This window comes from Carcharhinus amblyrhynchos, chromosome 10, assembly GCF_965287045.1.
Source record: "Carcharhinus amblyrhynchos chromosome 10, sCarAmb.v2.hapA, whole genome shotgun sequence".
In the NCBI taxonomy this organism is placed as follows: domain Eukaryota; kingdom Metazoa; phylum Chordata; class Chondrichthyes; order Carcharhiniformes; family Carcharhinidae; genus Carcharhinus; species Carcharhinus amblyrhynchos.
In genome coordinates, this window is record NC_137333.1 from 89881926 (window position 1) to 90160478 (window position 278553).

The following is a 278553-nucleotide window of genomic DNA, read 5'->3' on the forward strand; positions in this document are numbered from 1 at the left end:
GCTGTAAAAGCAGCTGATTTGCAACAAGTCTTCTGTATGACGTCCCAGTGGGAAAGTTGAAGTCCCGTGATGGATTGCATGTTGAATGGGAGTTGTGCTGACTGTACCTCCCAGCTTGGGTCTGTGCTGGGATAACTGGAGACCTTAGAATCATAGAATCACTACAATACAAAACGAGGCCATTCGGCCCATCAAGCCTGTACCAATCACGTTCCTATCCTGGCCCTATTCCCATAACCTCACACATCAGCCCATCGAGTCTGCACTGACCTGCCCAGAATCCAGCCCTGTAACCCCATGCATTTACCCCACCAATTCCCTGAACCTACACATCCTTGGACACTAAGGAGCAATGTAGCATGGCCAATTCACTTAACTCACACATCTTTGGAGTGTGGGAGGAAACCGGAGCACCTGGAGGAAACCCACGCGGACTCGGGGAGAACATGCAAACTCCACACAGACAGTCACCAAGGCCGGAGTTGAACCTGGGTATCTGGTGCTGTGAGGCCGCAGTGCTTGCCACTGTGCCACCCCCAGTGAGCGACCAGTGAGGGAACTGCTGGAGATTCTAGCACATTCCTAATTGCTGTCTGGTGGCTTTTGTCGGGAAATGCACCTTAGTGTCATTGAATCGCACAGCATGTAACCAGGCCCTTTGGCCCATCATGACTATGCTGACCACCAAATGCTAATCTATACTAATCCCATTACTAGCACTTGGTCCATAGTCCATTATACAATGCCAATTTAAGTGCTGGTCCAGATGCTTCTTAAACGTTGCAAGAGTACCTGCCTCCACCACCCTCTCAGGCAGCACATTCTATACTTCCGCCACACTCATTTATCCATTCATGTTACATAGACGTTGCTGGCTGGCCAGCATTTATTACCCATCCCTCTAGCCCAAGGGCAGTTGAGAGTCAACCACATTGCTGTGGTTCTGGAGTCACATGCAGTCCAGACAAGGTAAGGACAGCAGATTTCCTTCCCTAAAAGACATTAGTGAACCAGATGGGTTTTTCCGACAATCCACAATGGTTTCATGATCATCAGCAGATTCTTAATTCCAGATTGTTTTTATTGAATTCGAATTCCACCATTTGCTGTGGCGGGATTCGAACCCGGGTCCCCAGAACATTAGGTGAGTTTTCTGGATTAATACTTTGGCGGTAGTACCACTAGGCCATTGCTCCAGATCACCTCACCTTAGAGCCACACCCTGTGGACTTATGATACCTCTGACTTGGTGAAAAGATTCTTACAATCTACCCTATCTATGCCTTTCATAATTTTGTATGTCTCAGTCAGATCCCCCTCAGCCTTCTCTGCTCCTGGGAAAACAAACCCAGCCTATTCAGTCTCTCCTCTTAGCTGTAACCTTCTATCCCAGGCAACTTATGGGCAGCATGGTGGCACAGTGGTTAGCAGTGCTGCCTCACAGCGCCAGGGACCCAGGTTCAATTCCCGGCTTGGGTCGCTGTCTTTGTGGAGTGTGCACGTTCTCCGAGTTTCCTCCGGGTGTTCTGGTTTCCTCCCACAGTCCAAAAGACGCGCTGGTTAGGTGCATTGGCCGTGCTAAATTGTCCCTCGGGCGTCGGAGTCTGACAACTAGGGAATTTTCACAGTAACTTCATTGCAACTTCTTTGTTAATGTAAACCCACTTGTGTCAATAATAAATAAACTTAAACTTGACTGGGTATTGAGTGAGGAATCCACCTGCAGCCCGACCCTGTAAGGTTCAACACTCGATTGGGAACAAGTGAAGAATAGTTGAGCTGTTTGGGTGGTTGGTAATTCTCATGTCTTTCAACATGAGCCTGATGACAAGCTAAGAAAATGGGAGCAGAAATAAAGCATCGCTGGGAATAGCCTGACTGCTTTGATCCTAAGGTTTACGACTTAATCCACAAACCTTCAAATGTTGAAAGCAAATACTGAGCATGACCATTGTTCAATCTTTAATGAATGTAATCACCTCAGCCTTGTCCTAACCGTGTGAAAAATTGTAACTGCCCTCGTTGAGGCGTATTCTTGTTTATCAGTGTGTGACTCTGATAGCCATCTGTAGGTACAAACAAATTCAGAACTCCATCAAAACCAAATGTAACTCATCCTGAGAATGAATTGATGACGGCTCCAAAGCAAAACTTCAAATGGTTCAACATCTGAGCCGTCATCAATTCAATTTTAGGATAAGTTACATTTGTTTTTAATGATGTTCTGAATTTGTATCCATCGATGGCTGCCAGAATCAGCATTAATAAAAAAATCATTTTAAGCTTTGCTTTCAGTCTTTGCTGTTTTTCAGAAGTTATTTGGTAACCACCTTGCAATTTTTCTGACAGCTCCACTGTTCTCTAATTGTAGAAGTCTTCCAATAACACACAAGATTTTTTTTTGGAAAATGTTGACTTTTGGTGAAATAGTATTAATTTATAGCAGTTATGAAATGTCACATTCTACCGTTGTTGCATTTTTTTTGCATTAAATAATGTTCCCAGCTTTTCTTTATATAATGCAAAACTGCTAACTTTTTTTACCTCCCCACCTCTTCCAAGGATAAAGATTTTATGAAGCCTTTACTTCACAAGATGCACGTCAACCCGCCTGCAGAGATTTCAACCTCACTAAAGGTTTACCAAGGCCATTCGTTGGATAAAGTGTACCTGGGAGAAGACTTCTTCTGGGGCGTTACTCCTCTTGCCGGTGACTACATACTTGTCAAATTTGACAAACCATTGAATATAAATAGGTAAGGACACCAATTTAGAACTGCAAAGCCTTCTAATAACAAGTCAGCCATTGTGATTTTCAAATCGAGTGATGGGGTGCAGAAAGATTGAGTACGTCACATCTTCAAGATTAGCATAGCTTATTCTGTATATTAAAATGTGTTCAATATTTAAAAATAATCTTACGTGACACCAAGCGCTCACTTTTTTTTTAGGGGAAAAGGACTGAAAAAGAGAAATAACCAAAAACTCATCAAATAAATTACCTTTGTAGAGGCTATAGAATTCCTACAGTGCAGAAGGAAGCCATTCAGCCCATCGAGCCCACACCCAGGCCGATCTCCATAATCCCACATATTTACCCCACCAATCCCCCTGACATTAAGGGTCAACTTAGCGTAGCAACAATCCCATCCAGGCCCTATCCTCATAACCCCACATATTTACCTCACCCATCCCCCTGACACTACGGGTCAATTTAGCATGGCAACAATCCTACCCAGGCCCTATCCCCATGACCCCACATATTTATCCAACTAATCCCCTGACAATAAGGGGCAATTTAGCATGGCCAAGCAACCTAACCCACACATCTTTGGAGTGTGGGAGGAAACAAGAGCACCCGAAGGAAACTCGCCCAAATAATGGGAGAATGTGCAAGCTCCACACAGACAGTGACCCAAGGCCAGATTTGAAACTGGGTCCCTTCTGTTGTGAGGTGGCAGTGCTAACCACTGTGCCACCAATGCCCCCAGGTTTTATTGCAGAGATGAGAAAGGCGTAGACAGAAGAATCAACGGAAAGGGTAAGAAATTACAGAGAGTGGGACCCACGCAGAGGAAGGCCTTATCATCAATAGTGGAACAAAGAAACAGTATGTACAAGAGGCAGGGGCCAGAGGAGCATGATGCTTGAGACAGGGTATAGGATTATTGGTGGTTTTAGGAGTGATGACAGGCCTAAGGGCTGTTGTGGGTAGTTAGCTCAATTTGCATCTTGACAGACACGGTACAGTATTAAAGGAAAATAATAACTGCTGCTGATTAAAACTGGTGTTAATTAACAGACAAAAAATTAACAGAATGTGTAGCCTAATGAGAAATTGAACAAGTTTTAAAGAATAATTTTAAAACCAGAGTTTTTACATTTTTTTTAATGGCATATCAATATCATAGAATACTTCTTCACTTCTCTGGATGTCCCGTCTAATGTCTAAGATTTCAGCTGGGCAGTTTATGCAATTAGACTTTCAATCAAGTCTGCATAGTATAAGATTGCATGTTAAATGAATGTTTGAAACATAACCTGTTATTGTAATCACAGTACTCCATCTTAAAGCTGCCCCACTCTTACATACAGTCCACGACCCCCGAGCAAGAACTGCAATAGATTTTTTTTTCTCTCTCACCTGCTTCTGAGTATTTTGGGATATTTTCACTATTTCAGAGTATCCTGAGTGAAGCACAAATTTTAGATTATTTATTTATATTTAGATTATAGCATCAGGTCTTGTAATGGTTTCGCTAATTTGTACAGCAAGTTGCTTCAATACTAACTTGTAATTGATTTTGTCCAGCCGTATTTCCCTCAAGCCGGTGTTGCAACCAGTGTCTCCACGTTCTCCTTCTGTTCAGTAGTATCTCACTGGGATACCAAGGTCCTCATTAAATTTTTTTTTCCTCAGAGTTTCATGAGGGAGGAGAAAAAATGGTGCACATCGCAGAGACTATAAATGTGTGGAAGGCGATGGCCTAGTAGTATTATCACTGGACTATTAATCCAGAAACTCAGTGAATGTTCTGAGGACCTGGATTCGAATCCCACCACAGCAAATGATGGAATTTGAATTCATTGAAAAAAAAAATCTGGAATTAAAAATCTACTGATGATCGTAAAACCATTGTCCATTATTGGAAAAACCCATCTGGTTCACTAATGTCCTTCAGGGAAGGAAATCTGCCACCTTTACCTGGTCGGGTCCACATGTGACTCCAGAGCTGCAGCAACATGGTTGACTCTCAAGTGCCATTGGGGATGGGTAATAAATGTTGGCCGGCCAGTGACACCCATGTCCCACGAATGAATGAAAAAACCATGTGTCAGTGTGGCAGAGAGCTCGTTCCTTCTGCCTTGCATGTTTTTTTGCACAGTTTTGCACACAAGCTCCTTTGTGAATTACAGCTTGACTTGGGTTGAACGCACGCTGAGGTGAAGTTTACTGATTTGAGTTCATGAAAGGCTAAGATGGACAAAGTGTTATGTATGTTTACGGGATTTTTTTTTAATTTGATGGAAGCAAATTGGTAATTTTAGACTTGCAGCATTTGAGGGCAAAGACAGGAACAGGTCCTTCGGCCAAACTCTGCTCATGTCCAAAGCAAGCCACCTCCCACTTTCAATCTCTTTCGATTCACTTCTTTCTCCCTCTATGATTCTCTAGTTTGCCCTGTAGTCCCTCCAGTTTAAATGTGTAAATCATGGAGAGAGGGTGCCCCTATCTTGAAGTGCCTCTTCCCTCACTTTCAAACGAGAAGGCACCTTGAGCTTCAAGAGCCTGCCTGCTACCCTTATTTGGATCTCTAGCTTGCCCTCTATTTGGAGGGAGCGACACTGTGGGCATCCAACCCATGGTAGAGCCTGAAGGCAGAAGACCACTGCCAAAATCATGCCCCGATGTTGCAAATTTCGAACCAGTTCTTGGGTTATCCTATTATCAACAAACCAGTATTTACTTTATTCTTTCACGGGGAGGCAATGGACTAGAGGTATTATCGCTAGACTATTAACCCAGAAACTCTGATAATGTTCTGGGGACCTGGGTTCGAATCCTATGACAGCAGATGTGGAATTTAAATTCAGTTTAAAAAAAAAATCTGGAATGAGAATCTCCAGATGAAACCATTGCCGATTGTTGGAAAAACCCATTTGGTTCACTAACATCCTTTAGGGAAGGAAATCTGCTGTCCTTACCTAATCTGGCTGACCTGACTACAGAGCCTCAACAAAGTGGTTGACTCTCAACTGCCCTCCAAGGGCAACTAGGGATGGGCAATAAATGCTGGCCAGCCAGCAACACCCGTGTATCATGGATGAATAAAAAAAGGGAGCAAAGCCAGCATTTGTTATCCATCCTGGATTGCCCTTGAACTGAGCAGCTTGTTAGGTATTTCAGGGGGCAGTTAAGAATCAGCCACATTACCGTGTGTCTGAAGTCACATGTAGTAGTCATCTAAATGGGTTTTTACAGCAACTGGTGATAGTTTCATAGTCATTTAAGTACTTTTCAATTCCAGATTTATTAATTGAATCTAAATTCCACCAGCTGCCATGGTTGTGATTTGAACCCATGTACCCAAAGCATTGGCCAAGGCATCTGGGTTACTAATCCAGTGACATTATCACTGTGCCACTGCATTTGAGGGTAATGATTACTGTTTAATCTTGCACTTGAATATTGTGGTGTGTGTGTGTGTCACTGTGGTTAGCACTGCTGCCTCACAGCACCAGGGCCAGCTTCAGTTCTTGGCTTGGGTCACTGTGTGGAGTGTGCACAATCTCCCCGTGTCTGTGTGGGTTTCCTCCGTATACTCCGCTTTCTTCCCGCAGTCCGAAAAACATGCTGGTTAGATGCATTGACCCGAATAGGCGCCGTAGTGTGGCGACTAAGGGAATCTCAGTAACTTCGTTGCAGTGTTGATGTAAGCCTTACTTGTGACTAATAAATAAACTTTACTTTTGCTTTACTTTAATACGCTAAAGATAAAAATTGTAATATTTTGGATTTCTTCAAAGCTGACTGGCGTTTGGCAGTCTTGAATCATGGAAGGATTTTGCAAGATTGATTTACGGAATGTATTTATCTTGGTCAATTCTAGAATTACTTTTCTGTCATATCAGAAAATAGATTTTCAAATTTTCACTCTGAAATGAAAATCTTTTGTCACAGGCCAACAGCCCACTGATATCATGCCTGCTTAAGCTGTAAACACAGTGTGGCTGTCTGTGGGTGCATCACAGCTCCAGCTACACAGCCATTTTAACACAAGAGCCAGAACATTCTACCAGTGCATTCACAATGGGCCAAATGGCCTCCTGCACTGTCACTGTGATTCTGTGATTTTACTGACTGGAGCGGAACCCTTTCCCTGGGACCTCTCGTCACTCACAGAAAGCAATCCTTAATACTCTGCATGCAAATTACACAGTTGAGAAGCACCAAGTACAAATTCTGTGTTAGCGAAGTCAAGTTTCATTCTTACCAAATGAGTGCTTTCATGACAGTGTGAGGTGTTTTGGAGAACAGACTGTTTTCTGCACCTCTGTGTCATCTCTCGTGTTAATAGAATGTCTTTTTTTTCAATTCTGTTCAATTACCTCCTCTGTTTAGAGAGCTTTGAATGCAGAGCAGGCATCAGATTTAAAGGTTATGAAAACATTGTAAGTGGTGACCTAGTTTCTGCTCCATGTTTAATGAGATTTCTTTTGGGCATCTGTGCCTCACAATCACAAATGAAATGGAATTCTGCTTCAAGTCGAGTGATGAAGATGTACTTAAAACAGCGTTATATGTGCTGTGAATTCAGCCTATCCAAATCGCTCGATGGAAGTTGCCACATGAATCAGACATTGAAGTATCTCTATTTATTCTAGCCTTTGGTATTTGTGACCTTGGTCAATGCAGTATGGTTTTCCCGTGATTGTAATTAGTTACACACTTTAATATTCGATGTTTTATGTCAGGAGGCATCGTGTTTGTACACAGGTCATGGTTTATCTTTCAAAACAACCTGAGGGAAGACAATTCGGACAACTGTCTCTCCTCAAATTTTGTAAAGCACTGCCATCAAGTGGCAGAATGTAGAAATGCCTGCCGTTTAAAGGAGTGAGTGTGGGTTCTCCACTGTCCTGGATGACTGCGGCTTCAACAACACCCAAGAAACTCGACACCATCCAGGGCAAAGCGGCCCACTTGATTGCTACCCCTTTCACAAATATTCAACCCCCCCACCACTGATGCACAGTGGCAGCCACGCACACCATCTACAAGATGCGCTGCAGGAACTCACCAAGGCTCCTTCGGCAACACCTTCTAAACCCACGCCCACGACCGTCGAGAAGGGCAAGAGTGGCAGATACCCGGGAAATCACCGCTTGGAAATTCCCCTCCAAGTCATTCACCATCCTGACTTGGAAATGTATCGCTGTTCTTTCATTGTCACTGGATCAAAATCCTCAAACTCACTCCCTAACAGCATTATGAATGTACCTACACCTCGGAGTCCAGGGGTTCATGAAGGCAACTCACCACCACCTTCTGAAGGGCAACGAGGAATGGGTAACAAATGCTGGTCTGGCCAGCGATGCCCACATCCCATGAATTAATTTTTAAAATGTCCATTTTCTTTCAACAATCCCACCAGACCCTAGTTCCATAACCCCACATATTTATCCTGCTAATCCCCTGACACTATGGGTCAATTTAGCACAGCCAATCCACCTAACTTGCACATCTTTGGACTGTGGGAGGAAACCAGAGCATTGGAAAGAAACCCACGCAGACACGGGGAGAATGTGCCAACTCCACACAGACAGTCACCCAAGCCAGGAATCAAATCCAGGTCCCTGGCGCTGAGAGGCAGCAGTGCTAACCACTGTGCCACCGTGCCATTCTTCGTCTCACAGGCCCACAACCTATCACAGCGATGGATAACTTGTGGCCTGGGAGATGCATGTGACCCACCGGCGTTCTGAGACATTTTGTTGTCAGTTTCTCATGCGCACGGTTGCCACATTCTGCTAATTTCCAGCTGCGTCCGCTGGAATCCTCCGATTTCACCCGTGGCTGGGATTCTCCAGTCCCGTTGCAGCGAATGGAGTTTTGACTGAGTTTTGCCAATTTCTCCATTCTCGCTGGCAGCATGACCAAGATTGGAGAATCTCGTCTGTAGATTCTTTCCGATCAGTATGACTGAAGTTACACGCTGTCAAGCAAGGGCACGTGAAGAGAGGTGAACGCTGATTGATCGCAACATTGACTGCAAGAGTTGTGGGTTCCATCTGCAACCAAAGTTTAAATATTTCTTTTGTATTTACCATTTGGCGTTGGTAAGTTTTGTTAATATATGAAAGAGTAAGCATTTACTATAACTTGTTATGAAATATTCAGCGCGTATTTAATCTTATTCATGGTAAATGAACAAGTCTGATTTTGACCTTGTAGTCCACTGAGATGAAGGAGGATCACTCATCTAGGGTGTCCATCACTAGTCTATCACATTTGGGAAAGTGTTTCAGATCTACTGTCCACTTCTGTGTCCCTTGGCATTCCAGTGACTGACATTTTGTTATCTGCAATTGCTGTCACAATAAATGTTAAGTGCTGTAGATCTCCTGTTCTGTCTGTCTTAGCAGTCTAATGGCACCTATCTACCTCTATAAACACTGGGTTCACGCCTGCAGTGAACTAGTCTGGCCTTGTTTTCTTTCACTGTGCCCTATGGGTTGGATATGTCAAGTATCCCAGCAGCCTTTGCTTTACAGGCTCCTGCTTTTACGCCTTTACTTGGTTGCTGCTACCATGCTATGTTACCAAACACCTAGATTACCCTTGCTAATGAATGAAAAATATGCTAAGAGTACACTCTGGCACCAACAAGTTTAAGGCTCACTCGAATAATGTTAACCTACCATATCTACTGTCTTGGTTTCAGATACTTGTTTCACACTGGGAACACAGAACATCCTGGGGACTTGCTGTTGAACACAAGTGTTGAGGTTTTGCCTTACAAGGTAGGAATATCTGTTTCCTCATGCATAACTATAATTGGGTTAAGTTTTAAAGTAGCCAGCACTTGTTCTACTGTGAAGAATAAGTGCATCGTTTGTATAACCAGATTTATTGGCTTGTGCCAAAAGAAATGAAGATTGAAGTGCTTAATTCATTTAGTAAGCACAATTTTCACAAACCATTTCCGTATGCCTTCCCACCATCATTTCACTCAAACTGCTGTGGTGGCACAGTGGTTAGCACTGCTGCCTCACAGTGCCAGGAACACGGTTCAATTCCCACCTTGGGTCACTGTCTGTGCAGAGTTTGCACATTCTCCCAGTGTCTGCGTGGGTTTCCTCCAGGTGCTCCAGTTTCCTCCCACAATCCAAAGATGTGCAGGTTAGGCGTATTGGCCATGCTAAATTGCCATCTTTCTCTGGAAAAAAAAATTTTTTCCAAGTCACAAATTCCTCAAATACCTAGACTTTGGATTCCCATTTGCCAGATTGCGTCAGCAGCTGTTAATCTGCTCAACCACGACCAACCCCGACCCTTTTGACTCCACCATGCTGAAGCTAAGCATTTACTTTCTCCCCTCCTGATGGACTCTCCCAAATGGCCCATTCCTCTGCTCCCTCAGATCCAAAGTGCGCAATTGTATAAACACTTATTTGATGTGCAATTAATTTAACAATCAAGTAGCAAATCCAGCCGGATGACACTGAGCATTATTGACCATCATGCTCTTCTGCCAAAACCATTTACTCCAGTCTCAAACAGGAGAACAAAAACAACTCTATAGTTCCTTTACTTCAATACTAACTGTTTCCTTTAAAACCTCCCCCCAACAACTCCCCTGCTGCTCTCCCCCAGGTCTTGCCTCTAACTAGTGCATGGATTTCTTTGTTGCTAAAATTGAGATAACGCGTGCAGCTGCCTCTGTGGCAATCGTGTTTCCCCCAATCACCTTGATCACCAAACTAAACCTCCCCTAGGGCTTTCTTCTGCACTAACTCTATAGCTACATCTTTCCTTGTCTTATCTCTCATCTTCCTAAATGCCCTTTCTGGGCAGCACAGTGGTCAGGGACTCGGGTTCAATTCCCGGCTTAGGTCACTAAGAGACTGCACGGTCTCCCCGTGTCTGCGTGTGTTTCCTCCCACAGTCTGAAAGACATGCTGATCAGGCGCATTGGCCATGCTAAGTTATCCCTCAGTGTACCTGAACAGGCGCCAGAGTGTGGCAACTTGGGGATTTTCACAGTAATTTCATTGCAGTGTGAATGTAAGCCACCTTGTGACATTGATAAATAAACTTTAAACTGAGTTCATCTCATCTTCTTGAGCCACAGTTTCCATTCAATTTGGTTGTAGGAAGATTGAAGCCATTGGCTAAGGCCACATACTCCATACGTTCACTGACAGTTTCATTCCCCTTCTTCTTCACCGTTTATGTTTCACCCCACGCACCTGAAACCCTCATCCTTACCTTTGTTAATCACCAGACTTCATTATTCCAATTGTTTCCTCGTCTCCTGTCTTCCACCCTCTGTAAGCTTCAGCTCATCCAAGTCTTGCTCATGCATTACCCTTGATTGAGTGACATTATTCTCCACTGCCTCCAATTTAAATTTTTCATCCTCTTAATGGCCTCAAACCTCTCTGTCTACAGTGGATAAACTCATTGGAGCTTTACAGTTCCAATGAGCTTATCCACTTTTTATACACGTTCTTCCAGCCCTGTAACCTTTTAAGGCTTCTGGCCTGAGTTTTTCCTCCCAGGTTGGGAGTATAGTGTCAGGATATTTCCCAGCTCTGCAAACCTGACTGGGGAGAAAGTGGCCTGGAAGGTTGGATTTCCGTTCTGGTGTGGTGGGATAAGGGAGTCAGGCAGGGTAATCCTGGGTCAAGGGCAGAAGCGGACATTCTATCGCATGCAGTTTTGATAGAAAAGAGAAAAACATAATATAACCCTCACCCCTCATGCCCCCACCCATGTCGCAAGCATTCCAACCTATGCCCCCACTCACGCCGTGGGCCCCTTATATCTTCTATGCCCACCCACTTGATTGTTTATAGCCCCTATGCCAAGTTAATGGCAACTCATGCTCCCCAGCCTCCATACTTTGTCTTCAAAGCTACCAGAACAATTCACCCAGCGTCCAACCTGGGCTGACCTCAGTAGCCATGATGAGGTTAAGTTAAATTAAGTTCCGAGTGTCTATTGCAGAAAAGTTCTCCAAATCACAAATATCCGTTCATCATATTTACATTCCTTCAACTACTTTGTCCCTTCTAACGACAAACGTGTGATTCAATTGTATAATCCTTTTTAAAAACAAGCATTGGGAATTCATAGTTCCGCTTTAAAGAATCAATTACCCCTTGGAGCTGTCAAACTGTGAAATATCAGCCACTTTACTGTGACAGTGGGAAGTTATGAAATCAGTCTTGCAGCACTGATCCAGTAATAGTAGCAATAATCATGTAATAGCATCCCTGAGGCTTATGTCAATTGACAGAGTAAAATGGTAAGCACTCTTTTTTCTTTTAATATTCCAGACAGTTTTATTTTCACAGAGTTAAAGGGCAGGAGTTTTAAATCCCTTGATGCCTCCTTTGACACCTTCACTTTGACACTGTTGATGGTTGTTTTTAACAGCTGCTCTAGAGATTTGATCTTGAGATTTTTAACAGTTGTTTTGACAGTTGCAATGAGCTTTACAGTTCCAATGAGTTTATCCACTTTTTTTTTACACATTCGTGCTTGCTTTTAGATATCACAAAGGACACCTGACCTCCCCCAAAGTGTCCCGGGACCATAGTTAAAGCAGTACCTTATCTCCCCAATAATCCACAAAGTTCAGACCTGTTCCTATCAGACCTAATCAGCAAACATTGGGTTTCAGACACCTCTCACACAAGAATCACGTGAATGGAGGCAGCTGCTGATTTTTGTGGACAACTATCTCCGCAAAATGCATGTGCGTGAATGCCGACCTGGATTCATTTCACTCCCCAGTGGAAGCGGTCGATGCCAAGTTTGGGGACGGGATTTCAGCTGTTCTGTCATTTTCGTAGCGATGGAGAGAACTCTCCATTCCTCCAGCTGTGGCTCGCAGTGAATTCTCAACTTCCTTTTTCATCGTCACTAGCTGTGTCTTCAGCGGTCTAGGCCCTGTGCTCAGAAGCTCCTTCCTTAAATGGTTAGCACTGATGCCTCACAGCGCCAGGGACCCGGATTCCATTCCAGCCTCCGGTCACTGTCTGTGTGGCAATTGCACGCTCTCCCTGTGTCTGCGTGGTTTTCCTGTGGGTGCTCCGGTTTTCTCCCACAATCCAAAGATATGCGAGTTAGGTGGATTGGCCATGCTAAATTGACCCTAGTGATGGCGGGGATTAGCAGGGTAAATATTTGGGTTTACGGGAATAGGGCATGGGTGGGGTTGTGGTCGGTGCAGGCGTGGTGGGCTGAATGGCCTTCTATTGCAGTTTAGGGACTCTATGATACTATTCTATGATGCTAAATCTTTCCTTCTCCTTTTAAGACCTGACCTCTAACTAAGGTATTAGTCTTAATATCTGCTTTGACTCAAAATCCATTTCATTTTTGGCCTGATTGCAGCTTGAATTGCCTCCTCTTAACAAATGCGCACTTGTGCATGCTGTCTTAAATTTAAGTTCTAACCTTATTGAGGTGATTACCATTTCAGCGACCAGAGGGTCATTTTCCAAATGGAAAATCTCACTGTAAAGCCTAATATTTTTATGCCTTTTAAATGTGAGAAATGTGCGCAGTCAGATCACGCACACAAATGATCTATAGTTCATTGCCTGCTTTGACTAGGAAAGTTGTGTGAATAATTTGTGTTGGCGCTGTGCCAATTTGTAGGTGTATGTTTTGCTGCCACCTTTCCCTGCATTGCCTAGTCGCGTCAGGTACACATCGTTTGTTAGCGTTATATTGAACGCTGCGTTTTGGACAAGAATTTGGACGTACTGATGAGAAAGAGAATCCCGATTCAGAACGTTTAATTAGCATCTATATTGCACTCATTAATTATCGGGGGGCTAATGTCGGGCCATCAACCATAAATCCTCAGCTGTGGTGGAAGTGAGTATGACAGGGCTGGTACAGTAAATTGTCTGCATCAGTTTTTCTTTGCAAATGAAGGCAGCAGCGAAGAATAGAGGTGAACTAGAGGAGAGTAATGAACGAGATGAACGTAGAAAAGGGAATTGGATCTGAAAAATTTAGCAGGATTCACAGTCGATAAATTACCAAGGCCCAGCAAGATTTGTTTTCGACTGCCGAAATAAGTCCGAGAGACTTTGGTCACAATTCTTCAAATAGCAGCCTGCACAATTAGACTGGAGAGTAACCTATATAACAGAAGGAAGGATGAATCTTAGAATCCTACAGTGCAGAAAGAGGCCATTTGGCCCATTGAGTCCGCACCGGCCCCATGTATTTACCCTAGCTAGTCCCCCTGACACTAGGCTCAATTTAGCATGGCCAATCCACCTAACCCGCTCATCGTTGGGATCGTGGGAGGAAACCGGAGCACCCGGAAGAAACACGCAGACATGGGGAGAATGTGCAAACTCCACACAGACAGTGACCCAAGCCGGGAATTGAACTCGGGTCCCTGGCGTTGTGAGGTAGCAGTGCCAACCACTGTGCCACCTGTAAAGAGAGCAGGATGATTATCCACAGTGTTCCAATTACAATTCCCTTCCTGTGCCTAATGGTGCACTAAGGCAGACTGTCATCACCTTCCATAGCTAGTAATTCAGGGAAAGACTGAACGGGGCACGCAGATGAAGAATGAGTCCAAACCAGTTCTAAGCAAATGCTTGGAATATATATTTTTTAAATAAACTTGTTACGTATTTGGAAAAGTATCATGAAATCAAGGACGCCTTGCATGAATTTGTGTTTGCAAATTTAGAAAGTTTTTTGAGAATCATGGATTTGCTCAGCTCCGTTTGGATTTTACAGAGGGTATTTTTAGAAAGAGATTTTACAAGAGTCTTCTTAAAAGAACGAACGCCTTTCAGACTGATCCCATTTGATCAACAGCCTCGACCCGCATTCTGAGATGCAATCTAAATTGGTCAGATTGACAGCCTGGGATGGAGACTGATGAAGCGGCCGAAAAAACAACTGCTATTTGTATCTCATGCCTTCTATGGCCTCGGAACTTCCTAAAGCAAAATAGGGTTGGACAGGGTAGATTCAGAAAGAATGCTCCCGATGGTGGGGGAGTCCAGAACTCAGGGCTATGGTTTGAGGATAAGGGCGTAAAACCTTTAGAACTGAGGCGAGGAGAATATGTGGATTCACTCCCACAGAATGTAGTTGAGGCCAGAACATTGGGTGACTTCAAGAAGAAATTAGATATAGGTCTTGGGATCGAGGGATATGGAGGGAAGACGGGATCAGGATATTAATTTTGATGATCAGCCGTGATCAAAATGAATGGTGGAGCAGACTTCAAGGGCCGAATGGTCTCTTCCTACTACTATGTTTCAGTGTTTTGCAATCATGAAGTACTTTATGAAATGTAGTCCCTGCTGTACAGAAACATGATGTGGAGTTGCCGGTGTTGGACTGGGGTAAACACAGTAAGAAGTCATGATGTGGAGTTGCCGGTTTTTTGCTACCAAATAAACCTGTCGGACTTTAACCTGGCGTTGTGAGACTTCTTACTGTATAGAAACATGGCAGCCAATTTGTGCACACCAAACTCCCACAAACAGCCACGAATTAAATAAGGTTTTTTTAATGTAATTTTTGGTGACATTGGTGAAGGATAAGTGTTTACTGGTGCACCAGGACCAGGATATGCGGCCCCTACTGTCCAGTGTGATCTTATGGTGCCTCCAAAGTAACCAGCAATTTAAATGGCCCCTTGCACTCACCAGAGGGAAGGATAGGTCGTGGCAAGGCACTAAAATCCTAGCCCAGGAGGCTACCTTTGTGTTATTGGTCCAGCTGAGCATGCACATAGGACGTCTTGTTTGATTTATTCTTTGAAGGGATGTAGATGTCGTTGGCTAGCCAGCGTTGTTGCCCGTCTCCAATTGCCCTTAAACTGACTGGCTTGCTCGGCCATTTCGGAGGGCAATTAAGAGTCAACCACATTGCTGTGGATCTGGGGGCACATTAGGCCAGACCAGGTGAAGACAGCAGATTTTGGTTCCTAGAGGACATTAGTGAACCAGATGGGTTTTTACGACAATCAATTATAGTTGTCGTGGAACAAAAACAAACGATGCTGGAAAATCTCAGCAGGTCTGACAGCATCCGTGGGGAGAGAATAGAGCCAACATTCCAAGCTTAGATGACCCTTTGTCAGAGCTGCCCCATGGTCATAGTTGTCATGGACTAGCTTTATATTCCAGATTTATTAATTGAATTTAAATTCCACTAGCTGCCGTGGTGGGATTTGAACCCATGGCCCCTAGAGCATTAGCCTGGGCCTCTGTATTACTAGTTCATTGACATTATCATGACACCACTCTCTTCCCCATTCAGTTTAAGCTTTCATCCAAAAAAGTAGCATCTCTGACAGTGCTGCTCTCTGTCCATGTTGAAGTGCCAGTCTGGAGTGGAGCCCTGACTTCAGGACAAAGAGTTTGTTTTCTTGCGTTTGGTCACATTCTGATTAATTTCCAAAACCGTGTTGCTACAACCACTTTCTAGATGGGGAAGCCTTTTGCCAAGTTGCTGCAGAACCTTTGCACTATTTCCAATATCATCGTGCTCAGAGTGTCAATATTTATCTTGCTCAAAACTGCTGGAGATTGAAGAGGTGGGTACTGGGAGGGGTGACCAAGAGGTTAGTAAGAAAAGTAGACGTTAGGAAGTAGATGGAGAAGCTTGGGTAAGGAATTCCAGAGCAGACCCTGGATGGCTGAAGGCACAGCTACCAATGGAAGTGCACAGGCTGATGCAGTAAGAACCTCTTACCTTCTTTCATGGTTATGCAAGAGGCCGTATTGTATGCAAAACCATTTTCCGTAGCTAAATGAATCTCTCAACTGCCAAAGCTAAACCTCAGTTAGTAATTCAAGCTACTTAAGAAAAATATCAAAGATATTTGCAACCTATGGATTTTGCAAATTTGATGTGGTCTGATTTTTGTGGTTGCAAAAACTGTACAATTTTTCCACAGTTGGCAAATGTTATTGCTAAGTTTATCTGATTAATTTATTTAGGATTCAGGATCTGAATTGCTTCAGGAGACCAAAGAATCAAGATACAAGCGCACTGAAGATGGATTTTTCAGAATAGGTACAGTTTGAAACCTTTTTTCCAGGTGACAGTCACCTTCACCATCCTTTATTTCCATAATGACATGCAAGTTATTTTTGAAACCTAGTTTTCTGCCCATCCTCTATATATGAAATGGGGAGGCAGTGGCCTAATGGTATTATCGCTCGACTACTAATCCAGAAACTCAGCTGATGTTCTGGGGATCTGGGTTCGAATCCCACAACAGGTGGTAGAATTCAAATTCAATAAAAAATATCTGGAATTAAGAGTCTACTGATGAAACCATTATTGGAAACATGCATCTGGTTCACTAATGACCTTTAGGGAAGAAAATTTGCCATCCTTACCTGGTGTGACCTATGTGTGACTCCAGACCCACAGCAATATGGTCGGTTCTCAACTGCCCTCCGAAATGGCCTCGCAAGCCACTCAATTAAAAGTTGACTAGGGGTGGGTAATAAATGCGAGCCAGTCAGTGGTACTGATGCCCCACAAATAAATTTAAAAAGTGCCCTTTTTTTAAAAGGCCTGGGTGGCAGCTGTAATGCACGCTGTCGCTCTGCATCATGATATATAGGAGGGAGGCGCACTGCCACACTACATCACAATCGGTATAGGGGATGGGGACAGGGGGCAGTATTTCCAGGCAGTGTAGGGCTCACAATCACCCATGTGCCCAAATGATAGCTGGTGGGGGGGGGGGAATGCTGAATCATGGCCAGCTGCAGCAGCGGAGGCCTGACAGGTCTCTCTTAGACCTGCCAGCCCTGTGCTTGTTGCAGCCACAGAGGTCTGTCTGCACATGTGCAATAGCTCCCTCTGCTGTTATGGCAGGCTGGCTGGCAACTTAAGCCCCACCCACTCCATCTTTCAACTAGAAACTGTCTAGCCCATTTTTTATTTGTCTAAGATCGAGATTTTGGACAAGCCCAAAAAACGGATCTGAAACTCCCCCATTTTCACGCTCAGTACTTAGAATTTTTCTTGTAAAATTCTACTTAATGTGTCCACTTCGGGTCCATCTTCTTCTGTTCTATGGCCTGGGGGAAATCAGTTTCTTAAATACACAAGAGAGACTGAGTTGGCTCATCACATGATCCTTCTCACTGACTGACCAGTTGCCCAAACATGGTCATAGCAGGTTGATTTGATGTCCATGGTTGAGACATAATTAGATTTTGGCTGGAATTTGTTTCTCAGTCTGGGTCCATGGTCCAAAGTGATCTTATCTAATGGCTTGTTCCCCACCAGTCTAATTCACAGATACTGTCCGGATGTTTTGCGAATGGATTAGGAGATGAGCTTGTTCACATTCCTCTGAGGTGATGGTCTCTGGTGGCTTCTTCTAGACTGACTCCATTTTATTGCTTTGGGGTTTGCAATATAGAGTCATGCAGATTCTCAGCCATCTTTGAGGCAGCTGTTTAAATTCTATTCACTGGCTGCTGTGGTGGGATTTGATCCCATGTTCCCAGATCATTAGCTTGGACCTCTGGATTACAAGTCCAGTGACATTCCCACTGTGCCATCATCTCCTCCTAAAACAGCACTCTTGTAGGAAATACAGCAATTAATGTGCATTCAGTAAACTCCCACAAGCAGCAAACTAATAACGACCAGGTAATTTGCTTTTTGAGGGATTGAAGGATAAATATTGGCCAGGCGTCAGTAAATCCCCTGTTTTTGAAATAGCGTCACAGGATCTTTAACACCCATTCAAGCAGGCAGAAGGGATCTCAGTCTTAGTCCTTCAGTCTTTCAAAACTCAGTCAGTGGCTTCAGGCAAATTAAAATGAAGTTATTTTCAACATGAACCACGGCTTTATAATGATTTTATTAGTATTATTGTAATGCCAGACTGAGGCAACCTCTGAGCTTCTTCCAGGATTCTTCTTTAATCCTTCTTATTAATCCCACAATTAACTGTAACCAATCTTACACTTAGGCCTAAACAAGAAGCGATTCATGTGTAGTTTTCTTCCTCCCAATGTGTATAGGTAAATTTGTGAATGGAGTAGCTGAAGGTGCTATTGACCCGAGACTGAATCCCATCACTGCCATTAGGCTGTCCATTTTACAAGATTCCAATGTGTGGGCTCTTCTTGACGAGGTGAGATGTCACACAACACGTTCCGCGCTGATGTCATGTGATGCTGGTTACAAACTATTTCTTGGGGGGAATCTGGTCATGTGGAGAATCACTTCTTAAAATTGGAAACAAGCCTGCACGCAAACTCACACAGTTACATTGTGCCTTTCATGGCACTGGGATGCCCAAAAGCATTCCACACCAGCGAAACACTCCTTGAAGTGCAGTCATGGTTGTAATATCGAGAAAATGGGAGTCAATTTGTGTTCAGTAAGGTCCCACAAACAGAAAAGAGATGGTGACTGATATTTTTTTTCCCCAGTGAGAGATAAATATTGAGCAGGACATCTGGTTATAGTAGTTAGCACTGCTGCCTCACAACACCAAGTACCTGGGTTCAATTCTGGCCTCGGGTCACTGTGTGGAGTTTACACATTCTCCCCGTGTCCGCGTGGGTTTGCTCCGGGTGCTCCAATTTCTTCCCAGAGTCCCAAGATACGCAGGTTGGGTGCACTGGCCACGCTAAGTTGCCCCTTAGTGTCCAGTTGACCCACCAGAGGCTGGAACCTCATTTAAATGCATGCTAATAAATTTGCATGCTATTAAAGGACCACATGACCCTCCCTTCTTGAATATTCAGAGTGCCGAAACCTTTGAAAGGGGAGTACTTTGGCAGTGACAACGGGAGTGAACACTTCGAGGGGGACCTTGCATTGATGGAGATGAGAGGGGGCATGGGGGATTGGAGCAGTGGGGTGGGCATTGGTGGGAGGGTACCTTGCAATGATGGGGGGATGGGGGTGTGGGTATTCATTTTCCATTCCTAGTTGCCCTTGAGAAGGTGATGGTGAGCTGCCCTTTGAACTGCTGTGGTCCCAGAAGTGTAGATACACCCACAGTGCTGTTAGGGAGGGAATTCCAGGATTTTGATTCAGCGACACTGAAGGGACAGCGATATATTTCCAAATTAGGATGCTGAATGACTTAGAGGGGAACCCCCAGGTGATGGTGTTCCCAGATATCAACTGCTGTTTCCTTCTCGATGCTGGTGGTCATGGGTTTGAAAGGTGCTGCCTAAAGAACCTTGGTGAGTTCCTGCAGTGCATCTTGTAGATAGATTGGCAGCCTGTGTAAACTATGTCAGTGGTGGAGGGATTGTCCTGAATGGTGATGAGTTTCTTGTGTGTTGTTGGAGCTGCGGAAGGCCCAAAAATCTGTGCTGGGGTGGGCTTCTCATGGGACCTTTCCCTGGTGCCCACAATGGCGGACCGGAAAACCCTCAAAAGGCTTGACCAGCCATGCCTGCTTCTCTGCAGAACCGGTGGGAAAACACTTTGATTGAGATATGTCTGGAACAAGACGCATGCAGACCTGCTTGAATGATGCCCAGGGCTGCCTCCAAAGTTCAGGATGGAGACCGCTGGCAACCCTGGACCCCAGAACATTACAACAGTGGTTGGAGAGAGCATCGGGAGCTGGACTTTCCAGATCAGGTTTCCAGGAGGAAGTCGATCATCCAGCCTCGGAATGCCCTGGAGATCCATCTTGTATATCAGGAGATCCACATTCCAACTCAGAGTGGTCCCAGATTTCCACCTTCATTTTCAGGAGATCCACCTTCTTTCCTCAATAGTTCACCAGTGACATTGGGCACCTTTTCAATATGGCATCCAGCTAAGATAGTAGATTGTCAGCAGATGGCCTACCCCACCACGGAAAACGGTGCAAACTACCTACCCCCGCCCGATGCATAATTAATGACGTTGTGGCTGTGAGATTCGGAGTGTTTTCCCACCGGTCTCTGCAGCGGGAAGCTTGGCATGTTCCCAGTCCCACAACAGGACTCAGCCCCAGGATGAGAGAATTCCATGCAGTGTTTCAGACAAAATTTGACACCCAAGATTCTCGGACATTTTAGGACAGGTGACTCAAAGCTTGGTCAGAGAGAGGAGTTTACAGGAGTGGCTTATTGGAGAAGAGGGAGGTAGTGGCTTTGGCGAGGTTTGCTGAAAACATTACTGGGCGCCAAGGCCAAGGCAACTGAAGGCACAGCTGTCAATGGAGGAGTAATGAAAATCAGGGAGTGCAGAGATCTGACTGCTTTCGGGCTAGATGAGGTTACTCTAAGTTTAAGCTGCCACTGTATGCTCTAAATTGTGCTTCAGAACAAAATTGAAAAATTTTATTCAGTAGTCACAGGTAGGCTTACATTAGCACTGCAATGAAGTTCCTGTGAAATTCCCCTAGTCGCCACGGTCCGTCACCTGTTCAGGTACACTGAGGGAGAATTTAGCATGGCCAGTGCACCTAACCAGCATGCCTTTGGACTGTGGAGGAAACCAGAGCAGCCACGGAAACTCACACAGACACGGGGAGAAATGTGCAGGCTCCACATAGGCAGTAGCCCAAGGCTGGGACTGAACCTGGGTCCCTGGCGGCAGTGCTAACCACTGCGCCACAGTGCTGCTCCAATATTGTTGAACCAATATGACACAAAGTTCACTGTTTCTATGACTACTGAGCATTTTTCTCTTTTGCTTCTAACATTGTCTTTTTTCTCTTCCAGATCCAACTTAAAAAAGCTGCCAATTGATCAGTATTTAAAGGAGATTGAGAACGAATTTTGTTTTATATATATATATATATAAAAGAACGTTCCCACTGCAGTTTAATATAAATATAAATACTCTTTAATAAAGAAGTGTTGATACTGAAGCAGAATTCATGGATATATCCATTGCCTCATCGTCTGATCACCGTGGACGCTCATTGTTTCCAAACACTACCTCCTGTGAGATCTACTGTAATTTTTCTATGTAACAATCCTCATTTTGAAGAACTATCAGCTGAATCCTTTTTGGTAATCTGAAGCGAATACACTGTTCTTCTTGACGAGTTTAGATGAGGTGTAAATGTACTTTTTTTTTGTTACCCATTTTACCAGTGAGACTTTACCTAAATGTTGAATAAAAATAAGCAAACAAGTGAGACTACTTCTGTACAAAGAAGTGAAATGTATTGCAGATTTTGAACACAAGTTGTGCATCAGGGACAGATACTATACGGGCTGGCGGGGGAGGGGGGAGGATGGTAACCTTTTAATTTATTGTAAATAAGCACTGCACAAGATGTGTGTCATGTTTTGAGGCATTCCAGGAAGACATAGACTCTGGATCAGAAATATTGTATTTAATTTCTAGACAATTGTGTTAACTTCTGAAGAAGTGCTTCATTTGTATGAAGGAAAGAAATTGCCTTCTCAAAACTTTGACTTGTGAATGTTGAAATTCTGCCAATTTTTCTGAGATGCTGTTACAGCAGGTTGAGTTCCAGCTGCAGTGAGGCGCGTAAGAATTTATGTGCCTTAAGTGTCATGTTACTACAGCTGGTTAGTATTGGTAATATTGAGCTGACAATAGGCAACAATTCTCCTCTAAGCTTTTTAACAAGTTATTAACTAACAAGGAGGTCAAGAAGAAGTGAAAATCTCTCTTGCTAAACTCTTGTTTATTGGTAAATGTTCTTAATAAGCTCTTAAAAGCATTTTTAAGAAGAAGTAATATATCGCTTGTATATTATGCAGCACCCACAAGGCAAAAAAAGTATCAGCTTTGTCTCATCACTATTGAAAAGAAACTTTTCAGAGTCAGCAACATGTTGCAAGTTTTTTCTCATGACATGGATATTTTTTCTTAGCAAACTCACATTGGAAGATTTTTTTGAAATCATGATTTGGATGCAGCATGAACTTGCTGTTTTTCCATGTGTACTGTATTGATTCTGTAAATGCCCATGCTTGAAAACTTTGCCAAATCGTTTGCTTAACTGTAACTGTCATAGGTATATGAGCCGTTCTAATACAACCTCTCGGTTTCCTGGGTGGCTTCTTCAGCTGATACAGGCAGACAGGCAATGTGCATTTATCTCGACAACTATGATCATGTGCAATTAATCATACATTAAATTGGTGGTCTAGTTTTAAGTGTTTGAAAAGTTGTTGTTGGAAGAGGGGTTTCGCTGTTGGAGAAGGGTATTATGGTAACCGTATAGAATAGCCAAAGTTCACCTTAATAAGTGCAATATGAAACACGGGACACAGACTGTAGGTGGGCGACCTCGGTGTTCTCAATGACTCTATTTATTAAATTATACTTAAATTGGACAATCATAGTATTGTGAAGTCTGGGGGGAAAAAACAACCATTGAAAGTTTTATGACAGATTTTAGTGCTGTCTTCCTATCAACAACATCAAAATAATTGGTCATTTGTATATGTTGGAAAGGGGTGGAAACAGAGGGAAAGAACAGATGGGCAGCCAGGAAAAAGATACCTTCACAAAGAGTTATCACAGTTGATGTTGGTCTTTTGTTCCAAAAGGGGCATTTCAGCAGAGCCAATGTCACAATCAGTAACTTTGCACCATTCATAGTCATAAAATAAACTGCCGAAATAGTGAGGGACTCTGAAATGAAAACAGGAAATGCAGGCTAGTCAGCATCTGTAAAATGAAAAGATTGGTTAATATTTTAGGTGGCGATCCCTCATATGGCCCTATTTTGTCAAGCTTCTCTAAGAAGCAGATGTTTTCATTTTATGAAGTAGTCACTGAATAAGTGTAGAATTAAATTGCAATCACTGAAAACAAGTTTTTAAAAAATTATTCATCAAATCAAGCTAATGCAAGAACAAAACAATTTTGCTTTTAAATCTTTTAATAAAGCCATTTTCATCAGCAAAGCATTAACAGCAAAAGTTAGAGCAGATGTCTGCTAACTCAAATTGAGTGATTCCGTTACTCAACTCACTATAGATTGAACCTTTCTGAATCGTAATCAGATTTTTCAAGATATATGTTGCAAATCTATTAATGACACTTCTCCCCCGCCCCCTCATCCTGTGTAAATTGTAAGGTATGATTTCCAAAGTTATTTGCTGTGTGCTGACCATTTGTCCAGGGGCTGGATCATACCTGATGCAAGAGGAGATGTTTTTATAAGCTGGTGTGGTCTTTGCCCCTTATTGCATTTTCTACTTGCAAACTCATTAAAAGTCAGTTGAGGATGGGGGAACAAAAACCTCTGGCGCTTTTCCTTTAAGGTTTAAAGCTGGTCCACAGTTTCTTATCATATTCTTCTTTTATCAGTTTCTTAATCCTCCTTTGCCAAATGCTAAAATGCTTCCTAATCCCTAGGTTTACCACTTGTTTTGGCAAGTCTATAAGCCTCTTCCTTTGATCTAATACCTCTTCGTTAGCCACAGTTTAGTCACTTTCCTGGTTGGATTTTTGAACAACTTACTGGGTGGTATGGAGCATGATTTCAGTCAGGAGGGCATATCAAAATGAATTTATTGTATGTGTAATACCTTGGAATGTTCTCAGGATAGGTAATGCATTACTTATATCCAAGTACATTCTATTTGCACCTTCTGTTACAGCTTGGGGCTCATACCATAGATCATAGAACCCTACAGTACAGAAAGAGGCCCTTCTGCCCATCGAGTCTGCACCAACCACAAACTCATCCAGGCCCTATCCCCATATCCCTACATAGATACCATAGGCGTATATTCATCATTCACTAATGTTGTATCAAATACTCAGCTGTAGGGTGAAATAGGATGCTTTGATTTTAGAAACAATACAATATAGTACCTTTGTTTGAAGGGCTGGGGCCTGATTCTTAATCATTGCATTTAAAATTAGAACAGCAAAAGTTTTGCTGGTTGGGTGGGGGTGATTTACTGCCAAATCCCTATTTGCACAATGATTTGCATTTTTCTAACAAAGTCCTGGTAAACCAGCATGTTGAGATCCACAATTGTCGAGCCATTAGGAACTGACCTAAATCAAAGAGGGCTCATCTGTAACTCTTTCTTAAAATAAAATGAAATATAGATTTATTGTTAATCCAATGTTAACGGATCCCTTTTACATAACGTACCACAGATAAGTCTCTTCTTGAAATGCAATGCTTTTGCTTATTTTTATGGGTATGTTTATGCCTTTGTGGTTGTAACAATGCTACAACGCACCTGCTTCTGTTAATGTCAATGTGCCTTTCATCGATGGTCTACATTATTTTCATAAATGTGCCATAACTTTACAATGAACATAGTTGTAATAAAATTGAACTTGTTATACTTTGAATTGTAATTTTGTGTAGAATGTTCTGTATAATTGGCTTCTTTAAACTTCGGTCTTTTGTGTAATAAATTGCTACATTTTAGATGTCAAGTTTTGACATTGAATTAACCCTTGTACGAAATGTTCTTTGCTGTTTGCTGGTATGGTAGAATGCTGGACTAGTGATCCAGAGGCTTGGGCAAATGAGACAAGAGAAAACAATGACGGTTTTAAATTTAAGTTGTTAATTAAACAAACCTGGATTAAAAAGAAGTAATAGTTAGCATGTAACCACCAGCTTGCTGTAAGAACCCATCTGGTGCACTATGCCACTTAGGGAAGGAAATCTGTCATCTGTACTCAGTCTAGCCAATGTGTGATTCCAAATCTACACTAATGTCTTAACTGCCCACTGAAATAGCCTAGAAAGCATTCAGTTGTACCAAACTGTGCTAAAAACCAGTAAGAGTAAAACCTGATCAACCACCCAGCCCAGTACACTCATCAAAATCCTTCCAATGACATCGAAAGACTTGCTCAAACAGATTGGTCAAGCAACACATTGACATTCATATTCACAGAATTATAATTTTCAGCCTGCTCCCTTTATTGCCATCTGTGGATATGTTCTGGTCCCACTGACCAGGTAGGTCAGCCAAGGGTGGTGGCACAGTGATATAGAATTTGAAGGAGTAGCTGTGTGACATTGCCTCCTTACGCCAGGAAATCTCATGGCATCAGATTAAACTTGGGCAAGGAAGTCTTCTTCTGATCACGACCTGATCTCTTCCGGCGGATGATGAATCAGTAACTCCTCCATGTTGAAAACCACTCGGAAAAGGCACGGGGTAGCAAAGATTGTGGGAGACTTTAATGCCCGTTACCAAGAGTACCTTGGTGATGCAAGTTGGAGCAGGAATGTGAGGGGCCATGGAGGTGGGTAGAGGGTAATTAAGTTGGCATGAGGGCAGGGGGACATAGGTAGGGCATAGAGAGTATGGTTGGGGTTGGAAGAATGTTTTTGTTATTTTTTAACTTCAGCACCATGCTGAGGTGCAGTGGTAGACCTTGTGCCCAGCCCACCTCTGTACCTGGCAGCCTGTGCATTTGCTCTGGGGTCTCCTGCCCCACATCCTGTTTCAGCCTTACCAACTGAAAATCCCACCTGCAAATGGCCATTTTTAAAGATGAGGTTTGTTGAGATGGGAAATTTCCTGGTCTACCTGGATCCACTACTGTTTACCTACTGCCACAACAGGTCCACAGCAGACACCACTTCCCTGGCCCCTGCATTCATCCCTGGAATACCTAGGTAACAAGAACACTTAAGTCAGACTTCTGTTTATTGACTACAGCTCAGCCTTCAACACTATTATTCCCATGAAACTCATCTCCAAACTCCGTGGCCTGGGCCTCGGCACCTCCCTCTGCAACTGGATCCTGAACTTCCTAAATCACAGACCACAATCAATAAGGATAGGCAACAACATCTCCATAATCATCCTCAACATTGGTGCCCCACAAGGCTGTGTTCTCAGCCCCCTACTATACTCCTTGTACATCTATGACTGTGCAGCCAAATTCCCCTCCAATTTGATTTTCAAGTTTGCTGATGACTCCACTGTAAATGGGTTGGACTTCAAACAATGACAAGACAGAGTACAGAAATGAGATAGAGAATCTGGTGAATTGGTGTGGCAACAATAATCTCTCCTTCAAGGTCAACAAAATGAAGGAGATTGTCATCGACTTCAGGCAGCATAAAGAAGAACATGCCCCTGTCTACATCAATGGGAACGAAATAGAAAGGGTCGAGAGCTTCAAGTTTTTAGGTGTCCAAATCATAACAACCTGTCTTGGTTCCCTCCATGCTGGTACTACAGTTAAGAAAGCCCACCAACACTTCTATTTTCTTAGAGGACTAAGGAAATTTGACATGTCAGTTACGACTCTAACTTTTACAAATGCACCATAGCAAGTATTCTTCCTGGTTATTTCACAGCTTGGTATGGCTCCTGCTCTGCCCAAGCCTGCAAGGAACTACAAAAGGTCATGAATATAGCCCAATCCATCACACAATCCAGCCTCTCATCCTTTGACTCTGTTTACACTTTGCACTGCTGTGACAAAGCAGCTAGCGTAAGTAAGGATCCCACGCACCCCAGACATTCGCTCTTCCACCTTCTTCCTTTGGGAAAAAGAGACAAATATCGAAGGTCACATACCAACCAAGAACAGCTTCTTCCCTGCTGCTGTTATTTGTCATTTAAATTAATGATTTGAATGAGAATTTAGGAAGCATGGTTAGTAAGTTTGCAGATGATACCAGGATTGGTGGTATAGTGGACAGTGACGAAGGTTAGCTAGGATTGCAACGTAATCTTGATCAATTGGGTCAGTGGGCTGATGAATAGTAGATGGAATTTAATTTAGATAGATGCATTTTGGTAAATTGAACCAAGGCAGGACTTATTCAGTTAATGGTAGGGCACTGGGGAGAATTATAAAACGAAGAGGTCTAGGAGTACAGGTTCATAGTTCCTTGAAAGTAGAGTCATAGGTGGACAAGGTGGTGGAGAAGGCATGTGCATGCTTGGTTTCAATAGAACATTGAATACAGGAGTTGGGACATCTTGTTGCAATATACAAGCGATTGGAAAGGCCACACTTGGACTACTGTGTACAATGCTGGTCAGCCTATAATAGAAAGGATATTATTAAACTAGAAAAAAAATGCAAAGATTTACTAGCTTGGTACTGGTACTTGATGATTTGAGTTATAAGGAGAGGCTGGATAGACGGACATTTTTCCCTGGCGCATTGGAGGTTTAGGGGTGATCTTATGGAGGTCTATAAAATAATGAGTGGCATAGATGAGGTAGTCAACATCTTTTCCCGAAGGTAGGCGAGTCTAAAACTAGAGGGTCTAGGGAAAGAGGGGTGAAATACAAAAGGGTTCCAAGGGGCAATGCTTTCACACATAAGGTGGTAAATGTCTGGGACAAGCTGCCAGAGGTAGTACTAGAGACAGGTACAATTTTCTTTTAAAAAGCATTTAGACAGTTATACGAGTAAGATTCGGATAGAAGGATATGCCCAAACATGGGCAATTAGTACCATTAAGCTAGTAAAAACTAGGCAGCATGGAGAAATTGGCCTACAGAGCTTGTTTCCATTTTGTAAACCTGACTATAACTCTACAGGCAGAGACAGAAGAATCTATAATGGAGACTAGGGAAATGGCAGAGAAGCTAAATAATTACTCCTTACTGGGACCAGGAACCTGGGCATTGTCCTGGGGTTTTGATGCCAAATAGCATGCCAAAGCTGGCAGGAAATCAGTCATTCATGCTTCGACCCAGGACTGTGTTGCTTCCTGAAGATCATGGTGGTGCTGCAAACACTGACCCCAATGTTCAGCAACGCCTCACCAGAGTCTCTCCTCCAGGCTGTGGAGGACCTCTTTTCCAGGTATGAAGAGGAGGTCCACCCAACTCACCACATCTACTGGCTGGAGGTCACCAAGGTAGTCAATGCCATAGCTGTGCTGAGGAGAACAGTCCTGCAGTACAAGACATAAATGACCTCATCCATACAGCCAGTGAACCCTTTATTTTCAGACCACACCAATCTGTGAATGGCCCATGGGACATAAGAGTCAATAGCAAGGCCAGCAACTGCCCCTGAGCTAGAGACCCAAATGCGGCCATATATATAATTGCTCATGATCAATATGATTTCCTTTGCCACGATAGGTGCATTCTCCTTTGTAATGGCAATCTACTATTCAAGAGGAATGGTTCTCAAGTTGGTCTATCCTCTTAATGCCAGAAACTCTCTCAAACATCAGTAAAACTAACTTGCATTTTTTAAAATAAAGCTGTTTTAAAATAGATGCAGGTAGGAAAAATATTGTCACACAGGAAATTTGATTGAACTGGAAGTGCACGTTTGGAGAGCTGCATAGGCCAAATGGCCTCCTGTGCTGGAATATTTCTCTGATTCTGTGGAAGCACTTGGCTAAAGACTAAATTATTTATCATGGTTCCAGTTGGCAAGTGTGAAAACCTCTTCAAAAATTCAGCCCCCTGCCCTTTTAGGAAGATTACTGGGTCAGTGATCACAAAACTCAATGGGATAGGCAATTGGAATAGTTTATACCCAATGTACAGAAGCAGAATAAGCACACAGAGAGCCCACACTTCAGAGAGCCCACAACTGCCCAATATGCCCTAATGTGGGCAGCAGGTGGAAAAGGGACTGAGAAGTAGTGCACAGATGCACACCAGGCATGGCAAACCCTTGCGCCTGCCTCATACTGTGACTGGAATGACCCTCAGTAACTCAACTACAGAAGCATTTGTTTGAACTGGGTACTACAAAAGATTACTATTAAAAGGGAAATAAACAATCTTCCCTTAAACCAGAAAAGTTTCCTGGACTATTTTCAGCAGATTCCAGCAGCATGAACATTTCTTCCCTGCTCTCCTAGTTCACAGAAAGCCAAAAGATTATGTAAATAAGCTACCCACACCATTACTAACTCCAGACTCAAATATTGCAAAGCAATTCTGGGTAGCACACCTTCCAAACTGGTATTCATCAAAATTCTGCTTGCCATAACCTCATTCACATCAAATCCCATTTTCATTCGCTGGCCTACCTCCTTATCCAGCAACAGCTTAATTTCAAAGTATTACATTTGTTTTTGAACTCCTCCTGGCCCTCACTCTCTCTTTACCTGCTCACATCTCCGTGATCCTCCGATTTTGGTCTCTTCTACATGCTTGATTTTCATTACACCAGTGATGGTTATACCGCCAGACAGCCCTAAACTCCTCTGTCCTTCTCAAAGATGCTCCTTAATATTTACTCATTTCACTAAACTTGCAGTTAACTGTCCAACGTCTTACGTGGCTAAGCACTGAACTTTTGTTTGAGAAGCTTCGCTGAAGGATCTTTGGACATTTTACTAAGTAAAGGCACTACTTAAATACAAGTTGCCATTGTTGTGGTCCCCATGTTACCTGGTGAAGCCAGTCCTATTATGCACTGGCAACTTTTCATCCTTTATAATTCACAAAGTTCACAGAAGAAATTAACATTAGTCTTTGTTCACATCAATGCTTTATTTTTGTTAAAAATGTATAACTTTAGTTAGGTTTTCAAAAGTGTTAACACACAAACTGGTCAGATACTTGAACATTTGTTTCTCATGACCTGCCAAGAAAAATAAATCATTTATAACCAGTTCTACAGCTCACATAGGAGGTGTTTTCAACAGCGAGGGGGCTCACTTTGTGGAGAGATTAGAAACTCACTTGGTTTTTGTGCAGCCTGCCATGAGCACTAAACCAACTGGAAAGGGGAGAAGATCAGTAACCAAACCAAGAAAAATTATTTGAAAATGAAAAGCCAACTTATTTCCCCTTTCCTTTCTCCCCATACACCCCTTCCCTCAGGAACAAATGCCCCCCGTCCCACCCAGATGGACCTTTCAGTCTCCCATTCCCTATAAATAAATTCAATGACCCGATAGCTCAGGTAGAAAAACTGAGAAAGGAAATGTTAATTACAGCTTCCTAATAAAAAGGTATGATTTATTTTTTTAAAAAAACTGTCCAAACTATTATTGTTAAAGGAATGTAATTCATTGAAAGGTTTGATAAATATAAAATATACAATCTGATCTGGTTGTTGGGTTCAATGTTCAACCATTTACGCAATAGAAAAAGTTCTGCCACAATTGAACAAACATTTAAAAACAAAGCAATTCTACTCTTGAACTTCTCTCAAGTGTCTCTGGATATTTTTTATATCAGTCTGTACAGAACTTATTTACAACTTATACAAATGTTAAAGCTGCATTACACATTGTCAACACAGCAAAAGCAAACATAATGTTCAGCAAATGTTTGATTAGATGTTCACATCTTCTACTGCACTCTGTACTTGTAGAATAAGCACAATCCTTTCGTGAAGTTCCAACCCAGCCCCAGTGACAGCAAGAACAAAAGGATGAGGAGACCAAATGGATATAGTAGGGCAACTGTGTTCTTCAGAAATGGCAATGCTGAAGGAAGAAACATGTTAAATCAGCACATGGCTACATAAGAGAGAAAGGAATAAAATAAACCAATGGGGCTAGATAAGTAGGGTAGGGGGAGGTTCGTGTTCAAATCAAACATGAAAGAACAGGTGGATTAAAAAGCTAGTTTTCATGATGTAAAGTAAACTGGTAACAATAGAAATGAAAACTAGACTAAGGAAAATAAACCACATGGGTCATTATACAGGCCATTATGTGTGACCAAGGCGATACAATGGCACAGTAGTTGGCATTGCTATCTCAGTGCCAGGGGCCCAGTTTCCACTTCAGACTTGGGTGACTGTGTGGAGTTTGCACATTCTCCTTGTGTTGGCACAGGTTTCCTCCGGGTACTCCGGTTTCCAACCACAGTCCAAAGATGTGCAGATTAGTGGATTGGCCAAGCTAAAAGATTGCTCCTTAGTGTCCCAAGATGTGCAGGTTGGGGGGGGATTAGCAGAGTAAAAATGTGGGGTTACAGGGATAGGGCCTGGTGGGATACTTTGTTGAAGAGTAGGTGCAGCCTCGATGGAACGAACAGTTTGCTTCTGCACTGTAGGAATTCTGTGACATGTTATCCATTGCATCCCCAGTTTATTTTCTGTAACCCAGAAACCAATTATTGGTTAATACATTCAACTAATACCATGTGTATTTACTCGCGTTGAAGTGCCAAACTCAGTGGAGCACATATTTGTGCTGGGAGAGGGCTGGGGGGGGGGGGGGATGACAATCATCCCCAGGTGCAACTGATTCAAATTGTGGCACCAGCAATATTTTTAAAAATCTTAGTTTCTGAGCCATTCGATCGACACATGCACCACCAGATGCAACAGGGGGCCATAAAGAATAGGAAAGATGCAGGCCTAGACTAAATTAGTTGGGAATACTGGTTATGCTCACACTGTAACAAGACAATCAAGCAGCAATCTACTCCTCATTGCTGCAGTGCGACCTCTGCTGGATGTTAAGCAAATGTACGTTTGCCTAGGCTCACACAAAAATATACATATTTCAGCTAATATTTGTGCCCAAGGAAAGTAAAGTTAAAACAAATGCAAGTGAAGTAATTAGATCTCTACAATTTAGCTCTTTTCATTTTGTGTTCGTAAAACAATGCATTTAAAACTTATATTTACCACTGTATCCAAGAAAAGTAACATAGATGTAATATCCAATGCCAACCAGCCAGAAGATGTTACCAACAAAGTAACCAAGAAACCCATCTCTGATGATAATATCTGCAGGGAAAAATATTAAATGTCAATTAAATAAAATGTTTAAATAGCTAACACAACCTATACAAAAAATTATCTTAACCACATTTGAATTGCAGGTGTTGCACAATTCGAATAGCAACATGGCAGTACGAAACCTGAATACAACTGTAGGCACCTTGGATTATTTTATTAAACTACTAATGCAGCCAAACCAGTTATTTCATCAGTAAATTCAGGCTTAGACTCTTTAACAATACTGAATTTTGTGGTACGAACTTGGGTCACTCGTGCTGAGACTAGTTGATCTAATTTCACTTGGCAACATCGAAATATAAGAACCAATTGTTGTTTGATAGTACAGAACTTGAGTGATGCCAAAGGAAAGAGAAATGGTGCTGAAGTTTTTCATCTTGTACTCATCAGGACAGATTCACAAAAACACCAACTGTAAAGAGAACAATTTATACTGTATGAGAAGAGAATTTTGTTTGGACGGCAAGCAGACTCTGACTGGTGGAGGCACTGCCATGAAGAATGTATCATGGAACAGTTAACTGTCAAAATTTGTTTCAATTCAAACCAGGCAGGTCCACTCCAATTTGTCAAGACATTACCATTGGGAATGAGTTTTGCAAATACAGGCAAATCAGCTACAGTCAGTACCTAGCCTGTTGCAAACTGCCAAAGGGACATGCTGTTTGATACGATCTGCCATTCAGTGGGAAATATGGCCTATATACCTGGTGTTATGATCAGGATGGGAGGAGTGCACGTATCATCTAGCCCCACTACCCTACAGGTTATAACATTAATTTAAACATTTAATTTATTTAGCAAAATAACCAATTGTTTACTGCCACCAAGGGTATCCAGAATAAAGACTTTAATCAGCTCCTTCAACAAACTCAGAATGATTCTCTATTGGAAAACAAAACTCCTTTTTCCCAAGTTGTAGGTGCTAGTTAACAGACAATTGTAATCAAGCATTGTAACTATATCTCTATTCCTAAAATAATTCCCCCAGTAAACACACAAACAGGCAGAGTCTTTCTGCAGAAATGCGTTTTAGAGAACAGGTTTCATAAAACAAAGGATAAAGTTCAAAAGGTCTTGACACCATCGATCTAGCATTTCCCCGGTGTGAAGACGAACTGCAAGCCCTGGTAAGATGTCTGAAAGTTCTCACCAACAGAACTTTTATAGTTGGTATTCTTACAAATCTGGCTTGATGAGTACAAGATGAAAAGCTTTGGCAACATGTCTCTTTTTTCAGCAATAATACAAGAACCCTGTTTGGGGACCCGGTTTGCATTGAAAGGTTTCTAGCAAAACCACATTACACCTATTTAGTATAGATGGTGGATCATTATGTCAGGCAGATGGGGAACAAGCAGATGTTACTGCATTCTGCACTAGTGATTATTATTTGAAAATGTAACATTTGGTAGATTTGGCATTGCAGCTAGTGATGAAAGTGAGCAGTCCCTTTCCTCAGTATGGCATGCACCAGGTATACATTTCATGCTTCATTTTTTTCTCCTGTCATTTTCGTGTTTACTAAAGCAAAACCTATTCACACATTCGAAGAGAACCATATGTTACAGAAGCTTATTTCTTTTTTACATTTGTTCATATTTGGGATGTGAGCAATTATTAAGGCATTTATTATCCAACCTAAGCTGGCCTGGGAAGATTATGTTGGACATCCTCCTCAAATTGTACTATGGAACAATTTGTCAATCAGCATTAGTTAGAATTTAGGTCTTCTTTTGTATGATTGGCCTGGAGATTTAACTGAAGGCTGCAGCATTTCAAATAAAGGCTTAGCTTTGGAAAAGTAGGTTAAGATGCAGCAAGTACAGCAATCAACATTTCAGATGATTCAGTGGAATTTGGAGCTGACTATTATGGAGCTTTCCCTCCCACTGAACATATGGGTCACTACCAATCATGTCAATGCAATGAAGTATATAACATAACATAATATAACATAAGTATATAACATAAGGAAGAATACATTTAGTGACTACATCACAGCTGACATTTAAACAAAGCCAGTATGAATTAATTATTGTCATATTGTAAAAAGGCAAAAGACATTAAGCAAGAAGGAAGTTGAGGGAAGTATCCCTGTTCTAAAAATTTCTGTTTTTTCCCACCATTTGAATCGCAGAAGAGCAGAAGGCACCCGTTTGGCCCATTGAATCTGCACTGGCCACAATCCCACCCGTGTCCTATCTCCGTAACACCACGTACTTACCCTTGCTAGCCCCACTGACACTAAGAGGCAATTTAGCATGTCCAATCCACCTAACCCACACATCTTTGAACTGTGGGAGGAAACCGGAGCACTCGGAGGAAACTCATGCAGACACAGGTAGGATGTGCAAAGTCCACACAGACGTCACCCGAGGCCGGAATTGAATCCAGTCCCTGGCGCTGTGAGGCAGCAGTGCTAAACATTGTGCGTCCCCTTTGGCTCCTTTGTTCGAGACCTTGACTCCTAGATGACAGATATTGATAGGTACTCTAGCATCTTGTCCAAATGACCATTATTCATGTATGAGTCCTGATGGACAGCAATCAGACTAATCAATTTTGTAATCAACACAACTGAGCCCAATTACTGGATAGCAACAAGGTGTGGGACCTCTTCCCAAACAGGATTATTCAGTCTCCCACTGTAGCAGGAAAGATGCTACTGTAGTTGAGATTAAGCCTTGACCCTGTGTAACTCAGCTTCCTGCAAGATACATTTAAACAAGCCATCTGGAGAGACTTGACTGTGCCAGACTAATTTCAAACCTGTAAATTTAAAAAAAAAATTTCACCTCTCCACATTTTCAAGTGATTCTAAGTGCATAATGGCAACGTTTAGTCTGAAAGACTGAAGAATTTCACACTTTAGAAAAATAAAGATGCTCAAACAAGAGGAGACTTACGGTTAATAAAGAACAATTGAATAAAATGTAAGATCACAAGAAGTGGATAGAAAGCATTCAGATGAATGTCAAATGCATATCCCCATTCCACATCATGGCCTTTACTCAGAGGCTTCATCAAATATCTGTTGGTGACAAACCTGGAAACAAAATATTACAGTGTACACATTACAAAACAGCTATTTGGACTTTTAATCTGCATTTTAATGAAGAGATAGTCCCATACTTGAGGGTACGGTGTTATTTGACAGGGATTTTTTAAGATAGAGTATACTGGAATAAAAGAGAAGATATTGGAAGATAATTCCAGAGTTTATGGGCATGACAAAGTAAAGATCTACATCAATAGTGAGCCAGATGAAAAAGTGGAAACATACTGGAATGGAGTTAATGTAAATAACCCAAAGTATGCATGTACAGCTCTATCCCAGCTGACACGAGTGGAAAGCCCAAAGTTCCTTGGGATCTGGTATGCCTTCCGAGTTGAAGGCAAAAGCCATATGTGCCTGCGCAAAAAGCAAAAACACGAAAAGGGTGTGAAAATGCCAGAAGTCAGGGAGACAGAGAGAAGTCGAAAAAGATAGAAGTTAAAAAAAAGTTACCAGTAGGGGAAGAAGATAGAGGTAAGAAAAAGGAACCAATACAGATGAAAAAAGGAGAAAGGCTCTAATTAGAGAAAAGGCTACATGGAACATACGTAAAATGTAGTGGGCTAAGAGAAAAGCTCCAATAGTCAAAGAGGACCCTATGATACTAGAAGGTAACCAAAAATTGAACTTCATGTTGCATGCAGTTGTATTAGGGATACAACTTTGGAGTAGCTTTTGGCTTGGCAGGACCTAATTGCTGAAATTATGCTTGTTAGTGTTCCAAGATGTGTAGGTTAGGGGGATTAGTGAGGTAAATACATGGAAATAGGGCCTGGATGGGATGCTCTGCTGCAGAATCAGTGCAGACTTGATGGGCCAAATGGCCTCTTTCTGCACTTAAGAAATCTATGATTCTAAGTGGATCCTGCAGGGCATTTATTGTGCAGTATGGTGTGCTTGACCACAGTTTGCTGTGGATTAGCTCTTGAGATGTGAGGAATCTCTTTCCGATTCAGATGTGGCTGAAAGAACGGAACCTCAGGAGAAAAAAATGAAGCTCATACACAGAGTTCAGCAACTGCTACTTGGCCTTTTCTGGACAGAGGATGCCTCTTGCCCGATCCCAAATGCCTAATTCATAGGGAGGAACTGTCAAATGCTGCAAAGGTACTAAATAAATTGAAAGGCCATTTCAATACAAAATATCATTCTCTCTCTTGCAAGGATAGTACTTTGATAGTCTGAGAGGACAAAACAAAGCAAAATAAATGTATGATAAGCGTGTGTGTGGGTTTCAGATAATGCACACGAGGCGAGTTACCTGGCAGCTGACCTCATAGCAAAATTGAAGAAGCTGCACGCCAGTGCTGACAGCTTCATTTTGCCAGCATGCAAAAGCATTGAGAGTAATCAACAAAGTTCCTCTTTCTTATAGTACAATTAAACGGCACCCTGGTGAAGTGTCAGTCAGTACTGAACAGGTGCTTAAAGAAATGAGTGGAAAATTTACCCTGCAGATTGATGTGTCCACACACATCAGCAGATATTGCCAGCTCTTAACCAATGTCAGCTATGTTTATTGGTTATTCTATCAAACAGAATTTCTCCTTTTGCAAAGGACTGCCTGGTCACTTGCCAAGCCCTTGTTGGGGTGGCACAGTGGCACTTGGTTAGCACTGCTGCCTCACAGCACCGCAGACCTAGGTTCAAATCCAGCCTCGGGTCAGTGCCTGTGTGGAGTCTGCACTCTCTCCCCACATCTGCGTGGGTTTCCTTCAGATGCTCAGGTTTCCTCCCACAATCTGAAAGACGAGCTGGTTAGGTGCACTGACCCGAACAAGCTCTGGAATGTGGCGAGTAGGGAAATTTCACAGTCACTTCTTTGCAGTGTTAATGTAAGCCTTACTTGTGACTGATAAATAAACTTTAACTTTTCCTCCCACAGTCCAAAGATGTGCGAACTAAGTGGATTGGCCATGCTAAATTGACCCTAGTGTCAGGAGGATTAGCAGAGTAAATGAGAGTTACAGGAATAGGACCTGAGTGGGATTGTAGTCGGTGCAGACTTGGTGAGCCAAATGGCCTACTTCTGTACTGTAGGGAATCTATGATTGTTATCTGAGTTAATTGCGGTGTTAGACCAAACAGTGAAAATTGTGAATTATGTGAAGTCACATCTTTCGAAATTGCACTTGTTTACTATTTTGGATGAAGAGATCATAGCCAAGTACCAAGGTTTACTCGTGCACATAGAAGTGCAAAGGCCGTTTGGGGAGAGGTCTTCTCTCGTGTTACTGGGCTCCATAATGCGCTGAAAGAGCTTTCGGCTCAGCGTGAATTGCCATACAGATTTAATATTCAATGATCCTTGGTGTGCCAAGCTTTCAGACATATTCAGCCATCTGAATGAGCTGAATGTTACAATGCAGGGAAAAAAAAGAACATTCTGACTACTACACATAAATTTCAAGGCTTCAGATCAAAGTGACAAATTGGTCGATTGAGATGTTGAAACTGGTCCAGCAAGTCCTGCCGGCAAAACCATACTCAGTCTCATTTCCATGAATCTTAAAACTCTACAAAGGAAGTTTGAATACTACTACCCCTACGAGTAGGGAAGACTTTGACTGGGTACGTGATTCATTTAAGCTCATTTTCTCTTGAATCAAAGAGAGTGTCATTGAAAGTGTGTTGACATGTGAATTAGCATACCAGTGAGGAAAGCAAGTGTTTACCTATGTGACTAGAGGGGAATAATGGGATATAGAAGAGGTAACTTCAAAGTGGAAAGATAAGGAAAGTGACATTTATGTGCTAAAAGCTGGGTGCACAGGGTGGGTAACATCAAAGGGAAAGAATGATATAGTCATAGCAATATGTAGAAAGGGGCACAACAGCAGTTACTGGCACAGCCACTCCCAACTGCAGAAAACATTTTCTTATGAGCCAAACACAGGCAATTGGGACTAGCCGGGAGTGCACCATGGTCAGCATGGACCAGTTGGGCGAAGGGCCTGTTTCTGTACTGTATTGCTCTATAACTCTATAAAAAGAATAAAAGAAATTCACAGCTCAAGATGGATCAGACACTGAAACCAAAGTTTGCAGAGATGCCTCTGGTATTTTGGTTGCTTATGGGACAAGAATGCCAATCTATTTCAGATCACACTTTAGCAGTACTTTTACCGTTTCCCACAAACTACTTGTGCGAGTTGGCATTCCCAACACTAGCTTATGTAAAAACAGAAGGAGGGAGTGCCCATCAGTGGAGCAGGAACTGTGAGTTACCCTGTCATCAATTCCTCCCCAAATCAAGAGATTCTGCTCACTGAGGCAGGCCCAGGTGTCACATTAGTATTGTTGGCAAGACTAACAATCAAATCATTTAATGGGAAACATTTTTAAATAGTGTACATTTTCAATAAGAAATATATTTGACATACAAATGGTGATAAGGCTTTCATTGTAAACTTAAATTAATGAAAACTGTATTAAATGGTGGCCTGGCGTGCTTTTAGGAGGTTTTAGAGGTAAATAGCTTTTACCCGCGAGCAGCTCAGTTGGAGAAAATAGGCGTGCCTCTATTTTCTTTTGTAATATTAAGGCTGGGAACCACTACATGAAAATGAAGTGTTTTTAAAACTTACCACATTAATGTTGCAATCAATAATCCAACCCCTACACAGTCAATGAAGACCACCCAGAGCAGAAGCTTCACTGTTTCAAAAAATCCCATTTCTAACACAAATCCAAAACCTATGGTAGAGACTACAAAGAACAAAAATTAATTCGCACATTGAATTCTTACAGATTTTCACTACAATGTATCATTTTATATTTGCTTTATAACCCATTTGTAATTAACATCTTGAAAAACTAGCAGGAAGTTTAAACACTGATCCAAAAATTCACTGCACAAACACACAGTGGTCCTATCATAATTTATGATTTGAGTTGTTGAAATAATTATAGTATAGGATGTTTTACTGCAATTGTAAAAGTTGTTGGTGAGGCCACAGCTCGAGTTTGTGTGCAGTTTTTGTGTCCTTATCTGAGGAAGGATGTCCTTGCTTTAGAGGGACTGCAGCAAAGGTTTACCAGGCTGATTCTTGGGATCTGTGAGGAGAGTCTAAGTCGGTTAGGATTATATTCATTGGAGTTTAGAAGAAATAGATCAGAAACTTATGAAATTCTAACAGAATTAGTAGATAGGGTAGATGCAAAAAGAACATTCTCAATGTGGGGGAGTCCAGAACTAAGGGTCATAGCTTGAGGATAATGGGTAAATCTTTTAGAACTGAGATGAGGAGAAATTTCTTACCCAGAATGTGGTGAATCTGTGGAATTTACTGCCACAGAAAGTAATTGAGGTCAAAAAGTGTACTTCCAAGAAGAAATTAGATATAACTCTTGGAACTAAAGGGATCAAGGGATATAGGGGTAAAGGTGTAAAGAGGATATTGAATTTGATGATCAGCCATGATCATAATGAATGATCATTATGCTTCTAGTTTCTATGTATTTTTCACTTTGGCTAAGAACAATTAGTTTAAGCACAGACATTAGTGTGGACCAAATGGTTCTTCTGATCTGTACCACTCACACTGAAGAATCTCAGTACACCAATGCACAATTATTATTGTGATTTAAAAATTGCAATATTCCAGAAGAACAGTTAGCGATGAGGGAAATATTCTATTTGATATCTTTCACCTTAGAAGTGGAATAGTGTTACATTTTCCACTTCTAGACCATACTGGTTGCATTTGATTGAAATAAACAGGTATCTGCAGTGTTTAAAGTAATTATCTAGTCCTGCCCTTTTTAAGTGATGTTAACAGATGATCACAAAGATGGAAAGTTACTTCAAACTGGACCAGGACTGGTCAAAATCTTCCTTCATACTGCATTCAGAAGATAGATGAACATTGAAGTTAACTTCTAAATGGCATTGTGAAGGCAAAAACTTTGGAATAGAAGCATGGGAGGTGGCCATATTGAAATATGTATGATTTTGAAGGAGCTTGGCAGGATAGGTACAGATGTGGTTTCCTCCGACTGGGAAATCTAAAACATGGGGCAGAGTCTCAGGATAAGAGGACAATCGATTAGGGCCGAGATGACAAGAAATTTCCTCACTCAAAGGTTGTAAACCTGTGGAATTCTTGACCACAGAAAGCTGTGGGTGCTCCATCACCAAATATATTAAAGGAATGAATAGATTTCAGATCTCCCAGGAAATTAAGGGATACAGATAATGGGCAGTAAAGTGGAGTTGATGATGAAGATCAGAATGATGGAGTAGGCTCAAGGAGCTAAATTGTCTTCATCTGCTCATATTTCATATTTTTATGCAAAAATAATTGTTTCAGTACGGCAACAGTTAATTCATGATAGTCAATGCATACATGTACACACAATTTGGTAATCAGAATTTTCAAAACATCGCAGCTGAATATTCTCAAATACCTAGATAGGGAATATTCTTATTCAGCATGACTCATTACCCAGAGTCCCAACGTGAGTGTGGTGCAGGTAGGTTCAGTTGAAGCATTCAAAAGGGAACTAGACTGTTATCCCAAAACAAAGAGTGTGCAGGGCTACAGGAAGAAGATGGGAGCATGGCACTAAGTGAACCACTCATTTAGAGAACTAATGTAGGCATAATGAACTAATTGTCCACCTTCTGCACTGTAACAGCTCCGTGGTAACTAATTCATATTCAGTGCTGTTGAATAGTGGTATTTTTGATTGAACAATATATTAAAGAGTTACATGTTTCAGAAGCCACATTAGAACAGCTAATCACATTAGATGATGAGATCAGAGTACAGCCATTATATATACACTGACTAGGTCCCAGTCAGCAACGTCTGCTATGTTCCAGACTTCTTCCATAGTTAAAACACAATACCAGATAGTGGGACCATGGAAAAGGGATAGTGTAGTTTTACTGGAGTAATACCAAGGAGGAATACAGGTTTGAAAAACTAGGGTTAAATTCACTTCAGCAGAGATTAGCAAGGGAGAATCTAATAGAATAAAAGATTTCAAAGCACGAATGAAGGTAAATAATGAAAATTCATTTCTCGACGAATCTGTAGCAAAGTAGCAGAAATTTAGGATTGCTATTAGAAACATGTAGAAGATGATTAGAAGAATGTTCACACAAAGGGCTATTAGACAATTAATGCATTGTTGGAACCGGCCACTGAATTTGAATCACATAGGAATTTAAGATGCATTTGAAAAAATAAGGGGAAAGAATACAGAATAAAAGTAGGGATTGGAATCAGACTGGATAGATATCTATGATTTGCACTGAGGCTTCTCTAATTCCATAATAAGGGCACAGGAACACATTGGTTACATTACTAGACAAGTAATCCACAGGATTGGACTAATGGCCTGTAAAAATCCTAACAAGGCAGCTGGGGAAGTTACACCTAAATTAAATAAATCTGGAATAAAAAAGGTAGTATCATTAATGGTGACATGAAATATATGCATCTGGTACACTAATGCCCTTTAGAGGTCTTATGATTTTATGTCCCTATCTCTGGGCCAGAAGCTCTTCCCACTTCAGGACTTGATGGCCACAGACGTGTGTTCATGATGTAGCCAAATAGGTTGATTATCAGCCTGTAAATCCTTCCAATACCCCTGATGGCAGACAGTAAGAACAGAAGAGTTTCTTGGTCAGCCACACAGACTAAAGCAATGCAAACCATTGCGGTACGTTGCAAGAATAGTCATGAATCAATCCAATGGGGGACCATATTTGCCAATGCTCTCTTAGAGCAGAGCACCTGAAGGAGGAAGAATGTCCTTTAGGGAAGAAAATTTACATCCTTACTTGATTTGGCCTATGGGATTCCAAACCTACAGCAATGTGGTTAACTTTTACCTGCCGTCTAAACTGAAGAAGTAAGACACTCAATTGTACCAAATAAGACGGCTCACTTTCTTGAGAGTAATTAGGAATGGACCTTGCCAGTGATGCCCTCACCCCATTAATGCATAAAGAGTCAGAAATACACAAAAGATGCAATTCACAGAATTCTCTAAGTAAACCTTCTACAAATTGTTTATGTTACCATCAGTCTTAGAAATGACAGCACCCTTGGATAATAATGCAAACAGCATACTCTACTTCACAACACCATTCATGTCCAATAATTGGACTTCACACAGTGGAAATTTTTTCAAAGAACACTCACCACATAACCAGATACTGAGCAAAACTAGGAAGGCAGGGTCATCTCTGGCCCATTGGTCCTTAGTCTGTTTCCTGTAATGAAAATTTCTGTACACCATCTGTGGAGATGTAAATAGGTACAACATCTGCCAAATGGCAAATTCAAAATCCATCTGTTTAAAACGAAAGAGCCGCCTTAGGTACTTATACCGCTTGGCTCCAGCTGTGTGTCGTGCAGCATCCCTGGAACTTAGCGTACCATTCCCCTGATTGGTGGGACTATATGCCGTCGTTGGTAACATGTCTGCTGCCAAAAGTAGAACAATACTTACATCAGGAAAATGTAAAAATTACACTTTCAACCAACACTTCATTGCAATATTCATATTCCCAACAAAAGATCAACTTCCAACCAACCTTGGCAATAGCACACTTGCCTGCATTTTTTTTTCCATAACCAAACTTAACTTACCATTTAGGTTAAAAACATTGCTGAATGGACTGTTATGCCTTTGCTGCATAAGAAGTTAAGATAGCTGAATTTTTCTTTCCTCACTGTTAGATGTTTGGTGAATATCAAAATATAATTAAATTACAAATACAAACATAGAAAACACTAAGTTAGCAATATTTTTGATGTGCAATTTGTTTTTCCATTCCACCTGACAGGACAAAATATCGGTTCAGTGAATACACTGTGCTGTTGGACAGATTATGGTGTGGAGATGCTGGCATTGGACTGGGGTAAGCACAGTAAGAAGTCTCACAATAACAAGTTAAAGTCCAGCAGGTTTATTTGGTGCCACAAGCTTTCGGAGCGCTGCCCCTTCATCAGGTGAGTGAAGAGTTGGGTTCACAAATGGGGCATATATAGACAGATTCAATCACAAGATAATGGTTGGAATGCAACTCTTAACAGGTAAGTGAGTTCTGTTCACAAACAGGACAGATTACAGCCAGTGAAGCCTATTTCCACAAATTTTCAGAAAACAAGCTCAAAATTTTGTTTAGGGAGCTCAATGACATTGGAAAATATCATGATGTGGAGACGTCGGCATTGGACTGGGTGGGGTAGGCAAAGTAAGAAGTCTCACAACACCAAGTTAAAGTCCGGCAGGTTTATTTGGTAGCATGAGCTTTCGGGGCACTGTCCCTTCATCAGGTGAGTGAAGAGTTGGGTTCACAACTAGGGCATATATAGACACAGACTCAATTACAAGATAATGGTTGGAATGTGGCTCTTAACAGGTAACCAAGTTTTTACAAGGGTAGACAATGTGAGTAGAGAGGGGATTAAGCACAGATTAAAGAGGTGCAAATTGTCTCAAACCACGGTAGTTGGTAAGATTTTGCAAGCCCAGGCAAGGATTACAGGTAACGTGACATGAATCCAAGATCCCAGTTCCTCTTCAGTCCAATCCATCTCGGTCTTTCGGGTCGAACCAAGTAAACAAACTTAAATTACATTCGGACAAAGAAAAAGGGGGCAGCTCCCCAAAAGGAGGGGGAACAGCCCAAACAGAAACAAAAAGTACAAAGTAAACTTAAGACACGTCAAATCAAAATGTGATTGTCGGGGTCTATAAGGCACCTCAGCCCCTGCGGTGCTCATCAGGCACAAAAGGCCTCGACTGTGCCCGCGGACACCGCGTGCTCCCTCTCCAGGGACACCCGGCCGCGAACGAGCCCATCTTCACGTACGCAGAACTTGACTATCACTTTCTGCTCGGCGATTCTGCACGGTCCTGTGACTTGAAGGCCACCTGGGAGAATACTTGCCCGAAGATCAGAGGCTGAATGCCCTTGACTGTTGAAGTGTTCCCCAACAGGAAGGGAACATTCCTGCCTGCTGTTAATCGCAATGACGAAGGGTCATCTGGACTTGAAACGTCAGCTCTTTTCTCTCCTTACAGATGCTGCCAGACCTGCTGAGATTTTCCAGCATTTTCTCTTTGGGCTTCTGAAATCACTCTTCTCTTAGTAAATAGAAGGATGCCACCCCCTCCCAACAAAAACTAATCATTATTTTCAAACTACTGAACCAACCTTAAAAATAAACCTCAAGTTTTGGAACAGATAATGAATCTTGTTTTATATTCTCTTGAAGAAGTTAATTTAAGATTGATCCCTCAGTAACCTAACCCAAGCATACAGTAGACAGTTGCAAATGTTGTAAGAGTGAATACAACTGAGTCAAACACATCCTCAGACACATTTCCTAACAGGTACCATTAGTTAACATTATGATGAACATTCTGCCAAATGACTTTGCATCTCATCATAAAAACTGAGGCAAGCTAAATCCAATGTGGACATGCAGGAGGATGTTCCACAAATCCTACACAGACAGAAAGACTGATGGAAAAGTGCTTGCAAACAGCTGCAACAAAAAAGGGTTTGGTGCATAACAAAGAGAAAAATAAGTAGATAAAAGCAAAGTACTACAGATGCTGAAATCCAAAATGCTGGAGAAACTCAGCAGTCTGACAGCATCTGTGGAAAAAGAATACAGCCAATGTTTTGAGTCTGGATGACCCTTCGTCAGAAAAATATAAAATTTTTGGCCATGTTAGTTATTGGAGAAGCTCACTTGAAAACAGAGGACAGGGAAGCTGAGGATAAAATGGATGACGGATATAATGGACTAGACTCATTTGCTTTATATGGAATGCGTATAGACTGACTGGTGGACAACTCAGGCAGTCAACCTGGGAAGAAAATGACGCCAACGACCAAACGAAGCTCAGCAGTTTTTGGATGAGGCCAAGCACCTTCCTTAACTATGTGGCACACTGTGAGACAATAGTCAGGGCCTCACATCTTTACAGCCCATACGGTGCAAGTTTATTTCTGCAGACAGACCCGCAGAAGACTCCTCTGAGCAGCTGGGCAAGGCCCCAATGCCCTCGAGCAAAGGCGGCCCAGTGCCCTCGTCCTGTCTGCCTGCCCGGAGAACCGACTAGGAGGAAGATCTGCGCTACAGCCTCCCCTGTCCGATTTCACTGCCTCGCAATTGCCATCGTTGCTACCTTACCTCAGGGGTGCTACTGAGCCGACGCAATGGAGAAACTTAGGTACAGGGGGAACTGAGTGCAACCTCTGCACTTCCCCCTCTCCTTTCACCCGGATTAGAAACACTGAGCCAACAACGGCGCTGACGTTGGCCAACAGTGGTACGCACATGCGCCACCCTAGAGCCCGGCGTTGTAGTCCTTCACACTACGCATGCCTCCTTGCCTGACCGGCAGCCGCAGCCCTTGACAGTGCGTATGCCTGGAACGGTGTGTTTGTCGGGAGCTGTAGTCCTTCATACTGTGCACGCCTTATTACCTTAGCGGGAGCCGCAGCCCTTGTCACTGCGCATGCCTAGCACGGGTTTGTGGTCGGAGCGCAAATCACGTTTGTGGCCTTCACACTGCGCATGCCCATTGCCTGACCGGGAGCTACAGCCCTTGTCACTGCGCATGCCCAGCACGGGATGTGCTGGGAGCGCAAGGCGGGATTGTGGCCTTCACACTGCGCATGCCCGTTGCCTGGCCGGGAGCGACAGCGTTTGACGCTGTGTGTGCGTGCGTGCATGCGTGCCTGGTACGGTGTATGCCGGGAGCTGTAGTCCTTCACGTCCGCACAATTGACGGGCGCTTCAGGGAGTAAACTACAAATCCCAAGGTGCAGCGCGGAGTCGCCCTGTTGACGGAGAGATTGTCCCAGTATTCAACGGGCGGGACGGTAAATAGTGGTTGCAGCCAGAGAAAAAGAGACATTATGTGTTAATATCCTCAGTGTAATGAATTTTAAAAACGTTTCTGTTGAACCTATTCTAGAATATTCGGAGTGCCAGGCAGACAGTTCTGGAGGTTTTCTGGACGCTGCCCAGACCGCACAGGGATGCCTAAATACTATGAGGAGAAGGAGGAGGATGGCAGAGCCTGTTCTGGGGTGAGAGAGGACCTGAGGGCCTGCTTACTGAATCATGACTGTGTGCTGAAGGTGTGAAGTGGCATTTTTACTTATTTTAATACACTCACTGAGTGCCTTGTTCAAGTCTTTACGTCGCTCGTCGATGGTTTTGACTACCTCTAGTGGAACCACAGTCAAGGGCCCACTGATATTGATTGAGGAACGTGAGCTGTTGTCTAAGGTAGAGATGGTATAACTAGACGTCTAGAGTCATCCCAGATCTAAAAGGTGATTGAGCCAGGTTATAGAACATAACAGCGCAGTACAAGCCCTTCGGCCCTCGATGTTGTGCCGACCAGTGGAACCAATCTAATGACCCTCTAACCTAAACTATTCCAATGTTATCCATATGCCTATCCACTGACCATTTGAATGCCCTTAAAGTTGGCGAGTCCACAACTGCTGCAGGCAGGGCATTCCACGACCTTACTATCCTCTGAGTAAAGAACCTACCTCTGACATCCGTCCTATAATTACCACCCCTTAATTTAAAGCTATGTCCCATTGTGTTAGCTATCACCATCTGAGGTAAAAGGCTCCCACTGTCCACCCTATCCAATCCTTTGATCATCTTGTATGCCTCAATCAGGTCACCTCGTAACCTTCTTCTCTCCAATGAAAAGTCCCTCAGCCTTTCCTCATAAGACCTTCTACCATACCAGGCAACATCCTGGTAAACCTCCTCTGCACCCTTTCCAATGCCTCCACATCTTTCTTATAATGTGGTGACCAGAACTGTACGCAGTACTCCAAGTGCGGCCGCACTAGAGTTTTGTACAGTTGTAACATGACCTCACGGCTCCGAAATTCAATCCATCTACCAATAAAAGCTAACACACCATATGCCTTAACAACCTTATCAACCTGGGTGCCAACTTTCAGGGAGCTATGCACATGTACCCCGAGATCTCTCGGTACCGGTTGCCGGTACTGAGTGCACAAAACCCTTCATAATGACGAGGGTGAAAATTTAGAGAGCTATATTTATGTCAAATTAAGGGAAATCCAATTACAGGACAATTTATTGTCGCCAATCAGCCTAACAAGCACGTTTTTGGGATGTGGGGGGAAACCGCAGTGCCCAGGGAAAACCCACGCAAATACGGGGAGAATGTACAAACTCCTACAGACATTAACCCAAGTCGGAAGTCTAGGCAGAACTAGGCAGTGTTTTAGAAGTAAATGGACGGTTGATAGGTCAACTGTTTGTAATCTGATCAGCACAGTGGTTAGCAATGCTGCCTCACATTGCCAAGGGCCTGGGCTCGATTCCCAACCCGGGTCACTCCCTGTTCAGGGTCCGCACATTCTCCCCGTGTCCGCGTGAGCCTCCTCCAGGCGCTCCAGTTTCCTCCCACATTCTGAACAATATGCTGGTTAGGTGCATTGATCCAAACAGGCCCCAGAGCTCGGAAAACAGGGAAACCCCAAGCAACCTCATCGCAGCGCCAATGCAAACCCCACCTGTGACCAATAAACAAACTTTAACCTTAACTCCATTGTTAGCGGTGCTAACCACTGAGCTGACGTGTTGCCCATTGACCAGTCCAGAGTTAGCATACACTAACGGACGTGACGCACTGGGCACCTCTCGAATCAACACCCAAGAGCCACCCAAGCACGACCCACCGAGTGCACACCCCTTGTTGGTCAACAAGGTGGACCATAGCACCTGCTGATGGAATAGGTGTCATCAATGAATACAAATTGACATACACGGACAGTACAAACAGTTAATTAAGAGTCCACCATATAAGTTCATATGGCCTCCTGGCGGGCTATAAGCCCAATGGTCTGACAAGTGGCCAGCTTGTCTTATGGTCTCAGTCGCCTCTCACCTGTCGTTGAAGATCCCCAGTCGCTCCAACGTAAGCAACAAGGTGAGCCTTGAAATTTGTTGGGTGAATGATTGGAATCTCTTTATTCCCAGGAAGGTCATGAGGCTGTTGTTCTTCTCCAGCCACTTCCCCCAAGCGCGAACAACAAATCCAAAGAAATGGGGATCCAGGCATCCAGTCAACTTTTCAACCTCTGGTCCGAGGTGTTGGTACTTCTGGCACTTTCCCTGCCATGCCTTCTCCAGACTGCCGCAATTGTCTTCGAACCGTACCGTCACATCCACCACTGCAACCTGTTGATCTTTCTCCCTCTTGGCTTCCAGAGGGTACCGCCTTTGGCGATAATTCGTGGTTCAAGGTAGGATGTCCAGCCGTATTTTCCGACATAGTTGCGCAGCTGTTCCAGGATCTTATTATGGCACTTAATCCGGCAGTTCTTAACAAACGGGCAAAAGCCAGAAATGTGACCGAGAGTTTCTAAACCCGTTTCACACCTTCGGCAGGTTTTTGTGGCGAAGGGATTCCCTCTTGACAGGGTTACCCTTGTGGGAGACAGATTGCATCTGAGTAATAAGTTATTGATGCGGCGATGGGATTTCAGCTGATATGCAGCCTTAATCCAACTGTTTGAAATTTTGTCATTATTATAGTAATGCATTCCGACACCTTGAGAGGTTAGCTGCCTCCACTTGCAGAACTCCCATTCCCTCCACCCTGCATACTTGTTCACTGGTTTCTTGGGACCTGCCTCCTCCGCACCAAGCATTGGTAATGCGGCTCTGATCATGTTCAATTACTCCGTTTCATCATTGCTGCTCTCTTCATTCGTTGGCATGAAGTCCTCGATCTCCCTCAACGCCTTGAGAGATCTCAGTTCTTCGATGTTCTCGCCAATGTTCTGCTCGCAGAACTGGAAAGAGGCGCGAATGACTCAGTCATTGGAGGTAGACAGCGACTCCCATTTTCGGATCACCACAGATGGTATCTGGATCTCAAGCTTGGGAATTCCCAGACCTCCGTTCTGAACCCGTGAATAGAGGATGCCATCTGTAGTATGGGGTGGAAGGTGCAGGAACTGCTTGACAGCATTTCGGATAAGTTGGTCCAGTTTAATCAGCGTATTCTGAGACGCTTCTGACAGGATCAAATGAAAATATAGTCTCGGGATGACATGGACTGTAAGCAGCTCTACGCGTTGCCTCAGCCGGAGAGCTGCTGCCTGTAAGCTGGAAATCCAGGTCTTCAGTCTCTCCTCCCATGCACCACCACCTACGCCAGCCCATGTATCTATCCGGGCTCCCAGGTATTTCTCGGTCTCCCCTGGAGGGATGTATGCAATATCTTCCTTCCGAATCTGCCAGTTCTTGCACTGATTGTATATGAAAGTCTTCCTCTTACAGGTAAAGTGGAAGCCTTTGGTCTTGCTGGTGTTGACAGCCAGACCTGTCGAGTCGCAAGAAGACTGGAGAATCTTCAGGTTTCGGGTCATCCCGACGTATGAGTCGCTAAGAAGGGCGATGTCATCTGCAAATGCAAGAGCTGAGCAGTTGACTCTTGCTCCAACTAGCATCATGCTGATACCAGATCTCGCCTCTTCGAGACTACATATCAATGGATCCATTGCAATGTTGAATAATATTGGTGAGAGCGGGTCTCTCTGCTTGACACCCCTCTCGATGTTTATTGGGGCGGTCTTGGACTTATTGCCCTCGACCACCATTGTGTTGCCAGTGTAGAGCTCCTGAATAAGCTCTACAAAGGCCTTGGGCAGCTTGGTTCTCTGTAATGACTTGATGAGCAGTTTGTGACCCACCGAGTCGAACGCTTTCACCAAGTCAACAAAAACAACGGCCAGGTCCTTGTGATTTTTCTTTGCTCCCTTCATGATATTTTGCAACAGTGCGATGTTCTCGTTGCATCCGGGAGTAGCTGCTAAAAATCCTTTCTGCCGTGGGTTTATTTCGACTGTCTCACTCGGTCTCTTCGCCATGATCTTAGAAAAGAGGCACAGCAGCATTGGACCGATTGTAATTGGACGCCAGTTGTCAATGCTCTTCAGGCCTTCCTTATCCTCGCACTTTGGGATAAGGACTGTCCGACTCTGTTTCATACAGTTCGGGATTGTTCTTGAGGCCAACCACAGGGTGAAGAGGCGAGGTATACGGGTCTCATATGCCTCATGGATGTCTCGGATGTCTTCCAACTTTTGACCATCTGGTCCAGGCGCACTAGTCTCCTTAATACCCTTGATCGCTTGGGTAACCTTTTCTGTGGTGATCGGCTTCATCAACTCACCCTTATCCGTTTTCCCGCTGTATGGTGTGAATTTGCTTATGTTTGCTTTATTATTCTGGCTGGAGAGTTTCTCCCGAAAGCTAGCCTCCAGTCCAGTTATGGATAACGGACAAGTGATTTGTGACGGCGCGCCCATGATTTGTCGAGCCAGCTGGTGCCTGTTGTTCTTATAGAGCAGTTGAGTTGCTCTGAAAACGGATTTCTGTTTTGCCCATCTCTTTCTCGCTCTGCTGTTATCCTCGTGCCTTACCTTCCGGCTGTCTTTCTTAGGTACCTTTGCCGTTGGACCGTTCTTTCTTTGCCTGTTTGTCACACCGCCCATCAGAAGGTCAGTGATGCTCTCAACTATACCCACTGCTAAGGCATGTTTGTCGAGAGCATTCCTCGCATTCAGGAGCTCCTCCGCCTGGATCAGGTGTTCATCCACATCCCAATGCTTAGGGACTCGGGCTGGAGGTTTACCAGCGATACTTACATGCGGGGATGGGTTCCCGACATCTGCCTCTTCCAGTTCCTGGTCTTGCTCGGAATCCGGATGTACATCAAAATCTGCCCGTGCTGCAGTGTTTACTGTTTTGCTTGCCGTTGCAAGCAACCTGCGCTTATCTGAGATTTGCTTGGCAGTTTTAGATGTTAAAACACTGCCAATCTCTTTGTTTATAAACCGGGCACTGGCAGATCTCTTTTCAAGCTCTTCAAGGATTGATTCCTCCTCCTCAGACCATGTACTCTTGTTTCTACCCCGTTTGGTTGTGGTCTTGGGCAGTGCTTTCTTCGCGCGTTTCTCGTTGTGAAGAACTGGGATGTCGGTGTCTCTCATGCTAGCTGAGTCCACTCTCTGTTGTGAAGGCCAATTCACAAGCGCCGCACTGATATTGCCCGACTGTCAAGGATCGACCCTCACCCTGACATTTCGGGTAGTGACAGGCAATAGAATGGAACTCCCCAGACTTACCGCATTGAGAACATTTGGTCTTAATGTTCTTGGTCTTATGCACTGTTTTGAGGTGGTCTCTAAACGCACCAACCGTGGGGTGTATGGTATTACAGGGCTTGCAATACAACGCATCAGCGGGATAGTGGATCACCACCTCCTTAACCTCTGAGTGGTCTTGTGATGATTCAATTATTACAGTCTCAATGAAGGTCCCTTCATCCTGGGTACCTCCATTGTTTGCGGTATTGGAGATGTTAGCCATAGTTCCCATTCCCACATTTTAGGCTTGGTAGGCCTTGCTGTAGAAGGTACAAGTAGTTATCTCTACCTCCTCAGCTGGATGGGCCGTCCAAGCCGGCTCATCTACAACGGCCTCTTTGTCTGCACATATTGGGGTGACAAGTTCCTCTGGCCTGGGACCCGAGTCTACCACCCAATAGTGCCCAGTGGTTTGGTTTCGTCTCAAGATCATCCCTTCCGTCTGGGTCGAGACTGATCTTGTTACTGACTCTTTCAAGTTAGTTATTGTGTAACCTAGCTTTTTTGACTTTTCACAGAGAGCAGTTACAGACTCGTCTGCGGGGTTGTTGTTTGTCCGCTTCGCAACCCATCCGGTCACCTGCTTTTCAGGCAGAACACCCATTCCTTTCGCCGATCTCGCCAGATCACCCATTACATGGTTTTCCTGAGTGGTCATTTAGTCCCTCGGTCCTAAAGTACCAAGGTTACCAGCGGGGCCCCGAGGAGGCAGAACCAACGCTCTGATTGCCAAAATCACGCCAAAACGATCACAACGGCAAATATCACCGATCACTCTCCAGTGAGAGATCTCACTGCAAAGCAATTAGTCATAGCTACTCCCGCTTTTATTAAAAGGGGAGATTATATTGTTAAACGCAGTGAGTTGTCAATGGAAACTGGTTCAACAGTAACTTGCAAACAGGAAATCAGGTGGGCACTTTGAAAGTGAAGTATTTGAGGCTCTGGGAAAAGAGCAAGAGTAGTGGAACTAATTAAGTTTAAAGTTGATTTATTGTTGTCACAAGTAGGCTTACATTAATACTGAAACGAAGCTACTGTCCATATCTCCTGGTCGCCTCATTCCGGCGCCTGTTTGGGTACACTAAGGCAGAATTTTGGACACGCCTTTCGGACTGAGGGGGGAAACTGGAGCATCCGGAAGAAACCCATGCAGACACTGGGAGAATGTACGGGCTCCACACACTCAGTGACCCAAGCTGGGAATTGAAGAAGGGTCCCTGGTGCTGTGAGGCAACAGTGCTAACCACTGTGCTGCCCCGTATCATTCCAAAAATAGTAAGGAGTTTCTCTCACAACACCAGATTAAAGTCCAACAGGTTTATTTGGTAGCACAAGCCACTAGCTTTCAGAGTGCTGCCCCTTTATCAGGTAAGTGGGAGTTCTGTTCATGACAGGGCATGTAAAGACACAAACTCAATTTGTAAAATAATTTTGTATATATATGTCTTTATATATGCCGCGTTGGTGAACAGGACTCCTACTTACCTGATGAAGGAGCAGCACTCTGAAAGCATACCAAATAAACCTGTTGGACTTTAACCTGGCGTTGTGAGACTTCTTACTGTGTTTACCCTAGTCCAACGCTGGCATCTCCACATCATTCTAAAAAGGCAGATCTGTTTTGCTGTGGGAGATCCATTAATATGTTTAATCCCATAGAATCCCTACATTGAAGATCGAGGCCGTTCTGCTCATTGAGTTTGCACCAGCTCTCCAACAAGGCATCTTACCCAGGCACACCCCCTGACCTATCCCCATAACCCCTCTAATCCCCCTTATGTATACATCTTGGGACATTAAGGAGCAAGTTACCATGGCAAATCTGCCTAAAATACACATCTTTGGAGTGTAAGAAGAAATCAGAGCACCAGGAGGAAATCACTGCAGACACTAGGAGAATGTGTAAACTCTACACAGTCACCCAAGGCTGGAATTGAACCCTGGTCCCTGGCACTGTGAAGTGGTAGTGCCTGCTGCTAATGTATGGCAAGTACATGTCATTAAGTGTAAGACCACTTTGCTGAAATTTATAATGTGTTAAAGTTTCCCTTTATTGATTGATAACATCATAACCAGTTAATCAGGTTGTTTTGAAAGGGTGTTACAATTGTATTCCTGGCTTTATAAATGGATTCTTAAGTGTACAAAAATAAGGAAGCTGTGCTAAAGCAAAAGCAAAATACTGTGGATGCTGGTGGTCTGAAATTAAAACAAAAAAATGTTAGCGCTGCTCAATAGATAGTAATGCCAAACCTTTTGTAAAATACCAGTTTGGTCTCAGCAGGAGTATTGTGGCCAATTCTGGGCACCTTGATGACTTTGGAAAGGGTATTGAGAAGACTGCATAATGAGAACAAGGATGTGGCACTTGCATTAAATGGAGAATCTTGGACAGCACCCCTTAGAACAAGGGAACAACATATCAATGATAAGGGAAGTAATTAAGGAGAAACCATTTTTTGAAGTGGCAAAGGAATCCATAGCCAATGGACACAAATCTGAGGTAATTGACAAAAGAACTAGAGGCATGAGGGAGGAAAAATCACGAGTCCTTGTGATTTGGAGTGCAATGCCTAAAAGAATGACGGAAGCTGTTCCAATAGTAACTTTCAAAAGGATAATGAAGTACATTACATACGTCAAGGAGAAGAAAGTGCAGGATCATGATTTAGATAGCAGAATGGAATTCATTGAAAAAAAAACTATCCAAAGAGCATAGTGGGCTGAATGATCTCCTAAGCTGCATCCATTGAATGATTCTATGAAAAAAACATGGTCTGCTCTGAACACAGACACTTTAGCAATTATGTTGGCACATCCTTGCAGAGGAATAACATAGAGTCCCGGGAGTGCAGAAAGAGGCCATTCAGCCCAAAAAGCCTGCACCAACAGTAACCCCACATTATTTACCCTGCTAATCCCTTGACACTAAGGGGTAATCTAGTATGATCAATCCACTTAACCTGCACATGTGAGAGGAAACTGGAGCACTCATAGGAAACCCACGCAGAATTTGCAAACTCCACACAGCAGTTACCCAGGTTCCTGGCCCTGTGAGGCAGCAGTGCTAACCACTGTGCCACCATGCCGCCCTCTTGCAAGTTTACTCCAAAATTCCAGCCAAGTTAATTAACTCTATCAATATCAAACCTTATTTGGCAAAAAAAAGTCATGTCTATTCCATTATACCTAAATGTTGATGTATTTGTATTTCAAGTAGGAAGGAAAAACCCCAAAACAATGCGTAAAAGAAGGACATTGCAAGGCATTACAAATTACTTTCTTTGAATGTAAAAGATCAATGGTATGTATCAATTTTAAAATGCCATTTTTTATTACTTGTTTTATAAACACAACATAATATTTGTTCTGTATTGTTGGGTGAAAAGCCCTATTAATAATCTCTGAACCATTTAATTATCACAAAATTCCATAATATTGATTGACTTAGAGCTTTACAAAGATAGCAGATCTCAAACCTGAAACTTGTTAATTTTTCCTCAAAGCAGTTACAAGGTCTGCAATTTGTCTTCTCCATGTAAAATACACTTGAGTGTATTTAAGAGCTTATTCCATAGGTAACTTTTTCCGAAGAATAGTTGGAATCATGGAGGGAAACAATATTTTCTATTGGAGAGTAGAGTTTGTTTATTTAAAATGCCAAATGAGTCTCAACCAAAAGTAGTATTATCACATTGCAATTCATTATAATGCTATGGATTTTGTTTTAAAGCTGGATAACAGAACTCGGTTCCGAGGAAGAAAAGGATATTAGCAGTTCAACTATGATAGAGGAATGCTGCAGAATTGAATTATGTTGATGATTTGGAATGATAAATACTTTGATGTATAAACAATAGTACTCTGAGAAAATCACTTAATGTTTGACTGTTCTCTTTTATATGAGAATAAAGGTACAATTTTTGGAATATATGTTTAATTTATTCATGCGGCTTATCTGTTTGGATCATTTTGTTTTCTGAAGTTATTTTGTTCTATTGTCACAAGTAAGGAAAGAAAATAGTGCAAGTACTAATGCATCTTTGCAAAAATTTCATTAACTGTTCACTTCCTGTACAAGACTTTTGTATCGCACGAGCAATTTAATTACTGAAGAACTTAAAGAAATCAGAATGTGATCATTTGAGGGTGTTTGTTGCATTTTCAAAATTTATTTTACAGGATGTGGGTTTTGCTAGGTAGACCAGCATTTATTTCCCATCTCTAATCCTCCTTGAGAAGCAGGCGGTAAGCTGCCGCCTTGAGTCGCTGCAGTCTCAGATGTAGGTACACCATTATGCTGTTGGGGAGGGAGTTGCAAGATTTTAACCAAACGTCAGTGAAGGAACTGTGATATATTTCCAAGTCAGGATGATGAATGTCTTAGGGAAGTTCCAGGTGGTGGTGGTGTTCCCAGGTATCTGCTGATCTTGTTCTTCTAGATGGTGGTGGTCATGGGTTGGGAAGGTGCTGCCTAAGGAACTTTGGTGAGTTTCTGCAATGCATCTTGCAGATGGTAAACATGGCTGCTACTGTTTAACTGTGGTTGCTTTGTCCTGGAAGCTGCGCTTCTTCAGTGTTCTCAGAGCTGCGCTCATCCAGGCAAGTGGAGAGTATTTCATTACACTGCTGACTTGTGCTGTGTAGATGGTGGACAGGTTTAGGGAGCCAGGAGGTGAGTTACTCACAGCAGGATTTGTAGCTTTGAACCTGCTCCTATATTTGATTTGATTTATTATTGTCGCGTAAATTGGGATTCAGTGAAAAGTATTGTTCATAGAGTAGAAAGGGAAGAAGTTTAGGAGAGGGTGTAGAATATAGTATTGCAGTTGTAATATGGTGTTGAGAAAATATATGGTAGATCCATTCAAAAATCTGATGGCAACAGGGAAGAAGCTGTTCTTGAGGCAGTTAGTACATGATCTCAGACTTTTGTATCTTTTCCCTGACAGAAGAAGGTGGAAGAGAAATGTCTGGAGTGCCTGGGGTCTTTGACTATGCTGGCTGCTTTTCTGAGACAGTGGGAAACGTAGACAAAGTCAGTGGATGGGAGGCTAGTTTGCGTGATGGACTGGACTATGTTCACAACCCTTTGTACATTCTTGAGGTTGAGTCAGAGCAGGCGCCATTATCAAGCTGTGATACATCTGAAAAGGATGTTTTCGATATGCACCTGTAAAAATTGTAGTCACAGTATTTATATTGCTAGTCCATACTCTTAGTTTTCTGTCTGTTAACCAATTCTTAATCAATGCTAGCATATTGTCCCCAATCCATGTACTCTACATTTGCTTATGAACCTCCTGTTCAATGCCATATCAAAAGTCTTCTAAAAATCCAAAAATATCACATCTACTGGTTTCCCCCTTTATCTATTCTGTAACCTACAATAATCCTTAAAAAAAACTCCCAACAGGTTGGTCAAACATTTCCCTTTCATAAAGCCTTGAAGACTCTGCCCAATCTATTATGTTATGATCACTCTTGCCTGTGAGGTTATGAATTAATCCTGTCCCATTACACATTACCAGGTTTTAAATAATCTGTTCCCTTGTTGGTTCCAGAACTTAATGTTCTAGAAAACTGACAAACACACTCTATGATCACATCCTCTAGATTAATTTCAATTAATCTAATCTATAAGATGATTAAAATTTCATCCTCCAGAGGTCCTCAGCATCTCAGATGCCAGTCTTCAGTCAACTCAATTTGCTCCCTGTGATATTAATAAATAACTGAAGGCACTGGATACTGTAAAAGCTATGGGCCCTGACAATACTCTGGCAATAGTACTAAAGACTTGTGCTCCACAACTTATTGCACCTCCCAGCCAAGTTGCTCCAGTATAGCTACTATACTGGCATCAACCCATCAATGTATTGCCCAGATATGGCCTATACACAAAAAGAAGGACAAATCCAAACCAACCAATTGCTGCCCCATCAGTTTACTCCTGATCATCAGTAAGGTGATGGAAGGGGTCATCAGCACTATCAAGTAAGACTTGCTTAGCAGTAACCTACTCCCATGCTGAGTTTGGGTTCTGCCAGGGCCACTTAGCTCCTGACCTCATTACAGCCTTGGTTGAAACATGGACAAAAGAGCTGAACTGCACAAGTGAGATGAGAGTGACTGCCCTTGTTATCAAAGATGCATTTGACCAAGTGTGGCAATAAGGACCCTTAGCAAAACTGGAGTTGATGGGAATTGAGGGGAAAGCTCGCCTTTGGTTGGAACCATAGCTAGCACAAAGAAAGTGGAAGTTGTTGAAGGTCAGTCATCTCAGCAGGAGTTCCTCAGGGTAGTATCCTCAGTCCAACCATCTTCAGCTGTTTCATCAATGATCTTCCTTCCACCATAAAGTCAGAAGTGGGGATTTTTTAAAAATTCATTTGTGAGATGCTGACATCAGTGGCTGGACCAGCATTCATTGCCACCCCTAGTTGCCTTTGTGCAATCATCAGCGAACTTTCTCAATGTCCGACACCAATTGCAAGTCCTCATACTCTGAAGCAATCCATGTTCAAATGCACGAAGAGCTGGATAATATCCATGCAGGCTAGGGCTGATAAGTTCAAGCATCATTTAAGCCACACAAGGACCAAGTGATGACCATCTCCAACAAGACAAACTAACCATGACTCCTTGACATTCAATGGCACAATTTTTTGATTTTTATTTGATTTATTATGGTCACATGTATTAGTATGCAATGAAAAATATTGTTTCTTGTGTGCTATACAGACAAAGCATACCATTCACAGAGAAGGAAAAGAGAGAGTGCAGAATGTAGTGTTACAGTCGTAGGATGTAGAGAATGATCAACTTAATGCAAGGTAGGTCCATTCAAAAGTCTGATGGCAGCAGGGAAGAAACTGTTCTTGAGTCAGTTGGTATGTGTCCTTAGACTTTTGTATCTTTTTCCCCATGGAAGAAGGCGGAAGAGAATATGTCTGGGGTGCTTGGGATCCTTAATTATGTTTGCTGCTTTTCCGAGACAGCAGAAAGTGTAGGCAGTGTCATTGGATGGGAGGCTGGTTTGAGTGATGGACTGGGCTTTGTTCATGACCCTTTGTAGTTTATTGGACAGAGTAGGAGCCATACCAAGCTGTGATAAAACCAGAAAGAATGCTTTCTATGGTGCATCTGTAAAAGTTGATGAGAGTCATAGCGGACGTGCCAAATTTCCTTATTTTTCTGAGAAAGTAGAGGCATTGGTGGGCTTTCTTAACTAGTGTCGGCATGGGGGACTAGAACAAGTTGTTGGTGATCTGGACACCAAGAAACTTGAAGTTCGCAACAATTTCTACTTTGTCCCCTTTGATGTATACAGGGGCATATCCTCCACCACACTTCCTGAAGTTGATGACAATCTCCTTTGTTTTGTTGACATTGAGGGTAAGATTATTGTTGTTGCACCAGTAAACCAGATTCTCTATCTCTTTCCTGTTTCGTCATTGCTTGAGATCTGACCCACTATGTTGGTGTCATCAGCAAACTTGAAAATCGAGTTGAAAGGGAATTTGGCTACACATAAGGAGTATAGAAAGGGGCTGAGAACACAGCCTTGTGGGGCACCAGTGTTGAGGATGATTGTGGAGGAGCCTATCCTTACTGACTACAGTCTACGGGGTAGGAAGTTCAGGATCCAGTTGCAGAGGGAACCCCCAAGCCCCAGGTTATGGAGTTTGGAGATGAGTTTCGTAGAATAATGATGTTGAAGTCTGAGCTGTAGTTGATAAATAGGTGCCTTTGTCATCTAGGTGTTCCAGGGTTGAGCGCAGGGCTAGAGAAATGATGTCTTATCGGTGAACTGTAGTGGATCCAGGCAATCTGGGAGGCTGGAATTGATTTGTGCCATGACTAATCTTTTGAAATACTTCATAATCATAGATGTCAGAGCCACCAGACAATAGTCACGTTGTTTGGCTTTTCTTTGGTACTGACATGATGGTCGTCTTCTTGAAGCAGATAGAGACCTCTGATTGTTGTAAAGAGGTTGAATCTCCCACTATCACTGACCAGAAATTTAACTGGACTCCCCTGTGAATACTGTGGTTGCAAAACAGTTCAGATGCCAGGAATACTGTAGTGAGCGACTCCCCTGACTCCCAAAGCCTGTCCACAATTTACAAGGCACAAATCAGGAGTCTGATAAAATCCTCACCTCTCATCTGGATGAGTGCAGCTCCAAGAACACTCAAGGAGCTTGACACTATCCAGAACAATGCTGCCCAATTGATTAGCACCCCATCCACAAACATCAACTCCCTCGAATACCAATACACAATAGCAGCAGTGTATACCATCTACAAGGTGCCCTTGTAAGAATTCACCAAGGCTCCTTAGACAGCACCTACAAAACCCATGACCATTACCATCTAGTAGGACAAGGGCAGCATATAACACTTGGAAGTTACCCTCCATTTATCATCTGTCTTGGAAATATATTCCCATTCACTCAGTTACTGGGTCTAGATCCTGGAACTCCTTCCCTAACAGCACTCTAGCTGTACTACACCACATGGACTGCAGCAGTTCAAAAACACAGCTCAGTAGCATCTTCTCAAGAGCAATTAGAGGCAGGTAATAAATACTGACCTAGCCAGTGTTGTCCACAACCCTTGAATGAATATAAATAAATATTACAATATCTTTTTTTCTTACCAGCCCTCAGTATTTCCTTATTTATACTGTGTCCTACACTGCAGTTATTGCCAGGGGTCTATAAATCACTCCCACAGTGACTTTCCTTTGCTATTTCTCATCACCACCCCACTGATTCTAAAATTTGATCTTGTGACTATACTGATATTCTTTATTAACACAGCCAGCTCACCTTCATTTTCTTTCCTGTCCATCCAAAATATCAGATACCTTGAATATTCATATCCAAGCCATGGTCACTTTGCAACCACGTCTGTGTAATGGCTATTAGAATCATAGAATCCTACAGTGCAGAAGGAGGCCATTCAGCCCATCAAGTTTGCACTGAAGACAATCCCACCCAGGCCCCATCTCCATAACCCTATACATTTAACCTAGCTAGTCTCCCTGACACTAAGGGGCAATTTAGCATAGCCAATCAACCTGACCTGCACATCTTTGGACTGTGGGAGGAATGATGTGGATATGCCGGCGTTGGACTGGGGTAAACACAGTAAAAGGTCTGACAACACCAGGTTTTAGTCTAACCGATTTATTTGATAGTAAACTCACTAGCTTTTGAGAGGATTCCCTCTTCACCAGAAGAAGAGGGAATCCCCTCGAAAGCTAGTGAGTTTACTATCAAATAAATCGGTTGGACTAAAACCTGGTGTTGTCAGACTTTTTACTGTGGGAGGAAACCAGAGCACCCAGAGGAAACCCATGCAGACATGGGGAGAATGTGCAAACTCCATGCAGAAAGTGACCCAAGCCAAAAATGAAACCCTATGATTATCATACTTATTCATTTTTGTGCCATCAATTGATTCATCTTGTTATGAGAGCTGTGTGCATTCAGATAAAGAGCCCTTAATTCTGTCTTCTTATCATTATTTCTTACCTGAACTTATTTACTGGTACACACTGCCACTGGCCACTATCTTTGCCTGTTACAGTCTGATTATCATTATCTGCATCACCACACTGCACTTTGTCTATTCCTTCCTCTTCTAACTTTCCAAAACATGTAAAACTCCCCCCCCTCCCCCCAGCCCCCACCATACAGTCGAAAGTCTCCTCTGCTGTCCTATTTATTCGATTTGCCAATACCCCATTGGTCCTAGTGTGGTTCAGGTGAAAGCTATCCCAGTAATACAGTGGCTTTTGCCCTTTGCTCAATTAAAACCTATTCCTCCCACACCACGCTTTCATTTCTTTCATCCTACACCAATTTGATTGCGGCTCAGATAGTAATCCAAAGATTTTTACTCTTGCGGCTCTGCTTAATTTCAAAAGGTAGATTTGTTTGGATGTTGGACAGGTCAGAGTATCTGAGGAGGGTTTTTTTGGAGGGGGGCCTGGGGGTGTTATTTGTTTCCTTTTGCCATTACTTACATACGCTGAGAAAGGTGAAATCATTTTGCTTTAGCAGATGCAGTAGAAGCAACCCATCATCATAGGAATCTATGCCAACAGATCCATTATGGCTTCACCATCATCTTGTCATTTTAGAAGCACATCAATCATTTCATGCTTTATGATACTGCATAAAATGAAGCATGATAGGGAGATCACGAGTCAGTGTTGTTTCACTGGCTACATCTGGCAACATTTCAGCAATCATTTATTGAGCATTATGTTCAGTTCTGCTGACAGGGCAACACGGTGGCAAGATGGGTAGCACAGCTGCCTCACAGTGCTAGGGACCCAGGTTTGATTCCTACTTGTGACGCTAATAAAGCAAAAACATGAAGAGGACATTCAAATCTTGAAGCTGGTACAAAGAATCACAAACACGAACTCTAGGGTTGGAGATCTGACATAGGAGAAAAGACTAGAGAAATTTGGGCTTTTCAGTTTTCAGAAGAGGCTGCAGGGAGGATTATCCATCTTAATATTAAAAATCTTAAGTCTGCATACACTACTCTGACCAAGACCACAAGAAATTACAGAAGTTTGTGAATGTAGCCTCGTCCATCACACAAACAAACTCCTATCCATTGACTTTGTCTACACATCCCAATGCTTCAGGAAAGCTTCCAATGTAATCAAGGACCCTATGCCCCCCAAATATATGCTGAAATTCTACTACCTCGCTGCCATGGGAACTGGAGCGGACAACAGAAATGTCTGTTGACCGCGAGCGGGAATTTCCAATCTCGCTCGAGGAAACAGTAAAATCCCACCCATACCTTCTTCCATCGGGAAAAAGACACAGAAGTCTAAAAACACATCGCAACAGACTCAAGAACTGCTTCTTCCCTGCTGTCATCAGACTTTTGAATGGTCCTTACATATATTAAGTTGCTTTTTTTCTTCACCCAACCTAACTGCAACACTATATTCAGCACCCTATCCCTTTCCTTTTCCCCTACGTTCTTTATGAATGGTATGTTTTGCCAATCTAGTGCACAAAAAAACACTTTTCACTGTATACTAATAATTGTGACAATAACAAATCAAATCAAAAAACTTCCTAATGACGTTTTCTATCAAGTTCATACATCCATATTTGTAGAAAACGTATTTACATAAACTTGTCATGTTGTAATTTCATACTTTCCCCAGAGGAGGTGTAATAGCGGGGTAATGAAAATGCGACAAGTTTACAACATAGTTTTATTGAATATAGAAATGATTAGTAAAGATGGACTTAATAAAAGGGTCTGATTACGTCTGTATACCCTGGTCCAATTTTCCATTAACGCTAAACCCTTATTTCACCTGAAAACCATATTTGAGTTTGACTTCTTACATAATCATGGGAAATTGACTAATAAAAATTCTAAACACTGTTTATAATTAAACTAGGAAAGTATGACCAGGATTCATAGATTTAAACAGACAAAGACAAAGATAAGTCAAAATCCTCTTTGAAGATCCATACGTGGATTAGTCTTCCAGGCAGAGTAATATACGCTAAAATCATATTTAAATAACTGTTAAATGTTGTCATAGAGATTCACGAGGTCTTTCTAGATAGGCAAGTTATGATTTGCCGAATGGCTTTTATTCTCTGAAGCAAGGGATGTAATTTTCGCACACCCTTCAGCAATTTCACAACTCCATGCCTTTCCCTCCTTATTGTATGAATGTGTCTGTTCACGTAACTTAAAATCAAAATTGAGGACTGTTTCCATTCACCTGCTCAGTTATTCTGCGGTAACTGGCTTCTTTAACCATGAGAGGGCAGTAAACGTGTAAATTAGAATTCTGTTTACAACATAAAATGGTTTTACCCATCCTCGGCAAATGTGCATGATCCTATCTCCAGTCGAAACTGTTAGCAGTCCAGTTTCCACCGCTCATATCAATGTGGGTAGAGTGACGCAGTAACACAGACGGATCCCTGAAATCAACAACAGATGCCAGTGATGAAATAACACTGCAGAAGGTTTCCGTAAGCGAGCATCAGCATCTCACTGAGCCACATTGCACCTGTATAAGGATACTGAACGCACATCGGCTAAAGAAAGGAAAGTAATGGAAGAATTGCCGCATCAAGCAGAGTACAAAGAACAACAATGCAGTTAGTACAGCAGTGCTATAGGTATGATATATCTGCATCCTTTACACCAGTATGACTGGAGAGGTTATCCTCTAAGGTTGGCGAAAATAAATTATATTGTCTTTGTATCCATCATTTTGGTCAGGAGAAAGGGGGGAACACAAGTTAAGAGGGGAAAACCTTATTTTTTACTTTTATTTATAAAATATCAGGAAGAATATTTCAAAATGGCCATCACACAAACTGCAGTAGGTTCTCTGCATACATAATGTTGCAGGCTTGAAGTTATGGCTTTGATCTGTGCAGTATAGAAAGTTCATCACTGAAACCGCTACTCAAGTTGGTTCTTTTATAATTGGAATAGAAGAGTGATGGAGGGTGTGGTTTTCTTGTTATGAAAAAGGGCAAAATACATGCAATTGTTCTGCAGTGTTTTTGGATGAGAAAATGTAGATTTATGTCTTAATCTAAAGACTGAAATTAACTCTGGCTGGAGCCAAATTTTGCATTTTAAATATATCTTAAACATCAGTGGTTTCATCTAACAAAATGGCACAGCATTCATTCATTTTAAAGTTGCCTAGTTTAAGTGCTTCGTCTGGAAATTTCAACTTTGCTGCGTTCATAGAATCATAGAATTCTTACCGTGCAGAAGGAAGCCATTTGGCCCATTGACTCTGCACTGACAACAATCCCACCCAGGCCCTATCCCCACGTATTTACCTTGTTAATCCCCCTGACACCAAGGGCCAATTCAGCTTGCACAACCAACCTAACCTGCACATCTTTGGAGTATGGGGGAAACTGGAGTACCCAGAGGAAATCATTATTTATATTGTTTTAATTCAAGTCAGTTGTGGAAAAGAAATTTCTGGCACAAAGATAATTAAATTGAATCCAAAGTAATGGGTTTTGCAACACAATGCGCTGGTATTAACAAAAACAATTCTGATTAACTACTGCCTCTAAATCTTGTTTAAGACTCAGCAATGAAAAAATATGTTTGGAAAAAATGACTTAAAGATGATGAGCCTTACTGGTGAATAGTTACATAATACCAAGTACTTTAGAAGAATAACGCCTCCGTATTTTTTGTGCTATATTTCCATGCTTCAGAACACAGTTCAAAGTAACTCTTAATGCCCCCACCCCCAAGGATGTGCCAGCATGAAGTTCCACTGATACTATGGTGGGCTGTATTCATTATATCACCGCAACAAATGTTCACGACAACTAAACTGTTGGTGTTTCAATACTCCACCTTTCATGGAAAAAATCAATTGTGTTCTAAGATTGTAATTTTAAAGTTACTTACATGGGTCAAGATGCTTACTGCTAAAACTTACATGGGGTGGGGAGAGGGGAGTGAGTTTTACAAGAAATGTAGTTTCAACCAGCTTGGAACTAGTTGAACTTTTAGGAAAATTTAATCAAATTCAGTACGAGTAAATTTTGGGATTGTATTGTTGCTTTCAGGTATATATTACCTTGACTATGTGGGCAGATTTATTAAAGGTTGCATAACAGAAACTAAGCATTTACATCTTATTCTCCGCACTGAATATTTGGACAAATATGAGCTGGTTAGAGAGAGCCAGCATGAATTTGTAAAGAGTAAGTCATGTCTAAGGAACCTAGATGAATTGTTTGAGGAGGCATGATGGATGAGCTAGTGTTTATGGATGTTGCTTATGTGGTCTACCAGTAGGCATGCAACAAGTTTTCTATAAGGGACAATTAACAAAAATGTGAGTGCTTCGAATTGGAGGTAACGTATTGGTTTGGATATGGATCATATTAGGATGCTGAAAATGCAATATGGATAATGGGTAGGTACTCAAATTGGCAGGAAATGACCAACGGTGTCCTCTAGGAATTCGTACAAGGGACACAATTTTTCCACAATGTTTATAAATGAGAACTATGTATCTAAATTTGCTGATGAAACTAAGTTAGAAGGCACAGTAAATAGTATAGAAGGGAGCAGAAAGTTGCATAGGGGCATGAATGGATTAAGTGAGTGGGAGAAACTGTAGCATGGAGGTCATCCACTTTGGACCGAAGGAGGAAACACTGGAGTATTTTCTAAATGGCAAGAAGCTAAAAACTATGGAAGTGCAGAGAGTTGGGGTCCAAGTACAAAAATCATTAAAAGCTAGTGGACAGGTTAAAAAAAAACATAAAAAGGATGATTATTTCAAGGGAGCTGAAAAACAAAGAGATGGAAATTAGAGCTGTGCAGAATTCTGATTAGACCTCATCTGGGAATATTGTACTCAGTGCTGGGCACCACACCACAGGAAGGATATATTGGCTTTGAAGGGGTGCAGCACAGAATTATTAGAATAATACTGAGCTGAAAGAGATACTTTAATAGGATAGATGCCTTGACTTAAACATAAAAGATTAAGGGAAGGGGGTTAGTTGACATATTTAAGATGTTTAAAAGATTTGCTAAGCTAGATAGTGATAAATCCAGGGATGGCAGGACTGATGTATGAAGAGAAATGACTAGGTTAGGATTGCTTTTGCTGGAGTTCAGATGAATGAGGGGAGATTACAAATAAAATTCTAACAGGACTAGACAGGGCAGATGCAGGAAGGATGTTCCCGACAGTGGGGGTGTCCAGAACCAGAGGTCACGGTCTGAGGACACAGGGTAGACGATTTAGGCCAGAAATGAGGAGACATTTCTTTACCCAAAAAATGGTGAGCCTGTGGAACTCATCACTACAGGAAGTAGTTGGTACTAAAATATTGAATATATTCAGGAGGCAGCTAGATATAGCACTTGGGGTGAATGGGATCAAAGGTTATGGGGAGAAAGCAGGATTACGTTATTGAGTTGGACAATCAGCCATGATCATGATGAATGACAGAGTAGGCTTGAATGGCCAAATGGCCTCATCCTGCTCCTATCTTCTATGTTTCTATGTAAACTATTTATTTTGGTGAACCAGTCCAGACCAACAGACCATAACTTTAAAATTAGAGCTAGTCTATTCAGGGGTAACATAACTTCTTCATACAAAGGGTAGTGGAAATCTAGAATTCTCTTTCCAAAAGCCTTTTGAGGTTAGATCAATTGAAACATTTTAAAACTAAGACTGATTAGATTTCTATTAGCATGTTAAGAATTATTGAATCAATGCAGGTGCAAGATGTTAAGATCAATATCAGTCATTATCTAATATGTTAGAATAGATTCATGGGGCTGAATGGTCAACTTTTATCTTAAGGTGTTTGTGAGCTATAGACTAGGGCTCTCACCTTTTTGCCTCTGAGGTCCACAAAGGAGAGAAACAGAAAAAACATCAGGGGTGAAATCGACTGAGAGATGTACAAACATGTCGGTTTTGCAACAGGTGGGACCATAAGACCATAAAAAATAGGAACAGGAGTAAGCCCCTTGAACCTGCTCTGCGATTCAATAGGATCGTGTCTGATCCTGCATTCCTCATGTCCACTTTCCTGCCCTTTCCCCAAAACCCTTGATCCTTTTACTGATCAAAAGTCTAGTTATCTCAGACTTAAATATACACAGTGACAGTTCTCTGTGGCAAGGAGCCCCAGACTCAAAACTGAGAGAAGAAATTCCTCTTAATTTCAGTCTTAAATTGGAGTCCCTTTATTCTGAGACTGTGCCCTCTGGTCCTAGACTCTCCCATAAGGGGAAACATCCTCTTGGCATTTACCCTGACAAGCTCCTTAAGAATTCTATGTTTTAATGACATAATTTCTTATTCTTCTAAATTTGATGGAGCGGAGTCCCAATCTGTTTAACCTTTCCTAATAAGACAGTCCCTCCATATCAGGATCATCCTAGAGAACCTTCTCTGAACTGCCTCCAATGAAATATTTATCAACAGGGGACCAAAACTGCTCACAGTACTCCAGATGTGATCTCACCAGTACCTTGTACAGTTGCAGCAAGACTTCTCTACCCTTATACTCACAGTGGGACAGTGGTTATCACTGTTGCCTCACAGCGCTAGGGACCCATGTTCGATTCCTGGCTTGGGTCGCTGTCTGTATGGAGTCTGCACATTCTCCCCGTGTCTGCGTGAGTTTCCTCCAGGTGCTCCTGTTTCCTCCAAAAGTCTGAAAGACATGCTGGTTAGGTGCATTGGCTGTTCTAAATTCTCCCTCAGTGTATCCAAACAGGTGTCGGTGTGTGGTGACTAGAGGATTTTCACAGTAACTTCACTGCAGTGGTACTGTAAGCCTAATTGTGACACTAAAAAGTAAACTTTAAATGTAAACTCCAGCCTCCTTAAAATAAGGGTCAATATTCCATTAGCCATTGAAAGTTGACAACACAGTCAGATTGTGTCAGCGGTGAACAGACAGAAGTTGAAATACTTTGGGCATGTGGCTCAAACAGTGGAATAGACAAGATGATAGTGGAAGGAATGGTAGAGGGAAAAACGTAGTGTAGTAAGCGGAAGACCAGATGGAGTGATAACATCATGGAGCTTGAGTTTCACAAGGGCACCGAGAGTGACATAGGGTCGATGCAGCTGGAGGAGGAGAGCGCATTTTTCCACAGCAACTCAGCCTCCCTGAGTTATCAACACCACTGCTATCACATTTTTGCTGACCCTGCTCATACAATTTGTTTTTTAGAAAGATTTTATAATTGAGATACTTTTGGCAGGGCCCTGGAAAACTTCAGGACACCTAGAGGGTTTTGGCTCCCCATTTGAGAATCCCTGATATAGGCAACACTATATTATTATCAATTTCCTGAGCTAAGCAGCTGTTCGCAATACAAAATACAGGCTGAAATGAATTATTTTTTAATGGACATATATGGGAAACAATTTTGATTTGATTTCAGTCTTTAATACTGAAATGTCAGTCAACTTAAAGATTATTATCCTGTCATCTTTTCAAATTTTGGTATGACTTAACAGTTACAAGTCAGGTAAATTGTGTGAATCACTAACTAGATGACTAGTCATCATTCTGCTTGTCATTCAAAAACCACCTACAAATGTAGAAATCTGAAACAAAATCATTGTGAAATGACATAGCATTTCACTATAAGTGCATTTTCTTATAAAACCTACTGAAGAGGCACTGGGATGCCTCACTGTCATCAAAAGTGCCCCTTTTTAATAAAAAAAGAAATTAATATTGCCACCAGTGTTGACTATGCCATCCAGTCCCTTGAAAATCGACTGGACCTGGAAAGTCTTAAGCGTACCAGTAGCACTCTTCTGCAGCCATAGATGCTGACTCCCCTGTTGTACGTAGATAGAATTTTCGGTTCTTGTTGGTGATGTATACTTTCTGGTTTTAGTTAGGTCAGTGTCATTGGTAGCTGGGTCACGAGTAAGGACTACCACTTTGTTATACAGCACTTATAGAGAGAAGTGCAAAAAATCTCTTGTCACCTAACTCCTTGGCTGAGTTTTTCAGGCCATTTGCACTGATGGGATCTTTTGGTCCTGCCAAAGGCAACCTCTGTGGTGGGTTCCCATGTGGCATGAGTGGCACCTTGGCACTGCCCATCAACGATTGACTGAGGTGACAATCCAAGATTTCCAAGAATGATTCCAGAAATGAGGGAGTCCAGTTGTGAGGATAGATTGGAGATGTTGAGGTAGTTTCCCTTTAGTATACAGAAGGTCAAGAGGATTTTGATATAATTGCTGAAAATCATGAGTGGATAGAGAGAAATAATTTCAATTTGTGGAAGGGTTTAGAACCAGAGGACATAATTTTAGAGTGATTGGCAGAAGAACATGAGGAAAACATTTTTTACACAGTGAGTAGTTGGAATCTGGAATGCACTGCTTTCAAAAGGTACTTGAAGGGATAAGTACTTGAAGGAAAAAGATTGCAGGGCTACAGGGAAAGGCTGGAATACTGTCAATGAGGTAAATGACCTTATGTGCTGTAACTGTTCTGTCATTCTAATCTGAGATATCAGCATACTTAAGATTCTGATTTCTTGTGTATCTCCAAATTTAATTGTTCCACAAATGGCAACTGTGCCTTCAACTATTGAGGGCCTAGACTCTAGAATTGCTCTTCCTAAACCTCTCTACACCTCTTCTTGTCTTTCTTGCTTAAAGCCTATCTCTTTGAACCAGACTTTTGGTCATCTGCCCGAATATATATTTTATGTGGTTCTTAATTGTGCATTATAGCAAACTTGTGAAGCATTTTGGGGCATTTTATTATGTTGAAATTGTTGTTGTGTTCTGACTGAGTACAAGTTCAATTTTAGTTCCCTGCTTTTCAGTTATCTGTAAAAATGAACCCAATGTGTGATTTGCTTTTTTTTTTACTGGCCTTCTAAATCAGCATCACTACTTTTAGTGATTTGTATCTCTGTACCTCTAGATCCCTTTGCTCCCTTACTCTATTTAGACTGATTGTCCAAATAGTATTAAGCTTTCTTGTTCTTCCTGCCAAAATGCATCAGCTCACATTTGATTATTGAAATAAATTGGCCAATTAAACACCCATTCTGCAAGTTTCTCAGCATCTGTTTGTATTTTGAAGCATTCTTCTTCTGTAATCATTATATCTGCCAATTGGGTGTTATCCTCAAATTTTGCACTTGTACTTCTGATTCCTAAATCCAATTGTCAATGTATATTGTGAACAACATGATGCCAGCATTGAGCGTAGATCGAAGCCAATTAGATATTCTCTGGAACGTAGTTTACTTTTTGCCAAAACTATTGAAATATCATAATTCATTGGGATTTGTTAACTTCAGGATAAATTTGCTAATGGAAGATTGAAAAAGAATTACTGTTCAGTGGCAGCACTTTATAGCACCGTTGACTGATCAGCCAGCTTGACTCGTTAATAGTAACTAAGAATTGTTATGAAGCCTTGGATTGACTAGGCATTAACTTGTTGCCCCTAATCAATCCCTGCTGTCAATCACAGTCAGCGAGAATCACTGGTTCTCGCCATGTTCTAGCTAACATGACAAAGCTTAATAGATGATTCTAGGTGGAGGTGCAGTTCGAAACTTAGCGGATTTCTTAGTTGATTAAATTTAAACAATGTTCTAGCACATACATGGGGATCACTCCATTTTGGTTGCTCCCTGTACTTGGGTGATATGTGCTCAGTAGTTTAGTAGGGGGGGAACACTTTGTGCAAAGTGAGTCGGATACTTAACTGACCAAATATAAGGGTTATGCCGATTTCTGGAAACTGTTAATTTGCTACCTTCAAATGTCCAGCAGAAATTTCACTGAGGTTGACCTCTGATGTTTGTCCAATGGTATTCATCTCCTTCAGCACATTAAAGGTTGTTTCCTATAGTGAATAGAAGGAGCAGACTTATCTGATCAAATTTCATCCATATGTCGTTTAATTCACACTTTATAAGTATCATATCAAGTATGGCAATTAAAAAATACATATTTTTTACATTTTGTCCTTCATCCTTTGACTGTTCCCTGCTTCCCACCCACCTCAAAGATCAGCATCTTGCCCTCCATACATCCAGTGCCAAAAGGGGCCAGTCGGCCCATTGAGCCTGGACCAGCAACAAGCCCACCAAGGCCCTATTTCCGTATTTACCCTGCAAATCCTCCTGACATTAAGGGACAATTTAGCATGGCCAATCAACCTAACCCGCACATCTTTGGAGTGTGGGAGGAAACTGAAGCACCTGGAAGAAACCCACTCAGATGCAGGGAGAACGTGCAAACTCCACACATACAGTGACCTGAGACTGGAATTGAATCCAAATCCCTGGCGCTGTGAGGCAGCAGTGCTAATCACAGGGCCACCATGCCGTTATTTTGCTGTATGCCAGAGATTTTATTCACCTATGTCCTAGCTTGTTGAAATTTAAAGGGGATTGAAATTAGCTTTACTTTAAAGGAATACATTTCTAAAATGACTATCTTGCATCATCAGCAGGGTCCAATTTGCCATGCTGTACCTAAGGCAATGAAGCATCCCTCTTCAGCTGTGCATGCTTGAGTTTTTTTTGAGTCACAGTCACTGAGAAGCATCCTGATATAAATTGAATGATGCTTGGTGGAGAAGCTGGCAGATGATATTGATTACCCAGTACTGCAGCAAAAGGATTTTCCAATTGCTTTAATTTCCTTATATAGTAGCTTGAACAAAGACATCTGTTTTCCACCTGTGAGACCTTCCTATTTTTGGGCAAAGAGACAGGGCAACAATTTCTGGCCCTTCGAAAAAAATGTGAAAATGAAATAGGGATTTAAAATTTATTTAATTGACTTCAAAGTTGTCAATAAAGGGGGAGGGGTCAGAAAAATGATATTTGCAGCCTTGACAGATCATTTAATTATTAAATTGTGTGATTAATAATGCATCTGTAATCCTCATTATCCAGAAAGATGAAAAGCACAATGCTCATTTTCTGGTTTAATGAATAGTATCTTTGTCATTTTAGTGAGTGGTTTTGAATGACAGGTTATTGTTGTCAAAAAGAGTGTCATTCTTGTTAAAAATTCTTCCTTTTAAGGAAGAAACTGGAAGGTGCAAGTCCAGTCCAAAATCTGGTGCAGCAAAATCAAGTGTTGGCTAAGATCAACTGTAGTATCGACATGCTGTGCTTGGTTGAAGTCATTGGGCTACATTTCAGCTTCATTTGAAGCAATTTTTTAAAGTGGCATCTTGTTCTTTTGGCTAAGATGCAAATGAGATCAAGCCTTGGAGGAGGAGCTATGCCTACTCCGATCAGCTTGGATCATGTAGATCAAGCCTAAGACAGGAGGTGAGAGCCCTGTCTTGTCAGCTTGGATCGGGAATGTCTCAACTTGTTGAGGCTCTGAATTAGACTTGATTTGATTGAATTGGAATAAAAACAAAAAAAAAGGGCACTTATCATTTGACAAAACAGTGACACAGTGGTTAGCACTGCTGCCTCCTGGCTCCAGGGACCTGGGTTCTATTCCTGGCTTGTCTGTATGGAGTTTGCACATTCTCCTTATGTCTGCTTGGATTTTCTCTGGGTGCTACGGTTTCCTCCCACAGTCCAAAGATGTGCGAGTTAGGTTGATTGGCCATTTTAAATTGCCCATAATGTCCCAGGATTTGTAGGTTAGAGGGATTAGTGGGGTAAATGTTTGGGATTGTGAGGATTGGGCTTGGGATTGGATTGTTGTTGGTGCAGACTCAATGGACCAAATGGCTTCCTTCTGCACTGTTGGGTTTCCATGGTTTCTGAAAGTCTACAACTTGTCTGAAAATACCACACAGTGGCCTGATAGATGATGAAATATCAGCCCGAGTGAATGCAGTTACTAAGGGGAAAAAGTAGAGATTGTCTTATGACACTTAGCTTTATCCATGTTTAATTATATCTCTGATATTTAGCCAGTTTTATAGATTCTTACTTACGTCATGTTACAAAAATGGAAATTGCAGCTGTATTATATTTCTCTGTATGTGAAAACGTTTTGTTTCGACAAGATCACAAGATGAGAAAGGCCTTTTATCTCATCTTGATTCACCACCCAGGACAGCCATGCATGCTTCCTCTCCCCCTAGTCATTGCCTCACCAGATTGTTTCTTAAATTATTCTAGCGTGTTCTTTGCTCAGAGATCAGTTTTAAGTCTCTGGATGAAGCAGTTCCAAAGTTACCTTGTATTGGTTTAAATGTGTGCATGTTGTCCAATCCCATAGCTGAATTGGGTACAGTAATCAAGTTGTCATTATATTTGAGCCTCTGCCATATGTTGTGTTTTGGCAACTTTGGTCATTCATATTACTGACATTATTGATTGCTGCCCTGCACTAGCTGGACATATTGGGCTTTGTGTCCACGTAAAATCATAGGTTTCTTTCAAGTTCATTTTTAGCTATTTTAACATGACCCATACAGATATTGCCTGTTGCTCTTCCCTATTAATTTGCATGCATTAAATTTTATCAAAAGAAATTGGTGGAAGAAACATAGGGGTACATTTAAAATTTTCCCATCTGCTATACAGCTGGCATTACATATTATACAGAAACCACCTGGTTTTCTCAAACCCCATTTAGATAAACTCAAATATCATGACATCTAGTTAGACACACAAGTGCTTAAACTTATTTATATGTGTTTACAACTGGTTTCACTCTTAATCTTTAGGCAATTTTGATGACCCAGAAATATAGAATTTTCAGTGATGAAAATCTTAATAAAACTGAAACCATAAAAAAAATTGGTTTATAATTGTCACATGTATTAGCAAACAGTGAAAAGTATTGTTTCTTGTGTGCTATACAGACAGGCATACTGTTCACAGAGAAGGAAATGAGAGTGTGCAGAATGCAGTGTTACAGTAGTAGCTAAGGTAAAGAGAAAGATCAACTTAATGCAAGGTAGGTCCATTCAAAAGTCTGACGGCAGCAGGGAAGAAGCTGTTCTTGAGGAAATACTGGAAACTCTAGGTGATGGATCATCGTGGAGACTGAAATGGAGCTAACATTTCAGGCCAATAACTTTTAAGCCAGAACTGTTTCTAATTTAGCTCATTAATAATATTTATGGTGCAGTTGATGCCAAGCCTGCAGCTTCTATTTACAAGAGCATTAGCCTACCTGAAAAGTTTAAAGTTTGTTTATTAGTGTCACTGCAATGAAGTTACTGTGAAAATCCCCTGGTTGTCACACTCCGGTGTCTGTTTGGGTACATTGAGGGAGAATTTAGCACGGCCTATGCAACTAACCAGCATGTCTTTTGGACTGTGGAAGGAAACCAGAGCAAACTCACGCAGACACAGGGAGAACGTGCAGACTCTGTACAGACAGTGACTCAAGCTGGGAATCGAACCTGGGTCCCTGGCACTGTGAGGCAGCAATGCTAATAACCACAGTGCCACCTGCCAAGCCTGGAGCTACTATTTACAAGAGCATTAGCCCAACTGAAGAACAGTCTCACTGGCATGATGTTCACCTTTTGTTTGATGGTTATAATTACTGACTGAAATTGATCTGATGGGACTGCAAACTCCCTTTGAAGGGTGGGGCCAGTATCTGCTGGGGCACTGACCAGACGCTGTGAGACTCCTTACTGCACTGTCAAACCTGCCAGGGGCAAGGCGGCTGAGGATGGGGAGCGCAGCGAATGCTGGGAGTTGTAGTTCGGGCGTTTCGCAGTGCCAAGCGAACGAGGGAGGGGAAGAACTACAGCCCCCGGGATGCTCCGCGGCTTGGGGTGCGGCGCACGCGTAGTGGTTGAAGGAGGAGGTCGTCGAGCGGGACGGTTGGTGCATCCGCCGACGTTAGCGGTTTGTTTTCGCAGCTTGTGTGGAGAGAGGAGCGGGGTGCGGACTCTGTGTGTGTGTGAGAGGAAGAAGGAGGTAATTATGAAATCACTGAAGATTATTATGAGCGCCGCATCAGAAGGAGAGGGAGACATTAAGGCCGGGCCCGGTAGAAGGAGGTTTTTTTATATTTTGGCTGACCTGTTTGCTGAGGGTATGAGCGCCTTCACCCTTAGCTTCCAGCCGCAGGGAGATGGCATTGAGGCCTCTGCTGATGGCGGGGGCGGGGGGTGGTGGGGAGAGGAGCTGTCAGCTCAGACGGCAGGACCATTTGTGGCAGGAGTGGTGCAATCATGAGCTGCAGCTCATGACCAGCGCAGGAGTGGCTCCTCGACTGTGTTTGTTTAATGGTGGGGTAAGGGGAGGGAAACCATTCGCTCTTGCCCCTCATTTTGTAGGGAGATCAGATCACCCCCTTCAGCAAACACACACATTTCGTATCGCCTCGTGAACGATTCCGTTGTATCTGCCATAATTAGTGAGTATCCTGGTAGCACAGTGGTCAGTAATGTTGCCTTACAGTGTCAGGAACCCGCGTTCAGTTCCCAGCTTGGGTCACTTTCTAAGCATGTTCCCCCCCTCCCCGCGTTTACGTGGGTTTCTGCTGCATACTCTGGTTTCCTCCTACAGCCCGAAAGATGTGCTGGTTAGATGCGTTGGCCATGCTAAATTCTTCCTCGGTGTACCTGAGCAGGTGCCAGTGTGTGACGACTAGGGGATTTTCACAGTAACTTCATTGCAGTATTACATAATGTAAGCCTACTTGTGACACAAATAAATTAACTTCAAAGCTCTCTGTGCCACAATTAAAGCTGTTACAAGAACATAAGAAGTAGGAGTAGGCCATGTAGCCCTTCAAGCCTGGCCCACCATTCAATAAGATCATGGCTGATCTGAAGTGGATCAGTTCCACTTTCCCGCTTTCTCCCCATAACCCTTAATTCCCTTGTATATCAGAAACCTATCTACCCGTGACTTAAATATATTCAGCGAGGTAGCCTCCACCACTTCAACGGGCAGAGAATTCCAGAGATTCACCACCCTTTGAGTGAAGAAGTTCCTCCTCAACTCCGATCTAAACTGCCCGTCCCCTTATTTTGAGGCTGTGCCCTCTAGTCCTGCTATCCTTTCTAAGTGGGGAGAATCTCTCTACCTCTACCCTATCTATCTCCTTCATTATCTTATATGGCTCTAAAAGATCCTCCCTCAGCCTTCTAAACTCCAACGAGTACAGACCCAGTCTATTCAGTCTCTCTTCATAGGCTAACCTCCTCATCTCTGGTATCAGCCTAGTGAATCTTCTCTGCACTCCCTCCAAGGCCAATATAGCCTTCCGCAAGTGCGGCGACCAAAACTGCACACAGTACTCCAGCTGCGGCCTCACCAGTACCCTGTACAGTTGCAGCAAGACCTCCCTGCTTTTATATTCTATCCCCCTCGCTATAAAGGCCAACATTCCATTCGCCTTTTTGATCACTTGTTGACGTAATCTGGTTCAGCAGACCTCCCTTTCTACTGACTTTCATTTATATAATGCCCCTCTCAACTTCGGATGTCGCAAAGTACCTTATGCAGCTAGTGCAGCACTTTTGAAATGTAGTCACAGTTGTAAAGCAGGAAGTGAGGCAGTGAATGAGTGCACTGCCATCTCCCATAAATTTGATGGTGACCAGATAATCTGCTTTAGTGATGTTGATTGAGGGATATGAATTGACCTGGATACCACTGGTGGAATATTTAAGGCTTTGAGCTGTCTAGGCTGTAATCTTTAGAATTCTCTTCTTACATCTGCCTCTCTACCTTGCTTTCCCCCTTTAAGATATTTCTAAAAATTCCACTTTGAACATTTAGTAATTTGATCTAATGTCCCCTTACGTGGCTGAATGTCATTTTGGTTTATAATGCTCCTGTGTAGTGTTTTGGAATGTTTTATTACATTAAAAGCTCTAACTATATATCGCTGTCATACTAATGTGTATTCATTCAAGCAATTAAATTGACAGGAAAATCAAAACAACATTGAAAAAAAAGTGTTACTACAGTTAGCAATTAACCAGGTGTTTAGTTTCTTTTTTGTGAACAGTGCTGTTGCAGGAATTGACTCAAACAAAAGTTCTGATTTTTCCCTTTCCTGCAACATTGCATTTACTGTTTCATCTGCTTATTGGTGGTTGTTGTTTGGTGTCCAAGGTAAAAATGCTGTCTGGAACTCACCATTTGTTATCCTAAAACAAATTTGATCAGTGATTATTAAGTACACCTGTCAGAATCTCAGTTAAGGTCACTAGGGGTCAACTGCAGATACTGTTGAGGGGTGAACAGTTTGTCATATTGAATAGTGGGAATGGAAAGCTCTTACCTGATGTTTGAGCATGATAGCTTCTTCCAGTTGCACTGAATCCAACTAATAGGTGACAGTAGAAAATGGTAAAATCAGTAATAGTTTGTACACTGAAGGATAAGAGATTAATTTTAAATTCAAAGCTGCATTTGTCCTTTTTTTTTACCTCTTTGGTAAGCTATCATGTCTATTAAATCATCCACAAAGAAGAATTATACTATCTTGTTTAATTATCTAATTCATTTTATTTCATTGTGCATCAAGTTTCTTATTTTGCTGTACTGAATATGGCCATCTTGGATGTAGTTAATCCTTTTGTGAATGTTGCCAGTTGTCAAAAATGTCATGCTGGATGCTGAGCATTCTGATAGTGAGTCACTGTATGCATAAGAAATATTGGTAGTTTATGTCTGTAATGCAACCAGTACAGTTACAAATTCTGAAGCTTCATGTGCAGTTTGTGCAACGCAAACCTTTCCATTAGCCTGCACCTATTTTTGATTCATGGAGCTCAGGCACCAGTACTGGGGCAAAGTGGGTGCTGAAACGTTGGGATGATCTTCACCTGAACTAGGTTGGGACCAGTGTTCTGGTGGGTTGTATAACTCGGGTACTGAGGGCTTTAAACTAAATGGGTGAGGGATCGGGTGAAGGAAGCTGTGATAAATTACAGTATAGAATTGATAATCTGAGTGTGGTAGGGTAGGACAGAGCATACAAACTGGAGTGCCCCAGTCTAGAGATTGTGAAAATAATAAAATGACAGAATTAAAGGCACTCTTTCTCAATGTACACAGCAGTAGATGAAATGACTAATCAAATGGTTGTTAACTGGAATGATCTAATTGCAATTTCAGAGATGTCTGCAGGGTAACCAAAGCTGGGAATTGAATGTTCAAGGGTATTTGATCGACATTCAGGAAGCATAGATGAAAAGGAGAGTTGTGGTAACATTTAACGTGGGATGAGATCAGTTCATTAGTGGGAAAGGATCTTGGATCCGAAGATCAAGATGTAGAATCAGTTTAGGTGGAGCTCAGAAACAGCAAGGGCAGGAAACGTTGGTGGGCATTATTTATAGACCACCAAACAGTAGTGATATTGTAGAGTACAGTATAAATTAGGAAATTAGAGCTGCATGTAACAAGAGTAATGCAACAATAATGGGGGACTTCAATCAACATATAGACTTGGTAAACTTAATTAGCATTAAATCTGGAGGAAGACTCTCTGGAATGTATGTGAGATGGTTTTCTGGAACAGTATGTTGAGGAACAATTTAAATAATGGGCTATTTTAAATCCAGTTTTGTACGATGAGAAGGGTCTAATTAATCTTGCTATAAAGACGTCTTTAGTGAAAACTGATCATAATGTGCTAGAATTTTACATTAGGTTTGAAAATTACGTTGGGAAATAGACAGTTTTAAGCTTTATTTGAGAGTTTTAGGAATAATATTTGGCTTTAAGTTTAGATTATATTTCTGCAGTTGAGTGTTAAGAAAATTGGAGTGTTAATTTTATTTTAAAAGATGTCAGCATTTTGAGGTTTTATGACTTGAAGTGGTGAGGGAAATTAATGTAGCAAAAAATCTATATTGTTGCCTGGCAACAGGAGGCCCCCAGGCACTGGCAGAAACAGAGCAACAGTTTTAGTTTGATTAGAAACCAGGAGCCAGGGCGAACTAGATGGGAGGGAACTGCAGAATGCAAATTACCCAAAAAGGGTCTTAGGAACCAGGGAGTGGGACATAGAATGGTCCCAAGAAGACCTTTCAGGCAAAGAAGAAGAATCTGGAAAAGGTCCTGTTCAGTGAAGTTGAGTGAGAAGCAGAGGAAGACTCCAAATTAAAAGACAAATCTGCAGGAAGCAGATGTAAAGCAGTATAGGTTTGCAAGAAGCCCAAGATCCAAGGAGACCCAAAGGTTCATGGCCCCTTACTATAGGTCTATGCAGCAGTGGTGTACTGTTGGCATGGCTGGGTATCTGACAGCTTACATGGAGGTGAACATTGAATGCATATGGCGCTCTAGGACAGAGGAACATCGGAAGGAGAGGTTGAAACCCTGGCGATGGATACTTGGTGAAGACATCCGAGCAAATGTGTCACTTGGGAGAAGATAACAAGACGTACTCTTGAGAGTGGAGATTGGAAGCCCGTTGAGACCAATTGGCTTTGTTTGACAAGCATCTGAGGAGGAAATTAATGAAAAATCCATGGAAGTGGTTTTGGGTGGCATCTGCCACTTGGTTTGAATGTGGGATGTTTGACCATGGGTCCCCTATTGGTTTACATGGCTGTGCACTTACTGTGAATGTTCATGTACAAAATAGATTTTGTAACTTATTATTAATCTCTGCATATCTGTAAAGGTACAATTGGAGTGAAATAGTTCACTTTTTCTTGTTTAATAAACTTTTTATTCATTTGTTGAAAGTTCATCAGCATTCTCTGTGACTGTTCAGTAATTGCCCCAAGCTGGTTCTAACCTGGGACCTCACTTGTCCAATATTAACATCAGCTGGGATCATAACAAAAGAGTTAAATCTTAAAAATAAACTCTACAAAGGTATGAAGAGAAAATTAACTGTAGTTGATTGGGAAACTACATTAAAAGGTATAGTGTTAGACAGGTGAAAGCTAATATTTAAATAATTAATGCATGGTTTACAACACTTTGGAGAAAAGTACAACAGGAACGGCTTTCCAAGCGTAATGAATAACAAAACTGAAGATTCTGTTAGATCGAAGGCAGAGGCTTATGAAGTTGTCAAAAAAATAGTAAACCTAGGAATTGAGAAGTTTTTTACAATTTGGCAAAGAAGGACTGAAACTAAGATAGAAAGAGAAAGCGGAATATTGAAGTAAACCAGCAAGAAACATGAAAGTGGGCTGTAAAGCCTTCTATAGTGAAGAAAAGAGTAGTAAAGACAAATGTGGGCCCACTATAGCCAGAGACGAGAGTTTATATTGACGGATAAGAAAACGACAGAGAAACTAAAATACTATTTGTATCTTCACCATGAAGTGTGGCATAGTGGTTAGCATTGCCAAGGATGTGAATTTGATTCTGGCCTTGTGTGAACTCCACACATGTAGTCACCTATTCTCCCCACGTCTGAATGGGCTTCCTCTGGGTGTTCCGGTTTTCTCCCACATCCAAAGATGTGCAAGTTAGGTGGATTGGCCATGCTAAATTGCCCCTTAGTGTCCAGGCATGTGTAAGTTGGGTGGACTAACCATGGTGAATGAGGGTGTGGGGATAGATGCTCTTTCAGAGAGTTGGTGCAGACTTGATGGCTGCCTTCTGTGCTGTAAAGATTCTGCAAAGCCAGACATAACTCCCAGATATACTAGAGAGTCAAGGATTAGTGTGAATGAGGAACTGAAAGAAATAAATATTAATAAAAAATAACAGGAAATTAATGGGACTGAAATTCCCTGAACCTGATGATCTACACTGCACATTGTTGGTTTAGGTGGCTGTAAAAATAGTGATGCATTGATGGTCATTTTACAAAATTCTGTAGATTCTGGGAAGATGCCTGCAGATTGGAAGGTAGAAAATGTAATCCCACTGTTTAAGAAAGGAGGGGGAGAGAAATCGGGAAACTACGCATGTGACATTAGTGGGGAAAGTGCAAGAATCCACTGTAACTGGGCACTTTGAAAATAATAGCAGGATTGGGCACAGTCTTCAATGCTTTATGAAAGAGAAATGTTCGACAACTTGGAGTTTTTTGAGGATTACTGCATCTAGCAGAATAGATAAAGGGGAAACCAATGATGTGGCGTTTTTTGGATTTTTTTTACAAGGCTTTTGATATGGCACCAAACAGAAAGTTCGTAAGCAAATTTAGAATATATGGATTGGGGATAATGTTGCTAGCATTGATTGAGAATTGGTTAACAGACAGAAAACCAAGAGCCTGGACTAGCCATAAAAATACTGTAGCTTCAGGAGCAGGTCAGAGGCTTCGAATCTGGTGATAAATAATTCACCTGCTGACACCCCAAAACCTGTACACCATCTACAAGGCACAAATCAGCAGTGTGATGGAATACTCTCCAATTGCCTGGATGAGTGCCGCTCTACAACTCTCAAGAAGCATGATACCATTCAGGACAAAGCAGCCCATTTGATTGGTACCTCTTCTACAAGCATTCATTCCCTCCACCACCAACAAACAGCGGCAGCAGTGTGGCCTTAGGCAGCACCTTCCAAACCCATATCTGGGATTACCACCATCTTGAAATTCTCCTCCAAGTCACTCACCATCCTGACTTGGAAATATCGCTGCTCCATCATGTCACTGGGTCAGAATCCTGGAACTTCCTGCCTAACAACATGTGGGTGTACCAAAACCTCAGGGACTTGTGGTTCAAGAAGGCAGCTCACAACCAATGTCTCAAGGGCAGCTAGGGATGGGCAATAAATGCTGGTATATCTAGCGGCACCCATATTCCATAAACGAATTAGAATGAAGGAGTCATTCTCAAATTGGCAGACAGGGACTAGTGGTACTGCAAAGATCAGTGATTGTGGCCCAGATATTCATAATCCATATCAAATGTTTGGACATAGGGACGAAATATAAAATTTCCAAGTTTGCTGATGCAAAACTAAGGAATGTGAGTTGTGAAGAAGATACAACATGATTTAGACAAAATGATCAGGCAAGATGGAATATAATGTGGAAAAATGTGAAGTTATCCAATTTGGTAAGAAAAACAGAAATGCAGAGTATTTCTTAAATAGTAAGAAATTGGGAAGCATTGATGGCCAAGGGACCTGGATATCCTTCCTTGTTCATGAGTCTCTTTAAAAACTACCATATAGCTGCAGCAAGCAATTGGGAAGGCAAATGGTATGTTGGCCTTTATAGCAAGAAGGATTGAATGCAGGAGTACAACTGTCTCTTGCTGCAATTGTATCGATCTTTGGTAGTACCATGCCTGGAGTATTTGTACTGTTGTGATCTCCTTATCTATGGAAGGATATACACTCCAGAGGGGGTGTAGCAAAGATTCATCACTGACCCCAAACTGGTGGGATTGTCCTTTGAGGAGGGATTGAGGAAATAAGGCCGGTATTCTTCAGAGTTTAGAATAATGAGTGGTGATCTCATCAAAGCATACAAAATGTTTACAGAGCTTTACAGGGTAGATGCAGAAAGAGTGTTTTCCCCTGGCTGGAGTTGGGGTTCTAGAACCGTAGGATGCAGTCTCAGAATAAGAAGGGCATAAAGGACTGAGTTTAAGAGAAATTTTTTCAATTGGAGGGAGATGAATCTTTGGAATTCTCTATCCCAAAGGGATGTAGAGGCTCGGTCATTAAGTATTTTTCAAATAGAGATTGATAAATTTCTAGGCGTAAAAGATATGAAGGGACAGTAGGGATAGTGTGAGAAAATGGCATTGTGTAGAAGATCAGCCATTATCTAATTGAATGGCAGAGCAGGCTTGGGCTGATTAGTCTACTGCTCCTATTTCATATGTTTCTATGTTCCTTGTATCTGTCAGGTTTGCAATCTAAATTTTTGTATTTCTCTCTAGATATAATAACTATCGAAACAAATTCTTAATGTGCAGGATTCTCATTGGGGAAACAAGATAAAATAGATTTTTAAAGTGTAACTATGAGCTTTTAAAAATTATTTTAACTTTGCAGCTTGTACTTCCTCTTTTGGATGAAGAATTTATTTATTTGTGAGGATCTACGCTGAATATTTCCCCACAGCCTGGAAAGCAACCATTACCACGTTCTCTTAACCAGCTTTGTAACTGTGCTGTCACTGATCTTTAAAATCATCTTGCAAACATCTGTTATAAGATGCTTTATCAAATGCCTTTTGAAAGTCCTTGCATGCAACATCAACTGCCCTATCTATCTTCAGTCCTTTCCACTATTTCGTGGATAGTTCAATCACGTTTGTTAAACGTGGCTTGCTTTTAAGAAATCAGTGGTTGTCATTAATCAACCCATGACGCCAAGTGACAATTAGACCCTGATTTATAGTTTCAGAGATATTAAAAATTTGCTTAAAAATTTGAAGGCAGAATCACTCAAGTTGTTCTGGGAGAATTGGATGTACAGATGTGTTAAACTTTTTAAAGCTCACCAGACATCCACATTGTCATCTGGGCGAGTCCGTTGTATCTAGTAGCAGTGGGCATAGCCTCAGGATAAGGCTCGATTATTTAGAACTGAGCTGCAGAGAGGTTTCTCACTGAGGTTGTGAATCTTTGTGGAATTATCTATCGCAGAGGTTGCAGTTACTTCATTGTGGAACCATCGGGGCTCTGGTTTATTTTTGATATTTCAAGGCATTGGGGGTTGTGGAGAATAGGCATTGAAGTACAACCATAATTGTATTGGATTGGTTGAGTAAAGTGATCCATTTCTGTTCTTATACACTTCCATGCAATTTTTGTTTGAGGCTTCAGAAAGCACGTCTGAGCAGTATGTAAAGTACTTTGCTTTACTTTGGGCTGAATGCAGTTGTACAACAATGTATGTTTCATAATGAGACTTTTAATAATACTTGTTTTAATATATGTATATACATATATGTATATATTTGCAGATAGCCTCAAGTATAAGTGGAATTTTTCATAATTTATCACAAAAGTATCCAATTGTATTGAAAGAAGCTTACAAAAGGTTTTTGATAAACTTAAAATTTAAATAACCTCCTGTCCCCCTTTAAAGAAGTTTTTGCTGACAAATGGAATGATATAATATAGAAGCATTAATTTACAAGTAACTTGGTGTCACAAATGTACAGTAACTCAGAGGATAAAACTATTGGAAACCCTTCAGGTTGCATTAGTAAGCCAGGCTGGTGCACTACAACAGTGACTGCCCTTAAAAGTAGTTAATTTGCTGTAAAACACTATAGGACATCAGTGGTGAAGGGCACTGTAAATACAAGACTTTTTATTTATCCTTCCTTTATCTAACTGCCTTCCCTCCTTCCTCACATGCTTATTTAGATTCCACTTAAATTAATCTGTACTTTCCACCTCACATCCCCTGTGGTAGTGCACTCCATATTTTTACCACTCTAAGTATGTTTCTTTTCTCACTTTATTTGTATCATCACAGTGATGGTAACCACCCTTCCCCATTTCCTCCTGTCAGTCACCATTCTGTTTCCATTTCTGTTGTATTTGTACCTCTTACCATTGCATCTTTCTATCTGGACTAAGGCATTACTCTTTTCCTTCTCCCTGGCATTTCTCCCATAATGTGGAGATGCCGGCGTTGGACTAGGGTAAACACAGAAGTCTCACAACACCAGATTAAAGTCACCTTTGTCTGCACCTTTAAGATTTGAATAGCAGGTTAGCTGTAAAGACTCACATTCTAATCAGTATTCTGCAAACTGTGTGTGCCTTTTTATATGCCCTTCTCTGATCAGAATTTTCCACACACCTGATGAAGGAACAGCGTTTCTGAAAGCTTGTGGGGTTTACTATCAAATAAACTGGTTGGACTTTAACCTGGTGTTGTGAGACTTCTTACTGTATTTCTCCCATATGCAGCTCACTTCATTTCTCCTCTGCAGCAGTTGACCATACCATTTCATTCTCTTAATGGCTTCTTCCTTTGCTTCTACAATCTTTACTGACCTCTTAGTGAACTGGTTGTGATCTTGACCTTTCTCATCTCAGCACCTGAGTCTCATTAGTGTCTAATCATTGTACCCCTCTTCTTGATGTTGCCCAAATCTTGCAAGATAAAAGAAGACCATCCTAATAACTGTTTTTTAGATTTTTCCTTTTAGCTTCAGTGGTACCTTTCTATCAGATAACATTTCACTGCACTTCTTCTGATTACTCCAGCCAGAGCTTATCTTCTTCCATCTTCTGTCACCATTGACCTTGAGATATTTGAAACTACTAAATTTTCTCCAATCTTCACAAGAACACAAATAGGAGAGTAAACCATATGGTTCATCAAGCTTGCTCCACCCTTCAATATGATCTTGCTGACCTTGGGCTTCAAGCCTGCTCCCCTTACTCCTTCCCTGGGGGTCAAAAAATCTGTCTGTCTCAGCCTTAAATGTATTTACTGATGAAGCATCCACAATTCTCTGGGATAGAGAATCTCAAAGATTCACAACCCTTTCAGTGAAGTAATTCCTCCTCAGTCCTAACTGGTTGGCTCCTTACTCTGAGAATGTGCCCAAGTTTTAGACTCCCCAACTAGCAGAATCTCTGTTTCTATACTATCAAGTGCCCTCAAAAACTCAGTCTCCTTTCAGGTCTTCTGTCCACAAAACTTCTGCTTTTTTTCTCTCCTCTCATACAATAAGGATTTATAGAACCTTGAGATTGCAGATTTTTGAGGTATAACATAGCCGTTCCTTATTCCTCAAGTTCCTAAGATTCCTTCAGCATTGCCAGCACAGGCAATGTCTTTAAAATGATGTTGAACTGTGTTCAGAAGCTTGATACCCAAGAAATCATGGTAACACCGTCAACAATTTTCCAACTTTTATCTCCATTTCTCATTATTCCGGCATTCCTTATTTGGAAATAGTCCAAATTCACCTCTTCCATTGGCTTAGATTGTGAGTAATCTCGTGTCACCCCACCTCTGTAACTAGAGTCATATAGACTAAAGACAAATGTCCATCACTTATTTCCCTGGTCCTCCAGATTTTATGTTTCATAGTGAATAAATAACACTTCATTTAGATGCAGAGCTTTCGCAAACAGTGTCATATCCTCTTATCAATAATAGACCTTTCGTAAACTTTTTGAGACTTTTTCCCTAAATCAAAAATCTGAATCCATATTTCAGTTATTAAATGTCTCTGCAGAACCTTTTCCCCTAAATCAAAACGTTGAATCCATTCTCTTAATTTTTTTAAGGTCACAAGCTTTTTTAAATCTGATAATTAGGAAACCTCCAGTGTCAAAGCTTGGAATAGTTGTGTGTTATATAGGGTAATTATGTCTTGAAGCTTCATATGTTCCCCAGGGGTTCAGTGGTTGAACTTTACACCTGGGTCCTGAAAATTTTAGTTGAGTTCTGTTCAGCCTATTTTGAATCTTCAAATATTAAAGATGTGGGAATTCTCAAGTTTTCAACAACGCCAAATTGGCTGTGTTCTGCTTAAAGAAGAAATGATGCAAATCCCCTTGAGCTGGTGCAGCTGAATTATTGGGTTCAAATTGGAATAGGATATGTAAGTAGATCAGCCAAGCAGCATTAGGTGGAGAAACTGCAGCAAGATATAGATCTCCTAAACCACAGCAAAAGTATTTTTGTTCATTTTTAGGTTCCAAACAGCATCTTGATCTTCCTCTATGCAAAATGTGTCACAACAATGATAGATTTACTGCAAACAACCTTAATGTCATGCTAAAAGCAAGGTAAGAATTTTGAATTCCATTTTTATCAAATAACCTAAACAGTAAAAGAGAGGGTGAGTACTGTATAGAACCTAACAAGACAGTGTGGCGGCTTTAAAGGATATTAAAGGACAGCTTATTGGCTCTCCCTCCACAGATATTAACCACAAACAGAGTGAATGGAACTTTTGATCTTAAGTTATAGTTTAGTTTCAGAAACTTGGTAATTTCAATGAAGTAAGCTTGGATAGCAATTTTGATACTGTACTGCCATTGGTTAGAGGTTGAGATCTTTCATCTGTCTTTTTAGCCAGAGCAATAGAAGGATATTTATCCTTGGCAGAATACACAGCTTGTTCATTAAGAATTACTGCAGTATAAAAATGACTTGGTGATGTATCAAGAAATGAAATGTGTGAATGCATTTGCCACAGAGAAGGAACAGGTTTTACTCACCAGCATTATCCAAAGTGCACCTACCTGATGCTTACTCATTTTTATAATTTGATATTTGCAGGTATAGAGTTATTGCGTGTACAGAAATTGTAAATGCCTTTTTATTTCCATTTCAAAATGATAACTTAATGTTTATAAAAATAATCAAGGCCCCCCCCCCTGCCGCGTGCGCGCACCTCAAACATTAAACTTCTTGTTGATTCTGTGGGCACTGGTCTTCCACTAACTTGCCCAACTGATCATGATTTGCATGTTCAGTAGGGTAATTGTTATCATACTGGACAAGTAATTAAAGAAGTCATAAGTTCACATTGAAGTTGGATTTAATAACCCTGCCTCCTTATCCAGAAGGTGGAGCTGACATGCTATTCATAGAACACTACAGCACAAACAGGCCCTTCGGCCCACAAGTTGCACCAATCACGTCCATACCTACCAAGCCATAGAGCTATCTGTAACTCCCAATCCCATATACTCACCCAGAAGTGTCTCAAAAGACCCCAGCGAGTTTGCCTCTACCACCACCAACAGCAGCCGATTCCACTCACTCACCACCCTCTGAGTGAAAAACTTACCCCTAACGTCTCCTCTGTACCTACTTCCCAGCACCTTAAACCTGCGTCCTCTCATAGCAACCATTTCAGCCCTGGGAAATAGCCTCCGAGAATCCACCCTATCTATTCCTCTCAACATTTTATAAACCTCTATCAGGCCGCCTCTCAACCTTTGTCTCTCCAGGGAGAAGAGACTTAGCTCCCTTAACTTATCTTCATAAGGCAAGCCTCCCAATCCAGGCAACATCCTTGTAAATCTCCTCTGCATCCCCTCAATATCCTCCACATCCTTCCTGTAGTGAGGTGACCAGAACTGCGCACAGTACTCCAAGTGGGGTCTGACAAGGGTCTTATAGAGTTGCAGCATTACCTTCCAACTCCTAAACTCAGTCCCTCGATTAATGAAGGCCAGTACACCATACACCTTCTTGACCACGTCCTCCACCTGCGAGGCTGATTTTAAGAGTCCTATGGATCCGGACCCCAAGATTCTTCTGCTCTTCAACACTGCTAAGACTCCTACCCTTGATATTGTACTCCTTCATCCCATTGGTCCTGCCAAAATGGACCACTACACGTTTGTCCGCGTTGAAGTCCTTCTGCCACTTCTCCGCCCAGTCATGCATCCTATCTATGTCACGCTGCAACTTCTGACATCCCTCCAGACTATCCACAACACCACCAACATTCGTATCGTCGGCGAACTTACTAACCCATCCCACCACTTCCTCATCCAGGTCATTTATGAAAATGACAAACAGCAAGGGTCCTAGAACAGATCCCTGGGGCACTCCACTGGTGACCGACCTCCATGCAGAAAAAGACCCATCCACAACCACTCTGTGCCTTCTGCAGGCAAGCCAGTTCTGGATCCACAAGGCCAAAGCCCCTTGGATCCTGTGCCCTCTCACCATCTCGAGAAGTCTTGCATGGGGGACCTCATCAAATGCCTTGCTGAAGTCCATGTAAACCACATCCACCGCTCTTCCTTCGTCAATGTGTTCAGTCACATTTTCAAAGAACTCAACTAGGCTCATAAGGCACGACCTGCCCTTGACGAAGCTGTGCTGACTATTTCTGATCGTTCTAAACTTCTCCAAATGCTCATAAATCTTGTCCCTTAGACTCCTCTCTATCAACTTACCAACCACTGAGGTCAGACTCACCGGTGGTAAATTCATCCATATATGGCTATTAAAGCCTTAGTCCTTTCTTCTGCGCCTTTCCCCTGCTATGCCCAGACACACTGGTCAGTGGTTATCAGTAAGCCTAACTCTTGATTCTTTTGATTTCTTCTTTCTAATAAAAGGTACTCAAGCCATTTCTGAAGCCTTGCCTGTGTGTAGCTATACCCATTCTAATCTAGTGTTAATATTGACTCCTTCTTGGAAAATGTATTGATTTTTTTTCCCTCCTCTAATTACTTCCAAAGAAATGGGGTGTAGGATGAGGTTTCCAAAAGCAAGATGTGGACTTGATAATTTTTAATGTTACCTTTAATCTGCAATTATGTGAAGAAACACAGGCAATTTTGGATTTTATTATATACTTTTGGCAATATTGGTGCAATAGTAAGGTGGAAAGTCAGGAACAGGAATAGGCCATTTGGCCTCTTGGTCAAGATTTCTCAAATCTCATGTTTCAGTAAAATCACCCAAATTCCAGTGGGCATAGGCCCAACCTGCTCAACCTTTCCTCATAAGACAACACCTTCATCCCAGGAAACCAGCTTGATGAATCTTCTGTGAACTGCTTCCAATGCAAGTGCGTCCCTGCTTGAGGAAGGAGACCAAAACTGTACATAGTACTCTAGGTGCAGTCTCACCAGTGCCCTCCACAATTGTAGCAAGACCTCTCTGTTTTTGTACTACAATCCCCTTGCAATAAAAGGCCATTTACCTCTCTGCTTGCTATACCACCTGCTGCCCTTTTGTGCTAATAATAGGCACTACTTTGTTGTGATTTCCTTCAAATTATTCTTTCCTGAGACAGTGAGCAACATACAAATCACTCTCCTCCAGGTGAAAATTTGTAAATTTGGCTGTGCACCCTTTTGATTGGGAGTGACGTTGGTGCCATTATGATGCTGACTAAGATTGCAAATTTCTATTATCGTTTGTTTTTGCTATTCAGAGTCATGGCTGCAGCTTTTTGACTAGGAGAGCTCTCTGCCCTAGAGGCACAGAGATGTGCAGGTTAGGTTGATTGGTCAAGGTAAATTGCCTCTTATTGACAGGGAGATTAGCAGAGTAAATACTGGTGTTTCGAGGATAGGGTCTGAGTGGGAGTGTGGTTGGTGCAAACTTGATGGGCCAAGTGGCTGCCCTCTGCACTGTAGGGATTGTATGTATGATCTTCTAGTTATTTTGAATAAATTAATCTCTGATGTACCTTTGCTAAAATACAGTTTTCCCAAAATAAATTGGTTTGTCATTAAGCTCAGCCATTCTGAATTTTCTCAAATGTCTGAAGTGGGAAAATGAACAATCTAGTATCTTACTGAGAATTGAAAAGTTAGAGCAGCTGACTGGGGCCGAAGTATATTGTATGATAAAGTTGTAGAATAAAAGCTTTAATTTCACTGATCAGGTTCCTAATCTTTACTACAGAATGTTATCACAGGAGGTGAAGACCTTATTTTTATTTTTGTCTTTTGGATCCCACTGCTGTTTTTGAAAATGGGAATATAGTTCTTTGGTAAAAAAACTAACTACATGGAAAATGCTTCAACTAGCCAGTACCCAGATATCTAAAGCTTGCACCAGTGCTTAAGAGATTCCACTGCAACTTCTGGTTTATATTAAAACTTCAGATCACTGAGCTTCACAACTGAATATTATCCCATTGGGAAATACCAGCAGCCCCATACATGATAGCTTAATCATTTGCATTCTGAGAATTGAAATATTGTTTACAGTTTTGTATAGATTACTTCCAAGGGGATAATGTGTACTGAGTTCTAAAGCAAACGAGAGACCAAGAACGATATTGGCTCACAACTTGCTGGTTCCCAGGCATTGTATTTTTTGGGGCGGGGGTGGAGGGGGGCTACCTCAGTAATATACTAGGAATCCCCCTCGGAAGTTCTCATGTAAAGCTTTATCCAGCAATTGCCCAGAAGTCCTCTGGGCAGTTGTACTGCGCTGCCATGAAATCCTTGCCTTTTTGTACCGCACTGGTGTCTCACCCAACTTGAGTAAGGAAGGTTGGGTGAGACAGGGCTTCGGAATGCCACCAAGAGTAAGTGTTGAGTCTCTGAGGAAGTTATGGGCCATTGTAATGAAGCAAGTTGCAGTATTCTGTTCTGTGAATCCACATGAATATCCTTCCAAAGGATTATTCCAAATGTAGTTTCAACATTGATATGTACTAGGTTCATGTCCTTGATAAGTACCACAGTATATGATTACTTATTTATGCATGTATTCATTTTCAATTCCTATAGGACTTGAATTGCTTTAATTTCATGTCTGTAACTTTTAAATTGGTGGATTAGTTTACCAGTTAGAAAACAGTGTCTGTTGTTGATTTAGACTTGGTTAGTGATGGTGTAAAGATCCAAATGATATGTTAAGATCATGGGCAACTGTTTAAAAGAGGCAGTTGTGCAAGTGTTTTAGATGAAAGAGTAACGATGAAGGAAGCTGGTAAAACAAGACAGAAGGAAGAGTAGAGTTGGGGCTTATGACTTGAATTTTGATGTTTGCTTTTCTGCTGGTGAAAAATTCAAAGTGAGCTTTAATAGATAATAGTTCAACATCTTCAGATGTAACTAGAGAAATGAATACTTTATTATACATATTTTTGGTATCCAGTATAAACTGCAAAGACCTTTAGCCTCCACAGTTTTGAAATCTAAATGATTACCCTAGGAGTAATCATGCTGGGTTGTAATTCCGATGGTGTTACCTGCTAGTCTGTACTTTGCCAAAATTTGAGCCCAGATTATGTTCATAATTCAGGCACTGCAGCTGCATTGGTTTGGTTGGTGAGGAGGATAGGCAAGTGCCTGAGACTGAACCTATTTGCACCTGACATTTTATTTTCAGCAGAGATTGTTGGTTAACAGTCAGCTGTGGAAACTACACCCTCATTGAGAACAACTTGCTCAATGCAAATCTAACCTGAGACTTTGATTATTACCATTCTGTGCACCGTATTTACCAAGATGGCCTGAAATGTGTAATTGACATATGGAATAGAAAAGATCAAACAATGATATACAATGATTATTACATGGATTGTTTCTTTCACCAGAAAATGAATTGATAGTAAAGCACTTGCAAAGCTTTTACTCTTAATTTCGTGCTTTGAATGAAGTGTGAATTTGAGCTTTGAGCAAACGCCAAAACATTACTTTGGTGAATAATCTGGAGGAAAATAAAACCTGGATGAAAGTCAAACGAGAGGAGGCTTGTGTAATTGAAAACATAAAATTAAAAGGGACTGATAACTGACTAAGCAACGTACTCTACTTCAATTTTACAGCAAGTGGAATGGTTTCCCCACCATTTAGTGAAAATGGATGTCCTGGTAATGTGTTAAAGTACAATGACTTAAGTGGGAGGAAAAGTGTTATTTTCTGGATTAAAATAACTGAACATTTTTGTTCAGCAACATGCACGTGCATGCTCGCTCACTCTGTGCAGTCTCCTTAGATGCTATCAGGCCAAGAGAAATGTGTTACTTGGCTCTCCCCTACTCTTTGCAGTTGCTAACGTTTTCATAAATTTGGGGAAGGAATTCCATAACTGAAGGCATAGCAGCACAAAAATAGTCGTAATAGGAATGCTCAAGAGGCCACAATTGCAGGAGTACAAATATCTGAGGGTTGGCAATATGGAGAAAATTAGAGAGAGGGTTGGGGGGACCATGAAGGAATTTTAAAAACAAGAAACCTTAAAAATTGAGGCATTGCTACGCTATAGAATTCAAGACAATGGACATATTTCTCTTGTCTTAAGTAATTGTGCAAGATTTATAAAATCTAAAATGTCTCAGCAGCATGAGTGTATTGTTTAATGGTCTCCTATTGCAGTTTAAGTTTCAGAAGTGTTTCATGTGATGGTCTGCAGCACATGGCCGTTCAGTACATGATCTAGGACAGAATGCTTTTTATAGCTGAATTATCATAAGTCTTGCAGTAATCGAAGAGCAGACTTGCTATTTTGCTATCTTGAGTTTTTTTAAAGAACCAGATTAAATGCGGTTTTATGTATGGGCAGAATGAAGAATAGCAACTTGCCACATCACTGGTTTGAAGCTTGTCATGTCCACACATATTTGCTTTTGTAAAGTTGAGGAACCCTGTTAGAGGCTCCAGTTTACTCTGCAGAACATTATTTAATATGAAGAGGAGGCTAAAGCAAGTAATGAGTTTGATACAATATTCTTCAATGTATAGTCAAAATGTACCATTGAAACTTCTTATTTCTTCAGGAAAGCATTCAAAATGTCTTGTGTTTGGTTATAGATACTTTTTTTGGTGTTTATATATGACTGATTTTGTTTCAATAAATTTCAGCCAAGATTGTGTTTCAATTCATGGTGGGGTTTGAAGTCACCATCTTCTGACTCTGACAATGGTGTGAACCGAACATGGTTGAGATTTAAAGATAAGACCAGCTAAGAACAGTCAAATACTCTTTGACATAGATTCTACTGGGATTAAAGGGGCTTTATTTATGTAAACTAATCTATGACAACTCAACTAAAGTAGCTTGTAATATTCTTGACATTCTGGAGTTTTCATTTTATTAGCGTTTTTTGAGTCAGGGAGAAATGTTAGGGAGTTTACTGAGAACATTGCTTTCTCACCAACATTCATGTTCATTATTTTAAGCTTTCTCTGACAACGATTGAAATGGCCTATGAGTTGGTTACAGAGTAGCAGAGTCATAAAAGCAAATCACATGTCTGCTGGGGGATAATTCGTGATGCATGAAGGCTCCTTGTAGTTATTGAGATACTAGGGTGCAGAAGCTCAATCTGAGGTTGAAAAGATTAGAACTGCTGGAATGGTGATTGGGTGAGACCAAACTTGGGTTTTCAAAACCTTGTAAAGAACGTAAAAGGCTGAAATAGGTCTGCAGTTTCATTGTTTTGAGTTCATGCGGAGAAAAGTGAGTTGGAGTAGGATATTCTTGATTTCCTCACCTTGGAAATGTAGAAAGGAAGGACGTGTGTGGAACAGTATATTTGGAGCCCAGAGTAATAGATTTGGAGAAGTATTGAACATAGATTCAGTAAAATGGAAACTGGTAAGTTTGTGAAAGAGGTGAATTTGTGCTTGTTATGAGAAATTAATTCTAGCATGGCATACCCAGTTACGAGAATTGTATTCATACACTAGGTAGTTAAGAGGAGAAGCAATATTTGTGCCAACAAAGAAAACCAAGCTTTTTGGAAGCAGCCTTGGATGTTTGAGTTATAGGAGTTTCACCTGAGGCCAGAGGAGGTGAATGGTGCTAAGAATTTTGATAAAAGAGCAGGGATTAAACCATCAAAATTAAATGGATATAGCTGTTTTTGTCTTGGGGGAGTCCAGATGAAATCATATATTTTAAAGAATTGATTACTGCAAGTTTTTAATTGCATAAATGAGGGTAATGCAGGAAACCATGATGCAGTTATTCGGACATTACTAAAGGTATGATTTTCTTTAGATTTAAAGCACACAAAGTTGTTAAATGTGGAGTGCACGCATTAGTAAAAGTAATGGACAAAAATTGTTGGAAAAGCTTAGCAGGCCAGTTAGTATCTGTGGAGGGAACTTAATGTGTCAGACCCATCAGAATTGGAAGAAATTAGCGATGAACAACATTTGGAAAGGAAGATCATGACACAGGCATGGCTGAACATCAATGCACAGAAGTGAAGAAAGTGGTACAAAAAGGTTGCTGGATAAGAAGACAGAGCTCTGGATAACTTCCAAGTTAATGGGAAGTCAAAGGATGAGCCTTCAACTATAGCATAGATGAAGCAACGACAATAATTTCTCCCTCTGTCAGTAAGACAAAGGAGATAGTCATGACATCAGGAAGTGTAGTGGAGTCATGCTCCTGTCTACATCAACAGGAATGAAGTGGAAATGGTTGAGAATTTCAGGTTTCTAGGTGTCCAGATCAGCAACAACCTGTCCTGGTCCCTTCACGCCAATGCTGTAGTTAAAAAAAAACCCACCAATGTCTCTACTTTCTCAGGAGGCTAAGGAAATCCAGCACGTCTGCTATAACTCTCTCAAACCTTTACAGATGCACTATAGAAAGCATCCTTTCTGGTTGTATCACAGCTTGGTATGGTTCCTGCTCTAACCGAAACCGTAAGAAATTATAAAAGCTCATGAACGAAATCCAGCCTCCCATCCATTGGCTCTGTCTGTACTTCTCGCTGCCTCGGAAAACAGCCAGCAAGGACCTCATGTACCCAGGACATACTGTCTTCCACCTTTTTCTTTCGGGAAATAGATACAAAAGTCTGAGGTCACGTATCGACCAACTCCAGAACAGCTTCTTCCCTGCTGCCATCAGACTTTCGAATGGGCCTACTTCGTATTATGCTGATCTTTCTCTACACCTTAGCTATGACAGTAACACTACCCTCTGCACCTTCTTTCCTTTTCTATGAATGGTATGCTTTGTATAGTGCGCAATTAACAATACTTTTCACTATATACTAATGATGTGATAATAAATCAAATCAATTGGAGAAGAAATTAGTCATGAAAGACAGAGCAGAAAATAAATTAAAAAACTGCATGTTGGTGCCTAGCATTAGCACACTAGGAAGATTAATTAACCCACTTATCTTGTTCTAGTGCTACAAAACAACGTATGTTTATTTTATGCCTTTATTTATTTAGTGTCTTTAGCATTGTAAAATGTCCTAGGGAATGTCACAGGACCATTAGCAAACGAAATTTAACATCAAACCGCATGAGAAGATACTAACAAATGACAAAAGCTTGGTCAGACAGGTTTTAAGGGGTGTCTTGAAAGAGATGGAGAGGTTTAGGAATGTAATTCAAAAGTGTGAGGCATGACCACCAGCGGTGATACGATTAAAATTGGGGATGCTCAAGAGACTGGAATTGTTGGTGTGTGGAACTCTCTGAGGATTGTAGGGCTGGAGGTGGTTAGAGGTAGGCATGGCATGAAACTGTGTAACTGTAGATAGGGAGCCAGAGATAGCTCTTTGCAGAACATCAGAGTGGGAAGAGAAACCTTGCAAGTAACACACTACAAAGTGCCATGTTGCCTACTTTCTGACTCTGTACTTCTTGCTGTACAGCAACTCATTGATTAAAAAGAATGGTAAAGATAGTAGAAGAGAATACATGAGAAGAAATGGGAGTGAAGAGGTTAAAAAAAAAACTTCCCTTAGTTTTATTGACCCTGCGATGTTAAAATTGGGGCTGAACAACTTAAAGCAAATGCTATTTACTCAGAAAACAAAGTATTTAAAAAGTCTACACGTGCCAGAAAACAGTTGTGCCTGAATTTACAGCAGCATCTTAGTAAAAGTGAATTCTCCAACATAATGCAGTGCATATAAATTTAATGTGTAAAATCAATCCCAATCACCATTTGGGTGCAAAATCTTTGGACCCATATCTTCCCTTCTCCATAACCCCTAATTAGTTCATTCCTCCTTCCTTCACACCTCCCCTCCTTCAGATTCCTTTCCTGCTCCCTCCATTTGTCTCCTTCAACCCTGACTTTAAACATGTCCACATGAATGCTACAGGAGGAATTTAATAAAGCAATATGAGTAGAGATGGATACAATCCTTATATGCAAATGAAATATTACCTCAGCAGACTGATTAATAATACACAGCTGGGGAATAAAACTGAAATTTCTGAAGTGCACCAGGTCAGTCTTTAAAAATGCAAACGGTCAACTTTTGGGGTGAACTGTTCATCAGAAAATATCCAGACTGATGAACGGCTAAACCCAAACTAACTTTGTTTCTGAAGAAGAGTCACATGGACTCAATGTTAGCTCTGTTTTTCCACAGATGCTGACAGACTTGATGAGTTTTTCCAGCAGTTTCTGTTTTTATTTAATATTTCTGATATCTGCAGTATTTTGCTTTTTATGTAACTACCTTTCCATTGCTGGTCAATTAATTTCTGGTCACTTCTATTTTCATAGAATCCCTCCAATGTAGAAAGGGCCTTCTGGCCCATCGAGCCTGCACTGACGACAATCCCACCCTATCTGCGTAATATACGTATTTGCCCTGCTAAATAATCCTTGACCTTAGGGGCAATTTAGCATGGCCACTGCACCTAACCTGCACGTTTTTGGACTGTGGAAGGAAACTGGAGCACCCAGAGGAAACCCAGTAGACACGGGGAGAACATGCAGATTTCACACACAGTCACCCAAGGCTGGAATTGAACCCGGGCCCCTGGTGCTGTGAGGCAGCAGTGCTAACCACTGTGCCACCATGCTGCCTTGCGCTTTTCCATACACAGGTAGACTGTTTTCTTTCCTATTGGGACCAGCTATACAAAAGTACTACACACTCGCAAGCTTCTTTATTCACTAATCTTGATGGTGTCAATTAAATTTTCAATTCCACTTCAAAGGTTGGAGATTGGTTTTGGGTGCACTTGTAAGAACATCCCAATCATTAGAGGTTACAGTCACATTACAATATAAATCAATGCTGATTCTTACCCTCGTTTTAACTTGAGCAGTTCTGTAAGATGCTGATGAAATCTGCCTGTGTTTAGATTACTGTATGGTTTAATGCATTAATTTTGATTTGGTTGTTTTGTGCTTCCTGGGGTATTATTTAAATTAATAATTAATTCACTGCTTTACATGCTACAAAAGCAGTTCAGGTTGCCATAACGAGTAAGTCCATCTTGAGCTATTATTGTTTGCTGAGAGAACATAACAAACTATATTCAGAGCTTTATTATACTCTTAGGTAATGCAGTGTTGGGTGCAATTTATGTTTGCATTAATTAAATGGCAGTATTCTACATTGCCTGCAGTAAAAGAAGGGCTCAACCTGAAAACCTGAACTCTGTACGGGCTTATTAGAATTTAGCAGAGAAGTGAGGTCATTGTACTTGCACTTACATCACCGAACTTGGCTATAAGCAGCACAGTTCAGAAAGTCAATGTTGACTGATTCCCTTCCAGCATTTCTAACTTTGGTTCTGATCAGAAAGGTAGTTTTTCAGTGAATTGAAGCTTGTACCCTTATGTGTGGTATGTGGATTTGTTCTTGTAACACATTCAGCATTTTTCATGTGCACGATGAAACTGGTAGAGATCTACAAATCTTAACTATATACTTTTAAACAACAAAACACATCGAACCAGTGTCAGCTATGGTATCTGTTAGAATGCTGGACTAATGACACAGAAATTCAGCAAAAGTCCCATGATAAGTGTGGAACTAAATTTCTGGTCTGGCACAGGAAAATGTCCTGATGTTAAGGACACGGTAATGTTCTACATTAACTTTTTTCTTTAAACTGTAGGAATGCAGCTGAGGTGAGGGTCCAGATTAGTAATTGGAATATTGGGATAGGAAATTATATTTCAGAAAGAACTCTGAGATGAACTTCCTGTTGGTGCTCACTATCGCAGATGTCAGATCAGCCTTCTCAAAAGCCAACCTATGGAAAGCGACTGTCCCATATGGGGATACCCGGACAAGCACTCAAACCCTGTGCAGATCAGCTGGCAGGGGTATTTGCAGACATCTTTAATTTCTTCATATACCTGTCTGAGGTCCCTACCTGCTTCAAGAAGACGACCATCATCCCTGTACCAATGAAAAGCCACGCAGTGTGCCTTAATGATTATCATCCAGTGCCTCTGACATCATCATCATGAAATGCTACGAAAGGTTAGTCGTGGCACGGATCAATTCCAGCCTCTCTGTTTGGATCCACTAAAGTTTGTTTATAGCTGTAAGAGGTCCTCAGCAGTTGCCATCTCCCTGGCCCTACACTCAACCCTGGAACACCTGGATAACAAAGACACCTAACTATGGCTCCTATTTATTGACCACAGATCAATTTTCAACACCATTATTCCTACAAAACTCATCTCCAAACTTTGTGGCTTAGGACTTGGCTCCCCCCTCTGCAATTGGATCATTCATAACCCACAGACCGCAATCAGTAAGGATTGGCAACAACACCACCTCCATGATTATCCTCAACACCGGTGCCCCAGAAGGCTATATTCTCAGCCCCGTATTATACTCCTTATACACCTAAAACTGTGTGGTCAAATTCCCCTTCAACTCGATTTTCAAGTTTGCGGATGACACCACCGTAGTGTGTCGGATCTCAAACGGTGAGATGGAGTACAGGAAAGAGAGAATCTAGTGAATGGGTGTGATAACAATCTCTCCCTCAATGTCAGTAAAATGAAGATAGTCATCGACTTCAGGAAGCATAGTGGAGGACTTTATCAGGGACGTGATAGGCCTGGTGGTATTATTATTCAACAATTAATCCAGAAACCCAGATAATGCTCTGGGGACCTGGGTTTGAATTCCAACACAGCAGTTGGTGGAATTTGAATTCAATAGAAAAATATCTGCAATTAAGAGTCCATTGATGACCATGAAACCATTGTTGATTGTTGAAAAAACCCATCTGGTTCACTAATGTCCTTTAGGGAAGGATTAAGGAAAATCCCAAGACTTTTTATACATAAAGAACAAGAGGGTAGCCAGGGAGAGGATTGGCCATCTCAAGGACAAAGGAGGGACCCTATGCATGGAGCCAGAAGAAAGGGGTGAGGTATTAAATGAATACTTTGCATCAGTATTCACCAAAGAGAAGGACCTGGTGGGTGATGAGTCTGGGAAAGGATGTGTAAATAGTTTGAGTCATATTGAGATCAAAAAAGAAGAGGTATTGGGGTTCTTGAGAAACATTAAGGTAGATAAGTCCCCAGGGCCTGATGGGATGTACCCCAGAATACTGAGACGGGCAAAGGAGGAAATTGTTAGGGCCTTGAGAGAAATCTTTGTATCCTCACTGGCTGCAGGGGAGGTGCCAGAGGATTGGAGAATGTTGAGTGGATTGGATTGGAGAGTGTTGTTCCTTTAAGAAGGGGAGCAAGAATAATCTAGATGATTACATAAGAACATAAGAAATAGAAGCAGGAGTAGGCCATCCAGCCCTTCGAGCCTGCCCCGCCATTCAATAAGATCATGGCTGATCTGTCGTGTCTCAGTTCCACATTCCCGCCCTCTCCCCATAACCCTTAATCCCCTCGCTTATCAAAAACCCATCAACCCGCGTCTTAAAAATATTTAGCGAGGCAGCCTCCACCACCTCAACGGGCAGAGAATTCCAGAGATTCACCACCCTTTGATTGAAGAAGTTCCTCCTCAACTCCGTTCTAAACCACCCCCCCCCCCCCATCTTGAGGCTGTGCCCCCTAGTCCTACTGTCCTTTGAGTGGGTAGAGTCTCTCCACCTCTATCCTATCCACCCCACTCATCATCTTATACGTCTCAATGAGATCTCCCCTCATTCTTCTAAACCCTAACGAGTACAAGCCTAGTTTATTCAGCCTCTCCTCATAGCTCAACCCCCTCAACTCCGGTATCATCCTAGTAAACCTCCTCTGCACTTCCTCCAAGGTCAAAATATCCTCGCGTAAGTGCAGCGACCAAAACTGCACACAGTACTCCAGCTGCGGCCTCACCAATGCCCTATACAGCCTCAGCAAGACCTCCCTACTTTTATATTCCATCCCCCTTGCTATGAAGGCCAGCATCCCACTCGCCTTCCTGACCACCTGCTGCACCTGCAAGCTGGGTTTTTGCGACTCATGCACAAGGACAGGCCGGTGAGCCTTTTATCAGTGGTAGGGAAATTGTTGGAGAGGATTCTTCAAGTCAGAATTTATCCCCAGTTGGAAATAAGTGGACATATTAGTGAGAGGCAACGTGGTTTTATGAATGGGAGGTCGTGTCTCATGAACTTGATCAAGTTTTTTGAGGAAGTGATGAAAATGATTGAGGGTAGGGCAGTGGATGTTGTCTATGTGGACTTCAGTAAGGCTTTTGACAAGGTCCCTCATGGCAGACTGGTGCAGAAGGTGAAGTCGCATGGGGTCAGAGGTGAGCTGGCAAGGTGGATACAAAACTGGCTTGGCAAATAAGACAGAGGGCAGCAGTGGAAGAGTGCGTTTCTGAATGGAGGGCTGTGACAAGTGTTCCTCAGGGATCAGTGCTGGGGCGTTTGCTGTTTGTAATATATATAAATGATTTGGAGGAAAATGTAACTGGATTGATTAGTAAGTTTGCGGATGACACAAAAGTTGGTGGATTTGCGGATAGTGATGAGGACCATCAGAGGATACAACAGGACGTAGATCCGTTGGAGACTTGGGTGGAGAGATGGCAGATGGAGTTTAATTTGGACAAATGTGAAATAATGCATCTTGGAAGATCTAATACAGATAGGAAATATACAGTAAATGGCAGAACTCTTAGGCAAAGGGATCTGGGTGTACAGGTACATGGGTCACTGAAAGTGGCAATGCACGTGGAGGAGGTAGTCATGCTTGCTTTCACCGGCTAGGATATTGAGTTTAAAAATTGGCAAGTCATGTTGCAGCTTTATAGAACCTTATTTAGGCAGCATTTGGAATATAGTGTTCAATTCTGGGCGCCACACTACCAGAAGGATGTGGAGGCTTTGGAGAGGGTACAGAAAAGATTTATAAGGATGTTGCCTGGTATGGAATGTATTAGCAATGAGGAGAGGTTGGAGAAACTTGGTTTGTTCTCACTGGAGCAACGGAAGTTGAGGGGCGACCGGATAGAAGTCTACAAGATTCTAGAGGCATGGACAGAGTGGATAGCCAGAAGCTTTTGGAAGAGTCAATTACCAGCGCACGTAGGTTTAACTTGCGAGGCGCAAGGTTTAAAGGAGATATACGAGGCAGATTTTTTAGAGTAATGGGTGCCTGGAACTCGTTGCCAGGGGAAGCGGATATGGTGGTGACTTTTAAGGGACATCTTGACAAGCACATGAATAGGATGGGAATAGAGGGATATGATCCCCAGAAAGGTAGGGGGGTTTTAGTTAAGCCAGGCAGCATGGTTGGTACAGGCTTGGAGGGCTGAAGGGCCTGTTCCTGTGCTGTAATTTTCTTTGTTCTTTGGTAAAGTTGAGATCAAGGATGTTATTTCAATCTGCTGGCTGCAGATGCATCTGTCCATGATAGTATCGGTAAGAGTGACCACCGCACAGTCCTTGGGGAGACAAAGTCCTGCCTTCATGTTGAGAATAACCTCCATCGTGTTGTGTGGCACTATCACTGTGCTAAAGGGGACAGACTTCAAACAAATCTAGCAACTCAAGACTGGGCATCCATGAGTCACTGTGGGCCATCAACAGCAATGGAATTGTGCTCCAGCACAAGCTGCAACCTCTTGGCCCAGCTTATCCCCCACTCAACCACTACCATCAAGCCAGGGGATCAACCCTGATTCAATGGAGAGTGCAGGAAGGCATGCCAGGAGCAGCAGCAGGCATATCTAAAAATGAGGTTTCAACCTGGTGAAGCCACAAAACAGGACTACTTGCATTCCAAATGATTAAAAAAAAGTGGCAAGTGATAGACAGAACTAAGCAATCCCACATCCACTGGATCAGATCTAAGCTCTGCAGACCTTCCACATCCATTCATGGATAATGATGAACAATTAGACAACTCACTGGAGGAGGAGGCTCCACAAATATCCCCATCCTAAATGATGGAGGAGCCCAGCACATCAGCAAATGATAAGGCTGAAATATTTGCAACAATCTTCAGCCAGAAGTGCCGAGTGGATGATCCGTTTCGGCTTCCTCCAGTGGTCGCCAGCATCTCCGATGCCAATCTCCAGCCAGTTTGATTCACTCCACATGATATTAAGAAACGGTTGGACGCACTGGATACTGCAAAGACAGTGGGCCTAGATAACATTCCGGTAATAATACTGAAGGCTTGTGCTGCAGAACTTGCTGCTCCTTTCGCCAAGCTGTTTTAGTACAGTTACACGCTGGCATCTACCAACAATGTGGAAAATTGCCCAGGTACGTCCTGTACACAAAAAGCAGGACAAATCCAACCTGGCCAATTCCTGTCCCGTTACACTCAATATCAGTAACTGATGGAAGGGGTCATCATCAGTGCTATCAAACAGCATCTACTCAGCAATAATCTGCTCAGTGATGCCCAGTTTGGGTTTCGCTAGGGTCAATCAGCTCCTGACCTCATTACAGCCTTGGTCAAACGTGGACAAAGAACTGAACTCCAGAGGTGAGGTGAGAGTGACAGCCGTTGACATCAAAGCCGCATTCAACTGAGTGTGGCATCAAGGAGCCCTAGCGAAATTGAAATCAATGGGTATCAGGGGCAAACTCTCCACTGGTTGGTGTCCTATTTAGTACATGGTAAGATGGTTGTGGAGGGTCAGTCGTCTTGGCTTCAGGACATCACTGCAGGAGTCGGTCATGTCCTAGGCCCAGCGATCTTCAGCTGCTCCATCATAAGGTCAGAAGTGGGGATGATCACCAATGACTGCACAAAGTTCAGCAGCATTCGTGGCGACTCATGCTGAAGCAGTCCATGTTCAAATGCAACAAGTTCTGGAGAATGTACAGACTTGGCCTGATGAGTGGCAGGTAACATTCATGCCACACAAATGCCAGGCAATGACCATCACCATTAAGAGACACTCTAACCATCGCCCCTTGACAGTCAGTGGTGTTACTATCACTGAATACCCCCCACTGTCAACATCCTTGGAGTTACCATTGACCAGAAACTCAACTGGACTCACGGCACAAACACAGTGGCTACAAGAGCAGGTCAGAGGCTAGGAATACTGCGGTGAGTAACTCGCCACCTGACTCCCCAAAGCTTATCCATCATCTACAAGGCACAAGTCAGGAGTGTGATGGAATACTCCTTACTTGGGTGGCTGCAGCTCCAGTAACACTCAAGAAGCTTGACACCATCCAGGACAAAGCAGTCTGACACTACATCTACAAACATTCAATCCCTCTACCACCGATGCTCACTAGCAGCAGTGTGTACTATCCACAAATGCACTGCAGCAATTCACCAAAAATCCTTAGCATCTTCAAAGTCCATGACCATTTCCGTCCAGAAGGACAAGGGCAGCAGATAAATGGGAACACCACCTGCAAGTTCCCCTCCAAGCCACTCATCATCCTGACTTGGAAATATATCACTGTTCATTCACATTGCTGGGTCAAAATCCTGGAATTCCCTCCCTAACAGCATTATGGGTCAACCCACAGAACATGAACTGCAGTGATCCAAGAAAGTGGCTCAACAGCACCTTCTCAAGGACAACTGGGGATGGGCAATAAATGTTGGCCAGCCAGCGATGCCCATGTCCCACAAATGAATAAAAAAAAGGACACGCCCCTGTCTACATCAGTAGGGACAAAGTGGATGTGGTTGGGAACTTCAAGTTCCTAGGTGTCCAGATCACCAACAACCTGTCCTGGTCTGTCTACACCAACATTATAGCTAAGAAAGCATACTAAAGCCTCCACTTTCTTAGGAGGCTAAAGAAACTTGGTATGTCCACTACAACTCTCTCCGACTTTTACAGATGCATGATGGAAAACATCCTTTCTAGTTGTATGACAGCTTGGTATTGCTGCTGCTCTGACCAAGACTGCAAGCAACAACAAAGGGCCGTGAATGAAGCCCAGTCCATCATGCAAATTATCTGTTGACTCTCTATACTTCCTGCTGCCTCCGGAAAAGTCGCCAGCATAATCAGGGACCCCACACTCCCCAGACATACTTTCTTCCCCCTCCTTCCATTGGGAAAAGCGATACAAAAGTCTGGGATCACTTACCAACTGACTCGAGCAGCTTCTTCCCTGCTGCTATCAGTCTTTTGAATGGATCTACCCCACACTTAACTTGACCTTTCCCTACACCATAACTATGACTGTAACACTACATTCTGCACCTTCTTTCCTTCTGTATTAACAGTGTGCTTTGTATAGCACACAAGAAACAATCCTTTTCACTATATCAGTGAATGTGACGAGAATAAATCAAATCAAAACAGAAGCCTTGGAATCATTTTTGCAAACAATTGTAATCCACAGTGGTAGGATATTAGGCTCAACTTTGGTGAATTATAATAGGCTGGATGGCTTTCTCATTCTAACCACATGAAATCCCTGCAGACATTTAATGCATTGCCACATAATGCAAATTGCTGTCAGATGAAAGGATGTGAGTGATGATCGATCACTTACTACACCCCCCTTTCTCCCGCCCACCCCTCCTCTCTCGCCCATATTCCTCCCTCGTCTGTATGTGTCCTCTCCTTCCCCTACCCCCTCTTTTTCTCGCTCCTTTGTTTTTCCCCCCCCCCTTCTCTCTTGCCCCTGTCCCTTTCCCTATCTGCCATTTTAATTTACTTCCACTAATGTTCCTTCCAAGACATTAGCTGCTTTCTTGGTAAATGGTTTCCTTCATGCATAATTCCTAAACTGATCTATTATGCTTCCTGATTCTTGAGCGTCTGCAATTTATAGTCTAAACTGCCTAATTCTTTTGGGTTTTTTTTCTACAATAATGTTCATGCAGCAGGTTGCGGTTTCACAGCAGTTTTGCACCAGTCATGATTGTTGCTGTAGCATTGCTAACTTTTTTTATAAAATCCATTTGAGCAAGTGTCATGAGCTGATGTGTTAAGCACCAGCATTGACAGGAATGAATAGTGTGAATTATAGCACAAGATATAAACAGTGCTGAACTTTGAAAAGTTATGGCAGCAAGAATGAAGTGGAAAATGTTAAGAGATTCCATTTGTAAAAACAGAGGAACACGTTAAAAACTCTGAAGTGAAGATTAAAAGAAAAAAAAAACTGCTGTCTGTCCTCCATGTGAGATGAAGAATTATTTGTATTTTTTCTTAAATATATCATACAATGTATTTTATTCTATCACCAGTTGTGATGTTGCTTTAGTTAACTGTATAGGTGAGCTTTTGTGGACAAATGCTGTATGAGGATTCTAAATTAGTTTCAGAACTTGTTTTGCTCTTTAACTTGGAGAAATACCTGGTTCATAGTAATAGGTTAGAATTTTTAGTATTGGAAATAATAAAGTGTAATTGTAGAAAATGGGATGAATGCAACTAAAACAGCTGAAAGGGTATTACACTTAAAAGGTTGGGGCCATGTTGACATTTGCTGTTTATAACAAGGTAAGATCCTAAAGCAGGTAGGCTTACTTGGCTAGAGAATTGATGATGCGGTGTCTACATGGTTTGCAAAGAAATGAGCTGAGAGAGTTTTTTGTTTTCAGTGAGCCCGAGAAGATTGTTATCGTGGAGTGTTGCTGTTAGCTGAGCCTGTGTAGTTGGGGTTCAGAAGAAGTCCCACAAGCTGTTTAATAGTTCTGTGTAGTTAGGGCTGGAGAGCTGAGAAGCTCACAGAAGGTCACTTGCTCCATGTTATGGCACAGAAGTTGTCCTGGAAACCATTTATAGCCTGGTGTAGCTGGGGTGGTTGAAGCTTGATGAAATCCAGGGTCTGTGCCAGCCCAGAGAAGCAAGCCTTTTAAAGAGATGAAATTGCATCAGTAAGTAAAAGCTGGAGCACAGGCTCTGAAATCCAGGGGAACATTGTCTTGGGAGACTAAATTAAAACATCATGAGATAGACAGTCAGAACGGAAGCAGCTTTGAGGGGATTCAATGAAATTGATTGACTCTTAAATGTTAAATGATATCTGGGTATGTTGCTGAGAAATCTGTGGGATCTGCCTTGGCCGCATTTGCTATTTATTGTACACGGTTATCTGCTAGACTACGGTTTGCCTGTTATTTCACACATATCTCTCGTCCTGAGTACAAGATATGTATTGTAAGTTGTGTTATCTTTTTGACCTTATATAGTAATTTTTTTGTTCAATATCTGAGGAATCTTGTGGCATTATTTGCTTAGTAAATGTCTTGAATTTCAAACTTTGTCTACGAAATATGAAACGTTATTGGTCCTGAATCAGATCTTACCAAAACCTAGGGGTCTGGTCTAGGATCATAACATTTTACAAACCATGAAAATGCTGCTGGCCAATCCTTCGATGCTATAAACATCCTTCTTAAACCCAACCTTTGCTCAGAAACTCTGGGACTCCTGTCCTAGTGCACTCATACTAGGATCGCCAACTGTTGATGCAAGTGTGCATCACAGATAGTGATTTGTTAGTTGGCCATCTTTCCCTAGCATCATTTTAGCCCATTTCTCTTCCACATCTAGGTACTGCACCTTTTTATGTCAGTGCTCAGGTGTGTATTGTAGACAGCTAGCTGTTTTCAATCACACTTGACTCATGCACTGCAGCGATGCTATCAGACAGTTTTGTCCAACTTCTGGGCAGACATCCATAATTTTCTCCAGCTAAACATTTGAAAGATCAAAGTCATCCTTTTCAGCCCCAGCACAAATCCATATCCTTTCTACCCTTCTTCCTTGTCCCTAACCACTGCTTCCAGTTGAACCAGATTGTTTGCAGTCTTGCCTTGTGTTCTACTTTTGAGTTGAATTTTCCATTTCTTTGTTCAACATCACAATGACTGTCCATTCCATCTTTGTAATATTGGCCCCTTCAATGCTTTACAGTGTAAAATGCTTGTCATTTTACCCAGTCATGCTGGTTAATTATAACACCATTCCATATCATAGGCACAGCTGAAGCTAGTTAATTGATCAATGATGAAATTTGGGGTCTTATAAGTTTAGTATCATTATCACACTATTTTCCATGAATTGAACTAATGGTGCAGTTTCTCTTTTTGGCTAAAAATATCTCCAATTTTCATGCAGTAGTCTGATTTCACCTTTCATTTGCTGATGAATAGTGAAATGGTGAAAAAAAGTCACGAGTTTGGAAGTTATCCTTGATTAATGAAAAACACATTTACTAACTGGACATGTGGTTTGTCCAAACCTGGACAAGGTTTGTCTCCTTGGCGTCATGCGATTTCTTAAGGTATTTTCTTTACTTAATTGCAATACTTGGAAAGATGTTTCGGACATTGTATTTTTGCACAAGACTGGCTGTGCCTCTGGACACCACTTCAATTAATTTCAAGACCTACAAATAGAGAAATGGGTATTTCATTATCTTTGTAATAAAAGCAATTGCATTATCTTAGAATCTCTGAACGATCAGAGGTGGCACACTTCGGGGTGTGGGGGTGGGAGGGGATAGCGCACAGTGGTTAGCACTGCTGCTTTACAGTGTCAGGGATCCGTTTTCATTTCCAGCCTTGGGTGACTGCAATGCAAGAGGTCATGTGTAGTTCCAGGGAGATGTTTTTTCAATATTTCGGCACCCATACTTCGTACCAGGAGCTGACTCTTGCAGATTTCCTCATGTCTATCCTACTGTTGCACTTTATCGTGTAGCAGCAATGATGTCATCAGCCTAGCTGCTGCTGCTGCTGCTGCCCCCCCCCCCCCCCCGCCCCTGCCCCCGGTCACATGTTTAGATTGGGTATTACATTAATTTCACTTAAATCCTTGGATTTAATAGTCTTAGAGTGCTGTATGATCCCTGGATTAACTTTTGTTTATTTTGCACTCATTGGCAGAATCTCACAAAGTGAGAATGGTGAGCTATAAATTGGGAGTTAATCTTGGAAAATGATGAGCTCTGTGTAAAAGCAAAAGTAGAAATGAGTCAATATAAATTCAATTGAGAAGCAGAATACTGCAGATGCTGGAAATTTGAAATAAAAACAAAATGCTGGAAAAAAGCTCAACAGTTAGATAGCATCTGTAGTGAGGGCAACAGTTAATGTTTCAGATTGGTTTAATCAAGTTGGAAAAGTTGGACATGTAATGGGTTTTGAGCAAGGGATAAGGACAAAGGAAGGACTGACTTTGTAAGCAAATATCAACGATAACCCACTACCTTCGGACTGGAGGATGGGAGACAGGAGAAATTGACAGAAACATCAGTCTTCGAAGGCCATTGGGAATGGAGATGGAAAAAGAAAGGAAACAAACCAAGGATTTGCCTTGTGCTTGCCGCTAACGGGGGGAAAATGTGACAACCGAAGCAAAACGGGGAGCAATTTTACAATCTCAAATTGTTCCGTGTTAAGTCCAGAAGTGCTTAATCGAAAGGTGCTGTTCCTATTTGTCACATCAGCTAACAGTCAAAGTAATCAATCAGACTGCAAGAACATCATCCAAGTGATTAGTCATGCTGGATCACTCCCTGGTGTGCCATATAACCTTCAACCTCTTCATATCACATGACCCCATATGTAATACAGAGTTCACCTTACAGCTTTTTAGAGTACTATGTGGCATCTAATACTCAAATCCACATATACAATCTGATATCATTATGACATCCCTCCCTTATTAGACCAAAATCTTCTCTATGATTTTACTACTTGGAGTACAGAGCTTACCGTCCTTATGAACACTTGTATGTACTTTGATGTTCTTCAATTATCCACTCCAATTGTTTTCTTGTGTACTTACAAACCTCACAAATAGGGACTTCAAAATCGCAAGAACACATTTTTGGTTTAAACAATCAAAATACTTCACATCTAGGCATTGTGCCAAGATTTGTTTTTTTTTAACTGAAAATTACGTTGTTTTAAATAACAAATAGTTGCTCCAAACTGATGAACACTAAAATCGCACAGAACCTTCATATTGTTTTGGTGGCCTTCTCTCATGCATGGTCTGTCTGCTCTGTCAGGAACCATGGTCATCATATTAAATTCGGGAAGTGTCGTCCCCTCTGGAACCAATGCTATTTTTCTTCTGGGTAGCAAATTCTCAGCCTGCCATCAGCATTGCTGGCTTGAGCTTCTGGATTGCTGAATGTCAGTATTGCCAATACCTGGTTTATCTGCTGCTACTGTCGTCTTCGTGATGGCACCTTTTGGTTCCACTAGGCTTGTACTTTGCTGCCTGAGCAGTACTACTTCAGCTGCATTGCAGCAGACTGTTCTGCCCCCCTTCTGATCTGTGTAAAATGTTGCAGCACCCTTTTACTCTGCATTGCATCATAATCTTGAACCTCCTGATCAACACTGATGTCCCTCAGCTCTAACTGTGGCACCTTACTTAGAAACAGGTGGAGAAGGTAGTCAAGAAGACATATGGCATGCTTGCCTTCATCGGCCGGTGCATCGGGTTTTAAAATTGGCAAGTCATGTTGTGGCTTTATAGAATCTTAGTTAGGCTGCACTTGGAATATAGTGTTCAATTCTGGTCAAACTACCAGAAGGATGTGGAAGCTGTGGAGAAGGTACAGAAAAGATTTACCAGGATGTTGCCTGGTATGGAGGGCATTCGCTATGAAGAGAGGTTGGAGAAACATGGTTTTTTCTCACTGGAATGATGGAGGTTTAGGGGGCAACCTGATAGAAGTCTACAAGATTATCAGAGGCATGGACAGAGTGGATAGTCAGAAGCTCTTTCTTGGGGTGGAAGAGTCGATTACTGGGGGGCATAGGTTTAAGGTGTGAGAGGCAAGGTTTAAAGGAGAGGTACAAGCCACATTTTTTTAGAGAGAGGGTGGTGAGTGCCTGGAACACGTTGCCAGGGAGGTAGTGGAAGTAGATATGATAGTGACTTTTAAAGAGCATCTTGACAAATACATGAATAGGACGGAATATAAGGATATGGTACCTGGAAGGGTAGGGGGCTTTAATTAAGTCAGGCAGCATGGTTGGTGTAGTCATCATGAGGGATTTTAATCTGCATATCAATTGGTCAAACCAGGTCAGTCAAGGCAGCCTTGAGGAGGAGCTGGCAGAATGGATCTGTGATAGCTTCCTTGAACAGTATATAATGGAACCGACAATGGAGCAGTCTGTCCTAGATCAGGAATAATTAATGATCTTGCAGTTAGGGATCCTGTTGGAAGAAGTGATCACAGTATGGTTGAATTTAAAATACAGAAGATAAAGTCCAATACCAGTGTCTTGTGCTTAAACAAAGGAGAAAGTAAAGGGATGAAGGAGGAGTTGGCTCAGATTGACTAGGAGCAAAATCTTTCTGGTGGGATAATTGAGGAACAGTGGAGGACTTTCAAAGCGACCTTTCACAGTGCTGTGCAAATGTATATACTAGTGATAAGAAAGGACTATAGAAAAAGAGATAATTAGCCATGGATATCTATGGAAATAAAGAACGTATCGCACTGAAAGAAAATGCATACAAAGTGGCAAAGATTAGTGGGAATCTAGAGGATTTAGGAAATCTTTAAAGGTCAGCAGAAAGCCACGAAAAAAGCTACAAAGAAAAGTAAGATGGATTATAACTAGCTCGAGTATTGAAACAGCAAAAGTTTCTACAAATAAAGAACGAAAAAGTGGCAAAAGTAAACATTGGTCCTTTAGAGGACGAGAAGGGGGATATAACTGAAAATGAGAAAATGGCTGAGGCATTGAACAGATATTTTGTGTCGGTCTTCACAGTGGAAGACACATGTAACATGTCAAAAATTGATGACAGGAAGGCTATGGCAAGTGAAAACCTAGAACCTATCACTATCACGAAAGGGGTAGTGTTGGGCAAGTTAATGGGGCTGAAGGTAGACAAGTCTCCTGGTCCTGATGGAATGCATCCAGCCTATTAAAAGAGATGGCAGGAGAAATAGCAAATACACTAGTGGTAATTTACCAAAATTCGCTGGATTCTGGGGTGATTCCTGCAGATTGGAAAATGGCAAATGTGACTCCACTGTTTAAAAAAGGAGGTAGACAAAAGGCAGGTAACTATAAGCTGCTTAACTTCTGTAGTTGGGAAAATGCTTGAATCTATTATCAAGGAAGAAATAGTGAGACGTCTGGATATAAATTGCCCCATTGGTAAGACATGGGTTCACGAAGGGCAGGTCATGTTTGACTAATTTGGTGGAATTCTTTGAGAACATTACATGTGCAGTGGACAATGGGGAACCTGTGGATGTGGTGTATCTGGATTTCCAGAAGGCATTTGACAAGGTGCCGCACAAAAGACTACTACATAAGATAAAGGTGCAGCGTTACGGGTAATATATTAGCATAGATAGAGGATTGGTTAAACTAACAGAGCAACGAGTGGGGGTGTTTTTCTGGTAGGCGATCAGTGACTAGTGGTATGCCTCAGGAATCAGTGTTGGGACCGTGATTGTTTACAATTTACATTGATAATTTGAAGTTGGGGAACAAGTGTAGTATGTCAAAATTCACAGATGACGCTAAGATGGGTGGAAGGGCAGAGGATGCTGAAAGTCTGCCAAGGGATATAGATAATCTAAGTGAGTGGGCGAGGGTTTGGCAGATGGAGTACAATATTGGTAAATGTGAGGTCATCCATGTTGGTAGGAATAACAACAAAAGGGACTATTATTTATTGTCTGCAATTGAAGAGCTCCTTCCAAGGAAACACACCATACAATATGTTTATGGTTGATCATACACCTTCAGTATTCCATTCCTGCTTTCTTTCCATATCCCTTGATCCTTTTAGGTCACATCCAGCTTCCTCTTGAACGTATCTAACGAACTGGCCCCCACAATTTTCTGTGGTAGAGAATTCCAGAGATTCAAAGCTCTGAGTGAAGAAGTTCTTCCTCATCTCAGTCTTGAATGGCTTACCCTTTATTCTTATACTCTGACCCCTAGTTCTGGACTTCCCTAATGTCGGGAACATTCTTCCTACATCTAGCCTGTCCAGTCCCATCAGGATTTTAATGGATATTGGATGCTAACATTAAGCAAAAATGTGGTAAAGCATTATATTTCTCAGTATTATCAACCTTGAAATTCAACAAAATTTAAGACCCAGGGAAAAATAACTTTTAAATCTTTGTCTTTACTGTGGCCCCAGGAATTCTGTAGCTATAATCTGAGGGAGTTTAATAAACTGGTAAAATTGTCATTTGGTAGTACAGAATTTAGTACTTTTGAAAAAAGAAATATGCAGTCAAAATGTTTTCATCTTGCACACACAGGTGAAAAACAGAATACCAAACTTGAAGGGAGCAAAAAATTGTACTGCATGAGAAAATGTTGCTGATTGGTTGAGGCACTGTGTGGCAAAGGCAATAGGGAACTATTATCCCCAGTATTTTTGTTTACTATTATGAAATCAGTGTATATTTTGAGTTTCACAATAATTTTGTCTGTCGTTTCAAGCCATTGGTCTTAAATCAGGCTGAGAATGAATTGTTTTTGTTTATCAAACAAATGATTGCACTTGAGTAAAGAGGACTGTAGACAGGGCTTTAAACTAATTAGGGGGGGGAGGGTGCGAGGGTAGGTGACGCTACGAGGTCTAAAGTTAAGGATAGGGTACAGGTAAGGGAAGAGGCCGAGGATGTCCCAATTGGTGGCGTTACGGCAAATAGGGTCCAGGTGAAGGCTGGGATGAAAGCGCTTTATCTGAATGCACGAAGCATTCGGAATAAAGTGGATGAGCTGGTGGCGCAGATCGACACAAATGGATACGATCTGGTGGCCATTACAGAGACGTGGCTGCAAGGTGACAGGGACTGGGAGATGAACGTACAGGGCTATCAAGTGTTTAGGAAGGATAGGCAGGAGGAAAGAGGGGGTGGCGTAGCTCTGCTGATTAAGGATAGTATCAAGGTGGTAGCAAGGGATGATATCGGAGCCAAAGAGCAGAAAGTGGAATCGTTGTGGGTGGAGATTAGGAACAGCAAAGGGAGGAAGACGCTGGTGGGTGTCGTCTATAGGCCACCAAATAATGATCTGGAGGTGGGGCGGGCTGTTAACGCGCAAATAAGTGCGGCGTGCAGGAATGGGACGGCAGTAGTTATGGGAGATTTCAATCTGCATATTGATAGGTCGACCCATGTTGGACGAGGTGGGCTCGAGGAGGAGTTCTTGGAATGCTGCCGGGATAATTTCCTCGAACAGTGTGTGTTGGAGCCGACGAGGGAGCGAGCTATCTTGGATCTGGTGCTATGTAATGAGGCGGGTAGAATTAGGGACCTTGCGGTGAAAGATCCTCTTGGAGAGAGTGATCATTGCATGGTGGAGTTTCTGTTGCAGATGGAGGAGGAGAAAGTGGGTTCCCGGACACGCGTCCTTTGTTTGAATAGAGGGGAGTATGGTAGGATGAGAGAAGAATTGGCGAATGTGGACTGGGGGAGCGCGTTGGAAGGTAGGTCTGCTGAGGAGCAGTGGAGAATCTTTAAGGAGATCTTTCTTGGTGCTCAGCAGAAATTTATTCCGATGGTCAAAAAGGACAGTAGGAGGAGAGGTAATAAGCCGTGGATAACGAAGGAGGTGAAGGAAAGTGTTAAATTAAAAGCGGAGGAATTTAGAGTAGCTAAGAGCAGTGGGCGAGAAGAGGATTGGGAAAGGTTTAAATGTCAACAAAGATTGACAAAGAAGTTGATAAAGGAGGGTAGGAGAAGCTATGAAGCTGGGCTAGCACTTAATATAAAAAAGGATAGCAAGAGTTTTTATAAATATATAAAAAGGAAGAGGCTGGCTAGGGTGAACGTTGGTCCTTTAGAGGATGAGAAAGGGGACCTAGTGGTAGGGGATGGGGAAATGGCTAAGGTCTTGAATAACTTTTTTGTTTCTGTCTTCACGGAGGAGGACGTGAATAATTTGCCGGGTGTTAGCGATGGAAAGGTGGTAGGACTGGAGGGTCTTAATGACATTACTGTTACTAGAGAGGTGGTGCTCGACAGACTGGAGGGGCTGATTGTGGACAAGTCCCCAGGACCGGATGGAATGCATCCGAGGGTTCTGAAAGAAATGGCGGAGGTTATAGTGGATGCCTTGGTGGTTATTTTCCAGACGTCGCTGGATTCCGGGGAAGTGCTGGAAGATTGGAAAGTGGCTAATGTTACGCCGTTGTTTAAGAAGGGTGCCAGGCAAAAGGCAGGGAATTATAGGCCGGTTAGTTTAACGTCTGTGGTAGGTAAAATGTTAGAATCCGTCATTAAGGAGGAAATTGCGAGGCATCTTGAAGGGAATTGCTTGATAGGGCAGACGCAACACGGTTTCATTAAAGGGAAGTCGTGTCTGACAAATTTACTGGAGTTCTATGAGGATGTGTCTAGGGCAGTGGATAGAGGAGAGCCGGTGGATGTGGTCTTTCTGGATTTTCAGAAGGCATTTGACAAGGTACCTCACAAGAGGTTATTGCAGAAGGTCAGGGGACATGGAGTTGGGGGTAGGGTGTTAGCGTGGATAGAGGATTGGTTGTCAAATAGGAGGCAGAGAGTGGGGGTCAATGGGTGCTATTCGGATTGGCGGTTGGTGACTAGTGGGGTGCCCCAGGGGTCGGTGCTGGGGCCTCAGCTATTTACCATTTATATAGATGATCTGGAGGAGGGAACCGAGTGCAGGGTGTCGAAATTTGCTGATGACACCAAGATTGGGGGAAAGGCAAATTGTGCGGAGGGTGTGGAGAGTCTGCAGAAGGATCTAGATAGGCTGGGCGAATGGGCCAGGAAATGGCAAATGGAATTTAATGTTGGCAAGTGTGAGGTGGTCCACTTTGGTAGGAAGAATGGTAGGAAGGACTATTACTTACGTGGCGAAAAACTGCAGCAGGCGACGGTGCAGAGGGACCTCGGGGTCCTTGTGCATGAGTCGCAAAAACCCAGCTTGCAGGTGCAGCAGGTGGTCAGGAAGGCGAATGGGATGCTGGCCTTCATAGCGAGGGGGATTGAATATAAAAGTAGGGAGGTCTTGCTGCAGCTGTATAGGGCATTGGTGAGGCCGCAGCTGGAGTACTGTGTGCAGTTTTGGGCGCCGCACCTGCGCAAGGATATTTTGGCCCTGGAGGGAGTGCAGAGGAGGTTTACTAGGCTGATACCGGAGTTGAGGGGATTGAGCTATGAGGAGAGGCTGAATAAACTAGGCTTGTACTCGTTAGAGTTTAGAAGAATGAGGGGAGATCTCATTGAGACGTATAAGATGATGAATGGGATGGATAGGATAGAGGTGGAGAGACTCTTCCCGCTCAAAAAAGACAGTAGGACTAGGGGGCACAGCCTCAAGATAAGGGGGAGGCGGTTTAGAACGGAGTTGAGGAGGGACTTCTTCACTCAAAGGGTGGTGAATCTCTGGAATTCTCTGCCCGTTGAAGTGGTGGAGGCTGCCTCGCTAAATATTTTTAAGAAGCGGGTTGATGGGTTCTTGATAAGAGAGGGGATTAAGGGTTATGGGGAGAGGGCGGGAAAGTGGAACTGAGCCACTACAGATCAGCCATGATCTTATTGAATGGCGGGGCAGGCTCGAAGGGCCAGATGGCCTACTCCTGCTCCTATTTCTTATGTTCTTATTTACATTGCCTTTTTTGGACTATGCTGTATAGTCTGTAACCTGGACTCCTGAGTGTTTTTGTTTAATTGGACTTGAATATTAACAGAAAGCAAACAAATTGTGTAAATCAGAATTAAGTTTAATGCTGAAGTATTTACTTTTATTAAAATGCATTATCAATCTTCAAATGTTTGTATGCACCAGTGTTGTATTGGAGCTTCAACTTCACTGTCATGATAGAACACCAGTTTATGCATAGGATTTTCTGACTCGTAACTTATCACTCTGAGTACAACTTGACATCCACACAATATCGTTGAACTGAGGAGGAATGTTAAGAGACTCTCGTTCCTTTCTTGTGCATTTCCCTTTGAACTAGCAGTCAAATGAAGTTGACAGGAAATTTGCATATTTCTTTGCCCTTCAGAATTGAACATGCATGGGAGTAAATAATCACAGTACCACTTATAAAAGCCTACAGTTTCATGGTGTGATAGATTTTCTTCGTATTGATAGAACCACAATTCACACTTGACCTGTGCTTGCTTCCTTTTGAAAGTATTTACTCTAATCCTATTTCCCTGCTATCACAGAGTTATAATGCAGAAGGAGGCTGTTTGGCCCATTGCATCCGCATCTACACTTTCAATTTTTCCCCCAAATGTTCTTCAAATTTCTTCTTAAATTACTGAAAGAAACACATGGGCCTAGAGCATGAATATTTAGGGCTTTTGTATTTATGCAGTCTTCCCACACTGCATTTGCAAGCGCGTGCACCATCTTTTGCCTGGGCATTTAACTGCCTCTGACTCAACATTGACTTTAACAATTTTAGATAGAAACCTCTATGCCCATTTTGCTTCACGTTTCTTGGTTTGTTTTTTTTTCTCCCTCTCTTGTTTCTCTCTCTTCCTTTTGGATTGGAACTGTTCACAGTCCTACATTCATGTTTGCAGACATTTTTGTTTCTTTACTTGCTCCATTTCAACTCTTTGGCCTTGCACCATGAAACCTCTTGCCATTTAATTTCTCTTGCCACTTAATTTCTCCTGCCTTCAACACTGGACCATCCTTTATTCTCTGTATCCTACTCTTTCTCCTCCTCCACTACTTGTTTTAAACTTGTTACGTTTCTTATTATTCCCAGTTCTGCAAAAAGTCTTTGACTTGAAGCATAAAACTGTTTTTCGCTCCACAGCTGCTGCTAGACCTGCTATGTATTTCCAACATTTTCTGTTTCTATTTGTTAACATAGTTGGGCTTTTACAAGTGAAGCAATCAGCGTAAGTTACTGTTTCTTCTGTCTGTCTTGTATATCTCTGTAGAACTTTGTTTATTCCTGTTCCAGACTTAAGTTACTCTGAAACACTTTTTACTATGCAAAAATGTGACTCATGGTGATACACTGTTACCATGGATTTTTGTGACTTATCCAATTACAGTTTTGGAAATTAAGGTTTTGTTTTTGTCTTAATTTTGTAAATATGCGCTGCAAACTGAATTCCAGTGTGTAAATAAATTTCATCTCTCTATACAGTAGAGCTTGTTGATTAAATTTATTTTCTTTCCTTGGCAAATTCACTAACCATATCTTGTATGTCAGTTTGTTAATTTTGTTGGGAACTTTGATAATGGAATCAGTAGCATTGTAATAATTGCAAAGAATGATTAAGTCTCTTGGACAGTGCTAATAAATTACTACATTTGACAAGTCTTTTTTCAAGTACTATAAGAGTTTCAAGATTTTTTGACTACCAATATTTAGAACAGGGTAGATTTAGTTGTAATATATTCAGTCACTCTTAAACAAAGACTCATTGGAGTTATGACGAGCTAGCTTTGCATTTACTGTAATAGTGGAGTACTGTTGCTGTAAAAGACAGATTTTAAAAGGTTGCTTATGTTAGTCATTTTAACCTGTGAGATGACTCAATGTAGGAAAGGCTGCTCTGTTTATTTCACATTTAATGCAAGTTATACTGATAAGTTACATTTGGACTTAGTGCAGTGTTTCATAGGTTTTTCCTTTGTTAAATGAGGAAGCTTATCAATTTATATTGGGCTTTGCTTCACTAAATGTTTGTTCAGTGTGCCTTTGGTGATATCTAAGCAAATACCAGAAAGTTATGTCTGTAATTCTGGTTGAAACGGGCACTATCACAACACTTGCCACATAGATGTTACGTGTCCGCACTCATAAAGGTAATGAACTGATTATTGCCACTGAACTTGAAAAGATAGCTTGAGGCAAAAGGTTAACCTTGCAAGATGGATGAGAGGGAGGGGAAGGGGATAGTTGCCAAATTAGCAATTCGAGTGATCTTTAAGTTTTAAGTTTGAGTTTATTTATTATTGTCACAAGTAGGCTTACATTAACACTGCAGTGAAGTTACTGTGAAAATCCCCTAGTCGCCACTCTCCGGCACTTGTTTGGGTACACTGAGGGAGGATGCACCTAACTGTTATGTATTTCGGACTGTAGGAGAAAACACGCAGACATGGGGAGAACGTGTAGACTCCACACAGACAGTGACCCAAGCCAGGATTTGAACCCGGGTCCCTGGCACTGTGAGGCAGCAGTGCTAATCACTGTGCCACCATGCCACCCCATGCTCATAATTTCCATTCCCAGTTTTGAAGACGGGAGTGGGAATTAGAAGACTGTGATCCTTGGTGAAAGTGAGGGTGGCAAGATTCTGTGCAACAAGGGGATTGACTGCTCAAGTAGTTGTTAATTGTCGGATTTGTTCAGTATAAAGAAATGATGTACTAGTTCAGAATGCTGCATGGAATTGTCATGCAAATTTATCATGATAGCTTGCCTAGCAATTTTCGAACAGTGTTACTTTTAGCTCTTGTTTTGTCTCTTTAAATGACAAAATAAGTCAATTCCAGCTGATTTATTTGCTTCAGTTTCCTTAGCCCATTTCAAGTTAACAATTGGTTAACAATTGACCAGTTTCTAAGTTAAATTAGAATGACGAGATGTGTCTGGAAACATTCCTCCTCCTCTTCCACCACCACTGCCCCCCCACCCCAAGTTCCCAAGTAAGGATTGCATGACAATTGCCCTGCAAAATTGCAAACTTCAGATGGTTCTGATGGTCTTACAACAATAGCTAACTGGAAAAAGTTAGAAAAATAAAACACTATTTTTAGCTTCTGGGTAACTATTATAGGGACCCACAATGCTTCCCCCTTCTATGAGTTTCCTGCTACCCCCTCCCTCTGAACCATCAGAGGATTTCCCCCCATTCCTGTCTTTTTTGGTCTTGAACCACTTCAGATTAATGTTCAGTGATTTAACTACTGTCATAATGACTTAAAGTGGATCGTGTGTGCTGGATAGGGTCAAGTTATTCATTTCTTGTTCTGACAGGTCAATGTGGTTAAATCTTTTCTTGTAGAATTGAAATATGAAGTACTTCATCTTTTTAAAGAGTGTTTTCTACACCATGGTTTCTTGTAGCATACTGCTCACCCTAAGCTAATTTCCAGTTATTTCAGTGTTGCTTTAAGTTAATATATTTGGCAAGATGATTTCTGCTGTTCATGTACTGAAAACATTTGGAAATGAGAACAGCTCTGACTTAATAACTTACAGTGGGAACTGATGGCTATTTACAAAACTGTTTGCTTTGTTGACAGCATATGGATAATATGCAAACAAGAAAGTGCACGTTACAGGGTATGGCCTGTGCATTGAACTCCCAAAGAACCAATGAGCATAATCCTTCCGTTGTATCTAACCCTGTGATGTCTTGACATTTGATTTATGCAAACCTTGCCATATGTTTTGGTGGTTTAGATTTGGGGAAAAGGACAAGCTGCAAGATTACTTCTATCTGATACAAGCCATCATTCATCCAAGTCAACCAAATATGTCATATGGTGTAATATCTCGATCTACATTACTGAGGGTCTGATTGAATTCTCACAAATGCAATGGGCCAGTAAACTGTAACTTTTCAATCTGTTAACACTGTTTTTGAAGAATCTTTATACTAAACCTGATATAACAGATGTTTGATGGCTATGTTCGTTATCCTTCGAGTTGGAAGATGATGATGATATGCAGACTCACCAACGATGGACACCAGAGATGATTATGTAGTCCCAATCTAGATGCACTGAGTTGAAAACAGTTGGAGTATTGGAACTTGTACATTGTGACATAGGCAGCTGCTGCTCGATGTTGTTCATGAGCAGCAATCAGATGTTAATGTCGATCCTTTTCAAAGATTACAGAAGCTCTGCAGATCAGGGCTCTCCAGCGAGTTCCTTCATGTGTTGATTCTTCCAGGCTTGATATTGCACTGTTTCAGATTTCCGTTGAGCGCTTGTGGTGGCTAACCTTGGTTTCTTTTGCTAGACGCTAATGTGTGATGGTCCTCCATTCTAGTTGTGTGTCCTACCCAATGCACTTGGGCTGTCAGGAGAATTGCCTCAAAATTATTATCTAAGATTTTGAGGATTGTGATCCAGTCTTGCTAGCGGATGGCAAGGATAGAGCAAAGAGGATGCATGTGAAATTGTTCCAACTGCCTTGTGTTTGTGATTCAAGTGTAGAATTCTCAGCCATAAAGGAGGGATGTAATGACAGGAGCATTGTACATCCTGATCCTTGTGGACAGTCTAATACTGTGGTAGTTTACTACTCCAGTACGAAGTCTTGGAGTATGATAGGGAGTGGGATAGCTTGATCTTGGGATTGGACATAGCTCGGCACAACATTGAGGGCCAAAGAGCCTGTACTGTGCTGTTATGTTCTGTGTTCTTCTGACTGCCTGTCTCAGGGTCTTTCTAGACCCTGTCTCATTGTCGAACAATGCTGGGTATTGACAAGGGCTGGCGTAGAACCTCAATCTTTCAAGATCTCAAAGGGAGCTAATGATTCATTATTTAAAAGGACATGGCCCAGCATTCCATTGTGGAACAACAGTATGATCCTGAAAATTCTTTTGGGCAAATGCATCATTCCAAGATTTCCAAAGGGCAACATAGGTTGACTATACATACATGGAACCCTACAGTGTAGAAACAGGCCCTTCGGCCCATCGAGTCTGCGCCAACCACAATCCCACCCAGGCCCTATCCCCATACCCCTATACGTTTACCCACTGATCCCAGGACACTAAGGGGCAATTTTAGCATGGCCGGCAACCTAACCCGCACATCTTTGGGAGGAAACCGGAGCACCCGGAGGAAACCCACGCAGACACAAGGAGAGCGTGCAAACTCCACACAGATGGTGACCCGAGCTGGGAGTCGAACCCAGGTCCCTGGAGCTGTGAAGCAGCGGTGCTAACCACTGTGCTACCATGCTGCCCATATACTATGCCAAAGACTCATTGAGTTCAATGACAGTGAAGTAAAGGGTCATGTTCTGCTTGAGGCAATTTTCTTGGATTTCTGTCTGTGAGCATCATATCACTGAGCTGTGACCTGGTCAGAAGCCACACTGAGCCTCGGGTAGATTTGTTTCTGCCACAGTATTAAGTTTGAGAAGATGACGCGTGCAAAGATCTTTCCTTCTATGGATGGAAGTGAGATCCTCTATAGTTGCCGCATTTTGCTTTGCTGCCTCTATTTTTTTGTAGAGAGCAACACACAAAATAACAAAAGTTATTTGGTGACTTCTTCTTTCCAAATGTGCAAGAGGATATGGACCTCTGTCATGCCAGGGCCTGTTGCTTCAAATATCTGCACTGGGATTCCATCTTTTCCTATAGGTTTGTCTGCTTAATGGCTTTCTTGATCTCACTGCATAAGGAGGCAAGTCACACTTGTCAAGGATTGTTGCTGAAGAATCTAGTTCAGGACTGTGGAGTTGCACATATGTCTTTTATTTCTGCCTGAAATTTGATCCAGGATGAACCATCAGCCAAGAGCAATGGTGTGGAGCCTGAAATAGAAGATTAACATACAGATTGGATAGAACTGAAGAACTTTCTTTGAGATGCGGAAATCTGCATATTGTTACAATTTTTCAGTTTTCCTTTCCCACCATCCATCTTGCATTACACGCTGCTCTTTCTAGACGCTGCTCTTTCTAGACGCTGCTCTTTCTAGACGCTGCTCTTTCTTTCTAGACGCTGCTCTTTCTTTCTAGACGCTGCTCTTTCTTTCTAGACGCTGCTCTTTCTTTCTAGACGCTGCTCTTTCTTTCTAGACGCTGCTCTTTCTTTCTAGACGCTGCTCTTTCTTTCTAGACGCTGCTCTTTCTTTCTAGACCCTGCTCTTTCTTTCTAGACCCTGCTCTTTCTGTGTCAAATTTTGCCTTTTTGTGAGCTCGAAGTTGTACCAATCTTCCATTCCATATATGATCTCTTTTGGCCTGTAGGATTTGAGAGATATTTTTGTCATTTTCATCAAACCAGCCCTGACGTAGTTGCTTCTTTGGTTCAGTGTCCAACTAGAGGTATGATAGCTTTTTAAGTTTTTAATCATGTGTTCTGAAACTGGTCGTAGCAAGCTATGATACTCAGTTTAGCCGTATTGAAAATAGCTCTAACAAAAAGTCATCCAGACTTGAAACATCAGCTCTGTTCTCTCTCCACAGATGCTGTCAGACCTGCTGAGATTTTCCGGCATTTTGTGTTTTTGTTTCGGATTTATTCTGTTTCATTTTCATTGAGTTCAATGAGATAGGGTGGATTCTCGGAGGCTATTTCCCAGGGCTGAAATGGTTGCTACAAGAGGACACGGGTTTAAGGTGCTGGGGAGCAGGTACAGAGGAGATGTTGGGGTAAGTTTTTCACTGAGGGTGGTGAGTGAGTGGAATTGGCTGCTGTCGGTGGTGGTAGAGGCAAACTCGCTGGGGTCTTTTAAGAGACTTCTGGATGAGTACATGGGATTTAATGGGATTGAGAGTTATAGATAGGCCTGATAGGTATGGATATGATCGGCGCAACTTGTGGGCCGAAGGGCCTGTGTGCTGTAGTGTTCTATGTTCTATTCTAACATCGCAGTATTTTGCTCTTAACTGATGACATTTGGTCATTTGTACTGAGCTGGAGCAAATTGGGAATTGCTCCGATCAGTCTGATCTGTCCAATGTTCTTCACCTTGCATTGCATAGGTAATTTGTACATCCTGGAGATCCTCTGATGCATAATGATATTGTCAATCGTGTGCCAATATTTTGACCTGAGATGCATCCAAGCAGTCTTGTACTTATCAGCTTCTCTGAACGTTGTATTGGCCAGTTAAAGATTGTGCACAGCATATTTACTTATGAGTAATGGGCCATTACTGTTAAATTTTCCAAATTCAGAACTCCTTTCCAGTTATTTCTGACTTCCCCGCACAGATGCTGAAGTCGTCCAAGACCATGAGGTTATTATCGACAGATACAAAGTTAATGAATTAATGAATATCTCTAGCCAGTTCATTCAAAATCCTTAGCTGCAGGCCATCAAATCCCAGTAACTTATTAACCTTTTAGTTCAAATAGATTCCCTCGTACTTTTTCTCAAGTGATTGTGATTGTTTTAAGTTCATCCCTGTTTTCTCCTCTTTACTGTGAAGACAAATGTACAATAGTTATTCAAGTTTCTGCCATTTCCTTGTTACTCATTAATTCCCCTTAATGCTCACTTGATCCTTTTCCTTTTTGTAAACTTAGAGAAGCTTTTACTTACTGTTTTTATATTTCTGTGGTGAAGCATCTTCAGTCAGCAAATTTTAACATCTTGTCTAACCACCAATCCACGGCAGTAACAAGGAAGTAGGAGCTTATTTTTTTCCACTGCCACCTAATGCTGAGTGCATCATTCTACTTGTGTAAAAAAAATGAATAATTCTGCTGATGGTCATAAACTTCAAATGCTGACTGGTGCACCACCAAGTCACTTAGCATTACTAGCCTTTGTGACTTTATTTTCTCTTTGGGGTGTCTATCTCAGGAAGCCTACTTGCAAGTTATGTGTGATCCTTCGGTTTGTGCAGCTTCTGGTGGTTTATATGGCTGGTGCTAGGGCAGGGGTCTAAAAGAGTGGAAACTGACAACACAGTATATTGTCTATGTGAGCAAGCAAAGCTGAACCTGCTGTATTTTTCTTGTTTAATTTTTATAGTGCTTGCCAAAGTAGTAATTGAGCAGAAGTGACATTTCCGAGTACTTTCAATCTAAGACCACCTTACCTAAGGACTTCTGCATTGAAGAAATAATCATTCCAAGTGATTTGAAAATGGAAAGCCACGGATTTTGCTTCAAAGTTACTGAAAAGTCCTCTTGTCCTAAACACGACTGTTACACAATTACAATAAGGTTTATCTGTGTCTGATGCATCCCATCCCCTGTCAAGGTAGTTTGGAAAATAAATCTATAAATCTATAAATTTTTCGCTCCTTTTTCTAATTGGACTCAATTTTGGCAGAATGATTGGATAACTTGGTTATCAGTCATCATTGTCAAACATTACACCAAGAATAGATTCTGGAATGAGAAACTAAGCAAATACCAGTTATCTTAACATTAAAACATACTTTACATGTAGCGCTTTCATATTAGTTATTTTAGATGGGGGGAGAGGGAAGTGTGCTGTGATTATGAACCTACTTGAAAAAGGGTTCACGTTTGCAAACCACTGATCAAGTAATCGGTCTACCAACTTATTGTCACATGATACATCATCAGCCCCTTGAGTGAAGGATAATTCTTCCTTAACAGATGGCTGAGTTTAATTGAAATGTTGGCCAGATTCAGAGATGGCTTACAGCCTCTCCCACAATGAGGATATCAGTTGTTGGCTGGTAGAGGTTGTGGCAGATTGTGGTTTGAGCAGCTGCTGTCTCTTGCGATCATTCTTGCTCTTCTCTCTGGCTGCTTTTGCTGATTTGAATGTCCCTCACTTTCCATATCTTGAAAGCTGTCTATCCCAGAAAGTTGCCATTGAAGGTTTACCACCGAATCCAGTGTGCTAGCACAACCTCTGATAAATTGCACACTCAAATTTTGGGAATCATGACTCAACATTAAACTCAAAGTACAGAAGCTGAAGATTGCTGAAAAGAAAGATGTTACCAAAGGTTTTCATCTTATACTCATAAGGGTAAGCACAAGAATGCTAAGTTTCAAATAATCACAATTTATGCTACAGGAGAAAAGGTTAATTGATTGACAAGTTGACTCTGGTTGAAACATTGGCGTGAAGAAATCAAGGAGGAACTATAGGCTCTGCAAGCTCCTAGCAATTCAAAAAAGATGCATGGATTGAACATATCCCTTTTGTTTGAAGAGAATGGGCTCTTGTATGTGACTGTATGCCACTTCTAGCCATATTCAGCTCGACTGACCAGCTTAAATTGGTTGTCAGTATAACTGTGAGTGCGCTCTGGATTGTTCAAGTGCTGTCCAATTCCGGAATTACATCTACATTTTATTTTAGGTGTTGCAGGTGCAAACTGTGTAGTTTGCATTCTGCCTACAATGGACAACCAATAGAACATGCTGTTGCATTCATATAGAATCTCTCTAATGCAAAAGAAAGCCATTCAGCCCGTCAAGTCTGCACTGACTCTCTGACAGAGTATCTTACCCAGGCCTACTGCCCTGCCCTATCTTCATAACCCCACACATTTACCATGGCTAACCAAAACATAGAAAATAGAAGCAGGAGTAGGCCATTCGGCCCTTTGAGCCTGCTCTGCCATTCATTTTGATCATGCCTGATGATAAATTCAGTGTCCTGATCCTTTAGCTTCAAGAACTATATCTAATTTCGTCTTTAAATCACACAATGTTTTGGTCTCATCTATTTTTATTTTATCGTGGGCTTTTTCTGTTCGCGAGTAGTTTTAAATTTAAAGCGGAAGTAAGTTGTGGGGTGAGCTGGGAAGGGCACGCGAAATATAAAAGGCCGTAGTATACAGTGGGCAGTGGAGTGAGAGGGAGCAGAGTGTGAGCTGTAAGGGCTTTGGCTCACCGGGCTTCGGCAAAACCAGGCAGAGGCAAGGTAAATTGTTTTTTTCTCCTTTTTTTGTTTGATCTTCCAAAACTATAAAGGAAATAGCAGGTATAGGTGAGAGGCCAGTTTGCTGCATTTGGTGTAGGATGTGGGAGTTCCTGGAGATGAGTTGCCTCCTGGAAGCCCACATCTGTGTCATGTGCATGGAACTGCAACTCCTGAAGGACCGTGTAAGGGAGCTGGAGCTGCGGCTTGATGACCTCAGTTTAGTCAGGGAAAACAAGAAATTAATAGAAGTTACAGGCAGCTAATCACACCAGGGTCTCAGAAGGAAGACACGTGGGTCACAGTTAGGAAGGGTAAAAGTCAGAAGGGTGGTGTACCAGTGGCAGTCTCCCATAATAGTAGGGGCTAGTAGTGGGAGACGGGAAGGGAGTGAGCAGTCAGTGGAGGGATCCCCTGTGGTTGCCCCCCTCCAAAATTGGTGTATTGTTTTGGATTCTGTGGAGGGAGATGACCTTCCAGGGGCAGGCCATGAGGACCAGATTGCCTGCACAGAGACAGGTTCTGTGGCCCGAAGGGAAAGAAGGGGAATAGGAGAATAGTTGTGGGGGACGCGATGGTTAGAGGCACGGACAGGCAGTTCTGCGGGGGTGAACAAGATCTCGGGTGGTAGTCTGCCTCCCTAGTGCCAGGGTACTGGACGTCTCTGAGAGGGTAGAAAGCATATTAAAAAGGGAAGGTAATCAAACAGATGTAATTGTACGCATTGTGAAAATGACGTAGGTAGAAAGAGCAGGGGGGGGTCATACGAGAGCAGTTCAGGGAGATGGGTGCTAGGCTGAAAAGTAAGGCCTCTAGAGTAGCAATCTCTGGACTGCTCTCGGTGCCTAGAGCTAGTGAGGCTAGGAACAGGGAGATTCTACAGTTGAACGCGTGGCTAAAGGACTGGTGCAAGAGGGAGCGTTTCACATTCATAGATCATTGGGAAGTCTTCAAGAGGATGGCACCTGTACAAAAAGGATGGGTTACACCTTAACTGGAAGGGCACAAATATCCTGGCTGGGAGTTTTGCTAGTGTGTTTTGGCAGGGTTTAAACTAGTGTGGCAGGGTGGTGGGGATCAAAACAGTAGGTCAGTAAGCACTGAGGCTGGGGTCGAGCTGGGGGCCAGGGCAAGGCTAGCTAAGAAGAAGAGCATTCTGGAGGAGGATGACCTGAGTGGGCCTGAAGGTCTGGAGTGCATCTGCTTCAATGTGAGGAGCATAACGGGTAAGACAGACGAACTTAGGGCCTTAATGCTCACGCAGAATTTGGATGTGGTTGCGGTGACAGGGACTTGGTTAAAAGAAGGGCAGGACTGGCAGCTGAATATTCCGGGGTATAAGTGTTTTAGGTGAGACAGAGGAGGGGCTAAAAGAGGTGGGGGAGTAGCGATATTGGGGAGCATATTACAGCAGTGCAGAGGGTGGACAATTTAGAGGGGTCATGTAATGAGTCGCTGGGGGTGGAGCTCAGAAACAGGAAAGGGTGCAATCACTATGCTGGGGGTGTATTACAGGCCACCCAACAGCCCACGGGAAGTGAAGGAATGGATATGTAAGGAGATTCTGGATAGGAGCAGAAAAAATAGAGTTGTAGTGGGAGACTTTAATTTCCCTGGTATAGACTGGAAAGTGCTTAGGGCTGGCGCTCTGGACGGGGAGGAATTTGTAAAATGCGTACTGGAAGATTCTTTGGAACAGTATGTAGACAGCCCAACTAGAGAGGGGGCTATACTGGACCTAGTTCTGGGAAATGAGCCTGGTCAGGCTGTCAAAGTTTCAGTAGGGGAACATGTGGCAAATAGTGACCAATGCTGTTAACTTTAGGATAGTAATGGACGAGGATGAGTGTTGTTCTACGGATAGGGTGCTACATTGGGGGAAGGCTAACTAGAGCCTGATTAGGCAGGAATTGGTGGCCGTTGATTGGGAGACGCTGTTCAAAAATAAGTCCACATCTGGCATGTGGGAGTCTTTTAAGGAACCGTTGATAAGGCTGCAGGACAGGCATGTGCCTGTAAAAAGGAAGGATAGGAAAGGTAGGATTCGAGAGCTGTGGATAACCAGGGAAATTGAGGATCTGATTAAAAAGAAAAGAGAGGCATATGTTAGGACCAGGCAACTGAAAACAGATTGGAGCTCTGGAGGAATACAGGGAGAGTAGGAAAGAATTCAAACGGGGAGTTAGAAGGGCAAAAAGAGGTCACAAAATGTTCTTGGCAGACAGGATTAAGGAGAATCCTAAGGCATTTTATTCATATGTTAGGAACAAAAGAGTTGTCGGGGAAAAAATCGGATCTCTCAGGGACAAAGGAGGGGAATTATGCTTAGAACCCAAAGGAATAGGGGAGGCCCTAGATGAATACTTTGCATCAATATTCACAAAGGAGAGGGACTTGTTGACTGGGAGTGTCTCAGAGGGAGGTGTTGACCAGTTACAGAGAATCTCCACTACAAGGGAGGAAGTGTTAGGTTTTTTAGGGAACATTAAAACTGACAAATCCCCAGGGCCTGATGGCATCTATCCTAGACTGCTCAGGGAGACAAGAGATTAAATTGCTGGGCCTCTGACAGAAATCTTTGTCTCTTCAGTGGACACAGGTGAGGTCCCTGAGGATAGCGAACGTGGTACCGTTATTTAAGAAGGGTAGCAGGGATAACCCGGGTAATTATAGGCCAGTGAGCTTGACATCCGTGGTAGGGAAGTTGTTGGAGAGAATTCTTAAGATGTATGCGCATTTAGAACGGAACAATCTCATTAGTGACAGACAGCATGACTTTGTAAGAGGGAGGTCGTGCCTTACAAATTTGGTAGAGTTTTTTTGAGGAGGTGACAAAAACGGTTGACGAAGGAAGGGCCATGGATGTCGTCTGTATGGATTTCGGTAAGGCGTTTGCCAAAGTCCCTCATGGCAGGTTGGTTAAGAAGGTTAAGGCTCATGGGATACAAGGAGAGATGGCTAGATGGGTAGAGAACTGGCTTGGCCACAGGAGACAGGGTAGCAGTCGAAGGGTCTTTTTCCGGCTGGAGGTCTGTGACCAGTGGTGTTCCACAGGGCTCTGTACTGGGACCTCTGCAATTTGTGATATGTATAAATGATCTGGAAGAAGGTGTAACTGGTGTATTCAGCAAGTTTGCGGATGACACAAAAATGGCTGGACTTGCGAATAGCTATGAACGTTGTCAAACAATACAGCAGGATATAGATAGGCTGGAAAATTGGGCGGAGAAATGGCAGATGGAATTTAATCCAGATAAATGCGAGGTGATGCATTTTGGAAGAACTAATGTAGGGGGGAACTATACAATAAATGGTAGGGCCATCAAGAGTATAGAAACACAGAGGGACCTAGGTGTGCAAGTCCACAAATCCCTGAAGGTGGCAGCACAGGTGGAGAAGGTGGTGAAGAAGGCATATGGTATCCTTGCCTTTATAGGACGGGGTATAGAGTATAAAAGCTGGAGTCTGATGTTGCAGCTGTATAGAACGCTGGTTAGGCCACATTTAGAGTACTGTCTCCAATTCTGGTCACCGCACTACCAGAAGGACGCGAAGGCTTTAGAGAGAGTGCAGAGAAGGTTTACCAGGATGTTGCCTGGTATGGAGGGTCTTAGCTATGAGGAGAGATTGGGTAGACTGGGGTTGTTCTCCCTGGAAAGATGGAGAATGAGAGGAGACCTAATAGAGGTGTACAAATAGGGTACGGATAGGATGAATAATGGGAAACTTTTTCCCAGGCCGGAGGTGACGATCACGAGGAATCACGGGCTCAAGGTGAGAAGGGCAAGGTATAACTCCGATATCAGAGGGACGTTTTTTACGCAGAGAGTGGTGAGGGCCTGGAATGTGCTGCCAAGTAGGGTGGTGGAGGCAGACACGCTGGCATCGTTTAAGAATTACCTGGATAGTCACATGAGCAGCCTGGGAATGGAGGGATACAAATGAATGGTCTAGTCAGACCAATGCATGGCACAGACTTGGAGGGCCGAAGGGCCTGTTTCCTGTGCTGTACTGTTTTTTGTTCTATCTACTCTCTGTGGTCATGAATTCCACAGATTCATCACTCTCTGGGTGAAGAAATTTCTCCTCACCTTAGTCCTAAAAGGTTTATCTCTTATCCTCAAGTTCTGATCCCTAGTTCTGGACTTCCCCACCATCAGGAACATTCTTTCTGAATCTACCCTGTACTTACGTTGAACTTAATTCTCCCTTCCAATCTGTATGTGTATGTTTTACCATTTTTCAACCATTTTATAGGTTTCTATGTGATCCCCTCTCACTCTTCCACACTCCAATGAGTATAATCCTAACCAACTTATTCTGTCCTCGTATGACAGACCTGCCATTCCAGGAATCAGCCTGGCAGCTTTATTGCTGTCCATCTATAGCAAGGACATCCTTCCTCAGATGAGGACACCAAAACTGCACACAGTTTAACCTACACGTCTTGGGAAATTAAAGGGCAATTTAGCATGGCCAATCCACCTAACCCGCACATCTTTGGACTGCGGGAGAAAACTCATGCAGACATGGAGAGAATGTGTAAACTCCACATAGACAGTAACTCAAGGCTGGAATCGAACCTGCGTCCTTATGAGCTGCTCACTGGGTCATACAGCCCCCATAGAGTATGAATTTAAGTGCTAGTGCATTGCCAATTACATAGATACCAAAGCTTAGATTTCAAGAAGACACAGAGAAAAGAGGCATCATGAGCCATCTATGTCACTAAAGTCAGTGGAAAGCTAGAATCATTTAAACTCTAAGATATTGACTGTTTTAAGTATAATTTTTGCTAAATAAATTGTCCTGATGCCTTCACATTGTCTCACTGTCTGAAATTTGTTTGGTTTTGAAATCTTTTACATAACTATGCAAACTAGTGGAAATTAGGCAGGCAAACTAAAAGTCAAATTTTCAGTTGCAATTTGTGCTGAATTGACTGATCTCATTTGGAACAATTGTATGGATGGTTTACTATCATAAGAACATAAGAAGTAGGAGCAGGAGTAGGCCATCTAGCCCTTTGAACCTGCCCCATCTGTCAATAAGATCATGGCTGATCTGAAGTGGCTCAGTTCCACTTTCCCGCTTTCTCCCCATAACCCTTAATTCCCTTGCCTACCAAAAACCTGTCTACCCGTGACTTAAGTATATTTAGCGAGGTAGCCTCCATCACTTCAATGGGCAGAGAATTCCAGAGATTCACCACCCTTTGAGTGAAGATGTTTCCTCCTCAACTCCGTTTTAAACTGCATCCCCCCCCCCCCCCCCCCCCAACCATCTTGAGGCTGTGCCCTCTAGTCCTGCTGTCCTTTCTAAGTGGGAAGAATCTCTATACCTCTACCCTATCCATCCCCTTCATTATCTTATATGTCTCTAAGATCCCCCCCTCATCCTTCTAAACGCCAATGAGTGCAGACCCACTCTATTTAGTCTCTCTTCATAGTCCAACCCCCTCATCTCCAGATGGAACTGATGGAAGCACCATCATTTGAAAGTGAAATTAAAATGCTGTTTCATCGTGTTTATTGCCAGGTAGTTGGGAAACTTGCTTGAATTTTAACCTTTTAAGATGGGAGGATTATAATAATTATAATTATATGCAAGGAAAGATATTTGCACAATAGTGCCTTAAACACCATGGTGCAGTCACAAGGAAAGTAAGAGCCAATTGGGTATTTCAGATTTGGGACAGACATTAAGTTGGTTATTTGTGTTTTATTGTGCCGTGAGTTGTGGGTTCATGTTCCATACCAGAGGTGAGCATATAATTCAGCCCTTCACTTGCTTGCAGTGCTGAGGAGGTCCTGCACTGTGCAGATTCTTTCACATTCTCAGAGCATCCCAAAGCACTTTGCAATCAATGATGCATTTCAAAACATACTTTAATGTTGTAATGTAGAAAATATGGCAGCAATGCACAGCAATGTCTATTCAACAGCAGTGAGATACAGGACTAGGTAATCTGTTTTTCATGACATTGGCTGAGAAATAACATTAATCATGACATGAAGATCTATGACTCGTGCTGACTCGGAAGTATGAATTTTGATGCTTCACCTTTTAGGGTATACTGGTGAGATGGGCAAAACTGCTTCTTGCTTATGTGAAAGCATCAAGAGAGTGGTTTTAATATTTAACTTGTAAACCAGTGTTTATCAATTCATTGCATTTGAAGATTTACGTTGCCAGTATCAGCAAAATAATTACTGTCAAAAGCCACTGGAATTTGTAAAGTGTGTGATATATTTGGTTTGTTACACAGCCAAAGAAAGTTCATGTAATGGCACAGCAACTGGCGAGTATCAGATTCAAAGCAATTTTATCACATTGTTGGATATATAATTGAGTCTTTTTAACATGCCTCTTAACTTTGGACTTCCCTTTAATTTTTAAACAGTGAAGGACAAGCCCTGAGTACGTAAGTAACTATAACGCAACGTATATGGAATAGGCCTTGACTTGAGCAGACAATTGAACTTTGCGAATGTTGCAATTGGAGAATCCAGAAAGGTTGACTTCAAACTAATAGTCAGTTTTGCAGTTCCAGTGGTCTGTAATCTGGTGGCGAAATCACCTGTGATCCTTACTGATATTCAGAGTCAGAGAGAGAGATTTACTTGCAAATGACTACTTGTGGGGGTACTAGTTTGCTTACTGGCTTTTAACTCATTCTTTGCATATTCTAAGTGGGAAGGCAAAAAATTGCCTGGTTATTCCACAGGAATCTCTTGATGAGATGGCCATTATGTCCTGTTGTCTCTATCGGAGATGGCAATTAATTTCGGGACGCTTTCAAAAAGATCCTGTCTGGTAATGAGGTAGGACTCTATTGTCTCTTAGAGAATCACCTGGCAGCAATTCAGTATGTGGTTTGTGTGTCCGTTTTTTAAAAAAAGCCCTCTGATTTTATTTAAAGTCTGGTTTTGTAATTCAGTATTTCATATGACAACTTCAGAGGTGAAATATGAATGCATTGTTTTGAAAAGGCCAATTCAAATGAATACAAAAGCAGAATTAAAATAAATTATTCGCTCCCTTTGTAGGTTTTGTACCAGTTTTAATTGGCCATTCTGATAGGATATGGATCAGAACACCCAAGGTATATTGTGAAATCAGACTGGACCCAAAAAATCTGCTATTTTTGGCATTGTGAAGATATGGTGTTTCCCTCCAGGTGCAGTTCTACTGACACACTAGGGAGCTTTTATCAAATAAATTTTATTTAGCAACGTAGTTGGACACTAACGCCTTTTGGGGAAGGAAATCTGTTGTCCTTACCTGGCCTGGCCTACATGCAACTCCAGAGCCACAGCAATGTGGTTGACTCTCAATTGCCTTCTGAACAAAGGCAACTAGGGATAGGCAATGAATGCTGGCTAGCTAGTGATGCCTATGTCCCATGAATGAATTTAAAAAAAACAGTTTTAAGCATGACAAATGAATTGGGGCACAATAAAGTCCAACTTGATGGCTGACATTTTCATTTTTAAAAATTTATCTTGTGGTGAACTTTTTTATAAGAAAATTTCCCTTTGGTAACATTGATGACTAATATAGACTTGCGAGTAGGTGTCGGGCATTTTTATAGATCAGGGTAACACCTTCTGTCTGCCTAGTTAAATAAATTTGAGTTTGTTATTTCCGGTATTGGTTGCTGCCTGAGTGGGAGCTGGGGTGGTGCAAGAGATGCACTTTCTGCAAAAAATCTTTTAGTGGATTTGCAATCAACAGCAATGGGCTGCAACGCAACTAATTGAAGTCTTTGAGGAAATGTTTATGTGAAATATGATAAATGCTGTGTACAGAGATTTTGAAAGGTACTTGATAATAGCTTTGTTAAAATTGAGGTAATTCGGGCGGCATGGTGGCATAGTAGTTAGCACTGCTGCTTCACAGCTCCAGAGCCTTGGGTTTGATTCCTGACTTAGTTCACTACCTGTGTGGAGTTTGCACATTCTCCTCGTGTCTGTGTGGATTTCCTCTAGGTGTTCTGGTTTCCTCCCACAGTCCAAAGATGCGTGGGTTAGGTTGATTGGCCATGCTAAAAATTGCCCTTAGTGTCCTGACATGCATAGGTTAGAAGGATTAGTGGGTGGATATGGGGGTAGGGCCTGTGTGGGATTGTGTTTGGTGCAGACTAGATGGGCCAAATGGCATCTTTCTGTACTATAGGGTCTATGATTTCTATAATTCTATGCCTAATTGAAGGTTGAAATCAGTAGTTAAAGAAAAGAACCAGCAGTAGATCTTTTTCCCCCAGACCCAGAGAGTAGAAGAAAAAATTTGTGCAATATATTCATTATCAGAACTTGAGCATCAGGACGTAAAATTTAATGGGGAACATAGTTAACAATTAAAACAACAACTTCAGGAAAGAACCTATAGGACAGATGGATTCACTGAAATTTAGTTTGGAAGCATATAAGGAGATAAATTTTGAGAGGAAGGATGAGAAGTGGAAATTCATGCAGAATGGGAAAACTCAATGAGTAGAGGAACAGAGTAGACGACTTCAGATACATAAATCTTAAAAGTGGGAGAACACCTTTATAAAGTAGAAATAAAATGAGATCTTGAGTTCTTCGAATGCAGCATAGATTATAAAAATACAACTAAACTTATGCAAATTGTTGGTTTGCTAAATAATACTTGTGCCCTGCTTTTAAGAAAAGGCCAGAACTGTTGATAGGGTGCAGAAATTACAGTCAATGATAAAGCACATTATCAAGGCTTTAGATGCAAGGGAAAAAGAAACCACTTCAGGAAGGCAGAGAAGTATAAGAGAAGAATTTTTTTTTCAAAACCGAAACCTTTTCTAACAAAGCGGGGAGGGGACACTGCATGCGATTTGGTTTTCCTCATGTATATTGTTCATTGGAGTCTTCAAGTAATGCATTAAATAAAAGTTTCCTCTTTTGTGTGTAGAACTGGTACCAGGATGACAGAAAAGAGGCTGAAATTGATGTACATGAGGTTAAAATTCTGTTGCCGTCGTGATGAGCTCTTTCACATAGTGTCTCGTCTGCAGCGTCACCTTGGTCAGAGCAGTGTGCGCGCGCAGGACATACATCTCATAGTGTTCGACTGTTATGAAATGTAGCTAAGTTGTATGTTTGACATCAGGATGGGCAAAATACAGATTTAAAAGATCAATGTACAGGTGGGAATGGTGTTTTCAGTGCTTCATCCTGAAAATTTGTTTTTACCTGGTGGGCTATTTCAATAAAATAGTGAATGTTAATCTCAAACCGTTATACATGCATGTGATTTCTAAAATATATCTTTAAACTACAAACTCCAAAAGCATCTCAGTTGTGTATAGTTGCCATTAGAAGACTGCTCTTGAAAATGTTGTTTCTAATGTTGATGTTTTGAATTGTTGCACTAAATGAAATTCAGCATGAGTATCAGATTTATGGTGTTAGGTTAAATTATTTATGTAAATTTTGAACAGGTCTATGGGAGCCATTAGATGCCCAAGAAGTCAAGTGTACCATGGTGGAGTATCACTGTGTTCTGGATGATGTGACTGTGCATTGTTTGCTTTTCGTACGTTGTTCCTGATCTAGATTATTCTGACCAAATTTATTTTAATCTGTGACGTTATTTGTATTGCTTAGCTTTATACCTTGACTTTGTAATGCTGTAGCGATGAGGCAAAATAGTTGTTTGTATATCAGTGTAACTTGTACATGAATGCACTTAGTGTGCTCGTGGGAACAATATATTTTGTCTGAATCTGAATAGCTCATTTTGAAAAGGAGAACGCTGCTGTATTTTGTAGCAGATGTCTTGCTGAGTCATATGACAAGGCTTGTAACATAAAGCTTTTATGATGGTCCTTGTGTGTGTCAGTTGAATGTTAACGCTATCATGTATATACAGTGACTTAGCTGACATGGCGAATAGGTGCAGTGCAATTAATAGCCAGTAGGGTTGGCATCCTGTTTGAGGCCCACACTCATTATTTAGTGGCTAATGCTTATACATCTCAAAATATTTAGACTGCTGAAACCATAGCTTTCCCTATACAGTAGCAAAGAAAGCTGAGAAGATTGATGTTTTTATTTCACACTGATGTGCAGAGTCTCTGAATACTCATTAAATAGAATGCTGCTATTCAAGTCAGTTTTGTATGGGACTATTTAAACAAAGCCTGTGTATGCCACACAAAAAAATCAATTTTTGGTCTCTTGTCAAAACATTGATTTTTACGGGCATACTGGAAAATTAATAGGAAACATATTTTTGAGATTATTGAGCATAGATGTATAACGTAAGTATTTGGTGACTTGTATTTTTATATAAGGCTTATTACCACTAGGAAGTATATCGAGTATTAGGTATTTATCAGTATTAGTAAGGTTTATTAATAACAGTAATGTTTATTAGTATTTCTAGGGTTTATTAGCAGTAGCAGGACTATTAGTTAAGAGAATTGGCAAGCTGCTGCAACCTCTAGAGTGCATATTCTGTATGATGTGGGAATTTTAGAATGCTTCCATGTTACAATACTTCAGAGAGAAAGAGATACATACAGCTCTCTGAAACTTCTGATCTCTGCTCTTTGGCTTGGTATGCAGTTCTTAAAAGCAATTACTATGCCCTTCCAAACTGCATTGTGAGCTTACCTATATACACCACATGGACTGCAGCGATTGAAGAATGCAGCTCATTATCATTCTCTCGAGGGTGAAAAGGGATGGGCAATAAAATGTTGGCCTAGCCAGTGACACCTGTATTCTGTGGAAAACAAAATCTGCTGCAATCGTTGTTTTATAGAACTGGTAATTACATTTTGATGTGTTTCATTTTTGAAGAGTAATAGTGTAAAAGCAACCAGGAAAGTAAGGACTTCAGTGCTCCCCAGCGATCTGAGGTTTTGTTCATTTTCATCCTGTATGGGTGGAATGTGAGGTTATACATTGTACTGGCTGTCAATTCCTCCATTGTTTTCATGGGATTGCAGTTTATTAAAATCCAGCCAGAAAAGAAGACATTAGAAATTGTATATTTTTCTTTATAAAAGAAGCACCCTTGTAACACTACTCGTGAAAGGATCAAGAATGAAAGGGCATAGATTGGCAAAAGAAGCAAAGACATCATGCGGCAAAAACCTTTCCACAGTGAGTGATTAAAGTCGGGAATGCATTATCCTTCGTGGAGGCAGGCTCAATTGAGGCATTCAAAAAAGGACGAATGTGCAAGGTTACAGGGAGAAGCTAGGGAGTCATTAATTCAGAGAGGTGTAGATACAGCCTTCTGCACTGTACCAATTCTGAGATTCATCTGCTTTTTTGGCCCACTGAAGCTGTCCAAGTGTTGACGGTTTCAAAAAGAAAAGTGACTTGAAAATGCATATGATATGGATTACAGCTACATAACTGACCTGGATGTGATGGCTTTGTAGTTAAATCGCCTTCCAACATTTGCTGTCTATACCATAGAGGAATCGCCATTTAAATTAGGGGTTTTAGGTATGTATCAAAGCATCACCCATTGAGAGTTGTCCATTCAAGAGAGGCAAAAATAATTTATTGTAACTTTTTTTTGCTGTGAGATAGCTGAACGTTGCATGGTTTTATAAAAAAGGCTGTAGAAAATGCAAAATGTACAGACTAATTCACAGCCAGGTATAGAAAAAAGTTATGCAATGGATTTATGTATGAAGAAATTGCGATGTTTGAAAATTTGAATTATCACGCCTGCTGCTATATTACAGTTTTACCACCTGTTGTGGCTAAATCTTTATGAAGAAACTGCAGATTTTCCAAGTGTTACTGTTGCAGCAGTGGATGATATATAATACTTGGTCAGCCTTTGTCCCCTTATCAGACTAAGAATCTATAAGTGAAATTACTCAATCTCACAAGAATAAACTTGCAAAGTGAAAGTTTGTTTATTAGTCACAAGTAGGCTTACATTGACACTGCAATGAAGTTACTGTTAAAATCCCCTAGTTGCCACACTGCGGCGCCTGTTCAGGTACACTGAGGGAGAATTTATCACGGCCAGTCCACCTAACCTGCACATCTTTGGACTGTGGAAGGAAACTAGAGCACCTGGAAGAAACCCATGCAGACACGGAGAGAATGTGCAAACTCCACACATAGTGACCCAAGTCAGGAATCGAACCGGGGATCCCTGGCGCTGTGAGGCAGCAGTGCTAACCACTGTGCCACCGTGCCACTCCAGTCAGTATTCAGATAAATATTAATGCCCTTGGGCTGAAATACTTTTGGCAACCTGTCTGTATTTGTGTGATGTCTTGGGGTTATTCAGAAGAAAGCAACCATCTGCCCAGGTTATCATCTATCTGTCTCTTGGATCTTTTGCACCCAAGTATCTGGGTATGTAGATGTCTGTTTTATTCAAAAGATTAAGCCATACCATTGCCCAAGGAAAGGCAGAAGCTGAAGAACAAACTGTACTGTGTAAGTGAATGTTGCTTGTTACTTGGAGTGTGTTAAAGTGATTTGTGTGCTGTAGGTAATGCAGTCTGATGTGATGAACCTGAACGGTTTTAAAACTTTGTAATGGATGTAATTGCACAAGTTTGCATTTGATCTAAATCTTAGAATTACCTGGCACTGAGCTCTTAATTTGTTGTGTTTAAAATGTATGTTGTAACAAAATTTAGTGCGCTTCATGCCTAAACTTTGCTGCGTTAAAAGACTCCACCCTGTTTTATGACAGCTTTTATGTGAAGAATTTGAGTGTCCTAAAATTTTTAAACAATTTATTAAGCAATTGTATAATCTAGAGTATGCAGTGATTGGGCGAGGATGTTAGGAGAATATGTTCTTTAAGAATGAAAAACGTTATTTTTCGTGAATATACCTTGCATGATGCTTCAGACTTGGAAGGCATACTAGCAATTTAAGACAATATTGCACATTGTTGTAGTGCTACAAGGTAAGAATAGTGAACTACTACTACTTGGATTGTCCTTTAACAAAGCTAGCACAGGTACGGAGGGCATTATAGTCCTCTGTGCTATTACGATTCTGTGACTGCTGGCTTACATCCACTGTACTTTCAGTCCTGAATTAGGACAGTAGAAACAATAATGCATGACATTTTTAAGCATGTCATTAATAGTGTATGTTGTACATTTCATATTGCCACATTGTTAGTAGTGTTCTCTTTGTGCTCTCTTTGCCTCTAGACGTAACTATTCTAATGCGCACCTAGTTGGTTAAAGGCAAAATACTGCCAATACTGGATGGAATCTGAAAGAAAAACAGAAAATGCTGGAAAAGTTTAACAGGCCTTACAGCATCAGTCAATCTTTCAAGTCTGGGTGACCCGTCATCAGAACAAAGAAAATCAGAACAGATTTATACTATGAGGGGAGTGGGGCAAGGAGGAGAGCAGGAATGGAGAAATGGAAAAATGGAAGTGAGAATGAAGGATGATAAAAACAGATGAATGGAATGAAAGGAAGAAACAGAATGAAATAAAATAAATGGAAATGAGGTGAAAATGGAGGGAAGAGTTCATGCTCTGAAGTTGTTGAACTCAGTGTTCAGTCCAGAAAACTGTAAAGTGCCAATTTGGAAGACGAGATGCTGTTCTTCCAGTTTGTACTGGGATTCATTGGAGCATTGCAAAAGGCCAAGGATGGACATATGGATAGCAGGGCCATTTCTGCCGACTCCAGCTTGATGCCACTACTCAGCACATTTTCCTGTCACTCCCCTGTTAGCATTCGGAAGGGACCATTCTCTCTGGGACACCCTGGTTTGCTTCTCCATCACACCTTGTGCCCATGGCACCTACCCATGAAATCGTCGAAGGTGCAACATCACTCCTTTATCTCCTCTGTGCTCACCATCCCAGATCCTAAATACTCCTTCCAGGTGAAGCAGCGCTTCACGTGCACTTCCTTCAGTCTGGTCCTTTGCATTTGCTGCTCCCAATACAGTCTATTCTACATCAAAGGGACTAAACGCAGACTGCGTGACCGCTGAACACCTTCAGTCTGTCCACGAGCAGGACCCAAATCTCCTTGTCGCTTTCCACTTCAGCACAACCTGCTCTCGTGTCTACACGTCCATCCATAGTCTTTTACAATATTTTAGTGAACCCAAACACAAACTGGAGGAACAGCACTTTGTCTTCTGATTGGGCACTTCACAGCCTTCTGGACTGAACATTGAGCTCAACAACTTAAGAGGATGAATGCTCCACCTTTACCCCATTTCCACTTATTTTATTTCATTCTGTTTCTTCTTTTCATTTCAGTCATCCATTTTTATCATCCTTCCTTCTCACTTCCATTTCTCTGCTTCTCCTATCCCCTCTCCTTGCTATTCCCCCCACCCAATCATAGTATTGATCTTTTCTGATTTTCTTTGCTCTTCCAGATTCAAAAAGTTGGCTCTATTCTCTCTCCACAGATGCTGTCAGCCTGCTGAGATTTTCCATACCTGGTTGGTGCCTCACATACTGCCATCAAGAAGCTTGAGGTCATCCAAAACTCTGTTCCCTGTGTGTTGAACTGCACCAGGTCCCTTCCCCTGCATGCTTGTTAACCTACATTGACTTCAAAACATGCAACATTTTGATTTAAAAATCCTCATCCTTGTCTCAAATCCTTCCTTGGTATTACTCCTCCCTATCACTAATCTCCTACAGCTCATAATCTCTCATATCTGCATTCATCTAATTCTACCTTCCTAAGCATCCCCAGTTTTAATCGCTTCTGCATTGCCAGTCTGTCTTCCAGTTGCCTAGCCCCTGCAATTGGTGTGGGAGTTTTACTGCACGAAAAGAAGCCTTTCGTTCATGTCAGCCATCAAGCATTTATCTATTCTAATCCAATTTTCCAGCATTTGGCCAACAGTCTTGTTTGCAATTGTATTTCAAATGCTCATCTCAATTCTTTTTAAATGTTGTGAGGGTTCCTGCCTCCACCACCTTATCAGGGGTAGTGAGTTCCAGATTCACACCACTCTCTAGGTGAAAAAGCTTTTCTTCACATCTCCTCTAAACTTCCTGCCCTTTAACTTAAAGCTATGCCCCCCCAGTTATTGATCCCTCTGCTGAGGGGTCCTTATCCACCCTATTTATGCCCCTAATAATTTTATACCCCTCAATCAGGTCCCCGCCTCAGCTTTCTTTAATCCAAAGGAAAACAACCCCAGTTACTCCATTCTTTTATGATGGCTGAAATACTCTAGCTCTGGTGAATCCCCTCTGCATCTTCTCTGGTGCAATCACATCCTTTCTATGGTGTGGCGGCCAGAACTGCACACACAACTCCAGTTGTGGCCTAACGAGCATGTTATAGAGCTCCATCATAACCTCCCTGCTTTTATATTCAATGGCTCCAATAAGAAAGACAAGAATCCTATATATCATCGTAACCTTTTTGTTTACTTGTCCTGTTGTCTTCAGAGATCTATGGGCACACACATCAAATTCCCTCTGGCCCTCTGTACTTCCTAGGGTCTGACCATTCATTGTATTTGCCACTGAAAAGTACTTCATTGGCTGTAAAATATTTTGGTTTGTCTAGTGGTTGGGAAAAGGGCCATATAAATATAAAACTTGTTTAAAACTGATCAGAAGTGTATGTCAATAGGGTCTCAAATTGGAAAAAGAATTTGCATTAATAATTTATCAGCAAGATTTTCTAAGGCCTTTCACAAATAACAAATTATTTAGAATTGCAGGGATTGCTGCTATGTAAGAAAATGCAATAGCATTTTTGCATTAAGCAAGATCTCAGTACCCAATAAATGATGACTAATCTATTTTTAAAATCATTATTTGGGAAGAAAGCTGGCCAGGACACCTGAAGATTGCAAAATAGTTTTGGAATGCTTTTTTTTTTCCCCAACAATTCGAACTGTGTTCAAATTCTACAACAGTCCTGAAAACAGGGCATTCAGTCATCCGATAACTCGGCAATGGCTTGTGTTAACGTTACCTTATTTCACAGCAAAATTAGGTTAATTAGAAAATAGATTTCTTCCAGCTCAAACTAAAATACCTAATTATGCTTTATAGGTAATCTATTAATGGATTATGCTAATTTGCATCTGCAAAGTAGGCTAATCTGAAAATGAATTTTCTTCACTTTGCCTGTCTGCTTCAGTAGATATGGAAAACATCTCGAATATTGTATCCAGTTCTAGTAACATAGCCGTAAAGACTTTAAAATACTGAAGGCAGTGTGAGAAGAGCCTGATTGATGTTGGAAGGGTTGGCGTTGGTTCTGATTATGAGAAAGTTGGACTCTTTGAAAGATGTCTGAGGAATGCAATATTATTGAACAGTGTATCAGTAAAAATACTTGTGAGCGTGGCAAAAGGAGCCATCTGAAACTGAATCTTTATATGACTGGGCCAGCATTAGACCTAGGCCTCGTTCATCTGATATAAACATCTGACCATGTGATGTGTACAACTGGACCATGATAACTTGGTATTGAGTTTTTGAACTCCTTCAAGAAACTCAAAAATTACCTGGAAATGTTCTGCCTTCAAGTTGTTGCTCACAATATAAACATGGCCTCAATAACAAATACCCTTGATTTCCTCTGAATAAATTCACAATGTGATTTTTCTTGGAACATAATGTTAGTGGAATTTGTTTGTAGGTGTTAAACTTCTGTACTGTCCAATCAATAATTTCACTAAGATTTTGATAACTGCAGTGGTGCGAGTAAAAGATCTGTAATGCATCCACTTGAACTGTGAAATCTGTCCAACATTAAAAATCATAGGATGCCTCTCTTTTGGTCTGCAGGATTGTGCTATGAAATGCACAGATAGAGTATTGGCTGTTACCACTATTAAAGACTTAATGGAAATGTTAAATTGTGCGAATCACAGTATTTAAACACAGTCACTGAAGTATGATTTTTTTTTTCCCTCTCTTTTGCCGCATTTGTTTTAGCATCTAGAAAGCCCAGAGCTATCATCTAAAGGAGATGTGCTGGCCTACAGTGAGAAATGCTGAATGCCTTTAAAGCAAGACTGACATATCCCTGAAGTGTAAATCATCCTTCATATTAATACTGAAGTAAACATTGTTTCAACAAATTGAAGATTGAGTTACATCTCAAATTTTCATTGTCTTTTCTCCCCTCAGGTGAAAAGTGGAAGTAGTAAAACTATTTTAACATGAAGAAATGCAGAGTTGACAGTTAATAACATCAGCAAACCAACCTTTCTGTACGTAAGTAATGGAAGTGTATTGTAAGAATTTATGCATAATATTTGCAAATTTATTAAAACTTCTGCACTTTTCAAGCCTGATTACAGTGTGTAGTTTTCCCTTTTTTCCATTCCTAAAGGTTTTAGTTTAATATGTTTTAAATACTGTGAATTTAACAGTTCGACCTATGTTGCTGGAAGAAACAAAAGTCCTCTGGATGTTCAAACTTAGCTCCTAGGTACTTGTAGATTCTCCTTCCTTTCTGTACTGTCACTGCTTTTCCCTTGTTCCATCATTGATCACCTGGGCGTTTAGCTTAACTTCATAAATGTTGATGAAATTGTTGCAGGATTAGGTGAGCAAAATTAACTTATATATTTTACTAAAAAGGGTGTTGTCTTATCCCCAAAACATTTGTAGTGAAATTTGTATCTTTATTGCAACAGTACTTCTTTAAATCCCATTCCATCCTTCCCCTGTCATCCTTCATCCATCCCTTCATTCTATACCATCCCCATCACCCATTCCATTTTTCCTATGCCATCCATTCTCTGCTTCCTACATCCCCCTCCAACCAGCAGGGGTAACTTTGTTGCATCCTCCAATTTAACTATCCCATCTAATCCCTCCCCCTAGCACCCTTGTTGCCTTGCAGGCTACAGCACTCCAAGTACTGGAGTACTGTGTGCAGTTTTGGTCTCCGCATTTGTGAAAGGTTATATTGGCCTTGGAGGGAGTACAGAGAAGGTTCACCAGGCTGATACCGGAGATGAGGGGGTTAGCTTATGAAGAGAGATTGAATAGACTGGGTCTGTACTTGTTAGAGTTTAGAAGGCCGAGGGGGGAATCTTATAGAGACTTATAAGATAATAAGGGGCTAGATAGGGTAGAGGTAGAGAGATTCTTCCTGCTTAGGAAGGATAGCAGAACTAGAGGGCACAGCCTCAAAATAAGGGGGGGGCAATTTAGAATGGAGTTGAGGAAGTTCTTCACTCAAAGGGTGGTGAATCTCTGGAATTCTCTGTCCATTGAAGTGATGGAGGCTACCTCACTGAATATATTTAAGTCACGGGGTAGATGGATTTCTGATAGACAAGGGAATTAAGGGTTATGGGGAGAAAGCAGGAAAATGGAACTGATCCACTTCAGATTAGCCATGATCTTATTGAATGGCTGGGCAGGCTCGAAGGGCTAGATGGCCTACTCCTGCACCTATTTCTTATGTCCTTAAGTGCAAATCCAGGTACTTTTTAAATTAGTTGAGGGTTCCTGCAACATTCATCAATCTGGGCAACAAAATTCCGGACACTTGACACCCTCTGGGTAAAAAATTTTCTCTTCATATCCTCTCCGACCCTTAAACTAACCATTTTAAATCTGTACCCCCCTTGGTAATTGGTGTCTCCACGAAGGGAAATAAGTCTTCCCTGACCACTCTGTCTTGGCCTCTCATAATTTTGTATACCTCAATCAAGGCCAAGCGGCCTCCTCCTGAACTGTAGGGGTTCTGTGATTCTAAGTCATTCCTCAGCCTCTTCTGTTTCCAGGCAAACAATCATAGCCTTCCTAATTTTTCCTCTTAGCTGCAACTTTCTAGGTGTGGCAACATTCTTGTAAATTTTTCCAGTACTCCCTCCAAGCCAATTACGTCCTTCCTGTGATGTGTTGGATGGAACTGTAGCACCATTCTAAGAGGAGGATTGGAAGATTGTGACTAGAATTTCTGTTATTTCTATTCTTCTTTTCTGCAGCAACAAAAGAATCCATCCCATCTGGACTGAGTGACTTTGCTGCTCGAGTGCTCCTGGCCTTTATTCAAATGCTTCCTAGCAAATTTCTATACTTTAAATTATTGTCCATGTTCTCTGTGAAAATCGAGACAAAGTACTGATTTATTACCTCGGATGTACCCTTGCTCTCCACCAGAGCATTTCTTCCACAAAGCTAGCACAGGCATGTGGTCCTCATTGTCTCCTTCAGTGTTCTCATGATTCACGTGAGTCCAATCCCTAGTTGTCCCCAGTCTTTAACCCTCCGTCACTACTTCTATGTTTACAAAATACTTTTGGGTTCCCTTTTATGTTGCTTGCTGTCTATTTTCATACTTTATTTCAATGTTCACCTCAATACTTTCCATTTCGTATCTTAATCTTTAGTTACTCATGTAACTTGGATTCCTCATCCATCACCTTACAGGAATAGTCTCACTTGTACCTGAACTGTCTCCCCTCTGAAGGCCTCCAGTGTCATAAGAAAACTGCTGTGGTGCTGTTTTACTACTCGCTGCTGAAGAAGTAATTGTCAGTTTTATCCAGCGTTATACCAACAAGAATTTTTATGATCTCTTCCCTATGTTATCATTTATGGTACAACGTGTTTCTCCATTACTGAAACTAAAGCTGGTGCAAATGTGAATCACTTTCTGCAGTGTTTGTGTGAAGAATTGGTTACTTGATTTCCTTGAGTGTTGATTGGAAAGCAAGTACAAAGTTCCCTGCCACAGTAAAATAATACAGTTCTCCAAGGCGGCCTTCATGACACACGACAGCGCAGAGTCACTGAGCAGAGGCCGATAGCCAAATTCCGCACACATGAGCACAGCCTCAGCCGGGATCTTGGGTTCATGTCGCACTATCTGTAACCCCCATGACTTGCCTGGGCTTGTAAAATCTCACTTACTGTCCTGTCTGGAGACGATACACATATCTTTAACCTATACTCATGCTATCTCCATTCACATTGCATCTTTAAGACTTGAATAGCAGGTTATCTGTAAAGACTTGCATTCTAATCAGTATTCTGTAAACTGTGTGTGACTTTATATGCCCTTCTCTGATCAGAACCTTCCACAAACCTGACAAAGCTTGTGAGATTACTATCAAATAAACTGGTTGGACTCTAACCTAGTGTTGTGAGACTTCTTACAGTAAAATAACCCGGATGTAATTGTGGCTTAAAGTCTTTGTTGGTCGAACTTACTTTTATGAAATACTTGAATACATTGCCCTTGTCTAGCACTGTGTGGTTTAATTATACTAAACAAGGATTTGTTTATCTGCACGTTTTAGAATCTTGAAAACTTCAATAAGGTCATCTGTCAGCTTTTCTTAAAGATAAAAATTCAAAGTTGCCCAAGAGTTTCCTAATATCTCAGGTGTGAAATCCGAGTTTTCACTTTCCTCCATATTTATTACAAAACCAATATGTCCATGAAGATTCTGTGCTGTATTCCGGTACTGCCAAGTAAGCAGTCCGTAAGCACACATATCGTCTTCTCAAACGGTTTTTCGTGACACAACATGGGATTTTGCTTATTGACTATTATTGATTATTATACTGAATATTTCGAAGAGCTGTTTACCATGATGTAGATTCTATTTTTTTTTCCATTTATTCATATAAACTATATTTCAACAATCTTTGGCTTTACTCTTATTATCAACTTACAAGTATACACATTTAAATATTTGACTTGCTAGTGCAACCAGGTTTTCCAGAAGCCTTTTTTAAAAGATTGGGATAATGGACCTTGTATATTTTATAATTTCTGCTCAACTTCATATACAAGTTTCCACCTGTTAAGTAATTTCAGTAGTTTATTTTTAGTAAAGCTTCATCATTGTGGAAGATCACACAAATGTAATAAATTGTTATGCATGAGCAGCATGGGAATAATATGCTCATGGGCTAAAAGTTTGAAATGACAAAGGCATAGATGTTTGACAGGAATAACTGTTTTCTTGGGATAAGTGTATACGTCAAGGTGACCTGATTAAGATTTTTGAGATTAAGAAGGGAATTAACAATGTTGATCCTGACAATTTGTTCACACTGATGGAGTTCAAATACCAAGAGACACCAGTTTTAAAAAAAATTAAAGGCTGAATCTTAACTCGCTAAAGTGGGTGGGTTAGGGTCTGGTCAGATATTAAAATGCACAAAGCCTGGAAGAGGAACCAAACCTGGCTTGAACCATCTACTTTCGGTTTTAACAAAGACAGTGGGAGGAGGGGAAGGCAAGGTGAGTAGCCAATCCATTTAAAGGAAGCAAGTGGACAATTTGGATATCATACTGAGACTGTGCCTTCATTTCAACAGCAGAAGGCCAGGTTTCCTGAGCTTCAGGAAACTGCACTTTGAAGGACGATGCTCTCTAGTGCTGAGTTTGGTTTCTGCCAGGGACACTCAGTTCCTGATTGTAGGAGGGAATAAACGAGAAGTCTTTGAGTCTGTGTCAGGCTTCAGTAAAACAGTCTTATATCCACGTTCATGAGAGAGAATCAGCCCGGACCCAGTGAAGTCCAGTCTGTAAGTAGGCTGATTCTGAAGATACAAAGGCTGTACACATTACTTATATTGTTCTCTGGGATCTGAGTGTTGTAAAAGAGGATATCGAAGAACAAAAACAGCCCGGGAAACAGGCCCTTCGGCCCAACGAGCCCACGCCGCCATCTCAACACCACCAGACCCCTCTCCACCCACAACCCTTGTCTAATGTTTTATGGCCATCCACATTGTGGGAAACTGATTTAGGGACAATTTATTACTGCCAGTCAGCCTAACAGCACATCTTTGGGGTGTGGGAGGAAACTGGAGCACCCGGAGAAAACCCACGCAAGCACAGGGAGAATGCGCAAACTCCCACAGACACCAGCCCAAATCCATGTGTCTGCACAGAAATCAGTGATAGTCACTGAGCTGTCGTCTTGCCCAGTATCTGGTCCAGTTTAGGCACACACTAACGACATGAAGCACTAGGCCCATCTCGAACAACCAAGAGCAGCCCCAGTACGACCCATCGTGTGTATGCCCCTCGTTGGACACAAGGCGGACCGACTTAAAACCTGTGAATGAAAAGGGAAAAAAAAAACATTATTATTGTACCATATCCATTTACCTTACCAGGGACGCCCCAATGCTAATGACCCTTATTTAAAACAATCTCCTATATCCACCCATCTCCAACCCACTCATGTGCCTGTCTCTTAAATTACTCTAGCGTGTTTGCCTCCACCACCTTACTTGGCAGAGCATTCCATACCCCCACTACCCTCTGTGTGAAAAACCTCCCTCTAATATCTGTGTTATACCTCTCCCCCCTCACCTTAAGTCCATGGCCCCTTGTCCTATGTGTCTGTATCATAGAGTAAACAGAGGTAAGCTATTTCCTATCTATACCCTTCGTAATTTTATACACCTCTATTAGATCCCCCCTCAGTCGGCATCTTTCAAGGGAAAAGAGCCCCTATTTCTTCAATCTTTCCTCATACCCGAGTCCTTCCATACCAGGCAACATACCAGGCACCAAGATTGGGGGAACGGCAAATTGTGCGGAGGGTGTGGAGAGTCTGCAGAAGGATCTAGATAGGCTGGGCGAATGGGCCAGGAAATGGCAAATGGAATTTAATGTTGGCAAGTGTGAGGTGGTCCACTTTGGTAGGAAGAATGGTAGGAAGGACTATTACTTACGTGGCGAAAAACTGCAGCAGGCGACGGTGCAGAGGGACCTCGGGGTCCTTGTGCATGAATCGCAAAAACCCAGCTTGCAGGTGCAGCAGGTGGTCAGGAAGGCGAATGGGATGCTGGCCTTCATAGCGAGGGGGATTGAATATAAAAGTAGGGAGGTCTTGCTGCAGCTGTATAGGGCATTGGTGAGGCCGCAGCTGGAGTACTGTGTGCAGTTTTGGGCGCCGCACCTGCGCAAGGATATTTTGGCCCTGGAGGGAGTGCAGAGGAGGTTTACTAGGCTGATACCGGAGTTGAGGGGATTGAGCTATGAGGAGAGGCTGAATAAACTAGGCTTGTACTCGTTAGAGTTTAGAAGAATGAGGGGAGATCTCATTGAGACGTATAAGATGATGAATGGGATGGATAGGATAGAGGTGGAGAGACTCTTCCCGCTCAAAAAAGACAGTAGGACTAGGGGGCACAGCCTCAAGATAAAGGGGAGGCGGTTTAGAACGGAGTTGAGGAGGAACTTCTTCACTCAAAGGGTGGTGAATCTCTGGAATTCTCTGCCCGTTGAAGTGGTGGAGGCTGCCTCGCTAAATATTTTTAAGAAGCGGGTTGATGGGTTTTTGATAAGAGAAGGGATTAAGGGTTATGGGGAGAGGGCGGGAAAGTGGAACTGAGCCACGACAGATCAGCCATGATCTTATTGAATGGCGGGGCAGGCTCGAAGGGCTAGATGGCCTACTCCTGCTCCTATTTCTTATGTTCTTATGTTCTTAACATCCTGGTAAACCTCCTCTGCACTCTCTCCAGAGTCTCCACGTCCTTCCGGTAGTAAGGCGACCAGAACTGGACGCAGTACTCCAAATGCGGCCTCACCAACGTTCTGTACAACTGCATCATTAGACTCCAGCTCTTATATTCTATACCCCTTCCTATAAAGGCTAACATAGCATAGGCTTCCTTCACCACACTCTCCACTTGCACTGCCACCTTCAAAGACTTGTGCACTTGCACCCCCAGATCTCGCTGCAATTCTATACTCCTTACGGGCTTACCTTTTATCATATTACTCCCCCCTACATTATTCTGGCCAAAATGCATCACCTCACATTTATTCGGATTAAACTCCATTTGCCATGTATCTGCCCAATCAACCAGCCTATCAATATCCCTAGTTACCCTTGGAGGGTAGTTGAGTTAACTGCATTGCTGTTGCTCTGGAATCACATGTAGGCCAGACAAGGTAAGGACAGCAGATTTCCTTCCCTAAAGGACATTAGTGAACCAGATAGGTTTTTCTGACAATCGACGATGGTTTCATGGTCATCAGCAGATTCTTAATTCCAGAAGCTTTTTTATTGAATTCAGATTCCACTGTCTGCCGTGCTGGGATTTGAACCCAGATACCCAGAAACATTTCTGCATTAGTAGTCTAGCGATAATACCACTAGGTCATCGCCTCCCTGCTGAGACCCATAGAATACCTATAGTGCAGAAAGAAGACATCCAGCCCATGGAGTCTGCACTGACTATCGGAAAGAGCATCCCACCTATCCCTATAACCATATGCATTTACCTTGGCCAAACCGAGGTAATGTGCACATCTTTGAACTGGGAGGAAACTTGTGTAGACTTGAGAAGAACATGCAAACTCTACATGGTCATCTAAGGCCAGAATCGAACCTGGCACCAAGGCAGAAGTACTAACTACTACGTGCTGGCCATCCAACAGGGTACACAGTTTAAACCATCCCACAAGCTCAGATTGCCATCAGAACCTCAGTCACCATTGCCCCATTCCAGTGAACTCTCTCTCTCTCTCTCTCTCTCTCTCTCTCTCTCTGTTAATGCACTTACTCATATAGGAAACAAGCTTCCTAATCAAAAGACCTTGGGTTCAGTTCCGGCCTGAGGTCAGTGTCTGTGTGGGTTTCCTCTGGGTATTCCGATTTCCTCCCACAGTCTGAAAGACCTGCTGGTTAGGTGCATTGGCCAAGCTAAATTCCCCCTCAGCATACCGGAACAGGCGCCAGAGTGCGGCGACTGAGATTTTCACTGTAACTTTGCAGTGTTAATGTGAGCTTACTTGTGACATTAATAAATAGCTAAACTAAACTGCTACTCCCTTTTATTTTGCTCCATCCAAACTGCTTCTACATCTTGTTTTGAAGATCCCCACTCATCTTTTATTAATAGTGCTACTTACTTCCTTTTCCTTTTTGCTTATGTTTCCTAAATCTTGAATCCCTTTGCATATTCAGTTCCCAGCTTTAGTCATCCTGCAGCAATGAATCCATAATGGCAATTAGATCATACTCATTCATGAGTATTTGTTCCATGAATTAATCTGCTTTATTGCAAATGCTGCATGCATTCAGATAGGCACCTTTTTAATTTTGCCTTTTTAACATTTCTCTTTTTAACATTTCTCTATATTTTGATCCTATTTGATGTTGACTTTTGTTCCTACCTTTTTAACCATTAGCTTGGATAGAGAACTGGCTAACCAGTAGAAAGCAGAGAGTTGGGATAAATGGATCCTTTTCTGATTGGCAAGATGGTTCAGGGTTCAGTCCTCAGGCCTCCAATCTACAATCTACATTAATAACTTGGACAGAGGGATAGAAGTACTGTAGCCATATTTGTAGATGACATCAAAATAGGTGGAATCATAAGTTGCAATAAAGGTATAAGCAATTTACAAATGGATATGGATCAGTTAGATGAGTGGGCAAAAGTTTGTTTAATGTGGATATGTTTAAGTGTGAGGATATTCATTTTGGTTGGAAAAATAGAAAGGTAACTTACCATCTACTGGAGAGAAACTTCAGAGTGCTTTGGTGCAGAGAGATATACGCTGCTCAGCTCTTGCTCCTTCTATCCGCTCTGCTGACCTTTTAGTTAAATAGGAAAATTAACTCAATTATCATTAATAAACCCTGCTGCTCCCAATAAACTTTACCCCTGCTGTAAATAGTAAACCTTACTGCTAATTAAACTTTACAATTACTAATAAATTTCACAGGTTTTGAAAGAAAAGGGCAAAATGCTCAGCAACCTATCACTTGTCTGCTTCTATGTGTTATGATCCAGCAGGTGCCTTGCAAACCAAATTCCAAAAAGGGAAACTTGACAAGCGATCACAATTATTTTCTATTTGTATTTTACCACAAGATAATGTGTACTGAAATCAGAAGTCAAAAATTCCAGTAACGTTTTAAAATTCCAGTAACGTTTTTGGATATTTTGAATATTAAAATATTTATTAACAAACGAAAACTTAAACACGCACGATTACACTCACACAGTTAAAATTAGTCGTTATAGAACTGTTCCCCAAAAGATTTTTAAAACATCCCTTTTAAGCAACAATCCTTATAAATAATTAATCCATAAAAATTTCAGTAATATTACCATAAGGCACACCCCATTGTTGCTGTAGGGAAGGGATATCACTGGACCCCACCCACTTGGCTGAGGAAATTCCAGACTTTAAAATAACACAGCCACTTTTTTGGGTTGCTGGAAACTGCTCATTTTGTTTTTTTTTCACAGCCCTGCCCAGACACAGAACATTACTCCAGGAGGCCTTACAAAGCTAGTCTTAACATAACTCCCAACCCCTCTTTCAATATGTTTTTCCCTCTTTAATCTATTCCCATTGACTTTATCCTTCTTTGGAATTTATCTTTCCCAGGGTATAAACAGTTCTCCTTATGGCTACTACTACCGGTAAAATAAAATTTAATAATTATGCCTTTTCCAAGCTGTAAACTTTTTTACTTCCATTTGAAATTTAACAACTGAACATAAACTTTCTTTATCTACTAATGCAGATTTAAACTTATGTCTTAGTTACTTGTAGAACATCCAACTCAGCCTTGTTCACTTCAAATACCTGCCTTTCACACGTACCCCCCCCCCCCCCTCTCCACACGCACCACACAAACCACAGAATGCCAGAGTAGAACCCAGAAATATTAAAAAATAACTTTTTCTACACACCTGTGATGTCACACTTTTTCTCAACACATTGGTTTGCAAGTTGAGCCCCAGCAGGGTTAGCTCACTCTTGCTCCACCTCGTACTGTCCGACTGGGTCCACATTCTCTTGTTCCTCCTCGTGCTTTTTCATGCCTCACTGAGTCTGAACTCCCCTGCTTCTCAACATGCTATTCTAAGTCTGAGCACTTCCACTCTCGTTTGTGCTCTTTCAAGCCTTACTGGATCTGCTCTGTTCCACTACTTGTGTTCCTTAAGCCACTTTGCAATATTACTAGTAAATTACAATAGGTTCAATTTAAAATTGTTCCTGTTCTTATCTGAGAAATAAAAGATGGACATCTAAAATTGAACCAGTGAAGGTTAGAGGTGCACAACAGCTCCATTCTGACTAATGATCTGCACCAGAAATGCTAACTATTGTTACATCATTCACCCTCGATGATTCACCCTCGATGATGCCCCCTCGACCACCTTACATACCACGAATCTATCTACCTCTACCTTAAAAATATTCAATGACTCTGTGTCCACATCCTTTTGAGGCAGAGTTCCAAAGATGCACAACCCTCTGAGGAAAAAATCATGCCTCATCCCTGTCCTAACTGGGTGACCCCTTATTTTTGAACAGTAGCTCCAGTACTAAATTCGTCCAAAAAAGAAATCATCCTCTCCACATCAATCCTGTCAAGACCTTACAGGATCTTTCTACATATACAAGTGCAGCATGGCAGTTCACAGTCCTGTTAGAATAACATGACATGATTGCATTTATCTCTGCACATCGAAAAAATATTTTAAGTTGAAGATCTGGTAATATATTAGATCCAATATTCTGAACGCAGTTTTGAAAAAGGCCACAATACCCAACATATTGATTTTTCCTTCAACAGATTGTCTTGCGTTGTAGTTCCAACTTTTTTGATACATGTTAAAGCTGATCATAATCACTTCTTGACAACTCAGTCAAGTACTGATTGGGGGGATATCATTCTGAAGCAATATATACTCTGCTGAGATGGTAACTCAAAAAATTATCCACTTTTCGTCACTTGGGTACAGTTGAGACATTCAGCTGCTATCATAGGCCCAACTAATTCCCCTGTCTAGTACTAGTTTAGGTGGCATGATAGCACAGTGGTTAGCACTGCTGCTTCACAGCACCACGGTCCCGGGTTTGAATCCCAGCTTGTGTCATTGTCTGTGTGGAATTTGCATGTTCTCCCCGTGTCTGCATGGATTTCCTCCGGGTGCTCTGGTTTCCTCCCACAGTCTGAAAGCCATGTTGGTTAGGTGTATTGACCCGAACAGGTGCCAGGACTGTGGCGACTAGGGGAATTTCACAGTAACTTCATTGCAGTGTGAATGTAAGCCTTACTTGCCACTAATAAATGTTAAATATCAAATGTCTGACTTTTATCCATCTTGAAGTAATTTTCTATATAAAGGAATGCAAATAAAATGAAGACCACTTATTTTACCGGATGATAGAACAGTGGATTTTAATTTCCAAAACTTCTATTAAGACTTCTATTTTTCCCTGTCTATTGTACCTTGTTTTCTCCTTGTAATTTCTCCAACTTAATTTCATCAAACATCTTTTCTCCTAGATCCTCTTTTGTCAACATACTATTAGCAAGCTACCAGTGCTATGTAATAACAGGACACTAGAAGTGAGGAAGTGGCCTGTGGTGTCTAACTTGACATTTCATTTTTTTGCTTATTGAAGTTAAAAGCTTTACCGTCTGTATGCTTGCTAGCGTGAATCTGCCTCCTGTACTCCAGTGACACCATTCATGGATATGCCATTCAATTTTTAAAATATATATTTTAATAAGGTAGATTTGATTTACACTGCAAAATATTAATGTGCTGTTCTGTCCACCAAAATACATTCTTACTGTTCATAGTCGGGGTGATGGTAACATCTCAATTATCTAAAAAGAATGTACAGCGATGATATGCAAAAACATTGACTGGATTGTTTTGCTGGTTTACCACAAAATGTAATCTAAATCATAGTTACTATAAGCCAATAATAATCTTGCTTTGCATTGAACAGTATTAAAATACTTTCATTATAATGGATTGATGGATTTAATGCTATTTATTTTCAAATGTGACATAAATTATTGCCAGTTTCTGAACCCATTAACCACGTCCCAACAAGAATCCTGAAATATTTCTCAAATTTTCTTCTATTTAGAGCAGCTTGGCTTCTTCTGGGGAAGGATAAAAGAAATGAGATCATGGTTCCTTTTTGTGCTTTTATTTTTCTTCGCTGTTCTCCTCCTGTCCCTACTATTATTGCATTTTTGTTGGGAGGAGAGGTGAACTGTTGAATCAGATACCCTTGCCACTGCCATTTGGCCAATCAGTCAGAGGAGATTTTAACCCATCTAGTTTACTATTTCTCCCTTGGTCTGACAAAAATTTACTCTCTGGCAAACCAGAATTGCTGCTCATTTTGTTCCTCAGAACAGAGTCAACGCACATTCAGTTTTTTGTAGCTGTTGACCCAGCTGAGTAACTTTTTTGGCAAATCACCTGTCAATTTATTGTGCAAAACTGAACTTTAAGAAGAAATAATGAGTAAAAGGCAGAAACTGCAAAGTTTTCCTTTGTCACAAGGATTGGTAACCAAAGAGTGCAGATTTGGAATAGTTGGCAAAAGAACCACTGGAAATCAGCATTTGTTTTCAGCAAATTTATTATCTGGAAAGCGCTGCCTGGGAAGAGTGATATAGTAGGAACTCTCATTTAAGAGAATGGATATATAAAAGTTTGCAAGATTATGGGAAGATCAGAGCAATGGAATTAACTGGATAACTTTCAAAGAGTTAGCTTATTATTGGTACGATAAGCTGAATGATTTTGTAACTTTAAATCTGTGCACTTATTAATTCTTGACTTGCGTTGGAGATTTGCCTTTTTCAAGGATAATTTTACATGGGAAGGTGGCTGTGGTTGTTGGGGATCAATCATAATTCTAGTACATGACTGCAGCTGTTGCTCAGGATAGTGTCCTGCTTCTTCAGTGATCTTCCTTCCACCATAACGTCAGAAGTGGGGATGCTCACTAATGATTGCACAACCCCTGAGATACTAAAGCAGCCCATGGACAATATCCAGACTTGGGCTGATGAGTGGCAGTAACATTTGTGCTGCACAAGTGCCAGGCAATGACCATCACCAACAAGAGAGAATCTGCTCATCATCCCGTGATGCTCAGTGGCATTACCATCGCTGAATCCCCCACTATCAATCTCCTGTGGTTGCCATTGACCAGAAACTGAACTGGACTAGTGATGTTAATACTGAGGCTACAAGAACAGGTCAGAGGTTAGGAATCCAGCATTGAATAATTTGCCTCCTGAAGCCCCAAAACCATCTACAAAGCCCAAGTCAGGAATGGAATTGAATACTCTTCACTTGCCTGGATGAGGGCAATACCAACAACACTAAAGCTTGACATTATCCAAGACAAAGCAGCCCGCTTGATTGGCATCCCTTCCACAAACATTCACTACCTCCACCACTGACACAGTAGCAGCCATTGTACCATCTACAAGATGCACTGCAGGAACTCACCAAGGCTCCTTTGCATCTTTCAAACCCACAACCGCTACCATCCAGCAGCAGATATTTTGGAACACCATCATCTGGCAGTTCCCCTTCAAGCCTCAACATCCTGACTTAGAAATATATTGCCTTCCTTCACTGTCACTGGATCAAAATCCTGGAACTGTCCCCCTAATAGCACTGCTGGTGTACCTACATCACATGGGCTGCAGAGGATCAAGAAGACAGCTCACCATCATCTTCTCAAGGGTAATTGGAGGGCCAAAGGGCCTATTTCCTGTGCTGCTGCTGCTGTAATTAGGGATAGGTAATAAATATTGGCCTAGCCAGCGAAGCCCATATCCCTTAAATAAAATAAAATCAAAAAGAAATGTGCAACTTGTCCTTTCAACAAAGTTCTAAATATAATAGATGTGATCTCCTGAATAATGCGTGGACTTTTGCTGTGCATCAGTCCCTGACTTTTCCACGTTGAACCTTTTCCACGAAGACCTGTGCGGAATGGTACATAGAGATGTTATTTATTGTCATTATTCAGAGATTGATACTTAAAAGATATATACGGTAAATATCCCAGTCATGTAAATCTTCACCCTATACTCTAACTTTGTTTCAGAAATCCAAACTCCTAAAAATACCTTCTGTTTATTCTGTCAAGGAAGGAACGTGCAGCCTGAACTCTGCAATAAGGAAAAAATATATTACTCATGAAAAAATGTCAACAAATGAACAAAGCCCTCGGCGCAATGTTAAAGCCAGATCCATGCAGCGAGCTTCAACATTTGATATGTCTTCAGATATGTTAGGTTTATCTCTGACAGGTGAGGAGTTTTGTGTACATTTCAATTGAAATCTGTCGCCTGGAAATACATTTTTGAGCTTAGTTTTTAAGTCACAAGTGAAATTTTGAGGAAATGGAACCATTCCATTGGAACATCGTTTGTGGTTATCTATAAATTATCACAGACCGTTGACTAGCTGACCAGGTGCCCTCCTTTTGAAAGACATTGTCTTGACTTCAAAGAATCTTTACTGGAACACATTTTTATGATAGCTTTTGAGTTTGAGCTTTTAAAAGCTTGAATGTCTCATCTTTGAAAATTAGTTAGCAGGGCATTTATTCCTAATCCCATATTTTAATTTAATGGAATACTTTTGAGATATTAGTGCTGACAAATCAATTAAACCCAAGTGTGAAAGACTCTTCATTCCTCCAATAAAATCCCAGATTTAATTCAGAATTTCCTCAAATTAGTTATTCCGTCAACATGAATTGATTATAAACTAGGATATTCATTTTATAAGTGTAGTTGAATGCAGTTGGGTTTCTTAACCAGAAACTATAAGAGAGTAGATGAATGTTAAAATATTGAATAAATTATCGTTGGCTGCTGTGATCATGTATTCATCACATCAAAGACAGTATGATTATGTACTATACTCAATAGAAAATGATCTCTTTTGTCCCAAGAGCTTTATCTAACTTCTTCTTGAAAACATACAATGTTGTGACCCACCATATTCTGAGTGAGGAAACCCCTCCTCACCGCAGTCCTAAAACCCTTATCCTTAGACTGTGAACCCTGGTTCTGGACTTGCCAACCATCAGGAACATCATTCCTGCATTTACTCTGTCTAGTTCTATTAGAATTTTATGGTTTCTATGAGATCCCCTCCCATTCTTCTGAACTCCAGCAAATTATAATCCGGAGCAACTTGATCTTTCCTTGTATTTCAGTCCCGCCATTCCAAGAATCAGTAAGGCTTCACTGCACACTCTCTCAGTAGCAATATCACCCTTTCTCAGAATAAGGAGACCAAAACCATATACTCTTCCAATTGTAGTTTCACCAAGGCCTTGTACACGAATCCTCTCACTATGAAATTTGATACACTATTTGCCACCTTTACCGCCTGCTATAGCTGCATGTTTACCTTCAGTGACTGGTGTATAAGGGCACCCAGGTCTTATTGCACATTCCCCTCTCAATTTATTGCCATTCAGATGATAATCTGCCTTCCTGTTTCTGCCACCGAAGTGGGTAATCTCACACTTATCCACATTACATTGCAGCTGCCATGCATTTTCCTGCTCAGTCAACTTATCCAAATCACACTGAAGCATCTCTACATCCTTCTCACAGCTCACCCTCCCACCCAGCTTTGTATCATCTAGGGATATTACATTAAGTTCCCTCACCTAAATCACTAATATCTGGCAATACTGTGCTATTTCAAGGAGGCCAGGATATAAAAAAAAATTACAGCAACTATCCAAGGTACTAGTGAGGTCACATTTAGAATACTATGTATAGTTTTCATCCCCTTATTTAAGGAAAGATATAATTGGAGACAGCACAGAGGAGGTTTACTAGGATGGTCCCTGGTGTGGAGGAACTGCCATAAGAAGAAAGATTAAACAGGTTGGGTATGTATTCCTTGGAGTTCAGAAGAAAGAAGTAATATGATTGAAACATGCAGGTTTTTTAGGGGTTTAAATAGTAAATGTTAGGAGGACCAGAGAGTATAGTCGCAGAATAAGGGGGTGCCCATTTAAGATGTATTTGAGAAAAAATTTCTTCTGAATGATGAATCTTTGGAATTCATTACCCTAGAAAGCTGTGGAGGCTGAGTCCTTGGAACATTTTCAAAGCTGAGACCGATAGGTTTTTAATCAGTAGAAGAATTGAGGGTCGCAGATCAGGCAAAAAAGTGAACATAGTATGTTAGATTAGCCATGATCTTGTTAAATGACAAAGCAGGCTTGAAGGGCTGAATGGCCTACTCCAATTTTTTTTTGTATATAGTCTAATGATCTAAAAGCCTTGCAGCAATTAGAGATTCTGACTATTAGCCATACTTAACAAATGATTCTGAATATAGCCATTAAAAATATTTGATCCTTGTTGAATGTACGCTTTGCAACAAGTGAATTACTTCGCTCTGAAAAGCCAAATGTATAAGATTTGTGGTGTTGGCACAATGAATTTAGTATTTCCATGTGAAAGAGCAAATCTTCCCAAAATTATTATTCAATCTTAGTCTTGACATCCACAAATTTATTTGTGCTCTTTTTGAGTTGATATTAATTTGTATGCCTGTGTTTCTTGCTGTTAAAATCGTTACTTGTGGGCTGAACTTCAGTGAGTTTCAATCTTTTTGGGTTTTGTAGGGCTGATGGTGGGAGGATATTTCACCTGCCTGGGGAGTCTAGAATTAGAGCACTGTCCCAGATTAGGGGATTGGCCATTTAGCAGTGAGATGAGAGATTTCCTTAGCCAAAGGAATGGAGATCATTTGAAATTTCCTGTCCTAGAAGACTGTGGAAACTTAGCCATGGAATTTATTCAAGACTCAAACTGATAAATTTTTGCATTCAAAGGAAATTATTGGATATGGAGAAGGTGCAAGAGGTGGAATTGAGGTTGAAGGTCAGCCTTGATCTTTTTAAATGGCAGAGCAAACTCAAAAGGCCAAATGGGCTATTGCTCTTCCTTGTACTTCAAGCTCTTGCTCTAAGTCCACTATTTAATTTGATATAGGCTTCCTTTAGCGTTTCCTTAAATCAGAAATTTTAACTGCTTTATTCTCCCAAGGAATTATCGTGTCCTTTTTTTTTCCACCCTTCATCTTGCCTGTAAATTCAGAGGTTTTGATTTGGCCTGTTACTTCATCGATATAATAAACTGCAAACTTGAGGATAATAATGAATTCTATTTTCCTGTGAATCCAATTGTAATAACCCTTCCGATATGTATTTCGATCCACTAACTATCACTGATGCCCAATATGCATGGCATTACTCTGCAAGCAAAATAAAACACCATATGTTCGGCTACTAGCTTCAGATTAAGTACTAGGAGAAAGGATTAAGTACTAATAGGTGAAACTGACATACAGGTCTGTCACACAGACCTATATATTAGTTTAAAGAAAATACCACCTGAATGACCTGAGCATTTATTGCCTTTGATCTTGTGCCATTTGTGGGTACCAGTTTCCAGCTAGTGAGAAAAAAATGAACGACTAACAAGATTAATAGCTCATCAATATAGGTATTCGATCCTGGGTTTCCTGGTCCTTGCATTTCTCTATGCTTGTCATAATTTATGCTTAATTATCTTGTTATTATAAGAGATTAAGATGGCAAAAATTGTCTAATTTTATTTGGTGAGCTTGGTCTACCCTAATTGTGTCAGTTAGAGCATGCAAACTAAGAAACTTCTGCTGTATACTTCCAAAGCTGATTGTTATGGTTTGAACTCTGATTTGATTTGTTTTATTCTTTGGTGTTATGTAGTAATATTCTACTGACAAACCTGTGTTCTTTTTTAGCTAACAGCCAGGATCCAGATGAACCCATTTTGGAATTTAGTTTAGGTGGGTAGGAGACATTTCCCTTCATCATTTATTTGCCAACTATATTCGCTGTATTTTTAATTTTCTTTACTTCTCTGTTCTTTCTCCTCACACTTGCTGTGTTCAGGTTTTGTTAGATAAATACCTCCTGTGTACAGGAGAGCAGTTGGATTTGTATGTAAGCTGCTCTTGAACTTTTAAGCAAAGTGATGCAGGTGCTGGAAGTCTGAAATAAAAATGGAACGTACTAGAAACACTCAGTAGGTCTGGCAGCAAACGTAGAGAGAGAAACCAAGTTAATGTTTCAAGTTTATAACCTTTCTTTCGTGCATCAATTCTGATGAAACGTCATTGACCTGAAACATTAACTCTGACCCAGATCTTCTAGTTTCCAGAATGTTAGAGACTGGGTATAAGACCCTAGATGCACTTTGGGATCCCATAGAAATCCCAGCACACTGGCTCCCTGGGAAGAGTCCAGGAAATTTGACTTCTGATGCACAATTTATTCCCCTGCCCCCCAGAACCCTTTGACTTAGTTAGCTGAACAGTTACCCAGGAAATGTTAGACAGAAAAATCCTAATCCAATCCTGGACATCTAATCAACTGACCGGCCTGATTTTTTTTTTCCACTATTCATACACACACATACCCCCCCTCCCCCCCAACCCTCAGCCCAGACTGCTACTCCAATCCTGTTACCCACTTATCACCTGACCTCCCAACCCAATCTGCCACCTTAAACCCCCTCACCAAGCTAACACCCGTCATCGTGCCAACCCCACTTGCCTTGCCCACCACCCTACCCCCTTGTTCCTTCCATGCTATCAAATATGTGGAGGGGGGGGGGGGGGTGGGGGGGGGAGGCATTCTCTCTGCCTGCTGTGCCATTCCAGCAGTGCCACAAACCAGGGGACATTAGCAAGGCTGTTTTTGAAGGCTTCCTGCTGGGCGCCACAGCCTCAATGTGTCTCCCAGTCCAACATTCTAAGAGTAATGTGCTAATATGCGTATGCGGATCTCCATTTCATTCTCTTCACCCCCCCCCCCCCCCCCGGAGGTCATAAGTAAGGGGGAGTGTCCCTTGGGCAGTGCCAGTCTGGCACCTTGGCACTGTCCATCGGACAGTGTCGAGAGATGGGGCCAACTGTTGTAGGACCAGTTGGGGAAATGATTGGAGGAAGTGGGGGTGTCCCACTACCACTCTGCACAAGGATCGCAGGCAGAGGGAGGGAGGACATTGATCGGGGCTGGCCATCCGCAGAGAGGGGGACAGGGTAGTGGGGGAGCAGAGCGGGGCTGTCCGAGTGGATGGTCAGGAAGTATAGGGCTGGCCAGGGAGTAAGGTCGTAGGGGCTAGCCAGTGGTTGGGAGTTGGTGGAGTTCGCAAGGCCAGCGATGGGGAATTGTGGGGCTGGCTGGGTCAGACCACTGCACAAGAGCCAAACTCCGTGCTGACAGATTCGTGCATGTGTAGTGGCCCACTCAGTGCTATGCTGCTGACCTCTCCAGTAGCAATAGGCACCGCCCCCTGATTTTCAGAAGGAATCTCGCCAGGACACTCTGTGATGTAGCATGGGAGATTCAATCTGAAAATCATGCTTAAAAAAAGTTGGTGGGAGTTACTCCTGCTTTCATGTGAATTGGGGACTTGGAATTTTTTGGGGAAGAATCCCGGCCAGGGTTTTTAGACGTCAAAAGATAAAATGTTTTAACAAATACATTCAGGAAAACAGTAATTTAAGGAGAAGGAGACCCCATTGGTGACGCGCACTGGTGGGACTGTAATGGGCAATTAATGAGTATATGTAATAGAGAAAATATTGGTATTTAAGTTAGACAAATCTTGAGGGCCTCATGGTTTCCGCCTTAGTGTATTCAAAGAAATAGGTGAAGAAAACGCTGATCATCTAGTTATTCCAAATTCAAGAATTGTACTTGGATTGAAACTGATAAATGTCAGTCCATTATTTAAGAATAGATGGAAGGAAAAACCAGCTAATTAATGCCCTTCAATTGTGAAGATATTACTGAAATCTAGCTACAACGATGGAGTAACTGAACACTTGGGGAAAATGTGAAATTTTCAGTGCTGAGATTGATAGATTTGTATTAGGTAAGGGGTTTGAAAGATGTGGAATTGAGGCACAAATAGCCATGTTGTAATTGAATAGCAAAACGAGCTTGACTGACTGGTCTGCGTGTGATCCTGTGTTTCCCATTAGTTTCTGTCCAGAGGAGATATAAATATACTTTAAACAGAACATAGAATAAGCATATTACTATTAGGCCAATGAAAAATTGGAATAAATAATTGTATTTGCAAAGAAATACTGGCTTTAGTTCCATTAATATGGTCATCATTTAAATGAAGAAAACCATTTTGAATACCAGTAAATACAAATTCATCTTTGATTTGTTCCTGTAGCTTGCAGTGAATTGGTCACTCCCTCCTTGGACCGGAAGCCTAATAGTTTTGTAGCAGTAAGCGTGACAACCCCTCCACAAGCCTTCTGGACAAAACATGTACAGACTGAGATTATAGAGGTGAGTTCATCCATCTGTTGTGTTGGTCTTTCTATCTGTTTTGCAGTCACTCATAGAATTAATTGAAATTATATTGAATTTGCAGAACTGAAACAGGTCATTGTTGTTTATTCTCCACACAAACATCCTTCCACTCCATTTACTTCTCACCTGATCAGCATATTTTTCTTTTCTCCATCATTTGTATCCAGGTTCGTCTTAAATGCACCACTTTAACCACTCTGTGATAGTAAATTCCACATTGATTGAGATTTCTTAAGTTTATTTATTAAACATCACTTTGACTCATATTTTAGGACTCCACATAGGCATGTACTGCTGTCTGTCTATCCTATCCAAACGCCTTCATAATTCTGAAAGATCTCTATCAGGTCACTTCTCGTTCTTCTGTTTTCTAGAAAAAGAGCTGCAGTCTGTTCAGCTTTTCCTGATCTAATTCCTGTCAATTTTCTTTACGCTTTTTAATCTTCTGTTTATTAATTCTTTGTACTTTTTTGCCACTTGTGCTTAATAAACAAATTGATTTATATGTTTCCATGAGTAATAAAAGTAAGTGGCACTGATATTATGTGATGTTGTCCTATTCCAGTAGGGGCTGATGACTGTTAACAGATATGGATTTCCCAATGATCAATGCAAAAAATCTCTCAACCTGGTTGATTTCTACTGTAACAAACCTGCTAAACTCAACATAGAGCAAACATTACTGAGTAGTTAAAATATATTCACTAGTAACTGCTTAGCACATCTGTTATGACACATTCTCAGTAGATATATAACCTTGTAGTTAGTCCCAAATGTCTCCCAGTGATTCAACAGGCTCTTCCCTCCCTATCTCATTAGAGCAGAGCTTCCAGCTTTCTTTTAAACAACATTCCTTTCACTTGATCTTCAGAGCATAATTGAATAAACTTTCAATAGCCAGACACCCACTGCTGATTCTTTAGTCTTCAACTCTCCACAACGAAATTTGTTCCTTCAAACAAGGGTCAAACACCAGTACCCCACTTGGTGATTAACCCAAAATCAATCCTTCTGCCTGGCATGCAGTGGCTGCTTTTGGATCTGACTGCCTCTGAGAGTATGCCAGCAACAAGGCCAGTTGCTTCTCCTTTTGCATCTGGGTGTTAGGCTCACAGCTGACTTCAATAAGTTTTTACGTAGGCACCTATCCCCTTGGCAACCAGATCACATGAGCCTGTCGACAGGTAGCATTCACAACAACTTCACACTCAACCCATTCCAGGGTTTTACCTTAAATTGAAAGAGAGTCGATAATGTAACAGTTCTGTGAAGTCTAGCAGTTACCTATTAATCACTTTTTTAACATGCTTCCCCTGGAATAAATTTCAATCACTGAATCCCTACAGTGCAAAAGAAGGTCATTTGGCCCATCGAGTCTGCATTGACCACAGTCCCATTCAGGTCCTATTTCCCTAATTCCCCAACTACTTACCTTGATATCTCCTGACACTAAAGGTCAATTTAGCATGGCCAATCAACCTAACCCGCAGGTCTTTGGTCTGTGCCAGAGTACCCAGAGGAAACCCATGCCGACACGGGGAGAATGTCTGTATGGAGTTTGTGCAGTGACCCGGATCCCTGGCGCTGTGAGGCAGCAGTGCTAACCATTGTGCCACCGTGCTGCCTGATGTGAACTAGAAAGAACAAAGTAGTGTTTTGTATTTCCTTTTCATGCCAAAATTTACATTTCTGCAAATATCTGTGTCTCTGTCTGTGTCTCTGTCTGTGTCTCTGTCTGTGTCTCTGTCTGTGTCTCTGTCTGTGTCTCTGTCTGTGTCTGTGTCTCTGTCTGTGTCTCTGTCTGTGTCTCTGTCTGTGTCTCTGTCTGTGTCTCTGTCTGTGTCTCTGTCTGTGTCTCTGTCTCTGTCTCTGTCTCTGTCTCTGTCTCTGTCTCTGTCTCTGTCTCTGTCCAATGTCACTGAAACTTCCAATCATGTCTTTGTCACCTCCACACTGTACTATTCCAGTGTTTTCTCTGATCTGGGACTTGCATTACGTAAGCTTCAACTCATTTAACGTTCTGTCTGTACACTGCTCATTCATCACTCCTACCTTTTGAGCCCAAATATTACCAATTTAAAATTTTCATAGAACATAGAACACTACAGCACAAACAGGCCCTTCGGCCCACGAGTTGCGCCGATCACATCAACACCTACCAACCTACAGACCTATCTATAACCCTCAATCTCATTAAACCCCATATACTCATCCAGAAGTCTTTTAAAAGACCCCAGCGAGTTCGCCTCCACCACCACTGACGGCAGCCGATTCCATTCACTCACCACCCTCTGAGTGAAAAACTTACCCCTAACATCACTTCTGAACTTCCCTCCTTGCACCTTAAATCTGTGTCCTCTCGTAGCAACCATTTCAACCCGGGGAAATAGCCTCTGAGAGTCCACCCTATCTATTCCTCTCAACATTTTGTAAACGTCTATCAGGTCGCCTCTCAACCTTCGTCTCTCCAGGGAAAAGAGTCCCAGCTCCCTCAACCTAACTTCATAAGGCATGCCTCCCAGTCCAGGCAACATCCTTGTAAATCTCCTCTGTACCCTCTCAATAGCTTCTACATCTTTCCTATAGTGAGGCGACCAGAACTGCGCACAATACTCTAAATGAGGCCTGACAAGGGTCTTATAAAGTTGCAGCATTACCTCCCGACTCCTAAACTCAATCCCTCGATTAGTGAAGGCCAGTACACCATACGCCTTCTTGACCACCTCCTCCACCTGCGAGGCCGATTTAAGAGTCCTGTGGACCCGGACCCCTAGATCCTTCTGCTCTTCAACACTACTCAGACTTCTGCCCTTGATAGTGTACTCGTTCATCCCGTTGGTTCTGCCAAAATGGACGACTACACATTTATCTGTGTTGAAGTCCATCTGCCACTTCTCCGCCCAGTCCTGCATCCTATCTATGTCCTGCTGCAACTTTTTCCATCCTTCCAGACCATCCACAACACCACCGACCTTAGTGTCATCAGCGAACTTACTTACCCATCCCTCCACTTCCTCATCCAGGTCATTTATGAAAATGACAAACAACAAGGGTCCCAGAACAGATCCTTGAGGCACTCCGCTGGTGACTGACCTCCATTCAGAAAAAGCCCCATCCACAACCACTCTCTGCCTTCTGCAGGCAAGCCAATTCTGGATCCACAAGGCCAAATGCCCTTGGATCCCTTCTCAAGAAGTCTTGCATGGGGGACCTTATCAAACGCCTTGCTGAAGTCCATGTACACTACGTCCACGGCACTTCCTTCGTCAATGTGTTCAGTCACATTATCGAAGAACTCAACTAGGCTTGTAAGGCACGACCTGCCCTTGACAAATCCATGCTGACTATTCCTGATCATGTCAAACCTCTCCAAATGTTCGTAAATCTTGTCCCTCAGAAGCCTCTCCATCAGCTTACCAACTACTGAGGTCAGACTCACCGGTCGGTAATTTCCCGGGCTATCTCTGTTCCCTTTCTTGAAAATAGGAACTACATCCGCAATCCTCCGGAACCTCTCCCGTCTCCATTGACGGCGCAAAGATCATCGCCAGGGGCTCTGCAATCTCTTCCCTCGCCTCCCACAGTATCCTGGGGTACATCCCATCTGGTCCAGGCGACTTATCTACCTTGATAGAATTCAAAAGTTCCAACACATCCTCCTCCTTAATATTCACGTACTCAATCTTTTCCATCTGCTGCAAATCCATAATAAAATCTCCCAGATCAGCTTCCACTGTGAATACTGAGGCGAAGTACTCGTTAAGCACCTCTGCCATTTCTTCTGGTTCCACACAAACCTTTCCCCCCTCACCTTTTATAGGTCCTATCCCTTCTCTTCTTATCCTTTTACCTTTCACATATTTATAGAAGGCCTTGGGATTCTCCTTAATCTTACCCGCCAAGGTCTTCTCATGACCCCTCCTGGCTCTCCTAATTTCCCTTTTAAGTTCCTTCCTACAGTCCTTATACTCCTCAAGATCTTTAACCTCTCCTAATTCCCTGAACCTCTTATACACCTTCCCTTTCCTCCTGACTAGGTTCAACACAGCCTTTGTGCACCACGGTTCCCGCGACCTACCAAAACCCCCTTGTCTCATCGGAACGTTGTCATTCAGAGCTCCAGACACACATTCCTTGAATATCTGCCACCTTCCTTTGGTACTTTTCCCTAAGAACGCCTCCTTCCAGTTTATTTGTCCAAGTATCTTCCTGACTTCTTCGTATCTCCCCTTACCCCAGACAAACACCTTCCTAGCCTGCCTGATCCTATCTCGTTCCAATGCAATTGTGAAGGAGATAGAATTATGGTCACCATTTCCAAGATGCTCTCCTACCGAAAGATCCATCACCTGCCCTGGTTCATTCGCCAGTACCAGGTCAAGTACAGCCTCTCCCCTCGTAGGCTTATCCACATACTGTGTCAGGAAACCTTCCTGAACACACCTAACAAACTCCTCCCCATCCAAACCCCTTACCCTAGGGATATTCCAGTCGATGTTTGGGAAATTGAAGTCTCCCATCACAACAACTCTGTTATTAAAACATCTCTCCAGAATCTGTTTCCCTATTTGCACTTTCATCTTTGTGTTTAAATCCTTTTATCATCTTGCTCACCTCTATCTACATTATCTCCTCCATCCTGAGAAAATTCTCCATTCTGACTCTGGCTGCTTGTACATCATTCCGCCTTTTGGCTTTCATGTTTTCAGCTGCCTACATTCCAAGCTACTGGAATTACATCCTTTAAGCCCCTTCTTTTCCACCTCTTTGATCACCATTTTGATTGCTCATCTTATTTCTTCCTTTGGCTTTCATCATTTCTGTCACACTACACCTCTGAAATGCCTTTGGCTGTTTCTCCTTGTTAAAAACACTATTTAAATTAAATTGTTGGAAGTTAGGCAAACTGTCAAGGAAACCATAGCTTTTAGTTAGTGAAAAATGAGCTTAAAACCATTAATTTTTTTTAAAAATGTTTATTTAATGTTTCATAGAATCATAGAACCCTGTAGTGCAGAAAGAGGCCCTTCGACCCATCGAGTCTGTACCAAACACAATCCCACCCAGGCCCTACCCCCATATCCCTCTAACCTACGCATCCCAGGGCACTAAGGGGCAATTTCTAGCATGGTCAATCAACCTAACCCGCACATCTTTGGACTGTGGGAGGAAACCAGAGGACCTGGAGGAAACTCACGCAGACGCAAGGAATTATTATTTGAAAGCTCATAGATTAGGCTGATAGGGATGAGCATTGTTGGGCTAAGGGATCAAAATCATTATAAAGAAGCTTAATAAATTGAGTTACCTCCTGTGCTTTACTATTACATTTATAATCTGTTAATTGTTTTCCTCTTTTCCTTGCAGGGTACCAACAATCCCATATTTCTAAGTAGTGTTGCATTTTTCCAGGATTCTCTCATTAATCAAATGACACAAATTAAACTTTCAGTGTATGATGTCAAGGACAGGTCTCAGGGAACTGTAAGTGTTATAAAAGTTTCCTTTGTTCCTGCTAATATAAATGTGTAAAATTAGATGAGGTGAATAAGGACATATTTGCAATTTTGGTTCATTGATCTATCTCTGGTACATTGTATTCAAATGATGACATCATGACAATATAAATGATATTGCAATTTCTGCTGAACTAGGTGAAATATTCTCTAGAACATTGTTCAGCAGAAGCGGTATTTTGCGAAAAGAAGAATTACAACATTACTCAAAATTCATGGCCAGTGATTGACCAGATGATATAGCTTTATATTTGCACCTGGGATCTGAGCATCTCTGGCAAGGCCAGCATTGTTGCCCATTCTTAATTGCCTTCGAGAAAATGGGCAATTAAGGATGGACAATAAATGCTGGTCTTGTGAGGAATTCCCAAATCCAAGGAATAACTTAGAAATATTTTCCCTGACTGGAGAATTCAGTAGTACAAACTCAACAGTCTCAGGATGAGGATGTGGCCACCTAGAACCAAGTGAGAAATTTCTTCACTGAGTGTGGTGGACTTTTGGAATTCCTAACCCCGGAGAACTGTGGATGCTCAGTCATTGCGTGTGTTCGGGGCAGAAATGAGTAGATATTTGGATACTAAGGGATGTCAGGGTAGTGCATGAAGCAGGGGTTGACGTAGAAGATTAGCCATGACTTTGATCTCCATTTGCTGAAGTTGTGTGAAGTTCAATGATACGGAATTTTTGTCAGGGTAGGATTAGAATTTGAAGTTGAATTCTGTTCTGGCACTCCTTGGTAGGTTCTTTGGCCACGATAAATTCACCCTCAGCATACCTGAACAGACGCTGGAGTGTGATGACTTGGGGATTGTGGCACTAACTCAATTTCTGTGTTAATGTAAATCTACTTGTGACACAAATAAATAAAACATAATTAGTACTGATCTGAAATTGCACAAGGAGTGTTTGAACTATTTAAGGTCCACACAATAAAGCCTGGATTAGCTGTCAAATTTATTTAGTGTGCAATGTATAATTACTGCTAATGAACCTGTCTAAGAAGTGAAAGTTAACTGTTGGAACTGTGGAGTCTCATTCCAGTGTTAGAGTTTTTACATATGTTTTTTCTTTTCCGTTCTGTCTCGCCACCTTTCTCTTTCAGTTCCTGATATGGTATTGAATTCATTCTAATTTCATACTACCCCCTTGGTCTTTGTTAATTTCACAACCTTAATATGATTGGTTAAGAAGATAGACAATTGCTTGTTCTGTTTGCTTAGCTCCCAGATGTTTGGCTTCTCTCAGTTCGCACTTTCACTAACAGCACAACATACAATCTACTAAACAGGCAAGAACAAGTCGAACAGTGGCACTGTTCATCTGTTGCAGCAAATTGTAGATCATTATTTTCATCAGAGAAGTGAAATTATTTTTTATCAAGTTCTTCCTACGAGGTGCAGAATGATCCCTGTAAGCACATGACCAGCCTTCCTCCCATCCTTTTTGTGCATCTTGTCAGCTGCATTTTGGTTTCTTTATCTATAATGAGATCATTCTTGGGTAAATTATGATTGCCTCTTAAAGTTTAGCAAGATAATCATAACAGATAAGTCCTTTCCCTGGTAAATTCCTTGCATTGGAGTAGCTATTTGGCTGAAAGTATCATTTTATATCTAGCTCAGCTGAATTATTAATGTGACCAAGCTCTTCTCTCATAATCCATCTCCACCCCCTTCCTTTCCCAGAATTACATCTGTACCTGTTGTGAGTAGTAATTCTGATCTGTCCCAGTCAGGAGGTCACTTTGGCAAAAATTGTTTTTTGAAAACTGAGGTGCAATTTTGTGAATGTCTGGGTTTGAGTTTGCGTACATATAAACTTTACCCATCTTTTTTCCCAGCTCGCTGCTAACCGTGCAATGATTTTCAATTGTATTGCACCGGTGATTTAGTAGGATTCTTGTAAAGAAATTATTTATGATGCATTTCATAAATTATGATTGCTGCACCTATGCAAACCTTGAGTCTCCTCCTATACCTATTGGGAGATATTTCTGACCAACCCTTCCACACCCACATCCCCACTTCAGATGATTTGTGGGTGGAAATTTAAGGGTGTGCGGCATCACTCGGGCAGCCATTAGTCTTGGTCAAAGACCAGTCTGCTTTGAGTGCCATACTTCATTATCGTTGGAACTGTCAGCTGCAGCCACAGATGGAGCATGCAAGGCAGTTGCCATGATATTGGGTTGCGTGATTGACCTGTAGCCCGAAGAGGTTGGGTCCATGGTGGAGGTTTGGTCAATGGTGGGGGTTCATATGTCGAGTGGAGGAGAGCTGGACTGGGGGCAACCCAGGCTGAGTCTGTGGAAATGGATCCCCTGCTAGACAGCCTGCTGATTTACTGCTCAAAGCAGACATGGTGTACTTTTTAATCCATTTGAGTGAAATATTGAATTAAAGTCTAAGGTGTATCATAGGATCGTCTTTACCATTTTAGATGGGTTTCATTCTAGACTTGGAATTACTCAGGCTGCCAGCAATAAGATCGTGAAAACTTGCTGCGGCCGGAGGCAACAGATCCTTCAACTCAACCTTTTCAGGGTGCTATTAATTTCCTGTGGGTGGGAGATCATAAGCATCATCCCACTTTCTCCTGATGCAGCCCCTAGCTTAATCTTGACACTCAGTTTCTAATTCAGGTCGGCAGAAAGTGAGGATAATTGAGCTTTAGGAATCATGGAATAATACAGCATAGAAAGAGGCCATTCAGCTCATCGATGCATGTTCTCATTTCTGGTTTTTGATACTCAACATTGTTCATTCTGTCCTGCATCTAAAGCTGACATTTGATCCACCGGAATTTTTCCCTTCCTCATGCCACCTATCTGTCCCCTGCCTTTGAACAGAAAGGCATTCTGACAGTTCCAAGCCCAAATACGCAATCCTAGTGGTAATAATATTGATTAGTTGAGGATTGAGGTCAATTTAGGTTAAAACATAAAATGTGAGACCAGTGTGTCTTTATTAGCCCAATTGTTTTCTATTTTTCAGATGTATCTGTTGGGTTCTGCAATGTATACAGTGAAGGATTTGCTGAAAGAAAAGAATCACAGATTACATCTAACACTACGGTCAGTAATAAAAAAGAACAAAAAAAACTATAGATGCTGGAAATCTGAAGTAAAAAATGTGTTAGGAATACTCAACAGTTCTGATAGCATCTAGAGAGAGAAACAAGTTATTGTTTTGGTCAGGACCTTGCATAAGAACTGGGAAAGTTAAATGAGGTCAGAAGAAAAAGGAAGGACTGATAAGGGTAGAAGGCAGGAGAGCTAAATGACAAAAGAATGAGAGTGCAAGGAAAGGAAGCTATAATGGGGGAAATAAAGAAACTTCCTGCAGATTCATCTTTTGTTTCTTATCCCATTGCCATCTCCTTTTGCATTGCATGATCATCCCTTTTGCCTTTTAATTACTCCTGCCTGCCACCTTATCACAGCCCTTTTTATTCTCTCATTTCTGTTTTCTTTAAACCTGTTGAACCTCTTGCCTTATAGTCGAAACTGGTAAGTTATCAAAATGAAACTTTAACTCTTGTTTCTGTCTCCTCAGATACTGCCAAACCTGCTGATTATTTCCAGCATTTTCCATTGTTATAATGGTTCACAATGGACCTTCCAAGTGGATTGTAATGAAATAGTTGTGCCAATTCATGTAATCGTGCACACAGGAGACCGCCGTTTGGCTCATTGTACTAATGCCAGCATTGAAGGAGCTATCCAATTAGTACTCCACTCCTGATTCCCTCTGAAAGTTACTTATTGAGTCGTTTTCACCAACCAGCACTTAATTCCAGATCCTAACTTTGTCTAATTTTTTTATTTCCTCTAGTTCTTCTGCCAATTATCTTTAACTTGTGTTCTCTGGTTGCAGAGCCTGTTGTCAGTCAATGCGTTTACAGTTCAGTCAAGCATAAACAGACAGATTTTAATCAGAATTTAGACAAGTCAATGAAATTAAGAAATTAAGGTAGTGAAGTAAGGTTTTCTATTTGCCTTTAGATCCTCACCACTTTGCTTTCAATGTATTTTGCCACAGGTCTGCGGAAAATGAACGTGTGGGCAATATCACTGTCATAGCGTGGCAGATGGAAGACAAAGTTGAAGGCAAGATTCCTGTAAGCAGATCACCTGACACAACTAATGGAAGGGTAAATATTGCAAATGGGTTGCTTATACTGTGAAAATCATGCAGCTGATACGGTCAGTTCAGATTATTTCATTGCCAGAATAGATTGCATCAGTCATCAGGAAGACTGATACCTGTAAACTCGGCATTTCATGACCATGTTTAGAGCGGCATGAATTCTAGCATGAAGGAAGCTGCAGCATTAATTGTTTTGTGGTCTCCTGTGTTGCAGGCAAATCTACAGCGATACACAAAGATAATGTGTGAGGAACAAGTGCATTCTTATTCTGCAAAGAGAAGCAGCATTGATTTTAAACAAGTGAATTAATATGTAGTAACTATTTTCATATGTTGTCAAGTAATGCTAATTAATGAATTATTTCAAGCCTGAACACTCAGAAATGTTTGTTAGGTCTGACTTCAGAAAGATTGAGGAAGTACAAACTAAAGCTAAAAATTCCAGGCTAGGTCACAGTGGATGCTCTTGAATCTATGGATTAGACTTGTTGAGTACAAATAGGGGAGTCAAAATCAACTAGCTTAATAGCAAGATATTCAGACCACTTACAGGAGAGACTGTTACATTGAACCCCTGATATCCCTGGCAAACCTGAACAAGTAATAGTTTTTATGGTCTACAAAGGGGAAAGATCGAAAAGGCTTTTCAATTCTAATTGCCCATCATAAATATTGCAAAGTGCCCATGCCTGCTGAATGGTCCTGGCATCATCAGATATGTCTCAGCTGTCTACTAATGTTTGCTGTTTGAGCTAATGCAATTACAAGACGATAGTTATCAGCACCAACGAAGGTGCAGAAAATTGGGGAAAATCTTCCAAATGTGAAGGAGAACTTTTGTTAACATTTTTTCTTCCCTCTGTAACCTTGCAGACTGTTTTGCCAGTTGATGAAAGTTTAACAGAATCTTTGAGTATTCGTTCGAAACACTCTTCACTGAAGAAAGATGCGCTACTAAGATCGGGTAAATCATGTTGAAGTGTTTAAACTGCTGATCAGCCAACTATCGTTCCTTTTCTTCAAGTTAGCTATGTTGTTAAATGTTCTCCTAGTCCTGTCCCCTCTTTCAAATCTACCATCGTTACCACCCCCCCCTCTAAAAACAAACCCTTAACCCATGCAAACTATCACCCAACCACCAACCTCCTCTTCCTCTCAGACCTGTAGTTGTTTATGATCAAACAATGCCTCAATCTTTAAAAATCCTCATCCTTGGTTCCAGGCCCTCTATGGCCTCACCTTCACTATCACTATTCTTTTCCTGTCCCACAACCCACTGATATCTGAACTTATCTAATCCAGACATCTTGTGCATTCCTGACTTTAATCAATCTACTATTGGTGGTGCTGTCCTTCATAGAATCATAGCACCCTGCAGTGCAGAAGGAGGCCATTCGGCCCATTGAGTCTGCACCACCACAATCCCACCCACACCCTACCCCCATATCACTACATATTTACCCACTAATCCCTCTAACCTACACATCTCAGGACTCAAAGGGGCAATTTTTAGCATGACAAATCAACCTAACCCGCACATCTTTGGACTGTGGGAGGAAACTGGAGCACCCGGAGGAAACCCACACAGACATGAGGAGAACGTGCAAACTCCACACAGACAGTGACCCAAGCCGGGAATCGAATCCAGGTCCCTGGAGCTGTGAAACAGCAGTACTAACCACTGTGCTACTGTGCCACCCTTAACCAGCTAGCACAAAGCTCTTTAATTCCCTCCCCAAACCCCTCTGCTTATCTACCTGAATCTTTTCCTTTGAAATGCCCCTCAAAACCTCATCTTTTGGCCATTTGCCCTAGTATCATCTAACGCAGCTGTGTGTCATATTTTGCTTTTTAATGTTATCAAGCACCTTGGAGCATTTTGTTAAGGGTGCTATATAAATACATGGTGCTTTTGTTGTTGTAGTTGAAAAAAGCATCATCCCTGAGGTTTAACAGTTTTTAGAAAAACTGGATTGTGGGGCCATGTATACTTTTTGTCTAAAGTGGTGCTATTGCTAAAAATGTTGAATGACAGAATGTCAACAAAGTCTGACATGTTTATTTCAGTGTTTGGAGGGGTTATCTGTCGAATGTACCGTTTCCCAACAACAGATGGGAACCATCTACGGATACTGGAGCAGATGGCAGAGAGCATGTTATCACTTCATATCCCCAGACAGTTTGTAAAACTGGTTATTGAGGAGGATGCAGCAAGGTAAAATCCATTAACAGAGACAAATAGCATAATTATTGCTGGTTCAATAAACTGTAGATCAAATCAAGTTGACTGATCTGAATCTCTTCCAGATCTAAAGCTTTTGACCCTTTTTCTGCTTTTGCAGCCCATTGTTTTCATCCTGCTTTTCTTGTTCAAAATGGTGCTTTCAGTGGCTAAAATAGTTCCAAAACATGAATACTGCATTGCAAGTTACACCATAACATTATTGAAACAGGGTATAAACTGTTATGTGTGTCCTATAACAGACAGTTCTGCTGCCAGATGTGAAACTCCAGCAGAAAAATAGGTTTTGCTTCAGAACATCAGCTTTCAGGCATAATTCAGATAACAAATACAAGATCAGTTACATTTTCCAATTAATTCAACTTCAGAGCCTGAGCCTTTTGAGAGCAGTTTCTGTTTGGATTTAAATTCACCCAATGAACGTTCTGATTGTGTGTTGTTGCACAGGAACAGATGGTTCTCAGTGGTGACAAAAGCCACTCAACTTGTTTTAGGAATTGTATCTTCTGAGTTTCTGATCTTTCACAACCTCTATGTTCCAAAGCACTTTATGTTGAGGTGTTTTTCAAAGTGTAAATATTTATGTAATGGTAAGAAATGTAACTCCCATGCTTGTGCCACTATGAATGTTTACTTTTCTCATACCAGCTAGCCTCGCAGATACTTGATATTGTCACACCAATTTTAAATTATAGCCAGTGTTTTATGCTGTACGTTCATATTCACAAGGGACAGAGTCCTTGTGCCATCAATGCTTTTATTCAGGGCAGGGGATTAAATTCCACGGAAGACTGTACTCTTAGGAAAAGGCAGATGAATCCCTGCTCTTCCTGGCTTACTAATATCTGCAGAAAATATAAAATTAAATACTTAGCCTGGCACCTCATTTACTGATGGCTGATTATGCAGACTGGTTTGGCTGTGCAGATCACTTGTGACTTTTTTTTCTTTTATAATGTTGTTGCAGTGCCTTTTTTTTTTGAATGTACTGCTTTAGGGAGTGGGCCTTTGTCTGCCTGTTCAGTGATGAATTAAAATGGTAACAGTGGGAAGGCTGTATGACCACCACACCCATAGCCACCTTAAAATCCTGGACTTGTCAATCCCATCAAGCAGATCGGCAAAATCGATCCCAGCACTAAAGGACACACGCTGTGTTAACCAGTCCAACAGATGCTCCAATCTAGGTTTAAACTGATAAATGCTTGGATGGCTGTTTTAATTTGGATTATTTTGCTTTCAAAGTAGATTGAAATAACCTGGTAAATTGGGAAGATCAGACCTGATTCTATTATAACTGAAAGATGAAGTAAGCATAATGTGATTCTGTTAGATAATTTGGAAGATTTCTATGCGCTTAATATCAAGAAGCTGAAGTTTTTATTGTTGACAAAATTGTTCGTTTGGTTTCTAATTGCTCTTGACTCTTCCTTGCAGGATATGTGAGCTTGACGATCTAGGTGAGTTATCGCCCTGTTGGGAGAATCTTCGACGGCAAATTGTTACTCAGTACCAAACACTCATAATAAATTACCAGGAGAATTTAACAGAACTGCACCAGTATAAAGGTTGGCCTAAATATAAAACCTTTTATTGACAAATTGTTGTCAGATTATATTACTAATTTTTTCTGTTCTTGTTCGTATGCAGCAAGGGTGTTCTGTTCAGGAACAGGAAATATTGTTCACTTTGCAGTCAGTGCTTGACTCAGGAAGGTTGGTGTGGCCATTGCACCGAATACTGTGCAGTGCACTAGTCCCTGACATTGCTATGGCAATATGCCCCAACCAATCTCTGAATCTCATTCCTTTCATATCAGTACTACAAGTTCCTTATCTCCCCTTCTCTGAGCATATTTGATGTCAGCTTGGGTAATAAATGTCCATTACAACTATCTACTGAGAAATTAATTATCCATTTCTGCTGCTGTATGCTTGAAGCATATTTCACAGAACAACTAATTGTTGCAATGTCATCAGCTGTCCTACTCAGTCGTGCGTTTCTGCCATAGGTTGTCATGTGAATGAACAAGCTGTTCCTCAACCCACGGATCTTTGTGCACATGGAGCAGGAAGTCCCACATGATAGTTTGTTTCTTTTTCTTTCCATCTCTGCTGCCATTTTGCACCATTATTCACGCATTGCAATCAATACAGTGTACCCATAAGTCTAATATGCCAAGCAGCAAAATTTAATTTGCTTTCTCTGACCACAATGATGGTTTTCCTGCAGGATGTGACTTCCCATCAAGAGAGAATGGGGCAGCCTGTTCGGGGGCACTTTTTCTATCAGCACCCCTGCTCCCCATTTGGGATGATCAGAGAATATCCTGAAGAGAAATATGCAGATGCTGCTGCTCAAAAGCATCTCTGTTCCAACACATGTATCCAGTGACCATCGTGCATCTGTCCCCTGTATGCAGATTCTTGACTGGGGACAGCCCTGTCCAAATAGTCAATGTTCTATTGCCATAGGACTTGGCACATTGACCCTGATAGAACCTGTACTTTAATATGGAGACCTTGGAGTGTCATCATTGTCCGTACAATCTTGACATGTTGGTGATCTCATTGATATGTTGAACCACGATGACAGAGACCACCTTGTCACTGCAGCCTTCTCCCATCTGCAAAGGCAAAAGTTTTGTGATGTATAAGCATCTGTCCGTATATTTAGAACTTTAAAGTGTGGCTGCCGTCTAACATACAAATGGGATTTTTATATTAAATGTTTTAATTCACTGCTCTTTTTAACTAGTGTAAAATTGTCCCCTGCAGATCCATCTTTCAAGGCAGGCAGTTCAAAAGCTGAAAATAAATTAGAATTTATACCCGCTGATTTGCACATTCAAGGATGATTTCTTTTATTTTAAATGTTTTAACTCATGGCTTAGTTAAGTGGAAACAACTTGTCCTTTGCAGGTCCATCTTTCAAGGCAAGCAGTTTAAAAGCTGAGAAGAAATTAGAATTTGTGCCCACTAATTTGCACATACAGCGGATGCGGGTTCAAGATGACTCTGGGGCAGGTAAATGTTTTGTGTGGTTACTTTAATTTAACTTATCACCAACTGTATTGTTAAGTTAATAAACCAAGCTATTGCTATTTTTACTGCTTTGTTACTTCAGTTTTTACTTTTATATTTTGTGTCTGATTAATTTTGTTTTTTGGCAGTAGGGAAAAAGCATCCCTCTTCATTAGTTTGTCCATCATGTACTTTGAGCCAGTTCCATTGTTGAAACGCATGTAGGTTTTTTTTAAGTCAGGTAAGTCTTACCGAGTTGACGCAATCATTTCCACACTGGAGCGTTTATTAGATTGCAAACATTATCTTATTCTGTTGTGGAATGTTTTCATGAACTGGTAATCACAAGATCTTTAGTGAAAAGGCTTCAAGTGTAAAGCTTATAAAACATTATGTTGCATAGAATTGACAGTACATCAGTGGGCAATTTTGGCTAGTTGGTCAGTGCTAATATTTATGCTCCACATGTGCCTCCTTTCACCCCCTCCCCCTTCATTTCAACCTGTCATCATATCACTCTGCTATTCCTTTTTCTCCAGTGTACTTATCTAGTTATCCTTGAAAAACATTGATGCTATTCAAACAAAAAATGTTGAAAATACTCAGCAGGTCAGGCAACATCAGTAGTGATAAAGAATTAACACTTCACTCAATGAAAGGTCATTGATCTGAAATGTTAACCCTTTTTCTCTTGACAGGTGCTGCGTGACCTGAGTATTTCCAGCTTTTTTTTGTTTTAGAATTCTACCATCCACAGTATTTTGCTTTTCTAGGCTATTCACTTTTAACTACTCCCAATGGTAGCAAGCATCACCATCTAACCATTCTGGATAAATAATTCTCATGAACTCTTTATGCTTATACTAAGCATTTTAAGACTTTAAAACAAGTTAATTCCAAGGTACCCACTGATATTCATTTCTGACCTCGTCAGCTTTTCAACTTTTTTTATCAAATTCCTTAATTTTATGGTCATCAGTTTTGAAACACATTTCCTTAAATAAGTAGATAAGCTGTTTATTGTCCCATACTCTTCTCAGAGTTGACTCGCCTCCGGTAGGTCTGACATCATCTTTTACCTTCCCTTTGAGGAAGTATCTGATCATGCCTTGCAAAGTTGAAATGAGGGGCTTGATCTGTAGTGAAATGTAGACATACAAGGTCATGACGCTTGTGGTCCTTTGGTTTTAAATCCAAGTGGGTATTTCTCTCAAACTTTGTCCATTTATTACCTTGGTAGTTCTGTATGTTCTTTATGCCACAGATCAGACCTATGACATCATTACTATTGGGGCACCAGCAGCTCATTGCCAGGCCTTCAAAACTGGTGGTTTAAGGAAACTTCTGGTCAAGTTTGTGGAAACCAAGAAAAAGTAAGTTCAGGAGAACTTAAAATCCATGTTGTTTGCTAAGTTTTGCCTTGCGTTTCTCCTGGTGAATCAGGAATTTTGGCATGAAATTGCTTGCTAGTTGCTGCTTTTTGTTTGTTTCTTGCTGCTTTTAAAAATTCAACAGAATTGAAGAGGGGATGGCAAGAAATGCTCTATTTCTGTAAATGCAACCTATCTTAACTACTTTATTGCTTGGATGCTCCATTGATATGTGGCACTGGGTACTGTAAGGCTCTGAGCCGTGGTGAAGCTGTAGTATGAATGGGAGAAAATTAGGCCTACTGACAGCTTGCCTGTCTTTCACTTTGTACTGATCTCCATTTAAGCAGTGTAAATGGGACATGTACCTTTCTTCATGTAAAACCACAGAAAGCATTTTAAAAATTGTATCATTTAAGCTAAAGGGAGAACTCCACTCAGCAACCCTTGCCCCCACCTCCCATGTTCTTTGATCTCCATTTTACTTTGCCAAGCAGGGAACTTTCATATAAGGTGCATCCAGCTTAAACAATATCAGCTACCAGTGCCAGTTGCGTTTCCTTCTCCACTGCTAGGTCATTTGTGAATCAAATTGGCTTTTATACTGGTCAGAATTCTCTTGACATAAATTGAGCCATCCATTTATTTTGTTGATTCACCTCCTGTTTGCATCTTGTTCCAGATTCGGTGAAACTCCTGTTTCTCAGCTTAACAGTTCAAGATTTCCTCTTAAAGCCATTAAGACTGCAGTGCTAACTCCACACAAATTGAGTGTGCTAACTATAACTTGTATATAAAAAAAGTACAATTGTTAGCTCCCCCTGGTGGATTTCATTCAGTTTGTAATGGAATATAGAGAACATAGAAATAAGGGATGACAACAGGCATTTCAGCCCTATGAGCAAGCTCCGCCATTTAACATGATCACGGTTGATCTTACTCTGGTCTCAACTCCATTTTCCTGCCTGCTCCCCATAGTCCTTTATCCTGTTTTTCATCAGAATCTGGTGATTGATTCTGCCTCCACTGTGCTTTTAACCACATAATCTGTAATTTTTCCTGCATTAATTCCTGGCCTGTGAGCTATTTCAGAGACTGATGGCTTCAATTGGCTTTATATATGATTCTCAAGGGGCTTGGCAGGGTAAATGCTGAGAGGATGTTCCCCTTATGGGAGAGTCTAGAAACAGAGGGCAGAATCTCAGAGTAAAGGGGTAAATATAAGACTGAGATAAGGAGGAATTTTTTCTGAGTGTTGTGAGTCTTTGGAACTCCTTGTCACAGAGCGCGATGGAAGGCAGAGTCCATGTGCATATTTAAGGCTGAGATAGATAGATTTTTGATCATTAAAGGAATCGGAGTTACAAGGAAAGGGCAGGAAAGTGGATATAAGGAATATTAAAATTAATAAGATTAGCCATAATCTTACTGAATAGCAGAGCAGACTCAAGGGGCCAAATTACCTACTCTTCTTATTTCTTATGGGAAAAGGAAAATTTGACTAGATTTCTTGTTCTTGATTTCTGATTGCAGACCTAGTAAAACATATGATTGTTGACATTGGCCACTTGAGGGCCGTGCACGACTAAAGTCAAGAATCCCCTTTGACAATAGGCTGCCTGCTGTCCCCTTTGAGGGGGAGAGCTAACTGGTGGTGATTTAACCTGAGGATCACCACACCTCAGGCGAGGGCAAGGTTGAAATGGTTCATGAATAACCTTAGCTGCCACGGGAATTGAACCTGTACTGTTGCTACCACTCTGCAACACAAACCAGCCATCCAGCCAATTGAGCTATGCGTGAATAATGCACAGGAAAAGCATCATAACTAGTGGAACCATGTCACAGTTCGACAAAAAGGAGAGGATGGGAGATGGTTAAGAAATCAAGATAAATTATTAGAATTGAGTGAAAAACTTTGGTTGAAATAGAATTTCCAATTTTTAGTCTTGCACCTTTTAAATTACCATAATTACAGAAAGGATAAAGTTCATTTTAATACACCTGCGCACAGAATGCTTGGTTGTTGACTGGTAGACTTGTTCTTGTATTCTCCAAGATCTGTATAAACGTGCATGAATAATTACTTCAGTCTTGTGTAGAATTCTGATCATTTGTCACCCTGATGCCTGTAAATACAAACCAGAACCGTGATTACTGATTATTTTTGGCTTAGAATTACCATCCCATAAGTTTGTGCAAAAGTGAATAAATTATGTTGCTCATCCTGAGTTTAAAAATGCAGTTTTGTTTATTTGCTATTTATTTGTTGATGTTGAGCAACAATGCTTGTAACACTCTTCTGCAATTTTTTTTGTTCTGTTTGTTTATTCTTCTTTTCCCCTCAGCGTTTATGAGGAGGGTTGGTGAGTTCCTAATTGTTAACAGCAAAGATTGTTTGGTTTCCATGTTCATTTTATGTCCTGTTTCATCTTCTTTCCAAACCAAAATATTTCCATATTGAAAATACTATGAGTCTCTCACTAGGGCACTAACCATTGTTTGTCTGGATCTCCACTTATAATTGTGGATTGTTTGTTGAAAATAATGTTGCCATATAATTAATAACACCTGTATGTCTCTGCCATATTGTAATATACCATACCCAAGAAAGTTCCATCTTCCAACTAAAAAAAAAGTTGAAGCCAACCATTGTGCATGCATCAAGAGGCATGGATGGAATCCTATTAGGTTACACCAGGCTATTGTATCTGGGTATAGCCTCATAGTCATTTCAGTAATGTCTCAAATGGTTTCTCAATTGACATCAATTTTTGAAATTAATTTCTGCCTGTCAGGTCTTCCATCAGTTTGTGCCCTTCTGTGAGGTTGTTTGCTCCTAATCTGTGTTCAGTGAGATATTAGAAGGAACAATGACCAATTGGGATATTCTTTCAGCGTTTATTCCCTGTTGGAATCTTCTGGTCTCTGTCTATTGTTCACCTGCATCACTTGCTGAATTTGAGCACTTGATGCAGTGGAGGAGTGTATCAGTGGAATGCAGATTCAATGCCATGGCTCCAATGATCTCAAAATGACAGCTTATTTGTCTGGTTTAATATCAAATGATTACTTTTGATATCTCCCCCTGATCAATAATCTTAACAGCTGATTAGTGTTTCAGCACCACTAACGTATTTAAGGGACATTTCCTTTTACGTGACTACACTGTAGACAACTGTATGAAAATTTATAGCTCCTAAATTTGATGCTGAAGGGATCCATTTTCAGGTAATAACTTCATTCGGATCAGAGATTCAAAGGTAGATAAAGCATTAGTGTCACGATGGAACATGTGTGGATTTTGGAGTGATGCAGTATGTTTCCAGAGTGCAGCACCTCTTGTATTCTTGGCAAGTCTGGCTGAAATACAGTTACCCTAAGGCATGATTAAAAATCAGTATTGTGTCATGGAGTAGACTGTTCTTAAGCCCACAGATCCTCATGGCTTCTTGCGGTGTCGATCAGGGATCCAGACATGTAAGCTTGCTGTAAGTTTTGAAAATATTTTTCAGTGTGAGGAAATACCTTGCTTATATTGAGACATGCACACTATATTTAGACTCCCGTGGATCCAATTCTACAATTGGAGCTGAATCATATTCAAATTTGGTTGTTCTACCAAATACAAAAGCAGCAAAATATCTCAAGCGCTTTTCTTTAAAATTGACAACTTTCAATTGCTGCATAATAAATCTTTGTTTTGTACATTTCAAATACAAATTGTGGTGAGAGAAAAGCTCCTCTGCAATTTGTGTGACAAATCTTTTGCGGTCAGTCCATATGCAATTGTGCAAGTGTAGCATCAGCGCAATCGTGGTGGTGTTCCACGTTAAGTCTTATTATGTAATTACAGCTTCAATACAAAGAGAAAAGTGAGTGCAGTTATTTGGATGAGAGTGTCTTCAGTCAAATTGTTGCTTCCTAATTTATATTCCAAATTTAGTGATCTTAAAAAAAAACTAAAGCAGCTTCCCATAAGGGTGCGCCTTAAATATTTGGCCACCATCTGGCACTTGAAATGCAGCAGGAATGGAAAAACCTCCAAAATGAAAAGGCTAATAGAGTCAAGAAAAGAAGGGACATAGTCTCTGAGTTAGATTAGAAGACAGTGTAATAACTGTTGATTCCAACACACTGAAGATACAGAGAAGAGGAAAGTGCACCTGAATGATCATTTAATAATTTCCTAAGCAGTGTTAATTTTCTTTCTTGCAGTTCATCATCTAGTTCCCAGTCTATAGTATACATACCACAAGACATAATAAGAGCGAAAGAGATTATAGCAAGCATCAATACCCTCAAAACGCAAGTCAGTTACTATGCAGAACGACTATCGAGAGCAGCCAAGGAGAGATCGGCAAACGGCCTTGAAAGAACGCTTGCAATTTTGGCAGACAAGGTTAAAAAAAAAAACTTTCTGTATTGTTATAGTTTTTTATACTTGTTTCATAGCCTGCTGTATTGCAGTACTACCTTCAATCAGCTGCATCCCAGATCCATTTCAAATGGACAAACCTCTGTCGGATTGATAAATCCTCGTTCCTCTCTCCTCAGGATATAGAAACAAATCTTTTTTTTAAACCTCCCAGTTGAAGAGGGAACAAAGCGAAGGAGAGATAGCATCCTCAGTGAGGCCTGGATAGATGGGAAGTAGGAAAAACAAGGGGAGGAAAAGACAGGGTTCAGAGGAGATTGTGAAGGACATTAATCCAGTGGGAAGGATGCGGTGAAAAATAATCTATTTGTGGATCACTTGGGGTTAATTTGAATGCAGATGGAAAGAAAGATAACTACCTACAGTTGAGCAATCAGGTGAGAAACCAAGTCACAAGTGATCATCCCTGACTCAGGACAGAAGAGCTGGGTTTAACAAATATATGTTTATAAACCAGGATATCCTAAAACATTGAACAATATGGATGAAATCTTACCAAAAAATGGCACTGTTGCTTCTGGCGAGAGAACCAGGAGGGCGATTCTCCCATCCCACTGTGCTAATGTTTTAGTGCAGGTGGCTGGGAGATTTAAGCAGTGTCCGATTAGTATGATCTACACTGAGGCCCGGGCCCCAGTGCATCTCCCAATACTCTGCAGTCAGGATCAGTGGGGAGGTGGGCAAGCTTTCGGGGCTGGGCTCAGTGTGGGGAGGGGCCAGCATTGCAGGGATCACGGGGCTGGCCAGCAAGCAAACTGGCTAGCAATCAGGAGACTGGCAGACAGGGACCACTGCGCATGCATCCATCTCAGCACTGACAGATCGGCACATGTGCAGTGACTAGTTCAGTGCTATGCTGCTGGTGTCTTCCATGGAGATAGGTCCCACCCCCAGCTTTTCACTGTGATTCACACTAGTGCACTCAGCAGTGCAAAGAATGTGGGAGATTCTTTTTTAAACTCCCCCTGAAAAAAAACAGTCCCACCACACACACACACACACACACACGCACTCTCTCTCTCTCTCTCTCTCTCTCTCTCTCTCTCTCTGCCTCCAGTGGCCATTGCTGACATTCCCTGCTCTTCCATCCGTCCTGGTCACCACATCTAAATAAAACGTAGTGTAGCAAAGGGGCCTTAGAAAATGTGTAATCTTGGAAAAGAAAACATAAGTGGCACAGTGATTAGCACTGATGCCTCACAGCTGTAGGGACCCAGGTTTGATTCCCGGCATGGGTCACTGCCTGTCTGGAGTCTGCATGTTCCCCTGTGTCTGCGTGGGTTTCCTCCAGGTACTCTGCTTTCTTCCCACTGTCCAAAGATGTGCAGGTTAAGTTGATTGGCCATGCTAAATTGCCCCTTAGTGTCCTGGAATGTATATGTTAGAGGGATTAGCAGGTACATATGAGAGGTTTCAGGGATAAGGCCTAGGTGGGATTATAGTTGGCGCAGACTCGATGGGCTAAATGGCATCTTTCTGCACTGTAGGGATTCTGTGATCCTGTGATAAGCAAAAGCCTTTTCTGTTTTAGGTGGAACTTAAAATTCTAGCTACAGATAAACTTAATTGTGATTTTTGTTGCATTTGATATCTTTCATCCTTTTTGCCAAGAGAGGCTGGAATATTTCCCAGCAGAAGTAGTCAAGCTGTGTCAATTAATGTCTTCAAAAAGGCATTGAATCATTACTTCAGAGTAAGGCAGAGCTTATAGGGATCAGTGAAGACTAATCATCAAGTACCATGCAGTGTTATTCTGTTTTTCTTGCAGATCTCCCTAATCTATATGTATCAGTGCCAGGCATGGCTCAGTTGGTAGAACTCTCATCCAAGTCCGAAGGCTGTGGGTTCAAATCTAGAGGTTCAGCCTAAAAATCTAGGTTGATATTCCATTATACTGGGAAAGGTTGCCCTATTGGAGGTGCCATCTTTTGCATGAGATTAAACCAAAGCCCCATCTGTCCTTTCAGGTGGACGTGAAAGATCCTATGACACTGTTTTGAAGAGCAGGGAAATTATCCGTAGTTTCCTGGACAATATTTACCCCCATTCAGCATCATTGAAGTAGATTTTCTGGTCATTCTCACATTGCTGTTTGTGAGAACTTGCTGTGTGCCAATTGGCTACCATGGCGACACTAGTGACACACTTCAAGAGGGCGTAATTATAGAGTCATAGTGGAAATTGAATGTAAAGTACCTTGATATATCCTGTGCTTGTGAAAGAATGCTATGTTAATACAAGCCTGCCTTTTCTTTATGTCTCATATCACCAAAGAAGGAGGTCAAGAAAAGTGCACCATTGGAATGCATGCCACTCTGTTTTAGTTTTCCCCATAAGTGATTTACCCTACTGTTCTAATTCTTAGATGTAAGTAAAACTCAGATTTAAGAACATAAAAATTAGGAGCAGGAGTAGGCCATCTGGACCCTCAAACCTTCTCTGCCGTTCAATAAGATCATGGCTGATCTTTTCATGGACTCAGCTCCACTTACCCACTCGCTCACCAAAACCCTTAATTCCTTTACTGTTCAAAAATTTGTCTATCCATGCCTTAAAAACATTCAATAAGGTAGCCTCAACTGCTTCAATGGGCAGGGAATTCCACACATTCACAATCCTTTTGTGTGAAGAAGTTCCTCCTCAACTCAGTCCTAAATCTGCTCCCCCTTATTTTGAGGCTATGCCCCCTAGCGCTTGTTTCACCCATCAGTGAAATAACCTCCCTGCTTCTACCTTTTCTACTCCCTTCATAATTTTATATGTTTCTACAAGATCTCCCCTCATTCTTCTAAATTTAAATGAGTATAGTCCCAGTCTATTCAGTCTCTCCTGATAAGGCAACCATCTCAACTCTGGAATCAACCTAGTGAATCTCTTCTGCACCCCCTCCAGTGCCAGTATATCCTTTCTCAAGTAAGGAGACCAAAACTGTACACAGTACTCCAGGTGTGGCCTCACCAGCACCTTTATACATATAAGGGTATGTGAGAGACTGCAGTGTCTGTGAACAAACACAATTTGCTTGGATGGAAATGATGTACCATAGCAGTATCCAATACATCATACCAGTTAGTTACAGGCTTCTTTCTCAGAGCATTAAAGGTGCACCACAAAGCATCAGAGTGAAGAAGAATAAAGGAGAGAAAGCTCAAGCTTAGAATACTGCAATGTAAAAGAAAAATGTCATGGTGGTGCAGTTGTTATTGCTGCTTTCAGTGATATGCAACAATTTACAAATTCTAAACTTTTATTATTTTTTAATGTGGATATAGTTTACTAATATACCGCTATGGAGTACCTTAAGAATTCTAATAGTAAGAACATAAGAAATAGGAGTAGGCCACCTAGCCCTTCGAGCCTGCCCCAACATTCAATAAGATCATGGCTGATCTGAAGTGGATCAGTTCCACTTTCCCGCTTTCTCCCCATAACCCTTAATTCCCTTGACTGTCAAAAACCTATCTACTCGTGCTACCCGTGACTTAAATATATTTAGTGAGGTAGCCTCCATCACTTCAACAGGCAGAGAATTCCAGAGATTCACCACCCTTTGAGTGAAGAAGTTCCTCCTTAACTCCGTTCTAAACTGTTCCCCCCCTTATTTTGAGGCTGTGCCCTCTAGTCCTGCTGTCCTTTCTGAGCAGGAAGAATCTCTCTACCTCTACCCTATCCATCCCTTTCATTATCTTATACGTCTCTATAAGATCCCCCCTCATCCTTCTAAACTCCAACGAGTACAGACCCAGTCTATGTAGCCTCTCTTCATAGGCTAACCCCCTCATCTCTGGTATCAGCCTAGTGAACCTCCTCTGCACTCCCTCCAAGGCCAATATATCCTCGCACAAGTGTGGCAACCAAAACTGCACACGTTACTCCAGCTGCGGCCTCACCAGTGCTCTGTACAGTTGCAGCAAGTCCTCCCTGCTTTTATATTCTATCCCCCTCGCTATAAAGGCCAGCATCCCATTCGCCTTCTTGATCACCTGCTGCACCTGCAGACTGGGTTTTTGCGACTCATGGACAAGGACCCCCAGGTCCCTCTGCACCGTAGCATGGCTCTGCAGACTTTCCACACCCTCCGCACAATTTGCTTTTCCACTCATCTTTGTGTCATCAGCAAATTTCGTCACCCTATGCTCAGACCCCTCCTCCAGATCATCTGTATAAATGGTAAATAGCTGAGGCCCCAGCACCGATCCCTGCGGCACTCCAAATACAAATGTGAATAACACTAGCATTCAGAATAATGCAGTCCAAATGAAACTTTTTATAGATGAAAACAAAATTAACTTCTAGAAACATTTATCATTTCTATTTCTTTACCTAGACAAGGCAACTCGTCACTGTTTGTGACTGTAAGCTGCTGGCGAATGCAGTTGAAGCTCTTAATGCTGCCAGACCCAATTATATTGCTTCTAAGTCATCCCCGTCCGGAGAAGCAGACCAAGTGATGCTTAGGAATGACCAGGATACACTCACGGCCAAGTGGACAGGCAGGAATAGCCGCTCCTCCCTACACATTAGTTGGCATGAGGAGGAATGGGTAAGTCTGCAAAGGTCGCAAATGTTTTTGAGGCTCATTAACATTGGTTGAATAGCAGGAGGAGTTGTCGTATCATCCACAATATCTGAAAACAATTCCATGTGAGTTTTGAGTGGGAAAAATAACAGTGCAGCTAAATATCAATGATGCACACTAAAATGTAATTTTTTTTTGAAATTTTAGTTTAGTTATTAACAACAGTTATTGTCTCAATAATTACTTTGAATAGCAGTATGTTGCAATTGCACATGCTCAGAAAATTTTGAGACTTGGCCTCGCATGACAATCTATATTTCAGGCTGCTGCCATTGAAAATTCAGCCTATTCTAAAAGCACATTGGTGATTGTAATTGACATTTTAGAAAAGATTCTATTTCGCTATGATTATCATGACCTTTGGCAGAATTGTCTGTCTCATTTTGCCAGAATATGTTTGTGGATAGATTGGCTTTCTGTTTTGATGGGACAATATCATTTGATGGGGACTTTGAAATTCTTTCCTTTCTTGTTCACTCTTCAAGCCAGTGGTGACCATTTATCCTCTGGGGTATTCAGTGGGGTTCGGTTGGACACGCGGATGGCTGCCAAAGCTGATCTTTGACTGGAACGTTCACAACTAGGGCAGGATACCATAAATGATTGACTTTTGGCTGTGTTACAGACTCAGGATTTCATTGGATTTTCTCTTTGCTTCTAATGCATGCTTTCTTTCGAAAGAGGCTGCACCATATTTGATTTGGTTGCACCAGGTGCAGCAATCGTAGGTGATCTTAGGACCTTAGATCAATAAGAAAACTACTGAGTGAAGTCTGTAGAGTATCTTGTAGCACTTCCTTTAACTGCAACTAGACTGTATCCCAGACTTGAGCTCTTCATCGAAGATTCACTTTGGTAAGTGAAAATTGCATACTCTGGCTACGTAACCAGCCCAACTAATTTGTGATGGAGACAATTGAAGTAAAGGGCTTCTAGTTCCTCAGGTAGAACTTTGGGAATTCATATTGTTTTCTGCCGACTCCTGTGATTTTATAACCATTCCAGTTTTTTCCTCCTTTAGGAGAAGGTGTGGCTTAATGTTGATAAAAGTTTGGACTGTATTATTCAAAGAGTAGACAAACTCCTCCAGAAGGAGCGGTTACACAGCGATAGCTGTGAGGACGTTTTTCAGTGTGACACTACCTCTGCCAGCAAGAAAGGTAACCAAGATTATCGTGCATATTGGATAAATCCAAGGGATTTAGCTGAGAAATGTTCTCGATCTCCATCATCATGTCGTTCTTCCAATAACCGAGCTGCGTGTGAGTGAACATTACCATTTTCTCTCCTTCTAACCCTTGGTATGTTAAGTTAAAATCATTTTGTTGGGTTTAAAAAAGGGAGATAAAGCACCCACATTTAAACAGGAGAAATTAAATCTTGACACAAAAGGTGTGACCTACTGACAGTCCATTAGTTGCAGATTTATCCAAGGTCACCATTGAAAATTCTGATGTCATCGGAGCTGCTTTCTATGCATGCTTCATTTTTTGGGCTAAGAATGCATAGCCTGATGAACTGTTAAAAAACTTGGCAGATGGTCAGTAATATTCATACTAGTTCCAATCCTGTTTTTTTTCAGGTTTGATTGAGATTATTTAGCATTTTTGAATCGGCGGATTAAAACATTAGCAATTTTGCCTATTAGCCTGCTAGCAAATACAATGTATTTTCCTGAGGCACAGTATGATAAAATCATTGGTAAGGAAGAGCCTGTCCTGAGTTTTTTATTTAACAAAATAATGTATCCAACTGCAATAGCTTAATTTCTAAATGTTGAAAACAGATTGACCTCTTCCAGTGAGCTTACCAAGGGTTAGTTTCCATTTCATTTTTTTCTCATTTCATTTTTTCATTTTTTTTATATCTTTAATAGTTGGTTTATCATGCATTCTGCATTTTCCTTTGCTTGCTCTTTCCATTCTGCAACTCTCTGCTTTTCTAATATTTAATGGAAAAATATAACTTCTTGAAAGATTAAAGTTTGTTTTTGGACTCCAGTCCTGGAAATATGGCTCATGCGAGACCTGGATGGAGAAATGACTTGAAGAAATAAGTGGTGAATGCTCATTTCAAATTCAGGTATCCTCTAGTACCTCCAAAAACTTGGTCCAAGTGTGAACTCTAGTAATATATCTGGTGATGTGGGAAAAATCAGCCTTCCCTGGACTGCCACAGAAATGAAACCATCATCATGTGGTCATCATGTAACAGGGTAATTAGTTACTACCCAGATACTTGTATTACAACATTGAATGAAGTCATGTCTAAAGTTAGTCTCACTGCTCATCCTAGAATAAATCCTCATAAATAATATGAACTTGTTCCTTCAGAAAGGTGATACGTGGATATCCCTTCTGAGATAAAAACTACAATGTGAATTCTGGAGGTTAAAATTCAACACCCTCCCCCACTCCAACAACAACTTTAAAATTCATGCATGCTTAGTTTTCCATTACCTTTCTTTCAACTTTTTATTGGCCAGTATTTATTGCCCAACCTAATTGCTGTCGAACTACGTGCTATGCCATTTCAGAGGACATTTTAAGAATACATCACATTGCTGTGGATCTGGAGTCACATGTAGCCAGGCCAGTTAAGGAGTAACATGAGTGAACAATCAACAATAGTAGTTGTCATTGGACTTTTAATGCTAGATTTTTACTGAGTTCAAATCTCACCATTTGCTGTGGTGGGATTCAAAGAACAAAAACAGCCTGGGAAACAGGCCCTTCGGCCCAACGAGCCTGTGCCACCATTTCAACATTACCAGTCCCCCTCCACCCATAACCCTTATCTATTGTTTATGGCATTCCACATTGAGGGAAACTAATTTAAGGACAATTTATTACCTCCAATCAGCCTAAATAGCACGTCTTTGGGGTGTGGGAGGAAACCAGAGCACCGCGAGAAAACCCACGCAAGCACGGGGAGAATGCGCAAACTCCCACAGACACTGGCCCAAATCCATGTGTCTGCACAGCAAACAGTGATAGTCACTGAGCTGTCGTGTTGCCCAGCATCTGGTCCAGTTTAAGCACATACTAACGACTTGAAGCACTATGCTACTCTCGAACACCCAAGAGCAGCCCCAGTACGACCCATCGCGTGTATGCCCCTCGTTGGACAACAAGGCGGATTGACTTAAAACCTGTGAATTAAAAGAGAAAAACATTATCATTCCACATCCTTTTACATTACCAGGGACGTCCCAATGCTAATGAACCTTAATTAAAACAATCTCCTATATCCTCCCATCTCCAACCCACTCATGTGCCTAAGTTACTCTTAAACAACTCCAGCGTGCCTACCTCCACTACCTTACTTGGCAGAGTATTCCATACCCCCACTACCCTCTGTGTGAAAAACCTCCCTCTAATATCTGTGTTGTACCTCTCCCCCCTCACCCTAAGCCTGTGGCCCCTCGTACTGTGTGTCTCTAACATAGGAAATAGTTTACCTCTGTTTACTCTATCTATACCCTTCATAATCTTATATACCTCTATTAGATCCCCCCTCAGTCGCCGTCTTTCAAGGGAAAACAGCCCCAATTTGCTCAATCTTTCCTCATAACCCAGTCCTTCCATACCAGGCAACATCCTGGTAAACCTCCTCTGCACTCTCTCCAGAGTCTCCACGTCCCCAGAGTATTACTGTTAGTCTCTTATATTACTTATCCAATGACAGTACCAGTACACCATTGTATCCCCCTTGATCAGCATAAACTCTGGGGCACCTAACTTGATAAAGTATGTTTGTTTTTTTTTCCTCCTCAGTTCTTGTCGAACCATTTTTTTGAATACGTAGTTTAACATAAATCACGTCATTGTACACAGAAAAATGCACCTGAAATAGTGTGCAACATTTCTCACTGTTTTCTGACCTCATGTTTTGCTTGAAGACTTTGTAAATTCCAAATGCTTTCTAAACTTAAATTTTAGCAATAAAAATCTTGTTTTACTGAATCTCTCAGACCTTTATTTCACAAGATGTCCTTGTGCTTTATTTTAATCTATGCTTAAACCATAGTTTTCTTACTGTCTCATGCCCATTACCTGTTTGTATGTGCCTGTGTGTATGTTTCTGATTCTTGCATTTGACAATAACTTGTGTTTGTTCACAGGGTGGATGGATATGTTTTGCTGGTATTCCTGGAATTTGCAGATACTGAAATAACAGCATAAACCCATATATTAGTGTATCTGGCTCCAGCATACTATGTTTTACTTAAATAAATTAGCATATAACAGGCAAACACATTCAAATTAAATTTGGATTGAAGTGAAAGCTTGATAATTTTCTAGTAATGCTTTGCTCGTACCTCAAGTCCAATATGCTTTAAGGGTTTAAACCGTTAATTAAATGCAAAATATATCAAGTGCACATAATTTGTTGATTATTATGCCTTGTGACACCATTATCTCTCCACCCTGGCTTTGTTATATTAATGGTTCATTTTGCAAGTCTGAATTCAAAATGCAACTTGTTAACTTTGCAATTAAAGTAAATGTTCCTTTCTTCTCCTTTATTTGAGATCTGAGCCTAACTTAAAACCGAGAGTTTTTGTTTTTGTGAAATCCCACTGCTTGTTATTGTTCGTTTAAATGACTTTACAAATGACCACAAAAGAGAGCTTCATCACTTAATACGAAAAGCAGCTTTATAGTTTAACTTTTGTCCTGTTGCATTTATTACTGCATGCTGTGTGATAAGTTGCTGCCTGAGATAACTTTAGATACTTGCTCCCACATCTGGGCATTTTGAATTATTTTAAATGAAAAACATGATCTTATTCATTTAAATATTGGCTTTATTGACTTTTTTTAAAGATTTAAGCTAATGTATCCCAGTACTGCCCCCAAATTATTTTTCATGGCTGGCTAAAACAATTCTCCATACATTCAATAATTGCTGGTGATTGGCATGAATAACCCTCAATTATGCATGTTGATTTGCTTTGAGGCCCTTTTCCTAATTTTTCTCCTATGCAGGCCTTGCTAAGACCTTTGACCTCTATCTATCAGCCAGTCAGTTGCTGGTGGTCTGAGATAACCACAATCTGCTAATTTTTACTGTATGCTGGTATTCCAGTGCACTGTAAAATCTATGACGTTCTTTCAGACTTCCAAGTTAAATGATAAGCTTTGACTATTTTTGCCATGGAAATTATCTTTGGAATTCTAATGGGTTTAGTTTTGTGCATAAGATTTCTAATGACTTTTGTGCTAAAAGTAAATAACTGACTTATTTTATGTAAAGCTTTTTTTAGCTTCAACAACTAACTAATGCAGGCCACCAATTCCAGCTGGAAAATTTCAAAGTGTATGGCTTTGCCTTTTTATCAATGGTACTTCAAGGCACCCCTTGCCTTTCCATTATGGGACTGTATTGGAGTAATGGGATATAGGTTTATATTTTGTGTCCAGGGTTTCTCAGGGAAAGATAAGATTTTGGAAGGCCCTTCCATCACGTACGACTTCTGCATCTGTTCACAGCTTGTTGTAGTTAGTCAGTGACAGAGACTTGGGAACAGATCAATGATCAATTCTCTGTTCGGGAAAATAAATTAAATGTGGATATTTAGACTTCAACTGCACCCTTTAGAAAATCAAAATTTGTATATACTATAGATGAATTTTTGTTTTGGCAATTACAAATCTGAGGGGACATTAAATGGAATTGTGGTCAAATAAGACAAGGTGGAGATGATGAGTCCATTAATTTCTTGCTACATTATAGTTGCACAATGCTTAGGTGCAACGATATCAAAATAAGTATTTCAAGTTGCGTATTAACACCCTATTTCAATGTTTTGGTTGTACTGAATGGAAGTGTAATATATTTGATTTTCTGGTTTGTGAAAATTACCTTTTCCCCAAAAACGTCCATTCTTTGTTTGAAAGATTTGTGAGTACTGCTGTAGCAGTTCTCTGAAATGCAGGACTCCTGATGCTATCTTGCCCACTTTGGAGATTAGTTTCACTGATTAGATTTACAATCCAAAATATATTTTGTTTGGAAAATGCCCAGGTGTGGTCATTATTGCTGAATAAATGCTCTTGCTCTTTGACTCAGTTTTGCTTGCTGCTTTGTCAGAGCTGAGTGCGAAGCACCTCACTATAAAATTCTACAAAAAGAAAAGCAACTAGATCTGCTTGTCAGTAGAAAAAGTGCTGCTTCCTAATCATGCATGTGCACCTCCATTTCTGTGCAGATTGCCACTCCACTGCAGAGGAGCCTACTGAAGGTATGTGCGTTTTCCAGGCCCGTTCACCAGTTTCTGCTTTTTCATACCTGACCTGGGTTGCAATGAATGCATCTTGTTTTGCCCATAGATGCTTGAGCTAAGATGTTTGGAAAACTGACCTATTTAAAGTATATTGGTTTGTATGTTATTTCTGGAGCATCATAACTAATATTTAATCAGAGTTTTTGTCTTGGTATGAACATTTTGTCATTGCATTTATTTTCACTTTACAAATTTAAAAGCCTAATCGGGCAAAATGAAAACGGCCTTTTTTTTTAGGCATTAAAGACTGTAGGAGGGAGGATGTACAATTCAGTTACTCCAGAGGAAGTGTCATTGAGAGGCTCAAACTCATGAGGGTCTGGACAGAGTAACTAGGGGAAACTGACCCAGTTGGTAGAAGGGTTGCGATCCAGAGGACACCAATTTAAGATGGTTGGCAAAAGAAGCAATGGTGGTCTGAGGAAAAAATACTGACACCATGAGAGGTTAGGATTGGGAATGGACTGCCTGAGAATATGGTGGAGGCATATTCATTCCTGGCTTTTGAAAAGAACTGGATGATTAGCTGCAGACAAAATTTACAGAGCTGCAGGAAAGAGGCAGGACTAGCTGTTTGCTGTTATAGAGTGGTGAATTTTTGGAAAATGAACAGAGTGGTGAGTTTGTGGATCTTGCTGCCCTACAGCAAGTGGAGTCTGAATTGTTAAATGGTTTCAAGAAGGACATAGATATATATCTGATTTTTTTTTAAATGAGTTAAAGAGATATGGGGAACAGGTAGGAAGCAGAGTTAAGACCAGCCAGAGATCAGCCATAGAGACATAGAAGAGGAGATCATTTGGCCCTTTGAGCCCGCTCCTTCATTCATCACGATCATGGCTGATCATCCAACTCAATAACCTAATCCTGATTTTTTTTTTTCCCCCATTACCTTTGATCCCATTTGCCCTAAACGCTATATCCAGCTGCTTCTTGAATACATTCACCATTTTGGCATGAACCATGATCTGATTGAATAATGGAGCAGGCTCAAAGGACTAAATTGCCTACTTCTGCTTTTAATTCATCTGTTCCCAGGGGCTTAAATGGCTATCTCTTGTGCTATGACTATTCTTTGATTCTAGATACAGTAGCCTATTATTTTTGTCAGTGAACTAGCGTTCTCGAAGTCATGCACTGAATTCTACCATGGCAGGTTGTGCAATTCCTAGGGAATTGGAAGGAAAGAACAGGATATGCAAGACACTGCAGTCCTCAAGTCATAGATATTCATAGAATTCCTATAGTACAGAAGGGGCCATTCAGCCCATTATGTCTGTACTGACCATATTCCACTTGTTTAAAAAAAGCAGCTCCACTATCCTGCAATGAGGACAACTTGTCACCTTTATCTCCCACACTGGCCTAGTCTCTCACGCTGTGGCTAATTCTTAATAGTCTCAAGGCAACTATGCTGGACAAGAAATGCTGCCATGTTGTATCACCTACATTACTGGAACAAGTTTCTCATTCAGAAAAAAAAGTTGGAAAATGATGAAAATTGCAACTTTGAAGCAGATTGTGATCAAGAAGATGGGCATATGCACAATATCACTGTTTAACATGATTGAGTTAGAAGAAATGGTAATCTTTTACAAAACATTAAGCACTGAAAAGATCTTCATTTCAAAATATGCATGTTTCTCATTTTGCAACGCACTCTTTGCAATTCTTCCTGTAAGTGTGCAATCATGAAAATTGAGAAAAAACAGATTATTTGAGACTGGGTGGCACAGCGATTTAGCACTGCTGCGTCACAGTACCAGGGACCCGGGTTCGATTCCTGCCTTGGGTCGCTCTGTGTGAAGTTTGCATGTTCTCCCCTTGCCTGTGTGGGTTTCCTCCCACAGTCCAAAGATGTGTGGGTTAGGTTGATTGGCCATACTAAATTGACCTTAGTGCCAGGAGGTTTAGCAGGGTAAATATATCAGGTTACAGGAATAGGACCCTGGGTGGGATGTAGTTGGTACAGACATAATGAGCCGAATGAGCGTATTCTGCAGTTCCCGGACCTCGGTCTGCCTCTGTTAAAAGGCCTTATGGTGTGGTCTTTCCCCATTGTGCCTTTGCGGTGGCTGCCCCAAGCTTCAGCGCGTCCCCCAGCACGTAGTCCTGGACCTTGGAATGTGCCAGTCTGCAACATTCGGTCGAGGACAGTTCTTTCAGCTGGAAGATCAGCAAGTTTCGGGCAGACCAAAGTGCGTCCTTCATCGAGTTGATGACCTTCCAGCAACAGTTGCTATTTGTCTCAGTGTGCGTCCCTGGAAATAGCCCGTAGAGCACAGAGTCCTGCGTCACCGAGCTGCTCGGGACAAACCTTGACAAATACCACTGCATCTCACTCCAGACCTTCTTTGCAAAGGCACATTTCACAAGGAGGTGGGCGACCGTCTCATCAGCCCCACAGCCGCTTCGAGGGCAGCGTGCGGTGAGACCTCGAGCATGCACAAAGGATCTGACGGGCTTGTACCTATTGCTGTATATCTAACTGACTGTCAGAAGGTTCATTTAAGCAGTTCAGCATTTCCTTCCTTCTCCTGTAGTGTAGTTGAAATACATTTCTAAGGATCTTATAACTGAGCATGACATGGCTAAAATTCAGACTTTCTGGATTGGTATCCTGAACTACAGAGTGCATCTAAGAGGTTACCTTCAGTCTTTTTTTGTGGGAATGACTGATCTTTAGAACAAGAATCAAATGAAATATGTGGCCTTTTCTAAAGAGTAGAGACAGGCATTAAACCAGTGATATGTTGGTGCCTTCGTTTGAAACTGAATTGTAGCAGCTAACTTTTAGCAATTATTTTATATCACTGTAGCACAAAATATTGGTTGAATTGTATCAGAGCTGGTACTTAACAGGAAATATAGTATTCATTTTTAAGCTATCTGGAAGTGTTATTGTTTGAGCATACATATCCTTTAGAAAATGTGATGTGGACCCCTGATACTTAAAACTCATGCTATTCTTCTAATAATTTTTTCATTTTTGTTTAAATTAACTTTGACATTCATTCTTTTATGATGTTTATGTTGTCATAACTTAAATATTGTTTACTGAAAATTGTTTCCTAACTTGTTCACATTGTTGTCTGTTCAAGAGGGACACAGCTTAAATGGAAAAAGCACAACTACAATGCAAGGCTAAGGAGAAAGCAATCTGAGAATGTGGCTAGCTAACTTACAAAGTACCTTTTAATTTGCCTTTTAGCCTGAGCTGTAGTAATGTAGATTTTCATTTTAACTGAAACGCCAGCAGTACTCTGGGTTTTATATCTGAAATGAAATATTCTATAATTTAACATAAAGAATGAAAATGCATGATAATGTTAAATGCTGACCGTAGTTTGCAATAAATCGACTAACCACAGTAAAATATTGGAAATAATTTGAGTGAAAAATTCAGGATCTCGCAGGACTTGTGCCACCGTTTAGTATTCTACGAGAACACATTTTACACAACACAGGCAAAACTGAAAACCACATCTGATTTGTGATGACTTGCATACAATAAAAATTGTACAGTTAATTTGAACTTTGTTAACTTTGCCTTAGATATGGGTTAAAACTGAGTGCTGGAGATACTCAGCAGGTCAGGCCAGCATTTGTGGAAGGGGAAAGAGTTGATGCTTCAGGTTGACCTTTCATCAGAACTGGGTGAAGTTTTGAGCAAGTGATATAAGGGAGGGTGGATTTCATGAGTGATTAAATGGCGAAAGAGTTGGTGATGCAGGAATTGTAAATGATGTGGCGATGTCAGTGTTGGACTGGGGTGGGCAATCTCACAACACCAGGTTAAAGTCCACCAGGTTTATTTGGAATCACGAGCTTTCAGAGTGCTGCTTCTTAGGGAGTGAGGAGGAAGGACTCACCTGAGGAAGGAGCAGCACTCAAAGTTCGTGATTCCAAATAAAACTGTTGGACTTTAACCTGGTGTTCTGAGATTAGATATGGGTGATTTGTTACTTTTTAGGTTTGGTTTTGCACAGTTCTGTATACTAATCGTGGGGAGTCAATGTGTTGGGCACTGATCCTGTTCCTATGTGATGGTTCTGTACTTCCTCAGGCCCTAGTATTGAAAGTAATTATCCTTTTGCTGTTGACAGGTGAGTGGAGTGAAGCACTTTATCCTCTGCTGACCACACTCACTGACTGTGTTGCCATGATGAGTGACAAGGCAAAGAAAGCCATGGTCTTTCTACTAATGCAAGATAATGCTCCAACTATAGCAATGGACTTGACTATCCAATACCGCAGAGATGTGGTATTTTGTCAGACTGTAAGTTTGAATGCAGTTGCAGCTCTTGTTATCTTTTGTGGCCAATGTATCTTTTCTTCCTTTCTGAAATTGCTATTAGTTTGCAATTGCCTAGCTAAGCTCAGTCTTCCTCAAATGCTGTTGTATTGTCAGATGTTGGGAACTGTTCAGGAATGGCCCAGAATCACAGCCTCAGCTCATCACCTCATCAAACTGTTTCCACATGGAGCTCAAAATGCAACCATTGCATCTGCCTAATGGTACCCTGACAGTTTTAAAAAAAAAAGCTCCAGTGTGTCTCAAAAGTGATTAATTTTCAAGCAAAACTTCAAGTTGATTTCTCTTTCTGATGCTGCAAATTTTCAACAGCGCAAGAGACATCTCCTTATGTTGCATGACAATATATCCTGATAAAGGAATTGTCTCTGGAGCTGTAAATATAGTTTTGAGGGTGTACTGAACTATCAAAGGTGCTATCTTTCAAGTGAGATGTTAAAACAAAGTCTCATTCAGCATCTTGAGTGGATACAAAATATTCCACGGTGCTATTAAAAAAATAGAGGGTTTTTTTTCTGGTGTCCTGGCAAGCAATTATCCCTCAGCCAGCAGAATCATCTAATCATCTACCTTAATACTATCCATGTGACCTTACTCAATACAAATTGAGCTATTGCGTTTCCCTAGAAATAGCAGCTACACTTTAGTCTTGGCTGTGAAGTGCTTCAAGAAGTCCTGAGAAAATGGCAGTTACTATTTTTCAGGGCATTCCAAAATACACTCAGCGGGGAAGGTGATGGCCTAGTGGTATTATTGCTAGACTGTTAATACAGAAATTCAGCTAAGGTTCTGGAGACCAGGGTTCGAATCCTGCCACGGCAGATGGTGAATTTGAATTCAATAAAAAAAAATCCAGAAATAAGAATCTACTAATGACCATGGAACTGTTGTCGATTGTTGGAAAAACCCATCTGGTTCACTAATGTCCTTTAGAGAAGGAAATCTGCCATCTTGCCTGGTCTGGTCTACATGTGACTCCAGAGCCACGGCAATGTGGTTGACACTCAACTGCCCTCCAAGGGCAACTAGGATGGACGATAAATGCTGGTAAATAAATACAGCAATGCACATGTCCCACAGATGAATTTTTAAAAATGACCGATCATCATTCCAAATACATTTCAGCAAATTCAGTGACCAGAGGAGCTATTTTCTTCTTCTCCTTTCAAAGGCTCATATTAAATCCAGTGAAATTATGGAACAGTTTTTTGCATAGATATTTTTATTATTCTTTGTTGTCGTATTATTTTGTAATTATTATGCATTATTGTGGACCAGGCAGAAAACCGATTGTATTTTCCCTGCAAAATTAGCTCCTCCCATTAGCACATGATCCTGTCAATCAACTTAATCAAAACTCTACTCTGAAACCCCAAGGGAAACCTAAGTAAATAAAAATGCATTAACTCTGTTTAGACAAACACACCGTTAGCTAAATTCAGTCATTATCCTGCATTCTCAGCGTTTGAGCTGCCTGTTGCACAGACAAATCCGCACAGTATAAAACAGAACTGAATTTTAAACACACCCCTTACAAGAAACATGATGATACATTTCTTAAAGGCACAGTAACATCACATGATCAAGAGAGCATTTCTGCAGCTTTCTCTGTAAACACTCTTGGCCCCCAATGGATCGATGACACAAGTCTTCTCACTGGCTTTGGGAACTTAATGTAATATTCTGTAGTATTTCACTATTAGACTTCTGTATGAATGACATCCAGCATTCATTAAAAGACTTGTACAGTTTGTACAATTTAATAGGTGAGATTTTTTTGTCCCAATGCTGAAAAAACCTTGTGCTTTTTATAGGACATTTTAGTCAGTACAAATGATAACTTTGCTGAAGAGCATTTCAAAAAATAATCCTAAGTGTCTTGAAAAAAGAAAATGTTGTACAAAAGGCAAAAAAGCCCCCAAATTCTGCAAGATAACATATGTGGGTCATGTTTTAAGTGACTATTGTGTGTTTTATATTTTTATCTTCAATGTAGCTGACTGCCCTGATTTGTGGCTTCATCATTAAACTAAGGAACTGCCTCCGTGATGATGGATTTTTGCGCCAGCTTTACACAATTGGCTTGTTGGCACAATTTGAAGGTCTTTTAAGCACATATGGTAAGACATATCAAAGTTCATCTACATTACTAGATTTTTGTCATAATACCACTACCTTTCATATTTGTTGTAAGACCATAAGAAATAGGAACAGGAGTACGCTGCTCAGCCCTTTGAGCCTGCTCTGCCATTCAATAGAATCATGGCTGATCCAACATTCCTCACATCCACTTTCCTGACCTTTCCCCGAGGTCCTTGATTCCCTTACTGATCAAGAATCTATCTATCTCAGTCTTAAATGTACACAATGGCTCTGTGTGGCATCGAGTTCCAAAGAGAGACAACCCTCTGAAAGAAAAAGTTCCTCTTATAAGAACATAAGAAATAGGAGCAGGAGTAGGCCATCTAGCCCTTCGAGCCTGCCCCGCCATTCAATAAGATCATGGCTGATCTGTTGTGGCTCAGTTCCACTTTCCCGCCCTCTCCCCATAACCCTTAATCCCCTCTCTTATCAAGAACCCATCAACCCGCTTCTTAAAAATATTTAGCGAGGCAGCCTCCACCACTTCAACGGGCAGAGAATTCCAGAGATTCACCACCCTTTGAGTGAAGAAGTTCCTCCTCAACTCCGTTCTAAACCGCCTCCCCTTTATCTTGAGGCTGTGCCCCCTAGTCCTACTGTCTTTTTTGAGCGGGAAGAGTCTCTCCACCTCTATCCTATCCATCCCATTCATCATCTTATACGTCTCAATGAGATCTCCCCTCATTCTTCTAAACTCTAACGAGTACAAGCCTAGTTTATTCAGCGTCTCCTCATAGCTCAATCCCCTCAACTCCGGTATCAGCCTAGTAAACCTCCTCTGCACTCCCTCCAGGGCCAAAATATCTTCATCTCAGCCTCTAAATTCCAATGAGTAGAGTCCCAACCTGTTTAACCTTTCCTCATAAGACAATGCCTCCACACTGGGGAATCATCCTAATCCACCTTCTCTGAATTTCCTTGAATTAAATAATATCTTTCCTTAAATAAGGAGACCAATACTACTCTCAATAGTCCAATACTTTGTGCAGTTGCAGCAAGACTTCTCAACTCTTCAACACCCTTGAAATATGGGCCAACATTCCATTAGCCTTCCTAATTACCTTCTACAACTGTATGCTTGCTGTTCATGCACAAATACCTCCAAGTCCCTTTCATGTTATGGCTTTCTGCAGTTTTTCTCTTTTTGAATAATACTCTGTTCTTTTGTTCTTCCTTCCAAAATGAACAAAATCACATTTTCCCACATTATACCCATTAAACAACTCTGTCACTTAATCTCTTTGTAAACATGTTGTATCCCTCTGGCAACTTGCCTTTCCGCCTATTTTTGTGTCTGCAAGTTTGGTTACAGTACATTTGCTTCCTTCCTCCAAGTCATTAATATGCATTCTAAACAGCTGTGGTCCGTGCTCTGATCCGTGTGGAACCCAACTGGTTATAGGTCACCAATCTGAAAAATAACCCCATATCCCCACTCGCTGTTTCCTGCTCATTAGCCAATTCTCTATCCATGCCAGTACATTATCTCCAACACCAGGGGCTCTTATGACTTGACGTTTTGTGAAGTATCTGGTTGATTGCCTTCTGGAAGTTCAAGTACAACACGTACATGTTCCCCTCTATTAACTCTGGTTGAAACTTCCTCAAAAAACTAAAACTGATCAGACACAATTTCTCTTCATGAAGCCATGCTAACTCTGGTTGAGTAGATTATTTTCTAAATGCTTTTACATAACAATTATTTCTGACATATTTCCAACAATAGATGTTAGACAAATCGGCCTATTGTTACCGACTTTGTGTCCCCCTCCTGTTTTGAATAAGGGTTTCACATTGGCAGTTTTCCAATCATCTGGTACTTCTCCAGAATCCAAGGATTTTTGGAAAATTACAAACAATGCATCCAATGTTGCTGTAGCTACTTATTTTAGAATCCTAGGATGCAAGCCATCAGGGGCAGCGGGTTTATGTGTCTTTACCCCTATTCGTTTGTCTAATACTTCTTCTCTAGCGATGATGGTAATGCTTAAATTCCTTCCTGTATTCTTTAGTATTAATGAGATATTCAAAGTATCTTCTACCGTGAAGACTGATGCAAAATATCTGTTGAACTCCTCTGCCATTTTATTTTTCCCCATAACTATTTCCCCAGATTCATTATTCACTTTGACTTCTCTCTTTCTTTTTATATATTTAATAAAGCAAGAAGTTATATAAATATCTTGAAAGGCCTTGTAACCTCTGGTTTTATTTATTTCTGTAACTTACATGTAGGATCATAAACCAAATACTAGCTGAAAGTTGCTTACCTTATTTTAGTAGCCATGAGGACTTGTGTTTGGGGATAAAAGTCCCTTGTGAGTCTCACCTAGGTTTGAGCAATACTTTGGATGAACAGGCATGAGCAAGTCCATACTAACTGAGGTACGAAAACAACAATCGTTATTTGACAACTATTAAGTAATCATATAATGATTCTTTAAAAAATAAAATAAGATCGTTTACCAAAAAGAAAGGAAAATAAATCTCTAAGAATGGAACAAAGACAACATTACATACATTTTAAACATGTTATATTACAAGCATGCTGTATTACTATCGCCAACACCAAATTGGCCTGTTCATTACCAAAATGGTCAAATTTCCCCTTGATTCATAAATCACTACGTCTCTGAATAACTTTACATAGGTGGGCTCTTCGGGCAATCACTTGGTTCATGACCCTTTTTCCAATACTCTTGAGTGGTTGACTCTTGCATTCCAGCTACATCAGTGAATCTTGGAAGTGTCCCTTTAAGCCAAATTTCTGGCACCATTGTAGCCTTCGGAGGCTTAAACAGGAATCTGGCAAACATGAGTCCTTACCAATTCTCTCAGCCACAGCAAGACTTTGTAGACTTTGCCATATTCGAGTTGTTTACGCAACTTCTGATGGCATCTCCCATCTTCCATCAATCTGGTTGTATGTCTATCCATCTCCTAATTCCACAATATCGTTGACTACCCCATGTGTAAGTCTATCCATTGTCTTGATTTATAGTTCAAGAGTCAAATGCATTTCTGCTAAACAAAAGACAACTTTTATTTTGCATTCTAGCTTGAAAAAGGAGAAAAAAGATATAGACCAAATACCAGCTGTGAATGACCATTATGCAAAACAAGGTCTTGGGAAAACGCATGTATAGTTAATATCACTACTGATTACTATTGATTAATTATTTGAATTAATCAAAGTACAATCACATTTGGTTTTAAATCAAGGTCTACTCAGTAACTTTAAAAACTTAATATACAATTAAAATCAACAGCAATGCAAAAATACCAAATTGCAAGAATTAGTGGCTGCAGGTCTACACTTGTTCCCAACAAAATATTTTAACACTGTTGCATAAAACAAGTCACTCACCATCTTTCCACAACTTGTATAACCCAGTCTCTGGCATTGTCCTTACATCTTTTTCTTGATCTTAATAGCACCTGTAATAATTATTGTTTGCAGTAAAGTCCCAAGATTACACACCCACGAAATACAAGCAGTCAAGTCATGAACGATGGACATGCTTTTCGGTAGTAGTCAGTTAGATAGGTTCCAGCATTGGTTTCTGCAATTACTCTGCAAATTGTGGTGCAGTATCTCCATACAACAGATTGTAGGAGCCTCTGAGCAATTTTAAAACAAAAGAATCCACATTTAAGGAAAGAAATTGGACATTTCCAGGTTTATCTCTTTGTTCAGGCTGCACTTCAGCACCAACTGTTCCAGGTACTACTACTCACTCTTGTCGAGAGAACTAATGTCCATGACTAAGATTAGTGGAAGGAATCTGTTTCCAGAGACTTCAACACTGTCTCCTCGTTAACATGTGTTGAGGCTGCCTGATGTGAGATATGTATCTACTCATACCAAATGTTATCACTCTCTGGCACTGTTTCTGTCCTCCAAGTGTACTGTCAATTTTGTCTCACTGTTTGCCACCTTAGCAAAAAGTTTGTGCACTACCCCATTGCCTACAAACTGGGCACTAGTTTTTTCATAGCATTTATCTTTCCCTACGTACAAACAATTTGCAAGTTTACTTTGCCTTAGAAGGCATACTTGCAAGGTGAACAGACAGTAAATGGAGCTTTAAAATTGCATCTGGCTACTTTTGTTTAAACCTATGTTTTGTTTAATGACAGTATTAAAAATGTTCCTTTGCCCCTACGGATATCCTTTTCTTGGTGAGTAAAAGGTTAATGAAAATAATTTGGATCCCACAACTAATAAATATGTACTTTATAGGGGAGGAACTTGCTATGCTTGAAGATATGAGTACAGGAATTATGGATTTAAGAAATGTGACTTTTAAAGTAATTCAGGCAACATCTACTTCATCAGTTGACATGCTGCCAGTCATTACTGGAAATCGGTAAGTAGCACTGGGTTCCTGTTAGAAATATTTGTGCATAGACATGTTTACCAGTGATAGAGATATGTTTTTAGTTTTCACCTATGTTCTTGAAGAATCCCGTTGTAAGTAAGATGCACACAAAAAAACAGAGCTTAACTGTTTAAAGGATCATCAAACCACATATATTTCACGTATAATCCCCACCTGGGAATGCAGTCTTGAGGGAACCTGCATGTAGTGATTATGCTGACATACTGCTTGAAATGCATTTTCAATTTTTGTGTTTTTTTTATTGTTTGTACTTAGTGTAAGTTGACTGTACTGATCAATTTTATGTCAAGAAAACTAACAATTAATTGGCAAGAAAACTAGCATTCATGCCAGCCATTACAGTTAATATATCCTTGAAGAATTAAAGTAGTTCATGTTCTGCCCCAGAATTATTGGCTGGAATTCATGCCAGCAGGATCCTCTGGTCTGTTCTGATGGTGCAATGCCCCCATGCCATGGGTTTCCTGGCATGTTGTGTGGAAAATCCCATTCATTGGAAATTAAACTTTCTCAGTAGAATCCAGTTATTTAATCAGTTGCTCAGATGAATACAGTTCTGGCTCAGTGCAGATAATTTCCCTTGTCTGTTGCTGCTTGATACAGAGCAGTTTTAAACAGCAACCCAGACTCTTGTGTTTCATCTCAGCACTTTATATTGCTACCTTTTACTACATTCATCTGGATCCTCACCTGCAATCTTGGTTGTAAAGTCCAGGTGTTCAGGGTGCTAGATGGTGTAGAACTGTTGTGAGCTGGCATCAGTGTACGTTGAAAGTAATGCAAGATGGTGATAATGAGGTGAAAAGAAGATTCTAACATGAAATTGGTCAGTACAGCCAACTTATCCTCAGTGAAACCAATACAAAAATGCACAAAAATTAAAATGCGATTCAAACAATATGTCAGCTAAAGAATTCCAGAGTTAAGGCCTTGACAGCTGAAGACATCCCCACCAGTAGTGGGACAGAGGAAATTGAGGATGCACAAGAGGCCAGAATTGGAGTGGTGGAGAGTTCTTGGAGGATTGTAAGTGGTTGTGTAAAGGGGAAGCGTGTTGGATAAGATTTTACAAATCTGGGTTTTGGTGAACCATTCAAAGTCAGTGAACAAGAGTTTGCAAGTTGGGATATGACAACAAGAGTTTTGGTTGAGTTCAAATTTCTGGAGGGTGGAAGAGAGGAGGTCAACCGGGAGCACTTTGTGGAGTGGCTGGACCTGGAGATGTCATAAGTGTACACGAAGATTTCAGAAAGGCTGTGATGGTCGTATTGCAGAGATAGAAATAATGACAGAGGAAAGATGATCTTAAAAGTTTAGTTCAAAGCCAAAAGAAATACCATGGTCATAAATAGTCTAGATCATCTTAAGACGGTGGCCAGGGTGAGGGGAGTAAAATTGTTGGCTAGGATTCAGACTTTGTGGAGGCAGCATTTCTCCTGAAGTATTCACCAATATGTAATATTGTTTCCAAACAATTTTTGCATGTATATAAATGTATATAAACTGTTAATGTTATGTCACATTACTCCATCCACTATTTTAACACTGATCGTCATTTGGTAGTACAGGACTAAGTATTCTGAAAAAAGTGACAATATTTGTCTAAGCTTTTTGTCTTGCATTCATCAGGGCATTTGCAAGATTACAGTGGTGAATGTTCGGCGGGGATGTTCAGTAGGGATATGTTCGGCGCAACTTGTGGGCCAAAGGGCCTGTTTGTGCTGTAGTTTTTCTATGGTCTATGTTCTACAATGCAAGGGAAAGTAAATTATTGATTTCCTTTGCATTGTATTCTTGTGAGTACCCAATAATTGTAACACTAATGTGGATATTGAAATATATGGAGTGATCTATTGCCTGTTATTATTTCTATGCTATGTCCATAAGTTTACAATGGTTTGTTTTCTTTGAAAAACCACTATCCTACATTCCTCTTCACAGAGATGGGTTTAATGTACGAATTCCACTGCCAGGTGCAATGTTTGATGCCTTACCTAGAGAAATACAGAGTGGAATGTTACTTCGAGTGCAGCCAGTGTTATTTAATGTGGGGATCAATGAGCAGCAAACACTGGCTGAAAAGTAAGTAATACCATCAAACAAGCCAAACAACTTTACACAGTAATCACAGATCCTCAAGATTAGAGGTAATATGTATGGGAACGCCATCACCTGGAAGTTCCCCTCCAAGCCTCATACTGTTCAAATATATTGGAAATATATTGCCTTTCCTGTCATTGGTTCAAGAAGACAGTTTGCTATCACCTTCTGAAGGACACTTAGGGATGGGGAAAAAGTGCTGGTCTACCAGTGACTCCCACATACCATGAATTATTTTAAAATACTCCGCAAGTCTTGGAACTCAACTCAAACCAGAAAATGCTAGATATATTTAGCAGGCTATCAGTACTTTGAAACTTTGCATGTGCATCCTTTTATCAGCTGACTTCAAGGGTCAAAGAATTCATCAATCTTTAAACTTTCCAGATGTTCATAGGCCTCCTGGGCATCTTCGGTATTTTCCATTTCATTTTGAGGTTTTTTTTAAACATCAGATCTATATATCGTTGAATATCAGGAATCCTTTATTCTGTCAAATCTATACTTCATCTGAATGAATTAATCCTGCAAAATGGAAGTGCCTGGGATATTGTATAAAACACTGGTGAGACCACAACTGGAGTATTGTGTGCAGTTCTGGCCATCACATTACAGGAAGGAGGAGAATAATTACAAGAATGTTGCCAGGGCGAGGGAAGTGTAACTGTGAGGAGAGATTGGATAGGTTGGAGTTATTTTCCTTGGAACAAAAGTCTGAAGGGTGACTTGATTGAAGTGTATAAAATTATGAGGGGAAGAAATAGAGTGGGCAGTATAAGATTGTTTTGTCGGAGAATTCTAGGACTGGGGGAAATAGATTCAAGTAGCAGAAGGTGAAAAGGGGACATGAGGAAGACTGTTTCAGTGGGTGACTGGAATTCACTGCCCGAGTTGATGGTAGAGGTACAGACCCTAAACTGTTTTAAAAACATACTTGGATCTGCACTTTTAAGTGCTGTAAGCTACATGGTCATGCACCAGGTGCAGGAAGATGTAATTAGAGCACTTAAGTCACTAATAAGGGAACTAATAAATGCATTTTAAAACTAGTCCTTAGGCTAACATGAACAAGATAGGCCAAATGGCTGCCTCTTGTGCTGTAACTTTTCTGTGGTTTTATGGGAGTTTGTTTCAGTTTAAAATCAAAGTTCCCAAGCAAAGGTTTTAAAAAAGTTCTTTAAGTCTCAGACCATTAACAACATATAAAATACTTTCTGGGAGAGGCAATGGCCTAGTGATATTATCACTAGACTATTAATGCAGAAACTCAGCTAATGTTCTGGGACCTGGGTTTAAATCCCACATGATGGATGGTGACATTTGAATTCAATAAAAATTATCTGAAATTAAGAATCTACAGGTGACCATGAAACCGTCAACAATTGTTGGAAAAACCCATCAGGTTCACTAATGTCCTTTAGGGAAGGATATTTACTGTTTTTACCTGGTCTGGCCTGCATGTGATTCCCGAGCCACAGCAATGTGGTTGACTCAACTGCCCTCCAGGGTCAACTAGGAATAGGCAATAAATGCTGGCCACCCAGCGACGCCCATGTCACATGAATGAATAAAAAATTACATTGTGATTTTATCTTGATTTAATCTTTGTGTAATTTATTCATTTTGTTGCATTGCACCTTAATTCAGCAAAATTAGATTGGGATTGGGATAAATTCGTTTAATGTTGCTTGAACTCTGTTTCACTGACAAATGAACGTGGCTTCGCTGTACATTAAAATTGATTAAGTAAAGGAGAATGGACATGTAAGGGAGAGGTGTCTCACTGAGGAGTGCTGCAATGACCTATATCAATTGTGCCTACAGCACGTACAATTCCAGACTTGTCTGTAATGGACAAATGCAAAGTCAGCAACATTGTGAATACAACATTGCTCTAGGCCCATCATTCATTATTTTGTATATATGAGAAACTAGTTGCTGTGATTCACACACTGTATAACTATTGTGATTAATAATTATTGAGCGTCTTTCCAATTCTATCAAAGAATGTTGGTCCAAGAAAAAAGTAGCAATTTTAAGCACAATTTTGATGAAAACTTTCAAACATGCTTGGGTAGAAGATGTGGGTTCAATCTTTTCCAATTCCAGCTGTAATACTGTGAAGCAGTTCCAAGTTTACTTCTGGAAAGAAAAAAAAACTTATAGATCCTTCCCTGAACCGCATTCTTATTTTTCCCCAGAATTAGCTGAGAAGGGTATTAGATGTGGTTTAGAGTGAAGCTGCCCTCTTGTTTGCAGTTATAAGGTGGTCTGTATTATGAACAGTGAGATCTTTGTTTTTTTTGCAATATTCAGTTTGATCATGCTGATTTTTGTTTTAAATTGCATTTATGTTTTATCCGGGTTAGGTTTGGCGACACATCTTTACAAGAAGTAATTAATACAGAGAGTTTGGGCCGTCTGAATTCTTATTACGAACAGTTCAAAGAGGTTTTGCCTGATGATTGTAAGTATATGTAAATATGAACCATACTGCTCTTCTCTACATTATTCCTTTCTCGGATTGTGAACCCAACATGTAAAGCTATATCAGCAAAACTATGGTGAGCAATTATTGATTGAAATTAGATTGTTTTAACAACTAGTTTAGTGAATGTAAATGTACAGCCAGAACTATCTGCAGTGTAAGTCAAATTCCCCAAGTAAAATGGTCAGTACTTCCCTGCTTTTACTCAGTTTGTTTCTTCAAAATGTATGATTTCTTTAGGTTTACCTCGATCCCGGAGTCAGACATGTCTACCTGAACTGTTGAGATTTCTTGGCCAAAATGTCCATGCAAGAAAAAATAAGAATGTCGATATCCTTTGGCAAGCTGCTGAGGTAAACAGTTTTATTTGCAGATTAAATACTATGATTGTTATATTTCATTGAAATAGTTAGGACAGAAAGTTGATCTGTTAGTCAACATTTGAAAGAAGGATTAATGGTAAACATTTCAGATGAAAGCCTTCATCACAACTGGATTTCAAGTAGTTATGGCTTTTATCATCTATATGCTTTTCACTGTTGAGGCAAGTAAGTTACCTATATTCATATAGCAACATCTAACTTATTAACTAGGCAACTCATTTATTATGATTGCATTGTTGTAGTGTTGCTTTTAGGGAGAGCAGTGAAATGATTTAAGTATTTGGAGATTTTTCAATAATGAAACAGAAACATTAGAAAACATGAACTAATAGATGGTAGGCATAAAATGCCCTTTTACTGGTTGGCCAGTTGTAACAAGTAGTGTGCCACAGGGATCAGTACTGGAGTCTGAACCTTTTACAATTTATGTAAATGACTTGGATGAAGGGATCAAAAGTATGGTAGCTAAATTTTCTGCTGACACAAAGATTGATCGGCTAGTAAGATGTGAAGAGAACACAAGGAGACTACAAAAGGATATGGATAGGTGAAGTCTTACCACTTACTTTGCTGCGAATAGAGTCTAAGGTGGGGAAGTGGGAAATTGTACATTTTGACAGGAAAAGGAAAGAAGCATATTATCCAAATGGTGAGAGATTGCAGAGTTCTGAGATGCAGAAGGATCCTATGCATGAATCACAAAAGCAGCTACAGCAAGTAATTAGGAAAGCTAATTGAATGTTATAATTGAGAAGAAAATTGAATACAAATGTAGAGAGGTTATGCTTTAGTTATACAGGGCACTGGTGAGACCATATCTAGAGTACTCTGTACAGTGTTGGTCTCATTTAAAAGAGAGTGTAAATGCACTGGAAGCAGTTCAGAGAAGAGTGGGTTGTCTTATGAGAAAAGGTTTATCAGCCTCGACTTGTATCCGTTAAAGTTTAGAAGAGCAAGAGGCAGCTTCTCCGTTTAGGACAGAGAAGAGGAGAATTTCTTTTTGGAAGGTTGATTGTGTCTGGAATTCTCTTCCTCACAAAGCAGTGGAAGCAGAGCCTGTCAATATTCTTAAGGCAGAGGCAGATAGATTCTTGATAAGCAAGAGGCTGAAAGCTCATCAGGGCAGATGGGAATGTGGAGTTGAAGTTACATTCAAATCAGCCACAATTTAATTGAATAGTGGAGAAGGCACGAGGGGGTTCCTAATTTGTATAAGTCATTATTTTGGGCAAGAAAGTTTAAATATTTCTTCAAAATTTTAATGTCTGAACATGTCAACATATCTTGTCTGCATCTACAAGAACATTGGGGCCTTTCCCTCCACAGCTAAAGAAGCTCACCTTATTTTTAAGCGAAATTTTAGCTAAGACCATTATTGCTGAATTTTGTTAAATGAATTATGAATAGATTTTTTTCCAATTGCCAACAAATTTAAAAAAAACGTATTTAACAGAAAAGTTTTTAAGTATAATAGTGGTGATTTTTTTATTTAGCACTTGGGATTGGCCCAGTATATTCCTGTGTTCCTATTTTCTTACTACAGTTCTCCTTTAACATAAATAAATCAAGAAGCTCAGAGAAGATAATGTTCCACTGAGGAAAAAAATAACAGCAGATATGTCCTTTTATTTGCAATGTGATGTTATGATACCTGCGGACCGTGATAACTTTTAAAAAGTAGTTGACTGAAAGAATCACATGATTCATTTTAAGACTTCTAGAGCAAACTGAAATCCACAGTGACAAAATATTATTTAGTATGTAACTAATAAGCTAAACAACTATACTTACTAATACGATTGAAAACCCCACACTGAGCACTGACCTTTGTTCTTGTATTAACATACACTGTTATTTTTATGCTACTATTAGCACTTCTTTAGTCCTTAAAACCACCATTAAAACTCCCATTGTCTTGTTTCCATGTCATCTTTGCCAATCTCTCCTTATCTCTGTCTTTCTATTGTGCCTCACCGCCTCCACCCTGTGCCAATTATGTTATTATTTATTTATAATTAATTAATTCTAAACATCACCTGTTCTGAAATAGTTATGTAGACTCAAAGCATTTAACTGTTTCCCTCTCCACTGATGCTGCCAGACCTGCTGAGTTTGTCCAGAATTTTGTTTTTATTTCATTTCCAGCATCTGAAGGATTTTGCTTTTATGTGAAAACTACACTATGTTTAGTAGGCAAATGATGCACTACAGAAAAGATATTCCCCTTTTATTTCCCAATAGGACTGAAAATCCCATAGTCTTTATACATTACAGCACACTCTCCACAGAATCATACTTTTTACAGGAACCAATCCAGAGTTACTTAAGCTTCTCACAGGCTTATTATTCCCTGTTTCCCTAGGCTACTTAGGCTTGTTTTCAGGCAGAACTCGTAGGAAGGTCACAAGCTCCACTTTACCTTGAATTAAAAAGTTTCGAACATAACCATCTTATAAAACCTTGTGCAGAAATAGAAATAGTATGGCACTCATTAGATCTGGATGTAAAGTAACTGTGCCAATAAAAAGAAATACTGTAACTTTGAACTTGTATCTTATGTAAATAAAAAATTAAATAATTTTCCCCCAAAATACTGTGTAGTCAGGCATGTGTATTGTGAAACAAGTATTAAAACTTACTTGTTTACAAAGATACTTTGCTGATTCAACTTGTTGTTTCATACAGTCAAAACTCTTAAACAACAAGCCAGGGAGAAAAAGAACTCCAAACACTTAGAATCATAGAGTCAAACAGGTTTACAGCATGAAAACAGGCCCTTCACCCCAACTTGTCCATGCCACCCTCTTTTATAAACCCTGAAGCTAGTCCCAATTGCCTGCATTTGGCCCATATCGCTCTATATACCCATCTTACCCATGTAACTGTCTAAATGCTTTTTAAAAGAGAAAATTGTACCTGCTTCTGCTACCTCTGGCAGCTTGTTCCAGACGCTCACCAACCTCTGTGTGAAAAAATTGCTCCTCTGGACACTCTTGTATTTCTCCCCGCTCACCTTAAACCTATGCCCTCTGGTTTTAGACTCTCCTACCTTTGAGAAAAGATATTGACTGTCTAGCTGATCTTTGCCCTTCATTATTTTATAGACCTCTAGATCACCCCTCAGCCTTCTACACGCCAGAGAAAAAAGTCCCTGTCTATCCAGCCTCTCCTTATAACTCAATCCATCAAGCCCCGGTAGCATCCTAGTAAATCTTTTCTGCACTCTTTCTAATTGAGTAATATCCTTTCTATAGGGATACACAGTTGAAGAAAGATTGAGAATCAGAATCATTTTTATTGCATGCCAGGGTGTTCCTTCCTGATGACTTCATTTAACGTATAATCACCTGATACTCTGAATGCATTAAGAGCTGCTCGAAGTAAAGTTAACAGACTGCTAGGTGGTAGGCCATTGGTTACTGGTTACAACTCTGTCAAAGAGCCTCTGGATATTGTGACATGGAACGTATGAAGGGATCATAATGGCAACAGCCAGCAAAGAAAATGGCCTCATTGAAGTCAAAGGCATGAGAGGTCAGCACCATGCAGTAAACTGTTGGTGTGATGGATGAGCACTTCCTTGCGTTGTATTCTGGAGAAAATACAGTCACTGAGGAAGCTTGTGATACCATTGAAAGCCATCTTGTCATGGCAGAGCTTAGAGGAGATTAATAAAGCTTCTCTAAAAATTCTTTTTAAGGAATGTGGGCATTGCTGGCTAGGCCAACATTTATTGTCCATTCCTAGTTGCTCTTTATGGAGTCAGCACGTTCTCCTTCTGTCTGTGTGGGTTTCTCCAGGTGCTCCAGTTTCCTCCCACAGTCCGAAGATGTGCATGTTAGGTTGATTGCCCCATAGTGTCGGGGACTAGCATGGCAAATACGTGGGGTTATGGGGATAGGTGCTGGGTGGGATTGTGGTCGGTGTAGACTCGATGGGCTGAATGGCCTCCTTCTGCACTGTAGGATTCTACGAGAATGTGGCAATGAGCTGCCGCCTTGAACTGTTGCAGTCCTTGGGGTGTAGGTGCACCCATTATGCTGTTGGGGGGAATTGCTGGATTTTGACCCAGTGACAGTGAAGGAACAGCAATATACTTCCAAGTCAGGATGGTGAGTGACTTGGAGGAGAATGTCCAGATGGTGGCGTTCCCACATATCTGCTGCTATTGTCTTGATGGTCGTGGTTACGGGTTTAGAAGGTGCTGCTTAAGGAACCTTGGTGCATTCCTGCAGGGCATCTTGTAGATGATGCACACGGCTGCCACTGTTCATCACTGGTGGAAGAATTGAATCTTTGTGGAAGGGATAGCAATCAAGCGGGCTTCTTTGCCCTGGGTTTTGTTGAGCTTCGAGTGTTGCTAGAGCTGCACTCATCCAGACAAGTGGTGAGTATTGCATTATGCCCCTGACTTGTGCTTTGTAGATGGTGGATAGGCTTTAGGGAGGAGGGCCAGGAGTTGAATTACTCGCTGCAGGATTCTTAGACTTTGACCTGCTTTGGTAGCGACAGTATTTAGATTGGTTAGTCCAGTTGTGTTTCTGGTCAGTGGTAGTCCCCCAGATGTTGATAGTGGGGGATTTAGAATGACAATGCAATTGAATGTCAAGGGGTAATGATTAGATTCTCTTTTGTTGGGGATGGTCATTGCCTGGCATTTGTCTGGCGTGAATGTTACTTGTCAACCCAAGCCTGGATATTGTCCAGGTCTTGTTGCATTTGGTAATGGACTGCATCAATATGTGAGGAGTCATGAATGGTGCTGAACATTTCGCAGACATCTGTTGAACATTCACACTTCTGACCTTACGATGGTAGGAGGTCATTAATGAAGCAGCTGAAGATGATTGGGCCTAGACAGTAAGGAGCTCCTCCAGTGATAGCCTGGAGCTGAGATAGTTGACTCATTTGTCATCAACAAAGCTCTATATGGTGACAATATGCCACATCAACTCATCAGGCATAGGGAACGGACATTCCAGCATCTACATGAACTTCCCTATGTCTTCTGGAGGCAGTGCCCCAGTATACGTGAGATGCAAAGATTGTAACCCTGTAAACAGATCAAGAGCAACCACAGCAATTGCAGCAACACTTGAGGCATCTCCCTGCTGCTCATTATGGGAAAAGTATTTGCCTGTGTGCTTTCGCAATTGGAAAACCTAAATTGACATGATCATCTTAGTCCATCAGCTGCAAAATAAATGTTGTGAACAAAGGAGACCATTATATATTTCCTTCACTAATCTTGTCAAGGCATTCAACTATGTAGTAAAAAGTCTGACAACACCAGGTTTTAGTCCAACCTATTTATTTGATAATATACTCACTAGCTTTCGGGGTTACCCCCTTCGTCAGGTGAATGGAGAGTTCTGGCCAGAACTCTCCATTCACCTGACGAAGGGGGTAACCCCGAAAGCTAGTGAGTATATTATCAAATAAATAGGTTGGACTAAAACCTGGTGTTGTCAGACTTTTTACTGTGTTTACGCCAGTCCAACGCCGGCATACCCACATCATTTCAACTATGTAAGCAGAGGTGGACTGTTTGCAAATTGGATGTCCACCAAAGCTGTTAATGTGAGCTCTTTCCATGACAGCATGATGGGTAAGGTCAGCTGTGACAGGGCAACATCGGAATCCTTTGAGATCTGCAGTGGATTCAAACACTCCTTAGTATATTCTTCTATTTGCTGCTATTATCTGCCTTCAGATCATCTACAGAGGGTGTCTATTTGTATCAGAACTGACAAAAGTTGTTCAGACTGCTTCATCTGAGATCAAAGCCAAAGAAAGCTGTGCCTATTATTCATCAGAATGTTCTTGTACTTGTTGTTCTTGTTCTTGGTCTTGTGTTCTTTGAGGGCAGCACAGTGGTTAGCACTGCTGCTTCACATCACCAGGGACCTGAGTTCAATTCCAGTCTTGGGTCACTGTCTGTGTGGAGTTTGCATATTCTCCCTGTCTCTACAGGTTTCCTCCAGGTGCTCCAGTTTCCCCTCTCACTCCAAAGGTGTGCGGGTGTGCTAATTTGCCCCTCTGTCAGGGTAAAAAAGTGGGGGTACAGGGATGGGCCTAGGTGGGATTGTGATTGATACAGACTCGATGGCCAAATGGCCTCTTTCTACACTGCAGGGATTTGGTGTACCTCGACAGTGCTGCACTAAACTTCTATTTTTGGGGAACACCTCTCTCACCGGTGAAGTGATTGATTTGATTGTCAGCATCAGAAAGTCAAATATGATTCAGGATGTTGCTATACTGCCATTCATTATCATTGAAAATGTGACAGTGGAAATTAATATTTTCACATATTTGGGCTCCACAATCCCTGGCAATCTGCTACTTGACATGAAAGTGCTGCTATAATCAGTTAATTTGATGCTTCATTTTGATCAATACAGGGAATTCATTCTGATTTTGCGATACCTTCCCTGTGGTGTGGGGTGGTACACTTGCATCTAATGAGGAGGGTCAGGAAAACTCATTGGTTTTACATCTCATACGGTGACAAAGACTGAAAAGGGATATTCACAGTTAGATGAGGAAGGTCTAGCTATCGTTTTGCTGTTTAAAAAATTCCATCAGTGCCTCAATGGCCATTACTGACCACAAGTTATTGATGAGTCTTTTCAGTGAGTCGAGATGTATTTCTCCCATGGCCTCAGTGAGAATAATGTTGGACCCTTGCATTGTCAGCTTATCAGTATTATATATAGGGCAGGAAGTGACAATGCAAAGGCTGATGCATTAAGTCATCTTTACCGATATGCCAACCAAGGTATTGTTTCCTCACGAGACAATTTTCTGACTGGAAAGACTTGCACATTCTCCAATGAATGCTATGCAGATTAAGCAGTGGCCGCAGATCCTATTCTATGTCAAGTAAAGAGATTTCTGATGCATGGTTGCCTATTGTTGTAGGAGATGGTGGACTGAAACATTGTATGAAGTGCAAAGACGAGTTAAGTGTGTAGGATGGTTGTATATTGTGGGGATTGAGAGCTATCATTCCGTCCCGTGGTTTTTCACAAATGATGGCTCATCCACGTACCTCTTCAATGAAAAATCTAGCCAGACCATGGCTGGGATTCTCCCAAAAAATTCAAAATGCTGAATTTGTGTGAAAACTGGAGTAAATCACATTGGTTTTCAATGGGAGTTCAGAGTAGAACCTCCTACACTCTGCACTGCAGAATGCACTTGTGTAAACTGTGCTAAAAGGAAGGGGGTGGACCTATCCCCACTGGAGTGGCCAGCAGCATATCACTGAGTGGGCCACTGTGCATGCGCCTATCGATCAGCACTGAGATCACTGTACGTGCATGCCTTTCTCTGCAGGCCTCCTGAGGCTAGCCCTACGACCCCCTCAAATCCCAGCAAAGCCAGCCCTCAAACCACCGTGGCCCAATCGCTGCACCCTCCCCACAGCATGCTCAGGCCTAGCCCCGACTGGCCTCCAGCCTGCTTTGATCATACTCTCCGCCCCTTCCCCCTACCTCATGGCAATCCTGATTGCTGGCCTCCTTCGCTTTACTCGCGATCCCAGAGTGACAGCAAGACCTTCCACCCCCATAATCCTTGCTATTAGGCCCTGCCCCATTGGCAATGCCCTATGCCTGATAGACAGTGCTGAGGTGCCCCTTGGGCATTGGCACTTGTCCCCTTGGGGCAAAGTGCCAATGCCTAGGCAATTCCTCTGTGCCCATCCCTTTTTGGGGGGGGGGGGGAATGCTAGCGGGCCCAAAGATTTCAGTCCCAGGCCTGCTAATGGCATTCAAATTACATGGAAATTCCAAGTTGCCTACTTCTAGCACAGAGCTGACAGGACTAAATACCCAGCACAGATTGCACTGATCTGGCCCCACTGAAATCTCCATTCCTCTGTGCTAAAAAAAATCAGCACAGCAGGATGGGAGAAGTGCCCTCACCCCCGCCCCAATGTTTGGTGTCCTAATATGGATCAAGGCCTGAGAATATGGTGAAATCCTGTTCTGCACGTTAGACACGTGCAGATGGCATCACCAGCACCACTTCATCCTTGGGAGTAGCCTGATCAGTGGTCCAGACTTTCTGTGGACTTTGCAGGATTTTTGTGAACCGCATGTTTTTGGTCATCATAGAATGCACATTCTAAGTGAAGCATCTATCATGAGTAACATTATAGCTCCTGTTAAAGAATAGAGAAGCAGTGTCAAATTTTTGCAACACATGGGCTACCAGATTCTCTTATTTCAGATAATGCCACCACATTTATAAGTGATTTATTTCAAAAATTTATGCAAAAGAATGGAATGCACCATTGCGCTGCTTCATCCGACTTTGCATGGTTTAGCTGAGCAAGCTGTTCAAACTTTGAAAGAGGAGTTGAAGAGAGTAGCAGGTGATACTTTGGGAACCAGGCTGTGGAGGTTCCTGTTTCAGTATCATATTACACTATAGTCAGCAACTATAGAGGGCTCCAGCTGAACTATTGTTGGGTAGGAGACAGATGTCTTACCTGGATCTGGTTCATCCAAATCTCAGAGCAAGACTGGACAGGAAACAAGTGAAGTAGGAGAATCACAATTACCATGCAAAGGAGAGACTGTTCAGCATGGCTGATTGTCAGAAACTTTGGTAGTAATCAGGAATGGTTATTGGGAATAATTCTAAATAAAAGTGGTCTAGTATATTGGGTCGTGAAACTGGACAATGGAAGAGTTGTTAGCAGACACCGAGATCTGACTCGTTTACATTATAATTCCCAATCAGCAACAGCTTCAGATAATGCGGCACAAGTTTGCCATGAAGTGCTTCCAGTTGCGTAAGGTTCTAATGTGGGAGTGGATGAGGGACATTCAGGTGTAGATTCTCCGCCTTCCACATCTAAAAATCCTGATCAACTGATAAAATATCCACCAGTGTTTGATGAATCACCAGTGACATTGCACACATTGCAACACAATTGAAAATCTCATGAAAGACTGACACATAGTTGAGACATTGCTTTCACTGTATTTTTTTCTGGCCTGATGTGGGATTGAAATTTAAGGGCAGAGGAGGGAGAAGTATTATGTAGGTGCTCAAAAAACACCATGTAAGTGCGTTACTGATGTCTTTTAGTGGATTTGCAGTTTTGTGTGACATCATCGGCAGCTTTGAGCTGCAAGAGCATGTTCCACAAACAAGACCTGTGTGCTAGTTGTCAGTTTTCATCATTCTTACTATTGCTTTGTATTGCTGTTTGTAAACTTTGTTAATTTATTATGTAAAGAAGATTGTTCTTTTGATGATGTATTTGACTACCTTTATTGTGGGTTCATGTTACCACACTTACAAAGCAATATGTAATGAAGCACTTTGAGATATTTCTGGGACATGTGACAATGTGAAATCTTATTTCCCTATAGCACAAATGATCCTCATTTGGCATTCATGAATTACAAATGATTTCATTTGTGTCCATTTATAAGTTTCTGTAACCTTGCTGCATTCTTATTTTGTTTTAGATATATACTTCATTTTAAAATGTAGGTATTAAGAACAAAATAACCTTTAATATTTTAATGTGATTTTATTTTCACTTTCTGTTAGATTTGTCGTAGATTAAATGGTGTTCGATTTACAAGCTGTAAAAGTGCCAAGGACCGGACAGCTATGTCGATCACACTGGAACAATGTCTGATCCTGCAGCATGAGCATGGCATGGCTCCTCAGGTCTTCACACAGGCCCTGGACTGCATGAGGAGGTAAGCATTCGTTTGTTGGCAAGCCATTCAAAACTGCACACATTGATTGCGGAAAGATGCAAACTGCAGAAAAGTAATTCTTCAATAAGGCAAGGATTTGTAAATCAGGATGCAATGAATTGCACAGGAAAATGGGATGCAGCAAAATTATGTCAACTATATTTATCACAGTTAGGTGAACTAATCCTGGAATTGTGGCAGCAAAATATATCTCTATAGGAAGCTTATGCAATAAATTGTCCATATAAGAAAGGAACAGAGGTGACTCCCAGCGTTTTGTGCTTTGGGCACATTTGTTGCTTATCTGCCCCACCCATTTGGAGCATTAATCTCTCCTTAAAAACAAAAAATGCTGGTAAAATTCAGTGGGCCTGGCAGCATCTGTGGAGACAAACAGTTAACATTTTGAGTTGGTCTGAATCTTCTTCAGAGCCGCTTGGAACCAGAATCTCTCAAACTCCAAGTGCTAACTTTGTTTCTGTCTCCACAGATGCTGCCAGACCTGCTGAGCTTTTCCAACATTTTGTTTTTATTTGCAGTATTTTACACTTATTAACCTGGCTTCCCTGACACTGCTTCCTGACTGTGCATCAATTTCCATAGGCTTTTTGTATCTTCTCATGCCCCCACCGCTCATTCGTTTGACTGCCTTGTTGTCTTGCCCCTTCCCTGATCAAACTTGTATTTATCCAGACACATTGCTTGCTTCAGGACTTGTTGGAATGTGACCATCCACCTAACCTTGATCAATATTTCTCACTCCTCATCCTAACCATCTTCTACAACCCCTTCCCTTGCCACCTCGGCTATATTCTAACAAGATGTGGATTGTGAAATGAGCTAGCTATGGAACTGTGAATCAGTGGGTGGTTTTTTCCCAAAAAGACATTGTAAATTTGCTGAAGAAATTAAACTCGAGAAGAATCTATTTTGAGTCTCAGAATACTGTGCGTTTAAAAAAAAAAATCAGATTTCCTTTACAGGGCTGATATCAGGAAGCACTTCATACAAAGGGTTGTGAAGCTGCTGAGCTTGGATTAGTTGAACTCAAAACAGATTTTGTTGAGTCATATTTAATGTTTAAATAGGGTTAAGGGGCTAAGTAGCCCACTCCTACTTCTATGTTTCTAGACTAAAGAAGAACTTAGACTTAGGGTCTCCTTCCTCCTGGGCTGCTGCAGTGTTGCAGTTGCAGTGTTAAACCTTCCATGTCTTGAAGTAGCTCTAGTCATCTCGCTCATCATGACAACTTCGCGTTAGCCCAGAAGCTGATTCGCTAGTGCCCAGTCTCAGAAAAGTATGCTACTGGCAAAATGTGACAGTGGTAGCACAGTGGTTAGCAGGGACCCAGGTCTGATTCCCAGCTTGGGTCACTGTCTGTGTGGAGTTTGCGATTTCAACCTGTGTCCGCGTAGGTTTCCTCCGGGTGCTCCAGTTTCCTCCCACATTCTGAAAGATGCGCTGGTTAGTTGAATTGGTCATGCTAAATTCTCCCTCGGTGTACCCAAACAGGCATCGGACTATGGCGACAAGGGGAATTTCACTGTAACATTATTAACACTGCAATGTAAGCCTTGCTGACTAACAAATAAACTTTATTTTAAAACACAGTTTGGTAATGTATGTTGAACACGGGAACTCTGTACAGTGTGAAATTGCTATGAATATAAATTCTGTATTCCTGTTTGCATGAGGGAACAGTGTGACCCCAGTTTGATCATTTTGGATTGTTTTTTAAGTTTATGAAAGCACTAACTTTAATATACTTAAAACAGAGTTAATTTTCTGTGTTTGAAAGGACAGTTGACAATGGCAGTTCAGAGAAATCTTTATTGTAAATCTTCAGAAGCCTGTAGGATTTTATTTAATCTGACCAGATTTAAAGTTGAAGACGAACAGGTATTGTACATGATCACCAATTGCCCCCAAAATCTGGCATGATTCCAAAGCATGACAATGCTTTTCAAAAAGTCAAGACCTTTCATTAGCTCCTAACATTGAGTTAAGGTTAAATACAAGCTCATTTTTACAAGCACTAAGAAGTGCAGTTTTCCCCACTAGCTGCAACTTCCTCATAATGCAGCTTTGTGACCTGGGGATCATCATTACAATCTGGAAGGAAATTGAGATGCAGTTGACTTTAAAAGGGGAAATGATCATTTAGTTTTTGTTTAAATAATTTATTTCTCATCATAGTAAGCAAGGATTATTTTATAGCAAGGCCAGTATTAAACATTCAGAAACAGCCAAACCAATACTTGGAAGATATTAAGGTAATATGTCATTTTGACTGGTTTTAAATTGTACTGATTGCAAGCACTCAGAGAAATTCATTTTTATTTCAGTTTAGATATAATTTTCCACATGCCCTCTGCATTCCTGTAGAAATCTGTAACTGGGTCTTTACATACATTACTCCAACTGTTGCTAGGGAATGAGATGTTAGTGTATGCTGTGAATTGACCATGTTAAACAGCAGGCTGTTTGCATTGGTCTTGCGACCAGCGCAGGCAAACTCTCGTCATTCAAGATAAAAATTTAAATTGCTGGAAGCATTCACCGAGTCGGCGAAGAGGGCAAAGCATAAAGTTAATGTTCAGTATCCTTTCATCAGAAATGGCTCCTATGAGCCTGAATCTTTGCTGCTGAATGTACCTTTTTTGGGGTTAATGTGCCCTCCAAACTTAATAACTACCTCAAATCAGGGTATATTGATGACAGGAATATGGAGGATGCTCATCATAGTGCTAAACATAGTAAAATGTCCCAAGACTTTCATTGAAGCAACATCAAACAAAGTTGAACACCAAGCTGCATATTGAGACAGACATAGTCAAAGAGAGAGGAGGAAAGAAACATAAAGATTTATGGCAATAATTTCGGAGGCTAAAGTCTCAGTAGCTATGGTCAAGTCTAGAGGTAACAAAAGCATCAGTGAAAGTTCCAACAGTAGTTGGGTTGAGGCAGAATAGAATCAAGCAATGTTTGAAGGTTGAATAGGCAGTTTTACTGATGGCACAGACATTGGGCAGAAGGCAAATACTTGGTTAAATCTGACATCAAGGCTGCAAACAGACTAGTCTCATTCAGGTGCTAAGGAACAGAATGGTATCGGTGGCTAGGGAACAAAATTAGTTCCAGAAGCCTAAGGCAGTGGTTTTGGGCCTCTCTATATTTCGCTGTAGGAGTGGATGGGTCGATAGAAGTCGTGGTACGGTAGAGTGGATGTCATCAGCATACATGTGCAGGCTGAGTTGTTTTCGGATAATGTTTTGAGGGGCAACGTGGGGGGAGGCCAGCAGTAGATCCAGAGGTAATGGTGTGGCAGAGGGAAGAGAACTCATTGTGCATAATTCTGTGGCTACAACTAGACAGATAAGAATGTAACCAAGTGGTTGACAGGAGAAGTGTTGGGAGGGGCTTTTTTGTTTGACAGTATCAAAGACTGTCATCAATTTGAGAAGAATAAAAAGCGATTGTTTGTCCCCACCACAATCTCAGAATCGTAGAATGGTTGGCCTATTAATTCCATGCCAGGTGTCATTTGTCACTTGATTGGAGTGGTTTTGGTACTATGGCAGAGACAGAACCCTGTTTGGAGGAATTTGAACAAGGCGGTCTGGGAAATGTAGACAGATTTAAGAGGCAACAGCGTGTTTATACAATGCAGGGACCGCAGCAGTTCATGCAGGCAGCTCACCACCACCTCGAGGGCAATTAGGGATGGGCAATAAGCGCTGGCCTAGCCACTGACACCCACATCCTGTGAAATGAATAAAACAAATGGGAGAGTTAGGTGAGGTTGAAGATGAGGGTGTAGTGTGCCAGGACAGGGGGGTCATTATTACTATTTTGAGAAAAGGTAGAAAATAACATGGCATATTAATAATTATAGGCAGAGCTTTTCGGTCAAATATATTCGCAGGGTAAATAATTCACAGAAGCTAAAAGATACTGCAAGATACAGAAAACTAACCTTATTCATACACGTGATTAAAATATTGTGATCACTCACAAGTATACTTTTGATTTCAAATATGCTGTTCACCCAGTTGATTTATTATTGTCACAAGTATTGGTATACAGTGAAAAATATTGTTTCTTGTGCACGATACAGCCAATAACATTCTGTTGCTAGAGTACACTGGGGCGAAGGAAAGAAGAGGGTGCAGAATGTAGTATTGCAGCCGTAGCTGGGGGGTAGAGAAAGATCAAGTTAATATATATTAGGTCCATTCAAAGACTGTTGGTAGCAGGAAAGCTGTTCTTGAGTTGGCTGGTACGTGACCTCAGACTTTTTTGTATTTTTTCCCGATGGAAGAAGGTGGAAGAGTTGTCTGCTGAAAGGACACCCACCACCAAACCAGTAGTTCCATTAAAATTACATCCAGGATGGAACATTTTTAATTTAAATCATTAGATTCTGAGGGAACCCAACCTCTAAATATCTGTCCTTTCATGTTGGATAACAAGTAATAATCTTGGTTCTGATTTTCAGCTTTGAAGGCATCCAATAGTGGCCACTGACAGCATGAAGCTGCATTTTTGTCAAAGGTTACTGTGAAGTCACAAGTGCCAGGGACACAAGAATTAACTTTGGAAAAATACAGCTATATGCTAACCTACATGAGGCAAGGAAAATAAAGTTAGACATCCACTAAATATCATGATCATGTTGCTGAATTAGTGCGTGCTGTCAACAAATAGCTAAAAGAGACTCCTGATTTCTGGCAGTGCTGGGGGAGTTATAATAAGCTTGGGTTAGGGATAGAACATAGAACATTTATTCACGATTCTGCCCCCGATTAATACCCAGCAAATCCTATTGGAATTATATATTATATAGATATGTGTATATATATTATCAGAACTTGATTGTCTTTCAGAAATTCAGAAATTTCTTTCAGAAATTTTCAAACCTTGCAATTGAGTGTCAACAAGGTGAGGAATTAGATAGTGACTGATATCCATGGCGTGTGACCCAGTACAAGATGTGTAGGTTAGGTGGATTGGCCGTACAAAATTGCCCCTTAGTGTCAGGGGGACAAGCTAGGGTAAATGCATGGGGTTATGGGAATAGGACCTGGGTGGGATTGTGCTCAGTACAGACTCGATGAGCCGAATGGCTTCCATCTGCACTGTATAATTCTAAGATTCTATTCTAAGACAGCTAGGAGCCAAAACATGTAAGGGAAAAAAAAGGGAGAAGCTTTGAAGAAAATTTCCGTTAGTAGTTTAAGTGCCTTTCTCTTGCTGGAAATTAACCCAAACTGAAAGCCTTTCCTGTCTCAATAGATTCTATTCATTTAGCATTACATTATAGGTAAAGATTCCACAGTCCCAGATGACCATAGGTTGCCCTCCCCTTTGAGAGGGAGAGCTGACTGGTGGCAATTTAACCTGAGGATAACAACATCTCAGGCGAGAAGGTAGGCCTTCGTAAATAACGTCCCCCAGTACAGGAATTGAACCCGTGCTGTTGGCATCTCTCTGTATCAGTGAACCAGCTGTCCAGCCAACTGAGCAAAATCTAGGTTTAGATGGCATGGCTGCTGTCTTGGTGGCAGGCTGGATGTGAAGATTATTAGGGTGTATTGAAGAAGCAGTAGGAAAGAGAATGGAATTGGTACAGCCTCATTACATATGGAAGCATGGTGGCAGGAGATGGAAGTATGTCAACTATTAGTTTTCTCCACTTGGTGGTTCCCGAGAATAAAACTGTGTTTCTATTCTCAGCTTTGGTTCTGTGTGGAAATACAAACTGGAGGATTGTTAACACCCCACAGGATGGTGGAATCATTTATCCTCTCCCCTGGGATTACTAGTGACTGGTTTAGGAAAGGTCTTTAGGAAGCGTAGCTCCATATTACCCATTCTGCAGCTACATCTTCAAGGGAAACTACTGCAAAAAGAAAAAGAAATAACATTGAGAAATCTCTTTTTCAAAGCAGTACATAATTAAATTACTGTACAAAGCTGGAAAAAGTACATTTTAAAACAAATTTGTCCATCATAATTTTGCCTTAAAGTTGTATTAGGAAGTCTAAATGTTTGAACACAAGGAGAAGTAGCTTGATGAGCTGCAATACAATGCGCAAATGTATTCTTCATTTATCTGACATAGTCTATAGAAAAGAAACTCTTCTGCAGTTTGCTCTCATTCCATTCGCTCAGTTCACAGCAGCAGTAAAGTTGCTTGTTATTTGTCCATCAGAGCTACGTGAATGTGACTAAAGTTAAGGAATTGTCTGACCTTTTTTGTTTTTATAGTCTTCATTTATGCATCATTCATCAGTTTTGTTTTATATGTTTTACAAATATCATAAACATGAAATCCTTTAAATAGCGCTCAAATATTGAAAAAGTTTCAGCACTAATTAAGGACATGTTCTAAATTTGCTGTACATCTTTAAGAAAGGATAAGAATACAGTAAATGGCCCACCACCTACTGTGGTTGAACCCTATTTGTATTCTCTGAAGTTTTAAAGTTAGTCTTATTGTGTACCTTGTCTCAAAGTTTCTTGTAGTTTTCTTATCCTTTCTCTGTTTACCTGTTATTTAACCCTGTCTCACCTAAATATTTCAGAGGGGATTTTAGCTGATGATCTAAATTTTTCCAAGTGATTGCCTTTTATTCTGGTAGATAACTAAACTGTTTAAAGAAACTTTCTAACCACTCAAGTTTCTTACAAAGCTAAGATTCATACTTCAACTCAAACCCTATCAGATTTTCCATATGTATAATATTGGTATTGTAAACACACAATGGGAATATTTTCCAAATTCCCCAAAAAATCTTAGATTCTGAAAAAATAAGCTTACTATTACAGGAGGAACAACAGCCAAAGAAATCTGTTCATCATATTGTGACCCACAGAGAAAATTCTAGATGCACTAAAAGAACAGCTTCAATTCTGGGGTAATTTTGTAATGATTTGCTTTCCCTTTGAAGGTGAGAAAGGGTTAAATACAAGGATGGTTATTCACGTTCAGTTTGCTTGTACAATTAGAAGCATGATCAGGCATGACAGAGTGCAGCATGTACTTGATGCATACAGACTGAACATGAGAAACCATTGTCATTCTTTCTGAATTTTCTGAATTTTCTCTTTTTTTCTCTTTTTTCACTCTTCCTCTTTCTAATGTATTACTTTTGTCACTCTTCTTTTCATTTGCTGGTTTTGGTGCTTCCCTTTCTAATTTCTCTTGTATTTTGTATCTCTGAACTTCATTTCTTCCCTCCCCCACCCTTCTGTTTTAAATATTCTTGCCTATTCTTCTTATGCTCTGTTTGCTGCATGCTTGTTTTGCTTCCTTCCAACACTCCCCTCCCTTTCCAACCCAAACCCTCTCCCCCTCTGCCATTTCCTACATTCTCCCTTTTCACAGCATTGGAACGCGGGAGGTAGTCACACAGAAGAACTTGAGTGGCCTGGTGCCCATCCGTGATTGCAGGCTTGACCCCAGCCTCCTCTATTCCATCCCTTTACTTGCTCTTAGCCCCAATTTAATGATTGTATGCGTCTTTCTGAGCCTGGCGTATTTGCTGGCCAGATTTCGATGCCAATGAAGAGAAGCCATTCTTTTTTAAAAAGTTTTTTAATAAAACAAGTTTAGCTACTTGTTGCTCCGAAGCCACTGAACGGAAGGATGTGCAATAGTATTGTCCACCTTAAAACATGCCTTACAAATGTCAAACTTTACACTGTACTTTATGTATATATTTTATCAAAGCTTAAAATAGAGAATGTATGAAAAATTCTATTAACTGTATACATTAAACTCTTGTAATAGAAACATATGACCAGTACCTCAGTTTCTTGAAATATATCTAAAATGAAAGAACAGCGCATATACTGTATTTTCCCTTTCAACTCATTCTAGTGCAGTCATAATTTTTCTGTTAGCTGTCATGTGACTGTTCTATTGTAATGTTCTTTTTGTGTTGAGTTCTGAAACCACGGCACTTTCTTGGAAGAAATCGCATAAGTGGTAAAACCTTTTCAAAACTGCTTGTCTATATTTAACAAAATAAAACTGTATTTAAAATTATTTTGAAATAGTATAATAACCTTTTAAAATGTATGTTGACCATTTTTGAGATAACTTGCTTTGTGACTTATGTGACTTGCTTGCATAAGAAATGCTTTACTATTAAAGAGATTTGTTCAGACATCTGAGCAGATATCAAGTGACACTAAGCTAAAAGCAAAATACTGTGAATGCTGGAACCTGAAACCAGAATAGAAAATGCTGGAAAATCTCAGCAGGTCTGATAACATCTGTGGAGAGAGAATATACATGATGTGGAGATGCCAGCATTGGTCTGGGATAAACACAGCAAGATGTCTCACAACACCAGGTTAAAGTCCAACAGGTTTATTTGGTAATAAAAGCCATTAGCTTTCGGAGCACTGTTGACAAAGGAGCCCGCGCTCTGAAAGCTAATGGCTTTTGTTACCAAATAAACATGTTGGACTTTAGCCTGGTGTTGTAAGATGTCGTACTGAGACAGAATAGAGCTAATGTTTCAAGTCTGGATTTAGGTCCAGAACCTGCTGTGTTGTCTGGCATATGGACTTCTATTTTGCAGGAGCTGAGCATCAACTGTCAGTCACTGCCTCCTACCTCCTCCGGATCATAACCCCAACATCGAACATCAAGCTATTATTTCCAGGACTGTCATTGACCCAGTCTCCTCCAGAGGTCTTCTCTCCACAGCTCCCAAGCTCATAGCCCCCCAACACTGGACAGCCCCACTTCTACCTCCTTCCCAAAATCTGCAAATAGGATTGTCCAGTCAAATATTGGCCCATCGTGTCAGCCTATTCCTACCCACTGAACTACTTTCTTCCCATCTTGATTCCATCCTCCTTTTGTGATTCCTCTGATGCCATATGTATATCAATTACTTCCAGTTCCCTGGCCTAAACTGTCTCCTGTTTATCATGGAGGTCCAATCCCTCTACACCTCCATTCCCCACCAGGATGACCTGAGAACTCTTCGCTTCTTCCTCAAACAGAGGCCTGAACAATCCCCATCCACCACAGCTCTCATCTGTCTGGCTGAACTTGTTCTCTCACTCAGTAATTTCCTCTTTAACTTGTCTGACTTCCCCCAAAATAAAAGTGTGGCTATGGTACCCACATGGGCCTACATATACCAGTCTCTTTATGGGGTATGTGGAACATTCCCTGTTCTTGGTCCTTCTCCGACTGCTCCCAAAGTTCTTTTACCAGTACATAGATGACTATTTGTGTCACTTCATGCTCTCCTCTGGTCCTGGAAAAATTTATCAATTTCACTTTTAACTTCCACCCCTCACTCATCTTCAAATGGTCCATCTCTAACACTTCCCTTCATTGACCGCTCTGTCTTCGTTTCTAGCAATAGACTGTCCACCAGCATCCATTTTCCGTAGCTACCTTGACTACAGCTCTTCACACCCCACATCCTGTAAGGATTCCATCTCATTCTCTAAGTTTCTTCACCTCTGTCACTTTCCAAAATGGTGCTGCTGATAGGTTCTTCCTTAATTGTCATTTCCCACCAACGGTGGTTGATGGATGTCTCAACAGTGTCTAACCCTTCTCCTGCGCTACTTCAGAAGCAGGACAAGGGTCCCCCTTGTCCTCACTTTTCACCCCACCAGCCACTGCATTCAAAGGATCATCCTCCGCCATCTCCAACCATGTTGTCAGACCAAACACATCTTCCCCTCATTCCCCCTGTCAGCGTTCTGCAGGGATTGTTCCCTTCAGAATACCCAGGTCCAGTACTCCATCACACCTAACACCTTGCCGCCTCTCTCTCCTCCCCCCCCGCCCCCCCCCCGCCCCCCCCCCCCCCCCGCCATGGCACTTTACCATAAAATCGCAGAAGTTGCAACACCTGCCCCTTTACTTCTTCCCTGCTCACTTATCCAAGAGCCCAAACGCACATTCCAGGTCAAACAGTGCTTCATGTGCACCTCCTTTAATCTGGTCTGTTGCATTTGCAGCTCCTAATGCAGTCTCCTCTATATTGGAGAGTCCAAACACAGACTGGGGACTATTTTCAGAACTCCTTCAATCTGTTTGCAAGCAGGTCCCAGATCTTCCTGTCGCTTGCCATTTCAATACAACACCCTGTTCTCCTGTCCACATAGCCATCCTTGGCCTGTTGCAATGTTCCAGTGAAGCCCAACACAAAATCGGAGGAACAGCACCTCATCTTCCGATTGGGCACTTAACAGCCTTCCAGACTGAACATTGAGTTCAACAACTTCACAGTATGAGCCCCTCCTCCACCTTCATCCCATTTCTATTTATTTTATTCCATTCCACCTGGTTTATTTATTTATTCTACTTTTAATTTTCATTTCTTCCATCATTTTATTTGCCTGCTTTCCATTTTGCTTCCCTTCCACGCCATGGTCCCCTACAGCTCCACTAGGGCCAGCATATTCCAGGTTGTCCTTTGACATTCTGCTTATCTTTGTTCTGCCATTTAGACATTCGGATCACTTAATGGCTGCTATTAGCACCCTTCCTCGCCAATGCTCACCACCTTTTACATTCCTTTTGTCTTGTGGCAATGACATCATTGTCAATTGCCCTACCACCTCTCCTCCTCACCCTAACAGTATAAATCTCTCCCTATTTTCTGCTGTCTTCAGGTCTGAAGAAGGGTCATTCAGACTTGTAACATTGGCTTCGTCCTCTCTCCAAAGATGTTGTCAGACTGGCTGAGATTTTCCAGTTATATTTCTGTTTCACATAACAACTAATTTGCTTGTGTAAATATAAGGCATCTGTTGTATTGCATTCTGCTTTTGCCTTGTAACGCACCCATTTAGACTGAGTAAATCAGTAACATTTTCAGCATGTTGAAATCTAATGTAGCATTTTGGAGGAAGAGCAGGGAAGTGGGACTAGGTGGATAGGTTTTTACAAAAAGCCGGCACGTGATCTGAATGGTTACCTCCAGTGCAGTATGATTATAAACCAAAAGTACCAGTGCAGTGACTTGCACTTAATTTTTTAAAACTTTTATTTTCCCTTTTAATTGTTTTTGAAGGTAGTGTCCCATCATTACATAAACATCCTTTGAGACCTGTCCAACATAACCCATTCTTAAATGTGAGAATGTTGATTAATATTTGACTGTGGAGTCATTGACCCTGCCTTAACATGTCACCCACGTGATTGTATTTCTAGCCAAAATCACTGGCTCACAATCAGAAACTGGAGCCCTGCTGGATTTCCATTTCCCCAAACTTTAGCCACCTAGGTGATTTTTTTTTTAAAACACCCTTAATGTTGCTGGTTATGTCAGCGCACACACAAGATCAACCATTAAACATAAAGTGCACTTAGCTTTCACACAAGAAGGAGTTGATTTTGAAGATAACTCCTCTCCTTTGCCAGCTCCGACCCTATCAGAAACTCTTTGCATTGGGCTGCAGTATTTCCAGTAACATTCATAGATCAGCAAACTAGGAGTATTTATAGCCATTTTTATATATTTCAACTGCCAATTTGTAATTTGTGTGGACATATGTATTTGATGCAGATCAAAACCACTGATGTAATTCTGAACAGATGGATCTAATCAAAAATTATTTTCAGTGTATTGATTACTGATTCAAACTTGACTTAAAACTAGCTTTTTAAAAACATGACTACAAACCTGAGCAACCTAATATTAGTCTGTACAGCACATTACATAATCACCACTCATCATTAAGTTGCCCTCTTTATTAACAAAATACTCATCTTGTCATTGTCTTGAGAGTCTTTTTCAGTATCATTTTTTTTGTTGCTGCTATCATTCTCTGTACTTGTTTCTTCTCCAGCGAGGGATGTCGCCGAGAAAACACGATGAAGAATGTTGGATGTCGCAAGTACGCTTTTAATATTCTACAATTGAAGGCTTTTCCAAAACATTACAGGCCACCAGAAGGAACCTTTGGAAAAGTCGACACTTAAAAATAGGAAAAAGACCTTAACAAAATGTGACTCCTGTGAATGACTACTCGTTTATAGTGATAATTGTGGAGGTTTTACAATGAAACGTGTATAGTGAAGATAGCTGTCAACCAAAAAAAAAAGTAGCTTGTTGGACAGTTAAATGTTTCCTGAAGATGTAAATGTTCCACAGAATCAACCGATTTGGTCTTTTCTCTCTCTATTTATATGTGTAGGGCATGCTCTTTTGACTAGTTTGTCAATATGTAATATAGTACATGATGATAGAGTAGACTGTGGAGCTATAATTTAAAAATGGTGTAAAAGAAAAATCAGCACACAGGAAAGAGGTCCCTCAAATACTTGGTGCAAAACAGCTCTTTGTAGCTAAACAAGTGACCACTGGCATTGTGTAGAATTGAAGGTAATTAGTTCCAACTCGGTGCACATTTCATATTAGATAGAGACTTTGTTTCACAAAGAACAGGTAGTACTGATTTTGAAGATGTTTCTTTGCTACTTTTGGAAATGCCAGGGAAACATTTGCTTAAACTTCCCAATTTCCAACCACCAACATTGATGAACCAAAGCAACATTGTGTAGCATGTTTACGTTTAGACTACCCAAGCCAATGCCAATAGCTCCTGCTTTACATAATATTTACTATTTCCCAACTCCAAACAGTAAAAGCACAGGCTGACCTTTTTTTCAGTTGTGTGCTGTTCAGTCACTGTCCGATCCGAGTTTTGGCCTAAGGGCATTGAGTTTATATGAGAAACAACATTGTGATTTCAGAATGAGAAAAGGAAAATTTTTCTTTTGCAGAGTTTTCCCTGATGTTGCAAAGTTTTGAATGCATTAGGGCATTTTAAGTCAGGAATGAGGAAAGGCCTTGCAACTCTTAAAAACTCTTCCTTCTGCCATACCCCGGCTTCCCTCATGTTAAAGCAAATTTGTATGTTCCTAAATGTTTTGCTACCATTTCAGTTTCTGCAACCTGTTCCCTTTATACTTGCTGCTTAATAATTACCCATTAGCCATAATCATGAGACAATCCATGTTGCTTAATGTTGATCTAATAAATTCCCTTCCACCCTTGTCCTATTTTGTTTGATATGTCCTTGTATAAAATACTTGTTTTACTTTTTTGGCTTCTTCATAATATTAGCTCAGCTATTTTGTTACAACTACCAAGAAAGGGATGCATGTTGAAGCAGTTGTAACTACTGATTAAACATATAATTTTGGTCAGACAATTTGTTCTTCCATGCAACTTGATTTTTTTAATCAAACATGTATGGTTGCTTCACTGCACTTTGTTCTCTTGTGTAGAGTGTCCTGAAATACATCTGTTTTAAGCAAGATGTGGGATTATCTAAATGCAACTGGCATGGATAACTGAAGAGTTATATAATTGTTAAAATACAGTTTGAAAAAGTTAGAATTTGGTCTGTGGTATCTAGAATGCAGTACATATCTGTCAGGCTGCTAACAATGGTACGCATTCCAAGTGCAGTTTGTGTAGGTAAATGCAATTAGACAATATATAGGTGTCAAAGTTGTATGAATTTTCACATTTAATGGCACATACTTGCATTAAAACCCTGCTCTTAACAGTAACATGGGGTTCTTGTATGTTGTGCCCTAAATAGATAAAGTAAAATGCATTTTTATTGCACTATTAATTTTGTTAAGGGAATGACACACAAGATTTATTTGTAAGGTTTACAAAGTTTTTAAACTTTTTATGTCAAATATATTTGTTGCTGATTTGCGAGATGCAAGAGAAAGTTAACACAAAGTAATTTTCCTAATTGTGCAGAAGGATATTGTAAAACTCCTTTTTTTTCCTGAAAACTCTGCTCCGAAAGTGTTGCATTGCTTACAAAGATTCTCTCCAGGTACGATATGGGACATAGAATTAAGAAATTCAAAAACGCCACTAACGTTACAGAAGACCAAACAATCGGAATGGAGATGTAAATAGCTGCAAGACAAGTGTGCTCATTTTTAATTTTGCTCACATGTTTTCAATTGGGCAATTTGTGCAACATTGGAGCCTCATTTTGGTTCAAAAGCATGTGTCAAAAGTTTGAGTAGGAAATGGTCTGCTTGTAAAACTAAAAGGGTCATAGTTGAGAACGTTGTAATAGAAGAAAACTAAGTTGTACTTGTACACACAGAATTATGCTGTATTATACTAGTAAAGTTTGTCAATTCTGTAAATTAACAGACATGTAATGCATATCTTATTAGCCATGTAGACTTGGGGATGCAGTTATGATTTAAGGCACATTTTTTAATGTATATAATGTATATGAAAATATCATTCTGTCCAAAACTGTTTCATGTAATCTTTTTACAATTTTTATTTATTTATGTTTGCAGTATTCAAACTGTTATAAGCGCTTTATCAGTGGAATTATTCTTGTTTCCTCTGATTGCATTAGATTCAAATAAGCTGTATAATATGCTTCTCCAAGTGTTCACCTATGGTATGAAATATTAAAAGGAAACTGACAAGTTCTTGTGTTCAGTTGTGCTGCACATCTTTGTAACAAAACAAGTTCAAAGTACTTATGCAAAACTTCCATTCTGATCTTGTGTTAATAAATGTTTTAATGTTGCATTGAAGAAACATTAAATCCTATCAATCTGGGGGCCATGGGTTCAATTTAGGGTCTGTACTGAGTTATTTGATCTCAGTCCAGGCAACAGATCAGATACTACAATTGGCCTTCATGTCTAAAACCAGCCATGTTTTCCATTGGCAGTAAACCCCAATTGAACATGTATATGTCTGAGTTAAGTTTTGGTTAAATCATGTTGCCCTATGCCAGCAATGCATGAGTAAATAAACTTCAGTGGGAATGAAAGGGCTGGATTTAATGATAGACATCTACATACACCCCCAAAATGTCATTCAGTTTATGCAGCAACTTTATATGTCTGCATGACTATTACAATGATGTGGAGATACCAGTGTTGGACTGGAGTGGGCACATTAAGAAGTCTCACAATACCAGGTTAAAGTCCAACATTTATTTGGTATGAGCTTTCGGAGCGCTCCTCCTTCATCAGATGAGGAGGCCTGTATGTTACTTCCACAAGTGATTTCTTGCCTTATAACTTCTCATCTGAACGCAAACTGCTTCTACATCCTGACTTCCTGAATTTGGTCATCCTGCTTTGTGCTAATACCATCAATGTTAATTAACAGAGGCACCCTTTCACCTGCTCCTAACTTCCTAAATGTCACATACCCTTCAATATTCAGGTCCCAATCTATGTCATCTTGCCTTACCTCTAATAGCTATAGTTATTTACTACTTTTGATTTGATATCAGTTTGTCTGTCATATTTTGAGTGCTATGTGCGTTCAAATACAAGCCTTAAGTTTTTTCCTTTCATTTTTGTTAACGTCTAGCATTATGTGCTGATGTACACTTAGATTTGTACTCTTTATCTCTTCTTATTGCTATCATTTCCCATGACAGTACCTTTTTCCCCTTGCCTTGCCTCAACTCTTTGGTATACCAATTTTGATCCTTACCCCCACTATTTAATCTTATTTTAATAATAAACCAGAACTATTTCTCCTTATAGAACAGTCACAAGTCTACAAATAAGTTATGGATGCAATTTGGAAGAGGTGAGTTGGGTGGAGGACATAGTTGGGTCAGTGCAAGAATATTAGGTTCCCTTAATGAAGCTTCAGCCTTGCTACTTTTTAAAATAAAGATTGCATTAGTATGAGTAAAAATTCTGCATTTAGAATTAGATTTATTTTACATCTGATATTATAATATGTACATTCTCTTTCTACACTTTATGTACTAGCACAAAATTATAGTTTTTGTAATATTGGCACACCTCATGTAAGACTCTGGTTATGAAATAAAATTGGGCATGAAATAATTTAATCATTTACAAGAACAGTTTTGCATCATGATAACATGGGTTAGTTTAAATTACCTCCTTTGACATGATTTACTGGTTCACAGTTTTGTAATAGTCACAGTAAGAAGTCTCTCAACATCAGGATAAAGTCCAATAGGTTTATTTGATATCACAGGCTTTCAGAGTGCTGCTCCTTCATCAGGTGAGTGGAGAGATGGGTTCACAAACACGACATATATAGAGACACAATTGCAAGATAATGGTTGGAATGCGAGTCTTTACAGGTACAGTCAATGTGAGTGGAAAGAGGGATAATTATATGTTAAGGAGGTGTGAATTGTCTTAAGTCAGGGCATTTAGTAGGATTTTGCAAACCCAGGTCAAATGTTAGGGGTAACATGTAGTATGACATAAACCCAAGATACCGGTTGAGGCCATCCTCATGTTTGGACCTTGGCTTGGCGATTGTGTTGTCGGTTGTGTTGAAAGCTGCCTTGGAAAATGCTTACCTGAAGGTCGGAGGCTGAATGCCCTTGACTGCTGAAGTTTTCCCTGATAGGAAGACAACACTGCTGCCTGGTGATTGTCATAGCGTCTGCACAGTCTCGCTGATGTATGACGCCTTGGGATATCCTTTCCTGCAGCGTATGAAGTAGACAATATTGGCTGAGTCACAGAAGCATGTACCTGACCAGTGGTGTGATGATGGTGTCCGTGTCAATGATCTGGCATGTCTTGCAGAGATTACTGTGGCAGGTTGTGTAGTATTGTGGTTGTTCTTCTGAAGGCTGGGTAGTTTGCCTGGGTAAGAAACTCTGGTGGAGAGTTAGTGCAAGCCCAATGGGCCAAATGGCCTCCTGCACTGTATGGATTCTATGATTATTCAAAAAGGGGTGGAGGGGATTGCAGTAAATTGGAGAAAACTATAGATGAGTTAGCCTAACATCATAGGAAAGATAGTGGAAGCCATTATTAAAGCTGTTATAGCAGTGCATTTTGAAAAATTCAAGGTGATCAAATAAAGTCATTTTGGTTTTGTGAAAGGCAAAGGCAGCCTTCACTTGACATTCAATCACTCTAACATTGCTGAATCCCACAGCATTTTGAGAAATTTCTTCCCCCAGAGGATGGTGAATGTGTGGAATACACTACCCCAGAATGTAGTTGATTTCAAGAAGAAGTTAGATACAACTCTTGAGGCTAAAGAGATATGGGGGGGGAAGGGGAATCTTGTGTTTTGGAGTTACTCTCCCCTTGCCTGGATGAGTGCATCATACTCCTGATTTGTGCCATTTAGATAGTGGACAGGCTTTGGGGAGTCAGGAGGTGAGTTATTCGCTCCTGGATGTATAATCTCTGACCTGCTCTTGTAGCCACAATATTTATATGGCTGGTATATTTCAGTTTCTGGTCAAAGGTAAGCCCAAGGATGATGTTAGTGGGAAATTCAGTGGTGGTAATACCATTGAATGTCAAAGGATGATGGTGAGATCCTCTCTTGTTGGAGATGGTCATTGCCTGGCACTTGTGTGGCATGAATGTTATTTGCCACTTGTCAGCACAAGCCTGGATTTTGTCCAGGTCTTGCTGCAGTTGGATGTGGACTGCTTCAACATCTGAGGAGATGCAAAATCTATTTTGCAAAATAATATGCAAAAAATTAATATTTGATTTATTATTGTCACATATTAGCATACAGTGAAAAGTATTGTTTCTTGCACACTATACAGACCAAGCATGCCATTCATAGAAAGGGAAACGAGAGTGCAGAACATAGTGCTACAGGTATAGTTAGGGTGTAGAGAAAGATCAACTTAATGCAAGGTAGTTCCATTCAAACGTCTGATGGCAGTAGGGAAGAAACTGTCCTTCTGTCAGTTGGTATGTGACCTCAGACATTTTTTTGCCAATGGAAGAAGGTGGAAAGTGTCCAGGGTGTGTAAGGTCCTTACTTATGCTGGCTGCTTTACTGAGGCAGCGGGAAGAGTAGTCAGGGTCAATGGATGGGAGGGATATGATGGATTGGGCAATATTCACAACCTTTTGTAGTTTCTTGCAGACTTGAGCAGAGTAGGAACCATACCAAGCTGTGATACAACCAGAAAGAGTGCTTTCTATGGTACATCTGTAAAAGCTGGTGAGAGTTGTAGCTGACGTGCCAGATTTCCTTAGTCTTCTGAGAACATAGAGGCATTGGTGGGCTTTCTTAACTATAGTGTCAGCAGAGGGGGACCAGGTCAAGTTGTTGGTGATCTATATACCTAAAAACCTGAAGCTCTTCACCCTTTCTACTTCCCTGTTGATGTAGATAGGCATGTTCTCCTCTACACTGCCTGAAGTCAATGGCAATCTCCTTCATTTTGTTGACATTGACGGAGAGAGTGTTGTCGCCACACCAGTTCACCAGATTCTCTCATTCCTGTACTCTGTCTCATTGTTTGCAATCCAACCCACTATGGGGTGTCGTCATCAAACTTGAAAATTGAGATGGAGGGGAATTTGGCCACACAGTCGTTGATGTATAATGTGTATAGTAGGGGGCTGAGAACACAGCCTAATGGGGCACCAGTATTGAGGATGATTGTGGAAGAGGTTGTGTTATATTGTGTTGTAATATTATATTGAATATTGTGAAATCATCAGCAAACACCCCAATTTCTGATCTTAAGATGGAAAGGTCATTGATGAAACAGCTGAAGGTGATTAGGCCAAGGACAATACCATGAGGAACTCCTGCAGTGATGCCCTGGAGCCTAGACATTTGATCTCCAACAACTACAACTACCTTACTTTGTACCAGGTGTGACTCCAACCAGCTGAGAATTTGTTTGAGCTCTTTGATACCACACTCAGTCAAATGCTGCCTTCAGGTGAAGAAGGAGTCAGAGACGCTGAAAGCTTATGCTGCAAAGTAAACCTGTTGGACTTTAACTTGGTGTTATGAGACATCTTACGACTCTATGATTGCCAGTGAGTAAGTTATTGCTAAGCAAATGCCACTTGATAGCGCTGTTGATGACCCCTTCCATTACTGATGACCGAGAGTAGACTGATGGAGTGGTAATTGGTTGAGTTGGACTTGTCCTATCTTTTGTATACAGAACATAGGCAATTTGGCATCTATCCAGCCATATGCAAGTGTTATAGCTGTAGGAACAGCTTGGGTAGGAGCATAGCCAGCTCTACATCACAAGAACAAGATGTTAATTAAATATATACTCAAAAATACACATACCTGTAATATGTAGGGTGTTTCCTATTAAAATTAATGTATGTGTGGTCTCACTATGTCACAGCTAAAACTATTGGATTTTATCAATATAGACAAACTAATGGTCTAGCATCACCCTCCTTTCACAGAATTTTAAGCTTTTAACAGTGACTTAGGCCTGCCAATCTCATAAGGTACACAAATAGGCAAACAAATTGACAAATTACATGGTATTTTGTTATGGCATCATGGGCAGTATTGGAAACCAACATGACTGAGTGAAGCAAACATCAGAAAACATAGGGAGTTGTACTCCCTGCCTTTCCCCTATTATGATCCCTGATATATTTGTGGACTTTGCCAAACACGATAACCTGAGAGCTGTCAACTTTCCATTTTTTAAATTTGAGAATTTATGAAAAGAATCTAGTATGGAATCTGTCACTGTGTCTGGTTTGATGTTTCAGGTTTTATTCTAAGTTTCTGACATTGTTTAGCGATCTGTTGGAATAAGAGATTGTAAATATAAAAGTTAAAGAATTGTTGCTTGTGTATCTTTTTATGACTTTACAAAACCTGTTATTAAGTGTCAGATTGGCATTTTTTTTTCGATCTTGCTCCAAATGTTTTCTTTGTCCTAATTTTGGATATTTAAACCAGCCTTCATTTTTTTAACCTCCCGAATATTTTATTGTCAGAAATGTTCAGCTCCTAATGCTGTCCTAAGCCATGCTTTTGTTAATAATACTACCTCACATTCCCACATCCAGTGTTTCTATTGGTGTATCAGAATTCACAATAATTTTGCATGTGCCTGGGTGTCCAAAGAGATGTAGGTTAGGAGTATTAGCCATGGTAAATGCAAAGGGTTACAGGCATAGGGTGGAAGGGAGGACCTGGTTGGGATGTTCTTTCGGAGAGTTGGTGCAGACTTGATGGCCTCTGCATTGTGGGGATTCTATGGCTGCAACGAAAATCTGCTTCCACATGTTTGCCAATATACTAGTCCATCCTCTTTATGATCTGATGTATGAAACTTTTTTTTCCCTTTCCTGGTTCAATATTTTATCAATTTGGTGTAAAAATAACAACAGGAGTGAGTAATTTGTCCCGGCAGCCTGCTCTACCATTCACTAACTCATGGTTGGCCTGATCATGGTTTCAACTCCAATTTCTGTCCGTCCCTCCAAATCTCTTGACTTCCCAATGGTAATTAGGGATGGACAATTAGGGATGGCTAGCCAGTGATGCCCTCGTTCCTTGCATAAAAGAAAGAAATTTGAATCCCAGCTAACTCAACCTTTACAATATTGGGATTCCTCAAGGTTCTAGTGTTGAGCACTTCAACAATATCTGCCTTCTTAGCACCTTTGTTTTAAATCCGTTTACATTATTTCTACTAATGCCTTCAAATAAACCTTTATTAAATGTTGCAAGTCACTCAAAGACAGACTCGCTTTCATAGAATGCTTCCGCAATAGATGTCGCCAACTTTTCAATGGATACAGCAAGAGACACAGAGTTTGTTCATTAAAATTCGAGTGTACTTGTCTCAGCCTATGGATTCAAAATGTCGTAAGAGCCAACACTTTGTTATGAAACGTAGTGATTGATAATTCACGTACCTTTTCTAAATTTATCAATGACCAACTTAAATTGCACAACAAGATTTCAAGTTTAAACTTACTGAACCTAAACTAAAAGTAACATTGATTAAACACTGTTTTGGAGACAGTTCTAGTCTGAACTGTAGAAAAGTTAATCCTTGTTAATACTTTAACCCGATTGATTCAATTTTGGAAACAGTCCTTATGAAAAGCAGTCCACAGTCACTTTTAGCTTCTATTAGGTTCAGTAATTTCAAATGACCATCTGAAGGGACTTGCTCAATTTTCAGAGTTTCCAAATCCTGTAAAGCACACTCTCATGATCATTCCCCTCCACGATCACCAGGTAGAGTCTTTGGAATTGTTAGATGTCTATGAGATGTGTCTCTTCAACCAAAAACTGTCGTCTCTCCTGCCTTGTGCTTCAATATCTTGCAGAGAACAAACAGCTTCTCTCTGCTAACCACATTAATTTTATATTTATAATGCTCTTGTTATCAGTTCCTGTATTGCTACCTGGCACCTTTTTTTCTTGTCCTTCCTCGTGGCTCAGGTGAAGGCTGAGCCACTGGTACACTCCCTTGTTCTCCAGTGGCCTATAAAATGCCTGAGGAGAGAGGAAAACAACAAATTTGCAGCATTTAATGAGATGCCTCACAGCACAAGTTTTGTGCCAAAATATTCGAGCAGTGCAGGTCCTGATTCATCACATGCAGTGATGTGAAAGATTGGCTAGTTAGCAAAATATTCACTAGGCAAGATTACAAAGTTAATAAAACTGCAATTTTCAGTCCTGGAAAAAAAGTGAATAAATGCAAACAAGCCATGAATATTATGCTGAGTCATTTCAGGCCAATTTGGCCTCACGGTTCAGACCCATTATTGCCTCAATAAGTGTAACTTCAGTTTGATTTGCTCCTTTGAGATCTCATTCTTGTTCAACTCTGTCTTCAAGGTATGAGTGAACCTGCTATAAATAGGTAAGGAAGGGGAGAAACATAAGCATTAACTTATTGAAACCGTTAAAGCCGCAACTATCACAATGGAGACAGCTATGGCATATAACAATGAGAGGTGAGAAATTTAAACAGAATTGGATCACTAGCATATCCGTCTATAGTAAATACAATCTAAGAGGAAATAGTGCTTGTGGATGGCTACCTGCAAGTGATGGCCATGTTCAGGTACAACAATAGCAAGATGTGACACAACAGGAACCTTAAATGATGGACATTTTTTCACAGAATCAGAGGGCTAAGGGTCTCGATGATAATGTGCCAGGGAAGGTGTATGGTCCCTCAGTGAGATCCTCTCCTGAAATAATAGAAATTCAATCAGAGTAACAGCAGACAAGGTTCAGGATGTTGATACAGCAGACTGGATACATGGGACATCAGATACATCATCTATAGACCTGGTAAGGCTTGAACTAGGTAACTATTGCAAATTTCCAAGCTAATTGTTCTCTTGAATAGGATTCTGGACAGAGAGGTGAGCTGTATCACCAAGACATTGTTGATCATCATGGAGTTTTTGAGTGATCAGTGACAGCTACTATTCCAGTTGTGATTCAATTTCACAGACAATAAATTAGTTTCTTCTTGACATCAATCAATCACTTTGTTTAATTCCATTACAATTCATTGGGATACCATTCACCTTTGCATACAGCAGGCTTTTTGTTACTATGGTGTTTTGTAAGTTGGCTGCCTTAAAGGTATTCCTCTCTTGTGATGTTAAGTGTGAATGCTGGCCCCCAAATGGCAGATCAACTTTGCCCTGGTACAGAAACAGAAACACTGAAAAAAAGCATAGGGCTAGTTCAGAATCAAGCAATTTGCAAAGTATGCAAGGTGACATATATCACCAAACTCCATTTTAATACAGATAGACATGGCTTCTTCAGCTGGCACAGCTTGGGTGTCAGGAGAAATACAGATCTGCGGATGTCAATGCATCCTGTTCCAGGATCCTGGAATGAGGCAGCGCCCTGGTACAATAATTCTTTGAATAGAAAGCAATGATATTGAAATAAAAAGATAATTTGTAGCCTCCTAATCTGTCAGTTGCCAACTAAAACAATAGTTGTTCCTTTGCATAGTTTCAGCTCTGCACTGCATTGTACAAAATAACATCCCACCACACGCATTTTATGACATGCATGAGTCATTTCATCGCCAGCAGTGGTGAAGCTCCTTTCAGATAAAACTATCACCTCTTCAGGATAGAAGGCCTGCATGGTACCTTTGCCAAAGGGATCTACCCTTCCGAGGGTCTCTTGGGCACTTGCTCCTTAGGGCTTAGTATTGTCTAATTCATAGTGAGCTTGCAAAGTCACCCATCACGAATGGCAGATCTTGCATACGGAAAAACTTATGCACCACTTGTGGGCTAATTCCCCAATGCTCTTTGAGTTGTTGCTTCACCCACAAATTGCATGTTGAAGGGAAAGCTTGAGTGAGTCCACAAGGGGCCCCCACAATTCGATGCTGTTGGATGATGTGTCTTCTGATGATGCAACGACTTTAGCTTTTGTATTATTTAGTCAAAAAAATTAAATAACCCTGCTCTAGTCTCCGGCATTGCAAAGTTGATCATGTTTAGACCAACATACGTTTACGAGCAAACTTTTTCTGGTCTGGGACACATCAAATGCAAGAAATGCAACAAACTGACAGATGGAAACCTCAGTGCTGAATAGCAAAATATTTGCTCATTGCTGAGTCCTAATTTAAGCAAACTTGCAGAGGGCAGATCTAACCAGAAGTCACATTAATAATGTAAGTGTAAATATTACATTTGTTTTTGCCATTAGAAGTTGATGACAGTTCTATTAACATATGAATGTTTATTTAAGCATTCTCAATAACTCATTATGAAATATTTGGCCAGTATTAAACATATTTAATCTTTAATGGGGTCATCACAAATAGTCCGTTTCTTTAACAGTGCCATTTACATGTCATAAAATATTTCTTCATCCGTTTTGCCCTCCAACATGGCTGTTGACAATTAGGACAAGCAATCTCCTCTTCTTCAACAGCTCTAAAAGAGCTGATGTAGCCCTACCTGTACAGGCAATAGAAGTTGAATTTTCAGCTCACTGCATTACTGGAGTGGATTTTTTTGACTATTGATTTAATGGATTCAAATATCAACTTCCCACATAATGTGGGCTTAAGATTTGGCAAAACCCAGAAATCACAAATCTTGCCCACAAGATCACAATTTCTGAGTTTCACCCCACCCCTGCCAGTGAATAATCAGGGTCACACCAAAAAAGCCAGGAACCTGATGTTAATACATTTAAATCAACATAAATATGATTACTTTCCTTCAAAATTTTCAGATGTGAACCTGTCATGTGGATGCACCAGGGGCGTAACACTCTGAGTTAAAATTCAGGCCAGAAACTCTGCCTGAATCATAAGCTTTGCAATTTCAATTTGGCTGGGGTGAGCATGAGATATTTCACTTCAGATATGATTCAACTGATGCACTAGAGAGCTTTTATCAAACAAAGTTTATTTAAGTATACATTTAACGTGCATAGGAAGAAAACTAGCAATAACTTCTATGAATTACAAACAAGAAAAAAAACCGTGATATTGTATAAACCTTAACAAATACATGAAACATTCCAATCAAACAAACTTCCTTGCACAAAACCCTTGCCACAGGTTTAACATAGAAAATACGAATGCTCATGTGATGCTGGAACTTAGTCCCTTGGCTAGATGCTGCAGTTCCCTTGACACACAGACCAGTTTGAAGCCAGAATGGCTTCCCTAAATACCAGGGAGAAAGAAAGAGGCATATCAATTGGTCAAGGCAGCCTTGAGGAGGCTGTGACAACTTCCTTGAACAGAATGTAATGGAACCTACAAGGGAGCAAGCTATCCTAGATCTGGTCCTGCGTAATGAGACGGGAATAATTAATGATCTTGCAGTTAGGGATTCTCTCAGAAGAAGTGATCACAGTATGGTTGAATTTAAAATACAGATGGAGCATGAAAAGGTAAAATCCAATACCAGTATGTCTTGTGCTTAAACAAAGGAGACAACAAAGGGATAAGGGGGGAGCTGGCTAAGGTAGACTGGGAGCAAAAACTTTATGTGGGACAATTGAGGAACAGAGGAGGACTTTCAAAGCAATTTTTCACAGTGCTCAGCAAAAGTATACACCAGTGATAAGAAAGGACTGTAGAAAAAGAGATAATTAGCCATGGATATCTACGGAAATAAAGGAGGATACCAAATTGAAAGAAAATGCATACAAAGTGGCAAAGGTTAGTGAGAACCTAGAGGATTGGGAAATCTTTAAACGTCAGCAGAAAGCCACAGAAAAAGCTAAAAAGAAAAGTAAGATGGATTATGAGTAAACTAGCTCAGAATATAAAAAACAGATAGCAAAAGTTTCTACAAATATATAAAATGAAAAAGAGTGGCTAAAGTAAACATTGGTCCTTTAGAGGATGAGAAGGGAGATGCAATAACTGAAAATGGCTGATGCATTGAAGAAGTATTTTGTGTTGGTCTTCACAGTGGAAGACACAAATAACATGCCAAAAATTGATGACAGGAAGATTATGGTAGGTGAGAACCTAGAAACTATCACTATCACGAAACAGGTATTGTTGAGCAAATTAATGGGGCTAAGGGTAGACAAGTCTCCTGATCCTGATGGAATGCGTCCCAAGATACTAAAAGAGATGGGAGAAATAGTAAATGCACCTGTGGTAATTTACCAAAATTCACTGGACTCTGGGTGGTTCCCGCAGATTGGAAAACAGCAAATGTGACGCCACTGTTTAAAAAAGGAGGTAAACAAAAGGCGGGTAACTATAGGCCAGTTAGCTTAACTTCTGTAGTAGGGAAAATGCTTGAATCTATTAACAAGGAAGAAATAGTGAGACATCTGGATATAAATTGTGTCATTGGTAAGAAGCAGCATGAGTTCATGAAGGGAAGATCTTGTTTGACTGATTTGATGGAATTCTTTGAGAACATTGCAGTGGACAATGGGGAACGGTAAATCTGATCTATCTGCATTTCCAGAAGGCATTTGGCAAGGTGCTACACCAAAGACTGCTACATAAGATAAAAGGTGCATGGTGTAATGGGTAATGTATTAGCATGGATAGAGGTTTGGTTAACTAACAGAAAGCCAAGAGTGGGGGTAAATGGGTGTTTTTCTGGTTGGCGATCAGTGACTAGTGATGTGCCTAGGGGATCAGTGTTGGGACTACAATTGTTTATGATTTACATAGATGATTTGGAGTTGGGGACTAAGTGTAGTGTGTCAAAATTCGCAGATGACACTAAGATGGGTGGCAGAGCAAAGTGTGCAGAGGATGCTGAAAGTTTGCAAAGGGATATAGATAGTCAAGTAAGTGGGCGAGGATTTGGCAGATGGAGTACAATGTTGGTACATGTGAGGGCATCCATGTTGGTAGGGATTACAGCAAAATGGACTATTATTTAAATGTTAAAAAATTGCAGCATGCTGTTATGCAGAGGGACCGGGGTGTCCTTGTGCAGGAATCTCGAGGGACTGGTTTGCAGGTGCAGCAGGTAATTAAGAAGGCATATGGAATTTTGTCCTTCATTGCTAGAGGGATGGAGTTTAAAAACAGTGAGGTTATGTTGCAACTATATAAGGTGCTGATGATGCCATACCTGGAGTACTGTATACAGTTTTGGTCTCCTTACTTGAGAGCAGACATACTGGCACTGGAGGGGGTGCAGAAGAGATTTACTAGGTTGATTCTGGAGTTGAGAGGGTTGGCTTATGAGGAGAGACTGAGTAGATTGGGGCTATACTCATTGGAATTCCAAAGAATGAGGGGAAATTTTATAGAAACATATAAGATTACGAAGGGAATAGATAAGATAGAAGCAGAGAAGTTATTTCCACTGGCGGATGAAACTAGAACTAGGGGGCACAGTCTCAAAATAAGAGAAGAAAATTTAGGACTGAGTTGAGGAGGAACTTCTTCACAGGGTTGTGAATCTGTGGAATTCCCTGACCAGTGAAGCAGTTGAGGATACCTCATTGAATGTTTTCAAGGCAAGGATAGATAAATTTTTGAACAGTAAAGGAATTAAGGCGAGCGGGCGAGTAAATGGAGCTGAGTCCACGAAAAAAATCAGCCCTGATCTTACTGAGTGGTGGAGCAGGCTTGAGGGGCCAGATGGCCTACTCCTGCCCCTAGTTCTTATGTACTGCTCCCTGGCATTGTTTGGCATTGCCAACATGGCAGTGCCTACCTGTGGGCCCTAAGGGGAGTGTCATGTGTGGGGAATGGACATGGGGATACCAAGATAATTGGGGGGAAGAGGACTGGTGTCAGATGATTGGGGGGAAGGGGGCCGATGATGGGAAGATTGATGGGGGGGTGGGGAAGGGATGCTGGGAAATTCAGGGGAGGGAAGAAGGCAAATGCTGGGATAATTGGTGGGGGTGAATACCAGCAATGATTGCGAGGCAAGAGGGCCAATGTCAGGATGTTAGGGATAACTGGGCTGATGCTTCGAATATTGGAGGGCTAATGCCGGGATGATCCAGGGGGGAAGTGGCTGATGCTGGGGAGATCAGGGTGAGGGGGGATTGCTAGTGATGATTACGGGGGAGGCACAGGTACCTCTCATGGTGGGGCGGGGCAGATTATTTTTCCCAGTGATTGGGGCACCTTTTAAAAAGGCAGCCCTATCATGGTGAAGCCCGTTGCCAGCTCCCCTGTCTTGCCAGGCTTATGGTGCAAACCACAACCATTCTTTTTCTTTTGCAGTTAGTCGCAAAATCTAGCGAGAAAACTGGCCAGTGGAGCTGAAAAGTTTCATATCAGTTTTCTCACCAAAACTGACACTCCGCTGGATCCTCATCAGGTTCGGCCTTTAGTCTCATGGCAAATGTCAGAACCACAACTGCTTCTGCCTTCATGCACTAACATCCTAGAATTAGTCAATTGTTATTGCAATTCCCAGGTATTTTCTGCTCTTATCCTTCTGGATGCTAATGGTTGTTTGTTTGGTAGCTGCTGCCTAAGGAGTCTTAGTGAATTCCTGTAGTGCATCTTGTAGATAGTACACTCTGCTATCACTGTATGTTGGCGCTGGGGGCAGTGAGCATTTGTGGAAGTGATGCCAATCAAGCGGTTGCTTTGTCCTGGATAGTGTGAAGCTTCCTGCATATTGTTGGAGCTACACTCTTGCAGGCAAGTGGGAAGTATCCCACCTCACTCTTGACTTGCATCTTGTAGATGGTGGACAGGCTTCGAGGAGTTAAGTGAGTTATTTGCCATAGAATTTCTAGCCTCTGACCTGCTCTTTTAGCCACGTTAGTTATGTGGCTAGTCTATTTCAGTTTCTGGTCAACAGTAATCTCCAGGATGCTGATAGTGGAGAATTCAGTGATGGTGGTGCAACTGAATGTCAAGGATTGATAGTTAGTTTCTCTTTGTTGGAGATGGTCATTGCCTGGTACTTTGGTGGCATGAACATTACTTGCTACTTGCCAGCCCAGGCCCGGATGTTGTCCAGCCCTTGCTGTATTTGGACACAGACTGCTTCAGTATTTGAGAAGTTGCAAATGGTGTTAAACATTGTGAAATCATCAGTGAACATTCCCACCTTTGACATTATGATGGAAGGAAGGTTATTGATGTAGCAGCTGAAGATATTTGTGCATAGAACACTCCCCTGCCTTTCCGGCCTACAGTCCCAATGTGGTGCTCCTCTAATTCACTAACTGCTCACCAAAGGGCTATTAATTAGACCACTGAGTTTCCCATCCCCCTCCTTCACCCCATCCAATATTGTAAAATCCAGTCTGCTAACTCATGTTTGTCTCTCCGAAGATGTTACCAAACCTGCTGAGCATTTCCAATACTATTGTGCTTAATTTCATTCTTAACTTTCCTGTCTGAGATGCACATTATACCCTACAGTTTGTCAACAGAAAATCTAATCATGGTAAGTCTCACTGCCAGGCCCACTGCTCATGACTCAATTACAGATTAAGAAGTCTCACAATGCCAGGTTTAAATCCAACCAGTTTACTCGATAGTAATCTCACAAGCTTTCGGAAACGGTGTTCCTTCATCAGGTGCGTGGAAGGTTCTGATCAGAGAAGGGCATATAAAGACACACACAGTTTACAGAGTAGTGGTTAGAATGCAAGGCTTTATAGCTAACCTGCTATTCAAGTCTTAAAGATGCAGACAATGTGAGTGGAGATAGCATTAGCATAGGTTAAAGAGATGTGTATTGTCTCCAGACAGAACAGTAAGTGAGATTTTACAAGCCCAGGCAAGTCACGGGGGTTACAGATAGTGTGACATGAACCCCAGATCCCAGTTGAGGCCGTCCTCATGTGTGCAGAACTTGGCTACCAGTCTCTGCTCAGCGACTCTGCACGGTCATGTGTTGTGAAGGCCGCCTTGGAGAACGCTTCCCAAAGATCAGAGACCGAATGCCCATGGCCGCTGAAGTGTTCGCCAACAGGAAGGGAACAGTCTTGCCTGGTGATTGTCGAGCGATGTTCATTCATCCATTGTCGTAGCGTCTGTATGGTCTCCCCAAGCACTACAACAACGGATGAATGAACATCGCTGGTTGGACTTAAACCTGGTGTTGTGAGACTTCTTACTGTGTTTACCCCAGTCCAATGCTGACATCTCTACATCAAATACAGATTGCCAGCACAAACTCAATTATTGGAGGAATTGCTACAACTTTTTTGCACTTGAAAGGAATACACATTTTCACACAAATAATGTCACTTCTGGAGTATTGTGAGTCTGTGGAAACTGGACACAATCAAATCTCATCATACTTCATTCTAAACCTAACCTGTTCACAATTATTCTGCTTTTAGTTTCACCTTAATTACTCATTTGAGACAATAGCCTGGAGGGTATACCATTCAAAAATTCAATTGGATTGGTTGCACTTTGGGTGTTTCCCTATGCTCCATCCTTTAAAAATAAGCCAGCTCAAGTAAATATACAGCATCAGGGGGTGAAGTTCAGTCGCTCTGAGCTCTTTTCCGAGGAAAGTTGAAGACGCTGAATACAGTTAGTACCGTGTTAAGTAGAAAAAAAATCTCCGACAGTAACAAGGAATCTGGTGAGTGCAATCTCTTTTCTGTTGGGATAACCACTGAAACTTGTTTTCCCTTGGTTGTAGCAACTCATGGCAAATGGAGATGCTAGCAAAAGAAATTTAAAAAATAGAAAATGCTGAAAAACTCAGCAGGAATGACAGCCTCTGTGGAGAGAGAAACACAGTTAATGTTCCAAGTCTGTTTGACACTTCAGAGCTAAAGAGGGGTCGAAATGTAATGGATTTACTTTTAACGATGCTTAGGAATAGTCTGGTTGTGAGTTATCCATACAAACACACATGTTATTTCAATAGCTTGTACAGTATTAAAAAGGAACCATTTTCACCAAACTTGGTGGAGCACATATGGTGGCATGGTGGCACAATGGTTAGCACTGCTGCCTCACAGTGCCAGGGACCGAGGTTCAATTCTGACCTTGGGTGATTGTCTGTGTGGTGACTAAAGAAGAGCAGGTTAGTTTGATTGGCCATGTAAATTATACCATTGCATCAGAGGGACTAGCAGGGTAAGTATGTGGGACAACAGAGGTAGGGTCTGGGTGAGATTTTGTCAGTGTAGCCTTGATGGGCTGAATGGCCTCCATCTGGACTGCAGGGTTTCTATAATTCTATGATTTGTAGAGTGAACACATCCAGTCTCTGGCTACCAAGTATGCTGATTGACAAAATACAGAAGAACTAGGAAGTTGCTGCAAGTTTCTGAACTGGTCTTGTGCACTTGAAAATAGAACTCCAGGAGTGCTGGTTTTTAATCATTTTTAGCAGGTTTTTCCTGCAACGTTGGTAGAGATTTAACTTAACATCGCCACTTTTCCTATCTAACATCCACTAATTAAAAGCTTCCTCTCCTTTAATGTTTCAATTCTCATGAAGGGAAGCCTCTCTACAAGAACATAAGAACATAAGAAATAGGAGCAGGAGTAGGCCATCTAGCCCTTCGAGCCTGCCCCGCCATTCAATAAGATCATGGCTGATCTGTCGTGGCTCAGTTCCACATTCCCGCCCTCTCCCCATAACCCTTAATCCCCTCGCTTATCAAAAACCCATCAACCCGCGTCCTAAAAATATTTAGCGAGGCAGCCTCCACCACTTCGACGGGCAGAGAATTCCAGAGATTCACCACCCTTTGAGTGAAGAAGTTCCTCCTCAACTCCGTTCTAAGTGGTACAACCACTGATTGCCTCAATTTTTGTTTCAACCGTTTCTTGTTTCTCACTTAAATTTCCAGCATGCGTTGTTTTCTTTATAAGTGATGATATATTACCTTAAGGGTTGAAAATGTTTAAAGTAATGCTCCTTAAAAATGAGGACCCAATCCAACCCAAAAATGACTGTTCTAGACGGTGATGAATTGAAGGTATAAATCCGTAATTGAATCCTACCATGGCATATTTAAGGCTTTAGCTCTGAAAATGCACGGATCAAACTTGCTTCTGTAACACCAATTCTGGCTCCTCCTCAACTGAATTCCTATTTAGCATTATATTGTTGGACTAAATTTAGTGCTCAATGGGTTTAGATCCTGTTGGTTAAGGAAAGGTCATTTTTCACTGGACATTTTCTGGACATAATGATCAGGAGAAAGGAATCAACGACATGGTTTCCTGGGTCACCACTCACTTAATGTTGCACTGTAATGTCTAGGTTTCTCTTGGGTTGGAAAGGGACAGGTAGACAAGCTACATCTGCATCACTGGCTCATTGCCGATATATAAATGAAGCATTGGGGAACATTCCCAGTTCCTTACCCTACTGGTACGGCATGGTGGCACAGTGGTTAGAACTGCTGCCTCACAGCACAAGGGACCTGGGTTCAATTCTGATCTTGGGTCACTGGCTGTGCGGAGTCTGCCCATTTTCCTGTATCTGCCTGGGTTTCCTCCCACAGTCTGAAAGATGTGCTGCTTAGGTGCATTGGCACGCTAAATTCTCCCTCAGTGTACACGAACTGGCACCAGAGTGTGTTGACTGGAGAATTTTCACAGTAACTTCATTGCAGTGTTAATGTAAGCCTACTTGTGACACTAATAAATAAACTAAAACCAAAAAAACTACTTCCTTTCTAATTGGTCCATTGGACATTGAAGTAGAGGATGCCCAAATATGGTAGCGACAGGCTTGAGCTGGAGCACAATGAACCAGAGATTCTATGGAGATTCTGGAACTGCAGCTCAGAATTTGAAGTGACAACAATGTAGGAGAGCTGGAACCAGAGGCCCAGTGCCAGTGGGTTGGAACTCAACTGGAGGCCTACAGCTGTGCTCCAATTTCCTCCCCTTTTGCACTATTAAGATGTGTGCCCATGTGTGGCAGGAAGTAATAGTCCTGGATCAAATGATAATCAGGAGGGTTGGCCCTTTTATGTGTGGATTTTCAGAATTTCAATGAAGTGCAGGCAAGCTATCAGTTCAATTATCAGTGATTCAATATATAAGTGTCAACTTGGAAGAGGTGATTGAAAATATAATCAAAACAAATAGATGGGGAAATAATTAGCAATGTGAAAGGAGACCATGTTACTGAAGGCCAACAAATTAATGATGTGGTAGGTATTGGGTTACACATGAGGTCAGTATTGAGGCTTTGTAGATAACTTGCGGTGAGGCCATACAAAGCATTGTGAATGAGGATTTTGAATCGGCAGAAATGGGGAGAAAAAGACCAATAAATTCAGTCCTATAATTTATTAGTGTCTGGCTGAATTATCAATCAGCTTGATAAATCCATGTTTATCCCTGAAGTCATCAAGTATTGTATAACTTCACATTTAACACTGTCTTGTTTACAAACTCACTGGATTTTAGATTCTAAGATGGCAAAGAAACTGCTGCTTTTAGATGTTGACTGTGGAGTGGATGATGCCCAAGCAATAATGATGGCTCTTGCGGCACCCAACGTGCAAATCCTGGCTATAACATGTACCCATGGAAATACGTCAATTGAAAACGTGTGTAAAAATGTACTCCGGGTGCTACACGTTTGCAACAGGATGGAGGTAGGTGTTGAAGGTATTCATGACATTGTCTATTCAGTAATAACTCAATTCATAGGAGAATAAATACACCTGAAGCTTTGTCAAAACACTTCCACTTGTTTCCTGTTAAATTAAACATTTGTGTAGTTACGTTGCTATATTACAGTAATGCTGTTAGTATTTATACTAAACACGAGGATGCCCCTTTTACTTTTGTTGTAGATTCTGTATAACATCTGTATTGTGCTAATTGAAAATGGAGATAATTATTATAGACATATTGAGATCCATTTTATAATAGTGTGGCATCCCTCTGGTGATGTCAAGACATTTCTGGCTTTGTTAGGAACAGAAGGTGTTTACTGATAAAGAGAAATCAGGAACAGGGGTTTGCAGCCCCGGGCTGCTCCATGCTTACTACATGGCTCCCCAATACATTCTGCCTGAGAGAGAACTCCAATCTCTGGGGCGATCATTCATTCTCGGTTCCCACTGGTCCCTCAGCCTACTCTGATGTTTTAAAGAGACAGATACCACAATCAGTACATCCCTCCACCTTTAATTTTTTTATAGAATCGTCAAAAACAAATTTACTCAAATTCACATTCTAAATACAAATTATACACACAAATTAAGACATTTTAGAAGTCAAAAGGACAAGAGCAGCAGATACCTGGAACACCACCACTTGCAACTTCCCATTTAAACCACTCACCATCCAAACTTGGAAATATATCACCATTCCTTCGCAGGCACTGAGTCAAAATCCTGGAATTCCCTCCCTAATGGCATTATGGGTCAACTCACAGCACATGGACTGCAGTGATTCAAGAAAGCAGTTCATCATCACCTTCTCAAGGGCAACTAGGGATGGGCAATAAATATTGGTCAGCCAGCAACTCCTATGTCCTACGAATGAATAAAAAAAAATTCTCTTCTGACAACATTAAATAACAATCTCTCCCTTCTCATGCTCTGCATGTTTGTTAAGAATTGCCTTATTTCTTTTGTTGTAGCTGCAACAAACTTTATTTCTACATTCAACATTTCCTCCTTTTTGTTACATTTGTTAAGCACTAGTCCTGAATTGCTCATTTGTTCCAAGTCGCTTCTCTGTTTAGGTTTGTCCATTGCTATGTCCTATTCAGCACCCTCATACCAGACAGTTTCTATCTCCCTGCTGAATTTCAATTTCAGAAGCTCATTTATGTATTTCACAAGCCTGGTAACTCAATCATTCAATTGCATCTCTAAAGAATTCCCAATAATGGCTTTGGTTTCATAAGAACATAAGAAATAGGAGCAGGAGTAGGCCAACTAGCCCTTCGAGCCTGCCCCGCCATTCAATAAGATCATGGCTGATCTGTCGTGGCTCAGTTCCACATTCCTGCCCTCTCCCCATAACCCTTAATCCCCTCTCTTATCAAAAACCCATCAACCCGCGTCTTAAAAATATTTAGCGAGGCAGCCTCCACCACTTCAACGGGCAGAGAATTCCAGAGATTCACCACCCTTTGAGTGAAGAAGTTCCTCCTCAACTCCGTTCTAAACCGCCCCCCCCTTTATCTTGAGGCTGTGCCCCCTAGTCCTACTATCCTTTCTGAGCGGGAAGAGTCTCTCCACCTCTATCCTATCCATCCCATTCATCATCTTATACGTCTCAATGAGATCTCCCCTCATTCTTCTAAACTCTAACAAGTACAAGCCTAATTTATTCAGCCTCTCCTCATAGCTCAACCCCCTCAATTCTGCTTTGGCTGTACAATGACCCTTGTAGGAGATGATACAGAATGTCCTTCCTGAGTACCATGAACCAAATCATTGATGCATTTCACTCTGAGACTAGCAATTCTCTCGCCTATCACAAAACTGATTGCATACATTACGTGGGACTTTGTTAGCTGTTTTCAAGTTCCCCGCTATGACCTCTATTATGTTTTCTCTCTCAAACCTTTTTACCTTTTATTCACATTTTCCTGCTCTAACTCCAGTTTCTTCATCACTTGCTGGTGAATGTTGTAGTCTTTCTCACTGACCCTAATAGATATCCTAGCTACTTTCAGCTTTTTCATACTGCTTGTTTTTTTTATATACCTTTGATAAAGCTGGGTTGTTTCTCCTTTAGATTAGGGTCACAAACCTTTACTTTCTTTTTAATTTGCTGGGGGAAACTCTTGTTGAAGTTTATCCAACTCTTTTCACTTCACTCTTACTTTTTTCCTCTGTTGTGGCTTGACATACTTTCTGACTGACTACAGTTTTATTGCTTCTTTGTAGTCTAAAAGTTCCAGGGAACTTCTTATTACAACATGATGGGTGCAACTGAATCTCGCCGCTTCAGCTCTTCACTTAGTCCTTTAGGATCTTCTGTTTTAGGTTACCTCTATCCTCCCCTCTCCAGGGCCAGGGTCTTCCAATGCTCCCCCTTCTCTAAGGTCTTTCAGTGCTCTACCCTCTCCAGGGTTTCTTAGCACCTCCTTCTCCAGGGTCTTCCTCTGCACACCCCCTCTCCATGTTTTCTAGTGCACCTACCTCTCTGGGGTCTTTTACTGCCTATTCTGAGTATGGCGTTGCCTCTTTCTTGAGGACTTATTACTTCTGAGCTCCAGCATCTTCTCTTCTTTGAGGTCTCAACTTTCTCCACTGAGGTTTTGCATGGTTTACAGAGTCCCTTTTTAGAGCTACCCGCTCTCTGGCATTTTCTCTGATTTCCCTGTCCCTTGTCCTTTTTTCCTTCTAATGGCTGTTGCTTTAATTGTTGTACAATTTTAAATGCATTATTGCTTTAAGATTGTCAACTGCCAACAGCTGCTGTTTCCCTCGCTCTGTATGTGCTTTTCCCATGTTTTTGCAGTTTTGGCCTTCTTGGATCTCTTTAAAATTTTTTAAGCTGATGGAAGATTTCTACATCAATTTCTACAATTTAGCATTTTTATGCTGGCTGGAGAGTCCATTTTTCTTTCTTTGTTCTCATATCAATCTTCTTGTTGTTTTCACTAATGGCTCATCAGGGATGTACTGCTGAGGCTGTATAAGGCTCTGATCAGACCCCGTTTGGAATATTTTCAGCAGCTTTGGGCCCCATACCTAAGGAAAAATGTGCTGGCCTTGGAGGGGGTCCAGAGGAGGTTCACATGAATGATGCCAGGGATTAAGGGTTTGTCATGGGAGGAGCGGTTGAGGAGTCTGGGCCTAGATTCGATGGAATTCAGGAGAATAGGGAGGGGGGATGTAACTGAATCTTACAGAATACCAAAACAGAGTGGGAATGGAGAGGATGTTTCCACTCATGGGAGAGACTAGAACTCGAGGGCACAACCTCAGAGTGAAGGGACGTTCCTTTAAAACTGAGATGAGGAGGAATTTCTTCAGCCAGAGGGTGGCGAATCTGTGGAACTCATTGCCCCAGAGGGCTGTGGAGGCCAGGTTGTTGAGAATCTTTAAGAGAGAGATAGAGAGGTTCTTGATTGATAAGGGGATCAAGGGTTATGGGGAGAAGGCAGGAGAATGGGGATGAGAATCATATCAGCCATGATTGAATGGCAGAGCAAACTCAATAGGCCGAATGGCCTAATTCTGCTCTTATATCTTATGGTCTTATGGATCCCACGCTGTCCAGTTGGGAGGGATTTCCTCTTCCAAAAACGTTCCGATCTGTTTTTTCCCTGTTCCTAGCAGGCAGTAACCTCTTTAGTTCCACAACTTCAAATCTTGGCTTTCTGCAGCCCCTTAGTGCTGGTATCACTAGCTGGACCCCCTGCAGACTTTGTTCCGATTGGGGGACCTGCAAATTTTAGCTTCTCACTTTCTCGTGCTTCTGGGGCAATCCCTGGGCTCTCTGTGGTTTTTCTTCCCGTTTAGCTGCTGAACTTATTTAACTGAAGTAATTCTCTACCCTCTATCTAAATCTCTTGTCTTTAAACCTGAAACACAGTTTTCCTCCCCTCCAGAAAAAAACTGTAGCACTCCTATCCTTTACTCCTTAGCTCAAGTTTTACTTCTCTTGCTCCTGAAGGTTAATTTTCTGTGTCTTTTTAAATCTCTTGACTTGCCAGCCAAATCAGGTTTGTCATCCCATCTGACCTTCAGGGTCTGGCACTGCCTCGATAACTCTCACTGAGTCCATTTGCCCTAAAATAGGCGCTTGGATGAGCATCCCACTTGTCCAAACTTCACTTGAATTGGACACTCACAGATAGGCTATGCTGTCAAAATATATCCACCTCGGTGCCAATATGTAATATGGAAACCCTCTGGCGATGCCAAGACACTTGGGCTTTATTAGGGACAAAAGATATTTATTGATAAAGAGAAATTAGGTACAAGGATTTGCATCCCTAGGCTGCCTTGGAGCTGCCTCCTAGCTGTTCCAATCCTTACATGCTTACTGCATGGCTCCCCAATGTATTTTGCCCAATAGAGGAATTCACCCTCTGGGGTGTTCAATCACTCTTGGTCCTCACTGGACTCTCAAACCAGGTGATTGTCTTCTGCTGTCTTAAAGAAACAGACACTCACATAATTTGTCTATATAATTTTAGACACTATTCAAAGCCCATTAAAAGGTTTTACATGTTTATTATAGCAACATTACTAGCATGGCATACTTCATTCCTATTTAGGAAATTGTATTTTATTTCCAGTTTTATTCTCTTCCCAGTTTTCTTCCTTCTAATCCAAAAGACAGGAAAGGTGTTTTTCCCATAGAAATAGCCCTCCAAATCCTCATGTGTCCAACAACTTGACTGTCGGCTTTGCATGTTGATAAATGAATTTCTCCTGGGTGGAATAGTGACTGAGTCAAATCTTTTCCTTGGTACTTGAAATGTACACCACAGAATCACAGAATTGTTAAGGTTCTGCAGAAGGCCAAGTGGCCCATTGGGTCTGCACTGCCTCTTCAAATAAGCATCATGACTTAATGCTATTCCCCTGCCTGTGATCCCTATTTAAGTAATCATCTAATGCCCTCTTGAATGCCTCACTTGGACCTGCCTCCACCACATTTCCAGGCAGTGCATTCCCGATCTGAACCACTAGTTGGGTGAACAAGTTTTTTCTCACATTACGTTTACTTCTAGTAAAGTGCCGCTGAATAATGTTCAGGTATTTGAAAACTGTCTGATTTATTCATTTGATTGCACAACTCCAATCTGTAGCCTAGTACATGCCAACAACACTGAAATGGGCAACCATCTGATTTTTTTTTTAACAAATCACTTGTATACTGGGGTTGTCCTGTTCCCAACTAAACCTTTGAGGTAAATTGCTAAATAACATTTTTTCTCTCTCTTGCATTTACATTGTTCTTACTAAACAACAGATATTGACAGTATTTCTGAAAACAATTTTTCCATGTCTGCACAGATTCCAGTCTACAGGGGTGCAGGTACCCCTATCCTTGGAGAAAATTTGCATGATGCTGCTTACCATGGAAAGGATGGGCTGGGAGATATTCCAGACTGTAATGTTCCAGGGCTGGAACACATACAAGCTGAACATGCGGTGAAGGCCATGATAAGAATAGTTAATCAGCACATTGGTGAGGTGAGATAACCTCTTCTTAGGCAATCCCTCAGGATCCAGGATGATTTGCTTTCACTCCAGTCTGATGGGTTCTGAGGTCCCATGAGTCAGTGGAAATGTCTGACATCTTCAGGGATGTTTTCAGGACATTCAAGTTTTTCCGCTATCCTCCTGGGATTCTCCTGCCGTGACCAAGTTCCAGAAATTGTTGCTTTGTTTGTTGTTTTGGTGGTCTGGTATCAGGCATCCAAATGACGTGTCCTGGCCATGAGAGCTGATTCTAAGCGATTAGTGCCTTGATGTTGGCCAAATTGATTTGGCGAAGACACCTTTCTTGTCATTGGATTTGGAGGTCCTGCAAAGGCACTGCTTATAGTACTTCACCATTTCCTTGAGGTGCCTACTGTAGATGTAGATTTGTAACTTTTGGGAAAGCAAAACCTGATGGCCTGATGATTGTTTTTTAATTTTGGGCTTCAACTCGGGAAACGTGTGTGAGTCTTTCACATTGGAGCAGAGCTATGTAAAAGAGTGACAGGAGATTTTAGCAAGGTTATCTTGGGAAGGCGCAGAAGGTCAAGGAAATTTGCACCAAGTGATACTTTGGTGTAAAATGAGCATAAAAGATGCTAATTTCTTCAGGGAAAAAAGATGCATGAAAGCCAGGATCTTTGCAGGAAATTCCGGCCTATTAGTTTAGCTTAATCACAAGCAAGTCAAAATTTGCTTAATGAGGAAGAATATTTGAATATCTCAACTATAATTTGAGCTAGTAATTCTCAATATCCTGCAGATAAGTAAGATAATTAAGGAGGCTACTATGCAGGGATTTGAATTGTCTCCAATAACAAAACAATTTTATTAACACTTCTTAAGTCGTTTGAAAGAAGTTGAATACTAAAGTCAGTTATCAGTTACATGGTGCATTCTCCAATGCAATGCCTCTACCAATGAGAGTCAACTTGTCTACCTATCAAGACTATCTTTTCATACAGTACAAATAGTTGTTCTCTTTATAATTTGTTATTCTTGCAAAACCAAAAGCTTTGACAACATGATTTATTCAGCAATATTTGTTGAAGATTTGCAAATCTAACACATAATGGAGTAGTTTGAAATCATTTACCATGTGGTAGTTTTACTCAATGTAGAAATAATTATTTACAATGTAGAAAGGACAGAATGCCTTACCACTAATATGCTAAGATACTTTCCATCACTTTGTAGGTTTGCCTTGTTGCAGTTGGACCCCTGACCAATGTGGCTCTGGCTGTTAAAATGGACCCTACTTTTCCTTCAAAGCTGAAAGGATTGTATATCATGGGAGGAAACATGGAAGGTGTGCAAATGATTTACAAATGTGAAATACTGCAGATGCTGGAAATAAAACCTGAACATTTTAGTAATATTCAACAGAATCTGTGGAAAGAGAAACAAAGTTAATAGGTGAAATAGCAAGGCACCCATCCACTGGCTGGAAAACCAGTCAGCATCCTATATCCAGATGTAATTTTGTAGCAATCAGGCAATCACCTGGGCAGCCTTGCACCTCTTGTTAAATTAAGCCCAGTGCAAGACAGAAATCCTCACACTCCAAGACCAGTCAAGGGCCAGCATCTCTCCAGTACTGGCAGTGCCATTGAGAGTGTTGGCGAATGCTGCCCCTAGGTCATTACCAAGAATAAACGATGGGTAGCAAGACGTATGAGGTGATCAATAAAGAGGACAATGGGGGAGCTTCCCATAACATCCTGATGTTAGGTCCTCAATCAGTGGCCCCAGCAGGCCACAGGCAAACTCAACAGGGTTTCTGGACAGTTGCCTCACATGGCAAGTTCCCCACCCACTGTTGATAGATGCATAGAAAAAGCATAGAAAATAGAAGCACAGAAAATAGGAGCTGGAGTAGGCCATTTGATTAATTAAATAAAACTAAATTTCCCTTCTGTGGTTATTTAAAGGCCTAATGTCCTTTAGTGAAGAAAATCTGCCATCTTTACCTGATCTGGCCTGCATGTGACTCCAGAACCACAGCAATGTGGTGGACTCTCAACTGCCCTCTGAACAAGGGCAACTAGGATGGGTAATAAATGCAGGCCAGACAGCAATGCCCATGTCCTACAAATGAATAAAAAAAAAAGTTGACCTCCATGTGGGAAGACTTCCTCTACCCTTTCTGCTTGGAGCTTGATCGGGGTTGGGGCTGGAGGTGATTCTGGAACAAAATGGCTAATCAGTGCTGCTTCAGTTTTGTGCCCTCAGAATTTATCTTGTCTATTTTTTATTTCAGCCAGAGGAAACGTGGCGGTCTGCGGTGAGTTTAACTTTGTTGCAGACCCAGAAGCAGCTTCCATTGTTCTCGGCCATTATACATGCCCGACTTATATTGCCACCTGGGAGTACTGTCTCCGCAATCTCATACCATGGGTAAATTGTTCAAACTGCTCAATAGCAATCTCAAGGGATACAACGTTAGTGGTGGTGGATGTTTCCTGTCCAGCCACCTGATAAATTGGCAGAGAATGCGTCCCTGCCGATGTGGACTGTCTGTTAACTATTTATCACTTTGCCCCTCACTTGTGAGGAAGTCCCATCTCAGTGAGTTGCCAAATTGAAGCATCATTATTGGAAATGATGGCCACTACATCAAATTGCAGCAAGGAATTGAAGCTAGGCGCTGGGCAGTCATGTGGTATCACACATGTAGGGTGCGATCTTACCATAATGCACCCAAGGCCAAGGGGAGGGAAGAGCCAGTAAGATCACGAGTTGGCTGAGAAATCAGGTTTGCATCCGATTTCTCACCTCTCACATTCTTACCAGCACCGGATATCCAGTGCAATCAGCGTCGCACCATAAAGGGTGTGGGGCTGAATATATTATTTAAATGGTCTTTTAAACATCACCAGCAAGCCCAGGTCAGAGTCGGGGAATCAGATATGATGGACTTACTAGTAGAACCAGAGGCCATTGAGGCTCCCCCCAGGAGATTGGATGTAGGAGGGATGTCCCAGCCTGGCACTGCCCACTGGGCACTCTGGCAGTGCCTGGAGGGCAGGGCCTGTGAGAGTGAGGCCTTAGGGGTGGAGCAAGACTGGGGAGTGGGTGGTTTGGGAAGGCGGGACCGCTGCACACTTTGCAATAATGTTCAGTGGGGGGGGGGGTGGGGGAACTGCTGCCACTTGACAATGGCGATTAGTGGGGGAGGGAGGGTTGCAATTGTTAAGGGCGGGGGGGGGGGCGATCGTTAAAGGCGGGGCCGTTGCGATTGGCCACGGGATTAAGTGGAACTGGGAATGCTGGGCTATGGAGGCTGGCTGATAGCAGCAGAGGCAGTAGCTCTGAGTACAGAAACCTGCACATACGCAATGGCATCCTCTGCTGTTATCAGCTGGCTCTGCCATTTAGGGTCCGCCATTCCACCTACCAGCGGAAAACAGATCAAGGTTTTCTTATTGCATTGAGTGTCATAAGATTCGACTGGAGACCTTGCTGAAATAACAGATCTGAAACTCTGCTGTTTTCACGCTTGTTCTGGACTTGATAAGATCACCCCCATTGTGTTTTATGCCATTGGGCTCATCAACATAGTGTTATGATATTGGTCATGAACAGAAATTAAAAGGACAAATCCAAAATCTGTTACTTACTGAAAGAACGAAGCCACAAGATTCCAGTTTAAAACAAACAAACTATCAGTTTCAGTTGGGTTTTGGTTCCCAATTCCATTTTTAGTCTTAGTTTCCTTAGAAACCGAAAAGTTCAGATTCCTTTTTCAGTTTCCCTCTTCAATTAGGATCTGTCTCAAAAAAATACAAGCTTCAAAATGACGGATTCCTTCATAGTAGGATTTGCAATTCACACAAATGTCATCACACTTGGTTTCCTATTGAATAGAATAGAATAGAGTAGAATAGAACGAAATCTAGTTTCTTCGTGTATTTATTAAAGCATTTCCAGTTGTCCCATCACGGTGACTATAGATTTTGAGTCAGTCAAGCCCTTTTTTCTTATTATCTTTGAAAACCTAAGTCATTTTAGTAGACTAGAGCTTATGTAAGGAAAGATGGTCCATCTTCTTGAAAAGATTGAGAGGTCGATGGGAGGATAGATTGAAAGTATTTTAATCATCAATTTATTTATTAGTGTCACAAGTAGGCTTACACTATCACTGTAATGAAGTTACTGTGAAAATCCCTAGTTGCCATACTCTGGCACCTGTTCGGGTTACACTGAGGGAGAATTTATTATGGCCAATGCACCTAACCAACACATCTTTCAGACGGGGGGAGAGACACCAAAGCACCCGGAGGAAACCCACGCAGACATGGGGAGAATGTGCAGACTCTGCACTGATGGTGACCCAAGCCGGGAATCAAACCTGGGTCCCTGGCACTATGAGGCAGCAATTCTAACTACTGTGCCACTTTGTTGTTATATAACAACATCAAGGTAATTTGTTCTCCATTGAGCATAGTTGTGAAAATACGCAATGGCTTTGGCAGATTTTTGTCAATCACCATTGATTAAATAAAACAAGACTGCATGCAATGAAAGACAATTAGCTTCATTTAGACTCTGTTCATGGTCAATGCAAACTGTAAATCAAGACTACTTAAGGGGGATTAGAAAATCTGAAGCACACAAAAGAGCATAAGAACATAAGAACATAAGAAATAGGAGCAGGAGTAGGCCATCTAGCCCTTCGAGCCTGCTCCACCAGTCAATAAGATCATGGCTGATCTGTCGTGGCTCAGTTCCACTTTCCCGCCCTCTCCCCATAACCCTTAATCCCCTCTCTTATCAAAAACCCATCAACCCGCGTCTTAAAAATATTTAGCGAGGTAGCCTCCACCACTTCAATGGGCAGAGAATTCCAGAGGTTCACCACCCTTTGAGTGAAGAAGTTCCTCCTCAACTCCGTTCTAAACCGCCCCCCCTTTATCTTGAGGCTGTGCCCTCTAGCCCTACTATCCTTTCTGAGCGGGAAGAGTCTCTCCACCTCTATCCTATCCATCCCATTCATCATCTTGTACGTCTCAATGAGATCTCTCCTCATTCTTCTAAACTCAAACGAGTACAAGCCTAGTTTATTCAGCCTCTCCTCATAGCTCAACCCCCTCAACTCCGGTATCAGCCTAGTAAACCTCCTCTGCACTCCCTCCAAGGCCAAAATATCCTTGCGTAAGTACGGCGCCCAAAACTGCACACAGTACTCCAGCTGCGGCCTCACCAATGCCCTATACAGCCGCAGCAAGACCTCCCTACTTTTATATTCAATCCCCCTCGCTATGAAGGCCAGCATCCCATTCGCCTTCCTGACCACCTGCTGCACCTGCAAGCTGGGTTTTTGCGACTCATGCACAAGGACCCCAAGGTCCCTCTGCACCATCGCCTGCTGCAGTTTTTCGCCACGTAAGTAATAATCCTTCCTACCATTATTCCTACCAAAGTGGACTACCTCGCACTTGCCAACATTAAATTCCATTTGCCATTTCCTGGCCCATTCGCCCAGCCTATCTAGATCCTTCTGTAGACTCTCCACACCCTCCGCACAATTTGCCGTTCCCCCAATCTTGGTGTCATCAGCAAATTTTGACACCCTGCACTCGGTTCCCTCCTCCAGATCATCTATATAAATGGTAAATAGCTGAGGCCCCAGCACCGACCCAAGGCACTCCACTAGTCACCATCCGCCAATCCGAATAGCACCCATTGACCCCCACTCTCTGCCTCCTATTTGACAACCAATCCTCTATCCACGCTAACACCCTACCCCCAACTCCATGTCCCCTGACCTTCTGCAATAACCTCTTGTGAGGTACCTTGTCAAATGCCTTCTGAAAATCAAGAAGGACCACATCCACCGGCTCTCCTCTATCCACCACCCTAGACACATCCTCATAGAACTCCAGTAAATTTGTCAGACACGACTTCCCTTTAACGAAACCGTGCTGCGTCTGCTCTATCAAGCAATTCCTCTCAAGATGCCTCACTATTTCCTCCTTGATGACGGATTCTAACATTTTACCTATAACAGACGTTAAACTAACTGGCCTATAATTCCCTGCCTTTTGCCTGGCACCCTTCTTAAACAACGGCGTAACATTAGCCGCTTTCCAATCATCCGGCACTTCCCCGGAATGCAGCGACGTCTGGAAAATAACCACCAAGGCATCCACTATCACCTCCGCCATTTCTTTCAGAACCCTCGGATGCATTCCATCCGGTCCTGGTGACTTGTCCACAATCAGCCCCTCCAGTCTGTCGAGCACCGCCTCTCTTGTAACAGTAATGTCATTAAGAACCTCCATTCCTACCACCTTTCCATCTCTAACACCCGGCAAATTATTCACGTCCTCCTCCGTGAAGACAGAAACAAAAAAGTCATTAAAGAGATGTTATTTAATTATGTTTATTCTTGCATTCATAATACTGTAACACACTATAAATAAGCAGAGCTGTTTCTGCCCAGAATACAGGAGCACTTGAGACAATGCAACCGCCAAAACAAATAATTTCTGCCTGCTATAAATGGCTGTGCATTTTAAACATGAATATTTTAACTGGTGGCAGACTGTATTGACAAGTTAAGCACAGCAAAATACAATCGGATATGTAGGAGGGATTTTTGTTTGATAAATCAGTGTCATTATGTGGAACAGATCACTGACATAAGTGGTGGAACCAAAAACCTGAATTGGCTTCAAAAGGAAGCAGGCTGTTTGGTTTTCAACTGCTGGGATTCAGCGTTATTAAGAATGCACCAAGGGAATATTGTAGATAGATGATCTGAAAGGTTTTCTTTTCTTCTTAATTTCTAAAATTCCTTTTTAATTGTAGGACTTTTTTAAGAAATGGGTCAGTCAAAATACTGAGAAAGCTCATTTCATGAAGAAGATAACTACACATACTACTGAGTATGTCAAAACTGAAGAAGGCAGTAGTCAGCTGCATTTTGGGCATGGGTATGTGTCCTGTGATTCATACGCAGTGGCTGCTGTGATTGATGATTCTATTGTTACTGAACGTGCACAATATGGAGCAACTGTGGAACTACATGGAAAAATGACCAGAGGAATGATGGTTCTGGATACTGTTGACTTGCTGAAACTTAAGCATAAAGTTACTGTCTTTTTGAAATGTGATATGGAAAAATATAAACAACTGGTGATTAATGCTCTGAAATAGGATGCTGTAGGCTTCAAACTGAAGGAAAAAAAGGCTGGGTGCCTTTTATGAAGCACTAATGAGGATGCAAATTCTAGCTCTTGGTAATTTAATTCAAATTTAAGAAATATGCTCATAAATTTCTAATATTATCTTGCATGGGAGAAATTAGTTCTAAATGGCAGTAATAAATCCTGATTAATGATAGAATAGTGGTTAAATGAAAAATTTGAATGAATATTGTGGAGGGCAATTTCATTGGCTGAAATTTTCCAGCCCTTCCTGTCAGTGGGATTTTCCAGTCTCACCACTGGCAACCCCGCCACAGCACATTACCAACAGCAATGGGTGCAGGACATCAAAACCTGAAGGTCCCACTGCCGGCCAATGGTGGGCCTCCTCCACTGTTGGAAAATTCGCCACGGGTTGGGCTGGAAAATTCTGCCCATTATCTTTACAAAGATTAGGGAGTATTAAGCAAAATTTTATTTAGGGATTAAGTTGATGGTACAGCAAAAAAATGGACTGGAATTTATATTTTTGTCACATATTTTAACACCGGAGCCTTAAAACAGCCTTAGCTCATCTGCTGTTGATTAATTCATGTCTTTGTTACTTTTAAACTTGATTATTCCAATATTCTTCTGTTAGCATCCCATCTTTTAACTTCCATTAATGGGGGTAAATGAAACTTTGATTACTCATAACTTAATTCCCACCGAGTGCAGTTCATCCATCACCTCTGTGCTTGGCTTCAGGCCCAACACACCAACTTTAAAATTCCTATTCTTGTTTTCAAATCCCTCTCGATTTCTGTAATCTTTTGAGATTTTTCATTCCTCCAATTCTAGTTTCTTGCACACCAATTTTCCTTGCCCTGCCTTTGGCTGCCTGTTCCCCAAGCTCTGCAATTCCCTCCCTATCTCTCCATTTTTTTCTTTCTTGCTTTAAATCCACCCATTTGATCAAGCTTTTGGTTATCTATCCTAATATCTTATCAACAGCGCTAGATGAATGGTAACTGTTTTAATTGATTACAAAGATGTTAACTAATGCTTCAGTATATTTTGGCCTCAGTGATTTGCATTTTATGAATGTTATTTCCTTTCTTGAACTTCAAATTATCTAAACGCTTATGTGAAAATCAATATAATTGAGTAAACTGTCCGCATTTAATCCCACAGAGAAATATGTTATAGCTTTATTAATATAGGCTTTGATTGACTGAATCTAGTGTATTAGCATTACATTCCAATGGATAACAATGCTCGTGTATGTTGTGAATCAATAGAAAATAAATGTTGCATGCAATTAAACTGTTGAAAGCGCGTTTATTTCCATTCAGCGTATTGAGCTTTTTTTGAAAAGTGTCTCCTTAGTTCAAATAACCATCAACTGATAAAGTTTACACAAGACATGTTTACAGTCATGGAATTTTTGGAAGTGGGGTCTAAAAAACTGCACAGCTATTATTTCTGCCCAGTCCCAGGTAAAATGTGACCCTGTGCATATTTTCCTAACCAGTGGTACTTCCAACCATTATAACCAGAGGTAAAACGGAAACTGGTACATTAAGTATTTTTGCAGATTTTAAAATTACTCTTTAGCACCTTGTCTACGTCTGTGAATAGAGCAAATGAAAGGGTTTCCATACTGGTTTCCTGGCATTTTGAGCAGCAGGCAACTTTTTTTTCTGTAGGTTTCCAGCCCAACAGACAAATTGGTTGGTTGTCTGACTGGTGGCAATGCAGCTGAGGAATTCTTGCCAGATACATCAGAGATCGTGTGGGCTAGAGCTGGGATTCCAGGATCAAGAGCCAGACATCAAACAGTATATGGGGTCAGAGATCAGAGGTTGCAGGGAATTTAAGAATTGGAGAATGGAATCAGGGGGTTTGAAGGTCGAGAAGTGGGACCCAGGGTTGGGGAAGTGAGGAACAGAGATTGTGAGGAATGGGTATTGGAGATTGCAGGAGCAAAGTAGGAGATTACAGAGGCAGTGATGTTGGAGATTAAGGCTGGTGGAGGTTGGACTTTGCAGTGTGCTAACAGGCTAAGTTTGGGCCTGGAAAAAACCCTCATTAACCTATTGATCTGATCCTTCTCGCCTCCTTTTAGCTGATGTAATTCCCACATCCTGTGGAAATTAGTCATTTTTAGCTATCAAAAATAATTCCAGAGGCATACAGCCCCTTTTAAAGATTTCACTACGTGATGCAGCTCCTGAGAACAGATTGGTTATCTACCCCAAAATCTCAACTACACTAAAACTGTGGCTTGAAATTGGATAATAAATCTTACATTATTTTACTTCCCACCTGATCCAATCTCATCCAACTTTGCGGAATCAAAATTACCACAACTGTTTCTCACCAATGTCTCATATATGTTCCCTGTATTTTCAGAATCAGAATAAGAGAAATATTTTACATAATGAGAATAGTAGCAGAATCAATGGGTGCAATTTTCTGGCCTCTCAGCCACATGTTTCTCAGTGGCAGGAAGCAGCATGCTGTTTGGTGGCGCCGGGATTCGCTGACCCTGCCGCTGTCAATGTGATTTCCCATTGAAGCCACCATAAACATACGTGTGGGGGATGCAATGCTGGCAGGACCAGAGGATCTCGCTGGCGTGAACGGACAGAGAATTCCGGCCTTTGTTCTCAATATAACAGAGGAGCTGACCGGAAACTCTTTCCGATTTTTTTCAAAAGAGTTTTTCAAAATCAATACTTAAAAATTACAAATGTTCATTTAGGATGTTCCTTGACATCTTACTGGAAATTATTCCATGTGACTGTCAATAATTTTACTTTAGCTCTTAGAAAGAGTCATATAGACTCAAAATGTTAATGTTTTTTCCTCTTCACAGATTCTTCCAGGCCTGCTGAATTTTTCCAGCATTCTTCTGTTTTGTTTCATATTCCAGCATCTGCAGGATGTTGCTTTTATCAGCCAACAATATAGTACTTGCTTTGACAAAGATAGGAAAGTTGATGATTGTCAAGAAAAATATCAATCAAAAATGTTTTGCTGTCCTTTGGAAAATTCCAGTCAGATAAACTTTTTGCTCACAGATAACGTTCAAAGCCAGTTGAATAACTAGAGGTTAAATGTTGTGTTCACGTTTCTGTGGTCTTTTTTGAAATGAGGGGTGATGAGTAACATTTTTGCTGTACATTCAGCATAAGATTCCCAAGTTTACACCTATTGGTTTAACTTGCAGACATTTCTTTAAATTGCACTGTGGAATCTAATATGTGAAAGCAAATTGCTCCATCAAAAAAAAGTTCAAAACTGGGAAAAGCTGATAAATTCAGGGAGTAAATCAATCAATCAAGGTAGTCTTGCAGCACATTGATTTAAGCTTGGCTCCCTGTTTCCATTGAATTCCACTTGATTTGTATTCAGTTGGAAAGGGAGGTGCAGGCAAAGAAATTCTTAAAAACATGAAGCAATGTGCTGTGGCGGTGAACAGTTCCTCCGGAAAGTCAAGAAAAACTACAATGGTGGTGTTTGATATGGGATTATACTGCAAGTTTGAAAATTGCAGATGGGGCTAATACGGAGACTGGTGACATGGAAGGTGATAAGTCAGTGGTGGCAACTTACAGCCAGGGTGCCACATGCGGCCCATCAGGCCTCTGAGTAAGGCTCACAAGACATTTTGCCTGTCCATGCGCAGAGTTGCTGCATTCTACTGGTTTCCAACTATGTAGATTTTTTCCTACCGGCATGACTGAAGCCAGGGCATTTGAAGTGAGATGCATGCTGACTGCACACAACATTGAGTGTGAGACTTGTGTGTCATTAGTGCATACATCTCCTGAACAATTAAACAACAGGAGTTCATAATTGGAGACAATGGCAGCAGCCCATGTATTTACAATTGTTTGACTGCTGGTCTCCAAAACCCTAGCAAAGTGTTGAGAATTTGAGTTGTAAAAAGTTATGCTTCAAATAGCTCATTTAATTCCAAGGTAGATATAGTGGGGGACACAGAAACGCATGCTTTGACACAATTAAAACAAGTAGATTAGTTTAAAATAGGGACCACAACGTGCCTTATATATATTAAAGATACCACAATGCTATACAAGGGTATTGTCTGTGTAAGGGCGTATATAATCATTTTTGAACAAGTATGATTGATTTAAACTGTATTTTTTTTATTTTCTTATTTATGAGCTTTGGCCAACAAGCAGGTTACCTCTTGCATAATGGGAAATAGGTTTAATTAGACAGGCCACATTCTTTTGGAACATAGAAGTATAGACTATTATCAGGGCAGTCCAGGCAGCTACAAGTAACCAAGGTTTTTGAAATGAATAGAAGGATTCAACTTCTGGATAGCTGCAATTCAGCCTCCACTGAGAAGAGAGCAGGAAAACAGAGAGAGAAGATGACTCCCTTAAGGCATAGAACATACATAGAACATAGAACACTACAGCACAAACAGGCCCTTCGGCCCAAGAGTTGCGCCGATCACATCAACACCTACCAATCTATAGACCTATCCATAACCCCCAATCCCATTAAATTCCATATACTCATCCAGAAGTCTTTTAAAAGACCCCAGCGAGTTCACCTCCACCACCACTGATGGCAGCCGATTCCATTCACTCACCACCCTCTGAGTGAAAAACTTACCCCTAACATCACTTCTGTATTTGCCTCCCCGCACCTTCAATCTGTGTCCTCTCATAGCAACCATTTCAATCCGGGGAAATAGCCTCTGAGAATCCACCCTATCTATTCCACTCAACATTTTATAAACTTCTACCAGGTCGCCTCTCAACCTTCGTCTCTCCAGGGAAAAGAGTCCCAGCTCCCTCAACCTAACTTCATAAGGCATGCCTCCCAGTCCAGGCAACATCCTTGTAAATCTCCTCTGTACCCTTTCAATAGCTTCTACGTCCTTCCTATAGTGAGGCGACCAGAACTGCGCACAGTACTCCAAATGAGGCCTGACAAGGGTCTTATAAAGTTGCAGCATTACCTCCCGATTCCTAAACTCAATCCCTCGATTAATGAAGGCCAGTACACCATATGCCTTCTTGACCACATCCTCCACCTGCGAGGCCAATTTAAGAGTCCTGTGGACCCGGACCCCAAGATCCTTCTGCTCTTCAACACTACTAAGACTCCTGCCCTTGATAGTGTACTCGTTCATCCCATTGGTTATTGTTCTCAGGACTGCAGGTGTTAGGAGTAACCCTGGAACCTACCGGATTTGCTTAGACAAAAAAGTTAACCAGGTAACGGGGGGAAAGAGTACATGGGTTTAGTTGACGAATGAATTCCTATTTGTCCTAGAAGATAAAATGCTATTGGCCAAAGTAAATAGAGTGTATTAATGTAATTGGACCATCCAGTTTAAATGACAGGTGGGAAGATCAAATCTTTAGAATTGTATATCTTTTGCACTCATATGATGTAATGTCAGAAAGAGATTAGAATCCACTGACCATCTCTCTCCCAATACATGTTAGTCAAATAAAGAACGTCTTTAAGTGCATACTGTCTTTCTGAAGGTCTTTGTGTTAGCTGGGTTTGGCTGAATTCAAGATGTCCTAGTGCGACACCTGAGAAAACTCCCCTTATAGAACAGAATTGAGATCTCAAGAATCGCTAATCAGCATTTCTACCTGGATATAAGACCCATGTCATTCATATTATCATGAATGGGCATTCAGCGAGGAAGACTTTATCATGCTATCCCTGAAGCTTATAGGCAGGTTTATCTGCTAAAATCCAAGAAAGATAGGGCAACTGCAGGCCAATGCAGGGTGAAGGTGGGATGCAGAAGTGCGGGCAGGAGCTTGCATTTGGATTGGAAGGACCAAATTTGTGAAGATTTAAAATGAGACTGGAAGATACATCCAACATAAGCGAAAGGGAGCTCATCAGAAAAACCCTCATAATTCAAGATAATTCAAGGGTTAAAAGTTACCAGTCTGAGAAAGGAAAGAAACTGAAGTGAACCCTCGGAGCTGAGAACCATCTTGGACTAAATCTGGGAAAATCGTATGACTGCTTAAAGTACAGTCTAAAGTATACCTGTGGAGTGGGTTTTTGTTATGTTAAGAATTAGGGAGAAATTTCCTTTCTGTAGTTCAAAGCATAAATTTCCTACAAGTTAGCGAATTAGTTTGCTGTGTTTAGCTATTAAGATACAAATACTTCAATTTTTTGCCTTCATTAAAAATCTTAAAACAAGTAATCTTGTTGTATCATCCTTTCAGCTAGTAATTGGAAGTTTAAAATGCTTTTTAAAATTATTGATCTCTTTGCTGATTGTAACAAAGGATAGAGAGTCTAAACCAGCAAGTATAAGTTATAATATTTAAGCCAATGTCAAATAATGAACAGAAAGTGAAATAAAAAGAGGGAAAGGAAAGCAAATTGGGATTAAGAAAGGTAAATGAAAGAGAGAAGCAAAAAGTAAATATATTTTAAAGATCTCCATCAGTATTTAAAATTCAAAGGAGTGAGATTTTACACTTTTAAAGTAATTTTTCAATGCCAGGATGTTGATTGGTAATTATTGAAACCTATCATGCCATTAAAAATGTATTTACCCTTGATTAGAAATGTTCCGGTCTAAGCTATGCTCCAAACTGGACGAGTCAAATCCCAGAGTGAAACCTGGCTTGATGGATCCTGACCTTTTTTTTAAGAAACTGTGGAGGTAAATTGCTGAACAAATTTACAGAAGACTGCTGATGATAAAATGTTTATTAAACAAGAATAATTAACTATACTACACCTGACAAAAAAGTTGGAAAGATCTCAAAACAAACATAAGAAGATGCTTCAAATTCACATTCCTTTACCCCAACACTATCTTTACAGATACATAAACCAGTGATGAATTACCACTACTTTGACTGAAAGATGGGGGACTGGAAGTTGCAAATTGTTTTCTCCCAGGGAATTCCTGAGCATTTACTCAATGGTTTTCACCTAATCATTTTTCTCCCAGAGACATCCAAAACTCACACTAAACTCACTGGGTGGGATTTTATGGCCTTGCTTGTCCCAAAACCGTAAAATCCCACCTGAGGTCAACGGACCTACCCTCAGTCCGCCCCTCGCCCGATACAATTCCCATGGCAGGCAGGATGGTAAGATTCCAGCCATTATTTCTTCAACTGTGCTGCAAACAAATGGGCTCCCTAAACTCAGTCTTCCAGTAACACCTCTCCTAACTGATCATGTCACTGAGTTCTACAACTGACTTTTCAGTCCACTATTGTCCTCAATAACCTTGTCGTCTTTCTCATTAGAAAGCTTAAAATTCGTGTCTGTCACACACTGACCTCTCTGACATGTACTGAATTCACAACCTCAACTCCTGTCATTTTTGCCACCATTGCCAGGTAAGAGTAGCATTTTTTCTACTTTGTGTTTCCTCCAAATCACTTTCTACATCAAATATGTCCTCAATATTTCCCTTTACCAGATTTTTACAGTTTTCTCCATTTTTCAGATTATCCCTCATTTCATCTCTCTGGAATAATATCCACACTGATGACTTGAGATCTGATCTGACCAATAATCTGCCACAGGCTAGATTTTGACAATTAGGACATGGAACCTCTTCTTCTTCAAGAGCTCTGAAAGAGCTGACATAGCCATAGAAGTGGAATGTTAAGCTCACTGCATTACTGGAGTGGATTTTTTGAACATTGGTTTAGTGGAATGTATTTAAAAGTTTCAGGAGCTGTGTCACTTCAGCAGACGATAATGTCAACCAACAACAGCTTCTGCCTTTGTGCATTAGCATCTTGGGAATAGCGGATTGTTGATTTATTGATGGAATAAGTGCCCTGTTGCTTCCTCACAGTCCTCATCAGAGGGTTTGAGGATCTCAATGACAATGTGCCAGGGAAGATGTATGGTTCCATAGTGAGATCCTCTCCTGAAATTATGGCGATCCAATCAGAACAAAAGCAGAACAGGATCAGGATGTTGAAACAGCAGACTGGGTGCATGGAACTTCAGATAAACAATCCACACATATGGCTGGAGCCTTTGGAAGCTAAGGTAGCCGTTGTGAAATTCCAAGCTAATTATTCTCTTGAATAGAATTCTGGAGATCAAGGTGAACTGCATGACTGAGACATTGTTGGTCATCATGGAGTTTTTGAGTGATCAGTGACAACTACAACTGTTAGACTTCAATTGTGATTCAATCTCAAGCAATTGGAATGAATTTATCCTGAATTAGCCAGGCAGAAGCTTCATATTAAGCTGTCTTTGTCTTTCTGGATAGTAGTGGTTATGTGTTTGGAAAGTGCTGTCGAAGGAACCTTGCTGAGTTCATTTATCCAGGCAAGGGGGATGTATTCCATCACACTCCTGACTCATACCTTGCAGATGATGAACAGTATTTGGGGAGTCAGGTGATGAGTTACACACCACAGCATTCCGAGCCTCTGACCTGCTCATGCAGCCAAAATATTTACATAGTCAGTCCAGTTGAGTTTCTGGTCAATGATAACCCCCATGATGTTATTATGGGGGATTCAGCGATGGCCATGCCTGAATGTCATCAAACGATGGTTACATTCTTTCTTATTGCCTGGTAATTTGTGGTGCAAATATTACTTGCAACTACGTAATGAAGAAAGAGCTCATTGTTAAGAATGGCATCAGCCTCTGGGGTTCCACGCAATTGTCTCTCACCCAAGGTGACATCTGATATTTATGGAATTACACCAGGGCTAGCCTGGGATTTTGAAGATGAAAGTGGTAGTCAGGTGCTTCTTATGGTAGCCCAGTCTTGATGTAAACATTACCAACTGAGTCAGATAGTGTGAGTCATGCTAAGAGAATCAAAAAACGCTCTCTCAGCCTCTCTGTACCTATGAGAATGACCTGGTAGGGCCTGGATGTGAATGCATGTGGACTTTGCAGGGCCTTTTTTGGGCTCTTAATTATGGTCAATGTGTATTCCAAATGTTTGGAGATACATCGCATGGGCTCCACCTTTCTCATGCTTTCGTTGAAGAACAACAACAACATTTCTGCATGCACAGAATCCCCTGAAATGCACCATGTCAGATCTGCCAGGACTAGTCCAACCACGAGACCTCCATCCCAGGTGAGGGCATCAAGGTCAACGCTTTGCCCTCATCTGACCCCAATAACATCTGGACTCCTGGCAGTCTGTAATAAAGATTACAATGCTACCTTAGATAAGACTTTAAAATTTGGCCTGGGAGTTATTTCAATGAGTGAATTGAAGGGGTCGTCCTGGCTGCATCTGAACCTTGATGGATGCATGTGCAAAGCCGCCATCCACTCCTCAAAAGTTAATCTACCAGAGACCTTAGGGATTGTCTTAACTTTTACGATGGAGACTCGAATGACTTCCATTGAGATCATGAGTCAGGAAACTGTCTATCCACCAACAAACTGAGAAAATTGTCTGCAAAACAGTGTTTATATAGAATATACAGCACAGAGACAGGGCTTTCAGTTCCACCAATTAATATTGACATTTACAATCCAGTTTTCAAGTAATATCTGTAAAGAAAATGTAAAAACATTTCTGTCTTTACCCAGCAATGCTGAATGCATGTTTTCTATTCAGCATCATGTGAAAAATGAAGCAAAGTGCAATGGAAATTTTTAATCTAAATTTAACTAGCTATCAACTTCTGGGGAAAATCAACAATGATATGTTTGTGGGAATGCAGCATAACGTGTCTCATCAATTTGTGTCTCTTCACAGCCCAAAACCAAGTTAGAAAATCTAGTCTCATGTCTCTGAATTGTCCTATGTTCTGATGTTTGTGAGAATTAGATTGTTTTTCAAACTTCAAACATTTAAGTGTCATACATCCAATTTTCAAGGATGCAGACTGGTCATTCTGCTTGTGAAACTACATGAAATCTCGCTTCATTATTTCAGCCCAAAGATTTAGATTTGAATAATGTTCTACAATCAAAACTGTTTTGTCAAATTAAAGAAAAATGTGCAGATGCTGGAAATGGGAAATAAAAACAGAAAATGCAGGATAAACTCAGCATTTCAGGCAGCAGCCATGGAGAGGAGAATAGTTAACATTTCAAATCCGTATGACCCTTCTACAGCGTAGATTTGAAATGTTAACTGTATTTCATTCCCCATGGAAGCTGCCAGGCCTGCTGAGTTTCTGTTTTTATTTGCCAAATTAAAGTTGAGAGGCCAAAAGAGAAAATGCTGGAAAATCTCAACAGGTCTGGCAGCAACTGTAAGGCAAGACACTTTGACCCTTTGACAAAGAGTCATCTGACTTGAAACATCAGATCTTTTCTCTCCTTAAAAATGGCGCCAGACCCACTGACATTTTCTAGCACTTTCTCTTTTGGTTTCATATTCCAGCATCAGCAGTAATTTTTTTTCATAAGGTTCAGAGACACCTGAGAGGTTGTGTGTGGAAAAATGATGTTCCAGGTGAGTTGTTTGGTCAAAATCCTTAAAATAAATTTCCAATTCCTGCCTAATATATTCAAAAGGTGGTTGGGTGTAGCACTTGGAGCGAATGAGATCAAAGGTTATGAGAAAAAAGCAGGATTAGGCTACTGAGTTGGATGATCAGCCATGATCGTGATGAATGGCAGAGCAGGCTCAAAGGGCCAAATGACCTCCTCCTGCTCTTATTTTCTATGTTTCATGATGTAAATGCAGCTAGAATCTTATTCCTGTAACAAACTCTGAGACCTCTGAGGTTGGCCACTGGAAGTATAAGCTTCCTGATTGAGGCAATGATTGCCTACCCAGTCAGGGATTCTCATCTATATAGATAGAGGAGTGTGAAGTCCACTGACACTCCGGATTCTGACTTTATACCTGAAGCACTCTTAGCAGTGGAATTGAGTTTGTAAATAAATGAAGTCCAGTGAAGGGACACTAGCCTTTGAGAAGTTATTTCAGTGGCAATGAGGATAAAAGAACGACCCTACAGCTAACAGCCATTTTAGTCACAGAGTCATAGAGCATGGAAACAGGCCCAACCTGTCCATGCTGCCTTTTTTTTTAGAAAGCCCTAAACTAATCCCAATTGCCCGCATTTGGCCCATATCCTTCTATACATATCGTACCGATGTAACTATCTAAGTGTTTTTCAAAAGATAAAATTGTACCTGACTCTACTACTACCTCTGGCAGCTTGTTCCAGACACTCACCACCCTCTGTGTGAAAAAACTGCCCGTCTGGACACTTTTGTATCTCTCCCCTCTCACCTTAAACCTATGCCCTCTAGTTTTAGACTCCCCTACCTTTGGGAAAAGATATTGATTACCTACCTTGTCTATGAGGATGTGTCTAGGGCAGTGGATAGAGGAGAGCCGGTGGATGTGGTCTTTCTGGATTTTCAGAAGGCATTTGACAAGGTACCTCACAAGAGGTTATTGCAGAAGGTCAGGGGACATGGAGTTGGGGGTAGGGTGTTAGCGTGGATAGAGGATTGGTTGTCAAATAGGAGGCAGAGAGTGGGGGTCAATGGGTGCTATTCGGATTGGCGGTTGGTGACTAGTGGGGTGCCCCAGGGGTCGGTGCTGGGGCCTCAGCTATTTACCATTTATATAGATGATCTGGAGGAGGGAACCGAGTGCAGGGTGTCGAAATTTGCTGATGACACCAAGATTGGGGGAAAGGCAAATTGTGCGGAGGGTGTGGAGAGTCTGCAGAAGGATCTAGATAGGCTGGGCGAATGGGCCAGGAAATGGCAAATGGAATTTAATGTTGGCAAGTGTGAGGTGGTCCACTTTGGTAGGAAGAATGGTAGGAAGGACTATTACTTACGTGGCGAAAAACTGCAGCAGGCGACGGTGCAGAGGGACCTCGGGGTCCTTGTGCATGAGTCGCAAAAACCCAGCTTGCAGGTGCAGCAGGTGGTCAGGAAGGCGAATGGGATGCTGGCCTTCATAGCGAGGGGGATTGAATATAAAAGTAGGGAGGTCTTGCTGCAGCTGTATAGGGCATTGGTGAGGCCGCAGCTGGAGTACTGTGTGCAGTTTTGGGCGCCGCACCTGCGCAAGGATATTTTGGCCCTGGAGGGAGTGCAGAGGAGGTTTACTAGGCTGATACCGGAGTTGAGGGGATTGAGCTATGAGGAGAGGCTGAATAAACTAGGCTTGTACTCGTTAGAGTTTAGAAGAATGAGGGGAGATCTCATTGAGACGTATAAGATGATGAATGGGATGGATAGGATAGAGGTGGAGAGACTCTTCCCGCTCAAAAAAGACAGTAGGACTAGGGGGCACAGCCTCAAGATAAAGGGGAGGCGGTTTAGAACGGAGTTGAGGAGGAACTTCTTCACTCAAAGGGTGGTGAATCTCTGGAATTCTCTGCCCGTTGAAGTGGTGGAGGCTGCCTCGCTAAATATTTTTAAGAAGCAGGTTGATGGGTTCTTGATAAGAGAGGGGATTAAGGGTTACGGGGATAGGGCGGGAAAGTGGAACTGAGCCACGACAGATCAGCCATGATCTTATTGAATGGCGGGGCAGGCTCGAAGGGCTAGATGGCCTACTCCTGCTCCTATTTCTTATGTTCTTATGTTCTTATGCCCCTCATTATTTTGTAGACCTCTATAAGGTCACCCCTCAGCCTCCTACACTTGAAGATAAAAGTCCCAGTCTATTTAGCCTCTTGTTATAACTCAATCCATCAAGTCCCGCTAGCATCCTAGTAAATCTTTTCTGCACTGTTTCTAGTTTAATAATATCCTTTCTATAATAAGGTGA

General features: G+C 41.2%; 5 protein-coding genes across 16 annotated transcripts in view; 4 read left to right on the forward strand and 1 right to left on the reverse strand.

The window, feature by feature from the left end:
- mgat4a (alpha-1,3-mannosyl-glycoprotein 4-beta-N-acetylglucosaminyltransferase A) overlaps window positions 1-25125 on the forward strand; it is a 254102-nt gene extending 228977 nt beyond the window's left edge. Inside the window, exons 11-15 of the mRNA XM_080197570.1 lie at window positions 2563-2756; window positions 9447-9525; window positions 16729-16804; window positions 18784-18896; window positions 21442-25125. Coding sequence (XP_080053696.1) covers window positions 2563-2756; window positions 9447-9525; window positions 16729-16804; window positions 18784-18896; window positions 21442-21468 — 489 coding nt within the window. The 3' untranslated portion in view covers window positions 21469-25125. The remainder of the gene's footprint in view (window positions 1-2562; window positions 2757-9446; window positions 9526-16728; window positions 16805-18783; window positions 18897-21441) is intronic.
- Window positions 25126-30115: 4990 nt separating this feature from the next.
- Window positions 30116-45710, reverse strand: unc50 (unc-50 homolog (C. elegans)). Of its 2 annotated transcripts, none has more exons than XM_080197572.1 (6): window positions 45572-45710; window positions 42560-42841; window positions 38987-39107; window positions 35251-35390; window positions 32228-32329; window positions 30116-31073 (listed from the first exon to the last, which is right to left on the reverse strand). In XM_080197572.1, the coding sequence occupies exons 2-6, from the start codon at window positions 42837-42839 to the stop codon at window positions 30937-30939; spliced, it is 780 nt and encodes a 259-aa protein (XP_080053698.1). In that variant the 5' UTR covers window positions 42840-42841; window positions 45572-45710; the 3' UTR covers window positions 30116-30936. The 2 variants fall into 2 exon arrangements, with proteins under 2 accessions (XP_080053698.1, XP_080053697.1); XM_080197571.1 differs by having other exon boundaries at window positions 42560-42844.
- Window positions 45711-46237: 527 nt separating this feature from the next.
- coa5 (cytochrome C oxidase assembly factor 5) lies at window positions 46238-55538 on the forward strand. Its single transcript, XM_080197963.1, has 3 exons — window positions 46238-46527; window positions 54830-54913; window positions 55343-55538. The coding sequence occupies exons 1-3, from the start codon at window positions 46426-46428 to the stop codon at window positions 55382-55384; spliced, it is 228 nt and encodes a 75-aa protein (XP_080054089.1). The 5' UTR covers window positions 46238-46425; the 3' UTR covers window positions 55385-55538.
- An 8087-nt stretch (window positions 55539-63625) lies between these two features.
- Window positions 63626-234827, forward strand: LOC145349167 (inositol polyphosphate-4-phosphatase type I A). Of its 11 annotated transcripts, XM_080197575.1 has the most exons (28): window positions 74961-75074; window positions 86674-86767; window positions 142952-143049; window positions 143147-143233; window positions 156909-157071; window positions 160586-160630; window positions 163039-163157; window positions 168549-168665; window positions 171694-171773; window positions 172741-172852; window positions 173722-173812; window positions 174916-175063; window positions 176528-176658; window positions 178012-178116; window positions 179378-179486; window positions 181832-181849; window positions 183702-183885; window positions 188249-188464; window positions 189522-189762; window positions 194715-194747; window positions 198896-199068; window positions 201101-201224; window positions 205490-205616; window positions 207591-207731; window positions 210119-210216; window positions 210478-210590; window positions 220197-220351; window positions 232190-234827. In XM_080197575.1, the coding sequence occupies exons 5-28, from the start codon at window positions 156966-156968 to the stop codon at window positions 232320-232322; spliced, it is 2919 nt and encodes a 972-aa protein (XP_080053701.1). In that variant the 5' UTR covers window positions 74961-75074; window positions 86674-86767; window positions 142952-143049; window positions 143147-143233; window positions 156909-156965; the 3' UTR covers window positions 232323-234827. The 11 variants fall into 11 exon arrangements, with proteins under 11 accessions (XP_080053700.1, XP_080053701.1, XP_080053699.1 ...); XM_080197574.1 differs by lacking the exons at window positions 74961-75074; window positions 142952-143049 and adding an exon at window positions 63626-63805; XM_080197573.1 differs by lacking the exon at window positions 142952-143049.
- Window positions 234828-252951: 18124 nt separating this feature from the next.
- On the forward strand, window positions 252952-267115 carry LOC145349430 (nucleoside hydrolase-like). The gene is made up of 5 exons (XM_080197964.1): window positions 252952-253140; window positions 258487-258666; window positions 259873-259984; window positions 260936-261072; window positions 265489-267115. The coding sequence occupies exons 1-5, from the start codon at window positions 252958-252960 to the stop codon at window positions 265834-265836; spliced, it is 960 nt and encodes a 319-aa protein (XP_080054090.1). The 5' UTR covers window positions 252952-252957; the 3' UTR covers window positions 265837-267115.
- Window positions 267116-278553: the final 11438 nt, after the last annotated feature.

Bases quoted from the DNA above. Each gene is read 5' to 3' on its own strand.
- unc50 (XM_080197572.1), bottom strand. From the start codon at position 42,839: ATGTTACCAACGACGGCATATAGTCCCACCAATCAGGGGAATGGTACG. The intron at 39,108-42,559 runs GTGAGTGTTCTT...TGTTCTTTGTAG, and splicing joins GCTCAGTATCTGGTTATGTG to TCTCTACCATAGGTTTTGGA. The intron at 31,074-32,227 runs GTAAATATAAGT...TTCTTCCTTCAG, and splicing joins TACTTTTCTTGGATACAGTG to CATTGCCATTTCTGAAGAAC.
- coa5 (XM_080197963.1), top strand. From the start codon at position 46,426: ATGCCTAAATACTATGAGGAGAAGGAGGAGGATGGCAGAGCCTGTTCT. The intron at 46,528-54,829 runs GTGTGAAGTGGC...TATTTCAAGTAG, and splicing joins ATCATGACTGTGTGCTGAAG to GAAGGAAAAACCCCAAAACA. The intron at 54,914-55,342 runs GTATGTATCAAT...TTTGTTTTAAAG, and splicing joins TTGAATGTAAAAGATCAATG to CTGGATAACAGAACTCGGTT.
- LOC145349167 (XM_080197574.1), top strand. From the start codon at position 156,966: ATGTCAACAAATGAACAAAGCCCTCGGCGCAATGTTAAAGCCAGATCC. The intron at 188,465-189,521 runs GTAAGTCTGCAA...TTCCTCCTTTAG, and splicing joins GTTGGCATGAGGAGGAATGG to GAGAAGGTGTGGCTTAATGT. The intron at 194,748-198,895 runs GTATGTGCGTTT...TGCTGTTGACAG, and splicing joins TGCAGAGGAGCCTACTGAAG to GTGAGTGGAGTGAAGCACTT.
- LOC145349430 (XM_080197964.1), top strand. From the start codon at position 252,958: ATGGCAAAGAAACTGCTGCTTTTAGATGTTGACTGTGGAGTGGATGAT. The intron at 258,667-259,872 runs GTGAGATAACCT...ATCACTTTGTAG, and splicing joins TTAATCAGCACATTGGTGAG to GTTTGCCTTGTTGCAGTTGG. The intron at 261,073-265,488 runs GTAAATTGTTCA...TTTTAATTGTAG, and splicing joins TCCGCAATCTCATACCATGG to GACTTTTTTAAGAAATGGGT.